Below are 278,905 nucleotides of genomic sequence, written 5' to 3'. Positions count from 1 at the left end.
CAAGGACTAAGGGAGGAAAGGAGTCCTAGTGGGGACAACTAATGGCAGGAAGGGAGGGAATAGATTACCTGATGGACACATTTCATTCCTCCTTTAGCCTATGACCTAGCATACAGTTAAGAGAAGAAAGAACATCCGTAATTCTTCAGCTGGGTTATGAATTGAGAGAAATCTGGGCCATAGTTTATACAAGGCCTGGCTGACCTTGAGCATTCACACAAAGCTTCCCCAGAGTCAACTCCCACAGCTTGGATAGATAAAGACCATCTGTAAGACAGATGTGACAAAACAATGTTTTAGCTGTAGTTCAAGATGCTTTTAGAGCTTCTATAAGAAACCTCTGCTATGAGTATCTCCTTCCTTCTCTGTCCTGTTAACCTGTGCTGGAAACAGGATTTGGGAGGCCAGTGTGTCCTGGGAGTGGGCAAGAGGAGCAGTGGGAAACAGTGCAGAAGAATACAAGGGGAGCGCTGGATGTTTCCTGGGTTTGATGCTCACTTGCTAAACTGTACTTTTAGCAGCAGATTTCCATTGTAGTAGAGATGAGTAATACATCTAGAGGAGACCTCATATTTTCATCACTTGAAACGTCTTATTTGGTCTCAAATTCCTGACAAAATTGTTAAATTTTCAGCAATCACTGTCTTGGATGCCACTTGTGGGCTAGATTTCTCCATAGGCATATGAAGTTCTGGCAGGTATCACAGCCTGTCCTTCCTAACAAATGCCTTCTCAGCATTATTAACACATGATATATTACATGCTGGCAAATCATAATACCTTCTGGTTTGCTACTACACTCTGCGCTACTGTGAACACTACACCAGTTCTGTTTCATGCCTTTGGGCTGAATGATAACTAGGTGAATGAAACCTTCTTTCCCACTTCCTTTACCCCTTCTCCATTACCAGTTTCCTTTGCTTTCATATTCCCTTCTCCACCAGCCCATTCCATGTCTTCTTTTCAGTTCCTACAGCAGTTCCTCCCTTTTTCAATGATCACCTGCACCAAAGGCCAGAAAGAAGTGCATAAGTGTGCCTGAAACTATGGCAAGAAACATGCTCCTTTTCAGATAAGAGGCTCTCTGGAGGAGAATCATAGAGGTAACAGGAGTTTAGGTTTGGGGGTTTTTTTTGGTTTTTTTTTTTTTTTTTTTTTTTTTAATTTTTATTTTAATTCACATTCTTTTTATAAGGATGCTTCTTACTTTACTTTTAGAGAGGGGCAGATTGATCTGCATGCTGGTGTAAGTGATGGATTCATTTCCATGCTGGTGAAAGTGATAATAAATTAGCTGCCTAAATCCCTGGTTCCTATTCTACTGAGGAAGTAGGAGACATGCTCATTAACATTTTATGTACCCTCTGGATAGAAACAATGTATGCACAGTCAATGAACAGCTCCTAGATTTCAATATTGAACTCTTTGGATGCCTAAAAATAAACCAGATTCTTCAAGGCTTGCTACAAAAAAAAAAAAAAAATTGCAGTTACAAGAGATTCCCTTGGGTTCAGATCACCATAATAGAGCCATTCTCATGACTGTAAGTAATTCCCTTTATGCCCTAGCAAATAGACTGAGCTGTGGCTGTTATGGAGTAAAATGTGGCTGCTATTATACTTAGGGTGCAAAAACCTACTGCAAAAAGCCTGGATATTGACAAATCCTGGAGCTATGTAGGACTTCTTCACCTGTCGTGGTTTTTTGTCTGGTTGGTTTTGGTTTGCCTTTTTTGTTTTAATTTGGTTATTTTTTTTATTTGGTTGGATATTTTTAACAACTCATAATTATAAACAACATTCTATTTGATAATAGCAATTCCTAGCCCAGGCCTGATTATGTCCTCAGTAGTTTCCAGCAGTGATGATTTTCTTATTCTTGTCCTACGAAGAAGAGTTGCCAAAGTTGCAACCACTCCTGATCACTGCAGTCTCTTTCTACAGGCAACTTCAGCTCCTACATCACTTCTAACAGATTCAACATCCCTCTGAGTTTCTCACATTTGTTGGTGAGAGAGTGTTTCTGGAGACACTCTAAAAATATCCAGAAGGAACTGCATTTTCCAACCTTGGCTATTGAAGCCATTAAGCATTATATCTTGTAATTTTCAATCACATGATTCTTACTCAACTCTTTTTTTTCTGACTCTTGGCACAAAAGTTGAGCATCTGGTCCTCTTTTGAGAAGTCTTTTGAATTTGTATTTCAGTTAGATTTCTACTTTCATGTCCATCCCCTCCATCTACTCCCTTTCCTTCTGCCAACAATCCTCTCCTTTGCCTGCCTGCTTGTCTTTGCTTTTCTTTTGATGTTTTACATATCCCTGAGGATTCTCTCCCCTGTGCTTCATCTGGGATTTTCAGCTTCACACAGATCCCTTACATGAAACATATTGTTCTTTACCACAATCTTCCTGCAAGTAAATTATTTAGACACAGAAGAACACTTGTGCACAACTTGTAAAATAACTGCTGATTCCACAAGCAGCTTTAGCAAAATCATAAGGCCCTGCTGGCAGAAAGAGTGTCCTCTGAAGTGAGCAACGTTTTTATCTAGCAAATACTCTTTTTTTTCCCATTAAAAAACTACATAATCTTTTCTGTGAAGTGTGAAAAGTTTTATCTGTGACTATGAGCAGGTGCAATAGTTTCTACCCCAGAGCTATTAATAAAAACAGAAAAAATTGTCCTTTTAGCTATACAAGAGGGAATCTAATTTAGCCAATTCACAGAATAAAAAAGCAGTCAAAATAATCTGTTGAGATCTGACTGATCTGAACATTTCTTGATGTAACTGATTAGACCACACAAAACTTTTGTCCAAACTCTTGGATCCATCTCTTCTATCTTTATTTTAGATTTTTTAGTGCAACACCTCTAAAGGGTAAAAGTTCTGTCTCTATGAAAGAGCAGCATGCACCTTTATTTGCTAGCAGACTGCCCTGAACAGCCCACAAAATCTCTCAGAGTTTACAGAGGGAAAAAAAGTAAGTCTGCAATTCATAGCAAAATAACTTACAAACTCATATCTGAATGTCTATAAGACAAATATTGAAATTGTTTTCCAGGGAGAAAACAAGAGAAGCCTGCAGTTCTGATTCTGGTATGTAATTCAGAACTGCAGTATCTGCTTTGCCTGAATACCATTCTGTGAAAATGTTTGCACTATGTAAATGCATCTAAATCACTAATTCTGCATAGAATTGATTACAAAATCGCAGTGATCAATAATTCTGTAGTCTCATTCTGACTCACCAACTAATGCTGATGAAGTTACAAGCAGGATTGCAGGGGGGTATCTTGTCCATCACCCTGCAACAAGGAAGAAACAGGGAAACCTAATCTGCTTCTCATAGATGGTTTTTCAATATTAAAAATCTGTAACCGTGGGGAAGAACCCATGTTCCCTCAAGGTAAGCTATTTCGTGGTTAATTATCACCGCCATTAGAGAGTTTTCCCTGATGTCTGTCCCAAATCTCCTTTGATACAATTTAGCCTCATTACTACTTCTCCTGTTCATTGAAGATGCAAGCAAAAATTGATTCTCTTTCTCTTTGCACAAATGTATTCCATGTAAAGGTTTCTCCATTCTAAGGTCATATTTTCTAAGCCTTTCCATCTTTCTGTTACAGGCAGTGATTTGCCTGAGCATTTATACACTAAAAACAAGTTTGGATAAGACCTTCTGCAAATTTGGAAACCAAGAGATAAAATCTTTCATGCGAGGTTTAATCCAACTTGGCTGCATAGTAAATGTTAGAAGCAGCTTGTGATTCTTCACATAAATCTTGCCCAGAACAGGAATAAAACCTTATAAATATCATGCTTGTATACAGATTTCTTCCTGGATGAACAGAAAGCAGATCCACAATCATAAAAAATAATACATCACAGGTAGTATGACTTCAGCCTCTGTCAGTCTCCAGTCATTAAAATTGTAATAAGCTGATAATTCAAGCTTTACTAAAACAATTTACTGAACAATTAATGCTTGGGTGGGGCAGAAAGTGCTCATGAGGGATCACTGAGCCCTCCTCCAGCCAAGAAAGGAGATGTAAGAGATGGTGAATGGACGTAGGTGCAGATTTCACTCTTTGGCCGGAACTCAGGTTCAAACAGGGAAACTGAGTTTGCTGTGCTGCTGATGCCCCTGTTTGCCGCTGCCCACCTCTGTCCACTGAGCCCCTGTTCCCTGGTGAACAGCACTGGCGACAGATAGGCTTGTAAACTGCAGTGGAGCAAGATTCTCTTCTGCTAGACAACAACGAAAGAAATATGGTGCATTATTGTCAAGGCAAGGCAGGGCCTTGCTGGAGGCATGTTCAGACCACAGCATGAAGTGATAATGTACATGGAAGCTCACAAATCCTAAATAGTGAGTGCAGCTCATAGGATTGATTACTTGGCAGTGAGAGCTGACAAAAGGAGCAATGTCAGAGAATGAAGGCATTACCATCTCAGCAGAACCTTTCCAGCCAATCACAAAACCTTCTCACACAGATATAGTGACATTTTCCACCTGTCCTAAAGAGAAAAGATAGGTCTTGCCATTTCTCTTGGTTTTAGATCATTCACACTACAATGAGAAGTTTAATTGCCTGAAAAGTATTAATCTAAATTTCTCACACTGCTCAGAAAAACCCCATTTTTTTCCTCACAATTTGCCAGTCCTTTGCTACAGAACATTACAGAATGGATACAGTGGGTAAGAGCTGTGGAACATGACCAAAGGAATTCCAATGAAACATCCAAGCAGAGATGCACTGAGAGCAAAACTCATGACAATGCAAGATGACCTGCAGTAAGATCAGACCTGGGCTAAGCTGTGCCCAAACCTTGCACTAACCTTTAGACTGGACTTAGTGAGCAGAGCCACATCCCAACCTCAGAGGGCTGGCAGCAGACCAAGAGAAATGCCAAAAGGCTACTAGTACAGGCTGAAAACTTGTGCATGATTAAGTAAGGGTTTAGCTGATGCTTGAGCCTTTTCTGGAGAGGATGCATGACTTTCACACAAAGCAGTGGAGCAGGGGACTTCTCTATGTCCAGTAGAAAAGGCAGAATGAAAGGCAAGAACTATGAGACAGGCATATTTGTCAGTGAGTGCTCTTAAAGGAAAAAATTCTGCTCTGTAACATCAAAATAATTACCAAGATGAAGAGGTGAGACAGTGGTGGGCTGAGATATATCTATGAATACTTTCTTTGTCTTTGAAAGAGTGACTCTTTCGTGTCCTCTGTTTATTCACAGACTACCCCAATGAATCCTTCCTCAGGCTTGGGCTGCTGCGTTGGGAATTCTGGTCACATGCAAACAACTTGGTTTGTTACACTGACTAGTTACAAATTTGTAAATAAACTGTAAATAGGAAGTATATTTGTAAATGCAGTAGCCACCTGGTCAATCTATTGTCAAAACCAGCTGCTTAGATTGAGGCCAACTTTACCAAGGTATATAGGAATTTATAAGCAGGTACAAAAAGCAAACTGCCCCTTTTGGGAAAACAGAACACCTCATTGTTGTGGCAAAATAAGAAATTGGCATTTTCAAGACTATAAAAATATCCTTTAGACAGACATCTTTATTTATGGAGCTTCTTTTCTTCAACAGTGCTTTGGTAATGAATAGAAGAACCAAAGTGATTTGTGAATAGTTCCTAAAGGACCAAATATAGCTGCAAACCTTAGCTGAACATGGGCAGAGGTCTGCTGTGCTTAAAATTCAGTTGGTTCAATTATAGATATGAGCTTTGACTTGATGGATACTTTTTCTTCATCTCATCAAGATGCTTGATTGAGTCTTCAGTTGGAAGCCCTTCTGTAGTTCATTTATGAAATGTGAAGAGTCAGAAAATGCTTGTGATAACTAGAAACAAACAGTCTGGCTTTCACAAATCAGATAGAGTGGGTTTTATAGCATATAAAATGATGTTCACTTGGAGTATTTCTCAGACAAGAGCAGTTTTAGCAGTTTTTAAGCTTACATGGTTAAGATATTACATGAATGCTATGCACTGTTGAACACTGTTGGTTTGACTTGTATCCTGGCACTAATATTTGGTTGAAGTAAATAATTCAGTAATGATACAGTGTTTATTGTATATTCTCTGAACAGCTATTTATATTATTCACCACACTGTTCTAAAGCAACAGCCTGTATTAAAGTGCTTTGCCATCCATAAGGGACATAAATGAAATCATCCTGACTCAAATGCCCAAATTAAAACAGTCTTAGGGGATTTCAAGATATGCAAGCTGAGATTGCCTGTTAGGACATAAGTGGCTTAGTGGCAGGAGGGAAGAATAGAGTGAATCAAGCCAGAATAGTCTAAACACAGAAGTCTAAACACAACCTGAGGTTCTACCACTTGGAAGGAGAAGCACAACCCCTTTCTTGCAGCTTTATCACAGGGGTAGGTCAAGTATACCACATATGAAAGTAAAGTCCTGAACATGTCATGAAATTGCATCAGTTCTCTAAAGAGCAGTAAAGTAAACCTTCTTGTCCTGGCCAAATGTCTGCATAATTAAATTCTGAAAGCCCAGAAGTTTCAGTTGCATTTGAAGAACATGATGCTTTCAGGAGACATCATGTTGATTAGAAGTCACAGGTTTTAAAAAAACTTTAATTTGTCTGTTAAGTCCCACCATCTAGGAATATCTGCCCTACTAAATGTCCTGGCTCTACTAGTATTAGCTTTCATCATCAAGGATTGTTTATTATCTTAAAGAGATGAAAAATATCCTTATGAAATTATTCTCCAGTTGGACTTGAAGTCCTGAATCACTTAGACATCAGAAAAACTACTTTTCACCCATTTTAAAGTATAATTTAAAGTATAAATTTAAGTACTTAAATTTTAAATACTATAATTTTAAGTACTACAGAAAATTAAAAAAAAAGTAAATTTCTCTGGGTGGAGTATCCTACAGAAATAGGAAATGATAATTTTTACATCCATTTTTCCTTCCATTAGATTATCATCTCTCTGGGGCAAAGTTCATCATCTTAACACCAAGTCACAATGGTGACCTGGAACCTGACTGAGCAGTTGGAGCTGATCCCTTTCAGACAAGGTTCTGGAGACACAGAAAGTGTGGCCTGCAGCTAGAATCCATCATCATTCTGCAGAGGTGTTCAAAAGAAAAGATCCACACCCAGTTGCCTAGTTGCAACTGAGCTTTTGTTATTGCCCTGACTGCATAATTCGGAAAAGAATAGCATTTAAAAATGGAATCTCATTTCTCAGAGTACAAATTATTTTGCTCCTGGAGAAGGTCTATTTATGGATAGTAAATTATTAACTGGTACATTTTCATAAGTTTGATACATTAGCTCAATTTATTCCAGCCACAGTTCATACCCTCAGCATCTGAGTCCTCAAGGTGCCAATCTGAATCATCGTGTGCCTGCCTGCCTGATTTGCATGTACAATCTGATAATTAACAGTGCTTTTGGCTTGCTGTCATGGTTGAATTCTGTGGTCTCCATTTGCAAGATACTCAGATAACCTCTGCATGCGGAAATAATGTTTGCAATAGACAAACCTGCCTTTTGTGATGTATTGGTCTTTACATGTTTTGGAATTATTTTCATTTTCTATAAGGGAACAAAGAGCGTAGAAGCAATCATTTTGTCTCTCAAATGAATGGCAATGCAGGTGACCAACAATTTCTAAAGATAATAATTCTGTCACAGAAGTCTTTCTGTGTACAGAAATATGAGGCATTCAAAGTTATGAACTCAACTAAAGCAATAAATACTATGCAAAGAGACCCTTATTACCAATGCTTCTCACAGATTTTCCTCAATATATGGACTGTGCCTTCTGGATAGAGACTGCTTTTTAATTTTGAGGCCAGCTGTACCATCATAATATATTAGAAGCAGAGGAGACAATTTTATATGCAAAACGAAGAAAAAAATTTGGTTCCATCTAAAAATGAATAAAAATCTTTCTTAATTGTGCTGTTTTGCCACACACAATATGATTTTTTTCCCCTGCCATTAATAAATTGTTGACACACTGAACAAAGGAAGAACAGATAAAAATACAACATGTACACAAGAAAAAAAGTCTTATTCCAAATGACGTCCTGAAATAAATCTTCTCTGTGTGAGAGGGGGAAGTGAGAATTGAATTTAATAGGTTCACTTTTACAAAAGTCAAGAAGCCATAACCCCTAGGTATGGTATCACCCCAGATCACAGAAGTGGATGGTATCTACTAGCTTATGACACCACATTTTTGTGGGTATTGTGCCCAAAAGCGCGTACTGTTTCCTCATAGATCAGCTATCATCAACCCCAAGAGCTCAGCCAAGTGCATGAACTTGTGGTCTTGATCATTATGTGATCCTGCCACAGTTGTAATTAGCTCTCAAATGGAAACCACATAGTACAGAAGAAAGGGAGTCCCTAACCATCGACCACTCAGAAGGAGAAGTACACCTTCCACTGTGACTCACCACCTACAAGCTGCATATCCCAGAAGAAATTCCCTTTCCTACTCTTTTTAAGAAAATGACTTCCAAAAGATCTCTGCCTCTCTTGGCGTTTCTTCAGTTCCTTCCCTTTTTGTGGAACCCAGAGTTTGAAATAAACTAGTCACGAGAGGCAAATTATGCTTACCTTAGGGGAGTCAGACTGCTGAGAAGCCACAAAACAGGAAACACGTTCCCTTCACTGAGATAACACAGTTATTCTGAGAACCTAGAGATTGATTTTTAATTTTTAGCTTAGTGTTACCATTATGAGATGCTAGCAGCAAAGGAAACAGGCCTTGGAATATCTCAATAACTCAGCAGTTTGGGAGAGAGGCATAAAACACAGCAAACTCTGGGGCACACACAGTAGACTCACATTTTCCTCTGTGCCGTAGGATATTGATCAGTACCTACTTTCTCCACAGAAAGGCAAGGAGAAGCAGTTAAAAGAACATACATGTTTTTAAAGAATTTGAAAGTCTAAGGGGGGCCTTTATGTAGGCAATATTTACATTAAATGAAGACAGAATTTATACATGTCCCAACTTAAAGCTGTACAAGGGAGGGTACAGCATGAGAACTTGGCCCAAACCTGCCTCATTCTTCAAGTCCCCATTTTCATTACACTAGCCAAAAAGACCCAAAACAACAACACTGACCCGTTATTGGAAAACTAGAAATGTGATCTTTTGATTTAGGCAATCTTTTTTGTTCCAAAAATAAGAACCATCTGTCTAACAAAGATTTGTTTGGTTTCAGATGTACTAACAGTGAACGTTGTTACAGAAAAAACTATAAATTATATGCTGCTGTGGGAACTCTGGTGCTGTAAATGGGTACAGTTTCACCCCATTACCCTAGCAGAAAATCTAGCCTACAGTGTTTCTTATGCCATCAAATAAAAAGACAAGCCACTTAAAGAAAAGTCAGACTACCTTTTAAGCCACTGCCTGTCTCACAGGCTGACATACTGCCTGTGAGCATGGTAATTACCACATTTTTTCTTATTTTATTGTCCATATAGGACTATAGTATCCAGACAGCATGGGAACAGGGGCAATTGAATTCAAGTTTAAATTGTGACAAGCAAAGAATTTGATTTTGTACTGGAGACTTGGAGGGTTTATGAGGATATAATAGGAAAATTATGAGTAAGAAACGCAGCAGAAAAGGCATTATGCTAAATTCTTTTTAATTTAGTGTCATGGAGTAAGTTTCAGAGCTGCATTAACCTGTTGAAGTCAATGGGACTCTGTTCAAAAGAGGTCTTCTAAATCTTTTACAGGTATGCACCCATGCTTACAACCCTCTGTCCTGAAGAAAGGCTTCATGCAAACACAAACCTGATGTGATCAAAATCAGTACAAAGAGGAAATTTCAATATATTGGTTATCTATCCTTCTCATGATGCTACTGATTGTTGTTCAGAAATGGACTGATTATCATTATTGGATTTTGGTAATGTAAACTAAGAATGCAACACATTTCAGGCATTGCAAGATGCAACATTACTATTCTCAAAAATGGCAGCGTGGCACCATTCTCCTCATCTAGTTGTATCTCCATTAATGGTAATCTGGGTACAGTTGGAAATATAATACTATTTACATCATAAAGGAAAGAGAAAATAGAAAATAACAAAAGGGATTTTTCTTTGCTAGGATTTGGATGGATCTTCAGAATACAAAGCTCTAAAGGAGCATTACTTAAACAGTATTAAAAAGACTCTATTATCTCCCCTAGACTTTTTATTGGGTTTGTGAGGCCAGGTTTTGGTACTGAGGGTGGCTACAGGGGTGCTTTCTGTGAGAATGTGCTGCAAGCTTCCCCTGAGTCCTATAGAGCCAACACCAGCAGGCTCCACGTTGGAGATGAACAGCTCTGCAGACACCAGGGGCAGTGGAGAAGGTGCCCAGCTGACATTCCCCTGTTTCAGCTGATATTCCCCTGCAGCCCATGGTGAGGCAGCTGTGTCCCTGTGGCCTGTGGAGTTCCACAGTGGAGCAGAGATGCACCAGCAGCCCATGGAGCACCCTGTGTTGGAGCAGCTGGATCCCCAAAGGAGGCTGTGAGCCCATGAGGAGAGGGGTCCATGCTGGAGCAGGTTTGCTGGTGGGACTGGTGACTCCATGGGTGACCCATGGTGGAGCAGCCTGTTCCTGAAGAACTGCATCCCATGGAGGAGTGACTCACCCTGGAGCAGTTTGTGGAGGGCAGCAGGACATAGGAAGGACTTGCTTGCAGAAGTTCATTGAGGCCTGTGTCCATGGGAGGGACCCCATGCTGGAGCAGGGGAAGAAGAGTGTGAGGAGTCCTAATCCTCTCCATGAGGAGGAAAGGGATGATGAGACAATGAGATGAACTGACTGCAGCCCCCCTTCCTGTCTCCCCGTGTCCCTGGGGTCAAGAAGGTGGAGAATTAGGAATGAAGTTAAGCCTTGGAAGAAGGGAATGGTAGAGGAAAGGTGTTTTAGGATTTAGTTTTTTATTACTTTGTATCTAATTGTGATTTGATTGATTTTTTCCCCCCCCAAAGCTGAGTCCATAATTGGTGAGTGATCTGTTCCTGTCATTACCTCAACTCACAAACCTTTCCTTGTATTTTCTCTCCCCTGTCCATCTCAGGAGTGATAGAAGGTCTTTGATGGGCATTTGGCATCCAACCAGCATCAACTCATCACAGACCTCCATAAATACCAGTAGAGCAGCACACCCAAAGTTCTTCTCCACAAGGACTGGCTGAAGAGAGCAGTAATTCAAGAAACAACAGCTTAACTCCAGCCAGTCAGCAAATCTGGATATCTTCTGGGCACTACCACAGATGCCAGCTAGCAAAAAAAAAAAAAAAAAAAAAAAATGGGGAAAGTGTCAACATTTGGAAAAACAAAAGCACTTGGTGCCTTGTCCTGAAAAGGATCATTCATCTGTAACAAACCAGATATTCAGCTCTTTTGTCATGCCAGTTGGCTCTGGGCAGAGCTTCCAAGCAGAAGCTGGCTTCCCCTCCAAGCCTTACGGACCCTGCAGTCTGCCATCCATCAGGGAAGGGAACAAAGGCTGGGCAGGGCTGTGAGCCAGCCTTGGCTGGTGGGCAGAGCTGGTGCCAGCCACCCTGCCCTGCAGCAGCACTGCGCTCACGAGGGCCCGTGTGGCTCCTCCAATTAGGGCCCTGTCACTCAGCATCAGCTCCTGCTCCATCAGCATCTCAGTTTCAGGGATAGCTTGGCATCATCTCCCAGCCAGGCATCATGGAACTCATTCCCCCTCTCAGAAACAATTTAGCCCATCATGGAAACAACCGGATTAAGTTCTCTCCAGCTTCACCATAAATCCAGAGTTCTAAACTGAAGCTGCGCTCAAGAAATCATGCCTAACTCTGTGTATTGAATCTTTTCTTTATGAAAGCAAAAGCTGGAAGGTAGACAAGAATAAGAGTAAGAAAAACAAAGTAGATTCAGCAACCTTTTCTCAGCAGTGAATCCTACCCTATATCAGTTATATAACAATGGCTCAGTTTTGCTGTCAAAAACATTGTCAATCTGTGAATAAGAATCTGTAAAGCAAGACCATGCAAGATTAAAAAAGCTAGAATAAGAGAAAAGATTTGGGAATTGTCAGTAATTCAAAGTCTTTAGAGATGAATGCTGACATGAAAAGCTATAAGAACCTGAGGAGAGGAGAAAAGAAAAGAAGACCAAAAAAGCTGAGTGAAAATAGCAGCTTGGCAAAAATAATTACCAGTCTATTTTGAGTAACATAGTTCTTGCCCAGTATTTCCTTAAAGTCTGCATGTCCATCTAAGACTTGTCTGTAATTCCTGTGGTGATGAGGAAGGAGTAAACCTGCACATGTTGAGCTGGTGGCATGTTGTTCCCAGCATTCTACTGTGACTGTTAAGAAATAAATATTTTTGAGCACTCAAAAAATTGTGTAAAATACTGCCTTGAAGGTGCACCAAAAAAGTAACTCAGAGCTGAGCATTACATTTCCTATGATCTGAAACTGCTTTCAGGCCCCCTCAGTTCTAGAGTTATGTCAGTTTCTTTTCTTCACAGTTTGCCCAAGGGAGCCAATTAAACTTTTTGAGAATGAGAGCTGGGCTCAAATTCTGCTTTATGCATCACTGGCAGACTTGTTAGCCAAGCTGTAACTCCTGTATATTTGTAATTTTTTCCAAGTTGATGCATTAGCTGGAGAAATCCACCTGGGTCTCCAATCCCAGGCTGAGTTCGCAAAATGAGAAGAAAAAATTTTTATCTTGTAAACTGTACAAATTGGATTTGCAGTTGTCACAGAACTGTCACAGATCATGGAAATGTTTAAAAATTATTTTTTCTTTCATTATTATCTGGCTGTAAGAATCAGTTCTCTTTCACCACAATTCTTTCAAAACCTGAGCTGGGTTTGTAGACATCAAAAACCACAGCATTCCTTCCACCAGTGTCAGAAGGTGTCCCAAAAGAAACCAAAGGAGTCATTCCTGTACTCAATCTGATATACAGTGAGACCTGAGTAATCTGCACTGTAAGAATTTCTTCAATGCTACATCTATCCTAACCTGATGCAAACTGTACATAAAATGAATCCAACACTGATTATGTTAGAATAAATCGGATCTGGTAGAGTGCTTTTTAATTTCATGTGGGAATTTAAAGGTTTTTCTTTAATTCTTATGGTAATTTGCCAAAAAAAAGCTGTTTACTACAAGGTGGCCATTTGACAGATTGAGCTGAACAGTGCCAAAAAAAAAAAAAAAGTAAAATAAAATCCACAGAGTGTTGGAAATATTAATTTTCCTCTTCCTTTCTAGAAATTTCCTTTTCATGGGTTTTATTTCTCCATTCATAAATGTTTTTCTCTTGGCACTTTTATAGAAAATTTAATAAGATACCAGTTTCTCACAAAATGCTTCTACAAATCCAGGGAGGGTTAAATTCCTTCCCAAAGCATTAGAAATGGGAAAGGACTCCACGGCTACTCCATCATTCAGCAGGAGTGCTGTGGAGAGCTCCCTCTGTATGAAAGCTGCCCTCCCGTGGAAGGGATCTGGCTGTCTCAGTGGGATGCTGCTCTCTGACTCCAGCACCAGAGGGGCTTGAGGTCTAGAGTCTGATTCCCTTCTGGGAGGGAAAAATAGGGTAAGAAAATGCAATATTCATCCTGCTGGCCTGAAACATATGTGGAATCTATCAGGAAGCGAATGCAGCATAAATGTCATACGGTCAAGGCTCATCTATTGTTACCTTTTGGAGGCAGACAGCAAAGCCTTCATGCATTTCTGGCAACATTCAGTTCAGATACAAATGCTACTTCCTAAGTTATTTTGAGTGCTACAGATAAAGGAAATGGCTTACATTCCCCACTGTCACTCACAGGTCACAGGGCTCACCTGTCTTTAGCGAGTCTTGAGCACCAGTATGAAAATGGGTCTCACATTTCACTTTTGCAAGAAAGAGTTTGAATTTCAATGGATTAATGAAGAGAATAACATACAACAGGACTCAGACGACATCCCTTTTTCTGGTGGGCAAGGTTGCTGCACTGTAACTATAAACTATCAGAAAGCTTAAAGCCAGCCTTCATTCTGTATATTAATGCACTCCAGGAAGTTCCAATGAAAAGCTGAAGATGAATTTTGACAGGTATATTTATCATGAGGGGTGGGAACAGAGGAGCTCCACTGGCTATTTGGTAATATTACTTATTTAATTGCAGGATTTTGGTATTTCTGCCTATTTACTAAGCTGGAATCACATCATCCCACATTGCCTTATTCTGAGGTTTTTCCATCAGATCTGAAGTCCTACACAACTCCATAGAAGGAGAAAAGTGAACAAGAAATTTAGGTGATTAATAAGTAAGTAAAGGCAGGAAATATAATTAATGTCAATCACCATGAATTCATAGCACCCAGAACCTGTCAAATCTGATGCATTTTTGAGAGAACAAATATAGTTGGTGACTGCAAGGGTGACAATGTAACTGAGATTTCTGTACAGTTCATGGACAAGTCAGCATATAGAACTCTGAATAAGAGAGGAGAACAGAAACTGGAGAGTCTGTGAAATGGATTTACAAGGGGCAAGACAACTGGCATGGAAAATTAATTATGAAAGGGAAGACATCATCAGATCTCTGCTCCAAGTGGGGTCCTATCCTCCTTTAATTAAATCAAGGAAACTGAAGATACTCTGCATCAAATTTAAGTTATTTAAGCTGTTCTGTTTTCCTCAGTGTAGTACCATGGATTAGACAGTCTGACGCAAATTTTATACTCCTGAAACAACAGCATAGAAAGTAAAGGGTGGGCAAATCCCTGATGGCACAGGGATGGCAGAGCAGTGACCCTGGCCAGGCTGTGCTGTGAGACCACACACCAGCTCCTCTGGTGTCCCTGCTGTGTGGGCACATTTACACTGACACAACCTGGCTGGAGACCTCCAGATCCTGCTGCCCAAATCTACTGCCACTTCTGGATATTACTGACTCATCTTTCTCCCTGCCAGGATTCAGTACCTGATCAGAGGAGCTGTAATTTTCTTTTTTTTTTTTCTAGGAGAAATGTCAGTGGCCAATTTCCCAGTCAGTCAGTCATCATGATGATTGTAAAATTTCAAGCCCCTTTATTTCTTTTATACTGCTTTATGGTCCTGTCAACTTTCTAGTCCTGGTCTGTAATTTTTACATCCACCTCCAGTGAGTACTTTTCCTAAAGGAGTTTGCTGCTACTTTATGATCCTGAAAGGAAATCACATTTAGCAAAAATGTCTATTTAAAACTGAAAACCAGCTGTTTGAAGCTTATGTATCTGCTAGGCTGTAGATGCAGATTCTATAAAGCAAGTAGGAGCTAGCGATCCTCTTGAGATTAATGAGATTTTTTTTTTCTTTATTGTAAAGACAGATTAGTCCTAAAGCCCCCTTATAAATAATTGAGTTCTGCATTATTTTCCTCATAGTCTTTCCAGAAACAAAAAAAGATGACAGAATAATAGTCAGGCAGGTGTGAATTGTGCAGAGAGATTTGTCTTGAAATAATCATATTGGCAAATCAGAAAAATAACAACATAACAGAACAAACCCTTTCATTCCATCAAAGAAGATTTTTAGATGACAGAAGAAGAGAGGGATTTCAGTCAGCTACTTCAGAGCAGAATTCATTAACCTTTTTTTCAAGTATTATTTTTTTTAGTGCCAGCAATATTAACTTATGGCAGATTTGGGAAAAAAAATTACTAGTTCCACAAAAAAATGTGTTTGGTACAAAATTTTCACATTAATTTTACTTGGAAATTGTGATAAAAAAAATCAAACAAACAAACTTGTGCTGAATATAACAGCAAAAAAATTCATGTAATCTCATTTTCTTACCAGAATGAATCAAGTGATTAATTTGCCTTGGGAAAATGCAATTTAAAATACAAAACCAGACATTCCTCTAAATCATGAGAAGAACCTGCAAGAAGTTACAATCTACCAAAAGAGTTTGCAAGCAGTAAAATCCTGCAAAAGCATTTGTCTCTTATTTATAGCTTTTAGGGATCTGGAGGTGATGCTTAATACTAGAATTTTATATTGAAGAAGGCCTAAAAGGGATCATTCTAACTCCACCAAATGCAAATAAAATATTACTGGCATCTAATCCACACGGAGAAGCATGCTGCCAGATCATTAGCCTTTCATTTAGTGAAAGTAATGCCTAAATCTGCAGACCCTCTGGAGAAATCCATCTGTTCTCATTAATCAGGGCATCTGTTTTGGCAACTAGCTATTAACAAGAATTCTGTAGTCTGGATGGAAAATCCAAAAGCCATTTCTTTATGAATGTGATATCAGGTACCTTGTTTCATCTTTAGCAGATTTTTTTTTTAAATCCCCTCTCTTCTTTCTTGTCCCCCTGCCCTGTCAAACCCACACCTGCAAGTGCTTTACTGAATGGGTGCCTAATCTGTCTCCATGCCAGAGAAAGCACACAGCTTCCATCTGGGTGATGAGAAGATGGATGTTTAAGCATCCTTCATCAGACATACGAGCTTTGAATAATTGATCTCTGCCTCCCCGCCCGTGCGCGCACACGCTCGCGATGGCACGGAGCAGAGCTGGCAGGGAGAGTCTGCAACATTGCTCAAGCATTCCTTAAAGTTCAGCTTCCATAATGACACAGAACATTCTTTTATTTTGCATTTTATGGAGACGAACTGAGTCTAACACACTAAGTAACAGCTGGAAACAAATAACCTTTTCTTTTGACATTTCTTTCAGAATGTCTTGTGTTGTATTTTTTAATCTTTTCATTCAAATCCGTTCTTAGGATTTTTCTTGCTGAGAAGCTGAGAGGCTTCAGCAACAAAATGTAAACAATGGTTATGTGCTGCTGTGGAATGCAACAGGTGCATCTGTGATTGGCCCATCTTGGGTGTTTATAGTTAATGGCCAATCCCAGCCCAGTTAGCTTGGACTCTGTCTGAGACACAAACCTTTATTATTCATTCCTTTCTATTCTTAGCTTAGCTAGCCTTCTGAGATGAAACTTTTCCTTCTATTCTTTTTAGTATAGTTTTAATGTAATATATATCATAAAATAATAAACCAAGCCTTCTGAATATGGAGTCAACATTCTCATCTCTTCCCTCACCTGAAAACCCCTGTGAACACTGTCACAGTCTTAATTTTAACTGGTTATAACTTTAAAGAATCAAGTAATTCATTGTGTGATCTTTACATCATGATGTACATGAACAAATTTTCACCCACTTGTCATCAAGTTCTGTGAGGAGAAGTAATGTTTTAGCTGGTAAGAAAAACTACTAGTTTAATTTTATTAAATTAAAAATGATCATTATCACAGGTATGTGGAAACAAAAGCAAATACACCCTCTTTCCACTTTCCCAGCAATGAAACTAAGAGAAAAGGAAAAAAAACTTCTGTGAAATCTACTCTCTGTCTGCTTTCATATGAAATGTAAATTACTCATGGAGAAAAAAGAGCTGATGCATTAAATTGAAATATGAAACTGTTTCCCCCCACCTCCAATTATTTTTTTTTATTTGTTACCCCAGTGGAAATGCTAGTATTATCATTAGAATCAACTTCAATAAGAGGTAAAGCACAGTTGTAGTGACCTGCATACATGCTGGGGAATGGGGAACTTGAGTTCTAATTCTGGTGCTGAAGCTAATAACTTTGGAGGCCCCAGGCATTGTGCTCTATCCCTCTTCAGCAGAGCATTTTGTACAAGTTTAACTGCATGAGACACTCTGGGATTTAAGCAACTGGTTAACTGCTGTGCTGCACTGCAAGCTATTTGTTGTTTGCTATTGAACCTTTGAGTAATAAAGGAGACAAAGACGGAAATAGATCTTTAAGGTGCTGCTGAAGCCTGTGTTAGTTTTTGTAGTAGGTATAAGAGTTTTTGACATAGCAAAACTAAGCATAGATATAGTAATTTAAATTAAAGAGAAGGAGGTGATCCCTGAAGAGAGCTCTAAAATCTGTCATTTGCCTCACCCTTGGTGAGCCAGAGAGATTGAGATTATGATCTAATAATGGCTACTAAAGAATTTGCTTTATTGATGCTCGCCTGATATTAATGTAATTGTTATATTTACACCAGGAACTTTCTGAGGTAGAGAAATACAGTATTTCCTAGAATAGTAACTTTCATGTGATTCTTTAGGAGGACAAAGCTCATTACAAAACAAGTGTATTTTTGTATAACAGTTAACACAAATAACTTGATCTTTAAAACTGATGAGCAGTAACAGCTCCTGAAACCAGTGGAAGCTGTCATTATTCTGCATTGTGCCACTTCAGACCCTGTATTTGTCTTTTCTTCTCTATCTATAGAGATGACAATACCTCTTCACCTATCTGGGATGACTGACATCAAAATCAACTCTCTGAGACTGAACAGTAAGATTCCAGGGTATATTAAAAGCCTGCCAGTTCAGTATGCTCAGAAATATATTAACTGTTTGCTTTTAAAAATATATATATGATTGTTAACACTTTACATTTTAATGGCAATCATAAGAATAGGAACTGAAATAGCTTCTGAATATATTTGATTTGAAGCAAAATAATCACAACAGCATAACTTTCCTTAACAATGAGATTTCCATGAAAAATAATTCTGCCCAATAAGACATTACAGAATCCTAGTTGTGAAAATAAACAGGTGCTTCAGTTACTATAAAAAGGGACAACATCTGGAGAACTCGTACTCAATTTACAGGCTAAATATAATCTAGTCTCTCATTTTCCACATGTATCTGATTATGTTCACAATATCAGTGAGAAATTAAAAGTAAAGACTGAAGAATTAATCATTCCTTGACTATTTGACTGAGGAGAGTGCACGGGTGGGTCCCAGGACCAGATCTATTCCTTGCAAAAGATAAAAGTCACAACCTGGCTGTGAAAATTCAAAACTTTGACGAGCAATGTTCCTCTTAAGGACTTTAACAGAAAAAAAAAAAAAGGTTAGAAAGTAGGATGTACTAATATTGCTAATACTAATGGGATACTGTAAGGCATCAAAAATATCTTTTCCAGATGATTCATAGAGACAAATTTGGAGATGAGGCATGACTAGAGATTGAGGGGGGTGATAGGGAATTCATCTTTGACAAAGGAGTTGTGTCTGGCCTCCTTTGTGCTTTACTTGCCCACCTTTAGGTTATGTTGTGGATAACATAATCCTCTGGAGAAGGGCTCTTCCCTCAATAGTGGAGATTAAGAAAAGAGCATGTTATAAAGATGCTTTGTATCCTAATAAACAGAAGCACTGTGAAAATGCCACCTGATTACTTTGGAAAAGGTTAAGAAATGCCTTTGGACCCCAGTAGCAGACCAAGATGCAGTGTACCACAGGATGTGTGAACTGGCAGCTGTCATCAAGGAAGCTGCTATTGTCACTCTTCTATCTATAAGAAAGATCTTACCAATATCCTTGATAATGTAATAGAAAAACCTCCAAATTTCACTGATCAGTTGGCAAACTCTTCTCAGACTCATATACCCAGTTGCAGCCATTATCTGAAAGCCTGGGGGAGAAAAATAATAAAATAATTACAAAAATATGCAGATTGTTGGAGCAGAGACATCCTTCTGCCAAATATTTGCTTGAAAGTAACTTTCAGTGATGTCTACTTTGAGTGCTAAAACCTAGGATGGAATTTGAAGGGAAAAGATCCACCACATTTATACAACGTTTATGTTGAATAGGTAATAATTTATCTTTGTTGAAGTTAGTGAAATTGATTTCACTGGGCCCATGTTTAATTTAATGATGTTTCAGATCAGCTTTAATCCTCTGTTGGGAGCATCTAATCTTTTATTCTCTCATGGTTTTAGTCAAGAAGTGGTGATGACAGCTCTTTCATGCAACGACTCCTTGACTAGATGCAATGCAGTGACTTCAAGCAATGACTCCTTCACTAGATCTTTCAAAAATATTTCCTGAGTGTTTTGAATTTTGTTTTTAATATAAAGGCTATAAATCACTTTTATAGAAAATTAATTGTCTTGAAAGTTCATAAAGCCAGACAGGAAAACATAAGGTGTTTCCACTTGTAATGCCTTTGATGGTCATTCAACCTTCTCCTGCAACAATACTGCCTTAAGGCAAAAGGGGTTTTGTTGGGTTTTTTTTCTCTCCTCCAAAACTTCATTTACAGCTATAACATGTTATAACAGCCTTGGTGCCTTTCTAAATTGCCACAATTCCTACAGTTGAGTAGGGCTGAGCTGCAAGGTGCAGCCTCATTATGAATTTCCTCACTGCTCTGGCTCACTTCTCTCTGAGCTCAGAGTTGTGTGTTCAAACACAAACTTCTGCATAGATGATCACTCACAAAAACACAATCCAGAGATAATGAAGTGTAAGGTAATTGATTTATTCATATTCAATAGAGACTAAAGCTTATAAATCAACTTTAACTTCGTATAGAAGTGAACCCAATAAAAGTGACAGATATATTAATAGCAAATTTTTGAGTTATGCAGTTTGCCTAGTGAAATTTATTTTCTCTGAGCAGAAGACTAGCTAACAGAAAAAAAATTGTTTTCAGCCATGATTATATCAATAGAGTAAAAAACTTCTAACATTCTGTATTTTTATGTCAGTCCATGCAGATTAGCCACATACTGAGATTTAAAATGTTTGCTTCATGGGAATTTGTCATTTAGAACAAGGTAAAAGATAACTCAAGAGGTTTGCCCTGCATATATTTTTTGTTAAAGGCACTTCATTTCAGAATTCTTTTCATCTGTAAAATGCTAATTCTGTGATGTTCAGCTTTCTTCTGAAGCCATGTCTGAATCTTCACACTGCCATGCTCTGGGCACGTGTTAAGGTTCAAGCACAGAGTGCCCTGGTGTCAGTGTAGCTGCTGCCCCACAAAAGATGGTGATTGAAAAAAAACCCAAAGAAGCAGAAAAAACAACTGAGGAGATGGAGACATCAGTAGAAGGAGCTTATCTAAAATTAGAGCCAGATGCCTCACTAAGCCCTAGATAACACTTCATTTCATGCAGCCTTTGTTTACCAGATTTCTTCTCTGCATGAATCATAAGAATGTACCTCTGGTTCAGAATAAATGCTACCCAAAGCTAGCAAAGCACACCCTTATTTTCTTTCTCAGTGTAAAATTAATCCCAGCAGGTTAGAGAAGTGCATTAATTTAAATGAGTGGATTTAGAAGCAGTATAACTCAGAGTACACTTTCTTTTTCCTACCTGCCTGTCTACCCTGTCTGCTCACCATCCTTAATGAGAGTCAGACACCTCAAGTTTTAAAACTCAACAAAAATCCATCACAGTCTGGTGACATCTGTTGTATTACATAATTGGAACTGTTTTATGAGCTCTCCAACATTGCATCTGAAATTATAACAACAACTTCACTTCCTCTTCTTTGTGTGGAAGCCAACCTTTGACGCACATCGCTGGAAGGTAGATTTATACTGTTTAAATAAAATCATTCTGGTTAGGAATGTTTTGACTCAGATTCCCTGCCCTTCTCTTCCTTCCCACAGAGGCCAATACTATTGTTTTGAAACTGAAATCCTTAATGAGACAGTGTTTGTTTCAGTGAAACTTCCAGGATGAAACTCAAACAGATCCTGAAACTCTCATCCCCAAAAACCCAGCTGCAACAGGATTGTATCTCAGAGCATACTAGAATGACTGATTTGTCCTCTAAGTTTCTTTAGGGGGAACATCCATTATGCCTAGGATACTGACACTGTAGTCTGATGACTGTTAACCAGAATCAATTCTTTGCTAAGTAAGAGGCAGAGGAAATTCTGAACTTGGGCCATTCCTATCTCAGAAAGCCCTCTGGCCACTTCCAATGAATTGGAAGACGCTGAGAAAACCTCTCCTTTTCAGAAATCAAAGGAAATTACAATATTACAGTTATCTGATTTTATATTTGGTCATAAAAATAAAAAGTATTTGAACAGGAATCTGAAGATGAAACTGGACTGAAAGGGAGAAAGAAATAGTCGAGTGCACAGTTCCACAATCAAAAGCAGAGCTAATTACTTAATAAGGGCAATAAGCTCCCAAAGTAGCTTAGAGAGACTGTGGAGACTTGGTAGAAATCCCTCTGGAAAATAAAAATTTAAGTAAATAAACAGAAATCAGAAGAACTGGCAATTACTTGTAAATTGGTAAAAAGTGTCAACAGGATAAAAATAAAAAGAATGACAGTAATGAAACCTTGCCCTTGTAACAGCAAATATAAACTTATAGCAAATAAAAGCAGAATGTAACCCGGGCAGATTAGTACAGGAGGGAGGTTCTGGGATGGGAGAGTTTTGTTTTAGAGACAAGCTGAACCCAATTTAGTGCTGGACCACAGGACACCCCCACTGCAAAAGAGACAATGGAACCATTTCAGATAAGATAAATTGCCTGAGGGAAGCTGCTGTTGGGCAGCAGTGACCAGGGAGACTCATACCAAATGAATCACACCCAATGATTTACCAAAAGAGGCGACAAACAGGAGAGAATCCAGTGCCATGAAACAAGAGGGCCGACGACTTCATAGACCGAGTATGAAATTTTAATTCCCACCGAGGTGAGAATAAAAAGTGTTAAAAGGAAATTATACTGATTTAATTTTTTGTTCACCGTTTATTTTCAGGCACTTATGAATGATGAAAAATATAAATAATGCTAAGCCCTGGCAGAGCAGCAATTTCTCTGAAGGTTTAATGAACAGATGAAAACAGCTAAAGATGCCTCAGATATATCTTGTCCCACTGCTAAGCTGAGAGCAGAAGGAACAAGACCTGAAATTCTCCTGCCTTCACAGCCTTGCTTTTCCATATCTGTGCCCTCATGCTTCTCTGGTTTGGAGGAGAAGTCTGCTGAGGAGGTGGCAGTTTGATGGTGAGCAGAAGTGTTATGATAGAAAGAGTTAACAAAGAAGACAGAGCAGGAAGGAAAAGCATCCAAGTCATTCTTCACAGTTATGCTCATCACTTTTTCAAACAAGGATACAGTGCTATTTTTAGCAAGGTTCCTGGAAACACAACATGCTGAATATTCATTATCCACACCAAAAGATACAAGATGGTGAGCAACATTGTTCAAATCTGTCTTTTCTTTCACAAAATGGATGAACCTTAAAGTCACGTATATCAAAGTACTTGAATTTGCTTGTGCAGTATTTTGCAATTAGAGATGTCCAGACAACTTCCAGCAAATGATTAATCTCTCTCTCTGTCAAAAAAAAAAAAAAAAAAAGAAAAAAGAAAAGGAAAAAAAAAGAAAAAAAAGAAAAAAAAAGAAAAAAAGAGTGTTAATCATTCTAACTATGTTTTTGTTTGAGATCTAACAGATCCACAACTTGCTGTTTTCCTGATGACTTGTCTACTCCCTCAGCTGCCAAACTAGGAAGACCTGGTCAAGGACTCATCAAGGGCATCCAAGTTTTTTGTTTCAGGATGCAGGTGGCCCAGACTGGAGGGCAATCAGGCACTGTACTTCCTTGTGAAATGGAGTTAATTTCCCTTGCACTGCTGGACACTTTCATCAAGATTCTTCATCAACTTTCCATTGCTTTCAAGGGAAATAAAAATTTCCATGAGAAGAGAAGTCACTAGAAACATAGATTTCCATATGGAAAACAATTTCTTTTCCTTCATAAAGGGGCTTGTGCTGCAGATACTGCAAAGCAGGGACACAAAGGAAGTAATAAAGTAGTTGCTTAAGGGATCAGCTATGTAAAGCATGAGGAAGTAGATCTTCTGTGAGGGGAGAGAAAAAGCTTGTGAACACATAGTTCAATAGCTTTGTATGTGTATAGGGACTAATCTGACTTTCTGAGGCCATCCAGCATCTGCTAGGAAGACACATTTCCCAAGTGCTCTCTTAGTTGATGATAATTTTAAATAGATTTTGTGCACATAGAGTGATTCTGAGTTCACAGCAGCACATCTCACGACTCAGTGTGGCAAATAGCCAGATAAAGATCACAGCCTCACTGACAAGTCTCATTCTTCTCAGTCCTATTTCAGAGCTCACAGATACCTGAAATAGATTGCTTTGCATCCAAAATAGCCTACTGTGTAGCACTACATACCTTGGAAAATCTGCATCATTTATGGAATCATAACTAAAAGGCAGAACGGACCATTAGATCATCTTTCTTTGTAGTCATGGCATGATGGTGACATTTCAGATCAGTGACATCTGCCAAACAGCTCTGGATATTTTATCTTTCCTAAAAGATCTTGCTGCCATATTGAGCATAAAATCTCACTAGTGACTATTTTAAGTTTTATGGGAATTCAATAGGAGCAAGAATCACCACTGCATTTTTAGGGAAACCCAGTCTGTGAAGACCAATATCCTTCAGGTTGACCAGGTTGCATTTCACCTCATTCCTTGATGGGTTATGGCTACACCAGGAAATTCAAGCATTTCTAGGATCATCTAAAACATTTGTTGAACTGCTAGAACTGCTAGTCCCAGACACCCTTTGGCACATTTTATGCCTCCAAAGCTGCTCCTGGGAATGGCTGAGGAGTTCACATATACCAGAGACCTTTCCAAAGGCAGTCAGCACACAGCTGCTCCTTTTTGGAGGGATGGGTTAATTTACTAGCCCAGGTATAAGGCATTCTGTGGCAGTCAGCTTAAGTACTTGGGAATGCTCATGGCACATTTAATGGATCTACAGACACATTCATAAGGAAAAAAGTTAAACAAGCAACCAAAGTGTCAAAATATTGACCAGGCACCAAGAAGGTGGAATGACCAGAACTAGACAAGAGCATGAGGGAAGGTACTGTTCAGTCAGATTTTGTCACACACACATCTGCATGTATCACACAAAGCCTTAATTGCTTAAATGAGGTATTTCCATTCTTCTGGTATAGCAGTCTTAATATCATTTTGCTGTTAAAAATGAAAAGTTATACAATCTATTGCTATTACAGAAGTTATTTATCTCTCAATGTTGCAAAAGTCTTTTTTCTACTATTTGTTTAGGTGTTGTTTTCTCCTAAAATACAGAAGAATTGCCCAGATCTACTCAGCTGAAAGTAATCAAAATATGTACAATAAGAGAGTCAGAAAATGCAAATAATTCTGTGCTAGGAATAATTCATATATGGTAACAGGAGGGGAAAAATGAGAAAATTAAAGGCAGGTTTTTAGGTACTCCCCAAACAAGGTTAGTCCAGAATTATCATCAATATTTATTCCTAGCTCTGTTACAGATTTTCTTGCACCTCACTAAGATTTGCAACAGTTGTGGATTTTCTGTTTCCCATATAAGCACATTGATTCTGATGTCGCTTACAAGAAGCTTTGGAGCTTGAAAGAATTCACATTTTTAAATTACTTTATCTTCTTCAGATGAAAAGATCCATAAGAACATAAAGTAATTTTTCAGAATCTGAAGCAGCTTTTGAGTTCTGCTCAACCATATCTTGACATGCAAAAAGAAAAGAAAATAATAGGAAAATGCACCTGATACCTCACGTGGCACAGTAGTAATGATTATTTTATTAGCAAAAGGAGTGAGTCAAAAAGTAAGGAAAATTGTATAACCAGTTTGCATGCATGTATTTATACTGCTGGCATGATTTCAAATGAAAACACTGTCCTAAGTAAAGGTGAGTAGGGAGATATTTAATTTAACTTAGAGTCAGGCAGAAGCAGAGAAGGCATAAGCTTTGAGAACCGTTCCTCTTTTTTTCCCCATGGAAAACTCCAATTTGATTTATTAATATCTGTGATTCACATAAAGCAGAGATTTCTTAACATGTGCAATCCAAGAGAAAGGCAGTGCTCAGAGAAAGACTTTTGTCTTCCAAAAAAGTGCTGTCTTTCGAGCCATTATTCCTCCCAGGCCCCAGCCACTGTATACAAAATATTTTAAAGACATCTCTAAGAATTCCATACAGCAAGAAAAGCATCTGTCCCTGTCAAAAATTCAGATGGATAGATTATGAGACGTAAAGCAGATTTGTGTCCTTATTTTTTGTTATATAGAAACCCATAGATCATCTGTAATGACTAGACCTCTTAGTCTTCAGTTGTTTTGCATAGATTGACTACTAGCTAGTAGTCAAAAGATATATGTAGTCACAAACTGTTAAATTCATGAAATGAGTCATCCCACATAAGGAAGTAGCTGAGTGTTATGAGACAATTTGGCACAGAAATACAGATGAGTCCAATTTGTAGCAAAGCAAATTCAGGTAACAATGAACTCTACTTGCATAGACAGGAACTGGAACATTTGACAAAACAAAATTTCTTAACTTGACTGTCCAAGTAATCTGGCATAAACTGGCATAACAGCTCCAGCAAATGTTTTGTTATGACGGTGTAACCCATTTATGTGCTCACTTCCCCAGAGACCACACAGATTGAACTGTTCCAGCACTGTCTGGCCTGTGCCATGCAGGTTTGAAACAGAACCCTTCTTTCTGTCCAGGCAAACTCTGTACAGTTCAGGCACTTCAGTTCTGATGCATTTAAGAAGAAAATTGCCCCCTCTCATCAAAGTTGCTTTGATTGTGTTTGGAGCTACGAGCTCTTTGTAACGCTCTTAGGGCATTAAACATATTCCTTCAGAAAAATTAAATGCTTGCTGTGGAAGTAATTAACACAATACAATTGAAACAAAGATTGAGGTAATCAGAGAAGATCTAGTGATCTTGATGGCTGGGTAACTGAGCTTTCACCTGCTGCCCTGTAAGCAAGAATGACCTTGTGGTCATGCTTGCAGCTCAATCAGCAGCTGGCAACCTCAGGCAGTCACAATGTGCTTTGGGCTGGTTTTCTGTTGTGTGTCTCCTGACAAAGTGTGTGCTGTGTACCAAGGAGCCTCAGTACTGAACACATTTAGCACCAAGTAGTTATTCTCTCACCTTAAAGTTATTTTATACCAATGCCTTTGTCAAGGGAGGAGGTGTTTCTCCTTCATGGCGTTCTTCCTTGTTCTTTTCATCAAACTTATAGGAAGGGATTAGCAAGGAACACTTTCAGCAGTTTCATGTGCTTCTGGGGTCAGTCACAGTTTGTAGTAAGACTTGCATTATGGAAACAGAATTTATTCCACTCCCTAAGGAGAAATTATACATACTTCATCTGGAAAAAAACTGTCTGGGTTGCACAGAAATAATCAGAGCAAGCAAGAGGATTGCTTGAGTGTTCACTCAAGAACACTTCTTCATGTACAGAATTGTTACGATTATTTCTATTACCTGGAAAATTAAATCATATTATTGAACTGTATGAAACTTTGATGAAGAATTTGGAGGAAAGACTTTAATAAGTATTTTGACTGAGAATTATTAAAGGTTCATTTCATTTTTACAAGTACACAGGAAGCATCTGAATTGTAAAGTGTTCTTTTATACAGAGCTCATTTATTGTAAGCAGATCTGAGGCTCTTATTTTACTCTTGATGTAGTTGTCTGCTACAGCAGGTTCCTTTTCTTACCATATTGAAAGGAGCTGCTGAGCTCAGTGTACTTCACTTTCTTTGAATGGTCACACCAATTTGTGCAGGCAGATCATTAGCATATCATAACATCACACTGCAATGTTTATGCATGAGATGCTATCATTAAAGTATGTGCTAGTCTCGTGCAAAAATCAAGGAACTCTGAAAGTCTTATGTCTAACACAGCACTAGAAAGAAGCAAGGGAGAAGCTGGTGATGAAAAATCAAGATCTCATAATGTGGTAAAGTGTCCAGATGGAAAAGCCAATTGCAGCACTCTTCCTGTGGCCTCCTTTTCCAACCTAGCACAGTTGTACTCCATTATCTACTATATCTCTTCCTTTTAAAAAGAAGAAAAAAAAATCTAGTATTTCTAGGAGTAGGAGTAAAGATTCCAAAAAAAAAAAAGGATCTGAGAAAGGCTGACCTTGAGGGGAGAGGAGCTCTGAGAAAGAGGAAAAAACAGGGATGAATGTTGGGATACAGCTAATTCTAGGGCAGAAAGGAGCAGTCTGTGATGGCATGAAGGAAGAAGCTTGTCAAAGGGCTGAAATGAGCCAGACACTCCTTAGACCAGAGGAGCTGGGCACCAAAGTCAGATCAGATCTCAGTTTGAGTGGTGAGTCACAATACAGAACAACTCCCATCTTGCCCTTCTCACCCAGCATCAGTGTGTGCATCAACACCAGCCTCCTGTTCTGTATTCTCTACAGTTTGCAATTCAGCAAGCCCACAGGTCATTCATGGATTTTCTTATGGTAAAGGTATAATAAGATGCTCTCATTTAAATTACATTTTTCTACCACTACTATTGCACTTACCTAGTAAGAGACAAGTCTAGCAAAACCACACAGGGTATCCTTAAAAGTGTTTTGAACGAAAACATAACTCATTCTTGAAAAAAAAGGACCATCAAAGTTTGAAAGTGGACACAAATTGCAACACTGGAATCAAGCCTGCTTGCTTTCTTTCTTTCTTTCTTTCTTTCTTTCTTTCTTTCTTTCTTTCTTTCTTTCTTTCTTTCTTTCTTTCTTCTTTTCTTTTCTTTTCTTTTCTTTTCTTTTACAAAAATCGGGACCAACTGAAAAAGTTGCATCTGGAACAGATTTCTCTCAATTATTTTTTCTAAGTGTTCAGTTTTTAGCTTGGACACAGCTGATGAATTATGCATGTTCTAAATGACAGAATTACAATGAAGCTGCCTGACTGGGATGGTAGAGAATGGGGGCAGGGAAGCAAAGGTTAAAATTAATATCTTAGGATAAGTATATGTAATTAAAAAATCATCTAACAAATATGCATAAATAAAATAACTGGAGGGGAGAAAAAAATCCAATGGAAGTCACAAAATATGAAAAAGGAAAAGATCATACAGGTCCCCTAGGAATCCTGAATATTAATTGAATCACAATAGTAATAAGCTGTAAGTTTTAAAATACTTGTTTCTTGACTCTCTGCCAACAGAAATTTAGTGACATGCCCACCATCTTGCAGAGATCTCCAGAGATGAAAAGACTATAGATGTGCATAAAGTGGCCTAGATTAATATGATGACACTTCAAAAGCATGAGTTGGAATATTCCCCATTTCATCTTGAGTTGTGAATAATTCATCACTTTAAAACATGGGGGTTTTAAAACTTAGATGCAGACTTAGATGCATAATTATTGGATTTCCTTTGATCCATATTGTTTGTTTAATCAGTTACCTAACATTAGGAAGTATGCCTTGTAATAAGGCATACTTATTACAAGAGGAATGAAAATACTTAAAAACAATACTGAAGCATCTAAAATCATTTTTACAAATCTTTTTAGCAGTTCTGTGTCTAAAGCCTTTGGGTTTTCTACATTAGGGAAAAGTGGAAGTTAGGTCTTCATGATTCAGTTCAATGTGGCATTCTAACTTTGACTAAATCCTTGATTCCAGCTGCCTAACTTGGATGACAAATTTATCTAGAACTGTAGAAGCTACATACATCACCAAAAAAATACAGGTATTTTGTTTTCATGAAGTTCCATTATCTATTTTCGTATAGTATAAATTAATGGTTTGGCTTGTTGTTACTATGTTAATTATACTAAACATGTACACTCATCTCTATAAAGAAAAAAATATTTTAAGATATTATTTAAGCAAATGAAACTTGGTAAATGATCTTTCTTTTGTGTTAATATCCTGCACTGTTCATGTCAAGTCTATAATAGGAGATGGCTTCTAGCCCAGATAATCTATTTATAGTCAAAGTGGCTTTAATACCCTTAATTACAAACTAAGATTTGTTAATTTTCCCAAACAGATCAGTTTCACAACTTAGAAAAATATGGCTCACCCTCTTTAGGTGTGAGGCATGATTATGAATTGAAGACACTTCCTGCTGCTGAGAACAAAACAAAGCTAACTCTGAAATCTTCCCAGCGCTCAACAGGAGCACAGCAAGGGCAGTTCCAGGACCCAGCAGGGAGCAGAATCCACAGCTATACTTTCCCAGCTGTCTGCAGGCCTTAGGAAGGATGCCTATAATCCTACATCCTCCTGAATCTCATCCAGCTAGTCCACAAGAGATGGCAGCCCAGGAGACCCTGTCATTTGCCTCCATACATGAAGACTGTAATAAGGTGTAAAGTCTAAATAAGTCCAACCATTCTTATAGCACATTAAACACACCATAAGTGAAGACAAACCTCTCTTTGGCTCATAATATTTTTCCCATCAGCTTTTAGAAGTTGCCTGTTGGAAATCAGCTGAAAAAGATGGGTTTACAGACTTCTGAGTCAATAACTGCTGTCCTACCTTTGCTCTGTCAGAGGTCTAAGTTGTTTAAAAGAGCATTAACTTATGAGCATGTTCTTGACAAATAGTGCTCTTGACTGTGGTTGAAAGAAATGAAACTATCCTGAAAATGCATCTGCAGTGATCTCAGCTTCTAAAGATATTTCCATTTCCTTTCCAATATACAAACTATTATCCTCAACCCATAAAATCTCATGGTTCACACTCAGATACTTTAATGGAAACACATGTCTTATTCTTCAGAAATATTAGGAATCTATGTGAAATCCTGTCCCTCATGAAACCCATCAGTTTTTACAATACCTGTAAGAGAACTGAGACTTCACCTGATGCTCCAATGCAGAGCTCTTTGAAATAAGTGCAAAGGTTGCATTGACTCAATGTCAGTTTGGTGGTGGATCTATGATAATACAAAATTCTTCTTGCAGTAGCAATGTGTGATCCCCAACAGACTGAATAAGGCCAGAACCCATTTTCAGTACAGAATAAGAACAGTTCTCTTTCCCAGTCTTTGCAAGGATAGTGTGCAGTGAAATACCCTTCCATACCCTCCAACATGGAAACCAGCAGCTGTGTCTACTCTTTACTGCAGCCTGTCAGGATTTTCCTTCCACTGCCATGTTTTACAGCTCTTTTAACCCAACTAAGCTACTGGCATCCACAGCATCCTATAGACATACAATGGGAGTTGTGAGGAAAAAAAAATATTCTTTGCCTTTGTTTTCAACTTGATATTTGAGTGTTTTATTTGTTATTCCCTTGTTACTGTGTTCTGAGAAACAGTGAAAAGCATTCCTTACCCATCTCCTATACGACATTCTCTATATTACATCTGCTTTCTGTTATATTTTTTAGGGAAAGGGTTCTAATCTATTTAGTCTTTCCTTACACAGAAGCTCCCCATCACACTTGCTGTCAATCTTTATTACATTTCATTTCCTCTGAAACCTGAAAGGGACCAACTGTGAAGTTGCACATATTGTTCAAGGTGCAGGTGCACTGCGAATTTGAATGGTGGCATAACCATGTTTCCTGCTGACTTCCTTACTCTTTTCCTAGTGCATTCCACCACCTGACTTTGCTTTTTTGATCACAATTGAGTACTATGGTGATGTTTTCTGAGCACAAGCTGAAGTCCCTCCCAGACTTCTTCCTGTAATAGTGAGCACTAATTTAGAGATATTTGCTGTGTATGTATATTTAGGGTTATTTTCCCCTGAAAGCTCAAATGGCTTTAATCAACACTGAATTTCCTCTGTTATTTTATTGCCCAGTCACTGGTGTAACACTCTTCCATCACAGCTGGCTCCCCATCTGACTAAGCTGAATAATTTTCTCTCATCATCAGGTTTTGCCCCCTCACTTTTCATCTGTTTCCCAGGACACCAACAGACATGCAGAACAGAACAGGATCCCTGTGTGGTGTCTTTGATACCTTCCATCCATTAATGCTCTATCCATTAAATAGCTACTAATCCAGGAAAGGACCTTCTCCTTTATCTCATGTTAAATTTTGGGTTATAAAAGAGTATTCAAAAAGAAACAGCAGTCAAATGCTTTTTGAAGGCCTAGATACAGACATAAAAATTGAGTATGCAAATATAAGTCAACTGAATCTTAGTAAAATTCTTCACCAAATTAATAGATTTGCAACGCACTGCTTATTTTACAATTGACATTCCAGCTGTTCTATATGCCTAATTAACTATATGCCTAACAAGGCATCCATATGTTTTCAGTTTTTTTCTGGGGTCAGATTTTAGGAGGGCTTTTGTTTTTGTTAGGTCTTGATTTTAGGTGGGAGTTTTTTGCTTGATTGGTTGGGGGTGTTTTTTTTCCTTTTATTTTTTGGGTTTGGTTTGGTTGTTGTTGTTTTCCCCAAACAATAATTTGTCTGGTATGAATAGAAAATTTACTTTAGATGCCATGTGAATGTTTTTTTAAGTAGTGTCACTTTTGCTCCTTACTATTCCTTTGTATTGATGCCACTTAAAAGACTGTGGTATATAACACAGTAACTCTGCAGCTTCACCTCTGAACTCTGCTGGTATTTCATGGCAAACACCACATGGTTTTGATAATCCTGTTATATTTACATTTTCATGTAGTTTTTAGTTTCTATGTATTATTTTCTTTCTAGTGAAGACTCACTATCATCTTGTTCTAGAAATTGCTTTTTAACAAAACAAAACAAATTTTATTTTCAGCTTCCAGGACATTTGAACGACTGGGGACTTTCTATATTTTCGCATTCGTACAGACACTTGTCTTCTACTTACAGAAGGTCTCAAACCAGATGCATGTTGTGTAGGAGGTCCATGCTGCCCCCCTTACCACATGGCAGGTGATGAAGGACTCAGCAATGTCAGTAATCCTTGCTGTCCTTCAGCAGGATTATCCCAGGAAAGTGATCAATAGAAAAAAGTGGTTTAATCCAGCAGTCAGCAACAGATATCTCGAGCAGAACTCTAGAGATCCTGTATGCTAGACGAAAAAAGTAAAACAACCAGAGAGGGGAATTTCAAGGATTGTCCATAGACAAAAACATGCAAACAGACAAAAGCAGCACTGTGCAAAGTGACCAAATACTGGCATTTTTCTTAGGAAGGGCTGGACATCTGACTGGAGCAGATTCAAAAATGTCTTTGCTCTGAAAGAAAGCCTTAGGCAGGGAATCAGAGACAGACCAGCCATTGGCAGTCAGAAATTGCCAAGTCACTGAACCACAAAAAAAAACATAAACTGGAAGGGGTGTCCGGCAGCTCTCTGATCCAGCATTTGCTAAAGCAGAGCCACCATCAAGGTTAAATCAGGCTGCTCATGGCTGCATCAAGGTGCATTTGAATCTCTCCAAGGATGGAGTTCCCACAGCCTCCAGGTTCCCATTCCACAGCTGGGCCACCTGACATGGGACTTTTCCCCACTAACACCAAACAGAATTTCTCTTCTTGCCTAAAGCCTCTGGCGAGGTATCAGAGGTTTCAGTGTGGAAGGGGCAGGGAACAGCTGGGGAGAGGTGAGCCCACATTTGCCTGTCGTTATTTGGTGAGCCCACAAGCCCACATTTTCCTGTCTGTGCCATCTCCCTGGCTGTGGAGGCACCACCGCCCCTTGTTCTGCCACTGCAGGTCCTGTTAACTCAGTTTCAGAGAGGAAAAGCTCAACAACTTTAGCTCTGGCTGAACAGGCACCTCCACTTGCAGCACTCCTGCCAGCAGCACAGCTCATCCATGGCAGGACACCCTCTATCTGAGGCCACCACTCACTGTTAAACATCCTCACCTGCCTTCTTCCCATCCCATCCCCCAGGACTTTGGCATCAAACCTCCTCCAGAGGTAAGGCTTACATTCCTGACTATTAAAGATGACATTATCCATACAGATAAAAACTGGATAAACCTCAACCAGTTGGTAAAAAAGCTGTTTAGACCTGCAGGCAAAATTCCTTGTTCCTGGCATCCAATTCTGTTATGTAAAATTAAAGAAAAGGAAATTTAAAATAACACAGGAATGCCTCCTCAGGCCACCTGCTTGTGTTCTCCCTCCCCTTACAGCCAGTCACTCCCAAACCCTGCCTCCCCTGCTGGAGTCCAGAAATTCATTTCCCAGTACCCAAAGGCTCCAGCAGCCTGGAGTCATAAGGAAATCCTGTCAGAGATGGTTTTTTCCTGGCCCAATTCCCTTTCTAAGGTAAGGAAGGTATTACATATACCTGAGCAACTCTTGTTTGCTGCAAAGCCAATATTATATTTCGGTTTGCACAACTGTAGTGGTAAATAAAAATACCTCTTTTTAAGTATCTTAGAGACTTTAAAAAAACCAAAGAAATTATGCACAGGTTTTCACTTTACCAAATTTACTTAGCATTTAAAGAACCATCATACCAATGACTGCTTTCAGATACATAGCAGTAGGGGAAAGGAGTAAGAAAGTATAAAAATATCCAGAAAAAAACCAGATTATACACATGACAATTAAACTGAAAATTATTTTTTTTTGTTTGAAGTCAGTCCCTGGACAACACAGACTGCACAGACTGAACAGTCTGCATGATCTCAAGGCTTCACTCTAAATATTATTTTGTCAGTTAAGAGGAAAAAAGCTGACAAAGTACTTGAGAACTCTGTGCTGCCCCTGATATATCCTGAAAAGATTGTTCAAGTAGGGTGGCAAAGAAATTCAAATCATGTTGAGAAAGTACCTTCGTGCTGTATAAAAATAATCTTTATTAGTAAGAGACTTTCTACTCTGAAAATCAGGTTTACAGAATGAATCAAAGATCCCACGGAGAACAGTCAAAACTGCGCTTTGAAGAGGTATTTGTTATTTACTAGTTTTTGTAAGAATCAGCTCAAGAAGTTGTAATCACCTGATTACAACTGGACAGCACCTAGGAAAATAGTTGGGGAAAAACCTTGATGCCTCTTGAGTCAACCTTCAGCATCTCTACTCTGTTGTAGTGTGTTCTGTTAGTTTGTTGTATTGCTCCCCCATTTTCTGTAATGGTTCTGCCTTCCCAGTTTTTCCCGCCTTAGCTTTGTCAGTTATTGTGTTCCCATGGCAACTCCCACCATGGTATTGTCTGTCATTTGGTTACCTTGGTTACTCCCGCCACAGTTTATGTCAATCCTCTCTGTTATATAATTTCCCCCTCCCCTGTGTTTCCTTATATGTGAATTTGTTCTCCTCCCTGGGCCCAGTCAATCACTCCCCACTCCTCCCAAGCCTCCAGAATCTTCTTCTACTTGGGAGTTATGGTTGGCTGTGGCTCTGGGGCCCCTCCCTTATAATGTAACTATTGGTTTCTCCCCAGTGCCTATTACGTTAAGTCCACTCCCCTACCTTCCCCTATTGGTCCTTTGTAAACCCCTCCCTGAGATCCCTCCTCTCCTTTATTACCCTGTTGCACCCGTTGTTCGAGGTCACTCGCTGGCAGATATGTTAGGTGCAACACCTGGGGGTCTGTCGCTCCCTGGTTGCTACAATAAATCTGACAAATCCCCAGTGAGTGTCCGGACTCTTTACTCTCGTCGGCCAGCAGCGATTCCGTCTGCTGTGAGCACAGCCCGAAGCCTTCTGACGCCGAGGGGTGCTCTCACACTTGCAGCTGGGTGTTGGCCACCCTCCTGCTAGCCGGACACCTGACTTTAAGGCCACACCTCGCTGCACTACTCAAGATATTATAGATTTTATTTCTGTCCAGGTTTGAACATGCTGTTCCATATCCAAAAACTTGCTCTCCACTAATGCGTAAGATATATTTTGTTGCCAAGCATCTATGCAAAACATCTTAAAATAATGAGGAGATTTAATATGATTTAATCATATTAAATAGAGAGACATTAACAGCAGTTCTTACAGGAAAGGACTCCTAAAAGGAGGCAAAACTGTAAAATACAAAGCAAGGATAACAGAAAATAATCTCACTAGTACAGGAGCCAAAGACTGATAAACAAGAACAGCCATTGCATTGTGATATACAAGATGTTCATTGCTCATGACTCTGAGCAACAGTAGATTACTTCTCATATTTATTAATTCTTGTATTACAATGCTGGCAATAAAATGTGGTGTTTGTCATTAAATGCTGGACGTATAAAAGCAGGCAGAATAAATTAGTTTAGTCTCTGTACATGACCAGAAACTCTGTAGCACCAATAAATAAGTGCTTGAGGGACATTAATTTATTTTCATGCACAATTCTGTTGTGTTCATGTCACATTAATTCTTTGTTTGGACAGGTGGACCTGAGGGAAATGTACAATCCTTTCTGATGGGCAGAAAGGGTGTAAGTGAAGGTTTAAATAGTTCCCATGTCCCCTGAAACCAAATTATAGCCCAATGTATTTTCAGGACATGGAGATTGGAATGATGTACCAATGTGGGTTTCTGAAATCTAATGACACCCTTCTAAAATTCCCCTCTGGCCTCATCTCCCAGTGACAAGCCACTGGTGATTCCTCCTCCAGAAATTTAAGCACAGAGACAGATCAGATGAAATACAGACTTCTAAAGGATCAACACTGGAAACCAGTGCACATAATCACTAAAAAGCACTACTGTTTAACTCAGCCCTTGGATACCTCTTGTGTCCCCCTCTCCATGCCCATGACTGACTTTCTTCAGAAATTTGCAGCTCTTCTTTTCCAAATGCCCCTTTGGTCAATGGATTTTTTGCACCTTCAGTTTTCACTTATAAGTATAATAGAATTATTGAATCATTTAGTTTGGAAAATATCTCTAGCATCATCAAGTCCAGTTGTTAACCCAGCACTGCTAAGTCCAGCACTAAACCCTGGCCTGGGTTCCTGAGTGCCATATCTACATGTCTTTTAAATGCCTCTAGGGATGGTGAGTCAATCCCTTACCTCCATGGGCAGCCTCTTCCAGGGCTTGACAACCATTTCAGTGAGAATGCTTTCCTAAGATCAATATAAACGTGTCCTAGCACAACTTGAGTCAGTCCTTCAAACCTGACAACCTGACTCACCAGTACACATCCGTATGTGCCCTACAGAAGGAACAGTGAATTGCACTGATAGAAAACATGCTGAACAGATCCATAAAAAAATGGACTTATGAAGACCAGGCAGCATCACAGATTGAAATCCAAATCATATACAATCTTTCCACACATGCGGATACATACATTTTCAGAATACATTTTTGGCCATAAATAATATGCAAGATCTCATTATTTTATGGAGGAAGTTTCATCAGGTGACCTTGACAGATCCCTCACAAATCAAGTTGGGTACCAAAAAAACCCAGAAACATACAAAGAAACAAAAAACCAAACAGACCAAAAAACACCTCTCCAAAAAACCCCAAAACCACTGAATCAAACATCACTGTATCAATGAATGATGGCACGTTGCCTTTGCAGGAAGGCAAAGGTGTCAAACAACCAGCCATGGCAAAGATTTTGTCATTCCAGCTTTGTACAAGCACATTGATATGGTTCAGTTAATATGGTAATTGTAGAGCCCCTGTGTTCTCCTCACACTAACCATTTTCAGGCCAAGAGTAGATGTTTATAGTCCTTCCTCTTTGCCACAGGTTGAAATGTCTGTAATTAGCCAGCCAATCAATTAAAGTTCTAATGGGGGAAAGCCAAAGGTCAAAGCAGAATATCATATTGGGTGAACCAGAGTAGTTTAATGTGGTCAAGTGAGATCCATTCCTGCTGGAATTATATTGATATGTTCTGCCAAGGTATTCCTTGCCATCCCTGGCCCCCATCTCTTGACACAAGAACAAATCTAATCAGTGTTTGGAGTAAATTCCCAGTTTGACCTTGTTGTGTCGTTCTGAACATGCATACCCACAAGTGGAGACAAAACAGTGGCACTCACAACAGCAGAAATGAGACACTGAGACCTCAGGTTATGATCAAAGTGGGTGCCAGGGAGCAAAACTGAGCAGACCATTGGACTAAAAGCTGGGAATGCTGCTGAACTACATTTTAACACAATGTGTCTGTCTTGGGCAGGCTGCTGAAGCTCTCTTCCTCCACATTCATTTTCTTGTTGCATTCCTCAGTCACAGGAGGCTTCATAACAGACAAGTGTGCCATGGATAGAGATGTCAACTGCCCATGAAATGTCAGTTTTGTCACAAACAGACTAGAGTTCAGCCCACGTGGAGCTCTTCCATGTGAGATGAGGTCAAGCCAGACAGATCGGTGTAAGTTTTAATTCTGATGGATCCAGAATAAACATTTAATGTTTACAAGAGGAGAGAAAAAACTTTGGCAATTGTGAAGATGAATGCTTCCCCTCCTCCACAAATGTTAAAGGAACCTGTTCTACACACAAGTTAGCTTCAACCCTGTGACCCACCAAGTTGTTTTGGGGCACAGTGTGTCACCAATCATTTGCTGTAATGTACCACAGCTGTGAATATATGTAATATATATAAATATACATATACATCCCTTTCGATTTAATCCATCTATTTAGATCCCCACAAAAGGCACTTCAGGGACAGCAGCTTGTCCTTGGATGTGCAGCACTTCATCAGCTCCATTTGAGCCTGGAATGGGACTGAAAGGCCTCACTGGTGGCCCAGAAAGGTCAATGAACACACACAGTACCAGGAGCGCTTGGCTCTCAGCAGCTGCTTTATCCAAGACCCCGAGCAATCACTAAACTCTATTTTCCAGTGATTTAAACTCTCAGCCTAAATACTCTGCTACCAAATTACAGGACACAGAGAAGATCAGGGAAACACAACTGCTGCTGCTACTATAAATCTGGAAAAAAAACCCAGACACCATAAACCAATGCTTTGTGAGTTTTTATATTTTATTTTTAAATTTGGATATTTTTCTGAATCCATTACCGCTTTGATTTTTCTCCAGACTTTGTGCTCCTAACACAAAAAAATCCTTCACCTCCTTTCTGACTATTGTCAGCTGAAGAGCTCCTAAACACAGCTGGCTGTGGGTGGCAGCAGGAGGCTGAATTGGCAGAAAATTTCTGGCTCAATACTGTTGTCAACAAAAGCAACTCTCTGAGGCTACCCATAACTGTTTTGTATTTTCAGGGCAGATTTCCTTGTCCCCATTGCAACCAAAAAGAAAGGTATAATTGAGCAATAGTTAAATAAGCTAAAGATCATATTTTCTTCCTACCTATGTGACTGCAAAGGGCTCAAGCCTGACAAAACCAGTCATTTGGACAAAAGTAAGGCTAATAAAGTCTGAGTAAGTTCTTACTCTAATTAGAGAGTCAGAGACAGCGTGTCTACAAAAACAGATTAAGAAAATAACATTCTTTGATATTTTCTGATCAGTGTGGGGTTTTTATGCTGTGATAAGAGGAAGAATTTGCCAAAATAAAACACTTTTTAAACAAAACTTTTTCTTTCTGTCCTACCCACAGAAGACCTCATTAACAAAAAAAAAAAAAAAAAGAGAGCAACCAACCAACCAACCAACAAAAGTCAATCACCAATTCCAAAAAGTGCCATCAACAGCTGCCCACCCCCTCACTTGCTATCAGGACCAAGAATATTTTGGGAAAGTTTTTTTTAGGACCTTTGGGCCACTGGGCTGCAAATATTTGTGACAGGACTGTCTTCTTAGACAGGACTGCCTGGGCAGCCAATGCTCAGCAGAGATGGATGGATCCCACCTGCCCAGCAGAGATGGATCCCACTTTCCGTCCCTCAGTGCAGAGTCCCCCGACATCAGAGCCACAGCACAGTCCCCAGGCAGCAGCTTCTGCTTGGAAGCACAGGTGAAGGCATTGTGGGCTTCATTCACTGTAGTGGATAAAGAACAGTGGGATATTGCTTTTCCTGCTCCCCACTGGCTGCCCACCAGGCACCCCCTTCACAGCCACCCCACACTCGCCCTTCAGTGGGTCCAGACCACAAAGGACCCCAGATCCTGAAAGAGGTGGTGCAATGGACACAAATGGCAGAAGGAAATTTGTTATCTACTGCAAGAAAATGGATTGGAGCCTTATTGCTCTGGTAAAATCCAACATCTGTTTATTACAAGAGTATTTCTACCAGCTTTTACCTCCTACTCCACAGCACTGCGAAGAATGAAATTATCACAGTGGATAAATGCTATCTACATTGTGTCATATAGGGCAAAAAACCCCAAACCATATTATTTTGAGTAGGCAGCATGCATAGACAGAGTGCTTGCTGAGCCCACATGCCTAGACACAGACTAAAAAAACCCAACCTTTTGAGACATCATTGCCAGTAAACAGAATATTTGGTTTACCCTCATGGTAACCCATCCAGTTTCTGTAATTCAGCATTGAACAGGATGAACCTGACCCACTTCTGGATCCAGACTAGCAGCTGTTTTGAGAGACTGGAGGTTTATCGGCATTAAAATTTTCCAAGCTGTAAAAAAAATAATTTTTTAATACTTTTCTAGTAAAGATTTTATTTTCCCATAATTTGTATTTCATTAGCATAAGGTGAAAGTGTTTCCATGGAAACACCAGGGATATATAATTTCTAAATAATGAATTTTCCAAAAAGAACTCACAAAAATTAATTTCAGATTACAATGCAAAATTCTCCAAAGTCAGTTCAGTTATTAATATTATATATTTAAAGACTTTGAGCCTTTCATTAAATAATTTATATTAAATATAAATTAAGTAGTTTAATATTCCAATTACAGAAAATAAAACACAGCAAAATACTAGACATTAAAGTCAAAATTACACTAAGTGTAATTTCACTGATTCAATGATCAAATATGTCAGTATCTGTGCAATGGGTCATATATCACTTCACTTGTATATATGCAAATCTCTCTATACAGTTATTTTTTATTTTGGCTATAAAATATTTTAGGTCTATATCTTATTACTGTAAGCTCAATATTAAGATCATAAGATGCATTAAAATTAAATATATTTTTTTCTGCTTAGTCATCATCTATTCCAGTAAGGTGCTAACATATTCTAACTTGGGTAAGATGATTATTAAGAATTAATTCTCCCAGCTGGGGTTTAAAACAAATAGGGAAAAACATAACCTTGAGCAGGGAAAAGTTTTAAAAAGACAGGAATTCCTCTGAATTGTACTGTCAAAGGAAGGGGAAAGGCAAGATGAACAGGAAAAAAGGAAGAAGAGGTGCTATGGAAGATGTTATTTTCCCAGGCCAGGTGGTAAAGAAATGTCAAAGAACTTTTCGAGTTGAGAGGAAGGGGACTTGGAGCTGGGGAGGAGGTAGGGATGTTGTGTTTCTTTCACATGCCATTTCATGGTGTTATTTAGGTACAAAACATAATTGGTAGAAATCCTGTTATGATGTTTTGACATTGTTTCTTCATATATGTAATTTTTCTAAGGGTGAACATTTCTTCAATGATTTGCATAGTTGGTGTTGCACTTGATAGCAAAAAATCCTCAACCTCATGTACTTATTTATTTATATGGTTAAGTGGAACATGAAGAACAGTACACAGCAAGATCAGGCCAGTGAACTCAAATGCTGGGGCCAGTCAGTGGGAGGTGGAGTTGTGGGTGTATTCTAGAAATATTAAAGGGGAGAAAAGAGAAAAAAGTCACAAGCTGAATTAAATGTCAGGCAGATCCCAAAAAAATGCACTCCCAAGAACTGTCTCTGGCCAGATGCCTACATAAAACTTTTAAGATAAATTGCTCTTCCCTTTCTCAAAAAAATTCTGTTTCAACATTACAGGGTATCTCTCGTGAGCCGGACTCTCTTACATGGTTTTTGTACATTAACATGATTATTAATTGAAAAAAGAAGAATTTATTCCGATCAACTCCTCTAGGTGAAAACAGAGTACAAAAATTAAAAAAACAAACATCGATTGAAAGCATAAAGAGAGGTAGAGTGTCCCAGTGAGGGGAAAAGACCATTTACAAGATGAGGATGACAAGTGGTTTATGAAAGTTTATCCAAAGATACTTTGAAGTGGTAAATGACTGTGTATTCAAAAAGTGTGCCCAAGGAACTAGAAATGAAGGCCACGGGCTGCCACAACCCTGAAGGATGTGAGCAGTTACTATTAAAGAAAATTACTGTTAGCAGGAACTTGATTTGGCCATGAATAAAAATAAGGGTGCTGCTTGCATTTGCTAAATAAAAGGCTTCTTGGCACAGCTGCTTTCAGCAGCACAGCAGTTGTGCTTGTTAGAAAAGGACATGAAGTGTGTCCAACACACAGCTGCTGGCTCTGAAAGCCCACCGGGCACCCTGCTCCCTGTCAGCTTCTCAGTGTGTGCAGCGGTACTGCAGAGTGTCCCACCCTCACACATCACCTGGCCTGCCAAAAGGAGAGCAACCAGCTGCAACATCTGACACAATCCTTCCCTGGAAATAGCAGGTTCAGAATTTGGGCTCAGACTCTTTCTGTCATAGTCTGTCCACAGGGAAAAATAAATAAATAAACAAAAGACAAATGGAAAGCATATGTGGAAAAGCTTTGTTTTCTTAAACACTGAAAAAGTCTTTATTTCCAGTCCAGTGACTTTTTCACGAACTGCATTCCTCACAAGCTTCCTTGCTTCAATGGCCTGATTTATGCTTCATCCCACCTCCTAAAAAACACTGTGAAATTGAACTGTCTAGGTTAAAGCTATATGCATCCAGAAAGTCAATTTTGAGAACAAAATAATTCAAAGAGTGTAAGTAAATCCACTAGAATTTATTCTATGAAACAGCAGATTCTCAGCCATATAGTTAACAAACTATTAATAAAGTATGTGATCTTAAAATTTGAGAGGTACCATCTGCCATAGCACTATTTTTTTTCAAACAAAGCCTGAATTCTTACATATAAAAGTGACTAACACCTTTTATTAAGATTTTTTAATGTGAGAAGGTGACAGGTCAGGTCAGTAAGTTACAGTAGGTGTTCTGACACCACATTTACACGTTAATCTCCAGTTTTGTGGGGAATGAGCTCAGTAGCCAGCTCAGGCTCCATAAAAAGGAACAAAGATCTGTGCTGATGTCAGGTACATGTGGCACTCCTGTGCCACTTTGTCAGAGCTCTGATCCTGATGAAAGCTAACACACTTCAGGCTTTTACCCTTGGTAGCAGGGGCATTTCAGTTTGGATTTGGAGCAGCATTTTCTCTCATCCTTGTCAGGATGAGAGGATGAGACCAGATGCCCAGAGACAAACTTTGGGGTCCATGGAGCCATCAGCTCCCCTAATATCTCAGACAACAATGGCTTTATAACAAAGCTTCTACCCAAGATCACCATGTCCTACTTTAGCACTCGTGGAGCACCACTATGACTCTGTTACAGCAGGACCTTTGGCATAGAAACATTTTTCACTGACTTATTTCCAGGGCAGAAAAGCTGTCATTCCAAACTATTTAAATGTAATTATGATTTTTACTGTGGTTTTGCAGACACCAGATTTTACCTCAACCTCTGAACTTGCAAGTTTTAATTATATACTGAAGCCTATTGAATCAATGCCTCATGCAATGAAATGGCTAAGCACAGAATATTAATAACCCGTCCTTCAAGTCTTTACTATATTGTTTGCATAAATGGTGGAAAATTTTATGAGCCATTTCTATTTTGGGGGTGGGGGAGTGTTTTCAGTTTGGTTTTTGTCTTTTTTTTTTACAAGGCAATTGACTAGCACTGTAAGTTATGATTAAGTATACGCAGCTGGAATGTTTGCGGCGTGTTTGCACCTGCATGTTGAATAATAAGACCCAAGAGATTTGATAAACCTACAAAAATCACAGAGAAAGACAAAGGATGATGGTGGATTGGAAAAGAGCCTGCAGGCTTTCTTCTTAAGGGGGTCCAGGACCACGTGGGCATTCAGTTACATTGCTGTGGCCTAAATATGAGCATCCTTTATTTATGCCCAGTCTGTATGCATGCCTCTCATATTATTTAAACATGAAGTAAAAAAAAAAAAAATTGTCTTTCTTGTTAACAGGAAGTCTTCCAAAGACAGTTACTGAAAATGCATATTATTATCCCGAGGCACCATAACATCCATATTAATCTCTCAAGAGTGCTCTTGGGAGGGCTGTTTTATGATTATATAAGATGGTTTTGAATATCTTCACAAGATAATAAACAGTGTCAGCTTCTCCCACTGCTTTCATTACTAAGTCTTCAAAAATTAGTGCATCTCCTCTTGATATGGTTTTGAATAAAACCTGAGTATTACCTGAATGATAGGTCAGCCTGGCAAGATTATATATATATATGTTCAGATAATTACATTATTTCAAAGTATAATCCTTATGAAAATGTATGAAATGTACTAGACACAGCTCTGTACCAGGTATAAAGACAATCAGGATGGAAAGATTCAAAGAAAACACACAACAAAAGGCCTGACGGCATATTTTGCCTTTGGAGCTGCCTTTAGTAAGACACTTCACTATAGTAGTTAGCAACCAGATGGAGGAGCCAAGAGTCTGCTGTTACAACTGGCACACAACATTTGCACAGCTATGGAAATATTAAAAAAAAAAAAAAAAGCCCTAAGTAATCTGAATATATTGTCCTTTCTGTGCTTTGATAGTCAAGTCCAAATTAATATTCTGGTCAGATCTTAAGAGTCTAAGTCACTCTGCAGCAAGGCACTGAGAAAATTCCTGATAAAACTCTAAAAATGATTATTGAGATTAGCTATTTTTGGCAGTTATTCCCAAGAAACTTGTGTTTTGCAATGAGGATGACCAAAATCTCAGCTCAATTCAAAAGGCTAAATGCATAAATAGATGTGCTAAAATCAATACTATGTAAGCTTAAATCAGACACTCAAAACCTAAGAGCTGGCCTGAAAAATGCATTTGGGCTGTTCAAATACATACTTTATGACATAGCCTTACTCAGGCATCTTACAGAAAAATTACTTTGCAATCACTGGTCTCCTTTAGCCAATAGGAGGGGTATTATTTAATTAACAAGCTTTGAGTTTGTACAACTTCTGTAGTACAAAATGTGCCACAGATAAGCCCCCAAGGCTACACAATTCAAACTGCTTCTGACAGAGTAATTTTTTTAACTCACAGGTGTTTAAGCACTGCTCACTGTTGGGAGATCCCCCATTTTAGGGAGGTTCCCACAATCACATTATTGCAACTCTCAAATCCACCTTTCCTGGCCACACACAGGGGTTGTGTGGTACTCCCTACAGTGCTCTGACTTGGGGGTTTTCCACATCCCAATTGCCACACAAAACCTCCAGAGCCTTTACAACACAGACAACCCCTACATCCAGCTGGGGCTTCTGCTTGCTCAAAGCCTGATGTTAGCCAATGTTTTTTACTCAAAGCAGCAGCTCCCTACCACACACATGTCCACGACCCTGCATCTCAATCACTTTCTTTCCCGTGTATGCTCTACTTAAAATACACAGCCAAAGCACTCAGACAAAGCACTCACCCTGCAGCTCTGAGCAAACCCAACAAGGAATGAATTCACTGCTTCCCATGGGCAGGCAGGTGTTCAGCCTCCTCCAGGAGAGCGGAGCCCCATCACATGTGATGATGATTAGGGAAGAGAAACATCACTCCAAATGTCCCCCCCTTCCTCATACTTTATATACTGTAAATGATGTCTTATGGTCTGGAATATCCCTTTGGTCATTTGGGGTCGCCTGTCCTGGCTGTGTCCCCTCCCAGCCTTCCATGCACCTCCAGCTTGGCAGCACAGAAAGGAGAAAAGGCCTTGGCTCTGTGTCAGCCCTACTCAGCAATATCTCTATTACCAACCCTGCACTTAGCACAAATACAAAATAAAGCCCCATAACAGCCACTGGGAACAAAGTTAACTCTACCCCAGCCAAAGCCAGCACACCAGTGTACTGACAGACCTAGAACAGAAACTGAAATTAGCCAGTAAGCAAGACTAGGATTATTTCCTGGTGACAATAACACACCTCTTGTCAGAGCAGACCTTATCTCTGCATTACATTTGTGACTCCAGTGGTTCTTCACCTGTCTCTCAACTCACAGGTCAACTCACCTGAAAGTTTTGGCCACTACTCCTTTATGATTCAGAAAATCTTCATTTAGCAGCTGTACAGCTTTCTCTGTGTGGCAATGGGTGACCATTCCTGGGGCTGGATAGTGTCATTACTTGTGCTCAGCCACAAACAGCAAATTCCCCGCCACAGGGTGAAGAGCTCCCTGCAGTGCTGGTCAGTGTGGGCTGCCTTTTAGGGTTACACCTTACTAAAAGCCTCTGTGATGAGGGAAATGATTGTGATGGCAAATTTAAATTATTTCTGCTATTACATGCATTTGACCAACAGTAACAACTGACAGCTGCTCTCCTTTGTCCAGTAGAGATGAGGATCCTGCTTTGGTAATAGAAGATATTTTCTTTAGGAAACAACATCTATGCCTTGCATTACCTTGCAAACACTGGTGGTGAGTGCCTAAAATGAGGCGGAGCTGCAGGTTCCATCAAGCTGGACCTCTTTTTTTGTGGGAGCAAAACATGCAAAAATTTTAGCAGATTGTTAGATGTTACCAATGGGTAACATCTAACAGAGCTATAAGACACTGGAAACTGGATCTTACCACTAGACATGTTCAATAACTGGGACACTGCACAAAACTATTCCTCTCCCTATCAGCAAGGAAGTACAATCGGAAAGAGGAAGTTTCTGAGACTGTTTAACAGTACTTTTGCTAGATGAATTCTCAGAGCACCATTGCAGCTGATTACTGAATCCTGACAACAGGGGCTCATTGGCAACTCCCCCTCCAACCTTGTCTCCAAGATTTCTCTCAGAAAGCATCATTTTCCTGCAATCCATAGGAAAGTAATACATAGGGAAGATCTTCTCTTTCAGATTGTCAATTTTTTTTCATTATTTTCTCCAGTCCGTAGGCAGTCTTATCAGCTTTTTCACTTAGAATGAAGTTTGCTTCCACTATTTGCTGTCTTAAATATGTATGCATATTCATATGAATACATATATATGCACATGTGTTTTCCACTAATTTCTTCTTTCTACACTGAAATGTCCAGAAAACCAAGACAAGGAATACCAAAAAATGGTGACTTGAAGTAGTACTAAAATTCAGCTGAAATTCTGCTTAGGTATGAGGTATAGCTTTTGTCTGGGAGGAAAAATTCCCCCAGATACATCGTTCTACGCAAAAAAATATGTGTAATATTTGTACAACAGAGCCAGGCACTTTCCTTATAGGGAGAACTATACACAAGTATGGACAGATGGGAAGAAGGCACCCTGCACCTATCAGTTTATCTGTCCATCTGCTTGTGTTGGCCTCCTCCAGTGCCCAGAGACCTCTCTTTGAAGGGCTGAGTTTAAGCTGACCCTTTCTCCCTTCTCTCACACCTGTTCTCCTAGTTCCACCAGTTTACAAAAGATCCTAATGCTTCATTCCTTCCTTTTCCTTACTCAGAACCCTTGACAGACAAGATGGCCCTTGTCTGTCTCAAGGCCATCAGCTGTATTATGCTCTAACATTTAATTAAGCTTAAAATACAATTGTATTTAGGTAATAAACAGTGAAGAAACAAAAGTACAGAAAATAATTATGGATCAGATCAACAGAGAAACACGAGTTTTGGATTAGGCTCCTGTAATTATTTCTGACCTTGCACATCTGCAAAAGAAGAACAAGAAGTGATCAATTCTACTTGGTGTGGGTAAAGCATTTTGAACTTATTTTGAGCAGATGTGTCATTATTGCCTTAATTATTGTGCCTCAGTAGAGCACCTATTTCCAAATTGCTTTCAAGCTAATAGCCTTTGTTCCAGTTAAGTTTATTAGCATTATAATTTCTGTGCCCTGGGAACATTTTTTTCTATTTTTAGAGGTCTTTTTCTTCCCCAGATTCAGACTGAAATCAATCACAGATGTTGTCCCAGTGTATATTCTTTAAATAGAATGTGCCACACTATAAGTTGTTACCTTGATTTCAATGGGTCTGTGCTGAGTGCTTGCAGTACTGAAAAACTTCAATTGTTTCAGGAGGATTATGTCTGTGCAGTTAGAGTAAGAACAGAGGTAACCCCTTTGTGCTGCCCACAGATGATTGCAAAGCCAAGGCACAAAACTCATGTACAGGAGACTGACATTAGCTTTAGCATGAGAGGATGCTCCAGAAGTCACTTGAATCAGGGTAGAGATGGAGTACTTTGACCTAGATTTGGAATACCCCAAAAACCAGAATTCAGATTTCATGTCTTTGTTGGGTATTTTATTATAACAGAAATTCAAACCTTACCCTGAACATTGGTCCTGTGTCTTTTGCTTCTCTTACACAAAGTAGATAAGTTCTTTGTGAAAAATAGAAAGTATTTTGCTCCAAAAGGAAAGGTACCATAATAAAAAGAAGAAAGAGTTATTTACTTGACTGTACAAAAAATAATTTCACAAAAATGTCATTACAGTGCCTCAACAGAAATCACTCTCAGCTTACACAATTGTAAATGAGCAGGTGATTTTGTGAAAATGGCACAGAGAGAATGCAGAGACAAATGCATCTCAACTTTGAATGTGTGATGGCAATTGGGACCAGGTAATCAACCACCACATGAGTTGTCTTTAAGGGGGTCTGCTGCTAGTTTTTTTGATCTGATGCCTCTGGAAATAATTAGCAAGTCCTCATGAATTATGTTTATAAGTGCTGACAAACTCTGAAGTATACAGTAAGTCTCTTAAAAAAAACAAACTATAATGAATGATGATCACCTACAATATGAATTATAGATTCTTTGCAAGTTAGCCTGATTCATGATTATGCAGCGCTTCATGGTCTGCTGCTACATTTACATTTTTACCATAAGCCTTTTTGGTTTGTATCATCTTGAAATATAGATTAAAACTTCACAGACACATGATTAATTAAGTCTAAAAAAACCTTGTGTGCCTAATCGTCACGTACTGAAAATGAATGCAAAGTTTGCCCCAGATGAATATCCAGCTCTGAGTTTCACTCAGACCCTAAGATTTTAGGACACAAAAAGTAGACTTCCTGGAACATCAGCTGTGTAATTTAATTTTCCTCAGTGAGAGAACAAATGCAATTGTACTTTGATATGAAGTCAATATGTTTCACAAATTCTTCAGATGTAAATTTTTATCTGAAAAACCCCTCCACCAAATTATGGATCACTTACTGGAAAACTGAGTGAAGGACAGGAAACTTTATCTAAGATACAAGAATTAACCAATCTCTGTCCAAAAGTTCCACATGGGAATTGAAAGAAATCATAGTATTATAGAATGGCTTGGGTTGGAAGGGAACTTAAAGATCCTCCATTTCCAACATCCCAGCCATGGGCAGGGACACCTTCCATTAGACCAGGCTGCTCAAAGCCCCATCCAGCCTGGCCTGGAACACTTCCAGGCATGGGACACCCACAGCTTTTTTGGGCAACCTGTACCAGTGCCTCACCAAGCTCACAGTAAAGAATTTCTTCCTCATCTCTAATCTAAACCTACTCTTTTTCAGTTTGAAGTCATTCCCGCCATCCCCACGTGCCCTTGACAAAAGTTTCTGCATCTTTCTTGTGAGTGCCCTTCAGGTACTGGAAGGCTGCAATTGGGTTACCCCAAACCCTTTCTTCTCCAAGCCAAAGAATTCCAATTCTTTAGACTTTTCTGATAGGAGAAGTACTCCATCCCTCTGATCATCTTGGTGGCCTCCTTTGGCCTCACTCCACCAGGTCCATGTCGTTCCTGTGCTGTCCCATGTTCAGCATCTGGGCTGTGTGACTGCAAAAGCTGACAACAACAGCCATACTGCCTAGCACAAGAACAAGGGGGTTTTAACTCTTCTGGAGAACTGAATAATGTGGCTGAATAATTAAGAAGTGATATGTTTTTTCCAACACCTTGTTTGTGCAGAGAAAATCTCTCTTCTGATAAATTATTCAAAACATAACTGCTAACCTATTTAAGTTTGAAAATATGTGCACTGTAATCAAGAATCATATTTCTCAGCTGTCTGAACAGCTACACTTCAAATCTGGCATTTTCTAAAGTGCCTACACAGAACAGTACAGGAAGATAACAATGTCCAGGGAACCATTCTGATCAGAGTTCAAGGGCAGTGTGTCAGAGAAATCTAGAGGTTTCCTAAATATAGAACAAACTATTTAAGTATAACTTGCAGAAAGTGTCTGAAAATACTTCCATTGCATGCAAATCATTTCATTGTAACTTTAAGTGTGACAGCTGCCCTAATCGTGTCAAAGGGTTAATGAAATTTCTTCAATAATTTATCAAGGTTAAAGATTTTCTCTAAACAAACACTGCTTATGTGGAACTAATTAAATACTCACTCTGCTTTTCAACATGGAAGATTAAATAAGCTGTGACATTTTGCAATTTTAATTTATGGTGCATTTTCCACCATCTTCACACTAGTTTCATTTTTTAGGAAACTCAAACATTAATATAAAAATCATGTGATTAACAATTGTACATAATGTACCCTTTTGCCCTCTGTCATTAAACACAGAAGCAACAGGAGTGATCCTGTGTTTGGACCAGAAGCACAGTTTTAGTTATTAGTGTTAAAGCACAACAATGTGCTTAGTTAAGGCAATTCCTAAGCCACCTTATTTATTATGTATATTATAGAAATGCAATCTAAAATTGACACATATGACTTATTGGGATTTTCCCTTTTGGTGAGAAGTTCTTAGATTTTGGTTTTAACACCCAGAGAGGAGATTTAAGCTGGACATCAGGAAAAGAGGGGATTCCAGCCAGATTAAGGGTCATTTCAAGATTATGGAATTGGAATACTGCCTTGGAGTATCTGTCCTTATGACATCCTGTGGTGGAATGTTTGTCCTTTACATTGAGAGTCTTAAAAGTGGGCACTAGCTGTGTGCTTCTGTTCATGGATATTTAACATACATACCTATAGGAAAGAGGAATAGTCCTCACTGCTTCTGGAATGTGGGAACTCTTCTTTCAGCATACCAATGGTTTCATTTTCTGGAAATCCGTGCTGTGGATACACAAATAAACAGCAATTCTTGATTTCACACTCAGTAAAAATAAATAGCACTTGTATGCGCTCAGAAACTATAACAATGGTCATTACTTGAAAAAGAAAAAAAAATAAATCCAGGAGAAATAAATCAATTGTGGTGCTAAAATGAACATCATGCAATAAATGAGTACAAGCTGCTCTCTGAATGGGGCAAGCACAGCCCCTCCACTGTCCTGATCTATCTGTCCTGGAGCAGGGATAAGAGTCAGTGAACAGAAAAACCTGGCTATCAAAAAAATTCTGCTCCTGCACTGTACAGCAGAGAAATAATAGAAATATTGAGCAGCTGCTTCCAAACTGAGCACTGTCAATTCTGCTGGCTGCTTCCAGCCCACACCTCTGCCTCTGGAGTTCCGTGTAGGTGGAGAAGGTGCCAAAAGAAAGATACTCAAAGAAACTTTCATGCTGCAGTTCCTAACAAGAGCATACACACATTTTCTACCTTCAGCAAAGTCATTTCAAGTTCATCTCTTCAGTTCAGCCCCTGGCCTTTAAAAGCCAGGCTCCCAGATGCCATCAGCCAGGACTGTGCTGACAGGGGCGTGACTCGCCAGAAGGTTTTGAACCTTTGGCTCCACGAGGGAGATGACAGTAATTTCAGCTAATGGAATAATGGATAGCAATCTTAGGTTGTCATTCTCAGTCTGAATCAGTGCTAGAGAGGAGCGGACACTTTGCTGGCTTTTTCACAGATATTTGTGACAGCAGAGAAATGATGATTCCCAGTTCATTTCCATGCACTTGATTGAAGCGTGCTCGCTTAGAAGACTCAATTTTCCCTGCTGATTCCCCTTTCTCCCCTCTCTTCTCAAATTATCTTTTTTTGCAGCCCTTTGGCTTAGCTATTTCATGGCCCTCATTTCACACTCCTCAGGTCTCAGTCCTGATCTTTGTTCAGTAAACTGCAGTTCAAATCAGATACAGACTACATCTGAAATGCACTTTTTAAAAGTCCTAAAATCAAGCCAAATTTGGATAGAATTTCAGAAGAAAAAGTATAAAACAAACACCTATCTAATTTAATGTAATTTGCAGACAAGAAGTAACTCTTTTTTTTTTTTTACTCTACAGAGTACAAACTTGGTATTTTTCTTAACCTTACAATTATTTCAGCCTTATTTTTTCTAAGCCATTTAAACTTTCCAGAAGCATTTAAACATCATTTAGAGCTATCAATCCTAAGAGCTGAATGGCAGCAAAGCTTGAGGCAAGTGAAAAAAGTGTTTTTACTACAGAGAATAATTAGCACTGCTTCTTGAAATTTGCCACTGATTTCTGTGTTAACAGCAAATGGAAAAAAAACAAGACAAAAATACTTATGTAGAAAGTTCTGGAGCTTTCTAAGTAAATATTTTCAAAATTTGCCAGGATCGATTTCCTTTCATCCGTGAAGACCCAAGTCCTGGAATAGTCCTGGAAATAAAAAAAGTCCTTTTTGTGGACAGTTTACAAAAAAAAAAATTAAAATTATGTTGATCAGGCTAATCGTACTTGTGTCATTTTTATCAAAAGTTAGTAGTCATATGATGTGATACACTAATTGTTATATAAAGATATTCTAAGTTATCTCTCCAAGTTTATATCTATGAATTATAAGATTCACAAAAATGCAGTGCATGCCCTCCTTCTAACCCTACCTGTTTGTTTGATTTTGGTAAAATTTATCTCATTTCTCTCTTTCTCTATTTTTTTCCCCTCTTTTTTCTTCTTTTCCCCTTGCTATCACACAACCTCTTTCTAGGTCATACACTTTCCTGGACAGAAAGCATATGTCTTTGTGTTATACCTGTATAATTTTCAGCTGAGTATGCTCATCTTCTACTGCAAAACTGCGCATTAAGTTAACAAAGGTTATAATTAGATAAATAATAATAGAATGACATATTGCAGATCCCTTACTCACAGGGCTGAGCAATTACTCATATGAGCTGTGCCATGAAATCCATCACCATGACTCCTGTGAAAAACTGAGCAGTGAGGACTTCAATCTGGTCCATTATAATTATGCAACGTAGCACATTTGTGTAAATTGTTCTCATTCTGAGGTCTCTTTAGAACAAATGTCTCTTTGAATACGCTCTGCTGCAATAATGGATCAACTGCCAAGCTGTGAAACCCCAGCAGGAGACAATACACCAGCCAATATGAGGGGATGTATACAGTATCTAATTAATTCTAATGCTTTTCTATGTTTAATCATCCAGGTCATCAACATCCAAATATTTAAGTGTAAGCTTCAGCCTTTCCAAGGGATCTGCAAACACATGACAAATAGCAGTGACTGTTCTAATCTTCCCAAATTACAGATTATGTATCTACAAGTGACTTACATCCATTTCCATGGTGCTCCTGGGAGAGGAGCTGCCATGTTGGATGGAATCACATAGGCTGGTTTAGGACATAAGTTGAACAACAACATCTTAGGCTATGCACATAAAAATTGTCACTTAGTCATACAGAGAGGTATGAACAAGATCTCTCTCCTGCCCTATTTAAGCCTCTTCTGACTTTGGTACTTCTGTGTGCATGGTAGCATCTCTTTCTCTCCTGCCCCAAGGCATCCCTGACAAGGCAGCCAACTATGGTCATGATCCTCTGCCATCTTTGCTATGGTTTTTTCCTGGTCATAAATACTCTTCCTCAAATGTGCCTGACAGGTCACTATCTTTAAAACTTTGAAAATGACCATAACATATTTTTAAAACAATTTATTTTCAAACAGAAAATATCAGAGCTAATTAATCCACTAAGATAAATACTAAGATGAAACTAAAATACTGGGTATTGTTTTGGTCTCTACAAAAAAATAAAATGTGGACAGACTGGAGAGGGTCTAGAGAAGGTTTACAAAGTTGATCAAAGGAAAGGACTGGGAAGCTGCCATATGAGGAAAGGCTGAGAGAACCAGGTTAGTTCACCCTTGAGAAAGAAGGCTTAAGGGACACCTTATCACCATGTTCCAGCATTTAAAGAGGGGCTAAAAACAAGATTGAAACTCTCTACCAGGAGTCACATGGATAAGGCTGAGGTGAAATGGGTAAAAGCTACTCCTGGGGAGGATTCTGATTGCACATAACAGGAAAATTTTTCACAATGACAAAAATCAGCCATTGGATTAATCCCCGGGTAAGTGGTGGGTTCTGCAGTGTTGGACACTTCTGAGATTCAACTGGACAGAGTGCTGGGCCATCTTGTCCAGACCCTGCTTTTGCCAAGGAAGGATGGACCAGATGATCTCTGTGGTCCCTTCCAATCTGCTAGTCTATCATTCTATGAATTACCTTGTATTTAAAAGAATGCTTTTCCTGTTAGAAACTTGTCATCAGTCATTTTACTTTATTTTATTTTTCATAGTTGATTGCTTGAAAATAAGTGTTTTGTCTGTCACAGGTTTTTTGGAAAGAAGCAGTGACTCAGAGTATGGAGGAATTTTTTTCAAGAGGAGTTAATCTGCTGGATGGCTTTTTGGGCTGGGATCCATCATTGCCCACACAGTGCAAGAGTATATATTTTATTTTGGACTTCCAATTTTTACTACAGCTAACAGGTTTATGAATGTGCTTTACACTTTCTCATAGTGGTAACTATTCTCACAGAAATTACACTGTTGTGCCACCAATGCAGTGTAGATGCCCATGTGTGTTTGAACAAGAAATGTAAACTCATTATTTGGGAAATGAGAATAGAGAAGAAAAAGCACACTCCCCCAGATCCCAAACCTTACTAACAGGTATTCCACAAAATTCAAGAGGAAAGGAAGGACAAGGAAAATTGAAGGAAAAATTACAAGCTTGATAATTTAGGATTTCAAAATGACAAAAAGAAACATATCCCAAAGTACTTAATTCCTGCTCGCAAGCTTGCTCTCAAATAATCTAACAGGTAATTAAATTGATTTTACAGTGAGCTAATAGGGATTTGACGTTGGCCTAGTACAAAAAAGGGCAGTACCTATTACAGCCTTTGGTTGGCTTGGAGTCTTCTTGAAGTTGGGAGGAGAATCAAATGGCTCTGCTTATGCCAGTGCCAGCTGAGTCCCTGTGACAATTTGTTGTTACATTGACATAACACAGCCATCAAATGTCTGGTGAGATCTGGAAAACAGATGGAAGACTGAGTGACACAGAGTAAAGATGCACTCTAACTGTGCCTTTACCTCCAGCAAAGGGGAAAATACTCCATTGATTCCCAATGAACTATCAGAGTCAGGGAGAGACAGCTCCAGGTTAGAAACTCATAAGATTTCCAGGTGCCTGGGAACACGTCTAGAAGAAAGAGCAGTGAATAATTATCTCATGTAAGAAAATTAAATATAAGACAAGATCAACTCCATTTTCAGCAGTAATTTATAAAATGGGTACCCTGGAAGACCAAAAAAGGCAACTCAGCAACCCAAATTGTCAAAAGGCAATCAAATATCAGAATATACACACACATACATCTAATAGACTGGTGATAATTTAAAACTTCCCTCTTTGCTGACTGTTAGACAGCCCAGAGTTCGTTACTCCTGTCTGATTCATTTCCCAAAGGTTTGAGAAGTGCTATCTCAATTTCAAAGTTTCTCTACATGCAGAAAAGTACATGTAGACAAAGAATTGTCCTTACCTGGCCAACTTGAGACTGGTGACAGGTTTTTCACCAACACTTGTCTTTCAGCTAAAGGTGGAACTTATCTTCCAAGCCACTTTTCTAAAGCAAAAGAATTTCAGAGAATGCATTGTCCAAATGACCACTTGAACTGCTGAGGGATTTGGATCAGGATTTACAACCATGGAGTCTAGTTCATGATCTCCATCTCCATTCAGATGTTGGTACAATATGCATTAAAGGAAGCAGAATTAGCTTATGCTCTGGAAAAGGAGATGTAAACTCTTCCCACCAATTGTGCATGGGCATTTAGAGCTGTGTGGAAAAAATGCCAGTTTCTTCACTTCTACTTTTTTTAAAGTCACCCACAATTTTTTTTTAATAAAAAAGAAAGACAACAGGGTATAGCAATTTATTTTAAAAGTCATTTTTGAGAACATTGTGAATTTTATTTTAAAACCTTGTGGTTTGGTTTGGGGTTTTTTGTTACCAATATGTATATATTGTTAAATGCTTCTTTTCTATTTAGCAAAAAAGTTTACCTGTATTTTTAAATGTCTTAGTCATTCCTCTGAATGATTCCTTTGAATGATTCCTTTTATCATATCAGATATATGAGAAGTGACTGCACAACAAATCCCATTGCCCTCAGAACAATAGCATAAAGAATTCTAGTAGGTAGCATAAGAAAAAGTTGGGAAAATGAACGATGTCGTTTGGTTTGCTGAAAACAGGTTTTATGTGACTGGAAATCTGTTTTAAACTCTTCATCAGCCAGGGCACATATTTCAGGGTACACTGCACATGCACAGCAATTGCTCTCTGATCAGGTAATTAATGACCAGCAGCACAGAGGCTTGCAATGCAGAAGAAAGGGAGGCAGAGGTGACTGGTGCTCTATGGCAGTGATTGGCAGTGAAACAAAGAACTAAGATTTGGGTGAAACATCTCCTGTTCTTGAGCTTTCTCGAGCAGGCATACAGAAGGGAGTGAAAGGAGGACAAAACCACAATCCCTTTCTCTATTCAGCTCTACATAAAAGACGGCAATCACACCAGCACAGAACACTTGCAGCTGATTCAGCTCATTCATCAGCCCTTGTTTGGGCTTATACCCAACTCTAACTGAAGTCAAGGGGAGCATTTCCTTTGCCTTCTGTGCTGAAGTGGATTGAGTCTTTCAAAGCCCTCTGGGAACTCTCCTTTAGCCAAAGTGGAAAGTGCTCTTTGCTAAAGCAGCAGAAATGCTAAAGCAACTGCATGTCAGACATCTCAAAGTGGGCTGGCAGAACTGGTATTACCTTCCCCCAGAATGCTGCACCTGGAAAGAAGCCACAGTGAAATGGGAAGTGCTTATCATTCCCAAACATGCAGCTCTGTCTATTAAACTTCATATAAAATGAAGCAGTCCTCTCCTGCTCTCATCTCTACCTGCGTGAGAACAGTGAGGCAGAGCTCTCTGGTGGCTCTCACGAGCAGGAACTGATGGGAAAAAGAAAAAGAAAAAGAAAAAGAAAAAGAAAAAGAAAAAGAAAAAGAAAAAGAAAAAGAAAAAGAAAAAGAAAAAGGACCCAAACAAAACCAGACTTTATTTAAGGCAATTATTTGCAAAGCTTGATTTCTTTGTATGAATCTAAGAAGAAGCAGATCCTATAGCACAATATTCCTTTCACACATGACTCGGAATAGTATTTGGAGTTTTTTTGGAGCACACCCAAAGTTCCTTGCTTTCACCACAAGACCAGTTTCACTCAGTTCAGCTTCTCTCTGCCTTTACACAGGTAATAATTTTTCTCAGCTGCCCTACTTGCTACAGAAATGTCTCAGGGGTTCTTTCCACACCAACCCCAGCCCATGTGGCAATAAGAAAAAAACAGGTGAGATTTCCATAGGTTTGAGGATCTCTGACTTTTTTCCCAACAAAGTTAACAGCCTGTATTTGGAATTACTTCTTGCTGGCAAAAGACCCTACTTTTTCTGAAACAAGGCTTCTATTTTTTCCTCTCTTTGCAGCAATACCAAAGTACTCACAGGCAATTTGTGAACATCGTGTTCAAGGGCTTTTAAGTGCACCAGTGTATCTGCTAGGTGCAATCAGCATTCCAACACAGATCTGCAGAAAATACCCTTTCCATTAACCTTTTAAATGTAACAGTCATTTGTGCAAATTGAAATCCATCATTTTAGATTGTGGTGGGAGTTTTTGTAACTGAGACAAAAGTCTTTTTACTCTGGCTCTACTTACACCTGACAATGTGCCCTTTTAATTCCCCTCTGGAAACCAGGTATATATGCAGCTACCTTGACCTTATTAATTCCTCTAATTTTCTGTAGTTTACACCAATCTGGTGCTGCTGTTTTTCTTAGCTGACACTTAGATGATCTCCAGTCTCATATATGACTCAAGGAACTTCCCTCCGTGGCCCTTCCCTCCTCATTCCTGCCAACAGGAGAGATGGTTTTGGAGGGGTCAGTTCCTCATGCTGTTAACTCTTGGCACCATCACAGTGCAAACATCATTGTGGATAAGCTGGCAAGATTTTTTTTCTATTTTCTACCCCATTTCAAATGTGAAGAGGTCCAGGGAAGAGAGACAGGTTTGTCTTACAAAACGTATTTTCTCTAGGAAAAAAAAAAAAATCATGTGGTTTACATGATTCAATTTAGTGGCATAATTTTACTGATTGGCAGGGATGGCAACCTGAAAGGTGAGTTTGTCACTCCTGTCTTAGCCGGTCAAGATAATAATGCTGCAGAACCTTGGTAATTGAATTAGAAATTATACAGAACTGACTGACCTTTGATAAGAAACTAAATAACACTGTTTGGAGTGAAAGTGGCCAATGAGAAGCACATTCTTTGCTTGACCTGAAATTGCAGTTATGGATGTCCTGATGGAAGTCAAATACACTCAATATGTCTGTGTAAGAGGCTGAAGAAATTGGGACTTGCAACTGCAGGTCAGTCCCGAAGTCCACACAGATGGAGGGCTTGGGGAACTGTATGACATTCTTAGTGGCACTGCTCTGTGGTGTTATGAGGTCCCCAGGACAAGGTGAGAGATGAGAATTTGACTCCATGTTCTCAGAAGGCTGATTTATTATTTTATTATCTTATATTATATTAAAAGAATGCTATACTAAAACTATACTAAAGAAAGAGAAGGGATACGTCAGAAGGCTAGACAAGAATGATAACAAAAAACCATGACTGACCAGAGTCCTGACACAGCTGGACTGGGATTGGTCATTAAATTAAAAACAATTCACATGCTGGGTAAACAGTTCTCCAAATCACATTCCAAAGCAGCAAAACAGGGAGAAGCTGAAGCTTCCCAGCTTCCCAGGAGAAGAAATCCTGGCAAAAGGATTTTTCATAAAATATCATGGTGACAGTACTCAGGTCAGAAAAGGAACTAGGAAGGACAGAAAAGATTGGCAGAATAAACACAAGCTCTTCAGAAGTAGAACAGACTATGGAAATCCTGACCACACCAGAACTTGCAAGAACAAGCCATAATTGAGCCACTAAAATGAGTCACAGCCCTACTTAGCACTTCTGCTGTGAAGGGACATGAAGTCTCTTTTCCCATGCTGGATCTTCCTGATGAGCTCTGGAAGAACAGAATGACCCAGAGGAAAAGTAAAAAGTTGCTTTCAAAGCAGGAGAAGGCATCTGACAAGTTGAAGCCCTGCTTTCCAGGGGACACAATGCTCTACTGAGTTTCTGCAAAGTCTGGCTGGGTCTTGCATGTTGGGTCAGATGGTGGAGTGTCTCCAGCAGAGACCCAATTACACAGTGAAACTTTTAAAGATTAATTCCTTTCTATAAGCAGCCCTCATTGTAAGTTCATGATCCTCGCCCAAAGAAATGTGATTTCTTTCTCAGAAAAAAGACAATTTTACCTTGAACACATGGCCTGGGATGAGGAGAATTTCTAATGACCCCCATGTGAATTTCCTTTCCCCAAATGAAGTTGAGCCATCAGAATTGACTACACTAAACTAGTGGTGAAGTCTTGATTCTCATGTGGAACAACTGCTGTTTCCAAATCGCTGTCACTCTTGGGTTAAGAAGGGAAAAAGATCTCACTGGAATACACAGTAATGGAGTACTTTAAGTATTTTACTTCTGAAAAGAAGCCTGAAGTTCTGCATCTGAATTTCATCTCATTCACATTAAGGATTAGGGCTAGTGCTTTGTGGTTTGGAGGGAATGGAAAGCCTGAGGGTGGTGATAGCTTTGGACAGCAATGGCTTAGTTCTTCAGAAAAAATAAAAAATTCTCTGCCCAGAAGGAATTGTTACATTGATAGGCTATGAAATGGGCAGTGATTAACTTTCTGAAACTTGTTTGATGTTACTTGACTAGTGTTATTTTGGGACAGTAATGTGTAAAAATCCTTTAACACAGATGCTGCTGCTTAGCTGAAATTCACTGATTGTATTTGTTACACTATTTTACTTGGGATATGTTGCTCAGAGTAACAATATTTAAACCTCTATCAGGATATTGAGCCATACAGTGATACAGTGAGTTGAGTAATTCCTACTGAAGCTGATGGGTGGGTACTGCTGCTTCTGAGATTGGCGAAGATATGAACCAGTTAACAATTCACAGGAATTTTCTGTAGAATCTGAATGTTGTTATAGTAATGCTCTTGTCCTGAACACATCACAAGCTGTCACAAGTAACACAGAAAATACAAATTCACGATGAAGGGCTACATTGAATAAGGAGTGCAAGGAGTTAAATGAGAAACACCCAAAGACTGATGAAAGACAAGTTGTCAAGGGAACATCAAGGAACATGGTCCTTAAAAAAGGCTTGTGGTAATAGTGGTGAGGCAGATAAGGGACATTTTTGTATTTGAAATCTCCTCCATTTAGGAAAAAGGTATACATTAACTGAATTGAATTGAGGATGACTGCCAAACCACATATGGATTCACTGTAACTGTGAGAAGTTTAATATCTCTATGATGGATAAATAATCCTGGTTCCTAGTGATGTGAAGGCAGATTCATGTGACCCTTAGTTGCATCACAGTGTTTTTGTATAAATAACCAAAACTATCCCAACCAACCTTGATGTGGACAATTCAACCTTACTTATTAGATTAATGGGTGAGGTCTCAAGAAATACATATATAGAGAGAGAAACTCAGGTTGTTGTCATAACCTCAGTATTCTCAGGAGTGCGTGTCCTTCAGTGACAGGTGTGAATTGGAAAAGGCTCAGACTTAGAAAATGGTCACATCTAAATAAATACATAAGATCAACTTTTCAACATGCTCCTGAAGCATTCTATTATTTGTGGATAGACTAACATGGTCCTAGGTAGTTTCCTGAATCCAGCTGAGGTGGCTGATGCCTATTTTGTGTCTTATGAATCAACTTGATCCCAGGGGCTCTGTATTTCAGCTTTCCCTGAAAGCTTCTTATATGCAAACACATTCCAAAGGACAATTCAAAATTTGGTTCTTACACTACAACCCTTATTCTTTCTCTGACAGAATTAATGCACTGGATATGAAAAATTTAACTGCCACCCCACTTGGCCCTTTCAATCTCTGCTCCTGTTCCAGATTCATGACTTAGCCCTGCATGGAGAGCAAAATTCTTGTTTCAATTAGGGGCCTGAAGACTTATGAAATCTGTTTCGAAATAGAAATTCTGCCATTCCAAAATTTTCCAAAAAAGATATAAGTGAAGGCATTTTCTTTTGAGTTGATCATAAATGCTTCACTGAAGTTGCTTTTTCTTTTAAAAAATATTATTAGCATTGTAAAATCACATAAAGCAACAGTATCATGCAAGGTAAAATCAAAAATAAACATTTATACATTTTTCTTATGCTCTTCAAATACCTTTTGTTGTCTTACCTAAACCACACCAAGAGAACGCATTTTTTCCCAAAACAATGTCTTACCAAGTATGATAGATTAAGCAGATCTAGGTAGAAACATTTCCTAGCTCGCTCTGATTCTGTGACTTGTCACAGAAACTCATGATAGGATTAAAAATAAGAATACTAAATGCTTTCAAATCTGCAACAATAGAATAATTGCCAGGATAGTCTTTCATTTAATCTAATAATATCAAATACACCACATTTGTGTTTAAAGTCAGACAGCAGGAGCTATTTAAAAGCTCTCCTTCCAGCAGCTGTGCTCCCTCGCAGTGGGTACCCTTCCTTTGGCAGCATCCCTGGCTCTGGTGAGCAGCAGAGATGCTCCCATCACGGGCATGGCCTGGCTCCAAGCGCTGCTCTCACCAGGTGATGGCAGTGTCACATCCCTTAATGAAAACCCAGGAGTTGTCACCTTGGGAGAGAACCAGATTGGCCTCCCACACGTGCAGCCCGAGGGATCCTGTTTGGCCTGAGCTTTGTGTGTACCAGAGGGAAAAACAAATCAGAAACAAGGGAAGAGCCTGTTTCGCGAGACGTCATTTATTTGTGGACGTTGCCTGTTCTGTTTGAACATCAGCTGCTATCGTTTTGGTGGAAGCGGGGGCACTGAGATAATCTACATATTTATGTGCAAAACCAACATGGAAATGCAGTCATCTTTGTCCCGGTGCAGTGAAAGACTGTAACATCTGCATATCAATAGCCACAGATTTGATTCAGTTCTCAGTAGTGTCATTCCCGAGAAACTCAGGGCAGGAAAGGGGGGAGTTTTCATGTCTCTTTTTGCTAGGGCACTGGTTTGGGTTTTATCATATTCTCAATCAAGGAGCCGAATTCAGCAGAGCAGAGGAGAATGGGGTATGCTCTGCCCCATACCCACCTGGGTCAGAAAACTTTCCTATGCTCTGAATGAGGGATAAGAAACTCACCTTTGCCTCTGCTGAAGGAGAAAACAGCTTTAGTTGTACCTCCATGGGAATTTAAAGGCAGCTGCTGCAGTCTGTTAGCTAGGTTGCCTTCTCCAGAGACTGTGCTGAGCCTGTCTGGATCCCTGGGGAATGGGAGGAATGAGATCAATGAGTGCAATAGCTGCTTGCTGCAAACTCTGTGTGCTGGCCCTTGAAATCTCCTCATCCCTGACCCCTTTAATTGCCTGGGCTCCTGAAGAACGTGGATATTAATGAATATCCCTGTCCTCAACTTCATCAGAATTACTTTGACATTCATTTTGAAAGAAACCCAGTATTTAAAAGTTATACATCCTGTGGTTTTATAAGCATCAGCTACTGGTAGCTGTCAGAGACATAGTTTGGAAAAGGACCAGATGCTCAAGGGGAGTTCTTTATTCTTTCATCTTTCTTCAGCAAATCCACAAGTGTACCAGGAAACTAGCATGGGCTGACAAAGGCATTGTGGGCTTGCATGGTACAGTAAAACATCTGCTTCCAGGCTGTCAGCAAAATGCTGACTGTGAATGCACAGGAAAGAAAATAAGTGCCACAGGTGCTGCAATGCTCAGATGCATGAGAAATATTTTAATGGATAGGAAGTATGATCAAAAATGGTTGATCAACAGACCTGAGAGCTTTTGTCATCACTCTTATACTTCCCTTGCAGGAATATTTTAAAAAATATACTGAGCCAAATATTAAGCTTTTACAAAATTATCATGCCCATTTACTTAGTCAGATGTTCAAAGGATTCACCACCCCCCACCCTCCCCAAGTCTTATTAATATTTCCTTCAGTCCTCAAATTACAGGAAATTATCTGATGCAAGCCAATGTATGCATGAGAAATTCATCCTGCAGCAGAGGCGACATTTGTGTTAGAAATTTATTACAGCATTAATAACTATTAATCATTGGCAGTAACTATGTTTCACCTAACAGGGTGAGTTTAAAATTCAATGCACCTTCCACAGGAACGTGATAACTCATGTTGATGAGAAAAGCAACAAAATGGGTGGAAGAGGGAGCTCCCAGCCAAATCAATAACATAATCCTTTCACATCTTTGCATTTCAGTCTAAAGTAAAGAATTGCATAAAGCCCCTTGGAAGCTGAACCAAACAAATGGCACTTTTTTAAATGGGAAAAATAGTTCAGAGGAATTAAGTCTTTTGGTTTGCAGAGTTCTTTGTTTCTCACTGGGACAAGTCATAAGGCATCCCTTCCTTCTGTGTACATGTATTTGTCAAGATATTTCATAGTACAGCCATATGTGGTTCTTGTTTGTGTAGTTTTGGATGTTTTTAAAGTCTTAAAATAACCAGATTTCTATGAAATATCTTTTTTTATTCAGACTATTCATAAAGACATGTATCAGCCACAGACACGATGTACCTATATCAAAGATAAGCAAACATTATCTTCAGCATACTTCATTTCCAACTCCTTTAAACAGGATTGTGTGATGAGATTTTAACTTTGGATAAATCTGATTTTTTTGAACTTCCTTTTTATCTGACAGGAAACACTTCATGGACATGTTACTTGACTTTCAAAGTTCTGCATCACATGGCAGGTGCACATTACAAATCTTATTGAGTGGTAGAACCTAAAAATACTTATTTAAGGAATTTTTTTTTCTTCCTTACTGAACAGAAGAATTCTGGTAAAGTTTTGCTATATTTGAACTTAATAAAAAAGGGATCCAGAGATTTAACTCCCAGTTCCACAAGCTCTACATTGTTATGAAAGCTGTTATAGATTTCACTTTTTAAAATCTTCTAAATTGTCTGCTATTTCTGTACGAATACAGAGGGAAGCAGCTTACTGGTGTTCATTTACAGGCTGATCACAGCAGCAAAACAATAGATACACATCCCTGGTTATCTTGCACAAAACCTCCTGGTTTTCTCTGGCTGATCTGGAGGTAGAATGTCTGACTGAAATACCTATCTCCATATGAGACGGCACTGTGTGGCAGCAGGCAGATGTGTTTACAGAAATAGCCATGCATCTTCTCTGAAGAGCAAGCCCTGAGCTCCAGCTGCCAGAAATGCAGCTCAAGGAGGATTTTGAGGTAGATGGGACCTGCTGTTGGTTTGTGTCTCCTCGTGCCACAGCACACCATCTTGCAACCACCTTTACAGCAAACAAATGCAACAGAAAGATAACTTTGTTTAGGTGAGGTGTTTGTGAACAAAGCTCTTCTGAGCAATTAAACCCCTGGGACCTTGCAAGTGTCCCTAATGATGAAGAATAAAGGAGTAACTGTTTTTATAGTTCATTTTTTAAGAGAAACACTTTATAGGCTTTTCCATTAGATGTTGGAAGGTCTCTAATATGCACTGTTGAACTTCTTATTGAAATAATTTGTACACATTAGAGACACTGGTCTTGTAGCAGCTGTCTTGAAAGGCCTTCTATAAAATAGTGCAAGGTGTGAGTAACCCTCTTTTCCTGCAGAGGCTGTCTCAATTGCTGCAATCCCAACTGTTGTAATTTCATTTGCCATTGTACATCAGGATGTGCTGTGACTCCGAGGCATTCCTTACTGCCCAATTCTCATTTTCCTTTCTTGTATCTCAAGTGTAAGCAGTAAGCCAGGACCATTTGGTTGCTAGGTGCATTAGAAGGAGGAAAGGGGAATGGATATAAAAGCTAACTTGCTGCTGTTAGAGGTCTGAAATCCATCAATGCTTTTCTTGCTTATCCAGGAAGGAAAGGCAGGAGTGCAGATCCTGCTGCAGACATAAGTATGGTGGAAGACTGAAGGAGAAGACTTCTTTGCTGTTGCTTCTCTGCATGGTGATGAATGGTGTTGCATCTAGTTGGTGGCCAGTCATTAGTGCGATCCTCCAGGGATCAGTGTTGAGCCAAGTCCTGTTGAAAATCTTTACTGATGATCTGGATGTAGGGATCCAAGTTTAGAGACGACCCCAAGCTGAGGTGGAATGTTGATCTGCTGAGGGGAGGAAGGCTCTGCAGAGAGATCTGGACAGGCTGGATTGATAGGCCAAAGCCAATGGTGGGAGGGTCAACAAGGCCAAGCTCTGGATCACAACAGCCCCTGCAGTGCTACAGGCTGGGGAGAGTGCCTGGAAAGCTGCCCAGCAGAAAAGGACCTGGGACACTGGGTGAACATGAGCCAGTGTGAGCCCAGGTGTCCAAGAAGGCCAAAGCCATCCTGGCCTGTGTCAGAGGGAGTATGGCCAGCAGGACCAGGCAATGATCGTCCTCCTGTACTTGATTCTGATGAGGCCCCACCTTGAGTGCTGGGCCCAGTTCTGGGCCCTCCAATTTAGGAAGGACATGGAGGGGCTGGAGTGTGCCCAGAGAAGGCCAAGGGAGGTGAGGAAGGGTCTGGAGCACAAGGGAGGTGGGGGTGTTTAGCCTGGAGAAGAGGAGGCTCAGGGTAGACCTTATTGCTCTCTACAACTCTCTGAGAGTGTAGTCAGGTGAGAATTGGTCTCTTCTCCCAGGCAACCAGAAATAGGACAGGAGGACACAGTCTTAAGCTGCTCCAGGGGAGGTTTAAGTTGGACATTAGGAAATAGTTCTTCACAGAAAAAAATGATTGGGCATTGGAATGGGCTGCCCAGGGTGGTGTTTAAGAAAACACTGGATGTGGCACTTAGTGCCATGTTTGGGTTGGCAAGGTGGTGTTTGGTGACAGGCTGGACTTGATGGTCTCAAAGGTCTTTCCCAACCTAATGGCTTCTGTTCTTTGGTGATTAGTGTACACTTCATGATTGGCCAGCCTTTAGTCACAGTCATGTCTTCTGAGCAGTGGATGTGAGCAGAACTTCAGTAATTTCACTCGATGCAGCCCCCTTCCCTCAGGCTGAAAAACCTCTTTTTCCCATGTTCTTACTCTGCACTTCAGGGAGATTGTGCAATTTCACTGCCAGGAGCCAAAGTCCTACCACAGAGCTGAGAAGCTTTCAGCACCTTGTTTCTCATTCCAGAAAATCAGGCTGGATTTGCTGATGGTTTCATCATGTCATGGTAAATATTTCACTACCACTCTTCCTCTCCTTTTCCATGTGATCAGCCTCAGGTTTCATTTGACTAGGCCAGAGCGGCAGCTTTTGCAGAGCCTGCTGCAATACAACCTCATTGCTACACGGGTTGTGGGGAAATGCATTTCTTTTTGCCCAACACATCTTAATATCTCCATAGAAACCATATTAGGCCCCCATCTTCTATGAGCTTCTGCAATGATAATCTTCTCTCTCACTCACTTAGGGAATTTCTTCAGATGTCTCCAGGTATTTAAAGTTCAATTAAATAGCTGGGAAAATGCAAGGGCTTGGTGAAGAGGACTGGGAGCTGTGGTTTCCAAACAGGACTGGAAGGCATTTGGCAGTCCTTATCAGACCATAGCTACGCATTTTTTACTGCAAGTTTACACTTCAGTTGCCTCTGCAGTTAAGCCACAAAAAGCCATTACTTCCATCAAAAGACTCATTGCTGAGTACACATTAGTCCAATGCTTGTTACTGTGGAATTAAGCAGGTGTGCAAATGAGTGCTACTCAGCATCTGGAAGAAGAAACTATCATCATTTTCTCTCAGTAAGATCAGAGCAGCTCATGCACCAATTGTTTATGTAATCCTTGCTCTTTCTAACTTCATCTCTATACTTAGCCCTTACAGCTCCAAATTATGGCTTCACTGCAGTATTGCATTTCATGATGACAGAAGGAATTCCACCCTTGATGCCAAAAAGCAGGAGCTCTCTTTGATGTGACCTGCACACAAAGCAGAGAATTTCTGGAAATAGCATTTTCCACATCCTTAGAGGTTTGTCATCACTGCAAACCCACAGAACTGGGATATAGACTTTAGCAGAGATGCAAATGGTTTTCAGTCGTGTTGCACTTCTTTTGCCCTGTATAATATACTGATGGCATCTCATTCATCACTGGAGAATAGCACAGGAGAATAGAGTAAATATCACACAGGTAAACTTCTTTCTTTTCTGTTTTGACCAGAAAACAGAAGCACCTCCCAAAGAGCTGTTTGAACACAAAAACATGGAGAAGTAACATGCACTTCTAGTGTTCATGCCTTAGGACAGACACTAGGCTGGAAAGCAGAAACTGTGAATCTTCCCCAAGGACATATTTTCCAGTGACCTTTCAAAAGAAACATGCTGTTTTTTCAGAAATGTTCTTCATCTTGGTTTGACTCAGCAGGTAACTAAACACTGCCCTCTTCCCCAAATCCAAAATGATGCTTATATCATCATTTTGTTCACTTCAGTGCTTTCAGACTGAGCTCAACATGAGGAAAGATGCAGAAGAGCAAAGACTGCTCTTGTAAATCCTCACACAGCTTCTGTTTGCCCCCAAAGGAGCCTGCAAGGGAGGTCCATGTGCATTACTTAGCATTTAGGCTTTTTTTTCTAAGAGCATGCCCATATTATTAGCAGCAAGATATATTCTCCCGTAGAGCTTCTTATCAACAGTGTAACTCTGTCAGAAATCTGCTGGCTTGCAAAAGTCCACAATAACAACTTCAACAAAAGCTGGCAGTTCTGACAGCTAGTCTGTCTCCCTCAGTTCTCCCACACACCTGTATACATCTATATAGACACATAGAGCAGGAGGGAGAGAAAATAAAATAAGTCTTAAGGTTTTTGCCCATATCTCTCTGACATTGGACAAATAGCTTTTCCCTTACAGTCTTTTACGTATTACCACGTTCTCAGCAAGCTTATAGAGCAATTCTAGAGAAAAATGAAATATTGAAGGTCTAATCCTTTATTTAAAAAGCCACCAGATATGAATGGTTGGCTCTGGCAATTTATTACCAGTTCTGGGAGGGTTGGGAAAATAAATGTTTCATATCTCTTTGCAAGTGACAGATGAAAGGAAGAAAATACTCATCAGCTCTGGAGAGCAACAATGTTTTACTTTATGAAAGAAATTTTTTAAAGTATCAGGAATTCAGGTATTTTCCTCCTTAATGTTCACTGCTGATACTTTTCTAGAAGAACTTTTATCTATTCTTTCACATCAACAGTGGAGCATTAAGATCTTATATTAGCCATTACATTAAAAGAGCAGCATAATTACAGGTTTGTAGTTTCAGGTCAAGAGACATTTTTCTGAAGGCATATAACACCTCCTGTGTTTTCTGCTTACCCAGGTTGTGAAAATTTTTTAGGCCTTGAGCTATTCCTTAGCCTGTTTTCCAGAACAGCTAGCTAAGTGGTAGCACCTTCTCTCTCTTTGTATTTCTACTACTTTATCAGATATTTCCCCTCATTATATCCACTGTTTTCCTCTCTCCCCGCTCCTTTTTTTTAAAGCAAAACTGTTACACACACACAGAGAAACAAATAACAAAATACTGTACTTTGCATCTGGGGGACAATGTTCTGGCTGAGCCCATGAAAAGGCATAAAAGACCCCCAAAGGAGTAAATTACACTTCTGAACGACAGTATGATGAACTGCCTCTGCTGTGTCCAGGACCAGACCTGCAGCCATGCCCTTCACATTAGAACCAGACCAGGAGAAATAACTAGCTGGTAGGGGGTATTTGGAGAAATTATTGCTGAGTGCCTGTACTGTAAAGCTGTTCCACAATTCCTTGCCACAGATGGGCCTCTGAAGAATGGTTGAGAAAAGCCATAATTTCAGTGCAAATCAACTGGCCTGCTTGCACAGCTCTGAGTGGCTCAGCTTTCAAATGGCAAGGCAGAAGGTCCCCTCACAGCAGCTGCTGGGCAGGTCTGAACACAAATAACATATTGCTTCCCATAACAGCTCCTTCATTGTCATGCTAAGGGATGCCTGATGGAGGACCATGTATTGTGACACCACAAATGACATATTCCAAACATTATTTGGATATCAGTTAAGACTGTGAGATCACTTCCATTTTCTGTGCCTACCTGCTGAAATGCACATGTAAAAGACAATGGTTTCTTAAAATCTATTATTCCTCTAGAAATGGGTTTTAATTTTGAGATGACTGTTGGATTTTATGCCATCATTGGTTGTGACAGTGGTTACAAGGGTTGCAGGATGGAGAGGTGAGAATGTTGACTTCATGTTCAGAAGCCTTGATTTATTATTTTATTATATATACACTACATTATAACTATACTGAAAGAAATAGAAAGGAAAAGTTTTCAGAAGGCTAGCTAAGCAAAGAATAGAAAAGAATGAATAACAAAGATCTGTGTCCCGGCAGAAAGCGAGAGCAGCTCTGCCATGAGTGGTCAGTAAATCCAAACATCTACAGGAGACCAATCACGGATCCACCTGTTGCATTCCACAGCAGCAGATAAGCATTGTTTACATTTTGTTGCTGAGGCCACAGCTTCTCAGAAGGGAGAAAAATCCTAAAGAAAGGATTTTTATGAAAAGATGTCTGTGACAATTGGTATGCCTCAGTTTGAACACAACCCACTGTCATGATTCTGCCTTGTGGTGCCTCTATACAGCAAAGAGAGATAGAACATCCTTGTTCTATTTTTATTCTGCTTCCTTGTTTTGAGCCTCCCCTGGTGTTCAAATGCACATTCAAACCTACTCAGATCTCAGTGTCTCTCTTTGGCAGTTGTACTGATTTTCATAGAAAAGGCAAGCAGGTGTGTATGGCTCTGCAGATATTACTTTTCTGCATTCACTCTCCTTGCCTTATCCCAGAAATGAAGTGGTCTGGATTTCAAACATGAGGAAAAAATGCCAGAGTTTTGTTAAGAGAATACAACTCTATGGGTTCTGTATCCTTCAGAAGAGAAACCCTGAGCAGATTGGCATAAAAAAGCCAATGAAGTCAGAGAGAAGATTGTTAACTTCTTCCCCAAACCCCAGGGGCTTTACAGAAATATAGGGTAGGCTTTTGGACTTCTGTGTGGGTACTAAGCAAGTTTCAAGGCTGGGAAGATTAGTCAGCCTTCACAGGTAGACTATTCTTGGCAATGCTCTTTTCGCCCTCCTCTTAGCAGCCTGGAAACCTCATTGGTAGGTTGTATTTTAGGCAGAAATCAGTAGGTGTTTGTGAAAGTAAATGAGCAATAAGGTACACTGGTCTTCAATAAAGGTGATGCAAACCAGAACTAGATCTCCTGTTGAAAGTTATGACCCTCTTTCCTCCTTCAAGCCAGTGAAGGCTTTTTCCTCACCAGCCCTGCTAGAGACACGTTTATGAAGCTTGAAGATGGAGTTCATTGTCCCTCACATGGTGGTGGTTACACTAAGCAGACTGACCCATACTGGATGAGTTACACCTCAGACAGTCCTTAAATGTGCCAGTAAGCAAAACTGTGATTGAATTAAACTACACTCCTGCATCCAGGGCCACATCCATCCCTGTCACAGTGGCCCTCCCAGAGCTGGCAGCTGCTGCAGTGTGGGGACTCCACAGCTGCTTTGGTTTCCTCCTTTCCTCTTGCAGTTCTAAAGGCTGTGAGAGCCTGACATGGAGGTTTGCAGAAGACACCAACTTAATTAAACAGAAGTTGTCCCTGTAGAGCAATGATAGATTATTTAATTCTCTCTAGACAGCACAGGACATTGATCTCTTCTCAGCTGAAGTTTTCAGATTATGAATATTTGTGCATTCAATATAGGATACAACGAAAAGTCAAGTTACACCAAAATTGAATTCTCCCTGTAACTGAAGCATGTTGGACTGATAATCCTGAAGTAAGAAGATGAAAGCTATCAGTATCCTCTTTGTCTACACAAATGCATAACATTTCCAGGGCAAATTTGTTGCTGTAGTGATCAAGCCCAAATAATTAGTTGCATTAATAAGATTTTCAATGTTTCTATGCTCTGAGCCCATCATGAATTGCTTGCCCAGTGTGCTAGATGCTTTTTTCTATTCTCAGCACCAGTATTTGGACTCAACCTATTCACAGCTGAATTATACTAGCAGGTTTTAATTCCAAAATTAATTTTCAGTCCACTCTTGAATTTTTTGTGTGTCTCACCAACAGTCAAATTCAGGGGCTCAAACTGTGATTGAAAAATGAATACAGAGAGTGTCATGAAAACTGCCAAATGAAAATTCAATCTCCAGTGAGTACTGACAGATAAACAGCCTTTTTCATTAAAACAAGGTAAGGTAAAAGCTGGTTTGCCATACAAGTTTTCTAATTAAACAAAAATAAAGCTCACAGCAAAAGTCCTTTAATTCCTCCACTCTGTGATGTATGCCATGTTACACAGACACCAAACAAAGGCAAAAACCAGAAGAAATTTCCAAATACATTAAAAAAAAAGAAAGAAAAAGAAAAATCCTTATTTTATTGAAAACTAAGAGAAGAATCAGATAATCCAGGTAGAAAGGTTGGAATGTGTAGTTTCTGGAGATAAGCAAAGGTATAATTTACTTTAACAAATACTAATTTTATAGGGCCCTTTTGGTTTCATTGCAGTTAAAATGATGATAAATAGTCTTATTGGAAAGCACTTACTAAAAATCCGATAAGGATTTAACAAGATCTTTTTCTTCTGCACAAACCTAGGTGTAGTATGTAGAGTTTGTGCCATCAACTTGCTCAGAATAGATAGCAGAGGTTACATTTCTGAAGACACTGATGGACTCCCTTCACTGGCATTTTCAGAGACAGTAAAACATCAAAAGACACTGGAAAGGGAATTCAGGTATACAAGAGACCTCATAGACCTGGGATATTCATTATATTTTCTTCTTCTACACTATGTGTCATATCAAATTAAATGTTTATCTTGCAGAAATCAACTTTTGTTTGCATTATTTCCTCTTTAGCTCTGCTTGCACATATAAACCTGTGGCTCTTCTCTTTGGAAGAAGGTGTGCCAAAATACAAATTTTGTGTTCATCCCCTTGAGCGATTTGTGGGTAAACTCAGCTTCTTGTTTCTACCTTTTTGCTTTAATTTCTCAAGAAGTAGAGTATAAAAAACTTGTGTGCCAGCACATCAGGGATAAAATCTCAATATGAGCTGGCAAGAGGAGCAGGAAACTGTCATAAATATCTAAGCACTTTTCTGTTCAATCCTATGCATTTATGGCTAAGCTAAGAAGAACAGAACAGATACAAAAAAAGATAGGGAAAGAGGAAATGGAGAGGATGATATCTCTATTCTGTATTAAAATGCCCCTGAATTGTTTTGAGTTATTCATAAACCTGTTCTATAGAAACTTGAGTACACATAAATGATTACTGATTCATATCTCAAAACAGGGATAGCTAGTCCTTAAACCAATGCTTATATATCTGGAAAGAAATGAAATTTTATTAAGAAGGACTTCAATTATGGAAGCAGACACAGGAGGCACTCTGCCACTGAACAGTAAAATATTATGCAGTTCTGTAGAACAGTCTATCATCTCTTAACTCAAGTGTAATTTCAGTTCACAAGATAACTCCTGATGACTTAATCACTGGACCGGTGCTGAAAGATGCATTGGAGGCAATGTTAATAACTCATTGATGTTGATTGAGGTAAGTAGGATAATATCACACACAAACAGACACAAACACAGTTCATCAAGGCTCAAGAAAGTTAATGAAAGTTAGTGGGAGGATTATTAAAGTTGATTGGGATTTTTTAATGAAAAAATTTTATTAGAGACTGTTAAAAAACTACAAATCAGTGGATGAATGAAGGCAGCAATTACTGTGGATGGAAAATGACAATAGGGGAAACAGGAGAAATAGGTTTCAGCATAAATTAGAATTTCTGAAATATAGAAAACTGATGAGAAAATCTAAGCATACCAGGGAAAAATCAACATCTGGCAATGACAAGAATGTTATGAATATTTATGCAAATGTAGCTTCCAAATTTTTATATAAATTTCTAAGATACATTATTTGGTAGCATTAGAACACATTACTTGATAGACATGATAAAATTGTAAGTTATACTGAAAAGGCAACACTATTTGGAAATGTTTGCAACCTATGCTTGGGAAAAAGCAGGTGATAAACATAGCCAGAGAGAATATTTGGTTCACCAGCAGATAAAGAGGATGTTAGATACTACACCAGTGTTTCATTATGTTTTATTAAAGAAAGTAGTTCTGGAGAATTCACACCCAAGAATTCTCTGCAAATTCTCTATGGTAAGTCCTGGACACTATTATTTCTACTGTAGAAAATAAATTGTGGAATAAGTAGGAAATACAACAGACAAGAAGAATCTGAATACTTGTGAGTGCTTGGTGAGGACAAGGTCAGCTAGTATAATGTCAGGCAGGTCTGCAAAAATGGAAAATTCATCTAGCTAATAAAGGGCAGGAATGTAGCTAATGCAAATCAACATCTTTCAGTAGAAAATAGTATTTTTTTCATTTTTAGAAGATATTTTGATGTACATAAAAACTACAAAGTATGCCTGACTCTCAAGCTGCTTTTCTACATTCTTTGGACAGAAAAAAGAAGCTCTCCACTGTATTGCTGAAGTGAGCAAAGGCTGTGGAAGTGGCAACCTGAAAAATGTAGCTCTCAAAGAAGAATGAAATGGAAATACTTTTAATGAAGTCCATCACAATACAGCATCTGAGTTTAGCAAACTTACCTAAAAAAAATATTTTCAAAACATAAGTAATAGCAAGAAGAGAGCATTATGGGTGACTTTAACAACATTTAAGTTCTCCCCATTAAAATAAAAAACCTGCAAATGTTTCCTCGGTATAAAAAATTCTTTGCCAAAGAAGACAAAGGCAAAGTGCATGCTATTTACCTGTGTTATAGTGCAAATCAATGCAATATGGTGTAATGATGTCCTGGGTCCCTAAACCTGAATATTAGGAGTCTGTTTTCTGTTCCTCCCAATTACAATCCATCCTCACAAGGTTAGCCTTCCTCTCACAGTTGCTCTTCTTAGTGCTTCCTTGCAAAATCTTGAAGATTTTCCAGAGAATATGTTCCTTGTTTTCAGTGAAAAATGGTTTATATTTTGAATGCCAGTTCAAGAGCAGTAGGGAGTAAATTTCATTCTTTTGCTTTCTTTTCAGTACACTAAGCAATAGGCACCTTATACACTAGAAAATAACCACTGAAATGGATAAATCTGAAGTCACCAAGAGAAGGATTGTCTGGGAACAAGGGGGCAAGGCAGAATAAAGCCTCCTTTACCAAAATGCTGTAAATTTAAATTTCTGGCTTTACTGGACCCAAGACAAGAATTCCCCTTTTCTGCCTGTACTGGTGATCTGACACTGCAATACTTGAGCATTACTTCTTTCTTTTACATTTTTTATGTTATAATCTGAAAATCAGAGCCTGAAACAACTAAACTGCACATCTGAAATGCTTTTTGCACGTTGTCCAAGGCCAACTGCTGGATTTTCAGAAATGGCAATTTATAACTAGAAATCCTCCTGTGACCGTGTTCACAGGGGTCTTAGGATGAGGGAAGAGACGAGGATCTGACTCCATGTTTCAGAAGGCCTGATTCATTATTTTATGATATATATTACATTAAAACTATACTAAAAGAATAGAAGAAAGGATTTCATCATTAGGCTAGCTAAGAATAGAAAAAGAAAGAAGAATGATAACAAAGGCATGTGGCTTGGACAGGAATCCAAGCCAGCTGACTGTGATTGGCCATTAATTAGAAACAACCAACATGGGCCAATCAAAGATCCACCTGTTGCATTCCACAGCAGCAGATAACCATTGTTTACATTTTGTTCCTGAGGCCTTGCAGCTTCTCAGGAAGAAAGGATTTTTCATAAAAGATGTCTGTGACATCCTCCCATTGCAAATAAACATGAAGGGCAGGTATGAGCAAGTGCCTAAGAGCCACTGAACATACAGCCAGTAATACACACAAGCATTTGAGAGGCACATTAATGAATTGAAGCTTGAATTCAATTAGACACTGCTATTTTGACACTAAGACGTCAGTAAAAAATATCAGTGCTGTTATTTGCCCTGTGACTTTATTACATAAACATTTGTGCCAAATGAATCCTTCTTTATTTAGGCCTTACCTCTCTTACTCCCAGGTGGAAGTGCAGTGCAGATCCATCTCCCCTCTACACGATTGTTTGCCCCTATTATTAATCAAAGCACCCCATTAAGCATGGTATCAGGCTACTGTGAGTAATCTCCTTGAAATAAGAGAGGCTTGATAGGGCTGAGCATTCCAAAGAATGCTGTAATCATGTGCTTTCTTTGCAAGTGCTCTCAGGAGCACACAAATTACTGCCTTTATTAGAGACCAGCAAATGTGTTTGGACAAAACCAGAGTGGATGCATGCTACCACTCAAACTACAAACCAAACTAAACACAAGCCTTTATACTGATTATGTATATAAAAAAAAATCAGTGCATTATTTCTTCTAAACAAGAATTTCTTCTAAACAAGAATTTTTACATATCTGCAGTTCTTGACTGGGAATAAACAGCATTTAGAAACTAGCCGCAAATCAGGCAGTACTGGCAAGCTCCTAACTTAAGCTCAGACAATTTACAAGCATTTTAAATCCAGTGAGACTTTTGATGTCTAAACAAATGGAAACAAATCTCTATATGCTTTGATGTGCATATTTCATCTGAAAGGATCCCACATGTTTGCCAAGTAAAGCTGTCTTCCTTGTTCCCTTTAACATTAATTTTTAGGTAAATAAGGACATGCTGCCATGTTGAAGAAGGAGCACAGAACCTGTGCACATTTGCTACACGTGTAAATGGTGAGGAGGAGCTCATGAGAACACACATATTAAATGAAGTGAATGAGAACTGAAACAAGGAGTATGAGATCAAGCACTTTATCTAGATGCAGAATGACCAGAAGAACCCCATCAATATGAACCCAAGCTATACTCTCTTTAGACTAAATATTAGATGCCTAAAAACCACCAGTCTGAGCTGGCAAGTCTGAATGGTTACCTTACTGGTAACAAACAGGAACAGTCATGGATCCATAGTACTGCCCTGTTGGGGAGCCTATTTCATGCACAGTGCTGGAAGTTTTACAGGCAAATATAATTTCTGCAACAAACTGAAATGGAATTGAAATGTGGCAGATCTGTGTCAGGGAGCCACAGTATAGCATAGGCAGATTTTCTGCGGAGTTATTGGATGAATTGAAAAATTACCTGCTCATTAACTTCATTTTATTCATAGCTGTAATAAGAGTAGTTACATCAGACCTTCTCTTTCTCACCCTGTATTACAACATATTCAGTCTTTTCTGTTTGGCTTCACCACCTTTTTCACCCCTGTAGAAAATAACATTTACTCTTTCTCTTTCATTATGGATGGAAGCAGCTTACCAGGCACCACTGCACTCTCATGTAAAAGTCACATCCTGGAAGCTTCAGTCAATATCAGCCTTTTCAAGAGCACCCAAATCCCTGCTGTCAAACATGTGGGATGCTCACAGCCAGCTTTTCTGTCCTCATCACCCACTCGTTCCAGTCCAGTGACCTTTCCAGCACAGTAAAAGATGCCAACGGTGCTGCAGACATAGAAGAAGAATGCAAATGCCAAGTGCCATTAAATGTGCCCATTGTCTCTTGAAATACAAGTCATTTCTTTCTCTCTGCCAAAAGAAATCTCTTAGATCATTGTGCAAATAAAGCCAACTTGAGGTTATATTGATTTACATTCCTTAAATTCAAACAAGCCTCAGGAATATGTTTAAAGGCTCTATGACTTCTTTAGAAGCTTGCAGAAGGCATTTGAAGCGAGCACATGCTTTGTAGATCACATGTGTACCGTTGTCATTTCAAATACCAAGGCAAGGGCTTCCTAAGGGAGCTAGCTGTCCTAGGCACTGCAGCTTCAGAGGACAGCTGGACACCTACTCCCCTTCAGGTCTCAGAAAATCACAAAGTCCTAACAAAGAGACAATCAAAGTCTTTTAATGAGAATTTATAGCTTATTGTCTTCTTACCTGTTCAGCTGACATGAAAGCGTTTTAGAAAGGGAAAAATGTCAACCTTTCATGCAGCTGAAACTTGATCTCAGTTGTATCAGAGTGCTGGATAGCCTTTGAACAAGAGGAGAGGTGGAATTAGAGAAGTGATTAATGCTCACTGGTTTCATAGACAGTCTGGCATAACATATTTTGCTAGCAGGTCAGTCAAGAAGTAAGGTTAGTTTTAGCTCAGAGCTCTCTGTCTCTCTCTTTATGGGGAGATTTAGGAATTAATTAGGGTAACTGAAAACGTTGAGAAATAGATATTTCTAGTGTACATTTTTAATAAAAATATACTTCTATTGCCAACTGATTCTGATGTCAAAGTTTTCTTCTTAACCACATACTACCAAAATCAGAAATTTTCAGAGTTTGAATGACAAGCAACCAAGGGCAAACACAACGATGAATTTAGAAATTAAATAAATAAAAAACACTTTCTCTTAGAGAAAAATGTAAGACTATTGTGAACCCCACAATTACTGCATTAAATCCAACTTTTAGAGCATTTACACAGTAAATTTCTGTCAATATCAGAGAGCAACAAACAAGAAAAAAATCTTTGCTAAACTGCAGTGCCAGAGTGAGCGTAGAAATTGTACTTTCACTTGCACATCAGGCCAACTGATTTACAACTACCACATTTGGCCTCCTAAATTTAGTCTAAACTCAGTCCTGTGCTGAGGCAGACTACACTTCTTTTAATAACCTAACTCCACAGATCTCCAACCAGAACATTTTGAATGAAGAAAACAGTGTGAATGACCACAGACATAAATGGGAAAAGATTTTTTTTTTTCCCATACCTCCTTCACTTCAGGCAGCATTAATGGAGTCTAAGATGGAATGTGACTGTTTTTATAAGAGTTAGTCTCCACAAGGACACATACAAAGAACGAAGTTATAAACCAAACCCATGTTTTCATAATTTTTCAATCAGAATTTTCATTGGTACTCATTATGGTTGGACTCAGTGATCTTAGGGGTCTTTTTCAGTGTAAAAGTTTCCATGTTTCTGATTATTTGCCATGAATGCAATTCCTCCATGGGTAATTAAGCTTTATTTAGCAGCCCAGCACACAAAGGAAAAATAAAAAGGAAAAAAATCCATTAAATAGTACTACTTTGTATTCCTGCCAGCCAGGAAGCAGTTGGACACCTAAATACACAGGTACTTATTTTGAAGGGTTTTCAAAATTCATGTGAATTCAATGAGAAACAGAACTGAAAATCTGGCTAGAAATCACTAAGGAGCAATACATTGTTTAAGTTTATTCAGATCTCATTCATGTATTCTAAGAAGGTTGAGATTCTTTTCTCTGACAGAGAAAAAAGACAGACTGAAGCCTGAACTCTGTAGCAAAATTACCTCTGAAATTATCCCTGTATCTATTAGAAATCAAGATTTAGATATTCCCTTTTAACCAGTGCTGCATATTTAATTCTTGGTTAACTTTTGTAAATACTATATAACTTATATAGTATTATTCTGCTATATAAGTGCAGAAATATTTTCTCTTTGTGCTTCTTCTGCCAAATCTTGTAATTTTTTTTTCTAAGAATCTTTTCTTCTCTGGGTTACACAAGGTAACATGGCTGTGCTCACAGATCTACAAATAATAGCAGTAATAACATCAATAATAATAAACTGAATAACTCTTTTTTCCTGTTCATTACATTGCAGAATTAAGCCTCAAAAAGTTGTATTTCCTGCTAATGGGAATGGTAATTGCTCAGTTTTTTTCCCTGATGATAAAAATGAAGTCATACTTTTATTATGGCTGCCTATTTTAATGTAATTGTCATTTTTGGGCTTTGTGCAATAACTAAAAGTAAGACAACACTGCTGTGCCAACACCCAACAGCATCTTTACTCAGTTAAATATAACTGTAGCAAATTTAGACAAATGTTGTAATAGAATAATCTATGGTGTACTGGGTTTTGTAGTTGAATATACAGAAACACCTGCCCGTAGTTGTTTCAGAGTGTATTTCCTCACATAAGCTTTACACATAACAAAATCATAGAGTTATATTAAACTGTTGGTCCATTAAAAAGATTGTGTCTGTAAATCCAAATCATAACATTCATAAGAAATACTGAAGGTAATTAATATTAGAGTGATACCAGTCACTCTAAAAAAAACCCAGAGGACAAAAGACAGCACAGGGGAACTTTAATTTTATGCTGGTGCACACTGTGGGTTTTTCTTATTAAAATTTAAATTCTTTCTTCCTTTTATAGCAAGAAAGACTGTTTAAACATTGTACTTAGAAAAAAATGTTAGAAATGCTCCTGCTGAAAGGACATTTAGCAATGAAAATGCAAATCTGAAATCTAAAGTAAGTTGCTGATCCCCCACAGGGCTTCATGGCAGTAGAAAGAAAAATCAAAGGTCTTCAGTATGGTTGGAGTTAATCTTGAGTCCAAATATCTTCTTGTATTAAGGATTTTTCTGAACTTCTGACAGTTTCTCATACTGTTGCTATCTGCCATAATCTGGTATTTAGCAGAAGGATTAACATCTGGCTGAGAATTGTCTTTTCTTTACCACCTGAATTCTATTCAGATTTGTCAGACATATTAAAAAAATTTTTGCTTCTTAAGGAGAAAAATGCATAAAGGCATTATGAAAACAGTTTGCAGATTAATTCTTTCCCAGAAATTTCTACTTGAAAGTACAACACTTTTGAAGTTCTGTGGCAAATTTCATAGCTGAATATTCAACACATAATATATACATTTTCATTCACATTTTAAAGTGAATTACTTTTGGCGGCCTTCAAATTCCTTCTGAATTCACTTTCCTAAATATATTCAGTGATAGGAATATTTGATAAAACAATTAATGTTGCAGAATATTTTGTGGACAGAAAGCTTATTTGAAATAATGCATTGGAAAGTTAAATTTGAAAGTAATTGTCCGCTCTTTGGGAACAAAAAAAACAAAATCACTTTTTTTGGTTCACTGAAAACCACACCAATGAAGACTTACAACAACAATTCACCAGTCTAGTTGCCATCAAAGTGTAGTAATCATTGCCTGACTACAAAACTGGGTAGCAGAGACAGAATGTTGAATAAGGTTGCAAATAAGTGTCTGGACTGGGAATAAAATTCAGACCAAGCCATCAAGTGTTCTCTCAACTCTGTTCATGAAATCATAATGAATGGTTTGTTAATCAGTAGGATAGAAACTAAGTGCATCATCTGTATTGGTTCATAAAAATGAACACTGATTCCAGTATTGCTCTGCAAGCACTGTCACAAAGAAGGTGCCCTGCATGTTGGCTAAATACTTTCTTAAATTGTCCAAACACTTCTGATTCCAAGCCAAATTCTTGTGCCAGCTGAGCTCAATAGAGGTTATGAAAGTCAGACAACTTGGGAGCTCTAAACCAGGTGAATTAGCAATATGTTGTTTAGTAGAGATGTGTTTTAAACTCTGATGGAATCTATTAAGGAACTCTACAAGTGTTCTGTATGTTCACAGACTGTTCTGGACAAAATTACTGTTCCTGTTGATTTATATTTTTGGACTAGAAGGACTTGGTCTACAGAACACCCAGATTCTAATCAGAGGGCTAGAGGAGAGCCTGCAGGCTCATATGTTTAAGTGATGTTTCCATGGATACAACTGACTTGAGTTTGTGAACTTACCTTCAACAAGTGGCAAAACATATCTTCCCAAACTTTTGAGTGTCAGGACGTAGATATCACTTGTCCATGGAATAAATGTGAAGCCAGGGACTGGAGTGCAGAAGCAAGGAAAAATGCACTTAACTTGCATTGCTAATCTGAAACTGCAGCAGTGTGTGCTGGGCAATCTAAACCAGGCTAGGTAATTTTGTGGGTAATTTTCAGCAACATTTAGGCTGAAATAATCAACAGCACAAATAAAGACCAAGAAACAATTGGTTGTGAGGAAGTTCTGAAAAAAAAAACATGTCAAAGGGATGCTGTGGGCCATCAACCAAACATGAGTCAACAATGCCATGCTGTTTCAATGAAAAGAGAGCTGCATTAGGCTCTATTAACAGGAATAGCTCACCAGACATGTGATGCAATCCTTCCATCCAAACCCTGTCTGAAATCCTGACTTCTATTTAAACGCCCACAGAGACATGTCTAGAGAATGTCAGATGTCCATGGTGGGAAGAACAAGAAGCAGTGGGCATTGCTGCAAGGAATATTCAAGTATGCTATTAGGAGAACTTTTTAGCAGTAAGTATAGTGCAGGCATGTAATATATTGTCAGGGAAAATTCTGAAATCTCCACAACCATGAGTCATCAAGAGAAAGAGGAATGACAGAAACACAGACCACCACGACCTGAGGCTGGAACAAGCTTTTGATTCTGGGCTGCATTAAAATAAATGGCACTGGAACATCAGGAACCACTAAATAATATAGCCATCCTGAATTTCATCATACTAACAGACTATCTTACCACATCAATCCCCAGAGTATATTAAAATTAACAGTATGAGCAAAGACATATTCTAAAGGTGACCACTTTTCTAAATATTTATTTTGTTCATACTAGAACTACTTCAGTCTTTTTGACAATTGTCAATTTTGACAAATCCCTCAGAAGTCCAGGAAATTGTTCAGGAAGGTAGTTTTCTACATGAAGAATATGCAGAGATATATATTGAATACTCCATTCTGCCCTAGCTTCATTCTGCCCTCACTTCTTTTTACACTATCTATCCAATGTCCCCCAGGAAGTTAATTTGGATATGCAATGGTAAGAATGAGAAGGAAACCCCAAGGAAGCCCTAATGATGAATACTGTAACAATAGAAACAGATTTTCCTACAAAGTTCCTGTAACAAGTCAGAGATGAAAAAACTTCACCCAATACTCAACATTTCCATTCATTACTCAGTTTTTGTGGAGGCGCAGAAAGGATATGATGAATTACATCCCAAGCTGCAGGGGGAACAAGAACGTATGATCTTTTGCTATAATTAGGAGGAGTACCTCAAGCAGAGCATTGATTGCCTGAAATTGTGTCTGCACTATAGGAGGCAAATGGTGGACTTTGCTTAAATAAAGCCTTTTTATGAACAGGGGCATGTCACTGGGTCATTACCTGCTGGGGCTGGGCAGCACTGTGGGGCAGAAATGTGGGAGAAGTTTAGGATTCTGCACAGTGCTACAGGGCCTCTCAGTCTTCCTCATGCTGTGCATCAAATATGGGGAGCTCAAAGAAAATTCAGAGTAGGCAGTGGGAGCTTATGAGCTCCAAGCCCTAATGCAGGGGAGCACAAGACTGAAACGAGTTGTAGGGTTTGTATCCTTTCCATCCTTCCCCAATAAATCTGCTTCTGAGTGGGTTTCATCTGACATGTTCACTGTAAATGTCCCTACATTCACTACGATGTTAGCTTTTCCATCCAAAAAAAAAAAAGAGATTTAAAATCAAAGTGGCTGGTCTAGTGGTAATAATAGCAAGTTTCTGGCTGGGTTATAAAGAGATAATGTTTTATTGGTTGATGTGGTAGATGGCACTTAGTAGGTCACTTGAATAAAAGCAATGATTTCCCCTTATTCTGGCAGGAGCTATTGTACATGTTAGACTGAATAATTTCTTTTCTGAAGATTTAGAGATATTTTCTTTACTGTAATTGTCATACTACACTGACAATCTGAATACCATTACCTCAGTAATAACTGAAATTTAAAAGTGGAATAGTGCCATTTGAAGACAAATACAAAGGATATAGAAAGACTTGTGCTATTCTTTTCTCTCCCTTTTATTCTGTGTGTCTTTTAGCTGAATTTATTCCAGTGTGAGCATTTTTTCTTCATTTTAACATCACCTAATGGATTTTACATCTCTTGGCCAAACTTACCTCTGATATAGCATTCAAGAAATTAATGGAGTCCTTTACAGCAGATCTGTCTCAGACATCAAACCTGAATTTTTTAAAGGAAAAATTATCATTAACATACGATGTAAAGACATGCTGAACTGAATCAACAACCGGAAGTGGGAACTGCTAGGAAATGGGCTTTAAAACCATACAAGTGCTCCAAACCAAAATGTTAACTTGGACTCAGAGAAGATGCTCAGGCTAATAGGAATGGGTACATGAATTAACAGACTACTGTTCCTCACTTTGAACCTCTTAGAAGCAGTTCAGGTCATCTAAATATTTAAACATTTAAATATTTAAAGGTTCTTAATGGGAGTTGAGAGCACTTTGTTATTTTTTTTAATTTTACTTTAGTGTTGAGAGTAGAACAAGATAATTCAGGCACTTGAATGTGCTGCTTGTGACTTAGCAAAGCCAACTTAATGTCTGGCTGCTGTGCACAGGACAGTCTCATCAGTCTCCTGAATTGCCAGACCTGAACTAACCCTAAACAGTTAAAAAAAGAGAGAGAAGAAAAAGTGGTTATCTTTTTCTGATTTAGCCTTCTTAACATGCTTCTTCAAGGATCAGATGCCTGTGCCATCAGGAAGTACAGTTTTGATAATTGCATTAGAAAGAGATGGCTGAGAGCAGGACCTCTTGGCAGCAGCTACCTGGGAAATGTCTTTAGTTGTACTACAAGACCATGCATAAAAGTAGATGAGATGATACAATTCCCACAGTGTGCAAAAATGGAAGGATGGGGAGCTCAGAAGCAGCCAAATGTGCCATTACCCGAGAAGAATGATAAGGAAAACTCTGGACAGCTTTCTCCCAATGAAATGTTATTGTCCTCATTAAACGTTTTTACTAATATGCAGGGGAAGCAGGAGAAAGGATAGATTGGAAATAAATTTTACAAGGTTGATGTCTGCATCTCTGACCTGCTGTGTGGAACAGAAGTGATGGGTACAAGATGGTTACAAATGCACTCAAGATCAGAAATGACAAGGGGAAATAAAAAATTAATCTAAAAAAACATTTCACAGTTCACGCACAGTTAGGTGCAACTTAGATTTTTTTTAAATTCCCTTCTCTATTTGGGATTCACTTTACTTGATGTAATATGTGTTGTTTTATACTTATGGGAGCTGACTTATGAATAATACAATTAGTCAGTTTGGGCTTTCAGAAAAGGTCTACACTTACTAGAATGTATCAAATTTAAGCAAGGGGTACTTTGCACTTTTTCTACTCTACAGGATAACTATGAAGAAGTCATAACTTTGTTGAAATAATTATTTTCCTCTCATTACATTATAACTGAGTTAGACTCACCTCATTTAAATTCATGTTAGCATCTGAGTGTAACAGAGTAACAGCACAAGAATCCTATTTTAGGATTTGCATGGCTCAAGCAAATACAACACCTGGGCTGGTGTGACAAGCTGCCTCTTCCACATCACAGTAAGCCCTGATGTGGGGAAAACACCAGGCAGCCTCACCCTCTGTGTGTTGCTTGTCAGTGTTTTCCTACACAGCCAGGCTGAAACACAGGAATCCAGAAAAGACAATTGCAGAAGTAGTTCTGAGAAAATAAAAAGTTAAAATTATGTGTGATTGATGAAGAGTTCAGTTTTCAAACTTGCATCAGATGCCTTGCTAATGTATATCTGCATGTCTACCAAAACCATAGAATCACAGAGTAGTCTGGGTTGGGTCTCCAGATATCATCCAGAGTGTCCCACCTGCCATGGGGGAGGTCACAGACACACTAAGATAAGTGGGAGTGTTGATCTTCTGGAGGGCAGGAAGGCTCTGCAGAGGGATCTTGGCAGGCTGGATCAATAGGCCAAGGCCAATGAGGTTAAACAAGGCCAAGCTCTGGGTCCTGCCCTTGGGGCACAACAACTCCTGCCATGCTAAAGGCTGGGGACAGAGTGGCTAAAAGGACCTGAGGGTGCTGGTTGACAGTGGTTGAACATCAGCCAGCTGTGCCCAGGGAGCCAAGAAGGCCATTGGCATCCTGGCCTGGATGAGCAGGTGTGGCCAGCAGGACCAGGGCAGGGATTGTCTCCCTGTGCTAGGCACTGGTGAGGCCACACCTCAAATCTTGTGTTAATTTCTGGGCCCCTCGTGACAAGAAGGACATTGTGGGGCTGGAGTGTGTCCAGAGAAGGGCAATGGAGCTGAGGAAGGGTCTGGAGCACAAGTCCTGTGAGGAGCAGCTGAGGGAGCTGAGGGTGTTTAGCCTGGAGAAGAGGAGGCTTGGGGAGACCTTATTGCTCTCCACCTATACCCAAAAGGAGGTTGTCACAGACTGGGGGTTGGTCTCTCCACCTGGGTGACAGGAAAAAAGGAAAAGGCCTCGAGGGGCACCAGGGGAAGTTCAGATTATATATTAGGAAAATTTTCTTCACAAGAAGGGTGGTTAAGCATTGGAACAGGCTGTCCAGGGAAGTGGTGGAGTCACCATCACTGAAACAGTTCAAAAAGAGTATTGGAGTAGCACTTGAGGACATGGTTTAATGGTGAACATGGTGGTAGTGCTGGGTTGGCAGCTGGACATTTACCTTAAATGTTTTTTCCAACCTTAACAATCCTGTGATTCTATCTTCAACTGGATCTGGTTACTCAGAGCCCCATCCAACCTGACCTCCAAAGTTTCCAGGGGTGGGGCACCCACCACCTCTCTGGAGAACTCATGCCAGTATCTCATTGCACTCATTATAAAAAAAAAAAAAAAAATATTTCTTGCATCTAGCCTAAATCTACTATTTTTTAGTTTAAAATTATTACCCCTTGTCCTGGCACCATAAGCCTTACTGAAGTTTGTTTCTCTCTTTCTTACAAAGCCTCTTTAAGTATCAAAAGGCAACATCAAGGTCTCCCTAGAGTCTTTTCTAGGCTGAACAAAGCAAACTCAGCCTTTCTTCACAGGAGAGGTGCTTCAACTTTCTCATCATTTTTGTGGCCCTCCTCTGAACCTGCTCAAACAGTTCCATGTCTTTCCTATGCTAAGGACTCCAGAGATGGGTGCAGTACTACAGTGAGGTCTTACCAGAGTAGAGTAGAGAGAGCAGAAAATCAAAGGATAAACACACAAATATATTTTGCAGAAGGAATCACAAATCCATTGTCAGTCCACTGAAAGAATGAAATTATTAAACTGATCTTCCTTACTGTTATTTAGCCTTTATACCATTGGTGAAAATGTTAGTGTTCTTCTGACATTCACTGTTCTCACTGTAGTTTCTTTGGAGCATTATCAGTATCCACCAGTTACTGATCAATTCTTCTTTATTATAGACTAAAATCCACTGTTAGCTCCAAACCAAGATATTGAAGCTGACCACACATTTTGTCGCTTATGTGAAAAAAAAATTAAATGTTCAATTGATCTGCAGTAAGCTCACTGTCTGATTTATATCATCACAGTGGTTTCCTTTTGGTCTGGAGACTAACAGACTGTGAGCTGTTAAGGAAAAAAAAAAAAAACAAACCAAAACCAAACCAAAATAAAACAACCAGAAGCAAAGGGGATCAAACAGAATCTTTTTTAAAATGATCTCTGAGTGAAAAATCAAGGACATATTGTGCTTTATTGAATACCTGTCTTTTCTGAGTCGGATTAGCAGTGGCAAGAGTCCAGAACTACTGCTAATCCCTGGACTTTTTTCAAATTTGTCTTGGCAAAGGTTGAGGCCATATTTATGAAAGGGCAGTAATGTTATTGCTTGCTTTCTTTTCCAGTTCTATTTCCAGACCATTAGAGGCTATAGATTCCTAATAGTTAAAAACTTAGGTGCCTAATGCAGGTATTCTGTGGCGGCAAAATACAAGTGAAATATTGCACCTGTGATGAAGGACAGAGCTCTGCTGTATCAAACATGTAACTGAGTTCATTTTGCTGTGGAAGTAAAGGACTTCTATTAGCATCCACACAAGCCACCAGTGCAGAAGCCTAAATCTCTCTTTGCAAAGAGCAGGCCACAGCAAACAACCAATTTTCTAATATATCAGCTTGTATGCTGCAACAATGCCAAGGAGAAGATTGATGCCAGCTTCAATTAAAGGCTAAGAACACCACCCATGTGCATGTCAGTGGTTTTATTTTGAGGCTTTGGAACTGAATGTCAGAATGGTTTCACAGAAGTGCTGAAGATCTCCTCACAAAAAGTCATTTATGTTAGAGCCATCAATGTCAAGCTGGTCATCTAGACTAGAAGTCTTCAATGAGGATAGTCATTTCAGGCAATTTAGGGAAAAGGGAATAAATTTTTGTTTAAAGCATTTTATTTAAGGTTTATTTTTTCCAAAATTTTACCACAGACATCCAAATATATTAGCTATTATTTATGAAGACCTACCATTTTTTTGAATTAGAGACAAAACAAGATAAGAAACTTCTTAGGAGGAGCAGCTTGTGGCCTCAGGAACAAGAAGCACAGTCTGAACATCATGTCAGGAGAGAGTTAAAAATAGCTGGTCTGCATTGTTTGACCTGATCCTGCACTTTGTGTGCACAGGAGCAGATGTGCTCATTTGTCAAGCGGTGGCTGGTGACAGCGCTTTGTACCAGCACAGAGGGACAGCGTGCCCCAGAACCAAGTCAGTGTGAAGCTCAGTTCATGGGTCAGCTCTGGGAGCAGTCAGGAGCCTCCCCACATGTCAGCAGACATCACACACCTCTGGCCTGAGAGTGAGTGGGGCACCGTGAGCTGACCCCACCACAGCTCAGCTGAGCCTCCTGCCCTTGGCGCTGCTCCTGCTCCCAGGCTTCCTTCCCAGCCAGCTACAGACTGACCTGCAGGAGCAAACAAAAAGCACAAGCTCTCAGGTCCCATCAAACTCCTCCCCACAACTTTCCCTGCTAAAAGAGAGGGGAAAGAAACTGCACAGTGTTGCAGAAAGTCACAATGAAAGGGATGGTTGAAAGTCATTACCTGTCAGATCCTCTACTTGAGCAAAGCCATCGAACCTAAACATCCTTTTAGTTTTAATGGAGCAGCAGAAGGGGATTTTGTTCCAGAGGAGAGTACTGTGCTATCTAGGCCATATATGCCTTTAAACTTCCTAACTTAAAAAATGATACAAAACTGAATTAGTTAATCATTTTATTCCCATGTCAGTAAAACCCCTTGATCATGCAAAATCTCACACACCTGTCTGAATTCAGAAGGTGTCAAAAGCGTACTAAAAAACCACCAAAATAAAAAAAATAACCTGCCACTTTTTTCATACATTTTTCCTTCCCCCCATTGATTTAAGCTTCCTTAAGTATTTACATTACTTTAAACTGTTTTGCAACATTTCCAGCAAGTCTCCTGTCTGGTATCTCCGTGCTACATGCATGACCTCTCTTAATGCAGCCGTGCTCTTGCCTGGCTTTTCACTATATTTACTGTAGCACTGGCTGCTCTTATTAAAACCTGGACACATCATGCACTTGTGCATCTCTTATTTCTATGAATTTAGTAGAAATCATTTTAGGCTATTATTTTTCTGTCATATAGCTATTAAGGATAGAGCGGGTCATCACTTTGATTGTATGCTAGAGTCTATGGGACTCAGACACCCAAAATTTAAAGACTTTACCAGAGCCATATGGCAAAACATTGCCGTATTTGAAATGCCACTCAATAAGTAATTTAATTAGAAGGCACCCTAGCTGTAAAGACATTCCTTTAACTTTAGTGCCAGAATGCAGATCTGCAGACAATTCTACAAAGAAATTGGTATTTAAACATTCCGTGCCTCCTCTGGGCTCGTCAATTTTTCTCTCCTTTTCTCCATGAAGTTTTTAAGGTCTACAGAAGGCAGTAGCTTAACATATGAAGATCAATTTTCAATTCAAACAAAAGAGAGAGAGAGCAAAAGATTGTGAAACTTTCCAGTTGCTGTATGGGAAACACACCAGCATCCTGATGCAAAGAATTGTCTGAAGTAAATGCTGTTTATCTCATGGCCAAAGGGTGGATAGCAGAGAATTCACAGCAGGCAAGGAGACTGTAAATCTTTGGTACAATGCACCTTAATGGTCCCATGATGCATCATTAAGATAATGTGCCCAAATCTAGCCACACTGACAGACCACGTATCCCTCAGGATGTTAAAAAAACCAAAACAAAACAATCAAAACCAAACAAAAACCAAATCACCACCAAAAACCCTGAGCCTTTGCAGAAAGCCAAAATACATATTTTGGGTTTTAAATTATCCATTTGTGATCATAAAAATATTTAAACTTCATAATATCTAAATTTGGAGTTTAAATGGGGGAAAGTGTTATCTCCGACTAGTTTTTCTGGTTTGTGGAATCAGTATGAAAGTGGTTTAAGTTGCTGTGTAAAATGATTTCTAAAAACTTTTATTATCTCTCTGTGTCCCAAGACAGTGTTCTTACTCTCTTTAGGGGAAAAAAGAAGGCCAGAATGTTGCTTCTTCATTACTGTTAGGTACCTTTTCTGTTTCTTTTCCCTCCCACATTTTTATACCAGTGAACTAGCTGCAATCTCACTTTTTTTCTTTCTCATTATTAGGATATCATTAAGAGCTGTTGGATCTGACAAAATTTCTTCATTGATCTGCATCCCGGTCTTCCCAGAGCTTTGGTCTTTGCTTTTTGAAAACTTGGATACCTTAAATTCCATTAAGAAAAAAAAAAAAAAAAAAAAAAAAAACAAAACTGTAGATTTTTTTTTTTTTGTGGTTTCAAGGAGAAAAACTTGAGTCAACTGAGGAAAAAGTGTGTCCTGCCATCCATGAAGAGCAGGGAAAGAAAAACCCAAACAGCTGGCCTGCCTTTTCCTCTGGCCACTGGATCCTTAGAGCTGAAAGCCATTTCCTTAGGTGAGCATTATTAAAACCTCAAAAGTTTCAAATTTTCCATGGAGGGAACATACTCCAGAAAGACCTGTACTAATGAAGGAGCATGGGTGCTTTTTGTCAGGCCAATACTGGCTGCCACTCCCACTCCCATGCAGTCAAAATCTGCAAGGCCACAGCTGTGGATAGCCACTGGTGAATCTTCTGTTCTGCCTCTTGTATTCGTGTCATTTATATGAAATTTCTCTGTTTCTCTAACAGTGAAATTACAAGTCAATCTCTCTAAATGATGACAGGTACAATGCAACCAGCTCTCAGCACCAGTCCCATGTCTGTGAATACTCAGAAATGTATACTTTGCTGTATTGAGGGCAACCTCTGTCTTCTGGTCAAGAAAGATAGAAAAGTGGGCTGGATTCAACCCTTTTTGGGCTTGTAGATGAAGCTCCTTCTCTGAATTAGTCCCTCAAAGAACATCCTGCTGATGCCTACATAAGTAACCTAGAAAGCTTTCTGAATAGCCATAAAACAGAAACTTGATTTCTTATTTAAACCCCTCCCCAAAAAAAACCACACACACAACAAACCCTCTAAAGACCCCAAAGCAAACAAATAAACCCCCCCAGAAAATCCCACCAACCAAAATAAGCAAACAGACTTCAAACATAGAAAAAAACTAACCCTCAAAACCTTTCAGCAAAACTGGGACAAAGAAAAAATTAAGGGAACAATTCCTCCCATCCCCAAAATTTTTGATTGTATGTAAAAAATCTATTGCAATGAATAAATAATACAAAGACTTAGGAAATAAATGAGGAAAATGGCTGAGGAAATTAAAATAACCCTCTGTTCTCCCTTCTATGCACCTGTACTCCATGCTACTTCTATTCACAACTAGGGTAGAATTTCCTGAGGAGGAATTAGGGCTTTTATTGGCAGAACTACACAGCACTTTACGCTTGGTAAAGTTTTCCATTTAAAATCTCTAATCTGCATGTTATCTGATTCTGAGTAACCTTCTTCTAAGTAGAATTTATGCACTCACTCTCTTTTAGAACGCCCCTTGGGACAAGAGGCCATGTATAGCACTTATTCACTTAAATTTCTCATTTATTTTTTTAAAAAAAGCTCACAAGTTCTTCCAAGTTAGTTTCTTTGTAATGATTTGAATTGATTGCTTCACAGCAGCATAGCAATGCACTGATCAAGGGTGGCAAGAAGAGCATGCTCATGCTTGACATATTAGAAAAAAAATTATATATTTGGTAGTTTGAAAAAGTAATAAAATGACCAGAGTGGGAAAAAGCCCCCAAGTAATCACAATGATATGGTGTTTAAAATGGGAATTAATCAAATAATAATCAGCTGGAAAACACAGACTCATCCTCGCTTTCCCTGCACAGCAAAATCTTCTTGCCATATTTTTCTTGAATTTAGATGGCAAGTATTGCCTGCATGGGTTATTTTCAGATTATCTGACAAGTAAACATATTTTTAGATCTCTTAAAAAAAAAAACCAAACAAAAAAACAAACAACTGGGTTTTAAAGATATAGACAGTTTTTCAGAAAATAAATAAATGAGTAAAAAAAAGTCTTTGAGAAAAGCCTTTGAGAGATGCAGCCATGAATGTTGCAGCAGGAAGCCAGAGGATGCTTAGTGTGTCACATCTGGCCCCATCTTTGAGTGCTGAGCACTGGAAACCTGAAGCCGTGCCATTTTGGAGCTCCAGCTTTACTGGAATGGAGCCTAGAACCTTTCCTGGGAATAGCCTACTCTGAATTGGATGACCTTCAGAGTTCATCTTTCCCTCACTCTTATCCCCATCTGAAGCATCTGGCAGAAAGAGGAAAGATAGGAAAAGCTGTTCAAATGAGTAGGTAGGGAATTGTGACCAGTCAGGTTTGACAGCTGTCTGCAGATTCTATCATGTAGGGGGAACCTAAAGTTGTTGAAGAACTTTTTCATGCTGCACATCCTGCAATTTCTTTGGCTTCCTGACACCTTTTCAGAAGCCCAGATACAATCCATAATTTTTGGATCAATTATGTCAAAGTGACATAACAAATCAGACAAATTGTCTAATTGCTTTGACCACTGACATGAACTTTCTGTATATGGTACCCCCACCTCAGAATTTTCAGCCTTGAGCACCGTGAAGAAGATAACTTAATATTTGATTAGACTCCTGATGCATTCTGCAAGAAACCCTAAAAAACAAGAAAAAATGAACCAAACAAATAAACAAAAAACTCCTCAAAAAACCAACCAAACAAAAAAAAAACCCAAACAAACCAACAAAAAAAAAAAAAAAAAAAAAAACCAAAAAAACAAACCAAAACCCCCCCCAAAAAAACCCAAAAAACCCAAAAAATAACCCCAGGAACTATACTCTGCTTTTGAGAAACAAATCTGACATCCAGTGATGTATTTCTATAAGGTGCTGGAAGACATCAAAACCTTGAATTTCTCAAATTCTGTTTTGAGACAAACAACATAGAGTATATACAAAGCTCTTACTTAAAAACCAGCAATCAGACATTAAAAATATGGTTTTTTTAAATTTACCAAGTGCCATCACAAAGACAACTTAGGAAAATATTTATTAGCTGCAGCTTCAAACTCAAACACTTAGTTTTTGTCTTCTGGTTTTGTCTTGCACTCAGATTTCTTTTTAAGGGTGAATTCTGCATGAGCACTTTCTATTTGAGTTGGAAATGCAGAGTTGAAATGCCAGTGCCAAGGTGTCATTAGCCAGAGTGAGCCAGCACTATTTGACTATTTGATTGGTTTCTCAGAATAAGACACAAAGGGAGAAGTTTTAAATGTCTGTTGAAAGGATCCTTTACACCAGAAAACAGGCATGTGTGTGTGTGTGTGTGAACATGAGTACAAAAAACTAAAGATTGTGACTGAAAAGTTAAAATCTTTAAAACACATTTATAAAGGTTTCTCTGTGTTTAGTCTAGCAAGAAACACATCTGTCATGATGATGGTAGAGAATGTGTTTCCAAAAACATTCTCAAATTTTGGCAATGCTCAGGCATCCAGCACAGCCATTGCCACTTTGTGAGCATCAGGTCCAAAGCAATTCACTAAATAAGATCTCCTGTCCCTCATCCCTTATCTAAGGGATAAGGAATCACCTTTCTACAGGTGAGAAAGAAAAGGGTTAAAGGAAAATTCATGATGGAAAAGAAACTGACTAGTCATGACCATATTTAGGTTAGTGATAGCTCAAGCAACTGCAAATTCCAGTGGGATCTCCAAGCACCACAAGAAACTCTATTTTTCTGAATAATGTGCATCTCTGACAGTGATTTGACCCCATCACACTGGCTGTAACCATTCTAAAATAGTCTTAAAGTAACAAAACCTTCAGCTCACCAGTGTCACTTCATCTTCCTGCTACCTCATTCCCTCCTTTCACACTGCACAGGACCTGCCAGGACTGCTGGGAAGCTGCAGAGTCCGTATGTCCTCACAGATGGGCTACAAAGGATGCTTATTTAACACATTCACATAGCTGCTTTTGGCCTCATGCCATATGTTCTGCCCTTTCATGAGTTTTAATTCTACAGATCCCTGATTATCTTCAAGGGGAAAAAGAATTTAAATGCCATTCTTTTGTTCATAGCCAAATGCTTTTCATACAATCTAAAAAGCATCTTGTAGCTCTTTCACAGCCCTGCCCCTTCCTCCTCCCCTCTTACATCTGCTGCTGTAAAATCCAGCCTGTTCCATATTTCTAAAAATTGAAAACTAGATTTCTGAATCACTTCACCTTTGGTTACTACTCACATTATTTATCTTTGTGTCATAAATAGAGGTTCAGTTGGCTCCAAGCAACTGTTATTTTAGTGTCTGACAGGCACAGGCTTCCTTCTCAGTCTGGGGATTTATTTACATTTTTTATTTACGTTCCTATATTCTGTCCCACTGTTGAAGCTTTCCCTAGCTCTCATTCAGACAAAATTCCCACTGAGATTTTACAAGACCCCCTCAAATAAATCCTTACCATCTCTCTGATGTGCAGTACTCAGGATAATGAAACCTGAATCCAAGCTGCTTGTGCTGATCCCTTGCTTATGTCATTCTGCTACAGCTCCAATCAATTGAAAATTTACCCTGATTGCTATAAGAAGGAAAAGATGCTGCAAGAGTGTTCTTAAAATGCTGCCTTTTTTTGGCAACGTTCTGCATTTCTTTAGCCCAAAGTAACCCAAATTTGCTTCCTGGCATTCATCAAAATGGAGGCTTTCCAGGTGTCACTACAGGAATTCAATTTGACGTGAGGGGTTAGACTCTCCTGCCCCTAATCAACATCCTTCCTTGTCTAATGAGATGAAATGACAACAACGGCCAGCAAATGAGACACTGGCAAAGGTATTTGCAAAAGCAGGTTTAATATTAAAGTGAAACTATGACAAGTTTGTCAGCAAGGTTCATTCTACTGCTAAGGCACACAGAGCAAAATCAGACTACAATCTAGAATCAATCAATCTAAAATCAGCCTCAAATTACCTTCATGCAGGCTGAGGATGGAAAAAGGGTAAGGATGGGAAAGGGTCGTGATAAAAAGATTTAAGGAAGGCCTTCCTGTTGAGTTACAAGATTCAGAGTGGTGCCCCTTGTTAAACTTAGCCCTGAACTCAACCAGAGTTTTAGGCCCAAAGGTTTTAACAGCACCTACATTTAACAGCATTAAACAGTATTATATAAACAATATAACAAAAGATTCTACAGAATTTACAATAAGCACAACAGTAACTTACAGCCCTACCTTACTCACAAATCTAATATACTTAAGAGTCTAAGATAGCAACATTCATTGTATATTAGTTACAGCATATCCACACTTGCACACACAGAGACCTAAAGGAGAACATACAAGGTGCACACCTGTGAGAAATTCCCCTTGAATACAGTGAAGAACATACAGTGAATACTCCTTTGCATCTTCTCAATGGGAGAAGAGTGGAGCCTTGGGAGTTCCGGGATCAGCCCTAGCTCCATTGCTGGGGTTCAGCATCCTGTGGGATCAGCCCTGGCTCCATTGCTGGGGTTCAGCATCCTGTGAGATATCCCTCTCAGAGGGAGATGGCTGGTCACTGCCTGTTGCAGCCCAGGAGAGCTCAAAGGGTCTCATTGAGGATCTCTCATTATAGGGTCACAAGACAATGGTCATAGTAATCTTCAATGGCTTTGGTCATAGTAATCTTCCATCCTGGCTGATTTGAGATGGTAACTTTCTTTGGCAGTTTGATAGCAAAAATGGTCTTCCACTTGGGTTATAACTTGGGCAAGGAAAATTTCCAAGGCACTTTCCACTAAAAACCAGGAGGTTTTTAGCCAGTATATGTTCCTGGGAACTGACAGTATTTCAGATAAGCTCAAGAGGAGCTTAGCCCAGGGGCTGAGCATTTCTGAGATCATAGAGCATCCTGAGGAGTGGGACAGGGAGGGATGACACATCACAACATGCAGCTTCAGTGAAGACACCAGTGGAGACGTATTTCTTCACAACCAAAACCGAGTCAGAGTTCCTCATATCTTGCTTTGGAGTACTAGCTTGAAATTCCTTAATTGTCCCACAGATATCAACATTTGAATGTCATTTAGCACTAGGAATTGAGGCTAATTTTCCTATTCAGTGATTCTATCATTTTGCAAAATGTGTACAAGATGCAACGTCATTTATTACAATAAACAGAGAGTGTAAGAAGATTAAAATTCTGACAGAGGAGTATTAGCTTTTCTTAGCAAAAGAAAAAAACTTCATAGGTTCATGAATCATGCCTGAGATAATCATATTCCCTTTAAATACCATGAAGAAAAAATTTAATGTTGCTTCTTGAAAACATCATGAATATTAATAAAAGACAAATGCAATTTGTCCATTTTGGGGATTAATGAGGTTTTCCATCAAAAGATTTTGTAAAGACAGCATATAGGTTTTGAAATGCTAAAGACACTACTAATTTGAGACAGACTTGTGTGTGAACATTTTTACCATAAATCTGGTAGAAATCACACTCAGTTTTAAAAATAAAGCCCAACTGGTAGCTGTTTGAGTCAGTTTGTACTCACTGCTATGGGAGAAAGGTGTACAGTTTTGGAGACATTTAAGCTCATAGCAGCATGCCCTCAATGAACTCTTTGAGGAACTTTAAAGGTTTAGAATTTTCTTCTAAAGAAATGAGGAAGTCAGAGTAGAAGAAGCATCTGGATTTGTATTTGAAGAGTCTTTTTAAACAGTAAGAGTCTAAGTCATATGGATGCAATAGGTACTGTTTGGATAAAGACAGAGCCTTTCAGCTTGCCACATATTCCATCATCTCATTTCAGCACAGCTCAAGTGCAATATAAAACCCCAGCACCATTCCCACTTCACTTCTCACAATCCATCTTGTGGCAAATGCTACAGGATTTGGACTCTGTTGCCCAATTCTCATCTCCTCCACAGTCTTACACAACCAGAGAATATCACTCAATTTGTGTTGCAGTTTTCTGACATCAACAGCCAGTATAATGATATATTTGCCAGCTTAACAAAGATACAAGGAGATAAAATGTTTTTTAAGCATGGTCAGACAGTGTTTCTCTTTATTTACAGATATCTTTAACCATATAGTTGCTGAAGGGACCTATATAATAGGACAAAACAATGAGAAGGTAATTTGGAGATCAGGACTTATTCCTATCATGAGAAAACTGCAAGGAAAGGCTGCAGGCTGGCAATAAAGGCTCTAGACAGGATGCAAGAGCATCACAGTTATATATGACAAAAACAAATGATCCCTAAGACATGATTTATACACATAATGCCTTTAAAAATCTCAAACTTGATCTGAGAAGAGTTGGAAACAAAGTTATGGATGCTTCCCTGGTGACAACAGAATATAGGTGTCTTCCTGTGTCAGTAAGGTTTAATACAAAAATAAGTGATGCATCTTGCTTGTGGGAATCACTGCTCCCGTCATTAGTGTAGAAAAGACAAAATAAGTCACTAGAAGTATGGTTAGTTTATTGAGAGAGGTGGGAAAAAAAAACCTCACCCAAAACAAGTCTTATTTCCTTCTTATCTTATATCATGCATAACAATTTCTGTGACAAAGTATGTAGGGAAAAATTGCAGTCTGGATATGGAAAGATTTCTAAGCCATTCAGCTTCAGGGACTACACAGAAAAGGAGGAACCAGGGAACATGGCTGATTTTCTGACAACTGCAAAGACCACAACAAAAATAAACTCTGATCACAGAATGACAGAATATGCTGAGTTGGAAGGGAGGCACAAGGACCATTGAGTCCACCTCCTGACCCTGCTCAGCACCATCCCCAAGAGTCACACCATGGGCCCAGAGCATTGTCCAAATGCTTCTTGAACTCTCTCAGCCTTGGTGCTGCGACCACTGCCCTGGGGAGTTGATCCAGTCCCCAACCACCCTCTGGAGAAGAATCTTTTCCTAACATCCAGCCTAAACTTCCCCTGACACAGCTTCATGCAACTCCCTCAGTCCTGTCCCTGGTCACCACAGAGAAGAGGAGATCAGTGCCAGCCCCTCCTCTTCCCTTCATGAGGAAGTTGTGACTGCAATGAGGTCCCCCCTCAGTCTCCTCTTCCCCAAGCTGAACAGACCAAGTGACCTCAGACACTCCAAATCAGAGACTAAAAATAATTATACAGCTCAAAGTGCAAAGGAAGACATTGAAATAGAAACTTCTCCCTCTCTCTTTTTAAAAAGATTTAACACTTTGCCAAAAACACACTGAGAAAGTCTGAACAATTTTGAACTTATTCAGCACAGAGAGAAATAAAGCTCAGATAAAAACAATTAATCAATTGAAATTTGCCAGCCTAATAGCTAGCAAAAAAAAAAAGTGCAAATAATTCAGACGATGGTATAGTTTTGTGGAAGTCACATCATTTTTTTTCTAGGGGAAGCATAGGGAAGAGGAACTAACACATACCAAGTCATTTTCTCCACTGCCCTAATTATAGTGTTTAACTTGCTCACTGCAATTTTACAAATCCAAACTATTATACTGGAGAAAATACTGGGCAAAGAATCAGGATTTACTTTAATTATAGGATTTTCAAAATGATAAATGAAACCTTGGGGAAAAGGTGCAGGTTAAAAAAAAATCCATTTAATGTGGCCTGGAAGTGTCAATGAGAAATCTGAGATACTGAGAAAGAAATAACTAATGTTCCAAAGGATAAATGTGGTTAAAGCCTTCAGTGATTATTAGCTTCTTGAATTATGATTCTGTACTGTTTTCAGGGGAAAATAAAAATGTTATCTATAAAAGTCTAGATAAAAAAAGTATTGCAAACCAAGTAGTTTAAGTGGCCTTTGGAAATGTTAAAGATTGAAGTTATAGACATGAGGAACTGCTACACTGGAGTAATAAGCTGATGTCATTATCTCAGATCAAATAATGAAAACCTTTTCAAGGAGTTATGCTGCTAGAACAGGAGGTTGTGACAATATAATCCATTTAGCTCCACAGAACCCCAGCTTTGTTTTGATTTAAGCTCAAGAACTGGAATAAGCCTGTCTCAAAAATAGAAACACTAGCATCAAGGCTTGATTAGAGAAAGTCTCTTATCTTCTCTGCTGTTCCACTGAGAGGCTGTCAAGTATGCCTGGCTTTTGCTCAGACAGAGGGAAAACAAGTCCCTTCCCTCTGGGGATCTGAGCTCTCTCATCCCATGACTCCTGCTCATGCCAGGAGGAAATTCTTGTTTTGAAGGAAGAACCTGGCCCCTTCTGTGGGAATTACCATGGAGGAAAGGCAGGCTGCTCCAGGAGGCAGCTTCTGACAAGAGATGCAGAATTTACTTCTTTGGCTATGCACTGTAGATACAGTCCTTTTCTACATATATAGCAGAAGGACAGTGCTGCAGTGAAGATCATATAATGGCCAAGTAAATAGGGGAGGTTAATTCAAGAAAAGCTCAGGAGCAATCACTTTTTAATAATTTATATTCACAGTGCAGCTATATTGCAGGGCAGATTAACTTAGCCACACTGGTTATTAAAAGGTTTTGATGCAAGGAATAAACATATTTTTACATGCCTATATGAACACCAAAACCACCAAGTCCAGCAGAAATTATCAGAAGTTGTTTGTAGTTACACAACTATGTTTTCTGGTATAAATAAATATATATATATTCATATAATTAAAGCCTGTGTCATAGCACATGAAACAGAGAACCTCTACATTCCTCATTTTGTGTGTATCGAGATGGACACCACAGGGTTTTACAGATATATTTGAATGCTGCAGATGTGGCTGAAATCAATGAAAGCTGAACCTAGAGGGCTATAAAATTCTAAATGCTCTTCAGGTTCTGATAGCTCAAATGAGACATGGTAGACTAAGCCAGCACATTTTACTTTAATATACCAATATTTCCTGTTTTGATTTACAAAATCTTTCAAATCCTTTTTTCAAGATTCTCTTACCTACATCAGCCTTCTCTCATCAGCAGTTAAACCCTGGCCCACTGGCTCCATGTGTAAACTACACTTTCTTAGTTATTCTTAGCTGTGTCCATGACCTTAATTCTTTAGGCAATCACTCTCTATCTGCTTCTTCATTTTAAATTTCTCAACTTCAATTTACTCCCATTTCAGTTAATTTCTTCATCATCTGACTTTTATCAGAATCCTTGTCCCCATCTTTCCATTCTGCAATGCAGCATTTGCATCAGGTATTCTTCCTCTTCCCCTTTCACCAGATGTGGGCACAGATGCTGCAGAAGATGAGGAAAAGACAGATAGCTTCCCTGGTCCATGCTTTAATATCCATGTTTATCCTGGTCCAGAACAGTTACTGCAGACCAAGTTCACACTTTTGGTGTAGCATGAGCTCAATGATGAGGGAATAATTCGACATATCAGTCAGTAAAACTGCTTGAGCATGTACAAATATATTACTTTAAGATTCTGCCTTGGCTAAATTTCTGCAGTATTTCAGGCACTGAAAAGCATACATTCTGACAAAAAAAAAGGTGCTGATACTAAATTTAAAATCATTGTTAAAGAACTGTTGATATTTTTCAAGTTTATCAGAATTCTTTCTAAATGAAAGTTTGTTTTAGTAATGTTTTCTTCCTGAAAATGAGTTTAATAAGTCTTGTATCTAACATTTAGCCAAAGCTTAATCTTATCTTCTCATTACAAACAGATGACAGCTTGATTAACTTTCAGAAGAGCCAATGAACCAGTTTTGCCCATGAAGATTTCCAGCCAACAAATTCTACTCTTTAAGCAGATGTTGTTTAGGCTGCAGTACATAAGATTAAAATCTGTATTCTGCCACCACCATTTTTTTTAACCTTAAAATGATATAAAACACCCAGATTTTTTCTTCAAAATAAATGCCTATATAAAACTTCTGGTTTTTGTAACGTTTCTGCCACAGCACTGCAATTACAGTCAAGTTAATTTAGCTCAAAGATTCCAGACTATTAGGACTAAGGAAAGTACATGTGCAATTTATTCTCTAATGATATTGTGTAAAGGCAAACCTATCACTTGCTGCTGCTGTTGAAATACACAGCCTTAAATGAAAAAGGAAGCATAAATTAATTAGACACTAAAGTGTCAAGGTTTTAATGACCCCTCTACTGGGAAGCAGTGAATAACAGAAACCTTTAAACAGCTGATTAGAATAACACTCATGTGCCAGCAATGTTATTTTAATTTAGTAGTTTAAGAGATACTCTGTTGGAAATACAAGAATTCAGAGCAACAGTTCTTTCACTTTGCTAGCCAGAAAATAATAAGTTGCACTTAGACATTTTATAATCAATTGTGTATGAATTAATAGTCTAAGAAAATTCCACCAACCCAGTCAGGTTAAAGCACCAGCTACCTCCTCTCAGCTCTAAGCCAAGGGAAAGCAGCACTGGATTAGCCAGCATGGAGCATTCCAGCTGCAAACAGTGAAATCCAGACTCTTTATCCGGTCAGTAAGAAGGGCTGGCAGCCCCTCTCCCCACCTGCACATCCAAGAATGCCTGGATGGAGCAGTTAACTCATCACAAGTGTTTGCATGGCAGCTTCTCCTCACAGCCTGATCCACAGGTTGCATCTCCACCTTCCGTCCTGTCTCACCTCCTTGCTGAGGAGGGGATAAAGAGCAGATATTCTTTTCCTTTCACTGGTACAGCTCTCCTGTTGCTTAGATGAACGAGCTGAAATCTTTGTGTCAAATATGCACTCTTGAGGACAGCTGGTAACACTGGGAATAGCACTGTTTTCAGTCTGAGGCACTTGCTGTATTTGTTTATGGAAAACAGCATCCTCAACTAATGATGCAGTTACCCTGGAAATATTCCAATTCAGTTTAAATTAAAAACATCACTTCTACTAAGAGAGCTGGCATCTCTAGAGAAAGGAGGAACAATTTTCCCCTTCCATTGCAGCTCTGGTGGGGTATAGGACAGAGAGTTCTCCTTGGTGATACAGGGAAATGAACCCGCATCTCCCAACTACCATGTTTCTCTAAGTAGGATGAAAATAAGTTATTTGGAGGTATGTCTGCAGTCCTTCTTTCTGGTCTTTTTCTATTTCTAAAAAAAATTTTCTTGCTTTTATAATCAGCAACAAAAACCAAAATCATTTGTTCCCCTGAGGAAAACGCAATTTCCTAGGCTAGAAACTCATTTTCATTTTCTTGAGACTATCTCAGCACTACACTTTGCAGCTGTAGAACTGCCAATCCACCTCAGAACTGTGATATCACTAACCACCAGCCTACATACCCCAAAAGGTGGGATTCATCCTCAACCTAGAGGACACAGGAACAGCATTAAAAGTAAAGATCGAGGGCAACCAAATTCTAAAAAGCTGGTAGTTAGGGAACTTCTCTGAGAGAAGTCTGGACACCTAATATTAGGAGTAAAAAAAAGGTTACCCATTTTTTTAAAAGGTTGCGGAGTTCCAGGTTGGGCTGGTTGCTGGTGGAGGAGAATTCTTTGTTAACTTCATGTTGTAGTCACCTGTTAAGAGTTGGTCGTTGACTCCCTACTGTTGGGAATTCCCCTTTTTGTCAGTACCCCCCTGCCTGCTGCCAGGTGGATGACCCCTCTGGACAGTGAAAGGAGGGGACACCGGAGGGCACGCAAATGACCTCGGAGCCAGCATGCCATGGGAAAGCCACCCCTCCAAACTTACCAAAAAGACCCAAAAAACACGAGCCAACGCAGAATTAAGAGATCAAAGTGATGTCTGGAGGTGAGGAACAAAGTCCAGAGCCTGGAGAGACGCTGAGACCCTTCTTTGCCCCTCGCTCTAGCCAGGAGGACCTCAGCTAGAGGCAGGGCCCTGGAGGTGAAACCAAAAAAGTGAACAAGTGATTTCCCAATGCTCTCCTGAGGACAGAACCCCCAGCTCTGCCCACAGACCAGTGGGCAAACCTGCTCTCTTCCTCCTTCTCCAAGTCATTCCTGGGAACTCGACAGCAGACAGCATGAGTGCAGGCCCGTCGGTTCTCCTGCCGGAAGTGGTCACTTTTAATAAAGGCATTAAAAAGCAGAAAGGTCTCCTGCCCCCGTTTATTTCACCCAAGGTAAGAAGGCCAGCTGCTTGTTTTCAGTCTTGGGTAAACTCTGCCTCATGTCTGAGGCCTGTCAGCTCCGGCCTGCCAACAGAGCTCAGCTGCGGCTGCTACAGTGTGGTGGTGATGTGCCTTGGTGCTGCTGGCTGCCAGCCCCTTCTGAGTGCTCTGCCTTCACCCTGCCTGCTCCCAGGAGAGCATCCTCCTCACTCCAGCCCGCTCTGCCGCTGTGGCTCTGAGCCATGCACAGCAAACAGAGCACTAATGCAGTCCCTCAGCACAGAGCTCTGAATAGATGTCTCTTTGCAAGGCTCCCGTGGTGTGTAAATGTCTCCTACCCTTCCTGCTCCCTGCTGAAGGACTAAATGTTTGCTTTTCAGGAGCTCCTGATCTTTTGCTTAACTTAAAGTTGACCATTCAGCCCAGGCATAAAGAGGCATTAATTAGATAGCCTAGAATGTCAACATTATTAGAATTACAAGGTTTTCTGCACTTGAAATTCTTTCTTTGCTCTTTGAACAGGAAGGCCTCCCAAACCTTACCAAAAAAAACCCCAAACTTGAATTCAGGCTTATGTTATGATCCTTTTCATTCATATCCCTTTTCCCCTCTGTACTTTTTGAAGGAAGAGGTTTCTAGCAGGGAAGGGAAAAGTCTGTTTTTGCTGTTTTTTTGGCTGTAGCCATTGGCTTTACCCATGGAAAGCCTTTCCCACAAAATTAAAGCTTGAAATTTATGCAGATGTATCTCTACATAAAACATCCCCAGATAGTATTTTTAAAATTTTATTAGTAATAATGAGGGTTTGAAACTTATCCCTACAGAGTGATTTTAGCATTTTTAATGATTGCATACCAAAGAACTGGAAGCCAATGTCACAAATCTACGTTACCTTTGTCCAGTACAACTAAGGCCCAGTTAAGTCAAAGCAATGTCTTTAAGGATAACGTTAAATATAAGCCATTCACTGCAGTGACACGAACTCCAGCACTCCACTGTTCAGCACAGTGTTCTGGTTTCTGCAAGGTTGTTTTTCCAGTGCCAGGATAGGTTCTAGTGGGAAAATTCCTTCTTAAAACTCTCAAGTTCTATGACAAAGAGAAACTACAAATGCCATTCTGTGTCAATCTGTGCAAAACAGAAATAGTTCCACTCGTGTACAGACTCAGCTTTTTTGCTCGGGACTGACACAGCTTCTCTTTTATCTCTGAGTCAACAATATGTGGCCCACAAGATAGAACTGCAAATATCTTCGTTTCAACATAGAATTTGATATCTGAGTAGCTAGATGCACTTTTATTCAGTCTAAAGTATTACTTGTATCTTCTGATTTTAGGTGTTATGTCAAAGCTAATGTACCCACGCATCCAGTTAATTTGTAAAAGTAAAGCCTGACAAATTCTAGATGCAAACAGGGCACATGTTGGGCTATGTTTGGCAAAATTTTGCAATGAACAAGCAAAACCAGTCCCCATCTAAATAACCTATCACTAGTTCTCCCCATGTTATCATTTAATATATAAAATCCAAACATGCCATTTCAGTTTAGATTACCCTGATGTTTAAATTAATATCTTAGCAAACAAGACCTTGCTCTCAATTTCTTTCTGTACTAGTAAATAAGAAAATCCCATGAAGTGTAAGGACAGATGATACAGAAAATTATATTTTCCTTCCATCTCCATAGTTGCTTCCTCTGTGACTGCTAGTCAGGAGGGCATTGAGAATAAAGACAAGCAGTTTTGTCATTCATGTACATAGCATGTACATGGAACTCTTTCCTCAATTTTTGATTGGTGAAGCAAAACTTCAGTCAGGTAGAATTTTCAAATGCTGACACTACTTCTGATGAATTCCAGTTCAGAAGTCAAATTCACTCAACTTCAGTCTCTTATCTCCTTTTGTGGCTGCATAGACATCAGCTCCATGTCAGATTCTCTGTCAGCATCTGTACAAGCAGGGTGTAGGAATTATCCATGTTTGAAGCTAAGTGTCAGTAATCTATTTTTCAGTATAGAGCCAGTCTTCCTCATCAGTTTTAATCATATTCCCATACACACTGAAAATTTCCTCTGAATAAATTGTGGGAGAAAGATCAGTTGTGTATTTGACAGTGATCTTAATCATGGTAGGCTCCTTTTTTTTTTCTTCCAAATCCACAAATTAAAGGAGTTTTGCTCTACTGACGGTACTCCATTGTCAGTCAAGAAGCCACATGTTGGCCTTTCATTCTTTGTTCTGCCTTGTGTTTCAGAGAAAAAAGAGAGAATCATGCAATTCTAGGGATACTCAAACTCTCTTACAGCAGTTTGCTGACAGATCTGACATTGATAATCATATTTATTGCTGAATAGAATCTTGGAATAACAAATTATAAGGGAGTCTATAAAAAAGAGCCAGAGATTTTGTGTCATCTATAAAACAGAATTAGTAAAGATCCCATGGACAGAAAGTTGACAGGTAAGGCTTTTTGTCCTACCTTAATAGTAATGAATAATCAAAATATCCCACATTTCAGAATGAAAAACTCTTTGAGTTCCAAGTAGGAAACTTCAGTCAAAACCTATGGCTTGGACTATGACTAATAAAATTCAATGAAATTCATGAGTGTACAATAAAGAATTAGTGGCTGAGTATAAATCTCCAGACAGTGATTAGAATATTCATTTTATTCAGTCGATGTGTTTGGGAGTCACTGGATGACACCAGCTGACTGACAGAGGTGCTGTGGGGAGTGAAGCCTGAGCATGTTTTAGTAACAATATAGTAAAGGTTTGTCTGATACAGTTTGTTCTGAAAATACATTTGCTCTTCTACAGAACATATTGTTTTCAGGTACCATACTGCCCTTTCAGGTACAAGGCTGAAAAAATGGCAAACTGCTCAAAACAGTGCATTTTCTTCAAACTGATAGGGATGTTTCTTTCCAATTCAGCCTCTTTAAAAAAGAAATTAAGAAAGCAAACTCTGACAATCAGCCATTTCAGATGATATTTCAGCATTTTAAGCCCCTGATATACCTGTTTTCTAATTTTAAATAATAATCTGTTTGGGTACATCACAGCAGTGGTGTATGGACTGCAGCAGAGTATATACTTGTGTTCGGGTTTCATTCTTCTCATACTGAACAACCTCTCTCAGCACCTTCCTGGTTCTCTGCTCTCAGTGTGTCATAACTCTTCCAGCCCATGTTCCATGAGCTCCTACAACTCCTGTGTGGATCCTGGGCATTCTATTACCTGGCAAGGCTTTGTCTTTGTGAGATAAGTACACACTTGGAAATGGATAACCAAAGACTGACTAGCTTTCCCAGGCTCACACATTAAACAGTGGAAAGGACGTAAAAATTCAAAAGGCCACCTTACTTACCAAGCCACCTCTGGTTTACAGAATTTAATCCTTTATTTCCATTTCACCTGCATTTCCCTCTCCCATTCTGCCTTCTAAGCCTTGGAACGGCTTCTCATTTAACCACATGGCAAACATTCTTCCCTATTTCAAATCTGTTTCGGGGTTATGTCGTTGCCAAAAGCATCTTCACAACTGTGAGCTTTTATTTCGCTCAATAATGAGGCTTCATTTTTCCTAGAGCCACAAAAGACTTTCTACAACACTGAAAATAAAGTAGCCACAAAGAGAGATGCTCTCTTGAGACCTGTCTTTGGTGGCAACAACACAATGTGAGCTTTTGATCCTCTGCAAGACTTTTATTCACAGATCAGCTTGGCTTAATGTCAGCAATAATAGAAGTGATGTTATTTTCCATTTTCCAATAACACCTTTATGGCATTATGTTATTTTTTCATTTTCAGTTAATACTTGCAATAAGACATAAATCAAGCCACAGCTGGGAGAGGACTTGATTGAAAGACAATTTCCCTTGCAGTGAGTGAGTGACCTTTCTTAAAAGAAGTTCAGAAGCTGTGCTGGAAACCATTCATTCATTTTATCAAATAACAAATAGCTACATTCAACTTTGACTTGTTGCCAGCACCTCAGTTCCTCACATTCAGTTTCAGTATAATGCACAGACTAACCATAATAATTGATTAGAACTATTCTCTAAAATGGTCCAAAATCAAACCCTCTATTTTGATGTCAGGATCTGGATATTAAAAATATTCTATATCTTCTCAGCTTCCTCTGGTTTATTGATGACTAGCAGTAATGGAAACAACCAGGAGTTTCCACAATAGGTGAAACTGCTCTCTCACATGTCCGTATAGTGGATGCAGGCAAACTCTAGAATTTCCCCTTCTCTGCAAAATTCTTGAAACCTATAGGGATATACCCCTTACAGGACTTTGATCTTTTAGGAAGGAAGACAGAACAGGAAATGCCAACGTATCTGAGCTAAACAAAGACAGCATTAGAAGCACAATAGGCAGAATTCCATTGTTCCCTGCCCCTTCCTTTACACTTTCTTTTCATTTTATCATGTACAAATACATTTAAGTCCTCTCTTTCTTTAATTAAAGTTACTGGTTCTATACCTCAAGGATAAATACCATTTATTATGTTTTCTTCTGCTTTGTGTAATGTGCTCATCTTAGAGTATTTAATCATATTTTTGCTTATGCCCATTGGTTGAATGATTTTTCCTTTCTTTTTTTTATTTTTTTATTTTTGGAGTGGAAGCTTTAAGCAGATTATGCCTTTTCTGTCAACGTAATCCAAGACTCATAAAAATGTGCTTGTTTTGTTACAAATAAAAGTTCATTTTCCACTTAAAAATAATTTTTTAATTAGAGAAAACTTGGACCAATACCCACTGCATTTTTAAAAGTAAAATTTTTAGCTTAGTTGTGCAAAATTACTTTAGGCATAGTGGAGGTGTTCAAGATGTAATTGGACAGGGTGATAGATGATCTCACCTAGGCTCCCCATCTGTGAGAGATGGAGAGAGGCTGGACCGGATAAACTTTTGAGGTCCCTTCCAACATTGCCTGCTCGATTCCTCACTGCTTCCTCCTTTGCCTTGCAAAAGCAAAGCTTATCCAGTAAACATTCCTTCCATTTCAATCCTCAAACTTGTATTTTCGAGGTCAAAATGAGAAATGCAGAAGAACTCGAAATACAATGTTACTGGTGACAAAAGCTTGTAACGAAGGCAGATTTCTAGCTGAAACCATTTTTATTTGGAGCATTTGATGCCGTGTTTTTGAGATGGCCAAAATTCTTGAATGACCAATGCAATGACTGTAAATACACACTGAACACTAAATTTGGTCCCTAATCTTAATTAATCCCTAATAAATTGCTGTGCAGAAAATGGTATTTTTTATGGGCCGTGTAAGGATTTGCAAGGTTGCTGTCATGGTGCTGTGTAGCTCACAGCATACATTCCAGAGCTTCTTAACTCTTAAACTACATTGTAGATAAAGTAATGCATTTTCCATTCAAAAAGTTGAGACAGCCTTCCTGAAATTTGCATTAAAAATACTTCATAAACTTTATGGCAATTTTTAAAATGAAGTATTCATATGAGGTTTTTTGGGGATTTACTTATCACCAGTAATTACAAACTTGTAAATCCTAGTGCAAGCCTATTCCTAGGCACGGACTGTATTTATAGTGGTGACACAATATTCCAGCTTAGGTATCTAAAGTTAGAATTCCAAATCCATACACTAAGGAATAAAAGAAGAACATACTGATTTTAGACTGTACTTGTTCTAAGCAATAAGAACAGATAAGTGTAAAAATACAGGTGGGGAGGTGGGTAAAGAGGAATAGAAATCACAAAAAATGAAAGGGGTGTTATTTCTGGAAAATCAGCAGCATAGAATGGATGGATGCTGGTTAGGTAAAAGAAGCAGCTGCTGAGGAATACTTTCTGCATTGAACTCAGGAAAAAAATAGTTGAACCATTATATTGCATTGAAGTTAAGTGAAACCAGAGGGGTAAAAGTAAAATGGAAACAGCCCCAAAACACAATGTCATTGTGACTCTCGAGTGGATGGAGAGATCACTGGAGATTATTCAAGGTGCAGACATAATGGAAACAGGTACAACAGCATATTTGGGTGAAATAGAAGAGCAGTAATAGCAAGGTTGTTATCTTAGCTGAGTTTAAACAGCTGAAAATTGGAGAAGAAACAGAAATGTGACAGAATCGAGCTCTTGCAGCATTTTGATAAACGATTATGAGAAATATAACTGTCCTGGCAGACAGAGCCAGGGTAGTGAACAGTATAAAGAAACATTCCTAGGCAATGGAACACAATTATCTAAACCATTACAATGACATTATAGCCTGACCCAGCTTTAGACTCAAGATATTTAGCCCTCGCCTGAATCCTGGACACAGTCTGAGAATCAATATGGACAAATAAACATTCCAAGCTATAATGTATAAAATAACTTTTCTATTTTGAAGACTAAGATCGAGAGTATGGACAAAGTTATTTTGTGATGGTCAGCCTCAATGCTAGAGATGCTAATTTATTGGTATTAAGATATAGTTCTGCTTTCAAGAGTAGAGCCTGCAGACGTGATCCCAAGACTAGTTTCGTGCATCACTTCCGTGGAGCTTGGACCCAAAAGCTGTTGAGCTGCAGTGGTTCTGAAGAAATTTCAGACTAACAATCTGCTTTGGCTATGTAAGATGATTGTAAACTATTTTATGCTAAGAATATTGTATAATGTACTTTTACTATGAGCTGGAAAAATAGCTCTACAATTATTCAGTGAATTGGGTATTCCAAAATAGAGGTATTAGTAGCAGAAACACAGTGATTAAACCATGTCCAACATGGGAGAGAAAAAGTTCGGCCTCCAAAGCGCTCCCTGAGGAACAGAACACTGAGGAACTTTGCCTTATAAAGAGGTGTAATGAGCACAGAGGTGGAGGTACACTGCACTGCACTGTTAAATGTTCTTTCTGGGAAGCTACTGGGTAAACCATCTTGGGAAGGCAGTGGAACAAGCATAAATGCCAAAAGGCATGATGCACAGGCAGCTGCTAATTCATGGAAGTAGATAAAGTTACTCACAGTTACACCTCTTCTTTCTTTGAACCAAGGTTCATATTAAAACCATGCTGAGCACAGTGATGACATGGAAGCAATTAATGAGAACCCATGCCATTTTATAAACTGTAATACACCTCTTCTTTTACCCAGAGACAATTTCATCCATCATTGACTGTAGGCACCTCGGGAAAGTCTGGAAGAACTGCTGCTAAGCACAGTACTGCATAAGAAGTTCTAGCTAAAGAGCAGACAAAAGTAAGCTTCTTCTTAGCCTGCAATTAAAGAGAAGGCCTTATGAACAGAAAATGAAATTTCTGCAGCTGTAGTTTGTCAGTAGGTCTAATCTGAGCAATTTTCGGTCAGAGCAAAACAGGAACCTGTCTTCCTGACATAATCTATTACATGCATTAAATCTACATTGCTCTGAGAAATAGTACTTTAGCTTTTATAACTATTTCTGTCTGTACTTTCACCTACACAAAAATGCATTAACCAGATATGCTGTATTCTTGTCAAATTCTGACTTTGCTTGCTCTGAATTTATCCTGCAGTAGACAGGTAACTGTAAATACATTATTACCACAATCCAATCACAGCAAATATTATGGAGTGTTTGGGAAAATATTTCACCTCCTTGTTTGTAGCAATTGACTTGATAAAGTACTTTGTATTTTATTGTAAAATTATTAGCCTGATTGATTACTAGGACATAAGGTCTGAATATCTTCAACTGGAGAAAATTGCTACAGGAAGGAAGGCACTTTGCCTTCCTCTGAAGCAGCCTAATTTGATGTGGTACAGGATTTTATGTGAGATATATATTCCATTCCTGTGGGAAATATAATTTTCCAAACATTTTCTTGTGAGGGTTGTGTCTTTGAATAGGATGACATGCTAGAGCTGACCGTGTCACTCAGAGTCTTAGAGATGTACCAGGCTTCAGGCGCTCAGCAGGCTTTTGCTTGTTTCTTCTCTCTGAACACACCAAACCCGGAACATTGGTGACATCTGGAAAATAAGGTGACAGATTACATCAGAAAACTGCTGGCCAAATCAGATTTGCATCCAGAGGGATCTGGGATGGTCACTGTGGCCCAGGAACTTGCTAATAAGCAACCTCTCCTCCAAGGGTGAAAAGGCAAAGACCAAAGACGTTGTTAACCAAGGAGTGCTATTGTCCCCTGAGAAAACCATTGGTGCCTCAGGTCAGCAAACACTATCAGGAGACACAGTTATCTAGTTTTGTGTATTAGTGGGTCTCAAAAAAATTACAGTGCTGGAGGCTTGGGTACTACCACACTGAAACATCAGGGATTTGATTGAATTTTAAATAGCAGTAGCATTGAGCACTTCTGAAAATTATCATCTTCTAATATCGTAAAACTGTCTGAAATGCTCAAATTTGCATTCAGATCAGCAAAATGTCTTCATCAGAATTGCCTGAAAACATCAGCATTTCTATATGGTAAGTATGCTAGACTGGATGAGAATTTATCCATTTTCTTAATTCAATAGTTTCATCAATCCACCCTTCCTGCTTTCTTTCAAACAAACTTTTATCCCACATATGATAATTTCTCTAAGAAATTCCTGCTACCTGCTAGATTTCCCCTCTTAACCTGTGGTCTTCTGCATTACTTAAGGCAAGTTTCACACTTTTGAAAATAGTTCATTTGCAACAGACAGTCATTTCTCTTCATTTAAGAGTTTGATACAGTATTAGTCCTCTTAATTACTGTTTACCATAAGATTTTTATGTGGCATAAAACATGCTTGTCCTGGGAGCTCTGAGGAGGCTGTTCTGAACTTTGTAGGCATGCTTCTATTCCTCAGTTTTCTTCTTTTCTCTTTTTTAAGCTCAAAAATCACAAAATATTATGTAGGAATAACAGGCCCCAAAAGTGCAAATTCCATGTAAAATATAATTTTATCCAACCTTGTGACAATAACAACAGACAATCATTTTTGTTTTCCCAGTAGGAATGTGGGCAGAGGTTATTAGCTCTCAAAATCCTGGAGCAATATACAGTACCAAAGTAAAAATCTGACTTCCCCCATAAACAAACTTTCTCCTCTAAGAAACACTTCGATCCACAAGTCTATTGAGCAAAATAAACATGAATACTCAAATACAATCCTTATGTTTCACAAGAGGGAAGGTAAGAGGAAAATATCACATACAGCAACAATAACCAGAAAATGCAATAATGAGAGTCTCTGTTTTGTTGGTTCACCATCTACCCCTGTAACCCTTCATCACTACCTGAGTACTTTTGCCAGACTGATTGTGAATTTCTATTCTGTATCACTTAATGCCACCTACCTCATTATAATCCTCTTGACAGCACAGAAGAGATGATCTGATGGAGCAAGATGACAGAAATAAAAGATATTTTAGCAGAAGAAAGCTTCTTTAATGTGTTTCTGAAGGGAAATTCATCAAGGACAAGAGCAGCAACAGAGTAATTCTTCAATAGTTAGGACATGAAATACAGACTATTGTGTAAAACACAACTTTGCCAAATTCCATATGGGAGATTGAAACACAGCACTATGGGCAGATTTGCAATAAGGCATTGGGGCAATCCGGCAGTATCCTTATGTAACAATCCTAAATGGAATATCTGTCAGTTAAATGGGATTCTGCCAGTTTAATGACAAATTCAGTCTAAATATCTGAAGATCCTTCAAATTTTGGGATGATTAAAAATTGGACATTAATCTATACATAACCATTTGGATGATGACATTTTGAGCCTTCTCATTGCCAGAAACTTATTAAAAGTTTATTAAATTTATCTCTAGTATCTATGCACCTACAGAGAATCACCTAGAACTTGCATTTTTGAGTTTAATCATTACTGCAGCAGATGCTATTATTTTTCCTCAGTAGAATCAAATAGTTCCAAGAGCAATTTGGGTTAGTCTCGATCAGCACTTTCCAACACATTAATTCTATTTGGAGCTGGTTCATGTTTTTTGAGGGGTTATGCTGTTTACATCATATCCTGAAATGTCTTTAAACTGCAAATTGCAATGTGAACAAAGCGTCATTTGCAGCTAATGAAAACTTGTTTTATAAGTCAGGCATGATACAAATCAATTAATTAGTTTAAAATAAATTTTGGATCTTTATTTTGGGGTTTCCTACTTTTGTTTCTATGCAGTTGCAACATTAGTGAATGTTTTTTCTAAAGCACAGCTTCCTCTTCTTATAAATTAAATCCAGAAATGACATGACTCCATGATATGAAATCGAAATAAATTGTTAGATATTTAAAAGAGAATACATTTTATAAGACTCAGAATTTTTTAAAATTTCTGATTAACATGATCGGTGGCATAAAAAGTTGAAAATTTATTTTCCCTTTGAGAATTACCTTAAGAATTCTAATCCTGGGCTGTTAGCATTTAGTCAGTGAAGAATTCTGGTGCTCTTTGTTGGCAGAAGCAATCCATCAATCCCTGGAAGAGACACACTACATCTCAGCAAAGAAAACAGCCCACACCATTACCAACCTGCAAGTGCCATGCTCCATGGTAGAATGGCATGTCACATCCCATTAGCAGTATGTTAATGACACCTACCTTGAAACATAATTTTCAGTTTTCAGAGCTGATGGGTATTGGATTATGGTTGAGGTTAGAGTTACAGGGGGACCTTGGTGAGTTGGAAAGTTCTGTTTGTTCTTCATATTCCCAAATAAAGCAGGTTGTTCAAAGCAAGGCCCTAAAACACTAGCTGTATTAAGTCATGGGATGAAACACGACTCTAAAGCAATCAATATTTTCTCAGGCATTCAAGCAAGAATAATTATTTTGGAAATAGTCAATCAACTTCTTCATACCAAGAAGTGACATTATGTCTAAATCTCAAGTAATATTTCCTGTCTTTAGTGCCTTACAACACTGCATACTATTTAATTTGCATTCTTTTTTTCTTGAGATTAGGACCAATTAGAAAAATTGTACAATGTCAGTTCTAAAAAGCAACTTTTTTCTAGAAACCAGACATGTTTATAGTTTGGAAGACCTGTTTTCTCACATTAGCTAGCATGACATAAGGCCATAATTTAAATATATTTAGCAAAAATCTGTCTAAATAGAGATTAACAGATATATGCATTTTCACAAATCATTTTGGCATCTGAGGTCTGATTTTGCTATTTTGCCTTCCCTCGATCTTCTTGAGGCAATTGTAGGAGAAATAACTAGAAAAGCAACATTGGCAACGTATTGGAAAAATGATGGTTACAGATGGTGTAAAGAATGCTATCCTGTTGAAAATCTATAAAGACTTGGAGCAACATATAAAAGAAAGAGATATAAAAATACTTTATAAAATCGAAAAGCATTCTAGTTTAGCAGAATGTTTTATCTGCAGAGTTAAAATACACTTTAAATTTGAAGGCAGGGATTGTAACAGGTCATGTCCTTAGCATTGCTGACCCAAGGTGAAGTCCAAGATGCTCCAAGCTATATTGTCAATGCCTTCAACAGGATAATACTATATTCCCTACTTTTAATAATGTTCTCAGCTTGACACCATCAAATTATTATATGTTTCTTTTGACAAAGGTAAAGTTTGTATTTCTCAGAAGTCATTACATATGACATTTGCAATTATCTTTTTTTTACCTTTTATTTTGTAATAATAAAAGTGACGAGGTTTACTGGAACACAAAATCTAACCTATTAATGTCCAGAACGACCATCTCCCAGGAGAAGGGTGGACTCTTCACCAACGCTCTCATTACCAACATCAATTTTCTGTGCATGCTATGGTTTCCATAGAGGTGTTTGGATGCTGACACAAATGTGAGATGAATGAAGACTGTGGGAATCTGTGCGTAGGTGTGCAGTAGCCAGGCTGCTGGGAGTGGAGCGTGACTGATGTGCAGATAGCAGGCTATGTGTGGAGAATGATAAACGTGGCAGGGGGGAGGGAAGAGGAGTGCACTCGTGAAAGGGAACTTGCTTTCCCCTGCCTGACTTTGCAGCACACCCCCTCTTTCAAGGTTATCTCCTCTCTCCCCATATTCGATTACACTTGACAGTGATGAGTGCTGCAGCCAGATGAGACACACTTATTTTGCTGAACAATCCCAGAGGACTTTGAAAGACAGAACAATCCCCCAGCCAAGGAACAACTTAGGTCTCCAGGACACAAGCTGGGCATTTTTATTTTTTCTTTAGAAACAGAGATTCAAAGCAGCTGAGGTTATTTGTAGACTGAGGTCAAACCCAGCAAATATCCAGATTATCAGTTTTAAGGGATGACTTTATATTTACCCAAAAGTCCTGCTACACCAATATAAAGCATTTGCACGACCAGTCCTTCCTGGGACTTCTGTTTTCAGTGATCCACTCCAGTCACCAACCACACATGAAGTTCCCCAAGGCTGGCCAAGAGACACAGACAGACACACAGGGCAGACACAAGGCGAGGGCTCAGAGGAGCCTCTGGGAGCCCCTGGCCCTGGCTGCACCCTGACAGTTTTCCTCTGTAGGTTTTGAGTTAGCAAAGGGGTATCAATGCTCTCTTTCCCTGGTGCTGCAAAAATTTTGTACAACTGTTGTTGGACTGTCAGGGAAGGATTCTGAAGCCCATTGCCAAGCCCCTTCTGTTATTTTGTGTCTTAGTGTTTGAAAATACTCCCCATAGGAGTGAGTCCTCACCAAAGGACTGGGTAATCTTCTTTCTCCAAATTTCCTGCTTACATCATTCTGTGAAGGGAGGATGAGCAAGACCAATTAAAGACATTAAATTCATTGTAATGGCTGGTCACTTTAATGAAAAACCCTATATTCACACACAAGTGGCTGTTCCATTTTACTGTGTTCCTGACTTTTGTACCACGAAAGCATGAATTATTTGCAAATCAAAATATGTGTACATATTTTGTACATTTATATAAGTGTACATTTGTACACTTGTACGTTTTGTACATTTATATAAATGTATGTATACACATACAACAGGGGACAGGTTTAAATTAGCTATTGGGAGGAAATTCTTTGCAGTGAGGGTGCTGGAGACTGGAACAGGTTGCCCAGAATAGCTGTAAATGCCCCATACCTGGTAGTGTTCAGGACAGGTTGAATGGAGTTCTGAGCAATCTGGTCTAGTGTAATGTGTCCCTGGCCATGGCAGGGGACTTTGAAATAGATTCTCTTTAAGATCCTTCCCATCCCAATTGAATCTGTGATTCTGTGAAATTTAGTAAAATTTCTAAATTCTCAAGAATTTGTTACACTCCGTAGCAATTTGTTTCAGGAAAATCTACTGTTTAAGTGTTACATTTTATTTTTCACCGGGCAGTTTTTCAGCTACCAACCTCTGGTTATTTTATATCCAGATTTGAGGTGATGAGGGTATTTATAACAAGGATTTAAAACATTATGCTGAAAGAAGGTGACACTAATAGACACTGAACTTTCCAAAGCTCCTATTACTGTTCAACTGTGACTCTTTTAACATGTTTTACCTGAATTCATTATAGATACAGTCTTCATAGTCTCTTAGAAAATACTTGAAGTTTCTGGCAGTATTTCTGTGGCAATGCCTATTATTCATCCAAGTTGAACTGGAGGAGCTAATCCTTGTTTTGTTTGGTGCAATAAAAATACTGTCCACATAAAGTTACCAACAAACTCTTATACAATCAATGACCAACTGAGCAATGGGATCAGTCTTGCCCTAGACTTTTGCTTTTACCTGTAAAAATTTGTCATACCAAATTTAAAAATATCTGCTTCGTTGGATTCTTTCTCTCACCATTCTGAGACATAACCCTCACACTGAATGAATTTTAAAATATTCAGTTCAAATCCCATGAAAGGCCAAGGCCAAAGACTTCAGTCACATTACTGCTGAAATTCAAAGTTAAGACTTGACTGTACTTTCTTTCCCTACTGCTGCTGAGGTTATTGTTAGCAATAATTTTACTGAGAAAAGAAGGTGGATTAAAAAAAAAACTTCAAAAAGAGAAAGAATGAGTGGTTAAATAGCAGTGTTCTGCAAGATACACTTAGAATCAATCATTTTACTGTTTCCTCAGCCACTCTAGTGATAATAAATCCTGTATCTTTCTCCAAGCTCAATGGTTGTGCCAGCCCTTCATCCTGAGAAACTTCGTGTGTCCTGTACAGGACTTCAGAGTAGGATTTTGGATTCAGGAGAAAGCTCTGCTCAAGGGGTTTGTTTGGTACAGCACACCAGCATGTGCAAAAGGAAAAGCAAGCCTTGAAGATAAAGAAATGGAAAAGGAGGTAGGGAAAAAAAAAGTTATTTGCAGCTCATGACAGATATTTTGTTTATTGAGGAGTTCTTCTGCCTTGACTTACTTTCCTTTGGTAACTGGAACTGGAATTCCATTGGTCTAATTTGGAAAAACATTTTTCAATCTACAAGACTCATAGGCAAAAGAGACATGCACACAGAACTGACAAGTATTTTGTCTCTCTAACCTCCCAGTTGCAGGTAAGGTAATGGCTAAAGCAAAATCTGCAAATGAAATCATGTTTTCTTTCATGTCAGCTCATTGGGAAAAAAGTTACATTTCCCATAAGAAATGTGATGGTCTTTCTCCCTTCCTTATACGTGGAGGTCCTGACATATAATCTGCACTTTTTCATTTGGTTCAAACTCACCAGTCTGCTTCTAGGATACAATGGAGTTTGAGGAGAAGACTTTGTTAGTCAAATGATCTTATAATGGAAAAACTGTTCCAGAATTTTCCAATGGCCTCACTGCTCTGGAAAAAAAGCAAAACCAACAATTTAAAAACAAAAACCAAAGCAACAAATGAAACCAAACAGTCCCTAAACACAACAAAACCAAACAGAATAAAGAGAAGCCAAACATTTTCCATGTCAGCATTGGTTAAAACAAATGGGTACAGAAGTAGGGATGCAGTTACAAGATGCTGTGGTTGCAGGAGCCACTCTACTACTGAAGAAACAAGTCATGAGCTACAAACCTCTGCTCTGTATCTGCACCTTGCACCAGCTGTTGGAAGCAATGAGTGATAGATTCCAGAACCTTCTTTTGAGTTTTGAATTCAGTGTCAGTCCAGAAGCATTAATCATTGCCTTTCAAGAAGCAAGACCTGGTAATCTTTTGTGGTGAGAGGAAGATGCTACTGTTAAGTTTGCCCCTGGGATGCTGTGAAGTTGTTTCACATTGTACAGTGACCAAAACTTAGTGGGAGCAATAAACCCAAACCTCCTGACAGCTGGTAAGTAGCAATTGTAAGGAGGAGCTTCTGAGCAAGCCCACTCTGGCTGGGATGCATGGTAGGAACTTAAAAGCAGCACTTCAATAACTTCAATACCTGTAGCCAGTTATCCTTCCCTATCCCCTGAGACTTTTGGGTTTTTTTACAAGACATGGGGTATGGCTAAACATTGGCCATCTCCCCACCTCAGGCTGGCAAGGTAATGATGCAGAGTATGGGTAACATCACAGTTCACCTCTGTCTCCACATCAGAGATGAAAGATCCAGTCCTCTGGGCAAACCAAATCAGCCAAAACCTGACTACTCAGAGGCATTTCCAACTGACAAATAGAGCAGAAATCTCTCTCTATCCTAAAGCATTCTTGGGCAAAAGACGAAATATGTTTCAAAATGCAGGGCTAAACTTATATATGCAGTGCAATACTGCAGATATAATAGACTATTGGACCATGATATACACTTTTGTGTTGGTCTCTCCACAGACAAGATTGTAAAAAACCATTTAAATACTTTAAATTATATCACTAAAAGTTTAAAACTCTGAGTGGTTCCATATATTAAATATACAGATACATGTGGATAATTTTATAACCATAATTATATCTCTTTATAATTGTAATGGTTTGACACCAATGAAACTCCAAAACTGTGTGTAGTTTTATATAGAAAATATATGGATACATATGGATGATTTTATAACCATAATTACATATCTTTATAATTGCATTGGTTTGTGTACACACACAAAAAAAATGCTATGTTTAATAGTCTTTCTCCCAAAATATCAAAGGTGAAACAAAAACCATAGTTTTTCACATTCATGTGATCCCTTTGGGGCAGTTTCTACACTCTTTTCTTCTGGGGCTCTAGATATAGCATCCAGCCACCAGGAGAGTAGCAGGTACTGCAGATTGACTGCAATCAGAGCCGTGTCCCCTTTTAAGAGAATTCAGTGGATGTTCCAAATGGAAAGATTTTGGCTTAACTTGGTTTCATACCTACATTCACAAACAATGCTGCCTCAATTGCTTTCAGTCTCAAGTGTGCATGACTAACTGGTAATTTCCTGCATTTGTGACATTCCATGATCTTGCTTGATGTTGCCAAAGTTTGTGACTACACAGAAAAGCAGTGGCAGGTTGAGAGTGAATGACCCCCGGTAAGTTATTTTGAAATTGCCAGACTTTGCTCTGAAAGTTTAGTCTCTCATAGCAACGTGGGCAGCATATTCTGTGCTGGCTTCATTAAAAGAAAACGATTCTGTCTTTCAGTTAAAAAAAAAGAAAAGCTGTAACTGTTGAAGCAGCATGCACCTAATAAGAGACTTCTAAATCTGGCTCCATCATTTCAGTCTGTGGACTAGCAGAACGGAGCTTGCAGAATCCTTCTCAAGTAAGTATTCCTTTCTCTTTACTGCATGGTTTTCTGTCTTTTCTTTTTTTAACTTAAAATTCATAACAGGTAGTAAAGAAGTCTTCAGCCTTGAATTAGTGGTGCTGCAATATGACAACTGGATGCCTGCTTTAAATATGAATTAACATGCTCTGTTGTTTCATTTGGCAGACATTACTGTCTTTAAAAGGAAATAGTTAATACATTAAGGTACAAGACAGCAAATTATATAGATGGAGCTTCCTAAAGCTGCAGTGCTGGAAAGCTAATGAAATGATTTATAATTGACTGTCATGATAGGGTTTTTTAAAATGAGTTATGTATCTTTTGTTTGCATAATGCACATCATGGAACATGTCTATTTGATCTCATCAAAACTGGAATATGTATTCTGAATGTGCTACTGGCCATTAAGTATGAAATTATCAAAATAATTTATATCTTCAAGAAAGGAAATATTCAGGCAGTGGCATTAATATTAATAAAGTTAATATGTACACATTAAACCTGGCTCAGGTTTGTATTAAATGATGAAAGAAAATATATGTAGTGCATTACTTTGTCTAATTATACAAAGCATTAGTCAAACATTGATAAACCCAACAGAGTATAGATGAAAAAATTGTATGAGAAACAACAGAGATGCATAACATTTGCCAAAACAACCAGCACTTACTGTAGCATGCTTTCTGCAAGAGTATTTAAACAGCTCTGAGGGACATGTCTCTTTAATATAATGAATGAGGTGGGACTATGGCCGTGGAAAGAAAATAAATAACAATATTTTCCTTTGTGTTTAAATTGCAAGTGTTCTAATAGAAAGGGGTTAGAAACAGGCAATGCAAAGGGCTACTTTTACATTTGGTATGCAAACACACATATATCCAAATACAAACAGACCTTTTTTGTTCTTATTTAGTCATACCTGCTTATCACCAATTCCTGTGACATGCAACTCTGATTGCAAACATGCAGGTTCGCAGCCCTCAGCAGAAATATATTATAGCTGCATCTGAGGCATTACAGCACCAGAACCAGTATTCTGGAAACATTTAGCACAAGCATATACTATACCTCCAAGTAGTATTATTTGTCACAGTTTTTTATGTAGGGAATATTGTGCTGCAAAAAAATTCACACTGTTTAGTTAACTTCTGCAGAAAACTACATAAATACTTCCCTCCTGCTCAAGTTACCCATCCCTCAACAACCCATGGTAACAGCGGTCGAGATTAAAATTACCACTTATTATTATTAAATTACCACTTATTTCTCTCAGTTATTTTCAAATTACTCAGAACAACAAATTTTAAAACATACTTCCATTCCAACTCATTTATATGCAAGGCAAGATTTTTTTAAAGCAAACTTTTTCAGAACATATTGAAGCATGAAACTGGAACAAGCATTTCCTTATTTACTGTGTAACAGACAGAGGAGGTTTTGGCAGATTATGTATATGCATAGATAAAGAATTGAAACAGAGATAACAGAATTACTGTGTTCCAGGTATGGTGAACAGTAATATATACTTCCTTTTGCAAGCAGCATTAAGCTTCCCAAGGGCCAGCTCTGAAAAGCCCAATAAATTAGAAGCCAATAATGGAGAGGTTTATTCTGACATTTCACATCCCTTCCCAAAATCTCAGGAAGGCACAGCATAGTAATTACAAGACCAGTAAATAGTGATATTTATGGTACCATCCCCACAAGACTAAAGGAGACATCAGTGAGCAGAAATGCCACTAACAAGCTTAGGCCATTTGCACAGCTGTTACACTTTCCCAACTAGAGGAATCAATCCTTGATAGCTGTCTCTGAGACAGACTGGGAGGGTGAGGAAGAGACAGAGAACTGCCTTTGGGAAGCCTTCAAAGGGAAATGGTGCCTTCATGACTGAGGGGATTTCCCAGGTAAAAAGGCTTATTCTTTCCTTATACTTTGTGATTTCCTAATCCTGCAAAGAAATGATCCTAATGAAATCCAACCAACCTAGTACAGGTCTATTGCTCTCATGAAGTCAAAGCCCCTATGGGGGGGTCAGGATTTGACCCACTACAAAGAACTGTGAATTTTTGTATTATGCTCTGGAACAACTTGACCTAACACATAATTCACTGATTTGAATAAGCTCATTGGATGGGGGGAAAAAAAAGGAGAGAGAATATCATAGCAACATCTTATTCCTTTGTGGTTTATGCACTTAACAAAGACTTATCTTCCAGTCTTAAACTCCCCACTATGTTTAACATTTAATTAGCAGAATTGCATATTCCTGCAGATATAAAAGAAAGATGACAAGAAAACTGCTGTACTGAAAGATCTCTTCAATACTCCTTGAAGCATCAATGGGAAGGACTTTGAGTGGCCTTAGTTCACCATTTATGTAGTATCAGATCAGAAAGGAATATTATATGGCTTCAGAGACAGCAAGGCCTTGCAGATTGTGGCATTCAGCATAAAATAGGAATGGATTAAAGTAAAATAAACTGGTATATAAAATATATTAATTTTAAAATATAACATAATTAATGTGTGGGAAATATTTTCATTCCACCTGAAGGAAAAGGCATTGTATTTTTATCCTAAGCCTGATTTTACATGAGAAAATAATTCCATTACTCTCATTCTTCCTCTCTACTGTCTTAAATTTTCCCATGCTTTTTTCCCCTCTTCTTAATGATGGTAATGATGATAATAATAACTATGATGATTACGATCATAATAATTATTATAATGATTATTATTATTGGGAATAAAGAAGAGAGAAAAGAGAGAGGAAAATGAGGGAAATGGTGTACCTAATTTGGAAAGCCCCATGACACTGCCAGACTTCCTCAAAGAAGGACATTTTTAAAGACTAGGCTCAAAGGATTTAACACTTTCCTAAAATAATACACATTTTCAAGGAGCAGTGGAAGAAACTAAGCCTCCTCATCTGTGTATTCTCAGAAGGATCAATTATTTTACATCCTTTCACCAAGCAACTGCAAAGTGAGCTGGAGACACAGACTCAGGTGCTAGTGTAATGCAGATGACCTACAGCTCTACCCATCCCACAGCACGGCCACAAAAACGGTACAGCGTGTGAAGAAGAGCTCATGGAGCAGCTGGCTAAAGCAGAAACTGAGCAAGAAAAAGATGATGTTGGCAGAGGATAGAGAGCATTTTGAGGACTCATTCTCGGTCAAGGTACGCAGCCGCGGTTGGTCGCTTAAACACAAATCTGATATACAACTGTGTTCTAACTGTTATTCACAGGTGCTATTAACTCCTTCTAGCTAGGAAGATCTGTCTCTCTTGGATGGGGACAAAAATTTCTCAGGCAGGTGATATCATTAGCTTTTTAGTGCTAAGTTCCATCATAAAGAAAAAGCTGTAGTGTTTGCACTCTTAAGCTTGGCCTAACTAGACCACTAATGCATTCCTCACACTGTAGATCAGCCTCATTTCATTTTGTATTCCTCTCTTCCAAGCAGTCCATTGTCTGGACTGTGGATAAATAAAAGATCACTTAAAACACTTGGAAAAAATACAGTCTGCAACTTCCTTTTTCTGGCTTTCCTCAGCAAGAGTAAAATTTCACTTCATGGGAGAGAAAAAGGCCTTTGGTAATTAAGGGTAGCCAAATGTCATTAGCTGTTGCCATAAGTGCCTTGTGTATATATTTGAAAAACTTTAAAGACGTGTGCCCATGGTGCCATTTTATACTGCTAGGGAGCAGCCAGCACAACAGCCAACATCTTACAGCTGATTCTAATTTGGCTGCTTGCTCAATAATGGAAGGTGCTCTGACAGGATGATATTGAGTGCAGTAAGGGCCTGTGTCCAATGGAATGTTGTGCTGGAACTGTAAAAACAAAATTGGTATACTAAAACATTTTGTGCTTGCATTTTTCTCTTTAATTTTTCATTTATTTTTAAATCTATAAATATAGCTTGCATTATAGTTCGGTGTCTGTCTCTAATTTTACTGCAGCTGCAGCTTTTGCCAGAGAGCAGTGGCTCTGTTTTCAGGGTGGTGCAGGATTTACACCAAAAAAACCATCTCTTCTCTAATGCTCAGCATTTCTTACAGGTCTATCACAGCTCTTTCTGGTATACAGCCATAAATTAAATGAATCAGACTTATGGATGTTGACAAGAAAGATGACACAGCAATGTGTTGCCTTTAGTTTAGTCACCCTGTAGTTGTAAAACAGATAAATGTTTTACTCATCATGGTGGAGAGGTTGATTAATGAGAATTTAGAGCAATTTAGATCCATTCTATCTTTAGATTTAGATTCAAGGCTGAATGCAGACACTGTCCACCATGCAGATTCCTGCACAGAAACAGAAGTCTCTGCTCTTTAAGACACCACAGTAGCTTTTCACCTCCTTTTCACGCCAACAAAATCTACCATTTCTTAAGAATCCAGACTGATTTAATGGTGGCAGTACTGGTCCAATTTTCTGTTTTTCATACCATGTTACAAATCTACCAACAACTGATAAAGAAAGGAAAAACCCATTCTAACTTGTTCCCATAACAAGTCATGCATTAAAATAAAAGAACTGAATTTTCATTCTACTGGTCCTGAAGACAGCTAAATCTTACAGACTCAGAGCAAATGTCTGCTTAAATTCTCCTTAGGGCTGAAACACTTTCAAGCAGAATCTAGTGATTCTAAAAAACAATACACACAACCCTGACTACATCTCCACTCCATTTGAAATTTTTTGTTCTAAAAGGAAACAGAAATAGTGAAAGTACTATTTAGTGAAATAGAATTTTTTCTGTGTGAGGCCTAGCATCCTAGAAATAGATAATTATTAACTTGAAAATGTGGTAGAATTTCTGGAGAACAACTATATAGAATAATGCTGAGAAGACTTTAAGGAAACGCTGTCTTGATGAGGAAATTGGTGTAAGCAACCTTATATTAAAAGCAAATTTGTATTTGACAACCATTACAGAAAAAAAGAGAAAAGGAAACCATCTGTTGGAAGAACACCTAGAGAGGAACATCTGTATTATTTAAAGGGGTAAACTGAAGCGCAAAACTGAAAGGTCCATAAAACACTTCAAAATTAACTGCATTAAGTGTGAAGAGGACTGGATAAGATGTGATAAAATTTTCATTTAAGGCAGGAGGGAAGAGAACTTCTGAGCAAGAATGGGCACTGGGAGGGTTGGGATATAGCTATTTTAAGAGTGGAGTATCTGCTGGGGGATGTACATACCTTTAGGGCAGACTGAGAACTTTGAACGGAATGCCATTCCTACAAATTCTAGTGACTCTGGCCCTGCTGCTTAGGCAATATTTCTGAATAGTTGAAAAGTTGAATGAAAACTAGGAATGCAAATTCAGGAAATACACACCAATATAATGGAAAACTCATTCTTTGCTTCAGCAGGAGCAGCACAGACAACAGTGTTATTATTAATCCAAAATCTTGGAGTCTACCCAGTGACTCTAAAAGGCTCTGGAACCAGACATATTTGCAATTAAAATAAACCTCAATACTGTTTAAAAACCAAATTTATTTTTTTGTTTTAATAATAACTTAAAAGTTTCTTTTGAATCTCAAAATGTAAAAAACCTTTATACATATTTCTTTTTTTTTATTGTAGATAATCTGCTGAAGATATTCTTGTTCATATATCAACATACTTTTAGATACAGAAAAACTTAGTACTAAAATTGTTGAATATTGTCTACTTTGGCCCAAAAATGATCAGATCTTCCAGAGCTCTACACAAAAAAAACTTCTAGTTGTCATAACAACATCATGCAGCAGATACAAGATAGCTTGTACTTGCTTTTAATACAATAAGCAAAAGTTAACATCTCCTGAAGATTAAAAAACAGGGATATTCTTTAAAAGGGAGAGTGGACTTAATTTTTTTCATTTTTAATTCCCACAAAATTCAGCTATTAATTTAGAATCTTCAGTCAATAGCCTGTAGAAATATTCCATTGCATCAAGTCATATTTGGGGGCAACTCTGTTATGCTCCACATTTATACAAAATATGCAGGTTTCTAATAATGTCTTTGTAAAGTGACACTCAGAATATAAAGAAGCCTAAATTTAGAAAAATACTGATGTTTTCCTACGGAACAAGTTTCCTAGACAAATTCCTGGATGCTTCAATCTTGTCGAATGCAATACTAAGTCATTATGAAAGTCCCATTTAAGCTGTGATCTTAACTATCATTCCTTTAAAAGTGTTCCAGATCCAACAGTCAGTTTATACCAGGAAAGGATTAGTGTCATCCTGTTTATGTTTTTATATCAAGACAAAAATAGAAGAACATCTTAGCCATTGCAACACATGAAATTACAAACTGTATCCACTTGTGTCCCTAGAAATGTTTCACTTATGAGCGAGTCTTGATGGTATCTGGAGTTGTCTCCTTGATCAGGGCCACATGATGCAAGATTGGGTATCACAGAAATGCATAGAAAAATACAGTCCTTTCCTAATTTAAAGAATACAGTCCCTTCCTAATTTAAAGTCCAGTTTAGACAAAAGTGCAGGTGCTGATCAAATGTCAACACACTAGACAATGGCAGAGCTGCTGATAACGGACAATCCTATTTACAGTGAAGTCTCAGGTCAGACAGTTTTTGCTTGATTTGCACAGACATATTGTTTTATTCCAACAATGGTGCACTTGATTTGCACAGACTGTTTTATTCCAGCAATGGTGCCCACCATTTCTAGAGTAGGGCAAATTAATGCACAACTTCTTCTCTTAAGACTATTTTAATGTTAATATGACTGGTTTAGAAGAATTTAGTAATCTGGCAAGCATCCACCTAGCTGAGGAATATTGTAGTAATAAATAACAAAAGAATTTGAGCTCTCTGAAGTTATTTATTGCCAGAGTACAGCCCAGACTACTGCAGCAAAGTATTGCTATTCACAGTCCCACCTGCTTGCATTGGAACAGGAAATTCCCTATATCCACAATGTCTTCAAATTTAAATATATAAGGCAAAATAACTTGAACACTTCAAAAAATAAGTCAATTAACATATGGAAAATAAATAATGAACATCAATTATTAAAAAGTTCAAAATATCAAACATTCAGATTTTTAAGCATATTTTGTTTTAGTAGTCAGATTCTTTATTTGTACACATAATGGAAATAATTTCTGCAGGTCTGCTAATCTCTAGAGAATGTTTTGGTTCTCAAGAGAGAACACTGAATAGTTACTGTTACTACAAACTTTGATAGCACCAATCTTGTTCTGACCAAGATTCAAAGTGATTAATGTGAAAAGATCTGTATCATTTAAGTAAGAAGAATTATTTTTCATTTTGCAGCTGTGATAAATTTTTTTCCTAATAACCAGGTATGTCTGTGTCATATGTCTAGAGTTATTAAGCAGAAATCACCTGAAAAAAGAGAAGCAGCAGTATAAGCAGTATGACACCCACAAATGTTATGTACCTTACCTAAATTACTATAACCATTTATCTATGTCTATACCTATACCTATACATATATTTTACTGCTATGCAAATAAAATCTCTCTGAACAAAGGAGCTCTTTTCTGACAATAAAAGAGAATTATATGATCCATTTTTATTGGCTGTAACACAGACCTTTTAAATTCATACCTCAAAATTTGCACATAAGCAACGGATAGCTGAATTTATGCTTGTAGTTAACATAGCTTTATTCATATACAAAGGAGCCCAATCTCTCATGAACATAAAAGCTCTTGTCCAAGTAGGTACAAGTCATTACAGGTTCTGGCACAACAGTGAGGCTTTCTCTGTTTCTGAAGCAGGCATTATTAATAAAGTCCATTAAAACTGCAGAACTCACACTTTGCCAAGCTCTAATCGATCTGGAAGGCAAAAGACCTAAGATGGATTAGCATAGATCCTATGTATTTCAGAATCCTGCTTGCTTCAAGAGCTACATTAAGTTCGTACAAGTCTGTATTGGACATACTGAAAAATCCTGAATTCTGGCTTTGCAAGGAGAGTAGTGTTGTATTGTTCCCTGACTGCACTGAAAAGGTCATGAAAATCTTTTTGTTGAAATTGAAAGCATTTGCCAGCCCTTTAAAGTGTTAGCATTCGCATTCAAGTGAGAGAGGCATAAATTCATCTAAAACAAGACAGTGTGAGCAAGATTTATGCATTTTTATCCGCATTATCTCTGTGATCAGGATAATGTTTGTAGTATGCAATGGAATGGCACAGTCCCATAGAAATATGGAAGCATTTCAAAAAGTAATTCCACTAAAAGCAATTGATTTCTGATGTGTTAAAAGGATCTTCATGTTCCCCTGTTATTTGCAAAATTAATGTACTTACTATGTTAATTTGAGAGATTTGCAACACTTCAGCAGCTTTTATGAACTATGATTTAAATGAGTGTTGGAATTACCAAAGTGGAGACAATAAATTCTACGCAGTAAGTAAAGTGCCTTGTAATGAGGGACCTAAATGTCTGCTTCAAGAGCACATGTAACTACATTTCAGCTCAAGCTGCTGTTGACCTGTCAGCTGTGCATGATATTTTTAAATGTGCTCTTGTGTTTAAGGGAGGTCACTCAGTTTTCTGCTTGTGAGTCTCTTCTCTTTCTCCACTTGCTGCATTTGACAGTGATGTAAGCAGAGTATGAATCCAACCACACAAAAAGAGGTAAATCACTTCCTTTCACCCTTATGCTAAAGTAAGGAGATGCAAAAAAACCAAAAAGCACTCTTTCAAATTTATCATTCAGCCATTGCTCCGGTCATTTCCTGTGGCAGCACACCATTGGGACACTACAAATATCCACACTGATTACAAAGTCAGACTATAGTCTTTAATCTCACTTAAACTGTTCCTTAGGTTCCTGAATATACAAACCAAACACAGAAATTCTTCACTTCACAGTTCAGACTTGCCTGTCTATAAAGACAGTGAAAAATGAGAAGAACTTCATGTACAAGGTACTGAAAGAATTTATCTTTACTACTCCAAGCTCATTGACAATGTTGAAATATTGTACCTTGCTTTGGATCCTAACCTTTAAAAATTATTTTAGAATTAAAGTTATGGCAAAAAACAAGCAGGTAGAAAGTGCGAATCATGTTTGGTTTGCTTTTCTAGCAGATCTAGCAGATTTGTCACTAACTTTTTTAATAGAACAGCAAACACTAGTAGCATTAGAACAATATAGCATGACCTTCTCTACTATTGGATTTTAAAAAGCCCTGAAACAGAACCAACCCAGACTTTACTTAGTGAGAATTGATCTACATCATGGTAGTTTGATTTCCAGTTCAACAAACAGGGATATATCATATGTTGCTTTGGGTCAATGAAAGCCCATGCTCATCCACTGAACACTCAATACCCTGGAAAATTTGCATGTCCTATAGATTCTGTTCATTAGTATGGTTAATTAAAATGATGAGAATTTGCTATTGAATTAATGATGAAACATATTCATGATTTGGGGTGTATATGGGACAAAAAAAAAATGTGGTGGGTGCATTGTTATGCTTTCCAAAGACATGCCTTTTGTCTTAAAAGTTAGAGGGGGATTTATGGGAATCCCCCTTTCAGTGCCCCTATTTGACACACAGACACGAAAGTAAATGGAGCTGCTGTCGAAAGGCTCCATTTCCCCAGTTAAGCCAGAGGGTGCTGTGCCTGGAAGACCAGCCAAGCAAGAGGGGGGTGGCAGGGTGAATGAAGAAAGAGCATGCAGTGCATGCACCGCTGCACGTGCACCAGGAGCAGGAACCGATGCAGAGAGGAGCCTCTCTGGAGAGTTGACAATGAACAGTTACTCAAAACGCTGCAGCTCCAGCGAGGACAGCTTTGAGTTACAGGGCAGCACAAGGTCAGAAGCTAAAAGCTTTGTTAAAAGCAAAAATAAGGATGAAGGCTATCGACCCCATCGATCAAAGCACTGTCAGAAAGGGGGTGAAAAAACTCACGGACTGGAACACTCTTCCCTGTATCCAGCAGAAGTGGGAAACACAAGCCAAAAGCTGCAGAGGCAGAAGAAGACCCACAAGAAAAGCAGTTCCTCTACATCTGACTTGAGCTTGGTGAGTCAAGGATCATCAAGTTCATTGTCTGTTGTGGAAGAAAAAATAGAAGCTAAACTCAAATTCTCTCAATTTATTAATGAAGTTACTTTCAGAGTGCTTGATCCCATGAGCCTGAGGGCATACCGAGCTGCTAAACTGAAAAATGCTTTGCCATCCAGTGTGAGAAGCCTAGATGATTTTCATATTAAGAGAAAGTCACCTGAAAACTGGAAAGAAAATGTTCTAGATGGGAAGACCAATGAAGAAGTAGACTTAGAGACTCTGAGAAGTGACGATCTCGCGGCTGGAGCACGACCACACAAATTAGAGAAATCGTTGTCCCTGGATACAAGTCCCTCTCTCAGGTCATTTGATAATGGTGTCTCATACAGAACAAGACCTGGCTTGCCAGTAGAAATTATGATTTCTCAAAGCAAAGGAATGCCAACCACAAAATCTGCATCTCTTCCTAGAAGTACAAGCATGGTGAGCTCTCTCAAATATTTTTTTGGGGTGATGTATGACAAGGATTTACGCTTTAGCATGACTATTAGAAAAGCGTTTCTATCTTCCTGGGTGGGTTCTTACCATGTAAACAAATTTTTCTCCAGGGTGGGAACAAAGAGGGAATGTTTATTTTTAGTAGCTCAAGGAACCAGCTGTAGAAGGTATGGGAGGAAGGAAAAGCAGAATAAAACACCCTACAAATCCTTTTAGTTTGATTTCTGGAAGATGGCTTTACAAGATCAAACAAGAGGGTTATTCCTGCCCTGCAATGAAGCATGTGTATAGCCAGGTCAGCTTGATATCAGCAGCCAAGGCACCTTCAGAAAAGAGTGAAGAGAGCACTATGGCAGACCATTCAGGTATTCAAGGTCACTAGTTTAGAACTTGCTCAGGTATCTCTACACCAAACAAGAATGCTCAGTTATTGTGTTTAAGTACTACTGAGGGCTCTGACATCCCAAGAGTGTTGCTAATGTTTGTGTGTCTGAAATTAATACATAACAGTTAATACATTTATACATATCACTTTATAATTTCTATTTTGATGTGCTAAAAGCAACCCAAGCAACCACAAAAGCTTAAGAAATGAAAAAAAAAAATACAAAAAAAAAAAAAAAAAAAAAAAAAAAAAACACAACAAAAAAAAAAGGCTGAAGCTTTCTTCTACAGTCTGGTAAAAATATTTATATTTTTAATTTTTTCTTATGAGATTCTTTCTTTGGATGAGAAAGAGGTATTTATGCCTGTGAAGGAGAGCAAAGGGAAATTGTTGTTTGCTAGCATGGCACAGTATGGAACCCTGAACTGCCAAACCTTGCACTGATATAATATGTTAGTATGTCTCCAGAGTAGTATTTGCAATTCCACTAAAACAATAAAGGTCCAGGAACTATTGCTTAAGACTATACACATGTACTCAGATGTTGCTAAACTGGGAGCTATTACAACTGCATTATTCTTTAAAAAGTCTATTCAAGTTTAAAAACAAAGAAACAAAAAGTTATTTTATTTCACAGAGGACTGCTGCAAATAGGAAAATATCCTGGTCTTAAGAATTTTATTCAAATTTCAGCAAACTGAGCTTAAGATTTTATGTCCTTGGATGTTTTGATTGCCACTATCAAAGATATCTGGAGGGAGAAGAAGTGAAAGGTAATGAAACAGAGAGAATTTGCACGCTGTCTTGTGTCACAGCTCCACAATGAAAGCTGTCCTACCAAGGGCTGAAGAGGCTTCAGTCTGAGCCCATGGCAGGATATGCTGTTTTCAAATTTCAATTAAGCATCTGTCAGAACAACTTTTCCAGTGGACTTAATTACATGTACAGATTGAAACTTCCAACCGATTGAGTGCTGACTGACTGAGCACTGCCAGTGCTCTGTAATTCCACACAGTTAGTGTAGGCATCAGCCTGCTCCAGCTGAAGCATCACTCTGCTCTAAGCCTCATCATTTAAATTAAACACAGTAGTTACCTGACATTTTACCTCAACAAACAATGCCTCCAACTGCAGAGCTCAACATGAGAAAATAAAGGAGTGGCAGGGCAAAATATAAGAGCAAAACATGTTCAGCCTCATCTAGAGATTTATGTCTCCTACATGCAAAAACTTTGACTTCAGTGTAATTTATTTAGTGCCAAGTCCTCACCTGAAGCATGCCTAGCAAGGAGTAAAAGGATAACTGTATAGCCTTGGGTTTCATTATTGTAAAGACACTTTAAAAGTTCTTGGTTATGTAATGTTCATTTGAATGCTCATAGAGAACATTGCTTAACTGTTCCATGTTTTAGTTGCCAAGTTATTACTGGTGTGCAGAAGATAATCTCTGAAAGAAATTATAAGATTACATTGATTTAAATATAAAAACTGGATAGCAGAGGTATAAGTACATATCCTGAAGAGCATGAAAGAACATGCCTGAAAGTTTGAGATTAAAAAAGCTGCACCTAATAAAAAAAAGTGTGACTCAGAAGATGAATGCTGTGACATTGCCTCCTGTCTATTATATTTTCTGAAGACCCCTGAGGTGTCCAAAACTGCCTCTCTGCTACTGTTGATTGGATCCAGACCCACTAACATGATTTTCAACTTTTAGACTTCTCAGAACTAGTCAAAATGTTCCATTTCTGCAGGAAGTGTTTACTGGTTTGCAAACAAAGGCTGCTGAAATGAAATCTCACAAAAAACCCAACAGTCACTGTAGAGTTATGCAGAGGAATTTCTGAACAGCTAAGAAAAAAAAAATATGCTTCATTGTGTGACTGAAGTTAAAGGGAATTGTGATAGGTAGAAAGCAATTCCAAAATACAATGGATATGACCTTGGTGTGGTCTAAATATTTTAGTAACCTAGCCAGCAGGATGAAATAATTTTTCTATGTATTGATCTAAATTTGAGGTCACTGGACAAACAAGCAGGAAAGGAAAATGATAAATTAAATGAACGCAAACCTCTGAATCCACACCAATGTAGTGGAAGGTGTGCAACTCGGGACTATGTCATACTTCCAGACTGAAATGATATGACCAGTTCAGTGGGCTGAAAAATGCAGGAAATGTCTGAAAAGGGTTGGACACAATGGAAAGTTTCTAAGAGGAAAGGAAAGCTTGTCAGAGTCTGTCAAAGGACAGATCAATACAGAGAGAAATGTGGATGGATCCAAACAATACGTATATTTTTCTTAGGGTATGTTTCAAAGAAAACCAGGTATGAAAGGCCTGTGTCTTTTAATACATATTTTATCTCAAATACATTTGTTCCAAGTAACCAGTACCTTCAGGAAAGCTTTATATACCACTATTACTGTTCCAGGAAGAAAATACAGGTTAAAATTTAATTCTTAAATAATCATACAGGAGTGTGACATCAGACCTGTGTAATTCTGCAGCACCTTGGGATTTGAATCAACCTGAAAATTACACCTCAGTAACTTCAGGAATACATGAATGAGGATCAAATTTCCAGCTATGTCTCATCTTTACACACCTGCTTTTTACCTACACAAGGAACCATATAACTCAACATTAGACACTGACTTTTCTTGGTCATTGGAAATCAATTTCTTTCTTAGAAAAGCTTTATCTTTCCATCTTACATTTAACTGCCAGTAGTACATATTCTGTGTGCAAGAGGACTTAGAAATAATTTTTGACCTCACCATTGCAAATATATGTATACATAACCTCAGGAATTGCACATTTCTCATCTCAGAACATTTCTTTTTATCACACAAAATAAATACAAGCAAACCTGATCAAAACAAATGATGTACTAATCTGCAGAGGCTGTCTTAGAAAACAAACTTGGGTTGGGATAATGTGATTTCTACATTTTAGAAGTTAAGATCACATACTGTAAACTAAGACGGAATAAGGCTGGTGGTGAGAGGCAGAAACTTGGCCATGCTTCACATGAATTTGCCATGCCTTTGGAGCCATATACTCCTCATAATCCTCCTAATCATTCCCTAGACACCCCAATATATTTGGATCACAGAATATTCTGCGTTGGAAGGGATCCACAAGGATTATCAGGTCCAGCTCTTGAGTGAAGACTCACACAGGGATCAAACCTGTAACCTTGGCATTATTAGCACCAGGCTCTGGCTAACTGAGCTAAGAATGTTAAGGAGTGGGAGGGACCTCAAAGGCCATCTAGTCCCAGTTACCCCCACCTTGGGCAGGGAAACCTTCCACTAACCCACATTGCTCAAGACCTTGCCCAACCAGGCCTTGAACGCTGCCAGGGTTGAGGCATTGAGAGCCCCCCTGGGCAACCTGTTCCAGTGTCTCACCACCCTCACAGTGAAGAAGTTGTTCCTAATATCTAAAATAAATTTCCACTCTCTTGGTTTGTACCTTGTATTCCTTGTACTATCACTGCAATTCACAATGAGTCCCTCTCCAGCTTTCCTGTAGCCCCTTCAGTTGCTGTAAGGTTGCTGTGAGCTCTCCATGCAACCTTCTCTTCTCCAGGCTAAACTGCCCCAGTTTCCCCAGCCTGTCTTTGTAGAAAAAGGTGCTCCAGTCCTTTTTTCATCTTCATGGCCCCCTCTGGACTTGCTCCAACAGTTCTGTTTCCTTGTTATGGGCACGCCAGAGCTGGATGCAGCACTCTGGTGGGGTCCCACAAGGGCAGAACAGAGGAGCAGAATCCCCTCCTTGACCTGCTGCCCACACTCCTCTGGCTGCAGCTCAGGACACAGTTGTTCTTCTGGGCTGTGAGCACACTTTGCCACTCATATTGAGTTTTTACCAACCATCACTCCCAAATCTTTCTCACAGGGCTGCTCTCAATCAGTTCTCTGCCCAGGCTGCAAGTGTGCCTGGGATTGCTCTGATCCAGATGTAGGACCTTGCATTTCACTTTGCTGAATTTAAAGTCTGAGAATAATTTACTGGGCCTGCAGAGCTGCCCCAGTGAAGACAGATGCAATGGCAATTGCTTATTTCCTAGACATCACCTGGTTCAGGCTGGTGCTTCATGGTGCTGTCATACTCCCTCCTGTGGGATTTAGTCTCAAGGGCCAAACTTTGACCCCATATAGGCAATTCAATTCCCCACTGTAGCCTTAGCAAAACCAGCTGAAAACAAAGTATTCATTCTTACTGTGATTTAAAGCAATGTATGGCCCTAAAGGATTCAATTTCTATAGCCCTTGAGACAGAAGGGGGCAATTGCCTGCTACAAAGGATGACATCCTTATAAAATGCAGATGAATGAAGAACAAGGTAGAATAACACCCTTTTTCATTCCTCTTACAAGAAGTCATTATGACAATAGCTATTGTAAAGAAGAAATATAACCAGTGTAGATGTTTATATAGGATATTGAGAAGATTCAAAGATTCATGTTTAATCCAGGTAGGCTGCTTAATTCCTAAGGAACCCTGTAGGTAGCCACTGAAGCACAGTGTCACAGACATTAACACAAATAAGGAAAATTTTATTAATTTCTGCTCTACTACTATTTGTTGTCCACGAGGATTCCTACTGATCATTGTAGGCTCTCTTGCAAGACAATTGTCTGAGCATAGGGATGTTTTCCTGAAGGTGCACAAGCACCTTTAGAAATCACAGCCTCAAACACCTGAACTTCACAGGCATGAATGTGTTTGGGCCATTCTCTTAAGAGTTGAAGTCAAAGATCCTTGTGGTTCCCTTCCAACTCAGAATACTCTGTGAAAACTAGGAAATCTTTAAGAATAGAGGAAGGCTGTCACGCAAAAGCTGTGGTAGAATTCCACAGCAGTAGAAAATGCCACCAATCTCCCATTCTAAAGGAAATTTTCTAGGGCAGTTTCTAGGTTCTCATTTTCTAGGGCACCTGAGTACTAACAGAATCTTGCTGAAAGAGCAGACAAGATTTTGTTGCTCTAGGTCACAGCTCTTTTATACAAGGTTTTGAGTCCTCTTTCAGCCCTTCCAGCCTGCCACCATGATATAAAAATAGGCATTTGCTTTGTTCTTGGATGAATACCAAATCTTTCATTTCTATTTACAGTACAGTGATGTTTACAAGTAAGATTTGGGTTTAAATGCATTATAATGGAAAGTATATATTGTTTCAGTGACTCATGCATCCAACATGCTAAAAAATAAATAGCAAGAGGTGGGACCAGAAAGAAAGGGTAATGAGGTTCTTTACCCAGGTCAGTGATCAAGCCAGCAGCCAAACACCTGAAAAGTATTCCAGTGTCCTACTTTCTGGTCTGTTCCTGCTCTTCCAGACATGTGGGTCAATGTAGAACTACCCTCAATAACTGATATGGTGAAGCTGTGGTATCTCTAGATTATCAGAGGAAAGTAAGAAAGTGAACTACATCAGTTGCTTCAATTCTTTAGCATGATATCTACATGCCATAGCATATAATTAGGACCCTTTATGAGTCTCATACAGCAGTGGAAAATGTCATATGGCCACCTTTCCTGACATCCTGGCCTCTTTCTTGCCATGGTATTCCCCATGACACTGCACAGTTTGTTCCCCTCTGCTTTGCAAATTGGAGGTGACCATCAGGTCATCAGTAGCCTAAATCTTTTTTGTCAAGATGGGTATTAAAATAGATGGTTTAATTCCTTTAACATAATCTTGATTGAAAGAAGATGGTGGTCACTTCTTTTCACCATTCAGAGATACCAGGCAAATACAACAATTTTAAGACTTACTAGTTTAAACTCATTATTATATGAAATGAGCATAGCCACTGAATTGCCAGCAACATACACCCTAACAACTTCCCTCTGTTATTTTTCCTGCATCTGCAGATTCCTGAAAACAGTCCTTGTGTCTGGCAATACTGAAAAAGAATCTCAGGTCCTAACAATTGCATGTGGGTGTGGAAAGCCAAATACTAAATCTTTAATTATCTGGGGCTGCTGTTCCTTGGTACTTCCAAGGATTTCTATTGCATCATTATAACCTCTCTCCTCTGATACCAACACTGTTTTCCTGTACACCACTATTATGAAATGATCACTCTGGGTATAGTAGTAATGAGTAGTATTGCAAAAGTATACACCAGTGTGTACACCTGGAGCTTCCAGGGTAGGTAAATTAGCTTTATAACACTGCATAAGTGTTAGGCAGCCAAATAGTCTAAGCTATAAAATCTGATGGCCAAAGGAAATGGTAGTACCTTCTGAGCTCATTTTATCTGAAATCAAAGACAAATCTAATTTTCCACTAATCAAGGTATCTCAAATATATCTTCTCAATCTCTGAGAAGACTTAGCCATGTTAGGCTTGAAGCATGAAGTAGTATTAGTTGTACCAGCAGCAGCCAAGCTGGGGCAAGGTATAGCTCAGCAAAGACTAACAGTCCAAGTATTTAACCAGCTTCACCAGTTAAGTGCAGAGTGCTGGATCCTCTCTCTAATTTCCTCTTTTTTTCCATGATATTTATGGTTTGGTCACAGGATGTGGAAGCTAAGCAGGCCACGTGCAATTTCATCCACAGCTAACACCTCCTGTCCCGGCGCTGACTCCTTTTCCCAGGGCTGAGGAGCGCAGCAGCCCTGTGCTGTAGGAGAGATCAGCAGAATGTTTTTAGAGCAGCAGATGTGACATCGTTTCACAAGCAACAGAACGAGCAGATGGTGCTTGGAGAGTTCTCCTTGCCTGCTCCAAAACACCTCCGTGGGGTCACTCATGGAGCCTTGGTCTCGTCGAGCACTGCACAAAGCGACAGCGCTCCCAGGATGACGCACGTGGTCATTTACAGCTTCCCAGCTCATCAAATACAAATTAGATCAAAATCTTCCTCACAGAGCACAGACATCTACAAGGCAGTGCTCAAAAGAATAAGCTATTTATTCAAGACAGGCTAAAATAGACAGTCTGAGCTGCTTCCCAAAAACAAGAATGTGTTTTCAATGACATTAAGTGTTTCACCATGAAGTTTTTTATAGTTAGGGGTTTTAATTCAGTTGTCCTCCCCTTTCTGCCCTCTCACCCCCCTTTTTTAGAGAAGGAAAGCAGCAAGTGAGTCAGGAGGGAGATATTTGTATGAAGGAAAAAAAAACCCCAATATTGCAATGGTGAATTCCTGCACAGGATTCAGAGCTCCAACCAGAAAACAAAATCATTTTCCAGCAAAAGCTGCTATTTGCCTTCAGAGGGGCAATTATTCAGACAGAGAAAAATCTGAGCCCATGCAGTTCACATTGATTTTGGTATCTTTTGGCACATGTAATAGGAAAGCAAAATTTGCAATCAGAAATATTTTGTGTTCTTTTCCCAGTGATTTTTTGTTAACATGACTTTTCCCCTTCCTTTGAGTTTGAAAAACACTCCTCAATTGTACTCTTTATCTTTGGATGCCTTTAGAAAGAAATGGTACTTTCAGAATAGTGGAAGCTACAACAGCCTTAGGACAATTATCATAAGCAGAAATGCCTGAAAACTGCAAAGCCAGGCAAGGGAAGGTGAAAGAGGTTGAAAAGATTAATTGATCTCTCTTCTCTGGTCCAGCTTTGGTCTACAAGTGTTATTTATGACAAAGATTTTAAAGGTGCTTCAACTCATTTTTCATTTATTCCTTCATCCAGCAGACTGTGTTTGCCATATTTGCAAAATGTGGGGTTTTGCCCTGCCATAGCATGGCTGTGGTAGATCATAAAAGCAAAGACCTGGGTGTGTGCTGACTCTCTCACACAGCCACGTGCAATACTTAAGCATTTTCCTGGTCCACATAGTGAAAATCTCTGAACTCTTCCAAGAAAAGATTAAAGTGCAAGGCACTGCCCAGAGCCAGAGGTTGCTCTGATTTCATTTTCAGTTGTTAGGGACTGAGATTTTTCCCAGTCATGGAAAGGTTTTCAGCTCTATTAAAATTCTGCTCAGTGATGTACTGCATGCAATTAATAGAAACATAGATGTAACTTTGCTCCAGCACTCCCACTGTGTTCTAACATCTAACTGGAGTAAAATAAAAGTTTACTTATTAATATGAACCCACCACAGCAAGCATTTTGGGGAAAGAAAAGAGGGAATCAGAATTACATTAATCTGCCAAAGCTGCATTTGCAGCACTCTGTTTCCTCTGTAGGCTTGGTAAGCCATGGGTTTTAGTCTCCCATCAGAAAACATCATATTAAAACTTTGATCCCAACAAATTCAAAGAACAGAAACTTTTATGAATTATGGGGTAGTTGAAAAGGATTTTATACTAAATGTGGGTCCTATAAATTATGCCTAGCTGCCCCAACAGCATGACTCATGTCTCAGAATATCAGGAAGTTTTGGTTTTGACCTCAGGTCAGATAAGGAGAAGAAGGACCCATATGGGAATCTATTTTATATTTATAAAATATATTTTTTTTTTCACAAAGCTGAAAAATATGGTATTTTCACAGACTAGCAGAAGCATTTGTTTCAACCACTTCCTCTTTGCAAAGCAGCTTAAATTTGACCTTCTTAGATGAAACTCTTCAGTGCCAGGAGGTTTAGGTGACAGGAAAAGACATCTTGTGGATAAGGAAGAAGTAGATGCCATAAATCTTGAGTTTAAAACATGATATTCTCAAAATTAAGCTGGGAAGATAAGGGAGGAAATATTAAAAGGTAGAGGAAAAACTGATTGGAAAATCTTATTGAGAGATAAGTTCATGATCCTTAGTTGTGACCAGGGTCTCAGGGGTACCAAAACTATTTGTTATTAGCAAGCAGTGCCTTTCTTTTGAGATACCATTGCTTTCTATCAACAGAGAGTAAATAAAACATGCAATTCTGCTTCTTTATCTGAGCTGGAAACTACAGTCATGTGTTTTTGCCCCTGTGTAATACTCTTGAGAGGATGCTTTTGAAATTCCAAAAATGCTGATTTCCCAAAAGTAAGCAGCTACTTATCAAGTTAAAGAAACCTTTCCTGTATAGAAATTCACTCTTAGTTGAAAAGCCTTCAAATAAATGGGGTTTTTTTTTTCTGTGTCACCCTTATTCAGTACCTAGAATGGACAAAAATTGTTTAAGGATCCCACTGTCTCCATGTCTCACTGCTGTGTATCTACATCCAACTTCTTTTCCTTTTTCACTACCAAAAGGGAATTTCCAATCTTCTTCAGAAATTAACATTGAAAAAACCCAAGGGAGCTGGATACACCAGTGTTGGAGCACCTCTTGCTGAACAACTCTCTCCTAGACTGTAGTCTGCAGAGCCTTCTCTTGTGACACTGTTGGCCAACAGCTCTCAATTTCTGACACTAAATTCAATACCTGCAAAGACAAACTAAAATTATTCAAATCACATCTGTATCTGTTGAGCTTATGAGCTGTTTGCATTAATATTTGATGTTAGCTGAGCAAGAATGATCAGGGATATGGCAGTCTCAGCCCTCTGCTCCCTGCTTGGATAGAGAGACTATTTTAAACAAAAGAGAATGAGGAATAAATACCAGGCCTACTCACTTGCTCTCTTAAAAATGAAGAGATATTTCCCCCAAAGAGCAGCTATTCCCTGGATAACTGTAGTAAAAAACCCCGCTGTGTGAGCATGGCTAAAATGAGCAGCTATTGAGGATTCCAAAGCTGGTTCACAAGCACTTATTTCTCCAGCAGCCAGCCAGACCTTGGCTCGGCTTGCGATGCTGCGCGGTGCTGCGAGCGCACGGAGAGCACCAGGCACATCCTATTTCTGGAGACTCAGGGCTGATTCACAGCCTTGCCAGGGGAAAGCTGGGAGTGCTGGTAAGAGAGCAGGATGTTCAGAGGAGCAGCAGTCAGAGGCTGGAGGGCATGAGCAGAACTTGGTGACGCTGGAAGGTGCCCAGGGCACGGGGCTGGAGCTGCCCCCGGCTGACCCAGCAGAGCCAGGGGAGCCCCAGCCCCACAATGGGATGCCAAGGGAGCAGAGATGGAGGCAGCGCTGTGCCAAGAGCTTCCATCCTGACACTCCCACCCAGCCAATCCCCAAGCAGCAGTAGAAGATAAAATATTGCCCAGTTATCATAAGGAGGAAACAGAACGACCATATTGCAACCCATGCAAAACCGGAGTTACTCATGGAGTAACAAATCGCTAACAAAATCTTCCTAAAATTTACTTCATAAGTGCCCACATTCACCAGCAAAATGCAGAAAAGACCCTTCTTTTTCCCTGGATAAACCTGTCTTCTCTTGCTTCCTTCTGTGATGTTGTAGTAAAACAAAATGGAAGCTAAACCAGTCAGCAGTTCCGTGAGGGAAGTGTACAGTCCATTGTAATCAATGCAGTTAATTAAAAATACAATTAAAACAGAATCAGTCATGAGAATTGGAACACAATAAATAATTAAAACAAAATTAGTTTGGCTCTTTTGTTGAGCCACTCAGTCCCCATTTAAAAGTAAATGGCTTTTTAGTTCATTGATAGCTACAAAAGCAGACCTCTGCAGCCCCACGTTCTTCCAGTGTTAAGGTGGAAATGTGTAAAGTCTTCTCCCCTTCCTCTTTCTCTACACACCTTCCACAACCAATCTGCCATTCAACTCCCAGTGCTGCAAAATCAGGAGCTGGTCTGAGGAGCTGCAAATACAGAGCAGAAAAGCAGCATATGGTAGTAGAAAATAACAAAAAGCCTGTTAATTATTCCAACCAAACATGAAACATTTCCCTACAGCAGGAGGGAAGCTGTTGGCAAATTATTATTTATGCGTTTATTTATGTTGGAAATAGGCAAGGGCAGAAAGAAGTGAGACTGTTCCACTCACAAGCTACTGGCAGCTTTTTTGTGTCATATTGCTCATAATCGTTCTGGAGTGTAGAAACTAACATTGCAGGAAGCAACCTAGGAAGGAAAGAGGCTTTGTTCTTCAACCACCAGGCCTTCAGAACATGTGTTGGGTACTAACATAATGCTAATGTTTCATTTCTGAGCTCAGGTCTGCAGGAATTCCTTTTACAGGTGATTGCATCTCTCACTGATATTACCCCTGCAGTGTTGCAGCTCTATAAATTGTGTATTGACAGCTCTGGTTGGTTTCCTGCTTTTCTTGTATTTGCATTCATTCACATCTTAAATGTTCCTTCCTTCCTTGAAGGAAATAAATCTCTCCTCCATGTTGGGAAATGTGAGTAACAAAGAGTGGGATGCTGAGAAGAAAGTTTCAGCTTTCACTTTCCCATTGCATAAGCTTTCAAGTTCTTCCAGTTGAGAAGGAAGAAACAAATGAACCTTCCTGGCTGAGTCACTATTTAATAACGCAATAATTAACTAAACATCATGACAAGCAGGCATTAAGTATTTTCTACTCCTAATGAACTTCCATCATCAGAAGAAAAACAAGAGGTAACTCTTCTAGTAACTCAGTTATTTTAGTACCCCTGATCAATATCTTGATTTTTACATTTCTCAAAGTTATGAAGCCTAATAGCTATAATAAATATTAGTATGTGTCCTTTAAGCTACAATGGAATTTTATGTAGGTGCATATGTACTGCTGTAATTTGTAGGATGAACTGGCTAACAAATGTCTTTTAAATCCTTACTTTCTGTGGAACAACAATTGTTAACACCACAGCTGTTCCAATGATTGTTACTTATTCTGCCAACAATTATTTTCCAGATAAACATTGTGGTAAAGTGTAGGTAAATTTAGATACAGATTTATAGGGAATAAAATTGGCTTTTCTTACAATTGTCTCCACTGCTTTATTGCGTAACTTTGGGTAAGGGTCAAATTTGGCAGTTCCTAAGTTTCTCCAGCTGCAAAATAAAAATAACTCTTAATCAGTTTGTTTAGTGTTTCAAGATCCTCTCATAAAATGGATGTGTTGCAAAAACATCTTTAGAAAAATGAGGAATCCTTATTCTAATATATGCTGGAAATTTTTCCTAGCCCCCTGTAGTACTTATCAAATCTATGATATTTAGGAGTGTTTCTGTTCTTGCTATTCTGAAGTGTTTATGCCTTGCTTTGGTTTTTGTTAAAAACTTTTAAGATGTGGCCTGCAACTGAAAACATGGGATCTTTTCCTATTATAATAGATAATTATACAGATAATTAAATAGATTATGATGAGTAAATAATTAAATTACATTATGATGAGTGTTAGAATATCATATAATCTTTCTATCTGAGAGAAAACAACTAAGAAGTGAAAGAGGCTCCCCATGGAAGTGGACACAGCACTGAGCCCATCAAAGTGTTTGGACAATGTTCTCAGGCCCCTCGTGTGATCTTTGGGGTGTCCTGTGCAGGGCCAGGAGTGGGACTCGATGACCCTGATGGGTCCACTCCAACTCAGGATAGGCTATGAACATTTGGGCAATCTGGCCAACAAGGTGAAGGTCTGGCATTGCTTCAATCCCTCTCGAGGCACTGAGGGACAACAGAATCTTGTGCTTACTGCCCTAATACTCTAAGCCATGAATATATGTTTATTTCATTCCTCAGTTTTCTAAAATTATTTATAGTGGGCGGTCCTTTTCCAGCGGGCAGTTTTGCATGCCTCATACCCAGGTCAACTTAATTAGACACACACTCACCAAAAGAATTACCTGTTTCTACAAATGACTCTACACTTTCTTTTTTTTCACTAGAGCACATAGATTGACACTGAATTGTGTCACTAATACCTTTTTATTATTTCACACAGCATAGTTCATGAACCTCCTAGTCATAACAGAATTTTGCTTGTTGAAAGAAAATTTCTGTATTGCAGTTGATAATTTTTGCTCCAGACCAGTAAGACTGATTATTTCCAAAGTTACTTACACCCTATTATCACATAACCTCATTATTTTTCTTCCAGATTAAGCCATAAACTCTGTAAACCTTAGTAATAGCACTAATGTGTTTTCTAGGGAAATTCCTTGAGCATCAGGTATAACAGGTTTCTCTAACAAAGAGTTGGATGTGTAAAACTAAATCTGCTATGCTGTCTTCCTTGGTCTTTTTAAGGGCATCAAAATCGATGAACATATTAACGCCTTTGTGTGCCATCTAAATTTATCTCCCTGAAGAAATTATTCTTTTGTACTTATGTAGTTCCAGTTGGGATGAATGCAGCAAAACTAAAATAGAATCATAAAACCATGGGATCAACAAAGTTGGAAGAGACCTTTAAGATCATCCAGTCCAACCATTAACTCGTCACTGGCCCTGTAACCCCTAAACCACTAAACCACATCACCCAGCACCATACCCAGATATCTCTGGAACCCCTCCAGGGATGGGAACTCTCCAAACTTCCTGGGCAACCTATTCCTATTAATATATTTAAGTAGGTCCATGGAGAATGTCAATGCACTGTCAACCCCTGAAAACTTTGATCTATGTAGAATGACTGCATGTCACGGCAAATGTTACTGTCTTGTCTCAGGTTTGTCCTGTCTTCCAGCAGCCAGTGCCTTTTCTGCCAGACAGAACTGGCAGGACTTGCAGCCTGCAAAGCTGCCGCGGTTCAGACTTAGTTCAGTTGCAGACTTTCTATATTTGCGCTTTCCTTTTATAGCTCAGAACTAAAAATATCTTACATTTCTATGTCAAGTACAGCACTCAAACCCCTGTAATGCAGCTTTGCAGTTAAATTACCGTGTCTGGATTAACTGTAAACTATTAATTTAAGTTGAAGTGCAGCAGAACTTGTTACTGTGAGAAATAAATCTACCTTTTTATTATCTTGCTTTCCACTGTCATCTATTGCCTTCACAGATGATAGGTGCACCATTAAAATATTTTCCCGTTGTCATCTGTATTTCCCCAAATACCTGATCTAGCAGGCCTTTTTCACAGCTCTGCTTCTCTTTAATATTTCTGCAATTTTATTTACCACTGGTGCAATGGGCTGTTGCACGTTCACCTTGGGCTTACAGCTCTTCAAATAAATTCTTTTTATTCAGTGATGCATTTCTACCTCTCTCCATTAAAATACATTACAAGTTAACTGACAGCCTGTTTAAAACTGACTGTTTTATATTAATGCTTTACCTCTCAAAATATTAAAAGAGAACTCAGGGAAAAAAAAAAAAACCCAAGTGCTCAAAGAACTATAGCTTTTTGTGCACTTCTGACATAAAAGCCTGAAATTATCTATTGCTGGGTTTTATTTATTTGTGAAAAAGTGTGATTTAAGAATTATGACAAATACTGCAAGTAGGAAGTCTAATGATACATGTGCTGTTATTATCAATGTATTATGCATTATAGCCACTGTGGAACTATTCATTACTGGGATGTGAAGTCAAAGGCAAAGCAGTCGGGCTTGAGAACCTAATCTTGCAAACAGTGTGAGGGAGTGTGCTTCCTGATGTGCCAGGCAATGAAACAAACAGGCAGGAGAATACTCACTTGTGCTTGGAGTCACCGCTTGTCCTCATTCTTGGGATGTATTCCCAAACTGGATGAGATGTGTGTGACAGGTATTGCTTGGAGGTGAGAGGGGGTATCTCTGGGATTGATTCCCAGGACAAAAATGGTGATGTTTCTCTGGAATCTCATCACTCCTCAGCTGGTCAGCCTGGCAGCCAAGCAAACTTCCAGTGCCCAGTAATCCTGATTCTGTACCATTTGAGACTTTGGTTTGTATTCCCTCTACTACCATTGTCCTGTCAATCTTTTAATGGAAGGAAAACAATTCACAGCTGCCCAGTGCAAAGGAAGTACAATGTGCTTCAGTCAAGTCCCCAGTCTTAGCAGCAAGGACCAAAGGACACCCCCAAAAGAAGGCATTGCACAGTCCTCTCAGAGCCTGAGTCTCAGCTTATGATGCTAAATAATTGCAACAGCTGATTTCTCAGTTTGAGTCTTGCATAATCACAGCAGGTTGGAAGGAAATAATTAGACTGGGTTTTTTTCAAAGTTCTATAAAGTGCCATCACTGTGATAAGAAATACTGTAATGTTGCCATCCTTATAAGCAGTGTCAACTTCACAGTCTGGCCAAAGTTCCCCAAAGGACTGATGAATTTAAAAGAACAGCTGTAACAGTCTTTTACAGATATTTGATTTAATATGACATGATGCTTTCTTTTGAAAAATGTATGGAGCTATACTATGGCAATAAAACACTTTTACAGTGCATACAAAACAGACTAACTACTCTTCAGAGAGTTGTTTCAAAGGAAATCAACTTACAAGAATCTGAAATATCAAGTCTAAGAGTATTAAGCCTTTTTATTGGTGATTGCAAGGAAAATCTTTCATGATTAATTCTTGGTTAATGCAAACATTCATAGTGTGATAAACAATTATTATCAGGACAGAGTGATCTCACTTCTAACTTAATGAAAGAACATTTAAATAGTCAATGATAAAATTATTTATCCATGTGTAGGAAACTAAGATCATACTTGGAGACCATAAAATAGAGGCTACTGGGGATTGAGGAGTTCTGTTTAGCTGAAAAGAATCTAACATAACCTTGGACTTGAAACTTAAATGGGATGGAACTTTAAAGAGGTATATTCACCTCTGTGCACAGAGTAAAGCAAGATCAGGCTTAGAAAGACTGAAAAACTTCCAGGCTTTTGAAGAAAGACACAATTATCCCGTGACTGAAGAAATTCATGTGTGTGGAAATGGATTCAAAGAATATATGCTCCATGGCTATTCCAGACCAGAGGCAAGGCTGACTGGTGTGTAATTCTCCAATTTTTCCTTCTCAGAGGCTTTTTAAAGTCATAAAAGATTACATATGCCACATTTGGTAGGTCCCAAGGAAATGTGCACCAGCTGAATGAAGTCAGGAATGACTAAAAGAGAAGCAAAATTTTTGTCATTCAAAACAACCTAGGAAAAAGAAACTTTAAGGCTAAATGTTCAAAGACATTAATAAAAGTTAAAGGCTAAATATAAAGGCGACTGCTGAGTCATACTTTAGCAATAATGTAGGACAAGGAGATGAAAAGTGAAGGGAAAACCCTTAAAGATGCATAAACTTATTCAGAAAAATCAGTAGACAAAAGATTTCAAGGAGAACTAACAGACCCGGAAGAAGATAGGGCACAAGACAAAGTTCAATACTGACAATCCAAGTGTGCCTGCTGACAAGAAGTTTAAATTTATTGTGGAGGAAAAGACAGGAACAAAAAAACCCTCATGGAAAACCCAGTAGTAAGATCTGCTCAACACTGCTGTAGTTAAAACACTACACAGGCAGGAAAAAATTTAATTTTTCGGACCATATAACTATGGTCTAGAAAATAATTCTGATCATCACCTTGCCAACAACAATCAGAAAGAAAGCTTGTAGGAAAGATGAACTAAAATTTAAAAGACTCCTTTAGGAAGAGACAGCAAAAAGAGCACATTATCTTCAGGAGAAACATATATGGAACCATGGTTAGAAAAATGATTGTCAGGTGCTCCATTTTCTGCTTTCATAATGCAAGAATGAAAGATTTAAATGACACAGAAAGGCAATAAGATCAAAACTGATCAAAAGTGATTTTTAAATAGAGTAAGTTGCATGTGGAGCTTATTGTCACAAAACAACTTGAAGGCCTGAAAAGATCAATAGGAATCAGAGTGAAGTCAGACATTCGTCTGAAAGTATATAAATCCCCAGGCAGCAAGGCATAATCCAAATTCTATCTGGCAGGAATTTGAAAGTTAGTGCCTACTTATCAGTTCTTCCCCAATCACTCACTATGTCACTTCATGCATTTTCTTGTGAAACATTAGAGGTAGGACTTTTAGTTTATATGCTACAATACTTGGAACATTGAATTCCAAAGTGCAACTCTGGAGATCATTGATGTGGAAAACTAGGAGAGAGGGGAGTGTTTAGGCCATCACCAAGCTAAATTCAACTGTATACAGTGGTAGAAAAATATGGAAGGATATAAATCCATGCCACATGTTTTTGCAGCGTTATTCTAACTTTCATAAGGATATATGCAATGTTTGCAGAACAAGAGAAATTCTGTTGGCCAACTGATACCAATACCTGGGGAAAGAAAGCAACAACAATGAAGACTCTTTGTGTTTAACATTTGTTTCTCCCAAATAAAGTTTCAATGATGTCATGGCTTTTCTCTTTGCTTTTCAGAAATGTACCAACCGGTGTAATAAAAAGTATGAATGCTCCCTATAAAACTTTACTGGCTCATTTCATGTGTGTCAGTTATTGCTCTAAAGAGGAAAAAAAAGCAGCTTTTCTTTTTGAAATAATGACCTGGCAGCACGAAATATTTCTTTCAGAGGGTTCATTTGGCTTTGTAGGCATGGCCTCGGTGCTAGACTGGCCTCACTGCAGCCTTAAAGAGGAGATGATCCCAGCAGCCCTTTCCTAGTGATGTCTGAAGTACAGGCTTCCAGGCAAATCCCTGCCATTCCCTTTGGTCTAAGAGAGAGAAGCATGATGTCATCTTCTCACTGATAAATACTAATACCAAACTTAAAGTTAAAGAGAATTCTCTATGTTAGAGGAATATGCCTGTTGGAGGGAATTCTGGAAACAGTTGCATCAAACAGCAAAAATCACACAGGAGATCGAGGCAGAATTTCAGTCTGTAAATTTAGATCCTTTCCCAGTTGTAAAAGATATCATAGGAAGGGCTTTCTTTGGTTGGCTCTGACATTTTCCTACAGTGTTTGTGAAAATGTCTCTTGGTAAGTTGACTTAAAAAATGTCATAATATTATATACCAAAATTTTTCTGCTAAGCCTTATCTTTTCCATTTGCTCCTAGATATTCTAGATATGTTCTTTTTAACTCTTCCCTAATTTAGTTAATTATCTCACTCCCTTTTATTTTATGCTTCATATAATTTTTTTGCTTCAATGGATTCTGTATTCTGCCACACTGGGGATAATCCTTTCTCTGGTTCTCTTACTTGAGTTCCTCATGTTTTCACTGTTTGAAGGAGAAATGTACAGCTGTATGAGATGACAATTCTCTATTCTGAAGTTCTCCCTGTGGCTTTTTTCTGTTTTGTCCACTCAGAAAGCTATTTGCCCCTACATATCTTGTAGGTGTTTATATGCTTTACTCTTTATCGATCTGCCTATCCCTGATTAATGTCTCAGGCAGATTCTCAGCCCTAAAATTCCTCTACTTCACTACAAAGCATTTGGCAGATGCATAGCCTCCCTTTGTTTATTTCTGGACAAGGGCTATTATTTTACAGCTTTATATTCACAATGGTATTGTAACACCAAAGACCACTACCAACATAAATGTGCCTTCAGTTTAATTTATACCTAATTTAATGCCCCATTTCCTTACCATAGTAAGGCACTAGAGTTTTAAAGATATGATACTGCCTGTGGGTTTTTTTTTTTAAATGAGTCCATCTCCTTTTGCTTCTGAAGATTTCACAGTCCTTTGTTCTTTTTCTCTCCTTGTTATATTGTGAAACTTTGTTTACAATCTTTGTTTTACTTGTATCAATGTAGAGATGGTAAGGCACAAATCCATCTCCTGGATAGTCCCATTGTCACTCAAAGAATGAAGCAAAAAGCAAGATTTGTGAAACTAGATGAAGTCTTGAACCACAGCTACATCTTCCCTCTTTGATACAAAAAATCAATTTAAATGCAAAATAAAACCTTTGACAGATACAAAATATATTTCAGTTTATAGAGCTTAACTAGTTGAATCTTTACTAGTTGTATTATCCTTGTCTTTTTCATGTAATCAGTGCAGTAATAATACAGCTTTCCAAACTGAAATAAAATTATGATTGTAATTGTCACTGTATGATTGTGACATAAATATACAGGAAGAAACAATGATATTTGTGGTGCTGGTAAAATGCAAATTGTAGGATAGATGGAGACTTAAACCCTAAACCTCCATATGTGAGTGCAATTATTTATCTTGGTGATAGTAGGGTTTGAGAAGCTTAATGGAAAGGAAATCTGAAGTAGATGAAAGAATTGAATCAAGGTTTCTAACAAGGTTTCTTCGCTGCTTGAATCACAATCTCCCTTTTTAGCTGACTTCTTAAAAGTCACTTTGTCTTCATTTAACCTTGACTGGGAAGCCAGCATGTGGTGACAGTATTTATAAAGCACTATTCATTAACTTATTAGGGTCACGTTTAGATGCTTGTTCCTCCAAGCCTGTGCAATATCCTTGAGTCTTTGCAAGACTGTTCTTGTTCATCCCATTTGTCCTTCTGATGCCCAAACCTGCCATTCTCCTACAGCAGTGATGGGAGTTCAAACTTTGCCCAGCCCCTTTGAAATAATGACAGCTAAATAAAACCCACCCTCAAAACAGCAGTTCTGCTGCCAGTGGAGCAAAATCCTCTCTTTTTCCATTTGTAGCTATCCAGAAGTATTTTTTAAATAATTAAGAGGGACACTGTGGCTGAAGTCACTTTGGTGAGGCTCTGCTCAGTCTCTTCCACTGACACTTAGTAAGGGAGAACCTTCCCTGGCCCATATTGAAAGCATTTCTTCTACAAACACTCAGTGTTTGGTGACTTTCTGTTGACCTCCTGAGACAGAGAGCGGTTCTGTAACATCTCTGCAGGTTGGGAGAAGTGAGAACCTCTGCTCCCCAACTCTTTGTCAGGAGTTCATCAGAGCACCATTAGCCTAGCAAAGCACTGGAAGACACAATTTCAAAGGAATAATACTTCTCTTACAAATTTATTTAGTGCAACATGACAAGTTTGCAGGTGTATGCTGTCATTATTTGATACCTCTCCATTCTTCTTCTCTCTATAGACTTTTGATAGGCTCTCCTTACATTTCAGCCCCTTTTTATAATCTCAACAGCAGCCACCTGGGATGTGAATAGGTGGCTGACTGACCTTGGTCAATAGCACTGCTTGACATATGGTCTGTGGCTCAGAAATAATATGGGGTCACAAAAGAGTACAGTTTGCCTAATCTGTCTGCCTTATAACAAGAATTCAAACTTGGGGACAAGGTGTACTATGGTGCTAAACAGCGATGCAGGCATAAAGAAACAAACTCTTGTTGAGTAGAGAAAAAAGGTATTTCTTTACAGTCAGGAAACTCCATCATCATTCTTTGCTAGTTAAGGGGTAGGATAAAAATAGAGGAAGAGTAGGATAAAAATAGCAATACATTGTCTAACTATTTTAGGCCTGTTTACAATCTTCATTTTTTGCTTATAATCTCACTTATAAATAAATAAAGGTTGTAAAAAGCTTTCCTTTGGGACCATTGCAGTAATCATCTGAGTGGCTGTATCCATAGAGAGCACACACCAGTGAACTCACAGAAAGAAATTTACTTGCCCTTGCAATAACTTCTAAAAAAATTCTTAATATCATAGCTCCATACAAGGGCACAATCAGATATCTGCAATATTTCTTAGCAGTTTAAGAAATCTGTAAGATCTAGAAATACCTGCTTACAACTCCTCAAAAGAGGGCCATAGCCCTCAGTGACAGAGAACTTCATTACCTGGAGATTCCCCCTCCACTTTGCTGCAGCTTTACTCACTGATTGCATGCATAGAAATTAGTGGCAGCTCTTTTCAGTATGCTACAAATAGAAATGCTTTCAACAGAAGGAAAGTTCCCTTCTTCTTGCACTCAAGAGCTCAGGCAGGGCTGCTCTGGAGGAGACAGACACGACACTGCCTCTCAAATGCTTCACTTCTGTTCTGTCACCTCTTTTTTCTCCCTAAAATAAGCCAAGCAGATATTGTGACCACAAATGGTCAGTTATTCTTTGCCTGTAAGAGGAATAAGGAAAAGCCATTTTTATCTTTGTGAAGCCTCTATAATGAGCATAATAAAGACAAAACTAATGAGATTCTTTCGCATTTAAACAATAATCAGTAGAAATGGATGAGAAATGCTGTACATTGTCTAACTATCTCCACTGCCCTACAGAGAGTTAGCATGCATGTGTTCTTTATAGCTCAGCTCCATATGGGAAGATAAATTTTTGCTAATTCTGAGATTCCTGAGAAGCTATTTCATGCAGTTCTTTGTTTAAATCTTTTGTCTCTTCAGAAAGGCATGGTTGAGGGGGGACAAAAAACCATTTGTGAACTCTCCTTATTTTTCAGAAATAGGAATTTCACTCCCTTACAATAACTTCTGCCTGGCACCATGGTCCTTCCTGCTTCATTCATTAAAAATAGCAATGCAGCAGCATGAATAAATCCTTTGGGATTCTACATTAAATGCAGAGTCTTGCATCCTGGGCTGGCTTACATCTGTGTAGCCCTTTTGATGTCTGTTGGCACACCACTGCAGCTGTCCCTCATAGTAGGCATTTGAATTGATTAACATGCTTGCTCCTTTTTTATTTCACTCCTGCTCCCAGGGCCTCACCCTGAAAGATTTACTGCACTTTGGAGGGGTAAGGCACTCTGTAGATGCTCTAAGGACAAGATAATTGCTGAATCAAAATCTCCCATAAGGGTGTGAGCTTTGGACTTCGCTTTCAAGATTTAAATTCTCTATTTCTCAGCATGTGCATAAAAAATTGTCAGAGAATAATCTCCTAATAAGATTCCTGTAGATAACCAGGGGAAGAGAGAGGAGCAGTCCTTTAAAATATTGCCCACTAAAATTCAGACAGTAAATCTTCTGTCCAGCAAGTAATTAAACACATAAATAGTCACATGAAGTTCACTGGGACTACTCATATAAACAATTATTAGTATAAGCATTTGCACTACTGGGATTTAGTAATGCAGATCTAATTAAACAAAACAAAAATGGTTAGCAACCCAAACTGGGTTGAGTCACTGTCAGAACTGTTGCTGACTAGTGCATTGTTATTCTGGACTGAAGATATAAACCAAAATTCATTCTTTCTTTCATTAGGTGTGGATCCCAATGTTTTATTTTGCAATATCTAGTGGCATTAACATATTTTAAGAACTATCAAAGAGAAGATTTTTACAGGATCTGTGGTTGCTAGGAGACTGCTGTTTCATCCTGCAAATCTTCCACACTGCAAAGAGCAAACTGGCAATAATCAGGGTTTTCCTGCCAGACAGCACTCAAACAACTGAAGTTTATGGCTTATTGTTTAAAAATTGTGATTTAAACTAAACTTTGTACAACAGGAAAATTTAAGAGTCCTAGGATATCTCCAAGTAGGTATGTATCTATAATATGGCACCCTTAAATCCTTTTTTTAATCAATAGTACCTTGGGTGTCTGATATCTAGAATCTTGTTTTCAGTGTGGCGACAAGTCTTTGCCAGCATAGGAAGAGCTGAACTCATTTAAGTCAGTTCAGATGGAGAGTTTGGCCATCCCCAGGCCCACCATTTCCATTGCCTTGCAGGCAGACAATCTGCACCCTGAGCACCCTCAAACCACATCCTTTACCAACTGCACCTCTGGCACCTCCCTGGTTACAGCCACAGAAACAGGAGTGCATTGGTCTCCCTGGCACCCAAACATCTCAGAACATGTGCAGGCAGAGGCAGGGGTGCCACAGTGGAGTTTTACATTGACTCCATCTCTTAATCTTATCTGAATTAGAGGAAATATCCCATATCTGCTAAATCAGAGTAATTTATTGTGGTCATTGAGAGGGAATAGTAAGAATATCAGAAATCACTGAGGTTTATAATCTGGTGATTTTTAAAATTCTGTATTCTTTATGACCCAGGAGCTCTGCTAGGCACAAGATCGTGCTATTTTCAATGAAACAACACTTGTATTCAGATCTCTGTATCAGTTTTATGCTCTAGTGGATCACTGCCTTTAGCACGGTTTAAATAGGTATATGCTACAAAGGTATACACCTATGAAGAATAATGTCTATTTTCTCATTCATGACTTTTCAGTTATTCAGTGTAACATCACAATGTTAAACCCCAATCTATCGGTGATTGGAGCCAGCCTTTTTATGGATTTTAATCCTGATCCTATTTAACTGCAAATGCCTTCATTTCCCCTCATGCGCCAGGACAGAGCAATGTTCTGATCTGATCCTTCACTGTCCTCACCTAGCACATTGGCCAAACTCTTTTCTCCTTCAAAGGAGAGTACCAAGACAAAGATTATATGAAAGAAAGTGCCCATGGGGACAAAAGGGGCAGGAGAGAGGAAAAAGGGTAAAACATTAGCTGAAGTCACATTGTGGGTGACTGTCATTCCTTTCAGAAAAAACTATAGCTTCCCTCAGAATCTTCTGATAATCTTCTACTTACCCTCTAATGATTCAAACTTGGATTGTAATTATATTTAAGCACTTTATAATTTCAATCTAAAACCTGACAGTTCCATGCAATTACATGTCCTAAATGTGGGATTTGTCCCCCACTATGGTAAGATTATATAGTAATAGTAGCAATGAACATGGCTGAATCATTGACAAATTCAACCTTAACTATCTTCTTGTGCTTGCCTTGACAACTAGACTATTGAATTCCAACAGTATGAAAATCTAAAAATAGCACTGTGTGAAGAAAGACTGCAGGCAAAGCCACTAGATAATACAAGCTCAATGCTTCTGTGAAATGTGACACGTGCAAAAGCCAGATGTAATTTTAACAATACAGCTTCCTTTTTGACAAAGGAATCTCCAGAGTCTGATTTAATGTCTCCACAGTAAAGCCTAGCAATTCCACGTTTTGTGTAGGAGTAAGAACAGACTTATTTAAACTCCCAGAAAAGAACCCCTGAGAAGAATACTAATGCACAGTGAAGTGAAAATAAAAAGACCTCTGATGACCCTGTAGCAATTAAGACACCATCCAAGTCCAGCATAAAAGTTATCTTGTATTATACTTCAAATTATTACGGTGACACCAGTGGACTCAGCAATGCTGACACACACCAGTAACAGCATGGCTTTGCAGAAACAAAAATCACTACAGCTTAGGAATCTATTTCCTAGACAATATTGGAGTGGGAACCTGCCTGGCTCATGCAGGAGTGCAGAGGTAAGCTGGAAAAAGGAGTTTTCTTACTTTCATACCCTGCTAGAATGTACTAAATAGACAGATGAAGTAGTCAGAAAATTAGTTAAAAACTTGGGAGAATAAAGTTCAAGTCTCTTCTGCCTTTTAACTGACACTGCCTGGCCTTGGGACTCCCTTAAGGAACTTGAGCTTTCTTTAAAACAGGTACATCTCTAAGCCCTATCTTACCTAGCAGATTATTTGATGGTAATTAATATTCACCATCTTAAGGCTCTAAGTGAGTTATCCATATAATTACATCCATCTCTAATATAGATATATATTAGGAATATATGATGACTCCTCTTCTGGGCCTCCATGTGGATAGCAGAAGACACTACAATTTAACAGAGAAGGACTGAGATATGCCTGTTTTACAGGAGCATAATTTGCATGTAGCCTAACACAACTGAGGGCACAAATGTACAAGGCAGGTTTTGCACTGCCATAAAAAGAAAAGCAGCATCAACCAACAGCACTTCTAGGAATATGATCTGTTTGCTTCCCCATATTTATATTTTCCTGGCACATAAGTCAAAGTTGTGACTAGAACAAGTTCATTTCATTTGAGTAACATCCTAATTCCCTTCCAGTCTGCTCTGGCTGTGGGGAGACTATTTTTATCTTTTGGGAAGTTCCTATTCCTTTGGTGAAGACTGGTTTGAAGGAGGAAGATCAAAGTTCTCCTTAGCATTATTCTCTGGCCTCATTCTTTTATTGCTTAAGTAAAGTTCTCCTAAACAATTACAGGCAAAAATCCAAATGATCCATCACAGGCTGGGGCTTTTTATTCCCTGGAATTACTGTTGTTCCAGAAATAGATGTAGCACCACTGGTATGACTTTGAAGCCCCACTCCTGTTGGTTGGAAGTAGGATGAAAAATAAGGTGAATCAATAAACAGATACTGTTTTCCACCAGTGTTGTGACAGGAGAAGTGAAAGCTTTGAAGTTTGCCTTTGTTTTGAAGGAAATATCTGTGACACTGCCTGGGTATGTTGGTGCACCTTGTTTAGTTTACTCTTGCCTGTCCATAGACAAGTTCATAAGTGACAAAAGTCACAAACACAAAAGTCCTACTTTTAGGAGACCTGCTCAAGTCCCCAGTGTACAGGTCCCAGTGGTGCCTTGGGAACTGACTCATGTCAAAGGCAGTAAAGCAGAGAGAAAACTCCATTTGTTGTAAGAAAAATTTGCACTGATTTGTATTGGCCTTAGTTCATGGACTCAGAAGAGTCAGGAAAACCATAAAAGGTGTCTAGTCTGCCCTCCTGCCCCAAGAAAGGAAAGTTGTTGGCAAATCCTTCCAGTCTTTATGGAATGTGCCACAGCTATTATGGGAAATCTCCTCAGCACATAACTATCTCTGTGATTAAAATAATACCTCTAACGCTTTCTCTACATTTTTTGTCTTCACTTTGAATCCATGATTTCCTATTTAATCCACACTGAAAATGAAAAATGGTAGATTTTCATTCTCTACAGCCATCTTTACCCTGTTTGAATAACAAATATCTTTATTCATTGCAATCTTGGTTTTGGTATGCAGTTTTTTGGTTTCCTAGTACTCTGGTTGCCCTCCTCTGAACTTTTCTCTTAGGGGTGGTTCTGAACACAGGGTACAGAACTAAGGACAATAACAAAACCTAAAGGTGAAGTTTTGTTTAACAGGTCCCCATATGATTACTTTTATCACCTGGACAGGTATGGATGCAGTTAGAGCACAAAATGCATGTTTTGTAACAAACAAAGTTCCACAAGCGTAGGATGTATGAATTTTGCAGTTCTGCTCCCACTCCATCTCTCGCTCCCACTTCCCATCTTCAACATTCATGAACAAAACATCCTCACTATGCAGGGACATATGTAGAGATACAAAGATGCAAATACAGAAGTTCATAGGAGCAGCTATGTCAGAATTCATGTGCCACCCATGGTGAGCCAAGCTTTGGTCCCACCCGGTACAAATCCACACCTACCCAGGCAGGAGTCAGTGCACCAGGACATTGCAGTTACTCCTGACTGTCTCAGACACCACTTTTTATTATCTATTGACAAACAGGATCTTTTAAAATGACAAATGTTGTGGCTAAGTGCTTTAATATCACGTGTGTAATGGCAGTTACCACAGTCTGTGTTACAACAGCCACATACGTGTGCTGGCAACGTGCAGTTAGCAGTGTTATGTATTAGTTTAGGAGACACAGACCCCATTTAGTCAACTAGATTGCATTTTACTCTTTCTCAGTCTCACATAATGTATTTACAGCTACATTGTCGCTGGTGGGGTCGCATTGGATGGGACTGAAGAGTTCAGAGGATTGGAAGCAGTGTGGCTTCACCTCACTATTTTAATTTTTTTTTGACGTTACTGCATCAGAGGATGATGAACAACTCTGAAGAAAACAGTTCATCAATCCATGGTCACAAGTGCTGCTGTGTGGCTGCACCCTAAAGGAAACAAAACCACTGCACAGATCTGTGCCTACTCGTGTTGGTCAGGTCATGGAACATTTCCTTTTCATTTGAAGAGTTTGCACAGCTCCTAGCACTATGGATCCTCATCTCTGCTGATGACTACAAGGACTGTTTTCATAAAAACCAAGCATTTAATCGTAGTAGTTACATGCACAGATTCAAATAATCAGATTGAGCAAAAATGAATTATTTAAGTGGAGTCTGAACTATCATTTTAAGGTAGTAAGCCCACTGTTTTCAATGGTCTTTTGCTCAGGTTTCCCAGTGACATGGATGATTTTCCCAGTGACATGGAGAAGAGGTGTAGCTTCTTTTGGGACCATTTTTTGGGAGAAACGACAGCATTCATGCTACTTGGGGGTACTGGGTATGACAGAAATCAGCTTGACTCATTGAAACAGCCATTTAAAAGCAGAACCTCCAGTGATATAAATCAGCAAGACTTCACTTCAGTGGAGCTCTGCTAATTTACCCCTGCTGGGAATGTGGTTTTGAGACTTTACAGAGTGAAAAAGAAACTAAGGAAGCAAAATAAAGATTCTAAAATATTAGGAAATAAAACAGCTTGAGAATGCAATGTTTTCCCCACCATGAAAAGAGAAGCCTTTAGGTTACAGTTTGAATTTAATATGTTGCTATTTGATACATGTTCACACATGCAGGATGTGTCATGGAGAATTTAACTGCCTGTTGTGAGAAAAATTCCCAATATTTCTTTTTATCTTATTTCTCTTATGGTTATTTCCCAGTCTGTTTCAGCCAAAATTCAGTGAGATCAGACCTTGCTAATGATTTTTAGAATATAGTGATAAAAAGGTCTTCAGCTATACAGACAGAAAAACAAAAGCAAAAAAGAAAGAAGGAAGACCTATTGTATGTTGAAGGTCAGACAGAAGGTCAGAATAACTTAGATCTTGTCCAGTTATTAAGGAGATACTCTCCCTCATCTTTCAGTATGAATGATAGTGAACAGGGAATATTTGGAGGATATCTGAAGAAGGATGAGGAAGGTTTAACAGAAACCATCATAAGTAAGGCAAATTACTACTATTCACTCTGCTGATGTCAGGAATCCTGCAGTAATCCCCAGTCCAAAATCTCGCTCAATTGACACATGAATAGGCAAGCTCAGAAGCAAACCTTTTCTCTGTGTGCAATGGTACAAATACATCCTAAGTGGTGAAGAGAAAATGTAACATGAAGTGAAACGAAGGCTTCATGGTCAAGCAACTTGAGCAATCAAGGATGAAGAGAGGTGGCATAAAACATGACAATTTTTGCAAAAGTAACTTTTTGTTAAGAGAAGCAATTTCACACGCGGGGAACAAGTCATGATCTATCTAGATTTGCACAAAGTAGCTCATAAAGTGCGCAGTTGAGAATTAGTGTGTAAAAGTTATAAAATAGAGAGTAATTCAAGATGATTAATCTGAATGAAAAGCCTATGTAAATGTTAAAATGGAAGACTGTAATGTTGGAAAGGGATTATTGGAATTTTCAAAGAAGATTTTTAGACATATTTTGTTTCAAATAATTGTTAGTGACTCTGAGCCAATAAACAGGTTTGCCTAAATAATAAAGGCATTTCAAGGTATTGACAACAATTAGGAAGCTCATATAAGAACTGGTTTATTTGTAAGCAGAGTAATGGAATTTTAACATAACATATCCACATCAATACTTTATTTTGTGGAGCTCATAATTTGCCAGCAGCAGATAAAAAGAGATCCAGGTCTGTTGTTAGACAATAAAACATCTGTGAGCCTCAAATGAGAGAGAAGCACAAGAAATCTGAGACAATCCTGAGATGCACTGCAGATATATTTTCATTAGAGTCACTGAAGCATACATCCACCATACAAGGTACTGCCAAGGTGCTTTGTACGTAATGTATATTCTGATTACTCATTTTCAAATCAGATTTGAGGTAATTTGGAACAGATCCAGAGAAGGAATACTGAAATGACTGAGGGAAAGGAATACAATCTTATGAGAGCAGCCAGAGAATCACATCTTGTTTTCCTGCTTAGATAAAACGTCTCTTCATAAATGTGTATGGGAATGTAAAAACAGGGTGGGAGTAATAAGCTTTAAACATAAAATTGGTACAAGATCAAAGAGAGAACTGGTCATACAAAATTTAACATGGTTAAAATCACCCTCCAATTTCAATCAATTTAATAATGTTCAGAAAAAACAGGATAAATCTGTTTCAAGATGGATCCCAGCAGCCTTATGAACATTGCATGACGGAGTACTGGTGTTCTGGTGCAGAGTAAAAATTCTGGGTGTTGAACCTAATCACCTGCTCTAAGAAGACAATTTAATAAAAAGACAATTTATCTTTTTGTTTTCTGAGTTAGGTCCATTTGTCCATAGCCATATTTTTGCTGTTTGCAGTTTGTCCCAAACGTCTTGAGTTTTCATTTGTAACTTAATGTTACTGTGGAGGATTTCTTCTTTCACCCCAAGAAACACCGGAATGTGGTCCCAGCTAGAAAGAGAATCCTGGGAAAGTGCAATGCTAATCTTGGTGGTGTGGAGAGATTTGTTATGACTTACTTGTGGTTGGTAAGTCTAAATTGGTTGGCAAATGCTTTGCCTTGTGTCCAACATGAAAACCCTCCACAGCTTAATGGAACCCTCCCATTATTTCTAATACGTGTGACATTCCTCTTCCCAAGATAAAATGTTTTTCATTCCAGTGGCTCCAAAAAGTTCAATACTATGGAAAGAAAAAAGGCTGTTATCCTTGGCAGCTTCTGCCTTCTTCCCTCAGTGTTAAACCTCTTCATGTTTCATACATGAAATACCTTCAGATGAGCAGAGTGGAGGTGCTTTATGGCCCATGGTGTGGACACATGCTTTCTGAGCAAAATATCTATTATAGTGACAACTGTGGAGACTTGGAATCAATTTTCTATGTACCTCCATGAAAATTTCAGGAAAGAGTTTTACAGGAAGATGATCCTTCTTTTGTAAACATCTATCAGATACATTCAATACAATCAAATGCAAATGGACACTTCCTCCAGCTCTTTTAAACTTTCTATAGATTAAATTTTACTCTTTCTTCAGGCATTGCCTGAGTGGTACTTTAAAGCCAATAAAAGAAATCTCTAAAAATTGATTAACATCTAATTAAAGATTGATCCTATCAAATTATGTAGTCTGTAATTTTTATTAAATCCAATCTTTAACTCTTGTCCTCTGTAGGAAAAAAAAAGGAAAAAGGACCATAGTTTCTATCAATAAAACTTTAGTACAACAGGGAGCAGAAAAGAGTTTTGAAGTAATACATTTGGATTGAAAACATGTGACAGTCTACAAATGTGCCAGAAATCCAGACAACTTTTGTTGTGAATGAGCTCTCATTTACAGCTTTCCTCAACAAAGAAATAAAAGTAACTTCCACCATAATAAACAAATCTGAGTGAACAGTAAGATTAAATGAGTGGCAGTAACTTCCTGCTACTCTTTCTTTTCTGGTACCTCTGGTAGCAACAAGCCAAAGTGCAACTCCAAAGTCACTGAACACAGTGGGAGGACTTGGTGAGCACTGAGCCAGACCCTGGGTCCAGTCCCTCCCTCTAAAATGAAAAGCTTTTCCAAGAAAACATAAGCTAATAAGTAAAATTAAAAATTCACTTCCAGGGTACTTTTTTTTCACACGTACATTGGGCAGATGCAGAAGGATGAAAATTAACCTCAACATCTTCGAGGAAGGAAATTCCTTTAGACATCAGAAAGATCTAAAATCCCATGATTGCTTATCCCTCAAAATGGTATCATAAAGGAAATAAAGCATAAACACAATGTGAACTGAATAGAATGATGGATCATCGGTATGACTTTTTCATTAAAAAATATTTAGGTTCAATAATCAGTACTATAGACCCTGATTATATAAAAAACCCAAATAACTAGATCACTACACTAAGTTTTATGTATGTCAATGACTAAGAATGAATATTCTTAGTCTTGACTTTGCAAATGACTTTGTTCTCAAAGAATATCAAAGAATGTCAACTTGCAATCTGGAATAAGTAAGGGGTGGGGAATTATATTAAAAAAATAAAATAAAAAAAATAAAAGAAAGAAAGGTAACTGACTTCTATTTCAATATCTGCTCAAAAATGTACTTTTAAATGTTTAACACTTCCAAAAAAGGTGAGGCTTGGTAGTTGTTTGGCGCATCACATTTGCTTCCTTCAAACACTTGGAAAAAAAATCAGGTTTCTATTAATATTATTAGTCATTGCCCAAAAGTGCTTCTAGGGATAGTTGCCACGCCATGTCTTTAAAAATTAAAATCTTCAAACCTCAGTATTTTAAGTCTCAGTATTTTAAGTAAAGAGACTGTATATAGAAATGTAGCCTATTGAGTTACCCAGACCAAACTTTTTATTAAAAGCAAAAATTGTTATTTTTAGGCTAATTAAATAAATTCTTTAGTCATACTGCTTTGATATTGAAGAAAAAAATCCCATGTAAATAAATCACATCTGATATTTTTATAATTAAAGGTAATTACTGATCTTAATTTAAAATATTTAATTGAAAAAATCACACAGCTTCAATCACTGCTCAGTTTAGGCATCAAGAATCACTTGAAATGAATCAACACACTAACAAGCAACAATTTATGGATGACTTACCATTAAGGACATTCTTGCACCAGCCTTTACTTCAGTCTATCTGCTTGAAATAGGTCCCATAAGAGTTTGAGGACAAGATTTGTCCTTAAAGTGGCCAATTCAGAGCTGTTTAGACTATATTATTGAATCAGTTCAGGAAGATGTTTCAGATAGGAGCCTTCATAGACAGCAGTGGGAGGATGATGCCGCCTCTAAAATTCCACAGGCTAAATCAATGGCAGGGATCTGGCTAGGAGCAGCAATCTTGCCTTAGTAAAAATGTCACCTTGTAATTACAGAGTTTTTTCAGAAAACCACAGACTTTTGAAATAGTTGTGAGTTGTTTAGGCTTTTTGGGGGGAAAAAAGAAAAAAAAAGAGGAAAAAAACTAAATGTAGAGATAAGGACGAAATGGGAGAAGAAGAAAAAGGAAAAAATGGGATAAAACATTACTTTTGTAAGGGACACAGCTATCTGGGAAAATAAACTGCTTGGGATGAAAGCTATGTTTCTACAGATGCTCCTGTCCTTGTTTTCACCACTTTTCATATCAGTTACACTCATTTGACCCCCTAGGCTGAAAGCCAGGGCAATCTGCTGAAGAACATCCAGGCTCTAGTCCTGTCCTGTGCTCCAATTTATTTACTGGAAGTGCATCCCTGTCAAAAGATGCAATGGAGCATTGCAGTGCTGCAGCCCAGAGAGGTCTCTGACCTGGGGCAGAGCATCCTCCTTGGGGAGGATTGATCTGACCCCAAAGTTTCCACATCAGAGGGGAGAGATAAATACCTTTACTGCACAACCTGCCAGAGAAAGGCAGAGTAGAACATCCTCAATGGTCCAAAGGAAAAATGGCCATATTACATGGAACAAAGAGCTTTCACTGTGAGAGGTAAAAAACCCAGCCCTACCAGGGGAAAAAAAAAAGAAAAAGAAAAGAAAAGTAATTGCAGCTTGGTTTAGTTTTCTTGTTTGAATTGGTGTTAGGCATTTGCTGAGCTTTTTTCTCCCTACTAATTTCCTGTCAGGATTGGCAGCCAATGACTCACTTGCGTTCACAGATGAGTATCACCAAAACATTAGTCTACAGCTCCTCTTCTCAATACTTTGATTTAATCACACAAAGCAACCCCCACACTGACCCCAGGAGTGCAGCATTATTCAAAGCACTAGGCAAAAGCAAGGCCAGGTGTCTTCCCTTGATGGCTGCAGATATTGCCATAATAGAAGCTCTGAAATCAGGTATTCTAAGTACTCTATCTGCACAGCAACTCCCGGAGTTCATGGCAAAGAAATAGTGAGCAGCCATGCAAAAGAACTGTCATCTCCCCAAGATTTAAAGGAACACGATGAGCAGGGCTGTGTTGGAGAGCTCATGTCTGGAGAGCCAAGCTGGCAAACCAGTGGGTCTGCCATAGATTCTCATGCCCAGGGAGAAAGCCTCTGTGGTTCATTTTCTGATCAGCAATGTTGAATCTATTTCCTGTGCACTACAGAATATGCAGGATTCAATGGACAGACACAAATTAGACAAAGCAATTATGGGTCCTTGGGTTACATTTTTAATCTCAAGGTTCCACACACAACCTTGTGTTTCCAGCACAGCAGGTATGCGATACATGTTTACATAGCAAGGACCATGTAATCAAGCATTACAGATGTTACTGAGAAAATGAGGAGGGTTTTTCCTGCAGCTGGCTTCTTGCCTACCAAGTTATGGTGCATGGCTAAAACCCTTAATGTTTGACATCAGAAACTGCCGTGCAAACACCAACCTGACTGACAACTTCTCTAATGGGCAAATCAGAAGTAAATGAGAAAAAGGGAAGACAAGTGATGCAACGAAGAACCAACAATTTGTCATTTGAGATGTTTTATTAGGCAGTTTGACAAATTTCCTGCTGGTTAACTGATTAAATTTACATTCTCTGTTTTTAATCTTTAATTTATTTCATACTCAAATATGATTGTTAGCCATTAATCAATAAGGTTTAAAGTGCTCATGATTAATGGCCAATGCTTTCAGTATAAATAAGAGATTCTGTGATGCTGGGATTTATCTGGCTCTAGAGATTGCAGGTTTGCTCTGAGTGCTCATTCCTTAGTTACAATAAAGCGGGACTGGGAGAATTGATGAGATTCTGCGCCAGTGCTGTGCTGAAATGAAACGGGAACAGCTATTTAGGATCTGCACGAGATAATGACAAAAAAGAAACCAAAGGGTTAACAAGACTATGCCAACAAGTAGCGCTGGAGAAATTAATGAATCTCCGGGCTATAGACAAGCAGGAATTTACAGCATCTGTATGGGGAAAAGGACCGAGGCAGGTTGATGGAATGAGCAGGCAGGGCCGTGGGGATCTGTGGGGATGCGGGCAGAGCCGAGCATGGGCCGGGGGCAGCGGGAGCTGCAGGCGGGGCAGCTGCACACGAAGGGTTAACCCGGCGCCTCCGTGCACTGAGATGCTAATTGTCAAGATAGTGCATTACTTGAGGAAAGTAATTTGATTACTCGAAACTCCCACGAAGGAGGCGAGCTGGTGTCCTTCCATCTGTCGGGCTCAGCGCAAGATGATGAATTGAGCTCCGAATTCACGTGTGATGAAGTCACTGTCAATCCCCGGCAGCCCGGCCCGCTGCCATGCCCACCGCGCCGAGGGTAGCACCGCAATTCAACTTTCCCTGGGAAACCCAGGAGGCTCACTAACCTGTTACTTGCCGCTGCTCGCTTTTGGGCTTTTATTTTTCTTTTTCTTTTTTTTTTTTTTTTTTTTTTTTGCCCTTTCTCCTTCTTTATTTTCCCCTCCCCGTTGTGTGGCTCAGCGCTACAACTGAGTCATTCGGTGCCCGTGGCCGTGGGCACGCCGGGCTCCGCTCCGCTCCCCGCTCCGCTCGGCTGGTGCAGATGCGCGGCCGGCTCGCCCGCGCCCCGCAGCCCAAGCGTTCGGAAAGCCTTAACTATGCATAGATCTGCGGAGTGAACGTCTGCTCTCATTCACTTGCTCCTGTTATTTGATTTCTTGTAGGCCTCTGCGGCAGAAATGGAGAAAATAAGGTAAGTGAGACAGTTTATTTACATCTCGTTGTAGAGGAGAAATGTTCTGTTGCTCAATGCACAATACGGGCTCTTGGAAAATGTCTTGCTTAACGCGATCAGAGTAGAATGCTGGATTGCATGATGATGCAAGGCGAGCTGTGCTTTAGAGACAAAAGGAAAGGAATGTGGTTGTTCTAGTAAATCTGTTTTGCAGGGATGTCAATTCAGAAAGCATGTTTTACACACAAACATGTTTTATTGCCAGATGCAGAGCGTATTTGATTATATAAATGTTGTAGCCACTTGTCCATTTACTGCAAGAGCCTGCCATTCCATTTAATGAGCAAAGTGGATCAATAATTCATGAAAAAGCTGAAGAAAATATAGGCTTGACTTCAAAGCATCTAATTAATGTGGTTTGTTTCAATATAGCACTGTAACATTGGTGTTCGATTTTTGTTTTATATTGTATACCAGCCAGATAAATCTCGTCTCCTCTGTGTTTAAAATGTTGTCATACTGTACCAGTTTCTCAGCACATCTCTCTGTTTTAAGCAAAAGGAGATGGGTTTTATAACATAAGTTTTCCATCTCATGTCCTAGTGCAAGTCTGCTTTGGGGGGATATTGTTTTTGTGTATGTTGTTGAGAAAGAAAGAGAAAGCAGAAAGCATTCTAGCCCTTTTTAAGAAATTAATTAAAAATTAGTAAAACCTTGTCTACTAACACATTGTCAAAGTGATAGGTAAGACATTAACTTTTTACTACCCTTTAAATACTTTATGGAACTTCTTTTCATAATCAAATACACTGGCCATGATCTTACTTAGTTTTATTGGACAAGCCTAAATTCCTTCTCTGAATCTGGTAACTGGTTAGTGACAACTCTTGTCCAAGAAAAACTTTTTAGATTCCTTCAGTTTGGAATGGCTATCCTGAGTTATTAGAAATGCAGAAAAGTTCTGAAATTCAAGAAATAGCTGGGCAAATGAAAAACAACAGAAATTTGATCAAGTGTTTAATGAATTCTGGGCTGGAAACAGAATTCTGTTTTTCTTTTGAGGCAAAGGAGGTTAAATCTCTTACAGCGGACGTGAAGCTGCATGTCCAAAAGTTACTAAGAATGTATTTTTAAAGCACTAATACACTTTTGTAGAGCCTCACGACAACAGAAGTATTGTAACTTTTGTGCTGAAAGAAAAACACTGTGCAATGTACTATGGATTTTCATGTATTTAAGTACTATAATGTTGAAGCTGTGAGTTTTTCCTGAGTAATGCCTGAGAAAGTGCCTCAGTACATGGACTGGTGTCTAATAAAATTCCAAACAATCACCTATAGTGTATGCACACTTCTGTCATGAATGACTCTCTTGGAAGATGCAAGTGAATATACATCTTTGCTGGATAAGCATGTGTGCACAAATGCAGTCTAATCCTTGCAATACTTTCCTGAGCATGCCTTGGCCTCTGCTTTTGGTCTTGCTTCTTTTGCAATAATGGGCTGCAGAGCCCAGGAGAATGAGCAGAATGTAGTGAGAAAAAAAAAAAAAAAAGAAAAACAAGAATTTTTAAAAATTAAAATAAACATTTATAAAGTTCCATTTTCCAAACACCACAATTTTGCAGCTGTCAGGCTTGCCAGTCTTTACCTCAGTACTCCCTGAGTACTACACAGATGGGAAAGTCAACCTTGCCCCACTGAAATGAAGCAGGAGCTTCACTATTAACTCCACAAAAAGAAGGGTCAGGCTCTCTCAGGAGTTTTGTTAAAGAAGTTTTCTGTTAAAAATTCTCGTGTGCAAAAGCTGATTCTGGCAGAGGTTTTTGTCCCCATCAGCCCAGCAGGTGCAAGGGCAGTTCCAGAGCTCCCTGTGCTCCCAAGCAGAGCAGCAAGCCAGGCAGGACCCAGGGCAGGAGCTGCTCTGCTCCATCCCAAACTTTTCCAGGCTCCCTCCTCATTCCCTTGGATGCAAACTGACAGAATCCTTGGCAGTTTAAGGAAACTATCTGGAGTCCTTATCTTAAGTGGCTGGTAAACTCACAGCCTGGAGAGAATTAGATTTTTTCTAAACTTATCAAAGTGTGGTACCCAGGTAAAAAACAAATTACCCTGTATTTTAAACACAGTGGCTTCAGAGAGGTCATGAAGAGACATAACCTGAAGCTAGGAGAAGAAACAAAGAAACGAGAGGAAAATGGCAGGCTGGGAGGAAAGAGGTATTTTTTGCTATATGCAGAAAGCAGTGTAACATGGAAAAAGCTATTTCCGCATGATACTTCATTGTGTTCTGCCCTGTCTCCTGTGCCCAGCTCCTTCCCCACCCTTTTTTGCTGCCAGCTGAGGATGTGCCATTCCACATCACCTGGGATGTGTTGGCCCAAGGACTAGAGGCTGAGCCCACACCAGCTGTGGAGCTGAGGTGCAAAAAGGGTACAAGGCTCCTGCAAAAGAGGGAGGAGAAAGGGGTTCTGCAATGAGAAAAAAGGAAAAAAACCTTGTTAGTGAAACAGGACAATAGGAGGAAGGTGCATAACCACAGGACAGTGAAGCCAGGTTGAAAACTCTCAGGGCCAGGGTAATAGAGGTTTGCATTCCACAGTGCTCTTCAAGAGAAGAAAGTCTTTTAAATAAGAACAGGTGACAGTCCTTGAGAGCCCACAGGCCCAGACATTTTATAAAGGCAGCTCTGGAAGTCTTTGAGTGAGTTTTGTACATTCCCCAGCCCAGGAGAATGGGGATCCATCTGGGGCATCCCCAAGGACTGGGGCAGCCAGCCCCATTCAGAGAGAGGGATGAGTGAAAAATTGCTCCACTGGTAACCTGAGCTTTGCTCAGCCATAAAATTCATTGAGCCAGGCAGCACAAGCAGCAGTGCAAAGTAATACAAGTCTGATTGTCACATTCCTTCACTGAGAATGTGTCCAGAGCAATGTGATTCGTCTCACATAAGGCAGCAATAATTCCCTTTACAGAGCCAGGAGCTGCTGTGACCTGCAGTGTCACATGCTGTCCTTTGCAGCAGGGGCTTGCTGTCACTGAGCTATGTGTGGAAGGAGAAGTAGGAAGCAGGGGTGGGAGGTTGTCAATATTTAGCCTGACACAGGGACACCTTCCTCTAGAAGTAGAAACATGCAATTTTGTGCTAAAACTTTGACTGAAAAGAATCAGTTTTTGCAATGAAGTCTTCTCACTGTAAATGATTCTTAACAGTACAGTGTTTATTATATTTCAAGGTACCAATATATTAGGCAGGAGTAAGGCTAACTACTAATCACAAACCTCTTGAGGATCTGCACTTATGTAGGTTGGCTGTGTATGGTTATAGAGTCACTTTAGGCATTAATTACTTCTGACTCCAGTCTTTTAAATACAGTTTTTTGGATCTGGTTCTTTTTCATGTCTATAAACAAGGACCGAAAATCTTAGTTAATAAAGTGAATTTCAAATGCACCTATACTATCTTGTTTTGACTCAGCAGTGTGCAATCTTTGGTGCATATATTCAAGAGAAGCACAAGCCTTCCAAGCCTGAGGCCTTGTATGTCTGTGGTGGCTGGCACATAAAATTGCCAATAGGCTGGAAAGTACTCCTTTAACTCAGATTGAACCCATAGAATGGCTAAAAATTGCAAATGAAAGACCAGTTCCACTGCAGCTCCAGTCCAGACTCCTGGCCACTCTTTCCTTGCTTCCATTCCATCCTGCTTGAAATACAGGTTGTAATAGTCAAACTCTCTGGGTGAGGATGATGTAAGGTTTGACAAAACAGATCTCTAGAAATACTTTATACACAAATATTGATCAGCTTCTTAGCTTCCTTACACTGAAGAGTATGTCACTCCACAGGAAATGTCACTTAAAGAGACAGATACTGTTCAATAAAAGCTTTTCCTTTTTTTTTTTAATGCACTCTTAAAATTTCAGTGACAATTCAGAAACTCTATTAATCAATAGTCTTAGTTCTAAGCTTTCAAGATCCACAACAGGCTGAACTGTATATCTAAAAGTACACAAAACAGGACTCAGTATCACCATGACCAGCTGCCCGGCTCACAGTGCCTCCAAGGAGGCTGAGTTTCCACTTGACAATATAATCATGGTATTCCTCAACTGAGGATTACTTTATTTTGGTAGCATCAGTAGGGACACTTTACTAATTAACCAGAGATCTCTGATAAAAGTGTCTCAAGGAACCTGTGAGGTTCCATCTTCCTTTCAGTGTAGTCCTTGTTTCGGAACATATGAAAGCAAAGTGGTTTGTTTTGCACACACAGCTGGTAGAAAGTCAGCAGCTTGATCCAAGTCTCTTGAATTTTTAGACTTGGACTTTTCTCAAGCATGTCTGAGTTCATCTGTGGTAAGGAATGAATATGGGTTTCTTCAAAAGGAACATCAGAGGCACATGCAGTTCTAGGGAAAAGCCTCTGCCATGGTTTGCTGGAAATATAAATACTTTCCTAAATGCCCACCTGATCAAGCTGCCTTCCTTGCACTTGGTATAAATATAGCCCTCTTCATATGCTAATGAACACACTGCAATTTCCTGCCATCCCCACCTTGTCCTTATTCCTCTCTCAGCCTGTATCTACATTAATTTTACCACATACTTGAACACAAGGGGAGGATTATTTTTCCCAGAAAGTTAACCAACAAACATGGTTTACTTTGCCCTAGGTCTGTCCTCACATCCACAGCTGATATGCTGGGAGCCACTGCCTTGTACAGAAGCAGAATGCCACAGGACAGCAGCAGGGCTGTGCAAGAAGCAGCTCCACCGTCTGCTCAGCAGTGTCTTCAGGCTCTAGTTGATGCTGGGATGTGAAACCCCAGCTGTGGACACAGGCAAAGAGATGGAACAGGGCAAGCTCAGAAGAAATAGAGCATAGGAAAATGCCAGCATGAAAGGGCCATGACTTTGGGGTCATTAGAGGTGATTGATAGTAAAAAAGCCATCAAGTTGGGTGAATTTTGGGTGCATTTTGAAAGATGGAGAAGAAAAGGAAAAGGGTAAAAAAGCTATCAAACATATATTCAAACAGGTAAACCAGGTTCTCATTTCCCCTCTGTTTTGGAAGCTGTTTTCATCTGGCAGGCAGCCCCAGCAGCAGTGACAGCCCTGCCGTGCTGCTTTCAGCACATCTGGTTTGTTCCTGCTGCCATCCAGGGTGTGACTGTAGCTAAAGCACCTGTCTCTCTCTCTCCCCCTGGGACTACACTCAGCTTTGGGTTTGGTGGTTGTCAAACACAGCAATGGGAGCAGTGGACACTCACAGATATAGTCACAGCCCCCAGGGGAGCTACAGCCCTGGAGCTGGGATGGGCTGAGGCACAGAGCCATGCTGATCTACCTATTCCAGTACCTCTGAGAGTGTTGTTAGTGCTGTCAGAGGCACAGTATGCTTGTGCAGCTTATAACACCTAATTTCCACTATTATTCCCTGTGCTAGTCAGGCAAACCAGCACTAGCTCAGCTGAGGAGGGAGTGTTGCTGCTATGCTGTGCTACAATCCTGTGCCCTGAGCTTCTGTCTGCTGCTTGGGAGAACAGTCTAAAAGGCAGTGATGTCAGTGTGCAAGGAACCATCCCCATCAGCTGATGTAACAAGTGTTGTGTTGTAGCATCCTTTAGCTCTAGATCAAGCACAGGGTGAAGCAAAAGCTTCCACCACACAAGGAACATGACAGAGACAGAGGGCAGAACAGATTCAAGTTGAATGAAACCAGGTAGAGTTGTGTAAAGTGGCCTCCAGGGACAAGTGGGAGATGAGCAAACATCTGAAGAGACCAAGGAAGTAGGTAGGAGTAGATGAGCCATGCCATCAGCCAGGAGCTGCAGTGAGTCATGGGGAAGAGGCTGGACCTCAGTGATGCCTAGCTTACAAATAATGATCTGCCTACCCCTTTCTTGCAAGGCAAAATGCATCACTGAGCAATGCCATGAGCTTCTCAGAAAAGAAAAATAAATAAAAGGAGGCATTTCAGACAAATATTTAAGAGAAAAAAGAAAGAAAATTCCATTTTGTATAGTGCTTGTGATTAGTTCAGAACTTTGTAACATAAGGAGCAGAACTTAGAGAACAGTTTCTTTTTTATTGTTGGGTTCTCCCCCTTCAAGTTCCAAAGACACAATTATCCATTATTCTAAGAAATTCAAAGGTGGGAAAATTGGATGCCTCCCCTTTATTGCTATTAGGCTTCAGTTTATGTAAGCACTTTGACCAAAGCTACTGAGGGTGTGTGCTGAACACTGAAAGCAGCAACTTGCAAAGCAAACAGTGGCAGCCGCTGCAGCAGCAACAAAACAATCTTATAAGCTGAAGAACATAAGAGGTTTCATGCTATGAACCCCAGATGGTTCAAGGACAGTACAGTTTGTGAACTGCACTTAAGTGTGCTCTGTGGTGAAATCAAGTAGATTTTGAATGCTCGCTGCTGCTACAGCTCACAGACTGATGAAAGAAAGGAGATAACTTGTCTGCAACACTTTATTACAGGCTTTTTGCAATTTCCAGCTCTGCTGCTGCTGGCATGGCTTAGGCAATTTAATTTACCAATCAGTTCTTGATTTACACACGAGTGACTTTAGAATGCATTCAAATAAAGCCCGTATTTGATGCAGTGTTCTCTAAAAATCAAAAGCATCTGAAGTATATCAAAACTATTAAGCTTTTCATATTAGAAATTGGAAAGACTAAATTGTCTTTATGTTTTAGTGATGATGTAAAGCCAGCTTAGCATGAAGTACAATGTGCTGAAAACAGACAGTGAGGCGTAACCATGCTTTTTGGAATTCAAGAATGGGAGAATTGTATAATATACAGAGCCCTCCAGCAGAACAGCAGGATCATAAGTGCCTGTAGCTCCTTGAAGGATTTCTCTCATGTGTATGATCATCCTGCTGCTTGTGTGAACTGCACAACTGTTGTTATTCAACTCTTCTAGGAGAAATAAGATCTGCTTCACTGAACAGAGTGGAGTCACTGCTCATTTCTTGGTTTGTAGTAATGTTTGTACTGGCATAAAAGTGAGGGTCTCCATGTCACATGCAGATCTATCATTCCTTAAAGCATGACTTTCTCCAGATATGCATTTTTTAAGCTCTGAAAGTCATGGAAAAATCAATTTGTCATCCTGAGCTTGCCCAAGTGTCACCATGTCAGCAAAACCAAAACTGAGAAGTTGTGTTCAAGTGAGCATACACACACAACTCATGCAGCAGACCTGCATCTCAGAGGGCAAGCACTATTTGAGCAACCTGTTGTTGGCACAGTCATGACTGACTTACATCACATACTAGGACACCATGACTGCACCAACGCCATTTCAGCTGTTCAGAGCAAAATGCAAATTTTTACCACCTTACCTTGATTTTTCCCACTTTCAAAAGAAAAAAGAGACAGAGGAGGAGGATGTTGTAGCTTCAAATTTTTTTGGGAGCACTGAGCTCTTCAGGGAGTCACTGCTGTTCTACAAAGACCCTCACGTTCACAAGAAACTCTCATGACTCAGCAGCTCCAAATTGCTGCCTGCTGTTCAAGGCCAGTTTCACATCCATGTCAGAGCAAAGGGCCTTAACTCTGAAGCTTCCATACAAATCAGGTCAAGCAAATAGCTCATTTTATGTTTCTGTTAGCTATGACTGCACTTAGATAAAAGAATCAATTTAAGGAACTGCTTTATTTTTAAGGTATACCAAGAACTGGAATTCCCAGCAATGAATGGCTACTTAATCTTTCCCCTTGATACCACCCAAGAGCTCGTTCTTGCAGCAGGCAAGAAGAGGAAAGGCAAATTGAAGAGGAAAAGCAAATTGAAGAGGAAAGCAGTCAGCGCTCCTCTTTTCTTTCTAGCTTTCTAGTTCAAAAAAATCTTGCTTTCTAGTTTAAAAAGTGTTAAATCTTTCTGCTACTATTTAACTCAGGTATGCTGGCTTAACCAAGGTATTGCACAAATTATCACAGTATTCAATGCTTTACCTGTACAGAGTAGTCTACAGATAAAAAAAGAAATTGACTATATATCTGCATAATTGGTCTTACTGCTAAGTTCTACAGATGTGAGTGTTTGAAATTATATTTAAGTAGCACTAAATGTGTGGTATGTGACTTTGCACGTGCATATTTAACTAAGTTTGTAACTGCTGGGTCACTTGCCCTTTGAGATATGGTTTCCTCTTTTTATGAAGCCTGTCTCTGACCTGTAACAAGGAAGAAGTTAAGAAGTTTCTAAGGAGTTAATCAGAAACAGTCCAGACCAAGGTGTACCAAGTTCATTCCAAGATGTAGAGCTGATCCATGAAAAATAAATATTTTGTAGCTCTGTCCAATATTCTTATCTTTTCGGTGTGAAACTACTAACAAGGTGCATTCATGGACAGAAACTCATCCTTAATGATGGGGAAAGTGCTGTTTTCTATTGGGAAGTTGGATTTTTGAGGCTACATTCAAACAATTTATAGCACTGAAACAGTTCTGTTCAAATTCAAAATAAACAGTATGTTTATTTTTGACTCTCAGCTTATGAATAAAAATGATGCCTTTATTTGTATTTGCATTCAGATTTAGATAGATAAGAGACCAAGATATAAAGAAGGAAAGATTGAGTCAAATACTCTGAAGATTGGGTAAAAATGAGAAAAACAGCAAACTAGCCCAAAGCAATGCAAGCAGAGTGATGAAAGACAGAGCAGCAATAATATTTAACTAATTACTTGCAAAGCAACATCATACCTCAACACACAGAAAAATTTGATTGTCCAGGTCACAAAACTCACCATGAAGTTTTTACACATCCCCAAGTGATCCTCTGTCCTACTTCTTCCCAGTGCTGAACTCAAAGACAGGCTGTTGCTAAAAGGGGTGCATGACTGTCCTGGGTGATTTCTGCCCAAATCTGCCCAGCAGCTGGCCCTCAAATCCCACATTGCCCTCTCCTTGCAGCCCTGCAGACACAGCTCTGGGCAGAGCCACACAGTGAAGGAAACACCTGGGGTCTCAAGCCACATCAGCAGCGTGACCCTGACAAGTCTGAACCTCTCCAGTTCCACTTCAGTTCTGAGCCTTCACAAGCCCTTTGGAAAAAAAAAATACATTTCCTGGCGTATCCCTGTCCCTACTGTACCAATGTCACCCAGTGCAGTGGGTATGAGGGGCGGGTTTCCAGGCAGATTTTCAGCCCACACCTCAAAATGTAGTCTAGAACAGCCCAGTTAATTCCAGTCTTTGCTCTGGAGCCCCTACATATCTGACAAGCTTGCAGACGTCACCAGGTAAATAGGGTTGAATAGGGTAGATAATGAGAAAGATGGAATTTTCTGTTTTCTCTTTTGCGGAAGGCAAAAGAGTATCCTTGCTCTGCAGCTGGAGCCACTGCAGCTCCCTTGCTAAAATGGCATTCCCAGCAGTGGAGCCTTCCCAAAGCATATTTTCATGGCTTGGTCCTGTTTTATTTCTCCACGAGATGCTGACATTGTCTTGTCTTTACATCAAATGTTCTTTATCAAACTCTTTCCCTCCAGAGGCACCAAGAGCAGGAAGCCTCTAGGAGACACACAGCAGACCTCAGTTCCATGGGAAGGAAGGAAGGACCAAGAGTCTTGGCTCTTCCATGAAGAAGATTAATTGGTCCTTTGTGTAACTCAAGGGGTAGCTCTGGCACCAAACCATACGAGCAGGAGAGGGAAGAAATGAGTCATGGGTAGAGGAGACTGACGTGAGTTTCTTTGGGCCAAATTTAGCTGACCTGTACTGTTTAGCAACAAAGCACCTTCCCTCCCTCCCTGCCCCACTTCCCTCCTTCTCAATCTACAAGAGAAATCACAACCTAAAAGTCATGAATTTTTTTTTTCTGAAAAACTAAAAATACACTAAATTATAGCACTAAAGAGGTACTGTGCTAACAAATGTCAGTTCACAGGACTAAAGCTGTCTTGTCTACTGCATATGATGCCAAAAGTTCTAGATAATGGTAACTTCTGAAAACAAGAACATTTTTTTTTCTCTGCCTTGACAAAGCTGCTGATGCAGAGTTTTACAGTGACTGTAGACTTCAACTTACTTTGCTATAACTGTGTTATGCTTTTTAAATTGATAAAGCCTCAGCAGATTCACTTACTGGAACTGACGGGCTTCACATGCTGTGAGCTTCTGGAGGGTTTTCTTTACAAACTAGAACTGAATATCATCTAAATGTAACAGAAAAAACCTCCAAGAGAGATGTCCCATTAATTCCAGCACACAGTGACTTGGAGCTGTTTGAGAAAAACATTGTTAATCTAGATGGTTTTGCTCAATATAGTTTGCTTTTAAGAACATTTATTTTCATCTAAAACCATTCTTTTTTAATGCAGTGTTAACCCTCCCAGAGTCCAGTGTGGAAAACAATTTTTATTATAACCTGAGAATGTGAAGCAAATAAGCATCATTTTACTTGGACTCAATGAACATGGAAAGTTTCACTCACAGTTTTGATAGCAAAATTTTAATGAATGCTTTTCAGTAACACAATGTGGACTGGACTTCTCTGCTCTGGCTTTGAGTTACTTTGCATTCTCATCTGCATCCCCCAAAGAGAACTCCAAATCCTAAAACAGTAAAAAAAAAAATCTACTAGGATTTTCATCTCAAGGTTCCTATAGCACAGAACTACTAATTATCATGGCAGCGCAGAGCAGACAGTTCTGATCAAATTGCCAGCCTGGATTTGTAGACCATCCCGTCTCCTCATTCATCATCTCTATAGGCACAATATTGGGAAACATCTTGAGATATAAATAGGCATAGATATGGCTGCATGCTGAATTCTAAGTAACTGAATGAATCCATTACTGCATCCTTGGAGGACTCCAATTTTTTCCCAGAACCACAACTCCTTTTTGAGTGTTATCTACCTCATTATGCATAGATTAGCTACATTACATATTGGTTTGCACAGACCACACAGAAGCTGAAGAGTTCACTACAGCTTTGCAGAGAGATTAATGTAAATGGAAAGAGACTGAAGAAAACAACACATTCTTTTTTTCTATAAAGCTATGCTATTTATACTTTTTTAACATTTATGTAAACAATAAATCACTCACATGATGCTCCTGTCATTCACATCCAGAGTGTTTCCAGCTATAAGCTTGCATTCATGCACCTATAGTTGATAGTTGGCATACAGCTACAGCATGAATTTATGGCACAATTGTTTCCTTATACTTTTGTTGTGAGCCACTGAATTGGAGACTGGTTAACTACAACATTCACAATGACACAAGGCATTGTTATTAACAGCAGAACCAGTAAAATCAACAAAAACTATTATCCCCTTACTAGTGGCACCTCTTTTGTAGAAAGCTCTTAGCTGCATTTTCTATTCTTACCCTGGCTACTTTCACCAGCACTAGAAATGAGGGCATTGGCTTGCAGAGTCATTGCCAAATTTAAGGGCAATTATGCAATGAAAAGAGGAAGTCTGAGAGGTCAGAGATTGTACCTCTGCTTGAAATGCAGGTGGTGAAGGTGCTGCCATGACTGGATTGAAAATATGGACTGAGGTTCAGAGATTTGAAGCCTCTGATGGTCTTGCTCTGCAGACACAGTTTGCAGCCACATTCATTAGGATGCTCTCTAAAGCAATATCAAAGTTCAAAGGATTTCCTTTTTTTTTTTCATTTTTTGAGCACCAAGTCACAAATTACCATCTCCTCACAGAATACTCACCACTCTTTCCAGAGTAATGAAGAGTTGGAGTTAGAAGCTGGCAATCTTTCATGGGCAATGTGTCAGACTGTATTTTTTGTTCCTAATTTAGTTTAAACATGCTGGTAGATAACATTGAGAAGCTGGGAGCCACTTCCTCTCACAGATGCTTCTATGAAGATGCTGTGGATCCCAAATCCCAGCCCTGTGCTGACCCTGTCACACTGGCAGGAATCCCCTGATGTCTGCAGACCACTGGGAGCCCTTTAGAAAGAAAATTTTATAAATGTGCAGAATACTGCTTCTATTTTTTCCCTGACTCACTCATTCTGCATTGCTTGACATTTTAACATATTGCCATATTAACCACCAAAAGTCTGATCTATGAGCATGACTTCAAACGTGTATTTACAAGAGTAGAGATGCAGTGGCATATGGACCACCAGCTGGTGAGAAGTAAGAATGGTACTTTGTGGAGTTTGAGTCACTAAGTAAATTTAAAAAAAAAAAAAAAAAAAAAAAAAAAAAAAAAAAAAAAAAAAAAAAAAACCAAAAAACAAAACATCTCTACAGTCAAAAAGTTAGAGATAAAATGTTGGTTTCTTCAAACTGGAGTACTTAGAAAGGACAACGGCAACAAGGCCAGTACTGAGAAAGCACAAATCTGGAGGCATTAAGTAAGCTAGGAATTATGTTGTTTATTATAAGAGGTATATGCAAACAAGATGCTTCCTGCTAAGGCTGTAAGAAATAGTACCACAGAGGGAGTGATGTGAGACAGAAAAAAAGAGTGATGACAGTCTGTTCCTCTGGAACAGGAGGGATAAAAATCACTTTGAGACCGAGGGTGACACTGGGGGAAGTGTCTTTCTTATTGAGGTCATATCCACCTACACTCAAATGCAGAAGTCTCCAGCCTTTCTCCCCTCCTCTCCTTAGTCTGGTGTGTTTTTCACATGTGTTTCCCACCCATTTGCCTTCTGGAGGGATTCTCCTCCTGCTCCATCAACAGCTTCACCCTTTCCCTCCCAAAATGTTGAGTTAGGTCTGCAGAAGATTAGCCTCTGGTATTTTGCAACCCAGCAGTTTTTAAGAGATTATTCTCTTATTTATGTCACCTCAGCTTGGGTGCTTCCAGGAAGTAGTGTGCTCCTTCTCATCCTAGCTTTGACCCTCAGACTATTATTTTTCACCATATTACTCCAGAAACAGCTGAATACTCTGTGCCTAAGCACATGCAATTTTAAGAGAGATTAATTTTCATCTAACTTCAGAGACTGAGGTTTACTATTCTGCTTTAAAGCCAGTCTCTTTCATTATCCTTTTTACTTTTTCTGTTTCTCTTGAAGCCCAGGTGATCAGAAACCCAGTTTTCATAGGAGACTTCTGCGATGTCTGTTTGCAGTGCTGTTACCATTCATCCTCCCCACCTGGGGTCCTGTGTCAGCCCAATTGTTCTTTGGCTTTCTCAGAGAGATGCAAGAAGAGGGAGTCTCCTGCAGCTCCATCAGTTCAGTTGCAAATCAGAAGCTGTTTTTCAATAACGGGGAACTTTTTGGAGAAAGTAGTAAACAAGAAAAAAAAAACAAAAACAAACAGGTGGTTTGGCAAGGGGAAAGATTCATAGATAAACATTTTTTTTTGTAATGGGGAAGAGAGATATAGAAGGAAAGGCCCATTCCTTCAAAAAAAAAAAAATAGAATATTGTCTGGGAACTATTAAATAACAATATAACTAATTACCAAAATAATTTTCTTCATGCTGGAGCACCAAACAGCTGAAACACAGAAGCTGCTGAGGGCACTTACTATAGTAAATTACTGAAATGCTTCTCATGGTTTATTTTGCTGAATTAGGGTGCTAAAAGGAGTGTGTTGCATTATTTCTCTATTGACTCTTCCACATGTGATTATTTATTATTAGATGCATAAGTACAAATCAGACAGGAAGGTCAAGTTACTAATGGCTCTCACCAGCTGTACAGCAGTGTTGGCCCTGTAAAGGTGGGCACATTGTTTACCTGCATAATAACAGTGATGGGAGTGAGCATTAGAGTACTTGAACATCAGCCACACTTTAAAAAATCCTCTAAACCAGCATGCAAAGCATTCACATTGTAAATGTAATGTATTACATTTGGAAATGTAATGTGAAGGAAATAAAAGCCATGCCTTTTTGCCTACCCTTCCCTGAACAAAGAGCAGAAGTGAGAGAAGGCTCAGCAGTGAGAGAAATCTGAAATCATCTTTCACTGTGGAGGTTTGTTTGACCAACAAAGGAACTTTTGCACTTCTAGATGTCATCCCTCTCTCAAGAACCATCTGAGGCTCCTGCAAGTATTGCTGCCCTCTTAAAGGCAAGGCTGGGAATGAGTAAGTGACTTCTCCAAGTCCTTTGAGGGGTTTCTGTCAAAGCCAAGAGACCACATACAGGGATATTTTTGTAATAAGATAAAGAGGGCAGAGAACATGGAACAAGGGAGCAGAGCTCTTGCTCGAGGAGCAGAATAAATGTTTCTGAAATGAAGAGTCTCAGTCTGCCAAGGAGCAGGGACAAGTTCCAAAGCAGAACATTCCTCAGCCAAATCAAAATGCTCAAGGAACTGCGTACTTCTTCCCTGTCTCACAAATTATTTCAAAAAGACTGTTTTTCTTCACATTTCCTCTCCACAGCAGAGAACCCTTGTGAAGAAGGATCCAGATACAAAGACTTGTTCTTAACTTGACCCCAAGTACAAATAATCCCTGCAAAATCACTGCTACTCATTACACAGATACAGGCTCCTACCATCACTTAGGGGATACTGGATAAGCATCACTGCATATATTCTTGCAAGAAAACTCTATTAGCAGTATATTTGAGCTAAATCCACCACCAATATGAACAGACTCAGCTGCATTCAGATCAAAATACTTATTGCTGTGTCTACAGATAATCTTCAGAATGATTTATTCTGATGTTTTCCTGTGCATTAAAAAAGGTCATCCAATCAGGAATGAAAAACAGTGTGAGATGAAGGCAATTAGCATGACTTCAGTTTCAATAGTGGAGCTTCCTCCCCCCCTCTTTCTGACACCTTTCAACTTCAGGGAGATAAGCCCAATTCTAGCTACCATTTCTATGCCCTTTTCAGTTTATGGTAATTGCTGTTGTGTAGCATCACAGTATTGGGGCCTCTGCTCTATCCTTCCCCCCATTTTGTGCAGGCAGTAGGAGAATTTTCTCTTGATTTATTCTTATAATAGCTTCAACAATGTCAGAATATTAGAACTGCCTATTATCTAAAGGTTGCTTTGCAAATTCACTTTAAATGAAAATGTAACTTTTCAGTCATTAATGCATGGAAAGAAGTTGTAGTTAAAGGAGGAGATGGATGGTTGGGAAGCTTATCCATTACATTTAAAAGCAAATCATCACTGACAGAATCTAGGTGAAACAAGCAGCAGAAGAAATGAAAAGACAGATTGAGACATCAATCAAAGAGACTTTCAGATCCCTTTCTTTTTGCAGGGACAACTGAAGCAGATATTTAGAGGGATGTAACAAAACAATGAGAGTCTTTTGCCATGTGGGAAAACTTGAGGCATTCAATCCTGCACCCAGAAGAGGCAGGAGAGGCAGGAAGCAGAAGTGGATATTGGCAGAAACCTGGAGATGCCATGGGATATACCACACACACACACACACACACACACTCCTTACAGGTCTGAAAGGCAAGGATTAAAGAAACCAAGATGGTTGTTTAGTAAAAGAGAATTTTGTATCCATGCTGGAAGCATCTTTGCAGGGAAGTTTTTGAAGCAGATGGTTTAAGAAAAATATTTTATTTCTCAAAACTAAAAAAAAATGCAAAAAAGGTACTGCAAATCTCTCAGAGGGGATTTAAAATTTCAAACGCTGTATGAATGTTACCTTTAACATTTTTAGGCCTCAGTTTTCATCTGTAAAATGGGAATGGTGGAGAGCTGTTTTTGAGACTAAGACAACATGAAGTAAGGATATGAAAAGCTATGAGGCACCTCCATCAAGTGGTTATCTAATTCAAATATACCAGGTGCAGGTAGGACAAGAGAGTTTATTGATTAGTAGGGCACCAGAGGAAGATTCAGATCTGCAGATGACTCATTGCATAAAAGTTAATATTTGCTCTTTGATTCTACGTCATTAAAAGCTCATGAGTTACTTCAGTCTTTGTTAGATAAATAAGGCATTGCAGCAGTTTCTCTGTAGTTCTTCACATTTGAAGTTGTACTCTTTGCTTTGACATGGAAAGAAACAGTGCATTTTACTTTTTCTGACCCTTGCATCTTTTGCTTCCATTGTCAGAAGCATTGTTTGGACTCTAACTTCTGCATTATAAACTGCATTCTTGATATGGATCTCCCATATTTAGGTGCTGTGATTGTTCAAAGGACTCTCCAGCTGGGTAGCAGAACTATTTGAGTGCTAATACAGTGATTGTAAAGAATGGGACATCATCTCCCATTTTAGAACATAAGTCTTGGCAAGTTTGAATGGAGTATATTCAAATGGGAACAAATGGACATTTTCAGCATGTAATTTGAAACAAAACATTCAGCACTTACATGAATAAGCCCAGCAACTGCAGCACCCCTAGCCCAGTGTCTGAGAGCCTGTGGGTGACTGTTCCAAGCCCAAAGCCATCACACAGCATGGGAGGGTCCTGGGGTTCTGCAGTGGGAATCCTGCACTCCAGGTCCCTTTTCTGGAGCTACAGCTTTCAGCCAAGGCATTCACCTGCCTTCCTTCTTTATTTGTGGCTCCCAGACAGACAACCCCAGCTTCTCATGGCTTCCAAGAGGAAAACTGAACCACACTGCATCTGTTCGTGTGTCAGGCTTGGGTACATTGTACATGAGCCTGTGTGCTTATAGACACATCCATTTCCAGCTGCTGAGTCTTCCTAAAATACCCTTTGGAAAGTTCTCCCTAAAATTAATGTTATGCAGAGCTGCTTACACTTGCAATACTAGAAGTGAGCTGTATCTTTCCAACAGAGAGAGTTAAAAAAAAAAATTTTAAATGCTGTGTGGGGTTGAAAAAAGTGACTTGCAGATCAGGCTGCTTTTCCTCAGAAGTGAGCACCTTGCCTGCTTGTGGCATTTTGCTCTGGCAGAGAAGGTGTCGTGCATCAAATTAAAAGGATATCGAAGGAGACAAGACTGGAATGAGAATGAATAAACACTGCAGCTGCACTGGGAAGGCCTATAAAACACACAGGTGGAAGAATTATTGTCTTCTGACCATTCCTGCAGTACACCACTGATGATACTAAAGCACAAAGGCTAAACTGGATTTTCTACTGCAGACATCAGACTCCTCCTTAGTCCTGTGTAGTTATATTGAATTCAGAGAAGAAGTTTTACATTAGTGAAAAAAGTAAGGATGCCCAACCTTTCACTGTGCTGCAGCTATTAAGGGCACTGAGAGGACAAGCACACAGTGATTCTTTTTTGATTCCCATTCCAGTAGTGCCACCATCAATGTCTGCAGAGCTGGATCCTAGCAATCACCTCTGTCATGCAATGGGATGGCCAACTGCTCTGAGGTTCCACCATAAGAGAGTTGCCCCCTTTCTTCAATAGGAAAAAGAGCCATAAGCCAGGCAGAAACTATTAATAATGTCAGTGGAGAAAACAAGAAGCAAGGTAAACACCAGGTAAACTCTTTTGGAAGATTGATTCTGTTCAATTAGTCATAAGTTGAACATGTTCTCTCAGAGAGGGAAATGCTGATAGATCTGGGTTTGTTCAACCTGGAAAAGAGAAGGCTCCAGGGAGACTTTCTTGCAGCCTTCCAGTAATTAAAGGAGGTTTATAAGAAAGAAGGGGACACACTGTTTAGGAAGATTAATTGCGAGAAGACAAGGATAAATGCTTTCAAGCTATATTTAGGCTAAACAAAATTAAATTGTCCCTTAAAGGAAAATTTTAATATCTTTTTTTTTTTACAAGCAGGTTGGAGAAAGGTTGGCAGAGGTTGCCCAGAGAGGTGGTAGATATCCCATCCATGGAAACATTCAAGGTCAGGTTGGATGGGGCTCTGAACTGATGTAGTTGAAGATGCTCCTGCCCATTGCAGGGGTTTTGGTTGCACTAGATGACCTTTAAATGTCCCATCCCAACCAGGCTTTTCTGAGATTCTATGTCTACACAAAAGGCTTAGCAAGAATTACTCCACTAAAACTTTCCACTAGAAATTGCAAGGCAGCCCTGAAAGTGTGAAATTCTCTAACAGATTCAGTGCTTTGCTATCAAATCCTATCCCCTCTTCTCCAGTTCTCACTAATGATTTTCCTAAGAGACAAAAGTTTTGCAGTGCCACTGGTTTTGGTCTTCTCTAAATGAAATACTTTTCTTAGTGTGCATTTTGGTAAAATTTAAGTCTGGTTGTATCAGTGGTCTGAGACCAGACAATAGGAGAGAGGAAGGGTAATGTAGAATGCTTAGAGAGATTATGAGATTCCCATCCTTAAAATATTCAGAATTTGACTCAGCAAGGCCCTAAGAATCCTGGTCTGACTGAATCTGCTTTGAAAAAGAGGTTTGACCACATGACATTCAGAAGCACATTTCAACCTAAGTTTTTCTATGATTCTACAGACTCCCAGTCTTTATACACTTAAATTCCCATTGGGCGGAATGGGAGTTTAAAGAACAACATCTGTATCTGCTGAACATATACTTAATTTCAGTATTTTTTTTCCTTTTACATGGTTCAGTTTGAGGACAGAAGTATTTATTTTTTTACCCTGTAACAGATGTCATCCAGCAGAATAATTTCTGATAAACACTGAGCTCAATCAGTTATAATTATATGAGTCTGCAACTCTATTGTTTAAAGAAAAGCATTTACCAGAAAGAGACAAAGTGTTTCTATACAGAAATATCAAAATGACTGGGGCAAGTTCTTTATTTTCCTTTAGGAATTTTAGGCTGTGGACAGAGGTAGGCAGACATGAACATACACACAAACTCACTTCTCCTGTGTAGATACCATACCTGTGCTTGTAGCCATGGTCATCTGGGTGATCAATTCCCTGTCTGCATATGCCACTGTTAGATTTCATCATACCCTTATGTTCATGCATGAAACATGGTGTGCACTTAGATGAGAGAAGAAAAAAACCAAACTTTTGAGAGCCACTGCCCAGGGAAAAAAATATTTTTAGGTAAAGAACCACTGTTGTTTCCAAAAAGCCAAGGAAGCCAGGCCTCACATTTCTTATGAACATACAGAAATCTTTTCTCAGAGCCTGAAAGAAACAGAGTTGTGGAAGTCACTTGTATAAAACATCAGAGTGCACATTTCAGCCCATTACAAACCCCTGCATACTCACTGAAATGACAGCTTGCACTGACTTGTAAGGAACAATTTTTCTTGAGCACAGTTACTCAGCAGGAAGCGCAGAGCATAATTAATGTTTGTGTAGAATTCCATTTTAACTCAGGTCATCTAGTACTTCAGAATAACATGGTTACTCTTCATTTTTGTTCTTTTATTTATGAAACTGGATAGTCTTTATTTTGCCCAATTAGTTAAATGAATATCAAACCCTTCTAAACACCAAACCTGAAAATGTCTATAAATAGTGCAGTAATAGGTGTGCTGCAAATACATAGATTAGCTACAGCTTGGAGCAAGGGAGAAAATTAATTGATGTGTGACATGTTGTTGTGTAAAATTGTTTTTTGCTTGAAATTGAACAGTGGCATTTATCATATTAATACAGACATCTTTTCCAATCATCTCTGCTAGCACTGCTGAGGCACTGCCATTACTAGTAGTAAATAGATGACAGTCATGTTTTATGAAAGGATGTGAACAGTATGGTTTCAGGCAGTGTTTAAGTGCTGTTAAGTGTTTTGATACTGAAAAATGAAATAACAATTAAAACCAAACAAACAAAGAAATGCAACACTACCAAGCTGTAGACACCTACCCAGTACAGAACTGATTATTATTTGTAGTACATGTTGTTTCTTCAAACTCAAGAATTGCTCAGAACCCTTTCCTTGTATTCCATCACCCTGATATGCAGACAAGAACTGTGCCAGCTCAGGGCAATAAAGCAGCCTGTGCAAAGTGGAAAATGATTAAACATGCTGAACTGGATGCACTGCCCAATCAATAGGTCATCCAGTACAGTGTAGTCAGCCTGTCCATCTCTGTGCCTTCTTACCCTCTTCTCACTGTAAGTTTTTCATATGAATTTCAGTTCATAAGAAGCACCTATTTGGAAAGCTTTCCAAAATCTTTTCCTAAAAAGATTGTAATATTCATACAGTATTGTAAGGAAATCTTAAAAATCCCTATTCAAGATCCCATGAGTCCAGGCAGCATATTTCAGGCTGATTTGGAGGATGTAGGCCTTTAGTTTGGATTTTGTTTAATGAAGATTCTTTTCCACTTTTTGACCTCACAAAAATGCTGTTTCTCCAACATGCAAAGCTGAACATTTTCAGTCTGAAGATCTCATTTCTGGGCTCAGAGTACAAGAGGAAAGAAGGTTACTTGGCTTTAGCACTATAAAAATCCCCACCAGAGGACGAAGTGAACTATTAAAAACAAAGCTTGATGAACATCAGAGAGCAACAATGAAAGAAAAGTCAGTGGCACCACTAGGAAGGAGAGTTGTGTGATTTTATTGTGTGAAGATGAGTTGTGTGACCCAGAGCAAAGAAGTACAGCCATCCCCTGTCAAAAGTTTGAACCTGCCCTGGAGGCCTTCACTTGACCAGCAAAGGCAGAGAATTGAGCACTAGCAAAGGTCACGACACCAAAAATCTGTTTGAGATTATTTGGTGCAGCTCATAAGAATACATGAGAAGATCAAAGCTTTTCCTTGGGACTGGAAGGGATTAAATCACACAGAAGTATCTGCAGAGTAGAAAGAAAAAGATAACTAAATCTCAGAGACTGCTTATCAGCTTCCCAGCCAAGATATATTATTTGAATGAAAAATAGTTGTAGTCTGTGCTACAAATGACATCAAAATACAAATCTTGCAGTGATTTGACATTTACAACACAGATGTTTCTGCTACAAGGAAGAACGGGCTTCTTCTTTGGAATCACTTTTGCTAAAGTCAAGGGATGAGTCTTTCTCTTCTTGAGGAACATGAAGACATTTATGCAGAAAACCTGCCTCAAAGAAATTATTTCTGCTGAAACCTTTTCAATTTCACAGCCACTTCCCCAGGCCTTACCTGCTCATATGGCAAAACCATGGGCACCTGGGGCAAGGGGCACACCACCACTGCACAGAGAATTCAGGGGTAGGAGAATCACAGAATCACAGAATCACAGAAATTCTAGGTTGGAAGAGACCTTTAAGATCATCACCTTTAAGGTGTTAGACCATGTTCTAACACCTCAACTAGATTATGGCACCAAGTGCCACATCCAGTCTTTTTTTAAACTCATCGAGGGATGGTGACTCCACCACCTCCCTTGGTAGATGATTCCAGTATTTTTCACTCTTGCTGTGAAAAGCTTCCTCCTTAATTCTAGCCTGTATCTCCCTTGGCACAGCTTGAGACTGTGTCCTCTTGTTCTGTCTGTTGTTGCCCGGAGAAAGAGACCGACCCCCAGCTCACCACAGCCACCCTTCAGGGAGTTGAAGAGAGTGATGAGGTCACCCCTGAGTCTCCTTTTCTCCAGGCTGAACAACCCCAGCTCCCTCAGTCGTTCTTCATACGGCTTGTGTTCCAAGCCCCTCACCAGCCTCATTGCTCTCCTTTGGACACACTCAAGCATCTCAATGTCCCTCCTAAAGTGAGGGGCCCAGAACGGGATGCAATACTCCAGGTGAGGCCTCACCAGTGCTGAGTCCTAGCTCTGACACTGGACTTTGAGCCTGTGTGTCTCTGACTCAGTGATTTCATCTTTACTGGGAGAAACGAGGTATTAAAAACCTCATGGCATTGTTAGTGTGGTGATAAAGGTGCTCTGTATTCTGAACAGTAAACAAACACACCCTTCTTTTGGGGAACACAGGGAGCAAGGTGCCAACAGCAGCCATCAGCAAGTCCTGTTTAAAAAACTACCAAAATAACTATTCTATCTTAACTGAAAATACCAAACTGCTGTAGTGACAAGAGCAAAAACATCCAGAGTTCAAGTAGAAGAGATTAGTCCTTGAGGTAGAAATAGAGCAAAAGTGTTCACCTCAGATATCTCTTGGTCAGGCCCTTCTGCCCAGCCTTGTCCTGACCCCCTCAGTCCCCTCCAACCTCACCCCTAAGATATTAGCATGCTCTTGCAGGTTGTCCTTATCTTTCCCTCAGCTGAAATCCTGCAATTTCTTTTCTTTGGAGCCAAATCCCACAAATCAGTAGATGCAACTGACTTGATACAACAGGGAGGACAAAGGAGAATAAAAGGTCAATCTTCAAATTCACCTATCATCTCAATTACAAGGAAATTCCTTCTTAAACTTCAGTTATTCACAAGTAATTTTTCTGACTATCTCGTTTCCCCCACCCCCACCCCCATCTTGTTCTTTATGAGTAGACAAAAGTTATGAGTAAGTAGAGAGATAGATAAATGCTTTAAGCTACAAGACAGCATGGGTACAAAAAATAATGAGCAGTAACTGAATAGGAATACATTTAGTCTTGTAGTTGAAAGATTATTTGTAACCATAAAAATGGGGCTAAAAACTAAAATGAAATTAATTTTAAGAAAAATCCTGATCAGTTGATTAAATGGATTATAGAACACGATAGAGAGCACATCCCTGTGACCCAAAATACTTATTTCAGTCTTGCATTACAGTAAAACTTGTGATACATTCTCTAACTGTTTCTTTGTGTCTTGTTTACTCTTTAGATTGTCTGTGAGATTAGGTGAGAAGCTGAAGAAAGAGAAAAAGACATAAAAAGTGCAGTGGCATAACAGCCACATTGGAGGGCAGATAATCTAGCCCCGAGAGAGATAAAATGCATAGCCCACAGTTTATTCACACTGCACCATAGAAGGCAGATTTGTTTTACCTTCAAGCATGATGATTCTTTACTCCTGAACAATAAGAAAAGGGAGATGAAGGCAATAAACCATTTACCTTTAGCACTGATAGCACTACCAATTCACTACTGAATATCCATTGCACATTCATTGCTGTGCCTGATTTTTGTAAAACAGCCGGTCAGAAGGCACTCATAATTTGGGGTTCAAATATTTGCCTTCCTTGCTTTTGTTCTGAAATGTCAAAGATGGCAGAGATTGGAAAAGTAAGCACTCCTCTTGCATTCTGCAAATACTTCCTGTGACAGTGTACCTCATTTGTAAAGTACAAGAATGAGGCATACTCTGCTTATAGCAGAAATTTATATTTCTGCTATAAATTGCTATGCAGAAGGGGTGTTATCTGTCCCCTGTGAGCACAGGATTCTCCAATGGATGGAAAAGAGGTAAACACACTGTACTGGATTATTTTAAATAATATCCATGTACTCATTCACTGGCCAGCACGGCAGCGCTAATTTGGCCCAAATACGGTGTTTGCAGCTTGTTTGCCACAGCATATACCTGAAGGTGTTTCATGTGGCTCATTTGGCATTTGCAAACATCCAAAGTGCTTCAGGGCCACAGGGGAGAGCCAGCAACACTGCATTAATCTTGTTAAATACAGAGACTTCTTTCCAACAGTGCAACACAAGTATAGTTTCCAAATAGAGTAAAAAAAACCACATAACATGGAAAGAGAAGAGGTCCAAAGTACATTACTTAATTAAAACTTTCATGTCTGGCATGTACCACAAGAGAAGTAATTTCAGTCTGCCACCAATACTTCCATTTTAAGCCCACAGATTTTACCCAAGGTTCTGCACATCACCCTGACCTTGAGCACCCAAGTTCTAACACAGCTTTACATCTAAATTAGCATACTGGAGTATTTCCCACCAGTGATGCTTTGCTGTGGAGTTATTGTTCCAAGCCTCCAGATACTTCAAATATCTCTCAGATTTTTCTCAGTACTTCCAGTCGCACTAAATAAATGGAATAAGGAGAAAAACCTAAACTCATAACACAATCCTCAAAGACAGAGTGAAATACCCCCAGCCAAGAGATGCCTGGTACAAATGACTGAGGGTTCAGTAATGTCAGGCCTGTGAGTTGAGGGTTCATCCTGAAGTTCCTGTGCAGGTGACCTTGGGCTTTACTGTGTCAGGCTCGTCATGTCTCTGCTTTAGGAGGGATGGAGTGGCTGACAGAGCTCACTCACTGCTCCTTTCCCAGGCTGCAAATGAAAGGTGAGGATACAGCTGCCCCAGGAAAGAAACATCTCAGCTGTGATGTCCCAGGGGGCACAAGTACCTGGCAGATCACTGGAGAAAGGAGAGTGTGCTTGGTTTCTCCCTCTGTATCCACTCTCCTACACCTTAACCTTTCTGCTTCAGTCCAGGCTCTCCAAATGGGGATTCCTCTGACCTTCCCCCGTGCCTGTTCATGTGGAACAGCATAAGTTGCCAATAGCTTGCTCAGGAGGTCTCTCAGGCACCTCCTTCTGCAGCCTGATGAAACCCAATGGTGTGTCTTGAGAACTTTTCCGACAGTCCCCAGAAAATGCAATGGGGAATCAATGCTGGGATGAGTTTCCTTTCCTTGGGGTCATTCTCTCTAGTCAAAGACTCCAAGAAAAGCATTCCCATGGCCCATTGCCATCATCACAGCATGGATTTGGTTGCCACATGTGCTGCTGGGAGCATACCCCAAGAACATTTTAGATGTGTTCTCCCTCCCCACAACTGGAGTGGTTCACCTGCCAGCTCCTTGTTTTTCTTACCCATGTTTTCCCATCTGCTAAATTAGTGGGACTGTCAATTTTAAGTAAAAGCTGCTACATTTCTTATTGATAGTTAAATTCAATTTACATAAAAGGGAACAAATTGTTCTCTATTTATTATTCTGAGCTGCAGTAGACACACTAATTTTAGAGTACATGGCTTTTATTGACACATAAGGCTTATTTCTTTATCTATTGATGAATAAGAAAGGTTGGTTTCTTTATTCATTTATGTTGTGTTTGACATACACTAGCAGGCCTGAAAAAAATGAACTACTAGAAAAATAAGAAAAAATAATTTCAACATCATCAACTGGGCCCAATAAATCCAGACAACTGCATTTGCTTTGCATCTACTTTTCCTTTTTCACTTCTATTACTCATTTACCTTGTCAGGTCCAAATGAACAGAAAAGTGTTGGGATATGTACAAAAAATGCTGCCTACCATAAAAGAATGAACCTTGTATTCACAGAAATCTAGAGAGACCTCGGCTTATTTTAAATCCCTTTTCTGACTTGTACTGCCATCATTCAACTTCATTTGAAAGTGGGAAATGGAAATGGAATGTATTGTTAATTGTAATCAGATTGACATCAACTTGCTAAGAATGGCTTCAATGAATTACTGTCCTCTAAAAAAGTGCAGAGTTGGAAAAAGCTTGTGATTGAACATCAGTACAGTGAGGATAGAAAAATCTATTAATACTTTTACACTACCCATGGGAGTTAATCAGAAAGCAAGACTTGACTGAAATGAAAGGCCTTTTCACACCAGGATGTGAAATCTTTACAAAATGGAAATTATTTGTTTATTTTGTTTTCCTTAACACTTAATGAAGTATCTAGCAAAGGTTGAAGTGGTCACATAGCTTTCTACAGGGGGCACAGGACTGACATCAGTTTTAGTGACCTATTCCCACTTTTTACACTGATATTCAGTGTACTAACTCTTTATTATTCATGCTATAAACCAGGAATGTGCTAGCTGAAAACATCACTAACCTTAATTTTTTTCTTTTTCTTTTTTGGTTTCCCATTTCCATAGCCTTATCTTTGTGTAATTGTCCAAGACAAATGGTTGGTTGTAGTGGTTATGTAATATACTGATAGTGAAAAACAATCAAAAGGGGCCAACTGTCAGAACTTCCTAATATGTGAAGGTTATTTTTTGGTAACTGAGGTCTGAATAATGAGGGGATAGAGCTGATCACCTGCCTGGATTAGTCTTCAGGAGTCAGAAGGTAGCAGATCATGGCTCTGCCAGGTTATAAATACATAATAGTAAGCAATCATCTGAGGGCATAAAAATTCTGTCATGTAATGAGATATTACTATTAAAGTTTAACTTTGGCCACAGGTTTGGCCAGGGAATTCACATGAAATCAAAGCAGAAATCCCAGATTCCCATTGTCTCTTCAATATTATCTACACCAGGGCAAAAACTAATGCTAAGGCATCAAAATGTGCCTTTAAGACAAAGGCAAATAAAGAGAAATTGTAGAGTTTTATTGTTAGACTCCTAGAGAGCTCTCCCAGGTGTCAGCCAGTAATGCAGACACAGGGCACTGCTGGCCTCATACCCTTGCATCCTTTTGCTATCCAAAGAGTTGAGCTTGTCTGAATTCCCCAGAGTGCAGGAGCTGCCATTCCTGTTGCACTGGAACACAGCAAGGAAGGAAAGGAATAGGATTTGAAATTTCCCTTCCATACTCATCAGAGCGTCCATAGCGAACAGAACAAGTCTAAGTCTTATCAGGAAAAGGCCAAGAAATACAGCTAGTGAGCCTGCTTTGGCCCTCCTGCCAAGATGTCTGGAGCTGTTAAAAGTGGATTCCATGTAAACAAGACAGGAACAAGGTACTGGGCATTGGAGCGTGAAAGGATGTCACTTCTCAGCAAAGAGGTAGTGCCAGTAGGAAGTTCAGAGATGATGCCAAAATACACTTTGCAAAGGAGAAAGATAGTGAAAAACAAAGATTCTGTTAGAACAGGCTATAAGTGGGTATTTCTGTAAGTATTCAAGAAGATTGCTCATCTAAAAGTGCAATGCAGCTGCCAGGATGAAGCCTAAGTCTCCCAGAGGCAATGGAGGAGTGCAGTTTCTTTCTGAAAGACCATAGATTGAGAGAAAGTGACTAGCAGCTGCTGAAATGAGTAATGAAATACACTGTTTATCTATGCTCAGAGGCAAAACAAATAGAAAAAAAAATACATTGTGAGGAAATTTCTGCATTCTAACACCAAGAGATCAGATATTCACTAGTTGCAATAGGGCTCTGGTTAGCAGTGAGTTAGAGCAGGCTCTGCTGATGGTCAAGGTTGACAGCCTTCCTGCAGAATAGTTACTGCTCAGGCAGTGCAGAAATTCCAGTCCTTTCCATGATCTTGTCCTGCACAAATGCAATATAAGGACCTGAGAAAGTTAAACCTCTTAATTTTATACTCCCAGTTCTCATTATGAAGAGGAAATCAAAGGGATGTTAGCAATGAACAATGCACAAGCAAGACCAGTGAAGCTGAGGGGAGGTGGCCTCTCAGCTCCCAAAATTCTCTTTCTATAAAGCAAGGAGAACATGTCAGATAAAAAAGAAAACACAAACTATTCTGAATAAACTATCTTGATAATTGAGGACTCGCTGTTTTCTCACATGAGCTATCTTTATTCAGTGCTTCTTTCTCCCACAAACACTTCCTCTCTCATCTCACATTCCCAGAGGTCCCTTGCAGACTATAACATTATTAAGCAGTCACCAGCTTCTGCAAATGCCACCCAGCAGATGGGGGTTGGGGAGGATGCTTGCCTCATCATCAGTGCTACCCAACTCCTGGCATTTGCATTAGCTCAGCTGTGGTGTCTGTTTATCAGGCTTGATGCTTCCCCCAACTCAAAAGTCAAGCAAGAGACAATCCTTTAATCTACCCTGCTTTAATGCAATAACTTCTACACTTGTAGAAGCGAAGAGGATGCAGCTCTGGTGTGGAGCTGGGAGGATCCTAAAGCTGTTATTTTGCAGAGACAACCCCCATTACTCAGCCACTAAGCAGTAGCACATTTCTGGCAAAGGAGATAATGATACCTTTTAGCAGCGACCAGGGGAGAGTTAGAGACTCTAAAATTACATGAGAGTAAAGCAAGTACAGTCTGCTATTTACAGGCTCACTTGACATCTGCAGCCCTGAAAGATTTGGCTGAATGGGCCACATGGTCATCTTCCAAGCCTTTGAGGACTGGCCCAGAGTTTCAGAATCCTTCAGGGAGGTGTTGGAATGTTACCCTTTGAGCTGGTAATTTCACTCTAATTGCTGCTGACCACTAAGGCTTGCACAAGCAGGAACCAGATTTCTGTGTCTTGGCCCCACTACCAGACTGGAAATTCAGCTTTTCTGGCTTCCTGTCCATGTTGTGTGTTCTTGTTTGAGGGGACCAGCTCCCAGACCAGACCTTCTGCTTCCCATGTTTGTACCACAACAAGCTAACACTGCTGCAAACCTCAGGCCAATTAGCAACCAATTGCACTTGGCATCCAAGTCCAAAGGAATGTGTTAAAATTTAAATTGTTTGCACAGCCTAGCCAGCATTAGTGTACTGCACCTAAAGTACACATGCTTGCTCTTCCTGCTGCCTGAGCCAAATTATATTCCAGGCACAAAATACAGGCATGGCACTGCTTCTAGAACTGATCCCTGGGTCCAGAGAGAATTTTTTAAAAAAGGAACCCAGAGTTCTTAAACAGCTGAAGAGAGAAATACAGTTTATAGGAAAAGGAGAGATATAAAAGTGATTTTTGTTTTGGTTTATTTTTTTGCTTCCTTTCTTGCTGGATTCATGACTTTGTATTCCTGGTTATCCAGTGCCCAGTCTCAACTGGAAGGCATGAAAATCTGTGCTGATAGCCACCTGGTAAGGGCATATCCTGAGAAAAAGTAGAAACAAGACTAAGGTCTTCAATTTTAAATAAAACAGTGCTCCATGCTCAAAACACTGAAAGTGTGGGATACACAACACTCCTACTGGGTTTTTTAAATTAGAGATCACAGCTGCTGAGCTCTGTGCTAACTCTGTACTTCCCATCCCTGTAGGGTAGGGGGATTTGAAGCACCATGAATGGGTCAGGCTCCACCAAGGGCCTGAACCTCCTGCCTTGCAGAGAAATCCCAATAATGCTGGGGAGCCTGGCCACTTGTCCTCAGTGTCTGCACAACCTCCCAGGGCACACTCCAGAACCCCAAATTCTGTGTGTCTGTGAGACTGGTTGGATAGAATGATTCTTCTGTACCCATGGCTTGAAAACAGGGCCTGCACTTCTGAGCCTGTCCCACCTTTAGTGCTCGATGACCTCCCTTTGGGAGCTCTGTTCCATGTGATCAGATTCTCACCATTACATGTTCTGCATTTCTGTTTCTCTAATTTTAACAGCATCCATCATTTAGCTGTTATCCTAGTCAGACATTGTCTACACTGAAGAAAGCAGTCTCATGCCCCTGACTCACTGATGTACATCTGGATGAAAACTGAGTCTGTTTTCTGCCACACAGCCTGTTCTGCAAGAGAAAGTTTGAAGAAGCACATGACAGGAGTTAGCCAAGCAGTAATAAGACTCACCTGAGCATATACATCTTTTAATTGCTGAATAAGACACCTTCCACAACAGCTAAGATTTTTTTTTTTAAGGAGATAACTTATTTCATTTATAATAGATTTAACTGTGCTCTGATTGCTCACTCCTGGCAATTTTGTTTTGCAGCACTTTTTTCCCTTGAGCCTGGTACAGCTCTTGTTTTGAGCCCTGGAATAAATGGAATGGGATTTGCAGAGGCAGCTTTAGGCATAGACAAAGTCTGCAGTTTCTGGGGCAGCTCTCTGCTTTGCCTCTGCCAGAAACCTGCCCCTGCTTCTGCCCAAGGAAGGGGTGCTCTGAGCAGACTGGAAACTCTTGCTCATCCCTCTTGCAAGCAGCAGTGGTCATGGCCCCTTGTCCTGGCACAAGCAGGAGCACCATGCCTGCTTCTCCACAGCCCTGCCATCTCCCTCAACAGCACTCATCCACAGGATAGTGAAATTCTGCATTTTCTCTACCTCTGGGTCAACTCTGTTTCCTGCGTTATTCTGGATTAAGAGTTTCATTGATATTTGTCTGGTTTAAGTTGGTATGCAGGACAATGAAGTAATTTTGAAATCTTCCCATTAGCTATTTTGCAATATAACACTGAAGAGATCTGACAGTATTGGGATGGTTTCAACACACCTAAAGGCTGCCATCCCTTGGATGCTTTTTTAGTCTTTTTCTTGCTTTCTCAAAAGATCCTCCATTCAAGTGACCCCCATCAGAATTTTCCTCTCAGTTTTTCCTCTTTACACTTGAGGTCCCATCCTGAGATATGGATTCATCATACTGCATGTTGTTGTCCCATGATCCTAAGTGATTCCCTCTCCCTAAATAAACTCATACTTTAAATGGAGAAGAAGGAAAAGGGTAAGGGAGCAAGTCAAGCAACAGAAAAGTGAGCTGATTGTCTCTATATTGGGAGCTGTATTGTTTATTTGACATACCCAAGGGTCCAATAGAACAGTGCCTGGCATAGAGAAGTGCCTGCAAAATGAATGTAGTGTACCCTAAGACAACAGAAAATCTGCCCTGTATAATGGAAGGAACATAAAACTAGAAAGAATCAATTCAAATAGCCCCACAGAGTGCAAGATGGACAGCAGCAACCTGCATGGATATACAAGGGATGAACTTCATGCCAGCTAGCCCAGGCAATTTCACTGAATTATTTTACCAGAGGTACAGTCACTGTTGGATAAATTCTTCAATAAAATCAGAATTTAGCAAAAATAATCTAAATCTGTGGTGGCAAGCAGAAGAGGAGGCCTCAGCTGGGTTTCTGAAGAGTCAGAAAAACAAGTTCTGAAGTCTAATCTCTCTTGTTTTAATTAATTCCTTCTCCTAACCTACCAAACTGTAACATAAAAATAGCTCAGATTATACTCCAGGGCAGTTGTTTTCATGCATATTTACCAATTCTCCAGTGAGCAGATTTCTGAAGCACATCACTCACTGCTTAATTTTCTCAGCAAAAAGAACACAGAAATCTATCCACAGTGAAAGCACCCATGGTCTTCAGGGGTAAAAGATAAGGGTTATAATAGTCAAATCAGAAGCAAAGTCTGAAGAGATGTAAAATACTCATCATGTCTATTGATTTTAAGCTGCCTAGAAGCATCTCCTGGGAATGTTTCTCTAGATATTATCTCTGTAATCATAGTATTCTCAATTGTAAATTCAACTGCTCTGTAGCAGAGCATTTGTATTGTAAACACATAAAAGTGTTGAACTGATAAATGCATTGCTAGCACAGATCAAATGACAAATTCATTAGCTGTATCAGGTTCTGAAAGGTAGGACTGTTTTTTCCAATGATATTTCTTCCATTTCTGACTCCAGTCATTGGCAGTACTGCTATGGTGCCCTGTTCTGTTCTCCCACAAGGACCAATTACTGCAGGGAGTGACATCTTAAAGGGATGAGATCCATTGTTAGAAAAAATATTTTAACAATAGCCTTTTTGTGAAAAATCAGATTAGGAAAAAGGACATTTAGCAACCTGGACATTTGGGGACAGTAATATGCATTTACAGGCAACCATATACTCCATTTATAAGTTCTCTATCTGCTACTCTTATTGAAAGGCTGTTTCAGAATCATGTTCTATCATTAGAAATCTTCAAAATTCCAGTAGAAAATGCAATCATGATCAATTTCTTCTTAAGCCTTCACTTTTCTTTAGAGAAAATAATTTTTGCCCTTCCCTGTTACATTTACAATATCCCCACTCAGTTTTTCTTTTTTTAGACTGATCTAGACAAACTTTATTTTGAGTTTGTTTTCCAAGATGCCTCAGGTCTCAGAAAAACCCTTTTCTGTGCACCTCTTCCAGACTGAATGTCTCTCTTGAAAAAGGGAGACTGAAATTCTGCATAATGTTCCCAAAACCATCACTGCCCTCTCCCCAGCATGCCATAGTTCCTTCTCTTGCTGAAACACCTCACAGCACTGTTTACTCAACCTGCTCAGTAAACAGACATTTAGCCTAAAAGCCATTTTAGCACTGTGTTCAGTGACTAAATGAAAGCTCCTGAGCCACCAGATATCATTTAGGATACCTCTTTATGGTATGGTATGTTTGAGTCTTAAGCGCCAGCCTCACTCTACTTACCATGTTAAATGTGTGTGGTTTGAAAGGGATGTCTTGTAATTATTAAATTCTCTGGAGGCACCAGGCATGGATTGCTGGAACTCTGAAAGCACAGACGAGTCTTTGCACAAAAGACCTTCTATTCTCAGTAAAGATAATCCTACTCTATATTCAGTATGATTTTATTCACACATTCACATCCCCCTACTTTAAATCATCACAGCAGACTTTGGAAAAGGTATGAAATATAAATACAAGCACAGTTGATGTAGGCAGTAAATACATCCATATATTTAGAAAAGACCTCTTACATAGTGCATTCCTAGATGACAAAATGAGTCAGTGATTATCTAAAGCTCCCAAACTTAGAGGCTCCAAGGAAGACTGTTGAAAACTGGGGGAAAAGGAAAATTACACTGGCAATAGAGGATTTAGAAGGTAGCTTTTAATATATTACTAATTTATGCAGCTGATGCCTTAAGCATCTTAATATTCCCTACTAAGAAACCAAAATATCTTTTCAAATCCAACTCCTTTAGATTGATAAAAAGTCACACATAGGCACAGAAATCTTCTCAACCTGGTACTTACTGACAGCTACCCCATAATGTTCTCCACATTGGAACAAAGCTTTAAGTGCACTCAGAGAGGGCAGCTGCAGTGTTGTAAAGATTGCCTGAAGTAATGCCATAAAAAAAAGGGTAAAAAAATGGATCTGCTGCTGGGACACTGGAACAAAGCATTTCTGATAGAGAAAAGGTAGGGAGGAAATTATTTGTGATGGCCTAATTACATTAGAAACAACTCTTATTCAGCTGGTTGAAGAAAAGGACCCAATGTAAATGGAGGAAAGAATAGCCCTTAGGTCAATTTAATATTTGTTTTCCTGCATGCAGAAAACCATTCCTCATGAGAACTGTTTCCTGCCATTATGCAAAAACTCATCATAAAAATAAATATCTCAGAGAAGGTGTTGTGTATTATCACTGACAGCATTGGAGAGGCACTGCTGCTACTGACCCTTCTGGAGACACATAAAACACACCAGCAGCAGACTTCCAAGGGGAAATGCCCACAGACAACAGGTATATTTTGGCACCCATACAATGCATTTATGGCTATTGCCTCCCACTGGAAATAACAAAAATCATTTAAGCAGTATACGAGCTATCAGCTGTCATTGAATTATATTGCAAGGATGATCTCTAACCCTTAAAAGATTGACTTTTTATTTTGAAGCAATGGTTTATAACTTGTAGGTCAGTACAGCTGATGTTTTTCACAATATGCAGATGATCAGCATCTCAAGGCGACTCAAAATGAAATATTATTAACAATTTATGATTATTTCCATGAAGATACTGAATGACTAATTCTTATCATATTTTTCTGCAGTTGCAGGAGGGAGTGTTTCTGCACCTGTTTCTTTTTTCTCCTGCAAATCTAATAATCAGTAACATTGTACTCAGCCAGCTATGTACTCAGCCAGATCCATTAGTATATTTCATGCATTTAAAGACTGACAAAATGTGAAGTCATATAGCCACAATATAATGCCACAGTGATACCAAGAAAAGTGGTCACCAAGCAGACAAAGCTTCACAATCTTGGATTTTGTTGCAATAACCCACTACATTAAAGCCAATATTGGATATTAATATACAAATTAGAGCACCTCATTAATGAAATAAAGCAAAAGTTTGGAAAAATGTGAGCTGTTTCCACAGATCCTTTTAAGAGCCTGTTGTTAATTAGAAATTTATGGAAAGCTGATTAGCTTATGTTATCACACAGAGAATAAGTCATCTTAGCATTTTGAGAACAGAAAGTTCATTTTTTCATTAGTCATAAATCCCTATATTTTGTTCCTGCACCTCTATTGAACTGACTGCCTTGGGTCTGAATGAAATATAATTTGTGTTTTGGCAACACAATTATTTGAAGGCATCAACAAATAAAATCAAACATTGCAAATAGTTCCAATTCTACCACAGCAGCTCTGTCAACCCGCCTAATAGAGTAATAATTATTCATTCACGTATTTATAGCCCAAACATGGCTGTTCAAAGCCTTTATGCACTATTTTCCTCATCTGTTTCCCGAAAATGGTAGATTTAAAGCATGTACATACATATACATACACATATGTGTATGCATATTCATACACATTTACTTCACAAAAGGCCACCCACATGGTTTGTCAAATTTAGGTGGAGAAATAGGTAGGTAAGGGAGATGTGGTGACCCAGCAGCATCACTGATCACTGAGGCCACCCAAAATGTTTCACTGACAGATTTCCTAATGATTTGCTAAATTCTGACTGTATCAATGGGAGTGTTGTAAGCCACATTTCTATGTTAAAATGCCTCAGCTATTTCAGAAGATATAACTAGGGAAAAAAAGGTGGGTTAACTCATAGCAAAAAAAAAAAAAAAAATAGCCAATTATTTTTTCATTAAGAAGACCTCAACCAGCCTACTTTGCAGCTAAAATATTCCAAGGAGCTTTCCAGAGTGTCAGGAATTTGTGTTATAATTAGCATAGGCTAATTGCCAAGCTGGTGGAAAGGGGAATCTCAATCCATCCCAGTCCCACCAGTTTGATGTCGGTGCCATTAACAGAGCCTGAAGGGGGATCACATGTCAGTAGGAGATCACCTGAAAAGCAGCGCCAAAGAATTCCAGACACCCTGCAGCCAGCAGTTTGGCTTTAACATGAGGCCAGCTGAAATACCTCTGTGAGGGATAAAGAAGACAGTTTCACATTTTGCCATCAGCACGGATGGTGGGATTCAGCACACCCTCAGCCAGTTTGCTGACAGCACCAAGGTGTGTGGTGGAGGTGGCACTCCTGAGGGAAGGGATGCAATCCAGAGGGACATGGACTGGCCCCAGGGCTGGCCCCAAACCTCATGAAGTCCAATAAGGCCAAGAGCAAGGTCCTGCATGTGGGCGAGGGCAATTGCCAGCACAAATACAGGCTGGGCAGAGAATGGATTGAGAAGGCCCTGCAGGACTTCCAGTCCCTAATGGAGCTTACAGGAGAGCTGGAGAGGAACATTTGAGAAGGGCATTGAGATAGGACAAGGAAGAATGGTTTAAACTGGAAAAACATAATTTTAGATCAAATACTAGGATTCAATTCTTTGCTGTGATGGTGGTGAGGCTCAGGTTGTCCAAAGAAGTTATGGATGCCTCATCCCTGGAATTGCTCAAGGCCAGGTAGGACGGGCCCTTGAGCAACCTTGTCTAGTGGAAGGTGCCCCAGACCATGGCAGGGGAGTTGAAACTAGGTGATCTTTAAGGTCCCTTTTAACCAAAACCATTCTGTAGTTCTATGATTTTTATAAACTTTCGAAGTTGTGCACTCCAAAAGCATTCATTTCTAAACTAGATCTCTCATAGGTTCAATCTCAGTCAGGTGTTCTTGATCCTAGAGTTTCATGACTAAGGCTGCCTCCCTAACCCTTTATGGCAGGTGAAGGTTTTTTAGTGTCTGGCTTCCCAGGAGGGCACATGGAAGTGGTCTTATCCCAGCAGCAGCAGGTGATGATGTACCAAGAAGAGCCAGGGGCCATACAGGAAACATCTAATTTGGGGATTGAACTGATGGACAAAGGTGGAGATGAAGAGAAGCCATGGCAGGAGCCTTTTAGAAGAGTGAGGCAAAAAAAGAGACAAGAATTAGGATGAGTGAAAAAAAGTGGGGGCTTTTGCCTCATCAGAAAGTTACTGAGAGGTATGGAAGCCAGCAGGCCTTTTTCAGAGAAACGCCCTCTCCTAAAATGTGTCAAATTGAGCTGGAAGCATCTCTGTGTTCCTATACTGTCATAAAATGGGTATTAACTTCCCTGCTTACAGGTGTCCTCATCTTCCTCCCTTTTCTGCTTCATGGACATTCCCAGCCTCCTTACATTCTCATGTGCTCTGTTGGCATCTGTGTCTGCACTGCAGAGCTGTTGGTCCAGTCCCTGCAAAACACCCCAGCTGGTGGGATGCATGCTTCCATAGGACCTTTGTCAGCCAGGGAGTTATACTGAAAATATTCATTAACTGAACATTATTCAGTCCCTGCAGCAGTTTTACACTATTTAATGCTGTGGTCATGGATAGTTCTGGTAACTCCAGGAATAGAACCACCACCCCCTCACAGAAAATGGATTGTTTGACATCTTTATTAGCTTCACCCCTTGTTCTGTGGAGATGACAGCCAGTTACCTACTCTGGCATGACTGGGAGGAAAGTAGGTAGAAGGAAAGCACAGCTGACAGCACCTTGCAAGCCTGTGATGCTAAATCAGCATCAGAGCCACGTGCCCTCTCGATGAGGACGGGATGTAGAGGTAGAGTCGTGACAGTATGTTCTGAGGTGTCCCTGTGGTTCTCCCAGCTTGCTCTCTCAATGTTTCATCTCAAGTTATTAGTATTTATAAAAGCATGCCCTTAAAATAGCTTCATGGTGTTAATAGAAGCAAAAATAGCAGTTCCTGCACTTAAGTTGTTCGTAGCGGGGTAAAATAGGGCTAAATTGGGGAAGAACAGCAATCATAATAGCACAACCCAGTTTAGGGGTGACTTTCAAATCCCCTTCATGTCTTAAAAATCAATGACTTTAAGCCAAAATTTAGACCTTTCTTTGCTGCTTTACAGAAAACCCTTCTCCCTTTAAGAGGTGTAAGATTTGGGGTGACTTTTGCTTAAAGACTGCTTGAATCTACTCTCTAAGTCTTCCACTCAGAAGTGGAGCAGCCACAAAATTCTCCAACTTCTAAAAACACATTTCAGAAAAATCTTTCAGATTTGCATTTGAAATGTGTAAAATAGACATGTGGACTGTAAAATAGATCCTGTTGTGGAATGACCCCAGGTGCCCACCAAAGCTGCCCTGTCACTTCCCTTCTCAACTGGACAGGGAGGGGAGAGAAAATATTTTGAAAGATCAATCGCCATCATGAGCCAAACAGACCCCTCTTGGGGAAATCAGTTTTTCACCAATAAAATCAGAGTAGAATAATGAGAAAATAAAATCTAAGCCTTAAAACTCCTTCCCACCACCCCTCCCTCCTTCATTCTGATCTATCTCTTCCCCTCACATGTCTCAGGAGGATGGGAATGGGGGCTGTGGTCAGTTCATCACTGATTTATTGTCTGTGCCACTCCCTCCTCCCCAGAGCGAGGACTCTTCATGCTCCCTGCTCCAGTGTGGAGTCCCTCCCCTGGGACTCAGCAAGGGCACAACTCTCCCACCATGGCCTGAACCTGCTCGTGCTGCAGCTCCTGGGGCACCTCCTGCGCCTCCTTCTGCACCGACCTTGGCATCTGTGCAATGGCTTCTCGCACAGATTCTCTCTTCAGCTGCAGTTTCAGAGAGAACTGAAAAGAAAAATTATTCACCATCTATAGAATATGCAGAGGAAAGCATAAGAGGCATTGCATTTATTTTCCTAATTTTTAAGAAAATTATTTCTTAAATAGGCACAGCATGTGTCTATTCCAGGCACAGTGGATCAATGACCTTCTGGCACCAAAACTGATAAACTGTTAGCTGCTCTTCTCTAGATAGTGTTGACCATGCTTCACTGAGAAATCCATGTCTTTTTCTTATTTTTCAAATTCTTTGTATTTCTGTAAGTAGATTATTGCCAGATGAGGCACAGAAAATATTCAAAGTAACATATTGCATGTTCTAGGACAAGATAAGGAAACACAGACTATTACCAGTGTGTTCAAATTCCAGCCTCACTTGACACTGGAGTCAGTCGCAATCACATCAGTGAAATATAAATGAAGCTCTGGAGAAAGAAGAGAAAAATTAGTTACTTTATCATGCCTTGGCATAATTAAAAGTAGTTTTAAAAATTGATAATCTGAAAAACTTTATCATCAGGTTTTTTGAGACTGATATTTTTCCTGTAGTAAACTACTAATTGTCTGGAGTGACTATGCAATATATTTTTTTAATAGGCTGGTTTCTTATTTGCAATACCTTAGTATTTCTTACAACTGTTGTTTCAGAAAGGAAGCCTCACAGTAACAGAACTGAGAGCTTTTCCCATTTTGTTTCCTCTAAAATTTGCAGTTGCTTTAGACAAAAATATTTGTCTGTTTTGCTGATTTCTTATTTGCCAATGCTAAAACAATATCCCATGTAAACTGCAGAGGCTGACAAATTAATTTTTGTGGTTTAATATCAGGCAAATAAATCTTACCATTACTAATTATTTTTTGACCTTGCATAAGAGAATAGGATTAGACTGACTACAACTGACACTGATTATATGAGACAGGATGTTATTAAATCCCTTTGGGGAGCTTTTGAAAGATCCACCACATTTAGAGAAGAGAGCTTTTCTCTGTCTTAGCTCATTTATGGAGCAATTACATGTGACTTACTACAAAAACGATGACAGGAAACACACTGAACAAACAGCTAAAGTGGAATTTACACCACTCCCATCTCTGTCAAAACATCTCACTGCCTTAAAAAAATTTTGTCAAGGTTACTTATAGCAAAGCCATTTTCTATATATCAGGAAAAGCTGTGAGATATATTGGATTAAGACTACATGGAGGAAAACTTGTAATGGATATGAAGGCAGCAGAGATTTCTCAGTGCTCAAATGGCTTTTTTGCACCAGGAGCCCAAATTTAATTAATTTTGCAGGCTTGAAGAGCCTAATGTTTTCATTTAAGCCATCTCAGGATTTTCAAGTTTTGTTTTTCACTAGAACACTCCTATAGAGGGTTTCTTAGTGGAGTGCAGAGAAATATGCAAAATGTACTGACTTGGAAAACCTCTGCTCATTCTGGAAAAACCTGTGGCTAACTTCCTGTTTTGTTTGATTGGAAATTTTTTTTTTCACTATTAAGATTGCTCAGGTGATTTTTAGGAGTAGTTTACAATTTTGTACCTAAAAGTATGTGAATACAAAATGGAGGTCTAGGTAAAGACCATTTCCATAACTGTTTTTCTACAACTGACTGTTTTCCTAATATCCATAGCTGAGAATGAAAATGCACAGTTAAGTGCTACAGAACTGTGTGTATTAAATGTGTACACACTTATTGATTATGACATTTACAGTTTGAAAACATTAAAAAAGCTGTTAAAAATGTATAATCCAAAGTCATACTGACAGTTCACTGCAGAACCAACAGTACTGAGGTGTTATATTGCAAAGATTTATTCTCACCTCTGGTTTGATTTCAAAGTTGATGTTGCTGTAAATTCATGTGATGACAACACTTAATACTTAAGCCCTAACCTTTTTTTTTTTGTCTTCCTTGTGTGTCTTCACATACTAAATCCAAGTCCAATATGGAAGAAGTTAAAAGATACTTATTTTTTTTTTTCCTTAGGTACAGCTCAGTGGTGTAACTAAAGCGACATGCTGGCATTCACTTACAGCTTTTCCTCAGGGTGTCTCAAAGACCATCATCTTGCTGCCAGCAGTCCTTGACATGAAGCCAAGCCCAAAGCAGACTTAGAGCAGTGGCAAGAGCCTCAGCAGGGTTATCTTTTCCCATGAACACTAAGATTCTCTGCTGCTCTCTGCAGCACTCCTGAAATATGTCATGTATGTAAAGGTGTGTTCATCTTTACATGTGTTAACCAGAAGGTCCCTACTTTGCAGTAACCAATGGTAATTGACAGATAATACTGGAGGGTAGGATTTTCTGCATGTGCAGTGATAGCTGACCACAGGGAAAGTTTATGCAAAGATTCTGCTTCATAAATATAGATATGGTTGTGTCAGGAAAAACTGATTTTTACTGAGTTTGTCCTTCAAGGAATGTTATGTTGTATTTCTAATATTGAAAATGAATAAAGCAATACTGTATAAGGTGTTCTGCATGGCCAAGTATTGTAGTCCTTACTCAGAATTTACTCAGGAAAAACCACCTTTGACCTCAGTGAGGATTTGCTTGACTAAGGACTGCACAGACTGTTGTGAATCTTACCAGCATTGCTTGATGCTAATGTTGGGCAACAGTTCTCATTGCTAATTTGCCTGCCTCGTCCTTCTCCTGGGCTCAGGATCTGTTTTTGCTGTGTGTTATTCATAGCTTCTCTTGCTAGTTCAGATTGCTTCTCTTTGTGCTTTTCTTTCCCAGCAAATGTTTTGCAGCTATTGTTCTGCTGCTGGTAGATGAGCACAGAACCTGGTATACAGGACTTGAACCTCAGCCCAGATTCAATTAACACTGTTTAAAATGTTCTCACTATGGTGCTCAGAAGAAATTTTGATGACCCTCTTTCAGTGAAGCACAAATTTGTTTAAGCTGATGTTTTCAGAATGCAAAAATATAAGGGCTTGATTCACAAATCTTAAGACCAAATGCTTCTGCGGTGAAATAGATGGAGTAGCACCCATTTAGAGCCATCAAAAGGTCAATTGTAAATGCTTATTCTGCCCTACAAAATTCAGCCAAGTTACTAAATATGTGTGCTGTAGCATCACTCTGTTTTGTAATTTTAACACTGCTTTAAAGTAAGATATCCTGAACAATAATTAGTACCAAATTATGCCATAGCCTTCTGATACAAAGCAAATCTAGCTGGGTTATCACTCTTATGTCTTATGAGCCATACCTAGCCATGGTTTATCCTCTATTCATGCTACAGGGTACGAAATTCCTGGGTGCCAACCTGCCTATGGCAACCTAGAATTCTCCAGGGCAGGCTCGCAAAATCTTCACCTACTCTCTGGGACAGGTAACTAATAAGTGATGTTTTGTGAGTTATGCTTTCTTTCTAACTTTCTGATGTCCGTAAAAATGTTTCATTTCTTCATGTTAGTCTGTGCTCTCTCATTGTTCAGCTCCACTGTGTTTTCTGGATTAGGGATATAACAGCAGATCTGTTTGTTATAGTGGTCTAGATGCTTGCCTCAGCCAAGCCTGTAATAATTGTTACTAACATGCAAAAAACCTGAAAACTGTTTAAGAAGCTGCAAAATCCACAGCTGCCTGCTACCAGTGAATCTCTTTTTCTGATGGAGTAGTTTGACAATGCAGGTGCATTACATTTTGCTGTTATCTGGGCAGTTCACCCTCCTTTCTTAATTGCTGGTATGTATATATATTCTCTTTCCTTTATCAGGTTTACATTAATCTTGAGTCTCCTGAACTAAGGATTTTTCAATGCTATAGGTACAGTACACTGAAAGGATGGGGGAGTTATGACTGATTCTGGTTTACATTTCTATGCAGCATGTAGTATAAGTTTAAGTAAGGACTCAGTTTTCTGTTTTCTGCTTAAGTTATTTTCTACTTTTCTCCTGAATTCACTGTCTATTCTTTTTGCTTGACTTTATTTCAAGTGGCAGGTATGTAGAAGAAATTCATTCACTAGTCCTATACCTTTCAATGACATATGAAATACTGTAATATATTTCAAAGTAAAAAAGTGATTAGGTTAAAAAAATAAAGACAGAGTAAGCTTCAGATTGGTTCCTGCAGTCTATTGATTTTCTCTAAATATAAGATGATAATGTGTGAGACATTTCATCTAAGGAGTGCTGATAGTGTAAGAAAGACATAAGTGAGATTCTTTTTGATTTTTTTTTTTTCATACAGTCTACACTCTGTGTAGTAAAAAAACCCCAGCAATCTTGGAAAAGTGGTTTCAATTCCTGCTTTTCATTCCCCTGGGATTCTGCAGGTACACTCTACTCTTACCTGGGTTTAGAAGATCTTAATGCAAAAATAGCTTTGCTCTGCTGCTTGTTCTTGCTAAAATCAAGAGATGACCAGGAAAGTGAAACACAATCCAGGCATATCAAACTCTTTTACAAAATGTTCAACCCTAATTCCAACTTGGTTGAATATTTGGAAGTCTTTTAAAATTAGAAGAACTTCACACATCCATGGTGTAATCAGTGAGTTCAATCTTACATTCTGTTTTAAAATGGATGTCTACATGGAATTTCTGAGTCTTGGGATGATATTTAGTTGTCCTTCCATAGGGCTCACTAAAAATATAATTTTTTTCCTACAGCCACAGTCTACTTATAGTTTTACTTATGAAATAAACTGCGATGTTGTCCTCTACAAGAGTAAGCTTTTTTTATGTTCAAGTGTAATACAACTTAAAATGCACAAATCCAAACTTTTAGCTCAACCTATTTACCCATTTCATTAAAAAATAAAAATTAATTGCCATTGAAAGACAATTTTCATTTTCCTACATGCTTTTTGAAAAGCTCACAAGGATCTAAATTTTTAGGGACATTTTTGTATTTCCTGAAAGCTGGCTTGTTTCTTTCCTCTAGAGTAACTCAGATCTTAATATCAGTGTTTCAACATATCCAGACTGTAAAACAATATCTGCAAACTTGCTTTCTAGTTATATTGAAAAATATCACCTTACTGAAGGAACTAATAAAAATCCCAAACATTTGTTTGGTACAATAAAAAATAGTGAGTATGACAAGTGTCAGTATTTACAAAATGAGGACAGGTTCTATTTTATCCAGCCTGATGCACCTTAACCTTTAAAAACTAATGAGAAAACAGTATCAGCAAGAAAGCAGTAACAGTATCAGCAAGAGATTTCTAATAAAAACCTAAGTTTTGATTAACCCAGAATGCTATAGTTCACTTATAACATGCCAAAAAAACCATAAAAATGATGGCCTGTGTTTATATAATCCACATCTCAAGGCACAAGAGGAATTTTCGGGAAATCTGGAGTAGTGAATCTGCTTCCTCACTCTGTACAGGTCCTTGAGGTGCAACATCTGCTGGGGAGGTGGAGTCAAAGGGCTCCTGGGTCCCCTCTGAAGGAGCACATTGTGCAGTGCTTTTCACAGGAAGAGTGTGAGCAGCTTTTCCATGAACACTTGCTGGCTGAATTTGACCCTCCAAATCTGCAGAGAGATCTTTCATTTGCTGGCTCACTCCAAAAACAACCCAAGAGCCAGTGTCAAGGTGCAGGGCTGGTAACAAGACTTTGGAGGAATGCAGTCCTGTTCCAACTTTCTCTGTTCTCCTTTCCCATACAGCCACAAAAAATAAAGGTGACAAACCATACTCTTACACTGAAAAGCCAGAGCAGCCAGGGGATCAGGATAAAATACTGAACTAATAAATTATGACATTCAGCTGGGAGGGAAGTTGTGTGAAATGATGGCACAACATGCTGAGCCATGGGGAACTTGCTAGAGGTGAACTCATTTATACTCCTGCAGAGTAGAAGACTTCTCAGTTAACAAGTCCCAAAATAGTGTGCTGCAGTATAAAACAAGGTAGGGCTTGAAATAATTAGCCAGAGATGACAGATGGCAACTCCTTTCTCTTTCTTTCCTTCTTTTCTTTTGCTGTAATATCAAGTTGATCAAAGAGCTGAGGATCATTTGTTATTGTAGGAAAACTAAAAATATCTTGAAATATTCAGGCAAAATAAGTTCATTCAGGTACGAGCCAGTAGCTCTCATTGTTCAACACTTTGTACATGAGTCTATGTGTAGTAATAGTTTCCCTCAGGATCTGAATAACATGTGCACAGCTGAGAATTTGGGTGTGTCCTGGCTTAGGAGTATTATTTAATCAATCTATTAAATCAAATTGCTAATTTATTTAATGTAATTGCTTGCCTGTGTTACAAAACCAATGATCTATTGTACTGCCAGAAAGGTCTCCAGAAAAGTGCCCAGGGCTCACGTCTCTGGCAGGACACTTGGGCAATGTCACAGAGTGACTGTGTGTGAGGAGACAAGTGCCAGGGAGCAGAGGCTGCAGCAGAACTGGCTGCACCCATCACCTCTGGAGGTGTCTGCAGGGGCAGCATTTCCTCCTGGGCTCTTTAGGAGTAATATCTGGCAAGGATGGGCACTGTTCTAAAGGCAAGCACCTGTGGATTCAAGATAGAGACACAACAGGAGCTTCTGTCTGGCATGACTTCTGTCACAAAAGAGGATCAGAACACAACTGTAACAGATATAGTCAAGAGGAGAATTCAGTAATTTGCTCAAATAATGTAATATACACTGCTCATAAAGGAAAAAAGCCATAACATCTCCAGTCCCAGTAGTAATTCCGTCTGACTGGTTCATGAGCCAGAAGAGTATATTTGATTTTTTCAGCTGCTTAGCATAACCTTTCTGATGAAAGTGTTAAGCCAACACACCTAAATGAGTCCCTTGAGCAAGACAAAGATGAATTTCAAATCAGAGGAAAGAGAAAAGGATTGGGGAGGGAAGGAAACAGTGTAGATGAGAGCAGAGATTATAACCTCTGTCCGTTAACCTGCGTCTGGGTGTTTTATACCAAATAAAATAGGAACAAAATTCTATCCCTACTGCTAAAGCACATTTCTCCAGTATTCCCCTACCACACTTCCAACCTCAGTCCTTTAATAGAAAGAGTAAGATCAATTTCAAATTGCTTCTGGCCAGTGGGCTTCACTCATTCTCATTACATTCCTATTACACATAAAGTGCACAATTCAGGAGGAACCACACTTCTGTTCCAGCACAGCTTGATCCAGATGAATCGGGGAAATAAACGGACAAAAACAAAAGTGAGAAAGGTTTAATAACACAATTAAAATATAACTTTATAAGCTTGTGAGCTGATGTGGCAGGCTCCTCTCAGTAATTTCCAGAGGGAGTGCTTATCTATGACTGCAAACCAAAGCAATCTAGAAGCTGGCCACTCAAAGCTGTAAGGAGAGCTACTGCAACTGAAGGCAGCCTGCTTAATCATCTGGAGAGCTCTCTTTAGCTTTCTAATCACAAATTGAAGTCTACCTCTAATTTTGCTTCCTCAATTTTTCAATACCTTACTATTTTTTTCCCCTTTCGTATCACCTCTTGGTAGTCTGGATTCCCTGGTGAGATGCAATGCAGACGGGTAGGATTCTGACAGACATTAAAAAGCAGACAACAACTGCTCAACAACTTCAAATAACTTTCTGTCTGAGCCAACCCACCCCTCACTGGCCTGGGTTACATCATATTTGTTGCAGTCAGCCTTTGCTGCTGGTTTTCTTACCCTTTTGAACCCTGCAACTTTACACTGCAACTCACGATTTCTGCTGCCCAAACATTTTGTGCAAACTTATCAGCCTCTGGGAAGCCAGGAAATAGCAGCTCTTACAGGGGTGAACCTTCTTCCAGACTCATGGGATCAGCAGAGTCTGGACAGAAAGCAGTGAAGATCCCTTAATCCCTAGGAAGGGTCAGGGTCATTCTGATTCTGCTCTCTTGCACGAATGCTGTCTGAAGTTTGCCACACCAGAAGTTTCCTTCCTTCTCTCCCAGTTTAACCAGCTGATTCATTTCAGATGTTCTCCAAGCACTAGGCAGCATTTGAATAATGCAGAGAATATGAAGCAGGGCATGAACACGAACAGAGCCCTTCATTATGGTAAGAAAATAAACATGTCCTTGCTACCTCTAGAGAACAAGCCAGAAAGCATTTATTCCTTCTGGAATCCCATACTGGTTTTCTTCTCTTGGACCCATATTTTCCAGCTCTCCATCCCTTCATTTTCTAGCAATGCAGAGAAACAAATTGAACAGACACAACTTATTAACTTTTGTAGGATCACTTACTGAGCCTAAAGGTTTGCATTTAAGCCACTGCTACTAAGAGTTTACCTGCCAGAGCTGAAAACAATTAGTTTCCACTTCAAGGAGAGCCTAACAGGGGCACTAGGAGGCAACTTGGAAGAAGGCAAAGATCATAGTAACAACTTCTGCAGCTTCCACTCTTTCCCTCTGCTTTAGTCACCTTTGAATTTGGGCACAAGGCTTCTGCTGTTTTGCTGTGCTCTGCATTAATTTCTCACATACTCAGGTATTCAACCTCAGAAGTGCCTCATAAGCAAAAATGGTCATCTCATTAACAGGAGACAGAAGTGTGTTTGGAAGATTCCAGCTCCAAATCAAGTTAGCAGAGGTATTAAATCAGTCCTCAGAGAGCTGGCTCAGCCCTCCAGTCTCTGCTCAGCCCTTGCAGTGACAGTGCACATCCTGGCTTGTAAACCCACATTCTTCCTTCTCCAGGGCTGCTCTGCACCCTTGCTTAGTGCCCTGCGCATTTACACACTCCCTGCTCACAGGTCTGGATCCTCATGGCTCATTTTCATTTGCACTTGGTAGTTTTCAGTACACTGGGGGAATCAAAAATGCCTGCTGAAAAAACTTCATTTAAAGTAATCAGAATACCTTTAGTGTCTATTTCTGAAAGGTGAAATTTTATTTTTGGTATTTCTATTCAACCTATTCAGAGCCTTAGGTTATGGATAGCACCTTTAAATAAAGGAAAACTGGCATGCCTTTATTATGAGTACATTTTAAAAATCTTGTCACATTCCACTGACAATAATGGCATTCACTTAAGAAAACTCAGTGCTGACAGATGGTCCTCTAAGGGTTTTTTGCATGTCAACATATAACTAAATTTTCTTATCTTAATCACCTGATATTACAGTTCATACTGGATGCTCTTGTTGAATAGATGTGTCTGTGGGCTTCTGATATTTGTTACTGAGGTCACCCTTCAGCAATGGAGGACTGTCAGGTCATTATAACCAAAGCATAATGCAGTTTCATTGTGAAGAGAGATCACTCTTTTCTACCTCTTATGAATAAAGCCAGTACAGTTGAGACACATTTACCATGTGATATATCTTGTCAGGTCTGAATTTTTAATTGTGTGAATTACGAAAGAATGAGGTATTCATGTCCAAAGTAAAGTTGCCTTCCAATATCCAGTGATATATTTGTTTTAAAGTAGCTGTATGAGCTCTACAGGTGCCTCAAATAGGTTTTCATGCTAAGGAACAATCCCACAGCACTTGGCACTTCAACTGCTGAACATCTCTTCCTTTCCCCACCTCCCTTCCAAATTACTCCCTTTAATTTTTCTGATAAAGGGTCCCTCTTCTCTGGTTTAAATCCTGCCAGAATGCCTGGAACCTAAGAAAAGGACTCTGTTACTTGTTTTCTGTGTCCATCAGTCATTTGGAAACTATCTGAGCTCCAGATTTGGATCACCCACACATTTGTTCTGAAACATATGTACAGGCCTTCCTTCTCATAGTCCAAACCCAGTTCAGGTTGTTTATTTTGAAAGCACGTACTGCAAAGAAAATTCAAATTATTTAATACTTGCAAAAAAACTCCCTCAAAATCTTTCAAATGTTTGTATATATATCTACAGGAAAGAGAGATCTGCCTGCAATTTGACAGGCAAACTGTTCATACTCTAAAGTTTCAAATATAAGTAATTTCTTCAAAAGTAATGGAGAAATTTGGTGGATGTGCTGTAATGAAAAAATCCTGATAGACCTTGGTAATTTTTTTTTTAAATAAATAGGCAAGCTGAACAAAGTCTATGTGAGCCTGAATTTACAGGAAAATGCCTATTGCAGAACTTGGATACACATTTGCATGAACAAATTTCTTTAAGTACAAATAAAAATTCTGAATAAAGAGGGCAAGAAAATTGGGATTTTCTAGTTTGACTCTGAGTCTGCAGCATTTAATCTTTTCCCCAATAAAATTTATAGTTTCATGTCTGTAGCTGGATTCTCAGACTCTGGATCTTGACTTTGTAATTTGATCCCATCCCCCTCCTAATCAGACAAGGCAAGAGCAAGTTTACACACCAAAACTGCAGACAAGAAAGATAGTTTTGGCATTAACCTTTTGAAACAGTGACCCTGAGCATGTAACACATAATCAAAACTTGATTAACATAGAAATCCAATTACTGCTTCATTAAAAACCTTTCATTAATCTAGAAAACACTTGTAAAATGCTTTGACTTCATTTCCCAACAACTACAATTTGAAAAAACGTTGTTGAGGGGTCAGATTCAATGTCACAACTGTCATCTCAAAGCTATTCCTCCTAAGCTGGGGTTTGGGTGCCTTTCTTGCTGCATGTCTACTTTGGGCCACATGCAGACCCATTCCAGAGTCATGTCCAGCAAAGATGAGCTGGAGTGAAAAATCCTGGGTAATCCAGACCGCCAGACATGGGTCATCAAGAGCTCCTCGAGCCAAAATTCCTGGGAAGTTTCAAAATCAAGCTGTCAATGCAGCCCAACTCCATTGAGTAGTAACCCAGTATTTTTGAATAATATTTTTGAACAATATTTTTGAAATTCTCTTCAGAGTACATTATTTAAATTTTCCCCAGTTCTTCCAAACTCCTGATCCTATGAAGTGTGGTTTTTTTTTAGAATGTGACACATCACAGACATGAAGCAGATCTGATAAACAATTTAGAAGCATTTAGTGGTTCATTTTTGTGGGCCCCCACGCCATCTAAGCAAACAAGAAAGGAAATACTGTTGCCTCATGTCATACACACAGAACTGAGTCAGGAAGAGGGGGAGTTATCTGATGAGATGTGATTGTCTGCGTCTGAGACGCTTGACTCCATTCCGTTTGTAAGGAACGGAAACGGAGACTTCCAGATTTGCATCAGCTCATCTAAAAGTAGGCTTCTAAAATAGGTCAGATTAATTTCATCCTGGTGGCGCCTGCTCTTGACTAAGAACAGGAGCCAGAGTTGACCAGCAGTAGGCAAGCTCAGTCTTGCCTTGACTCTCTTGAGTGGTGTAGCCTTTGTCAAAGCCATGTTCAAAACTCAGAGATCCAAAACCCAGTCCGGGTTAGTTCGTCCTTACACATTCTTTCTTCCAAGACAGGCTTTTAACCCACAAAATGCTTGTACTTAGGATTTCACAGCTGCATCAAAATGACTGTTTCACCAGCCAGAAATCAGAATATTTGACATGGGTGTTTTTCAGTATATATGGCATGGGCATCTATCTTGCCTTTGTTTCATGTTCTTTTCACTGTTAATTTCCCTCCCAAAACCATGAATCCATTTTCTTTTTCACTCACTTCAGGTGCAGTGTGAAGGAATATAATCAGTCCATTCAGAGACAATTTCTCCAGTTCAGAAAAAAGGGTTTGCTCTGGTTTTAAACAACATTGCAGAACCATCTAAAGCCAGAGCCCTGGAGAGGCAGGGAGACATGGACAGGGCTGCTGAAGCAGTTTGGCCCGTGAGGTGGAGATGTGGGGTTGCTGCAATGCTCCACTAGTGGGGCAGACCCACAGACATCACTCTTAGGGAATAAAGGTTCAGGGAGCACCCTCTTTGTGGGCCACTGAAGGGAGAAGGCTCCAGAAATCATCTGGCCTCCAGGCAGCTGAGCAGCCCCAGCTTTGCATGCCAGCACTCCTTTGTCATCAGCCCATCTGCCAGGCAGAGGACCTGGCAGAAGATTGTTTGCCAGCACACCTTCCTCAGAACAGGCCCTTATCATGTGGCATCTCAGATTGTCTGAAATCCAGTGGGAATGTGTTCACCTGGAGCTTCTCCAGCCAGCACTACAGATTAACCCTGACCAGCAGCTGCAGGCTGAGATAATGTTTGTGAGCATAAATTTCTGTGCAAATATATGTTTCATCTATTTTATACTTTTTATGAATATAAACAGAGCTAATCAGTGAAAACAACACTTTGGAAAGTTTAAAGACCTGTTTTTATTAACCTTGAAAATAGCTTCCCTTGAGGGGTTTTCTTTGACCAGTCTAAATAGTTAATATTGTATTTACTGTCCTTGTTATTAAAGAAATATTTTAATGAAGCAAAGTGGGTAATGACTTGCAGACCACTGATTGTCATAGGAGCAGAATATTAGAGATCATTAAAAGAAATAGGCAACCCCTTATGCTAAAGGTGAAATAATCTACAGGACCTTTGAGCCTGCCCTGTAGTTCAATACTCCTTAAAGCTGTCAGAGTTTCAGGAAGACCATGGAATACAGGATTTGTGTTTTCTAAGACATAGCACTACCAGAATACTTTTTGTTTGCAAATAAGTCCTGTCCTTTCTCCTGGCTGTACTTTTTTCCATTTAATTATTTTCTTAGTTTTACATATATGTAAAACTAAAGAACCATGGGGATCAACCATCCCCATGGACATAAATTATTAATCAAAATATAGTGATTTAGTAGCATTAAAAAATTGTGCAATGAACTTTTCTAATTAACTGGTATGACAAAAGCAGAAACAAAATGCAGCTATTTTATGGAGTTGGTTGGTTGGATTGAAGAAAAGGGAAAATGCTAAATTATTGACTTTGTGACTCCATGTTTTGACTTTTTATCTTTTCCCTCTTTTCAACTCTGATTAAACTACCACTATCAAATTTACAATGGTACAGAACAAAATTAAGCCCTCCTATGAAAAACTCAGATTTCCAGAACAAAAAACACAACACAGCATAAGGAATGAGAATCCAAGCATGTCATTATGTGATAACACTGGAAGATAATGGTAAGGGGAAGGTTTCCAAAGAAAGAACATCTGTTTCATGATATATGAAAAAAAAACCCAGCAAAACAAAGAAAAATCTCATTAAGTACCTTAGATTAGTACAAAACAAAAATTGAAACTCTCATCCTGTTATTAGAGATGCAGGACTTGATACATTACATCCTCTAATTCTTTCTGTTGTTTCACTCATTGCTTTGCCTTTGCTTCTTAGACACTTGTTCATATAGAACCAAAATCAAGAGAAAACAACAGGGCTTACCTCAAACTGGTAATGTATCAAATCATGCAGAAATCAAAGCCATCTTGGGAATCCTGGGAAATCTGCTCTCAGTGTTACAGCTATTAGTACCCATTCAATGGTTACACTCTAAGATTTGGGAAAATTTCCCTGTTGTGCCATTCACGAGTGTAAGTTTCATTGTGCCATTGCTTAAAGTTAGCTCTCTTTCCAGAACTTGCTTGACTCAAGATGGATATTAAAGCAGATGGTTTAACACTTTCTCAACTGGGGTATTTTCTCTCTTTTTTCTTCTTCCATAAAAGTCACTGTAAGTTTTTTGCCACTCAGCATATTCGTGTCAGAATTTCTTTCCTTCTAAAATTCTTGCCTTTCCATCTAATAACTTGTATTTTAATAAGGGCTCACTGTTATTCATCTACTATTGTATCTTAAATAATCCCATCATAAATCAGGAACTAATTCCTATCTAAAAATAATTATATATCCTCTTAAAAACAACCAGCTGTTTTAACATGCATCAGATGATTCGAAATACACAGTGAGGAGGGATTTTCCTAGGTTTGGGAGAGTTAAAAAATGTCACCCCATCTTTCCAGCATGGGTGGAAATGAGTAGATCTTTTCAGAATTTTGGTTTGCTGGTTGAGAATAGCTTTCATCTTTGAAGCTGCCTGAGTTATGCTTTAATCAGTGGAGCTTTTTCTTTTTTTGAGCAAAGTTACACCTGTGGTTTACCACTCAAAACACCATGTGGAAGAGCCCATGTATATAGAGTGTTTCAGTAAACCTCAGTAGAATAGCATTGATTTTAATGGATTGAATAATCTCATTCTGAAAGCTAAGAATTCAAGAATTCAAATACTTCAAAGTGAGGGAGAAAGTGAGCTGGAAGTTTATCCTTCTAGCATAAGTTTCAGCCTGCAAAAACCTACCAAACGGTCCAGATCTGAATCTAAAACCACATTTTGGCATTCCAGACCAGCACTGCCTTCCACTTCAGGATCAAGCTTTATAGAGAACTCAGATTTTTAACCCCAAATTTCCCCACATAGACAGGTTTAGGCACACTGGTCTGTGCAGAAGCAACTTCATTGATCCTGCTTAATCTTATCTCAACTGAGACCCAAAGCAAGACGTACCTACATGAGCAAGCAGAAAACAAAGTTATTTGAGGTGATTAACTTTCCCCTTTTTTCTCTTTTACTAAGCAGTCTCCAGCTATTACTAACTTACACATTCCTGGCATTACCATTATATTTGTACTCCAACACCTCCTCTTCCTCACAAAGGTTGCACTCCCTACGTTCAAAACTTCCCAGTGCAGCAGGATGCTCTAACCTTCCCTGATCTGGCTTAACTTGCATTAACTGCACTCTTCAGCAACCTCAGCCTGGGCATTTTTATCCAAAATCATAGCTGGAGCACCTGCAGTCTGTTTTCTTGTACAAATCCTAGCAGTTGGATTTTTAGACCAACAGAAGACTTGAGATCATATATCTTTTCACTCTAAGCACTTTTGACACTGTAGCTGCCACTTTACAGAAGAAAATCTGAGTTTCCAGGCTACAGGAAGGAAAAGTGACCACTCTTGTTTCCCAAGATGAGCAGAGGAGTAGCAGGAGCAGGCCAGAAGCAGAGCAAGTGAAAGGTGGTATGATGGGGCCACATTATCAATGAGAACATGTAGAAATGAGCACCATGGGTTCTCAGCTCCCTAGGTAACTTCAGAGTTTAATTCACCAAGTGAAATACAAAAATTAAATGGTTATATTAAGTGGAGCTGCATTAAATGTCTGAATTAGAGTATATTATTTTAAGGGAATTTAACCACAAGTGGTAATCTAAGTATAACTGCGACCACGCAATATGTGCAGCTGAAATAGAGCGCCGTGTTGGCAAACATTGGGCTGTTTCCTAGCTCAGAGCTGCATGGATCAAGCAGGCAGCAATTGTGAGGCTTTTGCATTAACTTACTGAGCTCCTATCACAGTTTGTAGAGGAGCAGCCAGTCACGCTGTAGACAGCTCAGATAAGTGTTCCTTGAAGACTGACATGTTGTTCCCAACTCTCTTGTCTAATTAAAGACCCAAAACATTATTCCACTGCAGCTGATGGCAGCACTCACTTGACATCAAAGGGAATCGAGATTTGCCATTCATTTATGAAGAACTATTTTTACCATATGATTAAAAAAAAAAAAAAAAAAAAAAAAAAGCGAGGCAATTCACAGTGCATCCCGTGGCAGCACTTTGTGTCTGGGTGCTGGCAGACCCCAGTTCCACAGTGCCTCGGAGGTCCCTCTTGGAGCCAAGGGATCAGCTCCACAATGAGGTTGCAGTGTATGAACCAAGTTCCAGTCATCTCCAGAGATCCCAGCTCTGGCAGGAATCCCATCCTGCTGTTCAACTGGCAAGCATGCTGGAAGACTGAAGAGCTTGCAAACTAAATAGACAAAGACACAAAAAACTCCATTGTGCAGATAAGAAGGCATATGCCAAGTGGCTCTCCTGAGTCTCCTGCTTTGTTTTGTGTAAGACTGTAGCTGAAGATAGTTTACAATCAGGGCATAAGTGCTGAAAAAACCGTGAAAAATTTGGGATTACACCTGAGTCTGGAAAGCCTTGGCTCCCAAATAAGTGGGGGAAAATGGGAAAGATCTACAACCTTAAAATTGTTATATTATTAATTACCATTCTCCAGATGAAATGCTGAACAATAAGGTCTCAAAAAAGGAATCAAATACGACAAAAATTTCTTCCTCCACAGAATTTTTATTTGGATTTTAGGCAAGGAAATATTTTTGCATAATTTATTGTTGCTGCTCTATAGAGACCTGCTGCTTTAGTCATAGTATGGTAAAATAATCCTAAATGGAAGGTCCTGTGTGAAACTAAACTCTAAACTGTGTTTTGTATTTTATTGAAGATTCTTCCACAACATATTCCATTCTGGCTAATGAGATAGTAGCAACAAATGCACCAGAAAGGACAGATGGAAGATAGTCAGCTGTCTGAATCAGAAGACTTTCAAAGTGCAGTAAACAAATGAACCACACTTTTCTGGCTGGAGGCCAAGCTATACTCTAGGGAAATGGTCAAAGAGTGGATCATGAAAAGCTTTTTGAGAGCAGCTAAATTCTACAGCTGTGGTCTTTGTTTTTCTAGCACTTTGCAAGAACAGAAGGGGGAATTACGAAAGCGCCTATCGTACACTACCCATAAGCTGGAAATGCTTGAAACAGAGTTTGACTCTACACGTCAGTATCTTGAAATAGAATTGAGACGTGCTCAGGAGGAACTTGAAAAAGTAACTGAAAAACTGAGAAGGTTAGTAATGAACTTTTTGAAATAAACAGAGTTATTGGCATTTTAAGAGTGAATGTATTAAAGATGTATGTAAGTAAAAGCAAACACAGTTGCAAACATGCATGATTTATTTATTAATTACACGTTGTGTTTTGTATTTAATATATAGATTTCATTAACCTGAATATATATTGCACGCCACATAAAGTTATTTACATGTGATATGTAAGATGTCTCTGTACTAAAAGCAAATATGCAAATAGAAATGCACCTATATATGTGCAAATATGACATTATTTATGTATAAACATACATATGGGGTAGTGCCATATGGCATTACATGTACAAAAGTTATAAACCCACTACATATATATACATTTATTATTTATACTCTCTATATATAGATAAATCTTTTATTTCGTGACTTTGCACATTGTCTTTGTTTAGACTTCATTGTGCTGATACAAGAGAATAGAATTTGGCTCTCCATGACTCAAAGCTGAGACTATGTTCAGCTTTGAAACAACATTTTGCATTATAGTACAGCAAATAATTTCATTTTTAGTCTCAAGCAGAATGGAGTGATGCTGAAAAGCTATTATTTAAACTGTTGTAACTGTGGTACAGTGCTGTTGCAAATTGGGAACCTAGTTAATGTTAGTGATAAATTATGTTAAGCTTGTGCTTCTGACATTCCTGGCACTGATTAAAATGGTCTGTACACTTAGCCTAAAATTTATCATGATTCTTAATAACCACTTTTGCATTTGTTCTCAAAACTTCTGTAACTAGAATTATCTACTTACACAGGAATGTATTTGCATGTCTTGTGAGCCTTTCTTAAACTGATATCTTAATGGAACAATTTGATTAATTCATTGGATGACTCAAAATGAAATTCAGAATAAATCATTCCAGGGCAATACCCAAAGAAATATTTTTCATTCCTTGTGGAAGGCAAAAGCCAAACCAAAACAATGACACAAACCACCGATAAGCTGAGTAAACCAAACCATTTTATGCAAATTTTAAACAGAATGAGTCTGTAAGATCTCAAATTAGGAAACAGCCTAGTGTGGTCTTATAACTTAAATGCTTCTCTAACTGGGGATACTTCTCAAAATGAGACTAAAATATGCAGGTGTCGTGGTGATTTTGAAATCTACACACATCTATCAAGAGCAGTCTGAAGGTTCTCCATATAGTTTTCTTGTCAACAATATTTTTCCTATTTTTTCACTTAGAGCAGAGCCACTGAAAGTAACTTCATTCCTGATGTAGTTTTGCTTCAGTGCATTGCAGGACAGGGAACACTGGTGCTCTTTTCTCTTGCAGCATCAATTTGGGCAGCGGCCATAAAGCAGCAGAGGGGCTGTCCATCCCACTTCTGTTAAATCAGATGGGCTTCCTGGTCAGCAGAAAGCCTCTTAGCAACTGCACTGGGCACCAATGAGTTAAACACCCTTTGAAACTCAGGCCAGGGGCTCACAGCCAAGTCTAGCACTCATACCAGAGCACCACATTAGCAGAACTGACTTTCCAATATTCTAATGGAACATTGTACCATATTATGAAGAAAACTTATATTAAAAATTATGTTTCAGGCAGGTGATTACTCCCCTGAAGACATATCATAATGGAAGCCAAAAATATTTTACGAGGTGAGCTTTAAAAATGTTTCTATTGAGAATAGCAAGGCATCCTGCAACTTGAACATCTAGATTTGTCAGCCTGGAGAAGGATAATGTCTGAAAAAAACCCTGTCATCCAAAAGCTTGTCAGCAACATGTCACAGAGGAAAATCAATGTGAGAAAAACAAAGAAGTAGAATTAGTTTCAATTATGTGTCTCTTCCTTTATTCACTGCACAGGGAGAGAAATGCATCCCCCCACAGATGAATAGGCCCTGTGAAACAAGATCCCACTTGTACACTAGAGAACATATCTCTTATTAAATTTCCTTTCCTGTAAAGTGCAATTGGTTTTTTTTTCCAAGAGGCTGAATGACTATCCTTTTGTAAACCTTTCTGAAAGTCTTTGTCTTAATTTATCCAGAATTGCCTGTGCTGTTTCTAGGCTTCCCCAGTTTCACTCAAGAGAGGAGGTCACTTGTGTGGCTCAATGGTCAAGTTTTCAACCTCTCTACAAACATTCAGAGATGGCCTCTTTCTTTTTCTCTCAGTGGGAGAACAGTGCTAACTTGATTTGAAAATTACAGCAGTAAAGCATAGGTTCAGCTTTGAAAAGTGACTGAAAAGAGAGGGGATTTCATATTCCTCGCAGTGGTCCCTTATCTGACATAGTCAGCACAGCTTTTATAAGTTAAAATCTAAAAATTTTCATAATCCAAACTTGGAATCACATCTGGATTCCAAAGTTCACTTTGGGTTTCTTCCTTGAGGCCTTGCCCTGGGTAACAACTTGATGAGGTCCCCATTATATCTTTTACCAGAAAGTGGAGTTATTTTAAGGCATGAGAAATAAACTCATAAAAGCATGTATTGAGCACTGAGATTAGCCCACACATATAATTATTTCACCAAAAGCAAGACATTTCACAGACTGAAGGGGTGTTCTGAACAGGAGTACTGGAGTAAAAACTATTGTTTTTATAAGAAAGTTGGTATAACTTGTGACAACAGAGAGAGAAAAATTTTTTGAACAAGAAGCTACTCTTTCAAGAGTCACTTTTCAAAGCTAACTACACTCTAGAAGAAATTCTCTTCTTTAAAGAAAGTCAGTCCAAGGCTGAGTTTTACTTTAGATGTATTTATTGGCCTTAAAAGGGCTTGAGATTGAGTGGAAGCAGAGAAATAGAGGCTTTTGCAGACTCCCTCTTCAGTGGTGATCTGCAGCTCTAGGGCTGTTGTCTGGTGGGCTGGAGCACAGACACCTGACATGTTCAATATGGTCAGAATATTTTTCATTAGGCCCTTATTTGGTCAAGAATCTCAACCTTTGTTGAATGGATGCACATATGTGCACCTGAAGTCACACATGAGTCTCTACTAATGACATGAACGACACAAAAATACATCAACACACCATAATTGGTTATCAATTCACATGACCTTATCCTTATAGCAGTTTTGCAGCATAGTGAAGCCTACCCTTCATTTTATTTTCAAGTCTAGATTTACAAGGTTAAAATATTTCATACTTCACAATGTTCAGCATGTCTTCATGTATTTTTTCTGCAAACAAGGTTAGGTTACCATTTGCTCATCAGATCATTTTCAAATTTGAATAATTTTTCCTTTTATTTCCCTTTCCCTTTATCTTACAGTTTTACCTAAAGATTGATCTGACTCTGTTCCTCTTTTATCCCTTAAACACTTTCTTCCATGTATTTCTGGGTCCATTTCTCTCCTTGCCACCTACATTTGCTGACACTTCTTTTGGCACAGTGAATTTCCAATTTGGGGTTTATACATATACGTGCATGTGTATGTGCTTGTGTACATGTGTATGTGTTTGTGCTTATTTTGACTACTTTTGCATACTGTTCTCAATAGAAACACTTTTTGAAGCTCAGCTTCCTACTTACTGTGGGGTTTTTTTTAGATTTGATTTGATTGTACTGGGAGGTGGTCATTTTCTCAGTCCAAAATGAATGTGTTAGAGAGCTAGAGCTTATGGGCTACTCTCACCTACACATACAACAGGCAAAAATGTGATGGGTAAAGGCAAAACAAGCTACAAGTGAGAAGCAGATTGTATAAACTCCTGCAAAACCCTCTACCACCATCTATGGTGTGGAAGTGTTGTCACTGAAAAATAATTACTGTTAATTAACATTTCAATCATCCATATCAAGAGAAAAAATTAAAACAGAAGCTAAGGAACAAACCCATTGTTACCATGATAAGTCTGTTATCCAAGCAGCAATTACTGCTGTTTTTACTTATTCATGGTCTCCAAGTTCTGGAAAGGGAACCTTCAGGCTCTCCCTTGAGCTGTCCACATCAGCAACCACTGCAGAGCAGCCTGTGGTGCAGGGGCACCTGGGTTAGAAAAACCCTGAACCACATTTTTTCTCCCCTTTACTTTCAGGAAGTTATGCAAGTGCTTTTGAACCCGTGCAAACTTTTATAGCATTGCAGGTGCTGATGTTTAAATCAGTTTTTACACCACCTCCACTTGAACCACAAACTGCCTGGGTACAAAGCAAGTTTAACCTGTTCTATTTTGCTTTACTAGACAAAAACTATAAACCATGACAGAGAAGATGCTGGGGCACTTCTGGCTCAGCCAGAAGGCGCTATTTGACTTCTCTAAATCCTTTCTTCCTGCATCATGGCATGCATCCTTGCCAGCTAAACTTTGTGCTGAGTAGCTGCAGGCAAAGCCATTTTAAGCCTCCTTGTATCAAGATCATCTCTGCTTTCTTCTGAACCATGAAAAGATGGGTGCAGAGTACCCTGAAATCTTTCTCTGTTGTGATGACAGCTAAATGTCTGGGAAAATCCCAAGTAAACCCAGAGCTGCACAAATCAATCTCTATAGAGAGGCTTAGAGGTAATGCTGTGAGGAGCATGGACAATGCAGGGAATTGTAAACTTCAGTGAATCCTTTAAGCAAAAGGACACAAACACAATGGCACTATGAGAATTGCTGAGTATTGACCAAGTCTCACAGTACAAGTCTCAGAGATTTTTCAGCCCATTTGGGTCACCACCTTAGCAAACACTATTGACCACAGATCCTCCTCACAGGAAGGAAGCCTCTGCTCAGCAGCTCTGTAAAACATAGGCAATATGAGACTTGCATATTGGAATGGCTGCCCTGATTGTGGGCTGACCCTTGGTACCCTGAGGAGGCTCACCCATGGGGATGTCATTATTTATATCCACAGAGGGGATGTCCTTGGCACAGATATCCCCTCTCAGGTCTGTCAGCAGATGTTATTGCAGTGCTGGGAGACCCAGCCAGAGCTCTGCATCCCTTCAGAGGAGCACTGCAAGCCACTGGTCTGCCCTGAATGGAGAATTCCTATCATTTAACTGGAAAGGAAATCTCCATGGCAACAGAAGCCAAGATAAGCATCACATTGCCAAGAAGGGGTGGGCTGGACCTTTTGATTTGCAGCTATGGCATGTTTGGAAAACAGATCATTCCAGTTTCAGCAGCCACTCCTAACCAAATGATAAACAAAGAGACTTCTTTAATCCCGGTCCCATCCTGATAACCACAGAAACTGCACCCAGATCCAGACTTCTCAGAGGAAGTGTTTTGCTGTATAAATGTGGATTACATCTGAGTTCACTCTTACAATGAAAACACTTGAACATTTCCTAAAATCTCCTCACTGCTGAAAATACCTATTGATCAGTACAGCCATATAGACTTATTCAAAATTTTCACAGCTGAGCTTCTAACATTTTCTTTACATTTGTTATACATCCTGCTGAGGTGATGGGTACTAATGAACAAGGAGCTATCCTCCTTAGGTTCTGTGGAGATAAAACTACAGCTACTTCCAAAATTCCAATGGTTTTCCCACAGGCTCTGCAGGTTGTTCATTACAATACCAAAGTTTACCATCTAAGTAACCTAAAGATGTGCAGGCTGAAACTTTTCTTTGGTGTGTTGCTCTGGGATAAGTAGGGAAGCCTCGTTTTGTAAGTTCATTCAATCCCTAAGTGCTGATAAAAATAAATACCCATCTTTTCTCAGTTAAGCTATCTAAATATACTTCCTGGAAAAAATAGGCAACTTCTTGAACTTCTGTTGAAAGAAGAAATATTCTGTTCTAAGTCACATGTTGATGCCCACATATTGCTACAGTCATTAGGATTCTGCTGCAATTTCACAATAAATCTTTTTTTTTTTGTGCTGCCTCAGCCTAGAGCTCAAGCTTCCTCTCTTACATACTATTCTTGAGCCTGATGTAAAACTGTAATTACCTTGTGCAAGTTCCTAGGCTGTATCTTGTGTCTGCACACAAGTGCGGAATGACCAATTTATCTTCACTTCCTGCTGGAATGTGCTGCTAAATATAGTAAGAAAATATGACAAGTTGGGAAGTTTGCTTAGGAAGCAGGTGGTAATTGCATTTCAAAGGCAACCACTGACTGGTAACAGGAGTGATAAGCAAATACAATTCGAGTAGTGCAAGCCAACGTTTTGTACTGATGTGAAAATACAGGTAAAAAAACCAACATGAAAAGCAATGCATTCAGTTACATGATTTCATCTTTGTTTTAGGATACAAAACAATTACCTAGCCTTACAAAGAATTAATCAGGATCTGGAGGATAAACTTTACAGAATGGTAAGTTATCATAACTACTTTTTTTAAAATATATTAAATGTGGTTTTGTGGTTCTTGAGTCATTGGAAAAACATGTATGTAACTGTCACAAAAACACCCTCAAGCTCTAAAAGCAGTTATGCTTAGAAAAGATATCATGATGAAGAGCTCAAGCTGTGTACAATGACATAGCACCACCAATTTAAATAGAGATTTCCTAGACTGATGATCTAGCTGAGCAAATTGTACCTTTAAAATAATTTTGGTTAATTTAGTTAATAACTTCATGGGATCTAAATATTTATGTTTTCATTAAGTATCAAATTTAAATAAGGTAATCCAAGGTTTTCTCATGCTTTTTAGCTACTTCCACTCGGCTTTTATTATGTGATTTAAAAGAGTTTGGGTGGCCTGACTTTTAAATTCCTTCATAACTATCAAGCTCAGTATATCAATTTCCAATCTGCGTCTGTCTGCCACCACAATGTCACTGTCACTGTCACAGGCCAATTAATAACCAAGTGAGGAAAATACTGCAGCCTTTGTGGGCTCAAGGGCTGCAAGACACAGCGCCACTGGTCCAAAATAGCCTGAAGATGTCAGAAAAAAATGGCAAAGCCATTGGGGCCCTGGCTCTTTGCTGATGGTGTTGGGGCATTGTGCTCACTGCTAGGGGTAAAACTACAAAGGAATGTGAGTAGGATGTTTAGAGAGGAAAGAATGACAGTTTTGAGCTTCCAAAGATCCCAGGCAGCAATTTCATGGATGAGCAGCTTGGATTGGGGGGAACAATTTATTGTGGATTTTGGGTAAGCACAGACTATAGCATACAGGAGAGGCACCAGCATTTACTAATAAACAAATTTTTGAAAATGTCATTGCTCTTATCTCAGAATCCTATTTCAATAGCTAACAATGAATAGGGACTCAGCTTTTGCAACTGGCTAACAACAGACAAAAATTACATCTGGGCTGTAGCTGACATTTGTTCATAAATATATATTTAAACATTGTAAAAGTAAAAATAACATTTGGTCTCAGGTTATTGCTTTTTTTCTCCACTCCTCCTTTGTTGCTTTTTCTTTTTGTCCAAATCACTTCAGGATTTTGTCTTCAGCTGTAGCCCAACATTTATTACCTATGCACCATAAAAGATAAATAGAGTCACTCAGGCTGGTAAATGAAATAAAAATAATAGAAACAGCCAAATAAGAACTCCAGAAAATCCATGTGTTTTTATCAGGTATTTCAGATCAAAGCAAAGAATTTTTAAACTGCTGTTTCAGCATCCAGTTAAATCCTTGAGAAATTATTTCAGAGCACAGCACAGAAAAACTGAAAACCAGTCCTGTGGAGCACTGTGCCTTTCTTTATCCCACTAATATGACAGTCATTGAAGATAGGTTTAGAGGCTTAAAGAAGATCAATCAGGCTCTGTACACCACTTAACTCCAGACTGCTTTGCTTTCTGAAATATTGAAACTGAAGACACAAAACAAACCAAAACAAATGTCAAATAGAAACTCCATTAAAAGGAAAAAGATGAGGAAGAAAGTATCATTTAGATAATGATTTAGATTTAGATAAGTCAAACCTTTTGATTTTCAGGGCACTCCAAGAGCCCTCAATACTTCAGAGACAGTTAAATTAAATAATAGCTGGTCTGGTTGATCAGCAGCTTATGGTGGACTGGGCTCTTGGAAACCTTTCTCTCCTTTTCCTGCTTAGGAGGAACAGCCGTGTGTATTTCTTGTTTTGTTTTGTTTGTCATTCTAAAATCAAACACTTTTGATTCCTTCTCCTTTGGACAAATCCAAATCTATAAACCATGTGTTTACTTTCTCCCTCTCTCCCCTACCCCATCCTTCCATATACACACATGTAAATACACACCTACACACACCCACACGTTTTTACTATTTGGTGGGCTCAAATTCAACAAGTAGGAAAAGAAAGACCCCCCCAGGCAGTGGTTCCTTGCTCCCCTTGTCTGCAGATGTCATGGGATGCTCCCAGGAGGTGAGTTTCTCCCTGCCCTAACAGGGGACTCACAATTCCGCCTCTCCCTGTGGCTGGTCCCTGCTCACTGCAACTCATCTAAGACTACACTGTGACTCCCTTTTCTAACATTTTTGGTACTCTGAATGTTAAACCCTTTCATGCCTGCTCTGGGTGTAAGAGATGTAAAACAATAATAATTAATTCATCAGCAGTCACAGAAAAGAAGCTGATGCAGCACTTTTCTTCTAGGCTCTTCTTCCTTTTGGGTGCTAATCTATAAAATATTTAAAAATATTTGAAAGCACACTTCTGATCACAGCAAATGGTATCCAACTGAAACCTCTGTCACATCAGAACTTGAAGTATAAGTATAAAATATGAACCATGGTGTCTGACTTGGCTAAGTGCTAAAAAATGCAATCCTGAAATCAGGGGAGAGCTTGCTGTATTAAACTGGGCAAGACTAAACACATGGAACAGTAGAGTAATGTGGCACAGAGTTAAAATTCTGCTGTAATGCCTCATAAAACTCCTGTTCTTACTACAGTAAGTATCTTCAACTGGAGAAGATTTCTTTAGTCTTGTAAGAACTGGTTAAGGAGTGGAATATACAGGCTGTCTGTCTAAATAATTAATCTTAATAACTCTTTCCTCCATTAAGATACGGGAAAAGAATGAGCAGAGTCCTCACATTTTGCGCTGAGATTCCATCACAGCAGTGTTCAATCAAATACTTTTTATTATATTTAGTTCCAGTTGCCATCAGTAACCTTCACTTTCCTTTACATTTGTTTGAGCTTTTGGAGCCTGCTCTGCCATGGTCCTGCTGCTCACAACAGCAATTACAAGTAGATTATGTAAGTCATCCCAACCACAAGAAATCCTTTATATGATCTCAATCCAGCTGTACTCTCCATATGATCCTCTCTAGAGTTAAGCAATGTATTTTAAAAAGTTTTTGAAGTTTTCAAGGCTTTTGGTAGCAGTTAGTTCTGTAGTTTTACCTTTAATGCCATAAGCCAGATTTTTAACAGTATCCTCTTTTGGGAAGAACTGGTGCCTAATAATAGCTGCTTAATAAACCCTACTGCTAATGAAAATTGCACCCATTTCTCCTCCTCCATCTGCATTTTGAATGTTCTTGAAAACATGATCACAGGAATCCAGCTGCAAAGAGCTCAGGAGACCTTATTATCCAGAAACACCCTAAAATATGCCTTTTTCTACAAAGTTTGACAGACAGACTGCTGGATGGCATCAGCTCTGGTTCCCACCTCTGCAAAGCCAGCACCAGCCCTCTGCACATAATATACATTTTATGATCTTACAAGATGAAGACTTACGTTTTTGCAATAAAAAATGTACAAAATTTACAGCTAAATTTTACCATAGAACTTTCAGAATATTACACACCAAAGTCTGATTTTTCATTTACATTAAGGCAGGCTGGGAGTGAGACTGCCATAAAGTTGGAAGAAATTATTACATAAGCAAGCAGTAAAGAGGGATTTTTGTTAAGGATGATCATGTCTGAAATTCTACACCTTCTGAGCACTGCAGTGGTTTTTATCCCATTTCTGCCTCTGCCTATGAGTTGGAGGAGGACTAAGAGGTACAGCAAATACTTTATATTCTATGTTATTAAGAGTTATTTATCAAGCTTTTGAATATCTGGGGTTTCACAGTTTGCTGGCCATAATATTTACTTAAGCACCTCCAGTTGGGGAAATCCAAATATGAATTAAATATGAGCTGGGCAGTTTTAAATGTTGCTCTGAGACCTTGTGTCAGGGAAATGTTCTTTTAAAAGAAGCAGATTGCTGGTTATCCAAGCCAGGAAGGTAGAGAATATGGGAAGTGGTGAGGAATTTGATGAAAAATTTCAGTCAGGCATTAAAAACATCTAAGTACCAGCTGTTTGGCTTTGGAATTTGAACCAGTCACAAGAAAGCACATAAATCTCTTGTGATACCTACCAGTCACAACCCCAATATGGTTTAAATCATAAGTGAAAGATGAAAACAATGGAGAGAAATCCTTTTTCTCACACAAAGATAAGAGAGAAGCCCAGCATCCTTGGGTTCTTGAATGGAACATGATGACTTGGATAGTGACTTTGAACAGAGTGATTTCAACCCCATCGTTTTCATTTTCTTTCCTTTATGGAAGAAGATGCTTCTCTCCCTCCCCCATGTCCCATGAAAATCAAATAGAGATGGCCTAAATATACTTAAAGGGATTTGCATCCCAAAGACAAGAAAGTTTAGAGTCAGCTCAACCTGGCAGGCTCATTTGCTCACATTCAATGAAGACAGCTGTGAATTTCAAGAGAAATTGATACTGGTTGGTTAGTTAAGGCAGAAGCCAGAGGAGGTTTGTGCTTTGTGGACTAAACTGAAAAATAATATTTCTGTGGAAGGAAATGACCATAAATGGCACAGAAACAAGTAATTCATAAAAATAGCAGCTGAAGAACTGCATTTCTAGGAGGACTTGAGGCTACATGGTTTTATGCTTACAGGCACTTTGTGCTAAAGATGTCAATTTCTCACCAACTCTTTTCACACTCATATTCCAAGCTAAAAATATTCCCCAATAGGCAATAGGACCTACACACATTAACACCTGTAGGAGCTACACAAGCTCTGACTGAGTAGGTTCATGAGTTTTACAGCCAAATAAATATATTCTCCTGGGTAATTTGGGAACATGAGCATGAGCACACAGCCTTTCAGACATACTCACTCTCTCTGCACAGAGATTCACTTCCCATTGCTGCCCCATTGTTACGTGGTTGGTGATGATTGCCCAGTCCTCTTCCCAGGAGACACCAAAGGCACCCCAGCCACCCCCAAATTGCTCTACATGAATATGACATCTTGAGAGACTGTTCTGGAAACTACTTTCTGTTTTTCCAAAAGGCATGTGACTGTTCTACTCTGTCCCTCCCTCTCAGTAGGACATCTTCCGCAGCTATGAGCAACCTGAGGAAGCTGTAAAGTGACAATGGGCACTTCTAACTTGTCTCTGTTGCATGGTGGCAAAACTTCTTCTTAACATGTGTCTTATCTCTTGGCCCCTGATATGCATTTCTGATACCTGAGGGTTTCAGTAATTTTCTTCATCCTGATCTCCACGGTTTGTGTCTCAGGACAACCCCTTGGGATACCATATTGACTAGCTGGGAACAGAAAAATCTGTTGTTTTCAAAAGAAGATAAAATCAGAAATATCTATGGGATGTGGGTGTTTCTGACCTATTTCTTGTAAATGCCTTGGTCCTTTGTGATTATCTGCCAACTTACCACAATGACAGGGAAAACAAGAACAAGAATAAGCCTGGAAAGTTGTTCGGTAGCAGGCATTTCAAATCTCAAAGTCCTTCACAAAAGCTGGTGTCACCTGTGAATGTGAAAAACAGGGCATAGAAGAGTGACATGTCTTGGCCAAGGTCATCAAGAAACAAATTTATAAATAACTTTTAGGTTTTCTCTAACCAAATCAACTGCCTTAAAAAAAAAATCAAATAACTTCTTAGCTTCTTAGATCTTCTTAGATCCAATTTACAATACCAGCTGCTTATCTCCCATTGCAGATAAATTGAAAATGGTAAAGACAGGGTTTACCAAAGAGAAAGGAAGGGAGGAAGGGAGGAAGGGAGGAAGGGAGGGAGGGAGGGAGGGAGGGAGGAAGTGTCGGAAGGAAGTGTCGGAAGGAAGTGTCGGAAGGAAGGAAGTGTCGGAAGGAAGGAAGTGTCGGAAGGAAGTGTCGGAAGGAAGGAAGGAAGTGTCGGAAGGAAGGAAGTGTCGGAAGGAAGTGTCGGAAGGAAGTGTCGGAAGGAAGTGTCGGAAGGAAGGAAGGAAGTGTCGGAAGGAAGTGTCGGAAGGAAGTGTCGGAAGGAAGGAAGGAAGGAAGGAAGGAAGGAAGGAAGGAAGGAAGGAAGGAAGGAAGGAAGGAAGGAAGGAAGGAAGGAAGTGTCGGAAGGAAGTGTCGGAAGGAAGGAAGGAAGGAAGGAAGGAAGGAAGGAAGGAAGGAAGGAAGGAAGGAAGGAAGTGTCGGAAGGAAGTGTCGGAAGGAAGGAAGGAAGTGTCGGAAGGAAGTGTCGGAAGGAAGGAAGTGTCGGAAGGAAGGAAGGAAGGAAGTGTCGGAAGGAAGGAAGGAAGGAAGGAAGTGTCGGAAGGAAGTGTCAGAAGGAAGGAAGGAAGGAAGTGTCGGAAGGAAGTGTCGGAAGGAAGTGTCGGAAGGAAGTGTCGGAAGGAAGGAAGGAAGTGTCGGAAGGAAGGAAGTGTCGGAAGGAAGGAAGGAAGGAAGTGTCGGAAGGAAGTGTCGGAAGGAAGTGTCGGAAGGAAGGAAGGAAGGAAGGAAGGAAGGAAGGAAGGAAGGAAGGAAGGAAGGAAGGAAGGAAGGAAGGAAGGAAGGAAGGAAGGAAGGAAGGAAGGAAGGAAGGAAGGAAGGAAGGAAAAGGAAAGAAAGAAAAATGAAAGAAAGGCATATACAGAGTACTGGTAGTCAGTGAGTAAATACCATTCAGCTTATTTAGTCCAGGTCACCATAGGCCATCTATTTCATAACATATTATTTAATTTCTAAATACAAAAAAAGTATTTTTTGGAAATAGTATTGCATCTACAGAATCCAAAACTATTTCCTTTAGTCTGTGAGAGATTACAGAATTAGTCAAGATAAGACAATGACTTTTGTGAGGTGAAAGTCAAGAGAGGAATGGAGAAAGATGAATTACTACATTTTCTTTTTCTGGTTGCATACTTTGTGCTCACAGAACAGTACTAAAGATATGAAGGATCATCAACATCATAAGACCTTTTCTTTATTAACACAAGAGGCATGTACCTCCAGCATAATGTGCTTTGCTCACTAGAGGTGTAATATTTAATCCTGTACTTCTTTCTTTTTCTTTTTTTCCCCCAGAAACAAACATTTCTTCTTTCAGCCTCCTGTCACTACCATAGTCTCAGAAGATACTATTACATTGACTTCTGGGAATTAGTATCAGTCAACATCATCTCTATTCCCTCCAGCTATAATTTATTTAGAATTTTATTATCAGGAAAGACTCTATCCAGGCAAGGCATACCACTGCTGTGAAATGTGGCAGATGATAGGTACAAGGAAATACTAAAAGCACATTTTGTCAACTTCATCTGTAGTGCCGGTAGAAAGCAGGGCTGCGGAGCTGCCTAGCTGGCTGGAGAGGCTTCTGAAAGGAAAGACACCTTTTCCAAGCACAATTGCAATGCTATAGGAGACCAAGCAAGTTGATGGCAAATAAAACTACCCTCTGGCTTCCAACAAGTTTGTCCTGCTGTCACTGGGGTTAGGTAATGAACTGATTCTGTTCATTTGTAAACAGCAGATCCTCAGCGCTGCTGGTTTCCCAAAGAACGAGTCCTAAGTCAGCAAAATAAAACAGTTCTAAACTGGGAAAAAACTTTTTGTCACAAAAGACACTCAGTGCCTGGAGCAAATTCCTGAGCACTTGAAAAAGATGAGCAGCCAGCTAATTCCTGCTTAGAGGAGCAAGCAGCCTGTGTAGAGGTACTCTGTTCATCCATATTTTATGTCAAAGAGCACATCTAAGCAGAACCCAGGCCAGGAATGGCAGGATCCTTCCCCAGCCTAGGGCCAGGTTTGTTTGCATTCATTGAATTTAGATAAAATATCCCTATTTAAAATTTAAATTTCCTGCTCAGATTTGCATTAAAAAAAAAAAAAAAGCTGAATGAGAGGGGACAGGTGCCTTCACCCTGAGCTCACGTTAGACACAGGACATGCACTGAACTGAAAACCTCAGGAATATTTCAAGATGACACTGTGACAAGAAGACCTTTAGCAGGAGGTGCAGTTATAAGGAGATTTTATCATAATGTCCTTTTACACACTGCATGCCATGTGGGTTGGCATTATTTCCCATGGGGAGCAAACCCTGCAGTTGTCAGGGCTGAGTGAAGTGACATTCCCTGCTCAGCCAGGGCAGGCTTCCCCCATGAAGAAACATTAAAGATCAACATTTGTACTTTTTGTACCAGGAAGAAAAGTAATCATCCTGCATTTCCTTTACAAATCACTTGCAGAGAAAGAAAAGCATGTTTTTACTTCACAAGTAGAACCTTGACAGCACTTTGCTAAGCAGAGTTCTTGCTGAGATACTTTATTAATTAAACACCAGTGTCAAAGTTTCTTTTTGCTTTTACAGCTATGGAATTACATTTCATGGAGTAGTCAAGGAAACAAATCTTTATAAGACCTTTGCTAATACAAGGTTGAATATGACGAATATGACATTAAGAGCAAATCATTCTTGAAGTGAAATGCCATAGAGCATGATATCAGAGTACTCAGACAAAACACTACAGCCCCATGGTGTTATCTTTAACAAAATTATAGTATTAGGAAATCAAGGACAGAAATCAGATTCTGCTGCAGGTGGTATTTAATCAGGAAAATCAGAAGCAAGTGTTGCTGACTACAAAGGATAAATTCTATAATTTAACTCTGATGGACAAATTAGATCAGGTCAATAATTCAGACTTGAGGTAACACCTCATTTATCAGAGAATGAGATTCTGCTTATTTCCATATCACTGCTTTGTAGAATAGGTCTTCTGAAATATTATGGGCACAGAAGATACATTTGTAGCACATCCATTTATTCCATTCCTCTGATCGATCATAAAAAGAAGAAAATACCAAGCTTGAAGATCACACTATGAATTATGTTGTTGTCATTTTATCCTATCAAAAGGTCCCCAGCAGTCAGAAAAAGCTGTTCAATAAGTAAACCTCTGCATGCCTAAACTCTGTTCTCCTCCTCTTACAACTCTTTTAGTAAAGAGGCAAAGTGGATTATAAATTTTCAGCTGTCAGATACATTTCTTTCCTGAAAAATACCTTTATTGCTTTGCCTTTCCCTTGGCATGTCTTCTTGAAATCCATCCCCAGCTCTAACTGATTTTTCCCACTCATTGAAACCACTTTATTTTATCCTATAGTCTTGGAATACCCTTTCTAGGCTGTTGGAAACAGCTGGCAGTGTGTACACAAGCACAATGAAGGGTCAAGTAAAGCATTATCTCATTCCTCTCTTCTTTTAGGCATGCCTTGGCTTTGTTTTCTCTGTCTGCCCTCTGATATCTTCATCCTCCATTACAGCATTAGAGAGCAACTGTCCAAAGTGCCTTTCTGGTCATATGGAGTAAGGATTTCACTATCTGCTGCAGAAATTTGCTGGATTTTCTTACAACTGGTTCCTTTCTAGTTGCATTTTAAGTCTTGCTACCTCCATACACTTCTTAATTATTGCAAAATATTTGTATGGAAGAATAAAGCTCTTTATTTTGGAAAATGATTGACATACTAAACTTTCACATGACTACAGATTTTTTCAATGAGCTTAAATTAACTTAATTCAGGCCTTTGACTGTTCTTCCCCAATGTACCATAGAATAATCTGGCATGAGAAGGATTACAAAAGACTTGATTTAATTATATGCTGTGTCTGAGCAAATACAATTCAATTAAGGGAGATGTGATTATTAAATCTTAAATGCATTAGCATGCATCAATCAGCTGTATGAGCTTTAAATTAATAAATAGTTCTTACACAGTTACCCAACTATTAGACAGAGAATCTGAATTAAAACCTCTAATAAAATTAGCCCAAGTCTCTCAATGCATTTTTAAAGTATAATTTACTGAAAGGATCTTTATACACCAACTGTATGAAATTTGTTCTGATATTGCGTGATGTTGAAGCAGTAATATGTTCTGTCTTGTACCAAAATATAACTTTTTTGTATGAAGGGACTAATTGAAGTGAATACAGTACAACATTGGCATGTTTTTGTCTCAAATTAGCTGATTATCTAACGTTTCTATCAAAACTTCTGGTACTTTCCTTTTTAAGTATTTTTAGCCATTTTTCTTTCAAATTTTTAGTATAGCTACAAAGAGATATCACATATTTCAGTGACTAAATAGACAAAAGATGCTTAGTAAAGTAAAATTATGATTTCTATACAAGATGCCAGGAAAGCAAATTATAGTTTAAGTTACCAATGATTAAATCTATCTTATTAAGATAGATTTAATTTCTTCTAATAGGGTGCAGCCATTCAGTACCCAGCTCAAGATGATAATGAAAGGTGGGGAAGTTAGTTTTGTTAGATCTCCAAGATCTCGTAAGTCGGGAAGTTAGTTTTGTTAGATCTCCAAGATCTTGTAAGAAAATGCAAAGAATTGAAAATATGGCTGCAAAACCTGCTGTACTCAAGTTTCTGACATGTAAAGCTCAATCCATGTGACTTTATGGGGTTGACACAAGAAGGAAGCTGAGCAAGCAAAACTCTCCTCCAGAGACATCCCAAGGGCAGTGGTTCCCTTCTCTCCTTGGCTGGAGTCCTGGGAACCCTGAAACCAGGAGAGACCCCTGCCAGCTGCTGGAGAAGGCAGACCTTTTCCTCCTTGGTCTGACTGTCTCTGCTTATTCCCTTTAATTTTATTTATTTTTTCAGTTACCATTTCCTCCTAGAGCACACTGAGGAGGGAAGCAGACTGCAGCAGGAGAGATGCTGCCAGACCCGTGCAGCATCAGGGAAAGCAGCTGTCTCCTCTTCCCTTCTCAGGGTGACTGGAGAATTCTGTCCCTGTTGGATGATTCCCCAGTACCTGCTGTGCTCCTCTGAGAATTTTCATGCTGTTATATTAATGCATCTTCATCCCAGTGTTCCCAGCCACAGTGACGCAAGAGCTCTGTAAATATAACATCAAGGGAAGAAATTCCATTTGAGCAGGGCTTATTTTACTCCTTGGTGACACATGTAATTGCCTTTATCTGCTGCAATGAGATTTTTCATAAATCCTCACTACATGGTCTTGCTCAGTTTTCTATTGCTCAACTTCCAGGAATTTTTCTTTTGGCTAAATAGGCAGAGATAAAGAATGAAGAGTGAGAATATGTTCCATAAGGAGGAAGAAATACAGGCCAGAAGCCCTTTTGGAAGAGAGTTCTAAAGAAGCACAAATCTGCCTGCTTCTTTCAGCATTTTAACTGCATACACCCTCCCTTAAGCCGATTTATCCAGTTCTAAAGGCTCAGAGATTAGAATGAGGAACTTGAATGGTTTGTCCCCCACAGGTGTTAAAGCCAGCTTGCTCTTTTGTCTCTAAAACCCTTCTCAGCAGACTGCTGAAAGACAGGAGCCATTCATACAAGCCCTGCTCAGAGAGCTTGCCTGTGCTAGATGGAAAACAGAATGGAAAGCAGGAAGAGGGCTGATAGCAAGGCATATGGCTTTAGGTGGAGTATCTGGGTTCTGTGGAATCCTCATCCATTTGCTGGGAGGAAAAGAAGGTGCTTGGTTTAGCTGTATTCATCTACAGCAAATAGGAAAACTTGCTGTGAAAATGGTGAACTACACCAGCCAGGCCTCAGCCTAGGTAACAAAAAGGGGATTGAAAGGTGAAGTACTCTCTTTTCCATACAATCAAGGTGTCAAGGATAAAACCAACCAAGCCACCAAGCTGTATGAAAAGAACCTCTTTAGCTGCCAATATGCCAGAACCAAGAATCTAGTAATAAACTAGGAGATTTAGAACCAGTGTGTACGTATCGGTGATAGAAAATTACTCCAGATCATGGAAAATACTTGTGCAACTAAAATGGTTAGCATAGCTTGTTTGGGATAGACTAAGTGGATTGCAGAGCTTGGGAACAGCTCTCTGTATTGTGCCTGGCAACTCTAAAATAGTAGTCCTGAATATGACTCAAATATTAATAGACAGCAGAGGTAGATCTCATGGTGGTGTCTGCCATGGACCACAACACTGCAGCAAGTTGTGCATTATCTCTATAAAGAGTTGTTTGTAACACACAGGAGGGAAAAATCTGTCGTCTTTAGCTTTAACAACCTGTGCTGATGGTCACTTACAGCCAGTACAGAGCTTCTTACCAGTGGTTAAAAAATTATAGTAATAATATCCTGATTATGAAAATGCTGCATTAAACATGAAGCTCCTTGCCTTCATTCCAATAAATGCGGGGACTCATCTTTGAACTAAAATGAGTTGTAGCTTATGAGAAAGAGATCAGGAATTTGCTACATTTGATACTGGTATACAGAATAAAGTCCAAACAAATTATATGTGTTTTCAATGCAAAGGAGTGAATCTTGCAAATTATTTTGAGCCAAGCCATCTGGGAGAAAAGGTTTTAGACACTTATCAATCATTGTTCACATTGTTTTGCTAAAAACAAATCTCACATCCAGGAATAAAAGACTAGAAACCTATAATTAAAAAACTAGGAGAAGTAAAAATTCTGAATAAAATGGAAGCTGTACAAGTAGCAAGTAGAAAGAAGAACTGGTAGCAGTCAATACCAGTTGTAATGTCTAAAACATGGAGAATAGGTAAAGGAAAAATATACAGGAAAATAACCTGTAAGATACTAGGCAGGTATAATTATGCAGCTGGGGTCTATATAACTAGAAGAAATTTAAACAATAACTTTGGTATTTTACCTACTAGGCATAGAGGAGTGTGCACTGGCTTTAGTTCTCTAATGGAAGTGAAGTCAATGAGCTTATTGAGTTTAGCAAAATTAATAAAAGGAAGCAGTGGTCAGAACTTAGGACAAAACTTATGTTCTTCATGTTTCCTACTCCTAGCTTATTAATTAAGTATGAGGACTCAGCTGGTCCCTAGGCTCCCCTCTATTCCAGTGAGAGACAGAAACACCTCTACAGCATGACTGCCACCTTCAAACAGGTGTCTAAGCATGTAGACAGAAGCATCCTTTGGGCACATCTCTTCCACTGACTAGAATCTAGACAAGCAGCTTTATCCAGTGTCTTTCTCTTAGATGGTGAGATGAATTTAAGTTATGGGAGATGAATACCTGGCTCCTATGACATGATGATATTCCATAATTCAAAGCCATGAATCCCTATGTCCCCCCTGGATATCTATGTTTCTTCTTTTTGTCCTACAAGAGAAATAGACTTAAAAGAATCCTTTAAAAAATAAAACTAAAAAAAACCCTCAAGACAAAAGACAAAGACTTCCAAAATTTAAGTACAGCAGATAGTACAAGACGTTAAAAAGTTATGCCATGAAATCTTATTTTCTTGAAAACTCTGCATCAACCTGGGAATAGCAGCACAATAACTAAAAGCAAGTCAAGAATCGTTATTTAAGTATGCAGAACTTTTCTCAAGGGTGTGAAGATCCTTCCCTTTCTAAATACATTTTTCATATTTACTGTGCTCTGTTAAGCATGGCAGCACTAGCAGATAGCTGCCCAGCATTATGCCATTTATGAGGAGAGTTTCACAGGGTTTTCTTTTTACACAGACTATCTAAACAATAAAGTCATATCCCAGGTATGATTCTCCAAGTTTAATGTCAACACGTGCTTGGTAACATGCTGGGGTGAGAGGACTTTGTGTTATATAGATGACAGTACAAGTAGCATCTCCAAACATATTCTATTTGGCAAGGTACAAAGTTATATTTTGGTCATTCCTAGTTTAGCTGTTCCTGTAGTTCCAGCAGTGATTTTTAAAACAAAAAAGTTCCTTTACCAAGACTGGCAGTTTAAAAAGCTTGGATTCATTATGAAGTAGAGATCAGATTCAACCTGAACAAAGGCTTTATACACCCACAGAAGTGAGTATCTATATCCTAAAGCCTGCAGGTTTTTAAATCAAAATCTGATGAGCTCTAAGGGCTTTGATCATCCTCTCCTAAGGTCTCAACTGTTGTAGAAAATCTCAGAGGAAGGTCATTTCTACAAAGGTCCTCTTAAAAATGTTCTGAGCCTCTCCCTTTCTCACATCTTGGCCTGCAGTCCTCCTTCTACAAAATGCAGTAAAGTCAGCTCAGCTTTTAGCACCTTCTTGGGTTGTGAAGGGAGTTGCTGTATCCTATGGTGTTTGATGAGTTTGCAGTGTGCCCAAACATCTTTTCCCATCCTACTCAGACTCTATTACCTCCTCCTGCACCAACAGATGCCCTCAGCAATTCTGCAGAGATCCCTAATACTGCAGGATGGGAAGCTCTTGCTCATGCTGTCAAAATTTTCTAACACAGCTAAGAGACCAAGAATCCTGACACTGTATTCTAAATGACTACTTAGGACTTGCTACTGTGCCATCAAGTGATTTTCAAACAATTATTTGGCTGAAAAAGAAGAGTTACACAATCAGGTTTAATTGTGTCAAGGTAGATCCTGTATTATAAATTCAACAGCTATTTTTAAACATATTGTATGGGATTCAATAGCAAAATTCTGGGGGATGGATATAGGCACATAACTTTCACATGCAACATTTTCATGTTGAAAATCATTCAGTAATCGGATTAATTCTTCTTTTTAATGAGATCCCTACTTTCTATTCAAATCACAAACTCTACCTCACATTTCTCCTTCTGGAGTATGAAATATTTTTATCAGCATTCAGCTGTTGAAGGGAATAGCAGGTTGGATGGCTCACTACAGGGGGTTGCTGCTTTTATCTTTTTTTATTCTTTTGTGGCACACACTTTGTATAGGCTGAAAAAGCCTGAAAATCCTTGCAATTTTACACCACTTCTTATGGAGTAGGAAACGCTGTACTTTCACATTCCCCCTAGATTAGAAATGTGTGCTGCGCCTTTGTCCTGGTAACACATAGAGCCAGCGAGAAAGCTGAAGGCAGAGCATGAGCTGCACAATAAAAATGGCCTCAGTAGGTGCCCAGTTACAAACAGGACTGGTTTTTGACCTACAGAGGACAGTGTGGGTACAAAAGTAAAGAAATCATGCTTACAGTGGGCTGAGGGGAGAGCAGGACATCACTGACAGGGAAGAAAAAGCTCTGAGTCCAGATAGAGGGGTTGAATCCAAGGAGTCTCCAGATGACTGACAGCATTAATGGAAGCAGCCTGGTGCCTGGAAAATGATAGCTAGGAAAAAATTGGAATGGCTTCTCTGTGACCACAGTTTGTCAGTAGGAGGTCTGGCCTCACACTGGAAGAGTGCACTGGATTGTGAAATGGAAAGAAGTAAAAGGAATTGACAGTAGAAATGAAAGAGGAGCAGAATGGTGGGGTTTTTTTACTGTAAAAACTGCTCTCTTTACAGTAAAACTGGACCTTGGAGAGTAACCTGTTTACCTGGATTTTTCTACTAGAACTCCTGAAATACAATCAAACACCTGCAACAAATGAAAGGAGCCAGGAGGAAGGGAAAAGGCTCTTTTTTGATATCTTCTACTTTAATGTGTTTAATAACTGTGTAGCTGACTTCTGCACAGCTTGGCTCTGGCAGACACAGTTATTTAATACCGTAATAGACAAGATAACTGACAATTTTGTAGAAAACATTAACATTGCAAATGTTGAGATTAGGAACTTGGCAACTTTGATAGAGGCTGTATCAATCATTCATATTATTGTTGTACTCAGAGTTTTCTGCCCTCGATCCCTGGGAACAGTACAAAGAATTAAAATTCAACAGTAAAAATATTTAAGCATGAGCCAAGTTAAACAGAGGGAGATCTTAAACTGAAACTTTCTCAGCAGGACATTTTGCTACTAGGAGAGAGTTTTTAACTCAAAGTAAAACTCCTAAAGTGAATTTATACAAGTAATTAAGGATAACCAAAGGGCAACATCAGTTAATATTAAGGGATAGTTATGACATCATACACTGCATATGAAATTCTGAATTATATTAAACTGGGATGCCAAGAATTTTAGAGGATCACAGTTTGTTTCAAAGTGAAAAGATACAAAAAGTCAGTACCAGCAAGGATAGATGTGTCTTGGACATGGGACTCAAAGAACTTTAAAGGCAAAATTTTATACATGATTTAGCTGTGGTTTCAATAGCTCTATAAATTTAAGCATATAATAAGTCCCTAAAGTGATCAGAGTAGGAATAACTTTTTAGCTCCAAACGGATACAGACGGTGAAGAAAGTCTAGGAATATAGCTGTTAAAATATCACAAGCATCTGTCAATCCTGTCCTGTCTGCTATGCCCATTGACAGCAGAATTGCTTTTCCTTCCCCTGCTAAAGTACCTCATATCTATCTCTAATTATATTTACTGCAGGAAGAGAGATGGTCGGATATTTCAAAAATATAGATTTCTCTCATTATATCACAATTATGTAATCTGCTGTTGGAAGGAAGAATTTGCATGCAAAACAGTGTGAATAGGATCTATTCCTAAATAAAATCTCTTCTGACAATAGTAACTAAAAGCAGTCCTTATCTCTCTGAGCTAGGAAAAGCCTTGAACACATTCTGAGACTTGCCAGAGCCCTTCCCATTAAGCTCAACACATCCTAACTCTCTCCCAGTTAATCAGTAGCTACTGCCATCCATTCTCATTAGAATAAATCTGTTCCCCAGGAGATATCCCAATAAACTGGTGGTCCCAATTAAAATCATTCCAATTAATTTGCACTCCATGAGGGTTTTAGTGTTACTTCATCTAAATCCAGACTAAAACTTCTTCTGCTATCTTGTGTGACTTCGCCAGCAATTTTCCTACAAAAAGGGCTAAAAATTTATTCCATAGAAGGGATCTATCCTATGGAGATGCTAGTTTGCAAAGCATTTCCTGTTATTTCAAAGTGTGGGTGTTGGACTGCAAGCGGCTTAACCAGATCTGAAGAATCTCTGCCTTACTCTCCAGTTCCCATTTGTGGCTGTCCTATCACCTCCATGGACTCCAGGTTTATTTTTCCTGGACATTTTCCACCTTTCCCCATGTTCACCAAATTTCCTTCCCAGAACAGATCTCTGCAGCTGCTGTATGCTCACAAAGAAAAACTCCAACTTAGTCACTGCTTTTCAATTCAGCAGAGCTGTATTAAGCCTGTGTTAAATGTGTTATAGACAAAACCCTCACCCTTTTCTTGAGCATAATAGTGATTATTCATGAGTGACTGTCAGAAATCATCTAGGTTCTCCGCTGAAACTCAGACATCTGTTTTGCCATAATGAAGAATGAAAAATGTCCAAGATGGAAAAGGACGGTTTCATTTTCCAACCCCACAACTCTTATATTTGTTTTTCAACTACATCTCCCCTAATTTTTTAATTTTTTTTTTTAACAAGTGTGCAAATTCTTTTAAACAAAAGATTTAGCAATCAGGGGTCTACAAGATTAATCTCTTCATGATAATTGAAAACACACCTTACATTTGCACTACCAATAAGAGAGGATAATTTGAACATATTTGTACAAAGCCAAAGTAAAGGGCAAGCAAACCTTACATTTCACATGTCAAGTTAACATGAACTTGTAACTGGGAAAATACATTGAGTACAGAGCTACAAACACTCCCAAGAAGGCCAGTGGTTACTACCCTCCATATTCTGTAGCAGCTGGCTTCTGCATCTCTTTGAAGCAATTATACAGTGATTCAGATATTACTCATGGCCTGAATATAGAACCAGCTACCCATGAGGTGCTCTGGCTAGTGTTCCTTATACCTGGATCTGCTTACATACAGCTCTACACCAGAAATGTGCCTGAGATACTCATGGATTTCAGGCACGTGATGTATCACTTCCCCATGAAAAGGACACCAGTGGGGAGATTTGGAACAATATAGATTAGTGCATGTTTGGAATTGGATAGACTTGGAACAGTAGATGTAAAAGTAATTGGAAGAAAACAAATGCTTGACAAACGAATAACTATCAAAATTACCATTTTCTCAGGGTTCAGTCATCATTCTAGGTAAATAATACCACTGAGTGCAAAATTACCCAAACCTGAAGTCTTGAGTCTAGAAAAGATTTGAAGTTTTCTGGCTCAGGATCTGGCTCAGAGTGCAAACATGGGAAACAGAAGATGCTTTGCAGGGCATGCACTTATGGTGTGGCCCATGGAGGAAGTGGAGCAGCAGTCAATGCACTTCTTAAGAAGCCATATGACCCTGCTACTATCTGTAGTACCAGGATCAGGAAGCCCTCCACAGTTTCCTTTCTCCTCCCCTCTCTGCCCTTCATCTTTTTTCCCTCTTTTTTCTCATCTCACCTCCTCCACCTTCCTTATGCACTCTAAGAAATTTGGAAAGGAAGGAGGGAGACCAAGAGAGAGCTCTTGTGGGGAATGCTAAGGATTGTCAGCTCCATGGCAGTGAGGAGAGGGGAAGTCCTGTACTCCTGAGGAGTGGGAGTAAGAACTCAGAAGCCTGAGACTCTTGTGTAGATCCCCCTGGAACACTTTCTTGCCTCTTTCTATCCCATCATCTACAATTCCTTCAAAATCCCAGTATGGCCCACCTCAGTGAGATGTCTGGACCAGCTTCAATAATCAGGTATGAGGCTGGCCTTAAATTCCCAAAGGGAGGGGGGAATGAAAAGACTGACTTGATGATGGCTCTTCTCTCTTATTTCTCCTTTCAACAGCATTTTTCTCTGTCCTCCCTGTAAATACCCTCTGGGAGCAAAAAATGTGTTATTCTGTCAGCCTGGGAGGACAAGACACAAGAGAAAAACATGTATATACTAATGAGACGTGGTAGCAGATGGAGTCAAAGTTTGATGACTGACCAGGAATGATGATGATAAATGCTCAATATTCAGCTACCTTTAAGTTCTATGTTTGAGATACATCATATTTTAGGGGAAAAAAATAAAAAAGAAAAACACACACAAGAATGTAAGCCTGCATAAATCATAGATGTTCCTCAGCCAACACATATTTTGTTCTTAGTGCAAGACTGGAATTCAATGAACTAATTTATAGATGAGATTACATTAGCTGATTAAATATTATCTTTGAACTCTAAAATCTATGACTCAGTCAATTGTACAAATCTTTCAACCAAAAATAAAGTACACAATGTTCACATTGTTCAACCATTTGCTTACACCTAAAGCTTTTTTAAATAAATGGGCTAAAATTGCCCTTTTTTTGTTGTCCTAGTTTACCAGAGAATACAAGCATCAGTTCAATAGCCTTGTGATGGTTTTGTCCTGAAAGGAAGAGCTTTGTCGTAGAAAATATTATAGAATTTTTTCCTGAGATTATCCCCTTGGGCAACCACTAATCTAAACCTAATAGATAAATCCCTCACTTTTAGGATGCACCACATGAGAAAGAAATAACCAGTTATTGTGAATTTCAGTAACATGAATAAAGCTTTTTTGGGAAATCCTCTCAACAGCATTTTAACTGCTCAATTTTAAAATATTATTAGGGCAAGCAAACAAAAGTAAATTCCACCAGGAATTTAGGGAAAAATAATTTTATAAAAAATATTAAATTACAGAAAAGACAATCCCAGTGGTTTATTGATTTCCACAAAGGTTTGCGCTTCATTAGATGTGCTGATAATTACCCAAGTAGTGTAGATGTTTTTCAGTAGACTTTGATTCCCATCACTTTACATTTGTCACACTTATCTATTGTATGTAGAATTACATAGATCTGATTTTTTTATACAGTGCTACTAAGCAGTACTATAAACTTTCAAATGACCTTGGAGAATCTACAGCTTGTCCACTCATTACTGAAGTGGCTCATTCCATCAAGGACTGAGAAGATGTTCAGAGTTATTTTGGTACCAGATATGTCTCTAGGGCTGAAGATCTCTGTAGTGAAATAGAAGCACTCAAATACTCTGTCTGGGAAATACACCACCCAAAAGCCTCGTGTACAACTTAAGCTCCACAATGATGATTAAGGGGGTTTGAAGACAAGAGTAAACAGGGCTTTATGCAGGCTCTTTGCACCTGCATGAGCATTACGCTAATTGCTTGGGCTTATTTACTTTTCCTCTCACAGCCAGAACCTAGAGATAAGCTTCCACTGCAAATCAGCCTGGGCAAAACAGTCTGCACCAACAGCAGAAGGAAGTGAGCCTGTGAATGTGTTCATTTTACTTTGCAGGCATGAACAGACCATTATTGCACCCAATTATTCTTACTTCTTCTCCAACCAAACACTATGCAAAACAGGGAAATTAAACCCTTAAGCTGGCAGTGCATGTACTTAACCAGAACAGGATATCAAGCAGACTGCTGGATCCAGAAGCAATGTCCTCAATGGCTAAAGACAAAACTCCTCCAAAACAAAGAAGAAGGGAGTAGGCACAGCATGACACAGACAGGACACACGGACAGACATGACACAATGATACATCTCAGCAAACTGGCTCACTCCAGATCCATATCTCCACACCCATACATTGTCTGCCCCAGAAATGTGTGATGTCCCTTACAGTGCTTACTGGAAGCCAGAACAAAGGCATTGAAGTTGTTATTGTTATAAAATCACTGTACCTGAAACAAATGTTCCATGTAGAAAAGGTACAGAAGACATGAATGGTTACATTTAAATTATGTTTAATTGATAATGTTGGTTATAAATCTGTATTTTTCTCTTGTTAAGAAATGTTGAGAGGTTGGAAATGAAATGTATAAGTGGTCCATTTGTGAGGGGAAAAAATGAGATTCAATCTCAGGTCTGTATGGATTTAGAGATGACCTGTAGAAATTAGTAGATCAGTGCAATGACAACAGTGAGATAGGTGGGGCTAAAAGGTGATGGCAACAATCCCCAGAAGGGTTTCCAAGCAGCGACTGACAGCATGTCAGAACAGCAATAACCTCACACATGCCCTGAGAGATTCATAACCAGCTATTACCACTCATGGGCTTGAGATAGAAGAGATATTTCTGATAAAACACCTGCTTAAAACTATTCTGACTGCTATCACAGAGTCCCAGAACAGCTTGGGTTGGAAGGCACCTTTAAAAGTCATCTAGTCCAAGCCCCCTGCAATGAGCTGGGACATCCACAGCCAGATCAGGTTGGTCAGAGCCCCATCCAACCTGACCTTGACTGAAGGGTTGATTCCAGGGATGGGGCATCCATCACCTCTCTGTGCAACATATGACAGTGTCTCATCCTCATAGTAAAAGTTTTCTTCCTTATATCTAGTCTGAGTCTATCCTCTTTAATTTAAAACCATCACGCCTTGTGCTGTCACCCCAGGCACTACTAAAATATCTGTCCCTATCTTTCTCATTAAGCCCCCTTAGTAAAAGTCAGTGGTGCATCCATAAGCTGATGGTTGTATGCCACTTAGGTTCCTCTACCACAAAACATATATAAAATAAAATAAAATAAAATAAAATAAAATAAAATAAAATAAAATAAAATAAAATAATAAAATAAAATAAAATACTGTGAAGAGCAACAGAATGAGAATACTGAAGCATGTTCCATGCAAATACACAGACAGGACTCTCCAGCTTCTTGAAGAAATAGCAGAGAGAGGAGATCTCAGGAAAGACACATGAAATGCCTAAAAAAGCAAGGAACAAGTAAATTGAAATTATTTCTCATCATAACCAATAAAGGAACTAAAGAGCGTCATAAGGCAGGGGCAAGTGATAGGGAAGGAAATAATCCACATAGCACCAAGGTAAAGATTTTTCTGCCGCAGGATACTATGAATATTAAAATCCTATCTGGATTAGGAAAGTAATAATAAATTACTACTTTGTTATAGTATCAGCTATAAGTAAGGAAGTAATTTAATTAAAAATTCCTAGAGTCTGAGGGACATTTGGGAAATAAAGACTCTGTGCTTGGTCTGTTCTTGTACACTACTCTGGGCACCTCTACTCTCAACCAGATAGTGGGGTAGATGTGCCCCTGCCTTGAGCAATGCAGTTCTTTTCTTGTTTAGACCTTTTACTGGTCTCATTAAAATGGCTTGGAAAACATAAGGTGATGCAGCCTTTAGGCGAGAAGGATGAACCGTGAAAACACAACAACCGTGAGAGACAAAAAGGTGGTATTTCATTGCTCCCTGCTTAGACACATTACCAGGCCGTTTTTATATTCACCTTCCACAGCCTTTTCTGACCCACCCTTCTCTACACAGCCCATTAGCAAATTGCAACTCCATTTGTACTGGAGGCCTCAGCAGCCAGTTAGGAGCTACCCCCAAATATTCTCAAGGGGGAAACACATAAATAAAGGTATCTGTAAAGATTCCTAAGAGTGTGATATGATCTGGGAACACCCAAGATAGACAGAAACTCACCTTGTTCTCTGAGAGAGTAATTTTAACTTAGTGGGAACAGAAAATAAAAGCCTAGAAGACTTTTTATAAAACTGGTAGAAAGGCTTTTGTTAAATTACTTTTCAGTGGAAAATTACCTGGTATGATGCTTGATCTCCAAAATGATGATGTTGAATTCTTTTTCTCAAGCAATGTCAGATTATTAAGGGCAAACATCAGCTTTTTATCTAGGAAATAGTTTTCTAGAATAGAAGGATGTTCAGTTTGTAACTGCAGACTCAACTGAACACTCTGTCAGAAGCAGCACCAAAGTGTCTCAGGGATTTGCCATTTGGGTCCCTGTCTGGATGACTTCTCTGCACTGTCTGCCTTGAATGAACAACAGTTCCCATGAGGTACAACAGTGATTCAGAGCAAAAATAGACTACAGGATCCATCAGCAGCCCAGGGATCCCATTTCACAAAGGGGAAATGTTCAGGAGCTCTCTACTCTGCAGTTCTCTGGAGAGATCAGTTCTGAAAGGGCATTGTTGGCCAAAACCAGGGAGTTCACCTCTCTCATTCATCCTTCATTTTTGCAGCAGAAGTCTTGAATCTGTGGGAGCCTGAATGATGTGATAGGATATTCTTTAGAACCTTGGATACAGAGATTGGTGAAAGTCAGAGACGAGTTTGGGAAACTTAGGAGAGTATCTAGCAAGAATTCCCCACAGCGACTAAGTCATATCACTTCAGTTTTTAGAGCAAAAGCCATGTTTCAATAAATTTTTAATCCTATTACATCTTTTTGTTTCAATGCAACATGAATTTGTAAAAGTCAACAGATTCTAATCCGGAAACATCTAACATTTTAACATGCGGAGCCAAAGGTTTTGTCTAAGGTATTATTGCTCTCCCTAAAATCAGGTTTTAATATTGCAATTGTTGCTTCTAATCACTACCCTTCCACTTTGCTTTATTAGTTAGAATTTAGGTGCTAACCATTAAATAGAATTCTGTCCACTGGGGTTTGTCATACACTGCAGTTAGAGCAGAAGTAGCTGAGGCATCACTCTTTAATAGTGGCATAAGTCCTTGTATGAGCAATAGAAGCTGCCACTCTCTTTATGAGCCAAGCTAAATGCTGTTAAAATGATGAATGAACTAGTTCCATTTTATTTGTTAAGCCTTTCCCAGTGCTCTTCCTACAACCCAATTTAAATCACCAGCTTGTATTTTACATAAATTCCTATGTGCTTGAAATACACAGATGCCTGCATAGAATGGCAGAACAGCAGTAAAGTTTTATTTTCTTTTCCAGTTAGCAAAGAGTTAAAGAATTGAAATGGAGCTGAAATATAAAATCAAGATTAATCCCCATGCTCTAAAGCAGCCCTTAAGAGATTTTTCCAGGTAGTTTACTAGACCATCCTGCTTTGCAGCCAAGGGTTGTTGGATATCCATGGGAAGTTGAATCTCAGACTGATCAGTCCTTCCAGACTGCCATACAAAACAATAATGTTCAAATCAAAATCTTGATTAAATAATCTAATTAAAAGGTACACACAAGTGCTGTTGTAGCAAAATTTTTTTCCTCCTGTGAGGATGAAGAAATCTTCAAATTTACCTTATTTTCAAAATTAAGGGTAAACATTTCCTTCCAATAACATGTTTATGACCTATTAATTAGTTCCTACAAGCATAGCTGAAATCCCAAATCTGCTTTAACATGGTTCAAGGAGATAAAATTACTTTCAGCCAAACATCCCAAGACACAAAGTGAGAAAGAAATCACATTCAGGGAGGTTTGACTGGATGATCAAATACAAATCCCCAAGGTCCTACCCTTAATTTCAGTGGGGAGGAGAGGGAGAATGAAGGAGAAGAGAAGCAGGGAGAGACAGAGAGCACTCAAGAGAACATCAGAAATTAAAACTGGCAACCAAATAAGCTGTTAAGCAAAGTCCAAAGCCTATGGTTTATTTTAAATGAGCATATCTATCCTCTCCACGCCATCAGGAGACATAAGCCTTCTTCATGCCTTACCCATACAGGATAACTTTTAGCTCAAATCTTGAGTTTTAAAGATGTTCTTCTCAGTCTCTGGTCTATTAGGAATGACACATATACCTAAGGAATGGGTAAGAAATTGTAAGAAAAATCAGAGCTGGGATAATCACTTGCTGTGGATAGCACAGTAAACCTAAAAAATGAATCCCTAAATTTTCCAAGTCCTTCTGCTGTTTCACACCTCATAATTTCAGTGCAATTACTTCAATCTAGTTGCAAGTCACACAGTTAGATGACTGAGTTCTGGGTAAAAAATACCTATATTTTATTTCATTCTCTCCCCACAAGAGATATAATCTTGTCTGAGCTGTATTTATAAACTTGGAGGGAGAACTGAGAAATTGTTCATCTCACAGTGATGTGAATGGCCTGAAAGAACAGTTCCCACGATATAAGATTTTTCTTTCACAGTTCTCCTAATAAAATAGCAGAAGTAACTAAAATCCAGTAAATTGAAATGTGTGATACTGGTTAGACTGAAACTAATTCACTGATTGTCATGGGAACAGTTGCAGCCACAGTCAGAAGTGTAGCAGAATGCAAGTTCATTTCTTTTCTTCCTTATTTGTCTCTAATTTTTATCAGAATATCTGTTGGATATGTTTTCACAGAGAGCAGAGAATGCAGTTAAAGGAAGTGGCTTTAGTCACTACCATGGCACAGGGAGGGTCCATGCAGTTGTAAAGAGGAGATGATCCACCCCAAGGAAAGGTAGTGTGAGAATCTCAACCAGTACTAGCTTGTGGAAACACTCCAACGGTTGCCATTAAGGAATAATGTATAGAAAAACACTCTTTTCTCTTTTGAGAGAGACCTCAGCAACAGAGTAACAGAGTAATCAGATTTCTTTTAGTATGTGCAGATCTGACTTTGGACTTAACAGTGAATATCAGAGAGGAATATTTATCTGATAGAATTCAGGGGAATTAAAAGGGCTGTTTAACTGGACTAGAGAATTCAACAAACTGAAATGTGAAAAAGGCCTGAAAGCTCTTGAAATCAAGGATACAGGAATATGCACTGCAGATTAGAAGGAAAAATTGTATAGAACATTTCTGAGATTCACTGAATGAGCAGCTTCCATGCAGCTAATATTTTGAATAAACAGAGGATCTGAGAGGCTTGGAAGGAGGAGAAACTTGTATGTCATAAATCTTAGAAATAATTGCCAAAACCCAAGGTATGTTAGACTACCCAAGGGAAACCAAAACATGTAGCAAAAAACCTTGTCTGTGTAAACAGTAGCACAAGAATAAAGTTGTTTAAAGGAGAATGAAGAAATTGATGTTCAGGATAGCCCAAAGAGAAGTGAAACACAGTCATAGAGAAGATACAAAACAGAACATTACCACATGAAAACAGGATGTGATCATGTTAAGAGAAAAGGCAGCTGAACCACTGTCCTTCTAGGGAACCGAGCTGTATGATCAGAGAAAGGAAATATAACAAGGCCTTCCTACAATTAGTCCTATATCAGTTCCATCAGTTGTGCTGCTCTGGGGGGAATTGGGAAGCACAGAGGAGAATGGGTGCCTCTGGCTCATAGGAAGAGGATGCAATTTTGCAGTGCACATCTTTGGCCAGGCTCAGCTCACCTATCCAAGTCACCAAATTTAGGAACATGAAATTCCCTTATTGCTTCTGTAGTCAATAGGAATGGATTAGCACTTTCAGCGTCTGATAGAACACAAATTAATTTTTTGGGGAAATTGTCACTCCACTGGCTGCAGCCACTTTGCTGAGCAGCAAAGGCACTTTTCTTCCCCACTTTGATCAGACATGTTCCCACCCGCTGGCAGGAAAAATCTGTGCTCTCAACTAATGAAAAAAATATGTTATAAATTTGGGATTGCCCACTGGAGGTGCCAGAAAGCAATATAATTCTGGCTTGATTAGTCAATCATAGTTGGAAAAATCATTTGGTTTCAGATGTCCCTTGTGAGGCATTTTTAGAGAACAAGACCATGATGAGGCCATCTGGAATACAATATGCAGTCTCAGGCATCCAGATGCAAGGAAGATTAATTCACTGTGTAACAGAACTACAATAATCAAGGAAATGAAGAATTTATCTTCTGAGATGAGATTAAAAGATGCTGGCTTGTGTGGCCTAAGAGAATAAAGGTTGTGGGGATTCTGGCTGCTTCCTATAAACTCATCAGTCCAAGTTTCTGTAAACTTAGCAGAGGCTAAAAGCTATTTAAACTAAAAGGCACTTCTGCTGCAATAACAAATGGATACTCATTAGCCTTTAATAAATTTAGCCTGAATATTAGACAAAGGTTGCAAATCCCCAGAGGACTAGAACAGCTTTTATTAGGATCAGTTCCACTGTTTAATCACAATGATGCTGAAGTGTGATCAGTTTAGGGTCAGCAATTCCAGCCCAGCTGGAACAGGCAGGAGGGAGAGTCATCAACTCCTGGGGTCCTCTCTAGCCCAATGCACCTTTGGCCTCCACCAGCTCTCTTTGGGAGCTGAGCAGTTTCCAAGCACTGCTCTGTATTCAGTGCCTTTATATGGGCAGTGACAGACTTCCAAAGACCTTCACGCCTCATGGAGACAAAGGCCAAATTTTTGGAAGTGTTCTGCAGTCGTAGGACTTCTGTCCTTGGATTCACACACTTGAGTGTGTTGACTCAGCAGTGGATGGCAGCTTTTCTTTCACATCATGTACTCTTTCAGAGACCATGTTCTGTGCCAGAAGTGAAAATAAAGGTGTGCTGAGGGCTTACAACAAATAATCTAAGCTAGAGGAATCCACAGAGTTTGTCACAGAAGTCAGGGAGTCAGCTGAAAGCCAGCTGGCTGCAAGCTGAGTCTGGCTAAGGCAAAAGTGACAGAGGCCAGTTGTTTGAAAGAGGAGGTAGTGGGGGGACAGAGCAAAGCAAAGTGTCACAGATATGTTTTATGAAAAATCCTTTCCTTAGCATTTTTTTCTCCTGAGAATCTGAGAGGCCTCAGGAACAAAATGTAAATAATTATTATCTGCTGCTGTGGAATGCAACAGGTGGATCTGTGATTGGCCCATGTTGGTTGTTTCTAATTAATGGCCAATCACAGTCAGCTGGCTCAGACTCTGAGAGTCAGGAGCTTTTGTTATCATTCCAGTCTTTTTTCTTTCCTTGCTAGCCTTCTGATGAAAACCTTTCTTCTTTTCTTTTAGTATAGTTTTAATATAATATATATCATAAAATAATAAACCAGCCTTCTGAAACATGGAGTCAAAATCCTTGTCTGTTCCCTGGTCCTGGGACCCTTGCAAACACCACCACAGCAAAGCAAATAGGAAGGCTAAGAGGAGGCACCAGGAGTTATCAACATACTCAGTTTTAATACAGAATTGTTATATCCAGAAAAAGACAGAGAAATGCCAAAATAGAGCACAAATGTAATTTTTCCTCTTCTGAGCATGACCATGTAAGCACATGTAGATAAGCATCAGCATCTCTGAGACAGCACAGATCTATGCAAGGCAGCACTCCCCACCTATCACTCTTGAGCTCTGTTCATGCAAAATGTATAAATATCAGCTGACATATCAGAAACCTGACAGATTTTCCAGCAGCTGATGAGGTCAAAGAATGCTCTGTCTTTGGGAAGTGTCATGTTTCGAGGAAGAATTCAAAAGAATGATGCAGATGTCAAAGCACAAATCCTAAAGGGCTCTCCTAACAAACAAAACCAGGCTCCTTTCTACTAGAACATAGGATTTGGCTCATGCTTGGGCTGATCCCCATGGAACCTGGGATCTGATCATTTTTCTTCTCTACATGGCTTTTTGCTTTTTACTGGAGTCCTGGTTCATGAATAAATCTCTCAAGCACTACTGCAATGCTAGGGAAAGTGATAACATCCCATCAGTAAATTTCTATTCATTTTAGTGAACAATCATCCTTGTAGTGTCTGTATGTGCCATAGCACCATATGGCAGCTGCTTTTTTTCCTCCAATACTACTGTCATAATTGACATTGTTTCTAATTTTTTTTTAAAGGGCAAAACACATTTTTGTTGTCCTGATCTCAACAGGCATTTGAAAAGGTAGGAGCATTAATTAGCTCCTCTGCACTCTCATGCCATTCATTTTCCAAATATATTCAGTTAGCTCTTGGTTTCCCATAGTTAGAAATACCAGGGCAAGTATATGGCTTTCAGGCTCCTGCTCAGGTTAATACACAGAATAACTAGAGTAACTTTAAAAATGGGGCCTGGTAGTAAATATCATCCAGAAGTTCTGTGGCATGTAGCTGGGGAGCTGAAAAATGAACACATTTTCTGTTCTGACTCTTATCCAACACTTCTTCCCAGTAGTCAGGAGGTGGCATCATCTGCAATCACTGTAGAAATCGCCAGTCATATTTCTTTCCACTTTAAGGAGTGCCATTAAAAGTGACTTTAAAAGTGAAATTTGGGAGAAGAGGGAAATTAACATCACTGTTATGAAAAGGTTCAGGCTGGAGGGATTTTACTCACACACACTCTTGATTCTTTAATTTGGAAATTCCTGTTCATCCTCAAAACAAGTGGTACAATAATAAAATGGTTCTCTCATCAACTCTGCTCTGGCACCATAATTTATCCCAATGAGATTGTTGATTTGTAATCCTCTCTCGAAAGAAATGTGGTGCATCTCATTCATGCTATAAGCACAGGGTAATAACTTTCAGTTTTATACCTGGAAAGCAAAATTCTATTTTAAAATTGATCTGTCCATTGCATTTTGAAATACAGATCAGAGTTTTTATAGTGTCAATTTGACAAAAACCTCACAGTAACAGATCAGTAACGTAAAATGAGCCTTAGAGATAAACCCTGAATATTTTAACATATTCAGGCCACTTTATTTAGGCAACACTATTACAACAACAAAAAGAAATGCACATCTGTACTAGATGATCTTTCAGGTTCCTTCCAGGCATTTCTGTGAAAATAAACCCACCTTCCAGAGGTGTAGAAGTTGTTCAAGTGATATGAGAGGTGTAGCTTCTGTTCAGTGGTTTACTGATTGAATCTTGAAGATAAGCCACAATTTAAGCTTTTTTTGCTGCACCTGCATCACATAATCATTAAAACCCTGCCCTGAGACAAGGCACAGGGCTCTGTCTTGGCATGTATTTCAAACTTGCAAGGTTCCACCTCTTCCTTCATTTTCACAGAGCACTTGAGCATCTTAAACTGGTGTTCTGATGCTGCTCCACATCTCCCAGACAATCCCTAAGCAGAGTTTAAGTTTTCTTGAAATGTCTTTTCATAGACTAGAAATGCAAATATGGTTCCAGCCTTCATTAGAAAGGAGTCAGCATCAGTTCTGGTGTACACTGAGAACACTGCTGGAGGCAGCTGCAAAGGTGGATGAGGATGAATGCAACTGCACAAGTCTCTCTGTAGGACTGTTTTTGATGATTGTGATCAGATTGAGGATTTGTAAAGACACACCAGTGGAAAAGGGAGGTATAGATTGCACTTCCATAACAGCAGACTGATATTATAGGACTCTTTACATAATGCATTTAGAGGCTGAGTCACCTGTAGTAGGAACATTTCAGGCTGCTGCATAATTCGGGGGCTTTTGTTCCTATAAAGAACACATTAAGGTTTTCAATTCTAAGCTTCTAACAAGTCCATGGTCACCTGACAGTGACAGTGACAATGACATGTTGTACAGCTTAAAGATCTCACTGTTTGACTTGCATTTTTCATTTGCATTCCTCCTATAGTCCTCAGACACCCATCCGCCCTCATGACAAAGCCCTGATTAACCTAAGACCCAAGTTATATTTTCCTACAGTGGTCTAAGCCCGGTTCAAGGGCAGCTTTTCTTCTGTCTGAGGCTGGCACGGGGTAAACCCTGACAAGAACTTCCAAGGGAAGACTGGACAGGCTGATATGTCCATTCAGAGCAGAGCACCACAGCTCAAAGGTCTCATAAGATGCCAAGCCCAAGGACGAGACGAGCTGCTCTGGTGATGACCTTCAGCCACTGAGATGGTTCTTACAGAGCCAGGACAGCAGAGGACATGTGTCAGCCTCAGCCTTCCCCAGCTAGGCAACAATCTCCTCATGAAGTGCCAGCCAGCTTTCTACAGGTTCTTCTGGCTGTTACTTACCAATAGAAAACAAAATTTATATTCTTCAAGCACAGGAATTGCTGACTGAAATATTTATTACATGAGCTAGATGGATCAGATGAGTGATCACAGTGGTCTTCTTGCTGGTATAGAAAAACTATTAAAAAAACAAGTTGTTGTGACTGAGTTGGCTAAATTATTTATGAGTGCCTGGATCTTCACACAGGCGGATCTGGAGAACCTAAAATCTGCCGTGGCATCTCCTGCCAGCTCTTAAGCTGCATCTTTTTAGCTATCAAACAGCAATTAAGACATTGCTTAGAATCAACCTTCTGTATCTAATCTGCTGGAAAATATGGACTTTGAAATCCTGCCAGAGTGGTAGGAAGTGTTTCTGTACCTTCCAGTAGTGCCTAGTTTTAGCACCAAAACCAGTTAGCACAGGCTGTGATGAGGTTTAAATAGTATAACTCTTCTATTGCCTTCAATGAAAGCAGTTTTTTCCTCCTACCTATGTCGACTAAAATATACTTGAAAAAATTTAAAATATCTATATTAAGTTATATTTTCCTACAGTGGTTTAAGACAAATTGAGAGAGAACCAAACTGTTGTTTTGCTGATGACTTTACACATTCACTGGAGCTAGATTCTGGAGCACACCAGGAGGTCTCCTTACTACAGCAGGTTACAGAAGAAGATTTTTAAAAGTTTTTATTCAGAATGAACAGGATCTCCTTATCTCTTAGTACAGCTCTTATGACTTCTGATGAAACTTGAGTTTATTGCAGAGGCATGCAACATCACTTTTTAGCTATCAGGTTACCTGAAGTTTGGCCTCTTACTCACCCAAAATATACTCATGGATGGGGAAAGTATTCATTCTCTTGTTTTGGAGTGGCAGAATAGAAAGGATATTTGCTTAGATTCAAAGACAGAACTAAAAATTGGGGTAAAAGAACCATTTTAGCAATCAAAGATTTTGTCTAAAGCCTTGACATAAATATCTTATCACTAATGAGAATCAACACAGCTCTTCAGTGTCCATACACATTAGCACATTTCTCTCAATAAATAAACCTCAGAAGCTGAAAAGTAAATTATATCTGCACTCTTCAAGCATAAGATGTTTTGACATGAAGCATTAAAAAAAGGACCAGTAAATTAGATGTCAATTCTGAAGACGACTAGTACGTGCAGTGTACTACATTGTGTAGAGGATAAATTCAAACAGAACAATGTGTAAATACAAGGAAAACAAAAGTCAATAAACCAAGTTGTAAACAAAAGTCATAAACAAATAGCTGAGGACAAAAATCAGACTAATTCAATTAAAAGTTTCACTGAATTTAAAATTATGTTCCTAGAACATAATTAAGAAACATCTTAAGGAGCCAGAAGGCAATCAACCGGACCAGAAGGATAAGGGCTTTTGTAGAGTGGTGCATTTGGGTCTGGCTTCTAATCTTCAGTTTTGTATGGTCTATTCACTGTCAAATATTTCTCATTTCATCCTCAACTATGGTTAAAAAGAGTCTCTCTAAAGTTCTTGCCTAAGATCAAAGCCCTAAGGGTTAAACTGTGTTCACAACTCTGAGTCTTTTCCCCTCCTCTTCTGACAGGTTCAGGGGCCTGACATCCTGCCCAATACTTGTGTTTTCCATAAACCAGTAAAGCTGCATTCTTCACAGTGAAAGAGGACTTGGTTAAGGCATTAAATCTCATTTTCTTAATGGCAGATACCAGGGTCCCAGGGTTTTTTGTATTCTTTTGGCAGGAAGGAAATAATCATCAAATTATTTCAGTGTCCATAACTGAAGGACCATCCCCTGAAGTGGAAAATAAACCCAAATTACCAAAAGAGAGGGAAAAAAATTAATTTTAATACTGTGTGTTTACCAGGAAGTTTGGGGGTTTTCAATTTGTTTTGGGGTTTGGGTTTTGTTTTACTCCGTTTCTGGAGAGCTGTCTCTGAAAGTAAATGAATTGGTTATAAGCAGCAATTAACTTTCAAATCAATGGCACCTGACAGACACCACAGTTAAAAAAAAAAAATAAAGGGTGCCAAAATTAGAGAAGTTCATTATGGACAATTTTAATCTCTGATGTTTTCCAGAAGAAATTTCCAAAATCCCTCTATGCAGCACCCAGAGATTTACTGAATGCTTCTGCTGTTGGGTACCTCAACCCTCAAGGACAATTTTGTTGGGCAAAGATCCCCCAAAATGTCCCTCTGGCTCTGTGCAGTCCCGAGGTGCAGCAGCTCCCTCCTGAGTGTGCAGTGGCTTTAATGCGCTTCTTGCACCAGGTTTGCAAGGAAATGCCTCATTCTGACCTCACTGGGCTGTTCTGTGGTACTTCAAGTCCCTGCCTTGCCACATGAGCCAGGAAAGAGATAAGCACCTTTCCCTCCTCACTTGGCTGCCCTTGGTGGGAGGCAGAGCCCTTGTGCCACTCTTTGCTTTAAGGCTCAACATTTCTTTTACTACAGATTGCAACCCAACTTCCAAATTCAATGGAAACTACAGACAATGCTAAGCAATGTGTCTTAGCAAACACTTGCAAAATGCTTCTTATAAAAAACAGGAGCCTACATAAATTTCCACCTAAGATTCATAAAAGAACCAGCTGGACAGATTCCCAGCTTCCTACTCCAAACTAAATTATAAATACATTCTAATGTGTTAAGCTGATGTTAATTTTAAATAAGATTCTGAATTTAGAGACAATTCTGAACCAACTGTAGCAGCATCCAAGAGGTCAAGCATAGAATGGGGCATATAGAGGTTGCAGAAAACACAAACTCACTGTTTATGTTGCTCAGCTACTGGTAAATTAAATCAGAAGAGAAAAAGTAATGGAAGTCAACATATTTTTAGGAAAAATCATTAAATGAACCACAATTTCTTTTGTAAAGGCAATTGAGTAGATATATCTGGATAGCAAGAATTGACAAGTACCACTTCATATGATTGTGATTACTAAATAAACATGATATAATCTCAAAAGCAGTTAGCAGAAGGGTTGCAGTAAAAGTCACCTCAAAAAGTAGGCACTGTGATATTTCCATTTAAGGGTCTGTTCAGAGGGCAGGATCAGGACAGCTCAGTGATTGGTACAGGTCTCAGCACAAACCTATGTTTTCAACAGTGTCCTAAAAGTAAACACAAAATGAGATTAAAAAGATTAACAATGTTGTTGAACGTTGATAAGCAAATCAATTCAAATGACCAGTGCCTTCCATAAGATGTTCACATTCAGTTAAAAGATGTTTTTCACCAGACATTTAAAAGTATAAATCCTATGAGGGTGCTTTGCACACCATAATGCAAAAAATGGAAAGAAATAAGTAAAGGGAGTGGTTTGTGCTCTGGAAAGGAGGGACTCAGGAAGGGTCCCTGACTGTGAAACTCAGGCTGGTTGAACAACTCCACATGAGCACCCAGCAGCAAGCCAAGACAGAAATAACAACAGTAGTATTTGTATAACCATGACAGAAGTGAATGGAGCAGAATGATAATTTTGCCACAGTTTCAGACAAAAGAAGGTCCAGTTTGAAGAGAGTAGTTTAAGTTTTGGTATTTACAAATTTTTAGAGGGTTTGTAAAGTCACTCAAGTTGTCTGAAAATTAGAAAGACTGAGTAGTAAAGAAGCTGCCTCAGCAAGAGACTCAGGCAGATCACATATTTAGTGCAGTGGAGAAATATAAATGTCTAATATAAATGTCTTCACAGAGAGAAAATGCTAAATATCAGACAGCTTTTTAATCAGGCAAAACAAGAAGTACACTCAGGATCCAGACCTGTTCAAAGGGAGAAAGCTGTTAGCACATGAAGAGATCTAGAGCTCCTGGTATCCAGGGAAATGGCATATTCTTCATTTCTTGAGGTTTTCCCATCAAACAGGTCATTACAATCAACTTACTGAAAGCCTGTCTCAGCTAGACCCACACTGGTTGCAAAATCTCTTCATGCTGCTCTTCCCTGGCACAGTTACAGAGCCAGAAAAGCAAATTTCCCATGAATTACTAGATTTATGAGTTGGGAGATATGAATTCAGTCCTTGCCTCTGCCAAACATGATTTGTGTGTCATTGACTTAGTTATTCAAAGTAAGTTTCATTTTACCTACTTTTAGATATCTACATGCTAGATGTCCATTTTACACATGTATGTCTGAAGCATTATTATCCTCAGCATCTTTATCAGCCAGTGGAGAGAAGCAGGCTCCATTGGAGAGCTGCTCCTCCAAAAATAAAATAAAAAATCACCATGCAATGAGGAATTTCATGCTTTGAAGAAGTCTCTATGCTGATTGAAGGCAGGAAGGGGGCTGGCTTAGACCTGGGCAATCACACCCCTGACATATAAATAAGGGAAGGTTTGCTTCAGCCTCCTCTCAAGAGAATATTAATATTTCTAAGATGCTGCGAAAAGAATACCTGAGACACTTAATATTATTAGGAAATATATGAATAGCTATAATAAATGGAATTAAGAAATCACAGGGTTCAAATTTTTGCCAGGCTCCAGGGCAAAAGAAAACTGAATCTTGGGATATCATTGTAAAATCCTTAAACTGTGAGCCATGTCTCTGAATGCCATGGAGAAATACTGAGGATAATGAATCCATGTACACTTTTCTTAATGGAAAAAATAGTTTAAAATACTTCTTTCCCAAACAAAGGGCTTTTCAATTTTGAAGGGTCAGTCTGGTGTTAAGGATGGCCAAAGCTGTGCCAGCACAGCTGCTGGGGCCATGAACTGTTATGTGGCAACAAAAGCCTTTTAAACCAGATTTACTACTGAAAAAAAAAGGATTGTGGAGTTGCAGTACAACTCAGGGTATTAAGGAGGAGAATGAAATTTCTGCAAAGCTCTGAAATGGCAGAGGAGAGGAGTGCTCATTTAAGACAGCTGATCTTAGGACAAGGACAAAGGCTGTGACATTTCTCTTGATCAAAAGGCAGCTTCTCCCATCTACACAAACTCTGGGGGCAACAGCTAAAATGACCATCCTGAACAGCAGCACAAGAAACACACTGCAGTGAGCTTCCTATCTGCTTGTTCACAAAAACATATCCATCTTTAATTTTCCTTGGATTTGATCCCAGCAGTCAGATGGGAAGGAAGTGCTGCACTTCCCTTATAGTAAAACTCAATCAGTTACAGCAAGCAATCCCTTCTGCAGCCTTTGCTTCTGCCAGGAGAGTTCACACTGTGAGCAGAAGCAGGGTCCTCACTGTGGGCATCAAATGTGACCACAGCCTGCAGCAGGCACCACTGCAGCTCTGGCACAGCCCCCCTGTCCCTCCTGCAGGGCTCCTCAGCAATTCCAAAGAGCCAAAATTAAATTCATATTAAAATTAACTACAACACCAACCCCCCAAACTGCATTAAGAGACAAAGAGACAAAGTCATGAGTACTGGCAGGGCTGGAAGCAAAATTCTGTCATTGTTCAAGGAATTTGCATAGTAGCTGTTTCCTTTTCTATACTTCTTTTTTTAATAGTTATTTAATGTAGTCATTATACTTGGTTGTGGCAGTTTGAATTGGGATGCTGCCAAAAAGACACAATTTAACAGGGTCTGAGGGGATGGATATTTGAACAGATTATTTTATTTTAATGGATCTCCCCTGCTTTGCCTTGAAAAGAGCTTATAGGGATTTTCTTAAAATGTTCTCAAGGATCTGGGGCTGATTGGTGTGGGGAGGTGAAGCACCAAACCTTAAATACTTTTACCCAACATGAGATTTTACAAAGTAAATAGCAGAGATATATTTTAATAAAAAAAAGGAGATGCTAATTCAGACAGAAAAGACAAGTATATTATGTTTATTCCCTGTACTACGCTTACAATTTTTCAGACAGCTCACCAAATCTTCCCAATCAATACCCCAGGGGATGCTTCAATGTATATTGAACAGATACAAGAGATCAGGGGAACAGAATATAAAGACATGCACACATTGGACATGGGCAATGAAAGTTCAAAATCCACAGGAGGAAGAGCCCAAGATGGGGAGTGGTGAGGAGGGAGAAGGCCAAGGCAATGCTGCAGCAACAAGAGCAGGTTTGCCCTGTGAGCAGCTCTGGGGAGGGCAGAGCTGCTGGGCTGGCTCTGGGCTCTGCAGGGTCCCAGCAGGGCTTGGGCACAAACCCAGCTCAGCACAGCCCTTCACTGCAGGAACAGACCCTGGGCTCTCACACAGAATCACGCAGAATTTCTAGGTTGGAAGAGACCTTTAACATCATCGAGTCTAACCCATGTTCTAACACCTCAACTAGATCATGGCACCAAGACCACATCCAGTATTTTTTTAAACATATCGAGGGATGGTGACTCCACCACCTCCCTGGGTAGATGATTCCAGTATTTGACCACTCTTTCTGTGAAAAGCTTCCTCCTTAATTCTAGCCTGTATCTCCCTTGGCACAGCTTGAGACTGTGTCCTCTTGTTCTGTCTGTTGTTGCCCGGAGAAAGAGACTGACCCCCAGCTCACCACAGCCACCCTTCAGGGAGTTGAAGAGAGTGATGAGGTCACCCCTGAGTCTCCTTTTCTCCAGGCTGAACAACCCCAGCTCCCTCAGTCGTTCTTCATACGGCTTGTGTTCCAAGCCCCTCACCAGCCTCATTGTTCTCCTTTGGACACACTCAAGCACCTCAATGTCCCTCCTAAAGTGAGGGGCCCAGAACTGGATGCAATACTCCAGGTGAGGCCTCACCAGTGCCGAGTACAGGGGCAGAATGACCTCCCTGCTCCTGCTGGCCACTCCATTCCTGATACTGGCCAGGATGCCCTTGGCCTTATGGCCACCTGGGCACGCTGCTGGCTCGTGTCCAGCCGACTGTCACCAGCACCCCCAGGTCCCTTTCCACCTGAGCACTGTCCAGCCACACCGTGCCCAGCCTATAACACTGCAGGGGGTTATTGTGGCCGAAGTGCAGGACTTGGCACTGCTCTCAGGTGCAAGCGTGAACCCAGAGAGGGAAAGCCAGCCTTGCCACAGCACTGTGATACAGCAGAGAAAAATCTTCTGAGAGAGAAATACTTTATCTCCCAAGAGAGCATTTAGATAAACCTTTAGTCACAGGGGGAAAGGAAGGGGCTTGAAGTTTTCTTCTAAACAACTCATTATTGAAAGAAAGTGTCAAAAGGTGACAGGAAATGTGAATTTCAAAATTCCTAGAGCAGAACAAATTATTAAAGAGTAAAGTACTGTAAATAATCTAGCCCTTACTATTTTTATTTGGTTGGGAAATTGTCCTTGTTTAGGTAGTCAACTCTAATTAGAATTCACTTGCATATTAAAATAATCTGCAATTAATATGAATGAATATTCCAAAATTCAGAGCATGACATTTGTCCTCCTAGATCATTTTACTCCTAGAAATTAATGCCACTTCCTCTTTCTACACCATCTATGTAGTTCATTTAAGAAGTCTCCAGTAACTTCTCCATTTCCACAGAGGAGCCCTTGTGGCTGGAAAGGTTGAGTGTCAGGCAACCAGTTCTCAGAGTGACAGCTTTAAGCTACAAGGCTGAAGAGCCCATCTTGTGTGGCCTGCAGCAGAGAACTTCTCCTTTTCTACCCATTCACACATTTTCTTTTTCTTTTTGCAAAATGTTTTGCTGCTTACCACTGCTGAAGTCTCCAGTCCTTTCGTTGCACTATGGCCATGTAATTATTTTAAATTATTTTTCTGAGCTCCTAGAAGGAACTAAAAAATATTTTTTCTTTTTAAATTCAACTGTGGGCAAGGACAGACAATCCAGTCTCCTCCTGAGCCAACCCAAGAGCCATATATCTGTCACTTCCTTTTATCCCATGTGTTCATCATGAGAAAGGCCTGTCACATTGGAATAATGTTCTTGCCACTCTCTTCTTTATGTGGAAGAGCTCCAACATGACATAGATTTTTGCAGTAGGTAAAGCCTACGGCAAAAGACACATCAACAACATATTTTCTCTGACCTGCCCATAAAAATGAGTATTTTCAAATCCATGGTGCCATACATTTGTCTCTGAAGAATGCAGCCTTGTCTGCAACCTTGGCAGCTTGGCAACAGAAAATCACTTTAAATAAATATCTGATATTCTTTAGGATAAATATAATGAATTAGTCATTGCTCCTTACCATAATGTAGCAGAATTCCTGAAAGCCAGGCTCTATTAGCATTTTGAAGAGGTATTGAGACAAGGATGGGTGTCCTGGGGATTACTGCTGTGGAAAGCAAAGATGAGACAGTGGTATATGATGAAGTGCAATCAGGATGCTGCCACAGCCTCTACATCCCTACACATCCCTGCAGTTTTGTTTGTAACTTGATAAAGAATTACCTCATAAATCTGCAAAACATTTGGCTCTTTTCCTCCATTGCTTGTAAAGATGCACATTCTTAAATAGATTTGTGGGTTCAGTGAATCTGTAAGTGAACAGCTCCTTTGGATACTCATTTTACTGCTAAACCAAAATAAGATTGTTATGCAGAGAAGTAAAACTAAAAATTTAATGTGTATTAAATGTTGCTTTCATGCTGCAATTATCAGCACCAAATCCTGCACCCCAAGGATCATGTAGAGAACTGGTATCAGTTGATACAATCTCATTACTCATTGAAAAGTCTTTCATTATTATTTGCTCTTCTGATCTTGTCAGTTCACTCTTTTTATTACAGTTCCTGCCCATGGGTGCAAGTGAGTGTGACAGGGGATATCCACTGCTCTTCCCTGGCAGATAAACTCACACAGAGCATCCATAAACAGGCACATCTGCCTGCACATCATCTGCCATAAAAACATGAAGATCTGCAGAGCAGAAACTAACATGCTTAAAATCAGGAATTGCTGCAGAGAATATCCAGTAATTCCTGCAAATTTAAACCATCTTTTTCTTTTTTATGAGCCAATTGATAAAACAAGTTATGCATATGGTCTGCAGGGAAGTGCTGCAAATTGAGCAGCTGTTAACTTTCAGAGTTACAGGAAGAAAAAGGGTTTTATTTCCACCACATTTCTCATTCTCATTTTATTTACCTTGTTGGCTATAACCCTGGCCTAGCCAAGCCCATCACCACACATGTTTCTATTTAAGACTCTGCTTACAAGATAAGAGGTCCCTTGGCTTGAGCACTGCCTTGCTCAGCTGAGACCATGACACACCTGCATGAGAGGAAGAGTTTATTTCACCTAACCTTGAAATAACTCACATTAGTACCCTCTGCAACAGTGAACATTTTCCACATTTGGTGGGAAAGACCATTGCATAAACTCCCAATCTTCCACTCCACAAAGAATGGCTGTTTTTTATTGATTTCTCAGCAGAATACAAGATATGTACTGACAGATGCTATAAAACAAATTCATCCTCACTCATCACTGAAGTGCTGTCATTGAACGATAACTGGGAATGCACAGGGCATCTGGGGGCCCTTTCTTCATGGTAGATAACACACTCACGTCCTCCATGATTGCTGTAATTATCACTAATAACTAGATGTTGCATCACTGACTCCAGAAGGCAGGCATTCACACACACCAAGTCAAATCTGGGGTCTGTTTGAAGCCTTGATTGAATGCCAGGGAAAAACATAAGTAAACTTCCATGCATACTTGTTCTCAATTTTATTAGGACCTAGAGATGTATTAAGTGTTTATTAAATCATCTCTCCATAACAATAAGAGCATTTACTTATAAGCAGGTATCAGCATTTGCTAATAACAGAAATTTAAACTATCATATCATAACCACCCCAGTGATCCCAGCAGTCCAGTGAGATGTGGTAGCCATACATTACAGAACTCACAGGCTGAGGTCTGAAGGGATATCTGGGCATCATCTGCTTCAAACTGTCTGTTCCTACACCCACAGCGGGTCATCAAGGACCATGTCCAGACAGTTTTTTAATATCTCCAGGAGTGGAAACTACAATATCTCTGGGCAACATTTTTCAGTGCTCAGTCACCCTCAACAGTTTAAGAGTTTTCCATGTTCAGATGGCACTGCTAAAGTTTCGTGTGTTGTGCCTCTGGTATTTTGCCCATTGCTTCTTGTCCTGTCACTGGGCACCTCTGAATAGAGCCTGGCTCTGTCCTCTTTGCACCCTCCCTTTGGATATTTATCCACGTTTGATGAGATCCCACTCAAGCTGTGTTTTCTCCAGGCTAAACAGTCCCAGCTCTCTCAGTCTTTCCTAAGAACAGAGATGCTCCAATCCCTTGTCTTCCTGGCCATTTCTAAGACTCTCTCCAGTAAATCTTTATCCACTTGTACTGAGAAACCTGAACTGGACACAGTGCTCTGGGTGTGGCCACAGCAGTGCTGAAAGGAGGAATCATCTTTCTCAGCTTGCTGGCAGCACTGCCTAATGCAGCCCAGGGTTACCTCTGGCCCTCTTTGCAGCAAGGAAACACACTGGAGGCTTGTGCTCAACTAGTTTCCCACCAGGACCTCCCAATCCTTTTCTGAAAAGCTGCAGGATATGCTGTGTGGCCCCAAGCATGCGTTGGTGCAAGGGGTTGTTCTCCCCAGGTGCAGGATTTTGCACGTCTCCTTGTTGAAATTCATTTAGTCCTGTCAGGCCATTTCTGCAGCCTGTGAGGTCCCTGGGCAGAGCAGCACCACCCACTGCTGTACCAGCCACTCCTCCCAGTTTGTCATCCTCAGCTGCTCAGTTTTGTCCTTCATAGGATGATTTCAATGAGGTTATAAAATATCACCATAAAACACACAGAGTTTGTTTTGAAAACTCATCCCCAGTTGTAAAGTCAGCCCTTGTTTGCTGACTACAATCCACAGTCAACCCCCTGCCTTTCTTAGCAGATACCTCAAAGCATGAGCAGTGAAAACACTGTTACTGCTGGTCTAGGAGAAAAGTACTGAGTTAGCAGTGTTACACTGGCCCACAAAGATGGGGAAATTCTCCTATTGGAGTGTTACTTTCCTCCTGGACAAGTCGAGTAGTAGAGAATAAAGGGAACAAAATTCTGCCTGTATTCCTCATCCAAAACCACTGTAGTAAACCTCTGTCAAGGCATTCAAGATGGAACACCAGTATCACTCTGGTGGTATTTGTAACAGAAAAAGTCTCTCCCTCTCTTTCTGTCTATCATTTGGGCATTACTAATTAAGAAGTATTCCCAAAGGAATATGCTGCCCACTAATACCTTGCTGGTCAGCACTACCATTACATTATTGTCAGTGTAGCATTGAAAATTGCATCCACGGAAACATTCCTTACAGGAGCATCAAGATTTACTTTGCCATGTTTGAAAGGTCTGACATTTCCACAGACCAGCACTTCCCATTTGCAAATCTGAGTCTGGTTTCCAAAGGACTTTACACACCAGAGCTCCCTCAGGACAGCAGAGACCAGAGCAAGCAGCCAAGCCTTGACTAATGGGCTGACACTGCTCAGGGTAGGACACCCTCCATCTGCTGGAAACAATGAAGGGAGGCTGAAAGATTACCAGAGAGAACTTTTAGCCTGCCCATTTCTGCTGAAGGACTAGAGTAGTAACCTTTATGGATCCACTAATATGCAAGATAATCAAATCTTTTCATCCAGCTTTTGTTACTTTTAAAATTAACAAATGATTCTATTAATTATTTCATGCTGAATCAACCTAGCAAAATTCTTTTCACCTCACTTAGATTTTAGTTGTAGGGACTAGATAGCACCAAACACTTCTGAAAGCATCAACTTATATTTTTATGGATCTATAAATATATGAGGGATGTTTTCACTGTGATAGATGCAAATTATAAAAAAGGCCCTAGGGTTCCAGACAGAGATTATTATATATTTTATTATATAACTTGGTTCCTTTGTGAAGAACAGTTATTCAATCCCTTCCTCAGATCTGATAAGGATGCACTGAGGGTCATGCTAAATCCAGGATAGGAGCAAGGTGCCCTCAGCCTCGGTGCTGTGACTGCTGGGTTCACCCAGCAGAACAAATGTGATGTGACTCAGATGTGGGCACATGACTGTAGCTCTCTTGTGTTAGTCAGACACTAGAGAGCTGTGTTCTCGTGTGCTGGCTCTGTGTCAGGGGATGAGGGGGGCAGAAGATGCTCAGAGCTGACTCAACAAAGATTTCTGAGCAAGGATCCAGCAGCCACTCAGCCCACTGCAGCCTGTAGCTCTGGCATTTTGGAGTGGACTTCAGGAAACCTCAGCCCAGCTGCAAGCTATTGGCACATCAATAACAGCACTGATTTAATTCACTACTGAGTTTGGAGAGATTGGGTGTCAGCACCTGCAGAGCAGAAAGCAGCGCCAAAAGCAGGGAGGAGGGGTCACAAGCCTTATGGCAGAGTAGGAGGACCAAGCTTCTATGAGCTACCAGAAATAGAGGGATCTGCCAAAAGTGGTTACAAGTAAAATAAGCATTTATATTTGTAACTCATGATCATAGCATTGATATTATGATTCCCATCCTCCTTTCATGCCTCTCTGACATCTGATGCTGAAAATGATTGCTTGAGTCCAAGTGGAGAGCTCAAAGATGCAGCCCCAGTGACCAGCAATCCTTCTAATGCAGTGATCCAACACCACCATCCTGTCTCTTCCAGCTGCACTGCTCTCCCATAGATGGTGTCAGGATTAAGCCTTTTTCCTCTTGTTGCCACCACTGAGCCTCGATAATGCCTGCCTGAAGCCCTGAACTTCCCAAGATGGACACACAGTGTGTGGCTGATATGCCAAAGAATTTGAGTGTCCTGCCCACCTTTAGGCTGCCTCATTTTGCCACATTGAAACAGACTCTTTGCTCTTGTCAATGGCACTGATTTCAAGAGAAAGATGTGAACTGATAATGATGGAGAAGATTGGGACTGGCCTTTCCTTCTTATTCCCTCTTCTCCACAGCACTGCTGAGGTGTTTATTACTTTGGTGTCCACCTGCTGACCTGTACAGCATAAATCTGAACTGAGGCAAGTTTTACACTTCAATAAATATAGAATACCTTTAAAAGTCACACTTGAGCAGATAAAAAGTCTGGGAAACGTCATCCAAATGTTATCATAAATGAAATAAAATAAAATGAAATCATAATTCAGACGGATTCAGCGTTACTCAAATGCAGTGGAAAGTAGTGCTTCCAATGCCTGAATCTGCTGCCTTATTAGTTTCTCTCCTGAAAACTATAAATCCTTGATCAGATATTCTCTCCTGAACTGCAAAATAGAATGAGTAAAGTTCAATTTGGCTAGGCAAGAGCAGCAGTTACTGAGATCGGAGTGATTTAGAGCAACAGAGTTCTACAAATCAGCTGTCCTGGTATGACAACTTGTCATACAAGGACTGAAAAAATCTTCCTTACAAGTGGTTATTTGGAAGATTACGTCTGTACTCAGTGGACCTGGATCCTTCAAAAGCATGAAATTACTTCGAAAATTGAGGGGACATATTTTTTGTGGGTACTTAGGTAGTCACTTGTCTACCTCATTACACAGCTAAATACCTCTGAAAATGTAATCTTCAGTCACAGTCTCAAAGGAGACAGATTTTTAGAGGTGCACAGATGGCCAGGAGGTTTACAAAGTGCCTGGTTGTTTAGTTCACTATAAAATCAACGAGAGTTAAGGGTCTCATATAAAACCACGTTGCTCTGCCTAATTAAAAACATGGCCCTGTGTCTGGTTAAAAGCACTGAGGTTGGAGCCTTGCAAGCTCTCAAAGCTGCATTTTGGCCTTCCATGAGGAGTCCCCAGGCAGGAGTGCTGATCAATGGGAACAAGGAGGGGAGAGGTGTCAAGCCTGGACAGAGGGCTGGCATCAGCTGGGAACAGACAGTCCACAGAGAACTGACACTGAAACAGGCCAGCCCACACCTTCACAAAGACACCTCAATCACATCTGCACGCTTTAAAGCAAGCTGTGGGTTTGCTTAGACCATTTGAGAAGGTGTTTTTCTTTAAATAGCAGCTTAGGATGAGAACTGCCACTTCCAATTTAATCACCCTCCTTTAATACAGGCTGGTGCTTTGCAGCTGGATAATTAACCTTGGTATTCATTCGGACTTCAAAACACCCAATTCCCATTGCTGTCAATTAGCTGACAATGTCAAGTGTGTGTTGATAGAAGATTTTTGTGTGACCCTGGCAATATGGCATTTGGGAAATTTCAGTCCTTCACAACTAAAAATGGGAAGTGACATCCACAGAATCACAGAATGGTTGAGGTTGGAAGGGACCATTTCTCTTCTAGTGAAATGGATCCACTAGATCCACTTGGAGATCTGGTCCAATCTCCGTGCTCAAAGAGAGTACTCTGGGGCACTTCACATAGAATGGTGTCCAGGGTGATTTTTAATATCTCCTCAGCTTCTATGGGCACCGTGCTCCATTGCTCAGCCACCCTCACAGTACAGAACTCCTTCCTCATATTCAGGTGAACTTCCCATGTCCCACCTGTTCCCAACAGTTTCCACCTGTTGCCTCTTGTCCTATTGCTCAGCACCACTGAGATTGTGAATTTGTCACTGGATTGAGTTCACTAAACAAAACAGACATGTATTAGGGTTTACCCTACTTTCTGCTCTTATGAAAATGTATCTTTCTAAAACACACCCAAGATGTTTTTCAAACCTTCGTTTTGCAGCTCTGGGTGCACAGAGGATGCCTTGATCTCAGGGCATTCAGAAGCTGCCATACTTTTTAACAACAATGTAAGGCTGGAGGCAGGGTATAAACAACTGTACACAATGATTTTTAATACAAGAAGCAGTACGAGAAGCACTGTGTATCAAAATGAAACAAAAGGTGGGAAGGGCCACTGGCATTTCATTCCTTCCATTGATCTCTTTGCATTTATAATAAAGAGTTACATCCTACTAGTAACAAGATTAAATTAGTGGGCAGAAAGAAATTTGAATCAGACTATTTTCCTGATATGCCACAGTGGACTGTGTTCTGCTAATGAGTGCTAACCCTACAATCAGGTAAATATTCACCTTGAGGAATGAACAACCCTGATCAGGGATTTTAAATCAGCCAGAACAGTCAACAGCTAAAATGAGCTTGGCTCAAACACAACTGCTTTTCTGTTTAAATATTTTTCTTCCTTCCTTATGAGGATGGGAAATAATAGCATAAGAGAAACATTCTTGTAGTAAAAGAGCAGCTCCAGTCCCTTTCATGTTGGAGACCGTGTCCTGTGACTAAGAAGGGATGCATTAATGATTGATGCTCAATAGAATGCTTTTGCACAGGCTAACTGGAGCCTTCTGTGAAGGTTCCTAAATGAGCTCAGTCTGACCTCCTTAGTTGTAAAGAACTCCACCTCATCTCCTAAGCAAAATAATGGAGAAAATAAATAAGGGTGGGGCAGGAAGAAAGAAAAAATAAATTTTGGTCTGTTGTGCTTTTCTCTGGATTTGAGAATGACATCAACCAGTGGACCTTTATCTGAAATATTCTGACAGTAGAAAAACACTGACTACTCCATTTTCTATGCAGGGTCAACATTATGAAGAGGAAAAACGGGCTTTGAGCCATGAAATAATTGCACTCAATAATCACTTAATAGAAGCCAAGGTGACAATAGATAAGTTGTCAGAAGACAATGTAAGTATTTAATTATTCATTTTGAGATTATATTCAGAAACAAATTGGGTCTTGCACTTCCCATGAAATTATAGTATTTTATGTTTGTATAAAATGTAACCAGTCACCTCAACAGTTAAAATTCTTGTTTGTTTGTTTGTTCCCATCATTTTGTAAATCCAGCTCTTATGCTATGAGGTTGTGGTAAGACTTTTCATTGATATTTTTTCCCTTACGTCTAGCCTGAAACTGATGAAAAAATATTCTAAGAGATGGCAATATTCCCACATTGATTTTGCCATCAGTGCAGCAAACTGGTGCAAGCACATGGTCAGAGCTGTTGCAGTGACACGTGTAGGGAGTGGGGACTCATCAGAAGGATTTCAGGCACAGAGTAGAGCCCAAAATTTCCTGCCATTCTTTGATCTTTTAGTCTTTTGTCCCCAAAAGGCCCAGCACAATCCAGCTTTGCTGGCAGCAGGCAGGACTGACCCAGCCTGGTCACTCAGACCAGGGAGCAGGAGCCAGGCTCTCCCAGCAGCTGCTCATGTGTAAAATGTGCCTGTCTCTGTGTGGGACAAAGCAGGGAACATCTCTGAAAATTGTCACCCTCCATCTCATTAAACACTACTGAAAAATGGCATGAGTAGCACAGCTGGCAACAAGCTCATTAAATCCTTCCTGAGACAAACCTACAAAGACAGCAAAGAGAGGAATATTGCAGGCATTTAGTTCATTATTGTGCCATTCCTTCCACATTTAATAAAAAATTCATCTGCAGAAGACATGTTTCTGTTAGCACTTATTTTCCAGCATCTTACATTCAATCTTCCCATATTTCACATGAACTCTTAATCATAGCTGGGAGCATTTAGTCTCATTAAAATGCCTGTTGATGTGAACTCTGCCTGTGCAATTAACAGCTTTCTAACTGAAGTAAAAAGTTCCCAATCTGACCCCTAACTTTCACAGAAGCTGAGTTGAAAGAGTTACTTTATAACTCTAACAGCTATAAGTAATGGAGTGTGGTAAAAGTAATGGGCTACATCCAGGTTTTGGAAGCACAGGGACAACTCCAAATTAATTCACTTGAAATCAGTGGAGTTATTTTTGATTTAAAATAGTGTGACGGTGTTCACAGGGGTTTTCGGATGAGGGAAGAGACGAGAATGTTGACTCCCTCTTTCAGAAGGCTTGGTTTATTATTTTATGATCTATATTACATTAAAACTGTGCTAAAAGAATAGAAGAAAAGGTTTCATCAGATAAGCTAGCTAAGAATAGAATCAGAAAGAATAACAAAGGTTTGTGGCTCAGACAGAGAGCCCGAGCCAGCTGGGCTGTGATTGGCCATTAATTGGCCATTAATTGGCCATTAAACAAACATCCACATTAGATCCACAAACAGATCCACCTGTTGCATTCCACAGCAGCAGATAACCATTATTTACATTTTGTTCCTGGGGCTTCTCAGCTTCTCAGGAGGAAAAATCCTAAGGAAAGGATTTTTCATGAAAAGATGTCTGCGACAAAATAGAGGTGGAAGAAAGTTGCAGAAATCTCCCTTTAAGTATGCATCCATTTACACTACTTCATGGAGTCAGGCTTGAACCCCAATTTGAGGTGTTTTCAGTACTCATAGTTTTACTCTGAGCACTAGAATATGGTCCAGAGGCCTCAAATAACAGAACCACTTCTTCAGACTTGGGGTTGGCCCATGGACAAAGTTCTGCCCTTTCAGGTCTTGAGAAAATGACGTGAAATTAAGTCAGGGGAGATTTAGGTTGGATGTCAGGAAAAGGTTCTTCCCCCAGAGGGTGGCTGGGCTCTGGAGCAGCTCCCCAGGGCTGTGCTCACAGCCCCAAGCCTGACAGAGCTCAAGAAATGTTTGTACAAAGCTCTCAGCCACAGCTGTGACTCTTGGGGATGTGCAGGGCCAGGAGTTGGACTTGGTGATCCTTGTGGGTCCCTTCCACCTCAGGATAATCTATGATTATGTCTAGTATCACTAATAAGAGTAAAGGTTATATTTCAAATTTTAAAATAAAGAACTACAAAACAAACCACTATTATGCCTAACAGCACAGAAGTGATAAACTGAAGAATCCTACGCGGGGAGAATGTTTTTGTCTCAGCAATGTTTCTTTCTTCAATTATATTTTCTCTCTCTCTTCTGACAGAAATATAAAATTATGCTTTTGATACAAAAACATATTTAAAACTGTGGGAAACACTTCTGGCATTATTTGCCAGTCACTGTTCCAGTTGCCACAGACGTGGCTGGTTTCCATTCAGGCAAACACTGAAGGAGAGAAGGTCACCCCAGGCACATGGCTTGGCCCAGCAGGTGGAGAACAAAGTACACGTGGCACATGTAGCTCACATGTAATGTTTTCTGTAGTAATTTTTAAAGCTGCTAAAAATAAAGTGTCAGCAATGCTTTTCGTGCTCTCCATGACAACCACAGAGCAGAAAGAGAGGCGCAGAGCTTTTGAAGAAAGGATTAGGTTCTGGAGAGACACCATTTCTGCGTGCCTGGGAATGCCATATGGGACTCGGGGTACCTGTCTGTGCTGTGCATTGTGCAGCAATGTATATTGGGTTTAATGTATATGCAACATATCCAAGTCACATGCGCATGGAACAGAGTTTACTTCTAAATTGAATTCTTGGGATCTTTTTCAGGAATGAAAATAGTGTGTCCTAATATAAAATTTAAGATCCACATAAATGAATACCGTACATTTGAAGAAGAAAGGGCATTTATAAAATCTCACAAAGATAGAGAAAAATAATCACAAAACAAAAGTGTCTAAAGGTGCTTGAATGTGAAAAAATATGAACTAATGTTCACAGGACAACTATCCCCATCACTGAAAGACTCACAAGAACATCTTGTTGCTTCTCTTATTACAGAATACCATAAAATTGTCCTTTAAAACAGAGGAACTTTCTTTTTCACAAAAAATTTCTTTATGAGTTTTTAAGAGAATTAATGTAGCCATAAAAACTGGCGTGCGACAAAATTATGACATCAACATCAGAGAAAATCCAAATTATATCAGTATTCCACACTTTTTGTCTACAAACACATACTAATTTTTACAGATTAACACAGCCCAGTGCCCATAGCACTTTCATGCTTTGCATATCTCATCTCTGCCCACCTATAAAGTCAGTTTCTGAAGCCAACCTTGGTTTTAATGCAACTAGATAATGAAAAGGAAAAACAAAATACAGCTCCTACCTTCAGGGAGCCAGAGATACTGGCTGAAGGATGCAGTTACACAGTCATGTGTGCTAAATCAAATTTAAGTGAAGGGCAAATCTGTGTGCTGAATTTCCCCATTAAATAGACTGTGGAAGCCATTCAGTACCAAGATAGCATAAGAAGCTTGCTTAAATTCTCTCCTTCCTTGTGTGGAATTCTCACGGTGATTTCTTGCCCAGTGAAAATATTCTATTCTGCAGCATCAAATATTTGCAGTGAGATTTAATATATTTCTATAGCTGCATTCTGCAAGATATTAAAGGAGCCAGGAATCATCCAGAAATATCAAAAGGAGAAAGAGTCTCCCTTTTAAAAAAATCAACACAATGTATATTTTTGTAATTAATTTCTCCCACAGTCTCATAAGATTATTTTAGCACTTTCTAAAGTAGTATTTTAGTGCTCAACTGGATAATACCCAATAAAAATTTTCTTTTTTGCTTAAAAGATCATGGGTTTTTAGCCTTCACAGTACCATGCATGTTAACAGTATAGAATTCAGTTCTTAATGGGAAATATCCATCCTCTGAAATGCAGATTACTGTTCTGTTGTAACAGGTCTCAAAAGTTTATTCTTAGTAATTTTATCAGCCCTCACAGAGCAAAGGAGGAAATATCTCTAGATTGTGCTAGAAACAGCAAAGCATCTTCTTGTGTTTAGAAATCAAGGTATGCTCCAAATGTCCCCAAAGTGAATTTTGAAAAGATTGATCTGGCATGGGAGAAAGGCTGAAAGCCACAAGCACTTTGCAAGCTTTAAAGAAGAGGTTATTTTCTGTTTTTTCCAGGAGCTCTACAGGAAGGACTGCAATTTAGCTGCTCAGCTTCTCCAGTGCAGCAAGAACTATGACAGGGCGCATAAACTTTCAGAGGTAATGTGACCAAACTTGTTCTGTGACATAAATATTGTATGGAAAACAGGTTGTTTTGCATGCATCAATTCCAGAATTGGTTTGGCCTTAAGGCTTTTATTCCTCCACACACCCTCCTTTAACCACAGGAGGACTTGTGCTGGTGTTTGTGCAGTCGAGGGAGGTGCTGACAAAATCACAGCACCAATGAGATTTTGCTCCACCCATGACGGAACTTGAAGGAAATCTCTTTCCCCAAACCTCTCCTACCCAGATGGGCCTGCACTGATGGCCTGTAAAGCAAAGGTTTTGTAAAACACTGGAGTGCTGTGAACTCCAGAATGCAAAACTCTGTTCAGCAGCAGTGTGGTGAGAGCAGGGAAATGACAGGCCACGGGCGTCAGAGATCCTGATATAATCAATTTTCCTCCTAAAGCTATTTTCCAGTCCAGCTAGTTTCCAAACCCCAATTTTTAAATGGACTGCCAGAACAAATATCTTTTTCTAAAGAAGCCAGAGCACTGAGTGATTGATTTCCAAGGAGTAAACTTTAATTAATAATCGTTGCTTCCAAGGAAACGAGGCTTGAGGAATAGGCTCCATAAAGGGGAAGCAAATATTATCTTAGTAAAGAAGACAGTTCTTCAGGGATCCAGGCCCTGCACAAAGCAATAGCACCTTCCTCACACATATTCCTTCAGTGAAGGTTACAGGGAATAGCCTTTCCTTCTTCAGTCCCATCAGGTCAGCATCCCCCCAAATGGCCTCTCTTGTGCAATTCTGCAATGGAATACTGCAAAATTAAATTTGGAATGTACAAACCACCTCTAAGTCAGTAGATGGCTTCGGAGCACTGAACAACCCTGGCAAATAAAGATGGACCAAGATTCTTTTGTCTTCCAGACAAAGAGACAGAACTTCCAAAGTAACCATTATCTTGGTCCTGTTATTTTTTACTGTTAACTGACTTCCCTTAGCAAATTGTATCAAGGAATTATCATTACATTACTCACACTTGAAAGCACCCTACCTGTTCTAATTAGGACCTTAAAAGCATTTAATTGTTTATTTGCAGAGAACTATCACAAATGTGAGATCTCCCCTCAGTTTCCCAGACTGTCATATACTCAGTTAAATAGGAAGTCTCCACTCATTAGTCCAAGCATTTATTAATTTAGCATGTGTAAATGTGCTGTCACAGCCAATAAATTCTTTAAAAATTCAAGTATTGCCTTATAAACTATTGTATATTTTCCAGAAACCTAAACTGTAGAAAAATATAGTGATGTGATAGCAGTATCATTTTAGTAATTCCAGTTTCCAGTGCAGTGCCCATAAAATAACATTCTTTTAAACACATTTCATAATCTTAATAACATGTATAAAATAGATCAAATAGTGGTGCTACAGGATACTAAAATAAGACCTGCCCCATACAGCAAATTCACATTAAATTAACTGTATTTATTTTTCCTCATTTCTATGACTTTTTACACCAGGCCTATTTTACAACCTGTTTATTCAATCTTTGTTGCATCTGTACTTACTATGACTAATGTTGCTGCCTGCCAGCAGACTGGCAATATCATTTATTTCCAATGGAGGACATATGAGTTAATTAGCAACATAATGATTAATCTAAAATATCCTGGAAGGTCTGTTGGTTGAAAAAACACAAAACACTCATCCTACTACAAATAACAGGAATGTCATTTCACTACATGCCGTATTTTGAACAGAGTGAGGTGTGGGGATTAAAATAGCTTTAAAAACTTCCCAATGAAATTAAAAGAGGATCTCTGTATTTTACAGAATGCAAGACCATGGCAAGGAGCAGGTACCTTAAATTTCCTTTTTCAAAAAATAGAGGGGAGGGGAACAACTGCAGGTATTTGTGGTGTTCTCTCCTCTAGAGAAACAAATTTAAGGAGGAGGTGAGATTGCTGAGGTCATAAGGTTAACCATTGATTAGTTTGTAAAGAGGAACTTGATTTTTAGTTATAAAAACAAAGTTCTGAGTAAATCACAGCACTGAAGGGATTAATTCCCAAGTGGCATAAATCAACAGGAATATCGAAGGAGCAAACAAAGTCACAAACTCAAAACTTACTCCAAACATGAATCCAAGAATTGTGATTTCCAGCAATAAATAGGGAGAGGCAACCTCTCTCATATTGCTTTCTGAACATTGTTAGAGATCTCAAGTGAGCAAGGCAGATAAAATTTGACAGGAAAGCGTGCTTGGTGATGCCTGAGTAGGCTCCACCAAGGAATGTCATCTCCCTCTCTCTTCTGGTCCACATGACAGAATGGCAGGTGAAACCATCATCCACAGCCCTGGTCCTGACTTTCTGAAAAAAAAAACCTATATGATTTCTGATACACAACAGACTTATTGATTAATTCTGTCACAGGAATCTCAATGAGAATTCAGGTCTTAGTGCTTTTTTCTGCCGATGTGTTGAGGCTTATGTGGATGGTTGATCTGACAAGAAGTGTCCAGCTGAAGGGGCAAGAAAGGCAGCTTGATCTGCTTCTTCCCAGCACAGGAATAATCCTGTCACAGCAGCCAGCACTTCTCCTATAAGTGTCAGTCAGCTCCTCTGCATCTTCAAACAGCATTGTTTATCAAAGGTGATGCTGGAGGGCAGGAGCTAATTTGGCATGGGGTTGTAGACAAGATGAGCATGAGGAAAGACAAAAGGAGAACAGAATAGATATGATCTCTTCCTCCTTCCTCACTTCCACAGAGACCTCTGCACACCCACACTCCAACTGCAAATCACACCCAAGCACACAGTCTGGAAAGTGTTGCTGTAGGCTGTAATTCCCTTCCTGCCTTTTTAAGATTGTTGTTTACTACATACTTTATTTATATCAGTAAAATAGACCTGGAAGGGCTGGGTTAATGGCTGGACTTGAGGAGTGTAGAGGCCTCTACTGACCTGAGCAATTCTGTGATCATTCCTATCCAAGCTGAATTAATTGGGAAGGAAACATTTCAGTTTCGCAGTGTTATCCGTAAGCAAAAGCAAATGAAGATGTACAAATGTTAAGTAAACAAACAAAAATAATTTGATTACATTTGTTTCAAGAAATGCACAAAGATTGTGGCCATCACAGAGAACCAAGTATGGTGAGCTGTGTAATGTCATAAACAGCACTCATCTGACACCTCTATTGACATGTGCCCTTTTCTCCTCTCTCCTTGCCATCTCTTTATGTTGCAGTTGCCGACTGACTTTCAGGAAAGAGTCAGCATCCACCTGGAGAAACACGGCTGCAGCCTTTCTGTCCCCTTGTGCCACACTTCTTACGCCGATACCATTCCCACCTGCGTCATTGCCAAAGTGCTGGAGAAGCCAGACCCACACAGCTTGTCCTCACACCTGTCAAGCCCATCCACCAGGGATCTCAATTTTCAGGACTCTGCTGGAAAAGCGGGACAAAGAGCCCAGTACAAGTCTGACATCTACTGCAGTGACACGGCGCTTTACTGCCCCGAGGAGAGGAGGAGGGAGAGGCGGCCGAGCGCGGACACGCAGGTGAAGGACGTGGGGTTCCTGCGCTCCCAAAACTCCACGGACAGCACCGTGGAAGAGGACGGCTTCCACTCCAGCTTCTCCCACGAAGCCTTCCCCGAGTACATCACCTCTCTGCCGACCTCCAGCTCCTACTCCAGCTTCAGCGTCACGTCTGAGGAGAAGGAGAACGCCCAAGCCAACACGCTGACGGCCTCGCAGCAGGCCATCTACATGAGCAACCGCGAGGAGCTCTTTGAGAGGAAGTCGCCCGCGGGCTACGAGCACCAGGGGAGCCCCAGGTTCGCCAAGGCCAAACCCGTGCAGCACATGGAGCTGGCTGAGGACAACGAGAACTCGCCCACTTTCACCAGGACTCTGCCCCCGTATGCAAACGAACCTTTTCATTTCTCAGCCATAACACCACAGCAGGCTCTGGCAAACCAGAAAATGAGGAACGAGTGCAGGAGCACCCACCTTTCAGAAGAAGACTTGCCGGGGCGGTGGAGGCAGCTGAGCGTGGAGGACATTGGAGCGTACTCCTACAGGAACGCTGGCAGGCTGTCGCCCTGCAGTTTCTCGGAGCAGTACTACAGCAGCCCCATCAAGAAGGGGGACAGTCGAACGAGCCCCATCTATGCTAGCTACAAAGCAGACAGCTGCTCGGAGGGAGATGACATCTGCCAAAGCAGACTTGTGGACTCTTGCTTCCTGAGGACAGACAGTGGCCTGAACATTGACATCAGCACAAGCTGTAAGCAGGACAAATTGCCCACTTACAAAACAAAAGAACCAAGAGACCAAAAAAACGAAAGGATCACTGTCCAGTTATGCAGTAGCAAAAACATCGAAAACAGCCCGGTGTTGAAAAGGGAATACGTGGACGTGAGCCCCAACAGCTCAGCAGAGTCCCTCAACCAGAGCTCAGTGGAGGCCCCAGAAGTGCACCAGTCTTCCATGGAGCAGGGAAGCCATCCGGGGGCCCACAGCAAGCAGCCGCAGTTCCAGCGCACGGGGAGCACTGGGCTGAGTCGGAAGGACAGCCTTACAAAAGCACAGCTATACGGAACCCTTCTCAACTAGGCACCTCCCCACATGGCAATAAGGCAGCAAAGGGAAGGAGAGAGCGTTTGATGCTCCTAGTGAACCTAGAATGAGGTTCTGAGAAACAGGATTATTATGAAATATATATTCATAACGGTACTATATGTTTAAAACAGAATCTCTTCAAAAACGTTATACAGCACTTTTCACTTGACATCCTTTCCACATGGGAGACTGTCCCCTCCCCTCTTTTATAAACCTGAAATATTTTTATAAACAAAAATGTATTTATTAGACTATCCTAAGCTATTTGAGCAGAATTCTTTTCCCTTCAAGCAGGTTTCTTATTTATTTTTGTGCATGAGGCCATCTGTGCCTAAATTCTTGGAGGAAAAGGGTAAAACCATGATGACAGTGACAAAAAAAAATAAACCCACCTGATAAAATACCGTAAAATGTCATGTGAAATAAAAAAAACCAAGAATGGTGAATTTCAAGAAGTATATTTTTTAACAAGAATGGAATTGTATCTTAAGTTATTTCATACAAATGTATTTATGAGTGACTAATGTATGCACAAAGTGATACTAATATTTTGTTCTTTTAATCCACTGTGTTTCTGCTTTCCTATTTTTCCTTGTATACTACCTCAAAAGTAATTGAGGGTTTCTTTGTCACATTTTCTGTAGGCTTGTATTTATATTGTCTAAAATGCATGCAGTGTCATAATTAATAC

General features: G+C 39.3%; 1 protein-coding gene across 1 annotated transcript; it reads left to right on the top strand.

Annotated features, from left to right (window-relative positions):
• Nucleotides 1-128,747: 128,747 nt before the first annotated feature.
• On the top strand, nt 128,748-278,686 carry BEGAIN (brain enriched guanylate kinase associated). Its single transcript, XM_058807436.1, has 9 exons — nt 128,748-129,491; nt 163,934-163,962; nt 204,263-204,352; nt 217,354-217,515; nt 219,099-219,155; nt 223,702-223,768; nt 269,396-269,503; nt 273,542-273,625; nt 276,835-278,686. The coding sequence occupies exons 1-9, from the start codon at nt 128,748-128,750 to the stop codon at nt 278,206-278,208; spliced, it is 2,715 nt and encodes a 904-aa protein (XP_058663419.1). The 3' UTR covers nt 278,209-278,686.
• The last annotated feature ends 219 nt before the right edge of the window (nt 278,687-278,905 follow it).

This window comes from Ammospiza caudacuta, chromosome 6, assembly GCF_027887145.1.
Source record: "Ammospiza caudacuta isolate bAmmCau1 chromosome 6, bAmmCau1.pri, whole genome shotgun sequence".
In the NCBI taxonomy this organism is placed as follows: domain Eukaryota; kingdom Metazoa; phylum Chordata; class Aves; order Passeriformes; family Passerellidae; genus Ammospiza; species Ammospiza caudacuta.
Note: the sequence above shows the minus strand (reverse complement) of the source record. Positions and strands in the feature narration are given on the sequence as shown.

Bases quoted from the DNA above. Each gene is read 5' to 3' on its own strand.
- BEGAIN (XM_058807436.1), top strand. From the start codon at position 128,748: ATGAACAGTTACTCAAAACGCTGCAGCTCCAGCGAGGACAGCTTTGAG. The intron at 129,492-163,933 runs GTGAGCTCTCTC...GATTTCTTGTAG, and splicing joins TTCCTAGAAGTACAAGCATG to GCCTCTGCGGCAGAAATGGA. The intron at 273,626-276,834 runs GTAATGTGACCA...TTTATGTTGCAG, and splicing joins GGGCGCATAAACTTTCAGAG to TTGCCGACTGACTTTCAGGA.